The 256,807-nt window shown below is 39.6% G+C and overlaps 1 protein-coding gene and 1 long non-coding RNA gene across 3 annotated transcripts; one reads left to right on the top strand and one right to left on the bottom strand.

Moving 5' to 3' along the window:
* Positions 1–100,582: 100,582 nt before the first annotated feature.
* On the bottom strand, positions 100,583–108,748 carry LOC115353586. Of its 2 annotated transcripts, none has more exons than XR_005930922.1 (3): positions 108,411–108,748; positions 107,852–107,987; positions 100,583–105,661 (listed from the first exon to the last, which is right to left on the bottom strand). It is a non-coding gene; the product is annotated as an uncharacterized LOC115353586 (long non-coding RNA). The 2 variants fall into 2 exon arrangements; XR_003927620.2 differs by having other exon boundaries at positions 100,583–103,730.
* A 328-nt stretch (positions 108,749–109,076) lies between these two features.
* FREM2 (FRAS1 related extracellular matrix 2) lies at positions 109,077–252,001 on the top strand. The gene is made up of 24 exons (XM_030042908.1): positions 109,077–114,216; positions 120,017–120,106; positions 186,449–186,595; positions 188,893–189,123; positions 192,444–192,569; positions 193,489–193,740; positions 214,523–214,672; positions 216,617–216,826; positions 217,065–217,262; positions 218,983–219,147; positions 219,225–219,407; positions 223,443–223,573; positions 224,475–224,633; positions 225,501–225,804; positions 228,486–228,617; positions 229,218–229,549; positions 240,031–240,223; positions 242,483–242,587; positions 243,756–243,883; positions 243,979–244,113; positions 246,918–247,044; positions 248,438–248,625; positions 249,545–249,691; positions 251,370–252,001. Exons 1-24 carry the CDS (start codon positions 109,077–109,079, stop codon positions 251,880–251,882), a joined length of 9,486 nt encoding a protein of 3,161 aa, XP_029898768.1. The 3' UTR covers positions 251,883–252,001.
* The last annotated feature ends 4,806 nt before the right edge of the window (positions 252,002–256,807 follow it).

Below are 256,807 nucleotides of genomic sequence, written 5' to 3'. Positions count from 1 at the left end.
CTCTCTTCAAGACATTAATTATTTTAGCCAAAAATCTACACTACTTCTGCTATTAGCTAAGAAAGAACTCCCATGGTCTTTTGCATCATAAACAATGGGTGGTTTCATGTTTTAAATGGCACCACAGCAAAGGACAATGTCTGCAGATGGAGAGAGCAGAAACTGTGGTGTAAACAGGCGCTGGTCTCCACTGTACACCACCATAAGGTACGTCTTCTCCACTCCATGGTCTGAGGACCTGAAACAGAAAAGGGTTTTTTGATCCAAGGTCCTGCATTAGGTACTTATAAATGTTGTATTTTATGTCCATGGGCTTCTGCTAAGTGTTCTCTGGGTTTGTGCCTTGGCTGGACATGTCTTGTCAAGAGAAAGACAGGTTGGAAAAGGCTGAAGATGTTTCAAGATGCTCTACAAATAACATTAAGCACTGCAAGTTGCTAAAACCTCCTCTCTTATCAGCTCACATTTTTAGTAAACGCTTGGAAAGTGCAAGCCAGCTATTTGAAGACACTTCTGAGAAGTGGTTTACAGGCTTTAAAAGCTATCCAAAATATTACAGTTTTCTGGGATTCTGCTTTGTTGAGGGGTTCTATTTATATTTTGGGGGGTGACTGATCTATTTATTTGTGTATATTGGGAGAGAGGTGAGAGATGAGAGAATGAAAGAGAAACATTTTTCACTGTTATTGGAAGAACATGATAAAAAGAAGATAAAGTCTGTGTTATTGAAAAAGAGCTGTAGGGATAATTGACACCCAGGCATTTTATATTCACTAAATCACTAAAATGATAAAAGTGTCACTGCTAGGCTTTACTACAGAAATTAAAACCAAGATAGATCAGTTGAACCTCCCAGAAGGAGGCCAAAAGAATAAGAAAAAAATCCTTGAAGAGAACAATTCATATTGTAATTATTGAAGAACAAATGAAGAGGGGAGTCGGTTACCTGGTTAACCAGTCCTGTGAAATCATTCACAGCTGTTCATAGGTCCTTTGTCACCAGCTCCTCTTCCTCCTCCTTTCTCTACTGGTCCTGTTCCAGCTCCCACCCTTTTCCATCCTGCATCCCGTGGCCTCCCTAGCCCACACTGGTCATTCTGCCCCCCTTGCTCTGCCTTCCCTCTTCTCCATCTTCTCTTCTTGCTCTCCTTTACTCAGGGACCAGGTGGAGGGATGGAGCAACTGAGAGAGCTGTAGGGTCTCTAGGGGGTTGTATCTGCTGTTGGAAGGCCCTGAGGTTGAGGGTGTTTTCCTGTCTCTTCAGGGGATAGCGGGTAGCTCTGGATCAAATCCTGGAATTGAACTACAAAGGAAAACCTGTAATGTGTTGCAAACTTTGTAGGTACTGCGCTGTAAGTGTGCTGAGGATGGGGAAAGTGATGTTCTAGGGACAGCTGTGGGAAGTGCTGCATCCTGTGCAATGGTCTCCTTGGAGCAGTTTTGCAATGACGTATGTTAACATGAGTCTTTCCAAAAATATCTGGGAGGCCAAACATATCTGTGCCCTCAAAAAAGAAAATGTTCCTTATCTATGAATCAGAGGAGATCTGGAGGTCATAACTGGAAAAACATTTGCTTAAAGAAGCAAAAATGTGTTAGAAACAAGAAAAAAAATCAGTGGGTATTTTAAAACATAGTATGGAAATTATGCTTTCTTTGTAAAGTGCTTTGAGATCAGTAGGTAAGAATTGTGTACATAACCACTATCTAATATTCAGGTATTAACCACACCTTTTGGAAACAGCTGTCAGGGCTGCTGTCATGTTACCAATACTTGTTCTTGCATTATTTACTCCTGAGAGCAAAAAATAGGCAGAGTCAAGTTCCCCTTAAAATTAATTATCGTAAACCTTAAAATAAAAAGTCAGAGTCTGATGATGAAACTACTTACTGTTCAGAATGAAGACTAAAGTTCAAGCAGTTGCCAGTGGGAACTACAGAAGGCTTTAGATATTGGAGGAAAAGAGTGAATGATGATCAACACAGTCTGCTTTAAAAAAATCAGGATACATCTAGCCATAAGTAAAACAAAAGTAGTATATAAGTCAGCAGAGTAAAATACAAGTAATAAAAGATGCACTCAACATTGAAGGGTCTGATCTAGGATCAGCGTTTACTTGTATAGAGGAGGAGTCTTGTATAGACTTGCCAAATTACCAGTTTCATTCTTCTGCAAATGTTGGATTGGTTTTACAGGATTTTGAGGTTTCACCTAACCTGGTTTTAAATATCCCAAGAGAGGGGACTTTAATAATTTATTTTGGGGGATTTCCATAGAATGATAGACTTAATTTCGAGGAAATGTTATTTAGACTTTTTTCTGCAGTCAATTCTAGGGATTCAGAATTACTTGGTTTCTGCATTAGTTTATGTATTTTGTGACACTCTCTTTTATATTTTTGGTTCAATAGAAACATCATGAATAAGATAAAACCAGAAGTCTGATTCCAGCTGCCCAACCAGTGGTATTTCTTAAGTGTGATAAAAGTATCACACAAGCATACCAAGCACAGAACAGGCAACACTGCACACAGGAAAGAGAAATAGGTCTGTGGCTCATAACGAACTATGGATATAGAACTGCTGCTCAGCTGGGCTCAGAGGTGACGTTTTTTCAAAGCTTGGCTTAAATCCTGCAGATGAGAAGCATTTTCATATTAAGGCTAAGATAAGACGAAGGAACAACATATCCCTGCTTTTGTGCCAAATCCATTTCTGCTTCCTCTGACCACTCTGGGGCTTGGAGATACTGAGGAGAATACATACTTACAGAGGTCTCCTTGTACTTCTCAGGATATTAGCAATTAGATGGAAAGACTCCTGCATAGTTCCATAGACTATAGTGCCCATAATAAGTATGATCTTGGTTGCTGTCATGACACCACTATATTTCTAGATGAGTCAGGAAAAACAATAAGTAAGTTCTATAAGAGTTGTCCTGGTCACTATTTCTTCTTCAATGATTTTTTTAAAATTTTTTTTTGTGACACTGATGTATAAGGTTCAGATGTCAGACATGGAACAGCTAGCTCTCTCTTAACCTGAGAATGATTTTATTGTATAATATAAGTATTGCTACCAAACTAATTTCATTTTCTATCATTTTGCCTCATTCCCCAAAGCATTTACACACCCACATCCTACCACCTACTTTTTGTTCTGTGCCAACACAAGAATAATGGAATTTGAAAGCTAATTTTCTTTATTTATATTAGGCAATAAAACAGCAGCTAGAAAAAAAATCATGAAATCTTCATAGACAGTTGTCCAAAAATACACAGAATTCAGTAAGGCTTTTCTTATACATTTATTTTAATGTATCAAATGTAGTTATGTTACAAGATATAATTTCTTCATAGTTAATAGGATTATTTCAGTCAATACTTTATCCTCCTTCATCTTATCATTTGTTTTATCATTTTATTGATAAGCAGAGGCCTATGGGTTTTTCAGAAGAGTCTGAAAGCTTAGAACCTTTCCACTGTTCAAAGATCCTGACTTTGACAACATAATCACCATTTTAGCCAGTGATGGTATGGAGAGCTAGGATGGGGCTGCCAAAGACAGCAGGTGCTTTGACTCATTCACCTGTCTACTGACTCAAATCACAAGCCATTACATTACACATCTACACACTGGTAGTTTAACCTCACCCTAAGTGTATTATGTGCCTAATTCACTCAGATGCCGATGAAAAATTACTAATGTGAAAGCCTGGAATTTGACTTTACAGTTAATGGCTACAATGGTGAGCCATACCATTGTAGGATGTTGTACTTCAGCCTCCTCTTACCCATTACCAGATTTGCCTTAGCTCCGTGTTGAATATTTGTGCCTGTAGTAGCCTGGGGAGCATGTCAGATGACTAAATATAGGTCACTTTGAGATGAAATTATCTACTTTCTGAGCTCTCTCGACTATACGAGTTACATATCTAGGAGTATGGGAGACCTTTTGCAGCTGGAAGCTTGATGAAATACCTCATAACACCTTAAATGATGGCAGATACCTATGCTTACACAATTAAATTCTGCCCTAGATCTCCACTGATTATAGTAGGTGCTCACACACAGACACTATTGTGGTGGGTTGACCCTGGCTGGATGCCAGGTGCCCACAAAAGCCGTTCTATCACTCCCCCTCCTCAGCTGGACAGGGGAGAGAAAATATAACAAAGAGCTTGTGGGTCGAGATAAGGACAGGAGAGATCACTCACCAGTTACCGTCACGGGCAAAACAGACTCAGCTTGGGGAAAATTAACTCAATTTATTACAAATCAACCAGAGTAGGGTAATGAGAAATAAAACCAAATCTCAGAACACCTTCCCTCCACCCCTCCCTTCTTCCTGGGCACAACTTCACTCCCAGATTTCTCTACCAACCCCCCTAGCGGCACAGGGGAACGGGTATGGGGTTTACGGTCAGTTCATCACACGTTATTTTCTGCCACTTCATCCTCCTCAGGGGGAGGACTCATCACACTCTTCCCCTGCTCCAGCGTGGGGTCCCTCCCATGGCAGACAGTCCTCCACGAACTTCTCCAACATGGGTCCTTCCCACAGGCTGCAGTTCTTCACGAACTGCTCCAGCATGGGTCCTTTCCATGGCGTGCAGTCCTTAAGGAGCACAGACTGCTCCAGCGTGGGTCCCCCACAGGGTCACAAGTCCTGCCAGAAAACCTGCTCCGTGGGCTCCTCTCTCCACAGATCCGCAGGTCCTGCCAGGAGCCTGCTCCAGCGCAGGCTTCCCACGGGGTCACAGCCTCCTTCGGGAAACCCACCTGCTCCAGCGTGGGGTCCTCCCCGGGCTGCAGGTGGATATCTGCTCCACCGTGGACCTCCATGGACTGCAGGGGGACAGCCTGCCTCACCATGGTCTTCACCACGGGCTGCAGGGGAATCTCTGCTCCGGCGCCTGGAGCATCTCCTCCCCCTCCTTCTTCACTGACCTTGGTGTCCGCAGGGTTGTTTCTCTTACATGTTCTCAATCCTCTCTCCAGCTGCCGTTTCCGTCTGTCCCAACTTTTTTCCTTCTTAAAAATGTTATCACAGAGGCGTTACCACTATCGCTGATTGGCTCGGCCTTGGCCAGCGGCGGGTCCGTCTTAGAGCTGGCTGGTATTGGCTCGCTCTCGAACACAGGGGAAGCTTCCAGCAGCTTCTTACAGAAGCAACCCCTGTAAGCCCCCACCACCACCAAAACCTTGCCACACAAAGCCAATACAACTATCCTTAAACTGTGGGTATCCACCTTTAGTTATGCAAATGCACCAGAAAAAGGTACTAAGAAGGGTGGTACATGAAAATTTCATCATCAGTGTATCTGTAGTCAGAGCTCAAGGCTATGCCAACCAAAATCTTATTTTTAGAAAATTCTGGCAAGATTCTGTACCTTCGAACCCAAATGACCAGCAATCACAAATACTTTGAGAAAATGAAGAGTGTCACTGCTTTCAAGATTGTATTTGTGTCATAATACGGTCCAGGTAGATGCCATTTACAAGATTATGTAACTGTAGGAGTAGTCAGCATAATAAAATGCTATTATCTCTGTTATTATTAAGCAAGTCAAATTACTATTTATTCTCTAAAAGCACATTTCAGAAGTTCATGATTGAAATGCTCAATAAATTTGCCCATTTTATTTTCAGTATACATGTGTAGGGAAAATAACAGAAAGGTGTACGCTTGTTAAATCTACAGCTGACTTTTAACAGTGCTTTTTCTCATCTTGGATAACCTTAGTAACTGAATAAATTCTTTCCTGTGTTTTTCATGTAATTAGAATAAAAATCTTTTGTCAGACATAAATGATTTATTTACAGTGTCTTATCACTGTGGGTGGCATTCATCTTCACTAACTTTAGCCATCTACAACATTTAACATCTGAGTTATTTTCCCTAGGTTACCTTTGTCAGTGGAGAAAAAATTGACGCTTAGGGCAGCTTGTTTTTATTTTCCTTAATTGTAGGTGGACTTTGTAGTGACTAGCCCAGATATAATCTTCTACATGGTAAAAATCTAAGATCTTTGTTGCCAACAAGGCACGTTCCCACCAAGACCAGAATGAGATGCCTTTAGGGAAACCTCAGCATGTTTAAGAAAATGTGGTGTGTCAGGAATTCAGTCAACAGATACATGATTTCCTGATGTTGTTTCAGGACCAAGGTGCTCTCCTGTCAAGACACAAGGTCATTTCTTTTAGCTAAACTAAGATATGTAGCAGGTGCTCTTAAATTGCTATCAGTCTGGAGATGAAACCAGCACACTGGGTAGTTCTGTGTCACTGGCTGGTAAAGGAGCTGTGGGACTATGTCAGGGAAGAGTCTAAGCTTTACTATGTTTATTGACATGGAGGTAAAATTGATTTTCTTCTGCCTCAACTACAATTTTCCATAGTGATAGCTAACCTGAATTAGCTGTTTCAAAAGCAGTGTGTGGTTTTGTCTACCGATGACGCAGATAAAATATAAGGTGACAGCTATTATGTACTCAGGCAAGTTGTATGCATTAATAATATGTTTGCCATTACCAGATAGCACACGCACTCTCTCAGGCCTGCATGAGTGATCTGACTACACTAATAGCTGTTTTGTTGTGACAAAAAAACCTCTTGATTTTTAAATTATTTAATATTTTCTCAGTAAACTGACTTTTACAGTTAATGTGCTTCTGATGTTCATATCCATCATTTTCTGGAAGCACAGAACTAAACCATGGAGGAGGATCCCAGTTCTCCTCTTATTTTCATGTAAGTCACCATGGAATAATGCCATATTCAAATGAAGTTCAGCTGCAACAGTGTAAAATGAGAACAACATAAGGAGGCCAGAAGTCTCCAGTTCAGTATGCATTTGCTTTCTATATCTCTCTCATGTGTGCTTTGACACAAAGGATTCCAGTTTCCTAGCTTGCGATGAAATTAGTAAATGCAACATGGTCATTCCTTAATTTAAAAAAAAAAAAAAAGACAAAAGTAATTTCTACTTTATGTAACAAACCACATTATTTTAAAGGTTATTTTCAGCTTTCAGTATTAGAAATGTAATGGGAAAGGAGTTTCCCTCTTTAAGAATAAAGAAAATTTGTAGCCAATTTTTCTGTTGGATGCAGATTTTTCTCTGTATAATTAACATAAACTCACACACTATGTGCATAAAATGAAAATGTTACCAGAAAACTTTGATATATATCATTCATAAAGATTAATTTTTTTCCTCACTAGGTGTTTTACTCAAGCTGGCTATGTATTTCAAACAAAATCTTTCAGCAATGTTGAGGGACAAAGCTGAAGGATGTCCATTAACAATATGGTAAGAACTTCTCCAGACACCACAAGCTTTGCAGCAATGGCAGATGAGATGTTCTGGGGGATTTTTATCGTAAGGGCATGCTTTTTGTTATTCTATGAAGATCACAATTCGCACATGATCAAGAGAAAGTGATTTTAGTAGTTAAATCTCCAAAGAATCCATCCTCTAGCTTAATTACTCCCAGCATTAACCAGACCTTCCTGGTGCTACCCTTGAAATGTGGCATCATCCTTAGGTTTTCCACAATGTGCACAAGAAGTTCTGGGCAAGTCATTTCACGTAAACTTTTCATGGAAAACTAAAAACTGCAAGTTTCTCATTTTCTGTGTATCTAATGTGAGACAGTAAGGTCTGATTTTCAGATAGATTAAGTCAATGGCAATTGCAAATGAAGTTGTCACATATAAAATGTGTCGTACAAGCTCATATGCTCTGAGAAATGAGCTTCTAATTATTTCCAAATTGAAATTAGTGAAAATATTGCATCTCATTTTCTTCATACCTTAGTTCCAGAGCCATAAAACTGAGGTTAATATCACCTCTTACTGCTCTGAAGTTTTCAAAATGTATTGTATTAGGGCATGGAGCTATCTACACAACAATAAGAAGAAAATAAGCATAACTGCTTATTAATTTGAATATAGTAACTATTCACTCTTGTGCAAGAAATGAAGGCTGGTGACCTTTCGATAATGTGCAGTCATATACTTACAGACAAAATTGTTAAAAAGACAATTCTGGCAATCTTCATTCTGTCACTTCCCTGCTTTTGAATACTCAGCTTTGTGATTCTAATCTTGTTCTTTTGATGTGGGGGTTGGGTTTTTTGTTCTGCAGTTTCAGCTGCTAAGACAATAGACTCTACTTAGTATGAAGCCTCTGTTTTCATATGATGACATGCTGGAGTTTTATGTCATCTTAGGACACAGTTTTAGTAAGAGACAAAGAGAGAAAACGGGGTCCGTCCTTTAGTACCCACGCAGACCAGATCACCTCCTTTTTGTTGTTCTAATGAGTGGGCAATTTTTGGGGGGAATATAATTGTGTCCTCACAGGACAAGTGTTCTCTGGTAAATGGAAGTTCAAGAACATTGCTGGTTGGATTGGTTTTGTTTGTTTGATTGTTTTTGTTTTTTTCTCTTAGTTCAAGCACATGTACAGACTTGAGAGCATGGAACCTATCACTCATTGTCTGTTTTTTTAATAATGTGGTTGTGTTATAATTTGTAATGTATAAAGTGATTAGAAAAACAAAATCTAGTGCTTTTCTCTCCGAGGTGTGTGCTCAAACCATTAGGGTGCAACTGAAGCTACATTTCATTTATTTTGAAGTTGTCCTGGTTTCAGCTGGGATGGAGTTAATTGTCTTCCTAGTAGCTGGTATAGTGCTGTGTTTTTGAGTTAGGTATGAGAAGAATGTTGATAACACACTGATGTTTTCAGTTGTTGCTAAGTAATGTTTAGTCTAAAGTCAAGGATTTTTCAGCTTCTGATGCCCAGCCAGCGAGAAAGCTGGAGGGGCACAAGAAGTTGGTACAGGACACAGCCAGGACAGCTGACCCAAACTGGCCAACGGGGTATTCCATACCATGTGACATCACATCTCGTATATAAACTGGGGGGAGTGGAGGTGAGGGGATCGCCGCTCAGGGACAAACTGGGCGTCAATCGGCAGGTGGTAAGCAATTACATTGTGCATCATTTGTATATTCCAATCCTTTTATTATTGCTGTTGTCATTTTATTAGTGTTATCATTATCATTATTAGTTTCTTCTTTTCTGTTCTATTAAACCATTCTCATCTCAACCCACGAGTTTTACTTCTTTTACTGATTTTCTCCCCACCCCGCTGGGTGAGGGGGAAGTGAGTGAGCAGCTGCATGGTGCTAGTTGCTGGCTGGGGTTAAACCGTGACAGAAGTTCAAAAGGATAGTTTTGAATTTGTTAACTAAATTATGATTTCAACTCTAGTCTCCCAGTGCTTGGGTCAGGGCTGTGTTATAAATGATGAGTTTTATTTCTTCCATCAGTCTTAAAAGAAAAAGGAATCTGCTGCCATTTTGACGGCAGACCTTGATCCTGCCACTCCATGTAAAGAGTCTTTGGAAATCATCTGGTGGATAAGACATTACAAAACTAGGGAGGATTTGGTGTGAAGTGAGCTAGGACTGAGATGCTCAGACAAGGCAGTTCTGAACAGACTTGCAGCCCCACAGGAACATTGAAGCAGAGCACAGATGCCTCTAGCATTCAGCTGAGACACATATTTAAGATATATATATATATAAGGTATCACCTAGGCCCAAATATTTAAATTCACCCCCAACTTTTCTCTCTCTATCTGTTTTGGATTTATTGTCCTCTCTTCTGTGCCATGAATTTGCAGCATTGCAGGTGGGTAAAATTTCCCAGACTTGCCAGCTGTAGGTCAAGTTGGCTGGAGACAAAACATCAGATCTTCGGCAACCTCTGCTGATACTGTTGGCTCCACTAACCACGGCAAGCTGGAGGGTGGGCTGTGAATCTAGGAGCCAGAGGTGCTTGTCACAGCCCGTAAGCAAAGAATGCTATCTTTGTATTAACTTAATTCTTATTGGTTGGTCTCATCCAGCCTAAGTCACTATAGTTTACAAAGGAGGTACAGCTGGCTTTTCTCAGTCCAGCAGTATAATAGTTTAGGCTGCCTACTTTAAAAAGTATTTCTCTTTGCTACTTTACAGTGGTCTTTAGCAAACAGCACACATTGCCGAGATAGATACATCTTTAAATCTTACTGAGTCAGTCAGAACTGCTTGCAGCTCTGAAGAAACACATTATTTTGCATGTGATTGATAGCGATGGTTTTGGCCCATCTTTTCCACATGTCATTCTCTACACTCATGACTTGGAGGCTGGATTTAGAAGAGTCCAATGTAGCTAATTGGAATCAATGTGTATACCCACATAAATTATTAACTGAATTTTGTTCAGGATAGTGAGTACTTTCAATCACAAATATTCAGGATGTACTGGTATCCTAGATACAAAAGGGGCTTAATGATGTCAATTGCAATTCATATTGAATCTTTCCATATAAAGCCCACACAAATAGCAAATAAAAATCCTATATTCCCCAGGCCCATTTCTGAAAGAAAATAGTGATATAATGGCACTCTGATAAAAACGTTCCAGAAAAAGCAGCCAAAGGCATAATTTCTTCAAATTAATGGCATTCAACTTTGTTCCTTGTGGGGGGTTTTAGATCTTACTCTCAAATAAGTCATTGTACTAAAATTTCAGGTCATTGAAAAACCGTTGCTTTTATATCTGTTAGCTTCAGTCCCACACATGAACCCCATCAGTCTTAGTTGCTTGTTAGGTATAATTAATTTTGAAAGTGCACTGTGCTGAATAAATCATATGACATATTACACATGGTTATTTGTATCCATCTTCCATTCACTCTTTTTTTTGTAAAGCAACATGTTAATCCATCCTAAGGAAAGAAGAAAAGGTCAAGAAAAACATCAATGACTGCAAAATAAAATTACCTTCTTAAAATAAAAGTGAGCCACAAGTTTCTGGCAGTAATCAGAGATATTTGACAGTGGAGCCTGAGAAGGAGAGGTCCAGGCACTTGAGTACAGGCCAGAGAACAGAGAAGGAGTAAAAAAGGAGTCCTAAAGCAAGCTATTACTGAATATACTCTGAGAGAGGTTGCCCCTAAGAAGTCAGCATCCTGCATTTATTAAAGAAAGGATGAGCTTGCTAAACAGTCCATGTTTAATTTTAAATGCACAATTTTAGGTATTCTTAAGCTCAGCTCAGCGTTACAAGCCTTTGACAAATTTGTCTCATGTCAATGACCCAAATTACATCAAATCCAGATCCTCACAAAAATTGAAAGGTATTTGGAGTGAAGATTCCAGCTCACATCCAGATCAGATTTGTCTCAAACGAACATTTCTCTCAAACGAACACCATATTAAAAAGCTGCACTTTCATATAATTCTGGGTCAAGGAACAAACTATTTGCAATGACCCACCCATACTGGTTTGTCAGGTCTGCAAGCTATGAAAAGCATGTGACTGCTCTGTAACAATGCAACTTCTCTGCCATTACATGATCAGACTGCAGCAAGTGGTGTTAGCAGGGGTAAGGGAACTAAAACCCCTATATACCCCTAAGATAATTGACCCTGCCTCCTACAAGCGTATTGGTAATAATACTTCTACCCACTCTTTACAGAGCCCCCTCCACAGGACTACGTATACACACACAGAACTATCCCTTCTAAAAAAAGCTTCAAAGTTTGTGGCTCAAAGAAATTATCTAGTTTACAGTTTTCTTACAAAGCTCAAATTTAAACAAGCCTGCAGACTTATGTATATCTTTACACACCACTGTGCATTCCACTGAAACTGAGATTAAATACTGTGTGTATAGTTAAGCAAATGTATAAAGTCTTCGTTATGTCAAAACCTTGTTTATTTTTTCAGACTACTCTCTTGCTTTTTAAAGTAAGAGGCGGAGGTTGAAAGAGGGGTTTTAAATGGTTTAAAAGGGACATACATGAAACTGAGTTTTATTTTGAAATTTTGATTAAGATTCCTGTCTACATATCCATACAGTTTGAATAAAAGGAAATTGTCTTCTAAATTTCTTGACCAGAAACTGCAGAGCCTTGCATATCTTCATTGAGGTCTCTATTCCCTATCGTAGGTAGGGTAAAAGGTGGTCCTTTCACTGTTTCTGGGTAAAAGGGTTAAAGCAGCATTTATGGTATCTGTTTAGCTGGGGACAAGAATTACTAGACATTAGAGGAGACAGCTGTAAGAGAAACCTTCAAAGCTCTCACGCTCATACATGGCTTACAAAAGGTCCTGGAGACACAGACTGGATGAGGAGGAGAGGCATTTTGGAGAGAAGATCCCAGGCCATGCATGAAGGAAACTGCTATAATTTATAGGTTACATAAATACAGGTAGCCTGACCTTCTGTCAGACTTCACATCCTTCCTTAAAATGCCATATCCTCACAGGCAAAGGTCTCTAGCTGGCCTAAAAATCAATTGCAATATTTGATTTCCAGCCTGCAGGCAGCAATCACAGCAGCAGTGGAAGCAGCTCTATTGCAGCATTGCTAGTAGCCTGGCTGTTCACACCTAAGCCGGTCAGGAGAGGAGCTCGTTTTCCCCCTCCCTTTCTCCCACTTTTCTTAGTGCAGAGCTTGGGACATAGCCAAGCAGTGAGCCAGCACCTGCCGGTCACAGTTCCCTCCCCAAGCCCTCCTGAGCTTCCCACCACGCTGGTCTTCCTCTTGCTCACTGTGGGTGAGGATTCCTGCAAACAGCGCAGTTTCCCAGTAGTGAATCACTGCTCTGCCAGAACATTACAGGCTCTTTACTTTTTTGTTTGCTGTGAGTCTGTTTTCTTACAGTGTGTGATATGTATTTGTACAAAGTTAAACCCTCTTTGTTTTCTTGCAAAGTGTGTACATATTTGTCCATATTTAACCCCTCTGCTTCTGCATAGGAGATCTGCTGGCAGATAGAAGGGGGCAGAGAACAGCTAATGCCAAAATCCTTCCTGCACTTGGAAAGGGGCTGATTCACAGTAAAAAGGTCTGGATGCTGGACAAATGTGAAGCTTAATTGATTAACGTCTAATTGGTGTAGATAGACCTGTATCAGACTCTACCACCAGCTAAACACTATCAGGAAGAAGCAGGATCGAGAGTCAAAGACTACCCTGGGACATTTAACAGCTGAGGTTTAATAGGGTGTCAAAGCAGCTTAGAAGCCACATTGACCACCCTCCACAGCTGCACTTTGCTACAAGTCTAAATGCAGCTGATAGTCCAAGACCTCTGCTCTGACAGGTTCTGATATCTGGTGGGTTTTTTCCAGTAGTCCCCATCTTTTAAAGCTCAAAGCTATTTGGTTTCACTTGTAGGGGAAGAGATGAGTGGCTGAAAAAAACCAGGCAAGAACATTGAACTGAAATTACTTTCCTTTATTATAATACTTAAATCAATCCTAAAGGATCTGCTGCAGAAAAGGGACAACCTTCCTCACATAGATGTCAGAATCACTTAATACATTTTCAGGATGATGATGCACTTAACTTTGTTCATGTCCCTATTGAATGCAAGAATGTCTGCAAAGCAAGCAACCAGTAAGAACTAACCTCAATGTGTCTAAAATACACTAGAAATAATAAAATTATTTAAGTTACTGCTACTAGAGTTACAGCTACTGGTTTGGACAGTGTGTTTGGGGGTGATTCTATTCTCGGTACAAGAAATTTAAAATATCTGAAGAAAGGTTTATGTTCCCAGATAAGGATGCAACATTAAAGGCAGAGAAAGAAGAATGGGCATTACCTTCAAAAGACATTCTGGAGGCAGGAAAAAGTAACAGAGAGTAAAAGAACTGGTTTGGGGGGATTTCTGCTGCCAGTAAAATGTAGCAGAGATAATAAAATTTAAAACTTTGACAGCTGTATTGAGGCAGTATCTCTGCTTGCATAGAAATTCTCCCAAGAAAAAAAAATGCATCTACTTTTCTTATTAATCTGAATTAAATTCCTGTGTTTAGAGGGCAATATGCAGTCTCGTCAGCTGCTGCGGGTGTGAGTCAGTCACAGTGTCTCTAGAGATCCCTTCTGCCGCATAATCCCACTGCAGCCTTGCTCAGGAACAGAAATCTTTGCATAAGGGCTGCAGCACAGTTATTATTTTATATTTTTTTTGACAAAAATTTTAAGGAAATGTGCACAAACCTCTGGGCAAGTAATAACCTCTCACTCACTCACATCAAGTAACTAATAAGCCATTTACCACTGTTAACAACTCATTGCACACCTTTATACAGAGATAGCTAAATCAAGTACAGGTCTTCTGTCAAATCTGTAGGTGTACAATTATCTGCTGAAGGAATAGAATCTGTTTTCAAAAGAATGATGAGGTAAGACTAGTTTTGAACCTTGCAAATGCAGATTTTGCATTATAATTGTATATTTAGATAACCTTAGTTACAAAGGCCTGGGCTTCTAAAATGTGTAAGAAAGTGTGTATCTTCAAAGGAGGACAGATACAGAGACGCCAAAAAAAAAAAAGGCTTCTGAAAAGCAGGTAGTCCTGTGGGCAGGGGGACTGAAGCTTCATTTCCTGAGTTTCTGTGACCTGTGGTTATAATAGCCAATACCCAATTAAACGCAAATTCCAAGCCAGCCTACTCCTGGCACTGTGTGGGTCACAAGGTCTCTTTCCTGAGGTATCTGATGTCTAATAATATAGCTGATCTGACACTGCAGACTTCCTTCAGCAAGCCAAAGTCTTTGTCTTCTACTCTGCTGTTTAATCTCATGAACCATGCGAACTCTGTGTCCCATACCACCCTTCATAGTGCTCAAATTTGGCTGAAATTAGCCAACAATTTCAGGAATTCTTGGTTGGAGTCCAGTAGACAGTTACATAGCATGACTGCACATATACTATTTCCTTGGGAAAAAGCCAAAGCAATGTTGTACTTTTAATGACTTCTGGAAAAGCAATGTAATATGGCCTTTATAGTTCCTATATGATTCATCCTTTTTTAGCCCAGCACAAAACTATATTCAATTTACTTACATTTAAGGGGACTTTTTGTCAGAAGTAGGTTTGAATACCTGACCTGAGATAGAATTCTGGACTGATCTGTTGTTGTACTTCTGGTGTTCCTAACATTAAGCTGAATGCATGTATATGAAATAAGGGGATAGATTTTCATAAGAAATAATAATTTTCTCTGACAGGGAGAGGGTTGGCATCTTTTTCCTGACATTGCATAGATAAATTATGAAAGGTACACAAATCAGAGCTTAAAGTTAGTTTATTCCTTTGCATTATGGAGAGGCTTATTCACGTACACTTAGTGAGATAATTCCCAGATTTTCTTAGATGACTAAGAGGTTTAATAGGTGCCTCATGGAAGCTGAATGAAATAAAAAGTAATTTATCAGGTATAATATGCCACTATAACTGTTTTATATGTCTTTAAATAACCAAACTGAAAAACGTTCGTGATCGATCTTCAAAATATGACTTCTCTGGAAGGAGCACATGTTCCCATTTTTTTGGTTATTCACACCAAGAGCTCTTAGGTGTTTCCATATACTCTCCATTCAACACTCTGTATTTGGCTATGGCCTATGCTGGACAATCAGCTGGTCTGTCCCTGTCATGTCATCTACCCACCAAGCAACTAGGTTTACATAAGTGTTACCAGCCATAATTATTCTGACACTTCACACAGTCTTCTATTAGCTTTCCTACCCCCATCCCCCAATATACGATCCATTAATTTGGTTGCATGGTTTGTCCCTTGACTTTGAAGCTGTTCAGCTGTCTGTCTGCTTTCTTCACAAATGTCTGGGTCTCACACTCCTACTTCATCAGACTCAGGCTTCATCATTCAGGCACCAAATTCTGAAGTGTGGTGGGTTCTATGCAGAACAGAAAGCAATTCAGCATCGCTGTAATTCATGAACTTCAAGCACATTTGTTGTTTTATTGATCTCGGTAAAAGCACACAGAAAGTAGCCAAGTGCAGTGCTGACTCAGAGCCATAGACAGTATGTCAATTAAATGAAAACTTAAATGCTTTATAACAAAGTATTTAATTCCCATATTCCTCAAGGGACATGCAGGTCTTTGACAGTCACTCTTTCCTCTCATTAACTGCCTGCTTTCCTATTTAAAGAGTTCCCGCTATTCTATCAGCTGGAGCTAGCATTATCTTCACCGTCCACAAGTCAGTGAAAGTATGAGGAAAACCTAACTCAAAGCAGTAACCATAACCTGCCCTCTTTCTCAATAGCTGCTTCTAATATGCTATATATAATTGTAACCCTAATGATGCTGGTGTTGAATTCTGAGCTGCTTCAAGTTTTTATTCCTTTTTCTCTGGAAAGAAGAATGGTATGGAGGGAAAAGAGCAAGAACTTTGAAAGATTAAGAGTGTTTGTGAGGTTTGGGTAAAAAAAGATACTCTGAACATTTGAATTTCTTTTTTCCCTGGAAAATAAGTGTTTTCAGATTTTGATTTGTCTAGAATTGCTGTCATCTAGAGCAGAAAATTCACTAATCCACTCCATATTAATGAATTGTAACAGTTTCATCAGCTAAAGATTCAGAAGGAGCATGCATCTTCTCAGCTTTTCTCAGAACTTGTATTTCTTTCAAACAACCCAGACTCAGTTATTCTGTGACTGTAATATTGTGCCTGATGGTTCTTTCACTTCACCTTTAACTCTGACATGTCTGTTTTTCACTTAGCATCTTCGGTTCCCTGAGGCATCTCAAAGAGGGCTAGGGTCCCATGTCAGTGCCCAGCGCTGTAGTTCCTGTGTACCTTGTAACAAGCAAACAGCAAAGTAACAGATGATGGAAGTGGAAATGAGGGGCTTGCTGAGAATTAACAATTCAAGAAGCACCTAGTTCAAGACAAACCAACTGGAGAAGTGGTGGTTGAGAAAGGAATATGAGGTGTAAGGGATGAATCGGAAAGGGGATGAAACACTGACGTGAAGGAGGGATAGGAAGTGGTTGAGCTGGCCTCTGAGTTGGTGTTTGGAGGATGGAGGTAAAAGCCCTTGTGTTCAGCTTTAAATTAATGTTGGAAAGATTGAGATGAAAGCCAAATATTGATCCAAAGCCAAAAGTCCATATCCACTGTGTTTATCAATGTGTAAAGGATTTAGACAGTATAGCAACAGGCTTCTGAGAAATGTTTTATAGAGATTGATAGGCTCAATTCTATTCTCACTTTTGCACAAGACTGGTCAAATATCCAGAAAGAAAATGTAATCCCTAGTTTGACATTATCTCTTCCCATGAAATGCATAGCATACATTTAAGCATCAGGACAAATGACTCTAAAATATAAATGTTATGGATACATGAAAAAAGGCTGGATTGCATTTTAGTTTAATTTAAAATAACCATGTTGTTATTGGATATATACGGAGTAATAAAAAATTAAGTATCCCAAACCAGTGATATATTACTTTATTTTTTAGTTGCTATCCTCTCTCCCACTGATTCAAAAAAATAATTAAAAAAGAGACATTTGTCTCAAAATGTCAAATTTCAGTGTTAAGGACTAATTTATGTCTACAATATAATATATGAAACATATTTGGGAATTCCATTCAAATGCTCTTACAGTGCCACCTGCTGAAAAGCAGGTAAGGCTACAAAGCATTTGGCAATTCATTCTTGCTAGGATATCTGTAAATTCTTGGTCCATCCTGGTACTTTTCAGTCTTTTATCCCCTATCACAACACAAAATCTGTAGGGCCAGTACAGGAGGAGCTATAAACACTGCATTTACCCATATCGTTAAATGTATGGTATCACTGAAAGGTAAGCATGTGCCTAACTGCTCAAATAAGAGGTTGCTAGGATGCTTAAGGTTTAAATTGGTTTATGTATATGCACAGCTCAAGGGCTGGATATCAGCATCAAGATGTTTACCCTCTATCAGGTTGCCTCTGATAAAGCAGCCTAAATTTAATAAACGCTATTATGTTTAAGAAAAAGTAAGCTGGTATGTGTTGGCTAATGAATTTTTAAATTTACTTCAATTCCCGTATCTAGAAATGCTTCTCAAGCATGTGAATAATTCTTTTAAAATTAACAAGACAGACTGCATGGATTAAGGTAAGCTTTTGTAGCAGCCTGAACTTGGGGCATGTGATAACAGCCCACTTGTTTGAACTCAAAGATTATTTCTTTTTTTTCTTTTTTTAATCAGCAATTGATCTGCGTTTCAAATTGGTTCTTAATTACAGCTGAATATTTTTGTGCTGTTTGCTGTGTTAAGGAGACTCATCCTTCATTTTTTTTATATTTATTTATAACTTCCTCTGGTTTCTCAGTCCACAGTGAATCAGATTTTCAACAGGTCTCACCTAAGATCTGGTCAATAAGCTCAAAGCTGTGTACACACATCTCCACTAGAAATGCAGTGATTTTTTGGTGTATGTATAGATGTATGGCATCCTGCAACCCCAAGTGATGTTTGAAAAGGCAGTGTATTTGGCATTATCCTCCTGCTTGAAAAGTTTGCAATGGTCATTTTGAGAAGTAACAAAAGCTATTCCAGTAATTAATCACAAGGTGCACACTGTCACAGTGGGCATTTCATAAATAACCAAGAGGCTGAAATTAATTTTCATAGGTTCTTCCATGAATAATTTAGACTTGTAAAAGCAAAGTCAATCAGTAACTTACTGAAAAAGACAGAATTTCAATTAACTCTCTCAACCAGCATGACTAATTCTACCCACAGTTCAACGGATATAGGACACGTACAAGTTTTGCTCATAAGTACTGAGCACTGTCTTAGGATGTCAGATGACAATTGTTCAAAGGTGTTTGAATGATTTTTTGCTAGTAAGTCATATTAGGTGTGAATTGCCCAAGCTAAGCAAAAATTCCAGAGGCATGGATTTAAGCTTGTGTCTTCCTACTTTGCTTTTTGGGGGGTTTAAATTCATATGTAACTGGATTCAGAGACCTGAGCTAATCTCCCTAAATTCTTCCTATGATTACTGTAGTAAGATATGCTTACTCCAGACGGTAGGTCAAAACAACTGAATTTCAACACCATTTCTGACCTGTGCTCTGACAAGCCTCTTTCCCTCTTCTCTGTTTCTTTACTTTGGAAGAAAATATAGGTAGATTAGCTTCTGGAGGCTAATATTAGGCTCTGTGAATGCACTTCAAACTCTGTCTTTCCCTGTGCCTTTTTCTGTTTAAAGCTCTGGTAAACAGCATAATGATAAAAGAGCACTTAGTAAGGTACAAAGAAGGTCTGGGGTAAATGCTCCTTATTTGTCTCATTACAGACTCTTTCAGTAGCTACTAACTTCCATACTGAAAAGAAATCACCAAAAAAACCCCCTTTGGGGCAAGATATTCAAAGTATGTGCAGAAGTATCTGGATGTTTTTGAAAAATTTGACAGATGCCTGTGTCTGTAGGCCCCTATTTAGTTGGACATTTGAATTCATTTTTCATAAAATTGTGTTCTGAATCAAGATGAAATACTGTGCATTTTGCTGAACACATCACTGTCTTCAATACATAAAAAGATATCAGCAAAGGGACTTTGGGTCACATTAATCTGTTTACTGGAGATGGTGGGTATACCAGGGGTTCTAGTTGTTAGTTTAAAGTTTTTTAATCAGGCCACTCTATTTATTAACCATACCCTAAAAGAAGCCTGGCTGACTTCTAAGAAAGAAGTTAACTGACAACTGCTGCATATTCTGAGAGCTTTCTAAGGACTGTGAATTGACTACGTGGTTGCAACCAGCCTGATCCTGTTATCTTTGCTTGCAAAAATGGATTATTTCCAATGGCTTCATTTTGAAAAATACCCTAACTTTTGTATTGTTGTTACAATAATAGTAAAAAGAATAAGCTTGGCTGCCTACTTTGGCTCAGAGAAACAACAGAATTATCAATGCAACTGATGGAGAAAAAGAAACATTACTCCAGTGAACTCAAATCTCTCGGAACACTGTGCAGTGTTTAAAGGGAAAAAAAAATAACAAACAAATACTTCCCAAGTGTAACCATTGCTTAGCATGGTGTCAGAGCCTTACCATCTATTTTCATTTAGATGCAGTAACACAATTTTCGGGCAAGATCTAAAGCCCACTAAAATTCTTTGAACCAGCTGCTGTTCTACTCAATTATTACTCTACAATGATCAAAGGCATTGACAGCTCATGTCCAGCTTTTCATCCACCAGTACCCCCAAGGCCTTCTTGGCAGGGTCTGCTCTCAATCCCTTCATCCCCCAGCCTGTATTAATACTGGGGGTTGCCCCGACCCATGTGCAGGACCTTGCACTTGGCCTTGTTGAACCTCATGGAGTTCACATGGGCCCACTTCTTGAGCTTGTCCAGGTCCCTCTCCATGCCATCCCATCCCTCAGGCATGTCAACTGCACCTCTCAGCCTCGTGTCAGCTGCAAATTTGTTGAGGGTGCACTCGATCCCACTATGTCATTGATGAAGACATTAAACAGTACTGATCCCAATATGGACCCCTGAGGGATTGGTATATTCTAATAATTTACTATGTGCCCGAAAGTCTGTGTATCCTTGTGCTAACTGGAGAGTTTTGTTCAAAGATGCGTTTCTCCAGTGTGATAGGGAAAAGATGTGGATCATTAGTAGAAGCAGGTGAAATGAATATTTTTAAACCTGGTTTGGGGCTCATTTACATCTTTGTTGTTAGTACAGAGCTGATCTACTAAAAGTCTTAGTCGGCAGGGATTTATACCAAGCTGCTAAATAAGAGATATCTGGGGACCTTGGGCCTTCACTCTGGCAGTGTTGCTGGGGATGTTATTGGCCTGGAATTCAGCTGGGCTTTGGGAAATGTCCATGGCTCCTCATCACACAAAGTGTGAATATACTAAGAACCCGTGTTCGGAAAGGCTAAGAGGAACACTAAGTCTATGGTTCGGTCTTTTACTTGAAGTCTGTGAATTTTTATAAACCTAAACCCCCAACTTTTATTTTTTATTTTTTAATGAAACAATTACTTCGGCGAAGACTTCCCAGAAGAGCCAGAGGACTTTAGCCTTCTCATCAACAACCAGCCTGCTGTGTCCTCCCACATAATGTCCTGAGGTCACAGTCTCAGACTGTATCTCTTCCTGGGCATCCTCATTTATCTTATACAACATACAACTAGAGCATGCCTAAATAACATCCTGCTTCCTGCTCCAATGTAAAAAGAATAGAATTTAACTAAGAGCACATGCAGAATTTATTTCTAAAATTAGCTGTCAATCTTAAAATTGAGCTCTCTGTTAAGGCACTAAAGAAAATGCTACTTCTCTATATCATCATATACTCAATTAGAAGCAAATTTAAATGCACACTAGTGAATATTCAGCCCCACTTACTGACTTGTCCCAAGTCATCTTGTACTGGCTTCAGCGGAATTTAAGGCATTTCATCGCTAACTCGATACTTACATATTCTGCAGAAGCAAGACCTCAATTTCAGTTGCAGAATCTGCATTTAGTGATGACAAAGCCAGACTCCTTCCTAAATTATAGGATATGTAGGCTCAATTTAGATATGCAGTTTTAGCAATAAAAAAGAAAGGGGCTTGGGGGGTGGAGGGGAATATGTTTGTTAAAATAGGACAGATGTGGTCTGTCTAATTCCAGTCCCTAAACAAGGAATATGTCTTTGGCATGTCTGCATAAGAAATTTCAAGGTAAAACTCATTTAGCAAAAACAGTGTTTCCCAGCCTTCATGGACATATTAAGCAAGTCCTACATTTTACACTATGCTTTACTCTATGTATTACCCTAAAAAGATGTATATCAACAGAAAGGAAAATGTGACATCTGGTCATTACTAGCCAATGAAATTGAATTGAAATGATGGGTCTATATAGCAAGCTTTAACAACTTGTTGCCAAACATCTAAATTAATAAAATTAATATAAAAAAAAATCCTAGTGTACATGTTTTTAAAGCTTTTAAAAATGGTGAATTTTCCACTTTTTTTTTCAGAATTCTTTTTCAGTGTATTGCCCAGGTCCTCATACATTTTCATAATAGCAATACTTAGCACTGCCATAACAGCTTATATTTTCCTGGCTGCATGCAAACAATTACTCATGTGCATCCATATTGACACAAATTAGGCCCACATGAAGCTTTATCATGCACATACAATTTCTCTGTCATTTAATCTCAGTCATAAATGACAACTTTGGAATTCTCTGCCTCTCTAAATCTGCATTTCTCATTGAATTTAAATGGATCTCAAATCTATAAATAACTACATCAACCCTTAATATTACATTCAATTACTTTGAGTTTGCTGCTGTTCACATGGCATTCATGCTGGTCTTTCATACTGTTTGCATTAGCAAACCTCTTCTTTCTAAAACAACCTCCTGTATTCATGATTAACAACTCAATCTGAGGTTCAATTTTTTAAGCTTTTTCTGACTTCTTAAAAAGGTACGACTGGTGATCTGTGGCTACAGCTCGACCATTGTTCTTTTAAACAAGACTTCATTTGGAATCACAATGGTTAGAACTGGGTTTGAACAAAAATAGTTGGTCTGTTTTGCAGAATGCAAACTGCAATGTAGCGCAGAATTATTGTGAGAATAATAGCATCTTATTACAAGCAGACAATGCATGTAGGTGCCCAGAAAGAGAGGGTCAGGCTGTGAAATGCTCATTTCAGACAGCTGCTACTCCCCACTTGTAGCAAAACTGGATTCATTGATTGTGCCTACAACGCTGTTATGGAGCAGCCCTGACCAGGGATGAGTTTTCTGTTTTATCTCTGGCTGTAGCAGCAGCCTCAGGGCTGGCTCTGGGGAAACACTGCAAGGAAACCTCCAGTGCTGATTGTGACACAAGGAAAGGTGCATTCTCACCACCATGGGCTACATGTTACACCCTGCTGCTGGGCAAGAAGCCTCTGTCTAGCCCCTCTGGGCTAATAAAAAATTCTGGACACTCAGCAGCTATGATTATGGGGGCAGAGTGCTGCCTAGCAGCTCCTCACTGTGAACTGCTACAGGAGCAGGTGGGATTTAGTCTTGCAATAAGTTTGGACTGCTCACAGGACAGTATAAATGTGCAGAGCCTAGCCTTCTCTGTGGCCTGTGTTTCAGGTCATTAATAACAGCCTGAGCATCCCTCTTGGGAAAAAATTAAGTGCTCCTTAATATGAATATTAGATTCACAGTTCAGATCTTAATAGGTAATGGAGGAAGATAAGATTAAAAGCAGACAAACTCAGAGGCTAATGTTTGTTAGTTCACATGGGCATAGGCAATTCTATTAAGGAACATAGACATGCTGGAAAGGACTATGAAGACCTGTCCAGATACTATCTGATAAAGGCCTGCAACATTCATTTAGAGACCAACTCTATGGAATAAGAGCCTCTATGCAATACAGGAGTTGATAATAAGTGGCTTGCCCAGATACTCAACACATTGCAACTGCTACCTGCAAAGAAAATGGGTATTTTACTTCAAAAGCAGGGGATTATTTCAAAATCATGTTGAAATTAGGAAAGAACGAGATATTTGCACTCACTGGAAGGTATTATAAAAAGCAAAGGTGCAGCTAGACTAAAACACAGATCTTAAATGGCTCTCCAAGGTTTCTTTGCTTTCTTCTTTTACTCACCAGTGTGTCATTTGTGCACAGATTCCCTTCTTGTTAGAGGTGTACATGTCCATGATGGTCCATTGTGGTTAAGGCAAACAAAGCTGTTTCTACTTCAGAGTAGGAAAAATAATAAAATAAACCCCTATTGTGACTGAGAGAGAAGGCAAGAGAGACCTTTGAGCTCCATTCTCTTTTCAGTGCCTGGTTTTTCTGGGTGGGGATTTCACAGTTCCTGCTAAACGGCATGCCTTGGCATATTGATGGGGAGAGATAAGCGCAGACCCATGTACTATTCATGTTCCACTTCAGATCTTTTCCAGGAGCATCAGTGGGGCCCAGACCTGCCACTGGCTTTGCTTCATTTCAGTGAAATTCATCTCTGTGTAAAGATGGGCAAACATGGCCCACTTACTCAAAAAAATTTTCTTTTACTCTAAACCGAAACCAAAAACAAATAAATGTGCTATGAGGAGAATGCTTCTCAAGGCGCCGTTCCCATAATGATTTATAAACAACTGTCCAATTTAAGCCAAGTGTGCTATGTGTTTGCTAAAAATATTTAAAAGATACCCTTGCTGTTACAGTAATTAAACATGCATGCAATGGAAAATAACAAATATACAAAAATAGCCACAGTTGCCCAAGATGACTTATAAATATAATAATGGAAGAGTTACATTTAATAAGTAAAACAGAATAGTGTGGTGACAGTGGGGCAAGAACATAAAATCCACAGAAAATAGTGCACTGTGCTAAAGAGTAGCTAAAAACTTAGGTCTGAAGGGCAGAAAATAATGAAGAATAATACTGAACGAGAAAATAAAATATTGGTGAGCAAGAGACTTCAAATGCTGAAGGCTGCATTAACAGCACGATTATCCACAGCGATTACTGAATTTTCTTATAAATCTTCAGAATGCCAGCAGCATTTCATTTCTTAATATGACCAGCAGAGCATTGCACAGGAAGAGTGATCAGCCAACATTTTAGCTAGAGTAAAGGGGAGATAAGGTTCTGTACCACTTTCAGACACTTCTCCTGCAGGAATTGCATCATCAAACACACATCTAATTAAGGTGTGCAGGAATTTGTCTCCAGTACAGCCTTTAAGGAATAATAGGAAGGAATCCTAAAAGACTCTCAAAAATCATGATTTTCCCACAATATCAGATTTGTTTTAAAAAGTGTAGTTCTCTTCATTTATAGATTTTTTTTATGAAGTGCTATTTCCTTCCTGCTCAATGTGAATTTTTGACTAGAAGGAAAAAAATAACTACTTCCTATACCCAAATGCAATATAATTGTTTCCTTCCTTTTAGCATGCAGTATTAAAAAATAGGGATTTTTTTTTTTTTTTTAAATGCAGATTTGTTTTGTGTGACTCGTGGATCAGCAGGCCAAACTTCTGATGACTGAGATACTGTTAAATACTGAGCAAAAGCAAACTTGATAAGGTTTTATAAAGTAATCCATTTATGCCAGACAGTTGTAAATATTATTATGTATTCTTCTTATAGTGATGGAAGAGTTCTGACTTACACAATCAAGATCTTCAAAATGACCAGGGTAAGGGGCGTTTATACCTCACAATGATTTCCAGCTGCTTAGTTTTCTTTTTGTAGCTGTTCCTTTAACAAGTGTAAGAGGTTTTAGTTCAGAGAATTAACATCAGAGGAGAGACAAACAAGTGATTCTTTATTGTTTCACCTTTCCTCTTTGAGCTTTCTGAGTGTTGCTACTGACACACCATTTAATTGTTATTATTCTGGGGAAAGATCTACCTAGATTAAATGTAAACTGTTATAACATTCTGGATATCACCAGACAGTGCCCATTTACATCACATGAGAATTTTTTTCCATATTTAAAATCTTCAGCTCCTTAATTTCACCAATCCCTGTCTGAATAGATGAATTAGAACCAGGATCCATCCAGCTTTCAAGTTGGAAACACAACCACCCCCCTGAAATTTCTTGGCTTCCAAGGTCAGAATAACCTCTTATTTTTGCATGTGTGTGTGATTGATGGCAGCACTGTGCTTTGGTTTAGCAAAAGTGAATACCTGTCTAGATACCCTTTTAAATATTACACAGCAGAAAGTTTATGGAGAAACCTGCTGAAAATGTGGAGGCTTTGATTCTGCAGAGGTTGATGTCACTGACTGCCTGGAGTCAGATGTGTCAGTTCTGCATTTCACTGTCAATTGAAACAAACCCAAAACTTAAGTGGAGTGAATTCCTCTTGTCTTCCTCCTGACATCGTCTCAAACAGCTTTGGCATTTGTTTTCACTTCAGAGAGAGAGAGAGAGAGACTTTTGATGAGCTGCTGGTTAGAACACTGTTTTCCAACCTGTGGATCACACTCCGCTAAGGAGTCCCACCAGTGATGAAGGGGAGATACGGAGCAAAGCTCAGCTTACCCAGGTTTGCCAGGCTCCTTAGTTCTACCCCCAACCAAAGCCAGGGTTCCTGTGCGAAGGCAGTGCTAGTGGCCCACAGTGTAGCCCAGGAAGGTGCAGAAGTGGCAGAAGTCAGAGGAAGGTGAGGAGGCAGCACTGAGAGGAAGCAGAGTTTGGGATGTGGGGACATCAGCCCAAGAAGGCAGTGCTGTGGCTTCAGCAAGGCACGGCAGCAGCCTTACCGGATAGCGCAGGGAGCTCAGCATGGGAACAACGGAGGAGACTCTGGCAGGGGCTAGAGTAAAGCAGGTGGAGGCAGAAGCACTGAGACCTCCCTAACTGTGCTTGGCAACCACTAAGGTCAGTTACTCATATGGAATACGGAAGTGAAAAGGTTAAACCTTACTCCAAATTCAGGGAGGAGGATTTTACCCTGGGTCTCTAACTTCCCATCACAGTGTCCCACTCGACCAACCTAGTGCAGAAGAGTTATCTTTCACTGTGATGGATACATCCTTGGGAAGAGTTTTATTTTCAATAGTTTTGCATTTCAAGTTTCCCAGCTGGCTCCAGTATATGGCTACAGAGCTGGTTTCAGTAAGTGCGTGCCATCTGCCCAGGTTTTCCCAGGGCTGGCTTCAGCTTTGCATGAAATTTTAAAAGCTTTTTTAACTAGCCTGGTGCAAATACAGATTTTGCAAGTTTTATTCTGTGCTGCTTGGCTCAAGTTTGATACTCATGTTACTTTACATGAGTTCAGTAGAGTTATATAAAATAAAAAGAAGGCATAAACAAGAAAAAAAAGATGATGTTTCAAACAATGGCATGAAAATCTGCAGCTTATAACTCCTCTAAAAAGGTATATTTTTCCATGGATTGCAAAGTTGGCTTCCCCAAAAGATTGCTATCTGAAAGACACAGGATTTTCCAGATCCCACGCCAGAGTGCACATGCAGTGGAAAGAATCCAGACATGGTGAAATAGGTTGATTTAACAAACTGAAATAATATGGTGTGTCAGGACAGATAACAGGTGCAATATTAGAAAGAAACTCTCCAGCTAACTGTATTTTATCAGACTTTGAGAAGAGTGCACTTAAATTATCCAGCATATTCCATGTACCTGCTATGCACCAGCTCAAGTTACATATACATAACTATGTTTTTCCTTGCACCAACTGAATGAGGCAGTTTGGGATAGAACTTTTAGAAAACTCTAAGAAAAAAAATCTTTTCTTGCATTCAAAAAGAAACACAATAAAATTTTGAATATTCAGATTTCACTCAAAACTTGCAAAAATAAAATTCATTAGGCATTGTAATTCACTATCTAATATTGAATTAAAATATAGGTCCTGACACCAATGCTGGTTTATAAGACAAAAGATCTAATAAAATATTCTTGCATTCAGGCCAGTGCTGTAGGAACACACAGATTCTGTCTGTGTTCTCTGAGGATCAGGACTGGAACAAATCCCCCTCAGTCAGTTTTCTCAGTTTCTGGGACTAATTAAAAGCATATCTATATGAAAGCTCTGAGGCTGAAAGCCCAGGTCAGAACTGCAATGTGTTAGGCAGGCTATACTTTCTTGTACTATATTTAAGTGTATCTACCATCCATGCCCTTTATACATGTTCCTGTACTGTTCACAATATTAAACAAAACCCAAAATAGGAGCAACTGGCCTAGAAGATAAAAATAGCAAAACCAGTGAAAAGGATTGATAAAGATCATGGCATAGAGGTTTCAGTCTGGTATACAGCAACATAAACAACAACAGGCTGACTTCACAGTATCTCAAAGAATCTGAGCTGAGAGACAAGACAGAAACTGCGAGAGCGATCACAAGGAGAACCCTGGGAAGGCTGAGTTTGTAATCAGTGCTTCAGAGAGGGGAAAGCAGGAATCCAGGGGGATTTTCACTCTACTTCTCAAAATATGAAGTGTGATAAAGACAAAGACCGAATTGCAATAAGAAAATGAATCCCTTCATAAACCTGGGGGAAAGATGGTGATCACAACAGGGGCCACTGTATCTAAGCACCCCCAAACCACATCTGGTCTGTAACACACAGGATGCACTGTAAACCCTCTTACCCTTGGGAAAATGTTAATAGACACAATTATTAATTTTGACATGTCTTGCATTTGCTGTGATGTCAGCAAAGGTCTGACATTAGGAACTTTATAGGCTTATTCTTAAAGGTGAGAGAAATTATGTCGCTTTGGCTCAAGGCTTCTATATTGATGCATATTCTATTCATGCTGAGGCATTTTAGGTCTAGTCCTATATCTGGTATTTACCTACAGGTCAGGCTGTGAGCTCATCTGAGTAACTCACTTTTTCTGCCAATATGATTATTGCTAGTGATTTAAGCAATCAGTAGGTAATAAGTTCTACAATACAAATAATGGTACTAATATCTCCTAGTCCTGAGCTCTGTACTCCATGTTAAGGGCTGATTCTGAAAAAAATGTCTCTTTTCTCATTTCTTAGTTCATTTAAAAACTCTTTTTTTCTTTCTGTCTTCCCTTGGATTTTATAGGCATAGGTACCTATTAGGTTAGGAGTAACATGAAATGTAAAAAGCTTCAGAGTTCTCACTGGGAAAAAAACCAGAAAGCTATTAACTTCCATGGAGTATTTTTTTCAATGTTTTTTATTGAAAAACTCTACAGAAGTAGAACATTACAAAAAGAAGAAAAAATTGTTCCTATGGAAAACCATTTTTATCAAGTGCAGTACTTCTAACTAACTACGGATGTCAATCAACTGCAGTAAAAAATTGGCCCTGACAGAGGAGTTGTTCAAAGTAACTTTGAGGACAAAGTGGGTCTCAAAATTGTACATTATGTATTTGGAGCCTCACAAAACAGGCTTCAGTTAATGAGTTTATTCTCATTATTGTAATTTTTCCCCGCTTTATAAGCAGGTTACATTCTTATTCTTGTTGCATTGTTCAGCTGGCTTCAGCCCAGCTTGACATTTTGCTGCCTTTACCACCTTTTCTCTGCAACTTCTGATTGACTGTATTTTTTTTCTTCTTCCTCTCTCTTGCTTGCATCATTCTTCCCTGTTTCCAGTACAGGGTATTTATTATTGCTCTTTTACTTTTGAGCAATCCCTCTTGAATACATATTAGATGTTTTTTGATCCTTGCATTTTCTTTTTGCTGAGAGATGGCTGTCTCTTCAGTCACTTGCCACTGTCAGACAGATCCTTAGCAGACATAAATGTGCGGAACTCCACTGCCTTCACTGGAATCACTCTGCTTTACACTAGCAGAGGATCTGGCTTAAAATCTAAAGATGTTTCTTGTGTTATACCTCAAAAGCAACATTGTTACTTTCTCTCTTCAGTTTAAAATCCTGTCTTTAAAGAAAAGGACCCTTGCCCCCTTTTAATAAACTATATATACTTTTAAAATGGAAAATGGATTTTACAAAATCTTTTTGGTTCCACTCACTTAGGTTGTCACATTTATATTTGGGAAGATCTGTAGAGAATTTTCATAGGAGATAAAATGAAACCATGTACTCTAACTGAAATAGTTCTTGTGGCTTGTGAAATCAATAGATTCAAAGATCTGTCAGATCACAGGAATATAGTTCAGGAGACAGCCAAGTTTCTGCTGCTCTGTACCTTCATACTGTTAAAATTACTGTAGGAATATAAAACACAGCCTGGAACAAGCAGCAAAAGCTCATTACAAGTGAGCTGAAATGCACTTTTGAACCCTGTGGAAAGGGTGACATTTGACATTATTCCTGTAATACAGACGAGGGTTTCAATGATTGCACTAGCACTTCCTAACCTATCTTTGGGGTGGAAAACCAATTTCCAAACTGCATTCACTGTTATTTCAAACACAAAGGCCTCTCTAGTGAACTTAATAACCTTCTCCAAAGGTGTGTAGCTTTGTATCGTGGCATTACAGCACTAAGGTTCTCATTTGCCACCGTTCAGGGGACGTAAGCATTAATAGGGGCAAAAATCTTTGAAAACTTGTCTAGCTTTTCCCCATTAAAAGAGACAGGACAGAAAATGTTAGGAGATCAGCTCTGAACCAGAAGAGTAGAGTGATTTCAAACATGCCAGAGAAAGGAGGATGAAGAATTGCAGTTTTCTGCTGATAAATAGGAGAGCAGTGCACCATGACCAAAGTCTCCCTGCCCTCTGGGGAGATGTCCACCTGGCATACCTGTGCCTCACACATGGCCTTCTCCAAGATGATACGAAGCTTTGTTGTCTCATGTTTGCATGCCCCAAGAGGGGACCGGGGTTACATTCCTTTCTGGGCCTTGACCCATTGATCAAATTAGCTGTAGGTAAGCCCTTACCCACTATCATTGGAAGTGATACTCGCCACCCCGACTGCTTTTGTTTCTGGAGGTCTGGACAATGGATTACTCGTTTCCCTGGAGAGTCTGGTAACTTTCCTATGGAGACCACAGAGGATTCCCTTACTCTTCGTTATGCCATCAGGTTTTAAATAATTCATATTTATAAAATTCCTCTGATGAGGAATCTGAATTAATCTGAATTAATAAATCTGAATTAATAAATACTTTTTCTGCATATCTAATTTTTTTCCCTTCTGTCCTGCAGCCAAGAAAACACCATTAGAAAAATACAGGACCACCCTATTTCCCACAGGGCTGAGATAAGAGGCATTGCTCCCTTCCTGCCTATTTTGAGTGCTTTCAACTGCCAGCCATGCAAAATTTTGTTTGCCTGTGTTCCTTAAGCAGCACAGCATAGCTGCAAGGATCACCTCAAAAGCTCTGTGATACCATAATTCAGTTGTTAGTTGCACCCAAGGTCCTTATATTTAGCTTTTCCTGTACTACTAATAGGGCTGCTTTTTGGTCTTCCAGGAGAGTAGCATAGCACACCTATGACCATAAGAATAAACTTTCTCTTCCCAAAGGTAGGCTAGTTGTTACATTTGCACTAATAGCAACATATAAAATAAGATACTAGCAAATCAAATCTGGATTCGACCAACAGCATACCACAATGTGGCAATAGTAATGGCATACAGCAGTGATTCTGTCTAGCCTTGGACTGGAATAGTATAAATCATAATTAAAATACTTCTTTTAAGATCTATTTCATGATCACATCACCAAAATGTGATTTCTTGCCTGGCACTTCCTCCATTAGGTATTTTATGCAGGCTGAAGGATAAATGGAAACAAGAACAACAGACACTTAGCTTAATGTGCAGGACCACGCTGTGACACTTCAGTTGTCTGTCACGGATAAATCTTTTAATCTTCTGGACATCCTTAGCACCGTCTTCAAACTGGGCAATGACAACAACTGCCATTAGCATTCTGCAATACAGCACAGTAGAAAAATCATTGAATATGGGACTTGACAATGAAAGCTGATGTGTACCTAGATCTTTCCATAACAGAATCATATGCATAGACCTTTTTTTTTTTTTTTTTTTTAAACTTACCTGTCTTAGTAAGAATAACACTGCTGTAGAATATACATTTTTACATTGTGGCATCTAAGATTTTTAGTAACAAATTTTATTTCCCTTGCAAGTTATGTAAACTGCTAGCAAACAGATGTTTTCAGTTGCTCTTACTAAATTCAGGGGAATTTACTGGTAGGGATTTCCTAATGTTAGATCAAAAATTGTCTTCATCTTAACATCCTCCATTTTTTTAAACATTTTAGTAGTAGTACATTTTTAATAATAGGTTGGTACCTTCTATTGATGGTCAAGCAACTTGCTTCCTTAAACCAGAGCTCTTGGAAAATATGTTATGCACATTTATTATGCCACAGCACAGAAAACGCTTGGATCAGCTGTATCATCTCAGATAACAGTAAAAGACTGGGTGAATTCTGCAGAATCGATAGAATTTATCCTGAATGTGCTGTGAACAAAGAAGGACTTTCAGTTCCATCTGTTTGGCATTCTCTGTGGTTTCCATAAAGGTTTAAAACCCCTTTTATTACTTAATTCAAACAACTGTAGGCTTTTACCCAAACTGAAATACATTATGACTGGTCTGTGGACATATGTTTGGGCATATATTATGCATTACATAATCTTACACCAATAAAACTTCTTTCATGCTAAAGTGCATTAGTATCTGTTAGCCATAATCGGTTTTGGCCTATCTGGGTGTTATTTGCTGGGAATGAGCTCTTCCCAGGCTGTGCAGCTGCATTCCTTGAGTGCCAGATTGGAGGCTGGCTGGGTAGTAACCTGATCAGTGCTTTGTCAGATAAAGGACCGTGGCCAGATAAATTAGAGAAAGGCAAGGCCTTACCTGCCACTATCTCATGTTATGCAGTAACTGTCAGATCTGATGCATACTTTTTCATCTTGGAAACAAAAGTACTACACTGTCTTTCAGTCCCATATAGGCAAAATTGTCGGTATCTTGGCACTTCCTTCCTGCAGACTGTCATAATCAGGACAAATCAAACAAAGCAATACATATATATGTCCTTCACAGACCCCTGGTTTCCACTAACATAAATACTCAGTGTGTTCTCTGCTGCTCTGTTCTTATACATGTCCTGTTTTGTTTAGGTGGGAGGACCGCAGCAAATAAAACTACCCTAACCTGTTTTGTACTCTGAGGAAAACCAGCAAAATTTACTGTGCCATAGGGTCCATGAAAAAGGAAGCCAAAATTGGGGACTTTTTCCTTTGGGGGAGAAGGTGAGAGCACATGAGCTCTGAGGCAATGCTGGGAAAAGCTGCCCATTCTCAGAAACTTTCCCAGCGTGCCAGAAAAAAAGGTACGAGATGAATGTCTATCCCTCTTCTGTCACCCACACTTAGGGGATGGCACGTTTACCTTTCTCTCACTGTTACATAGTGCTGAGGCTGTGACATCCCAACACAAGCACTATCCCCTCACCAGGTGGCTGCCTGACATCAAGACTGCCGACAAAAGTGAAATAGCATGGAATTCTGTATGAGGCAGTCTGGGCTTTGTCACCCACCGTGTTACTCCAGTACTACCCATAAACCTAGTGCTTGTGTTGCAGTTTTATTTCCAAGTAAGTGGAGAACCATGACAACCTATATGGAATATGGATCTATTTGCATTTGATAAAGCCGGTGACATTTTAGTTGAAGGCTGTTTTAAGATAACAGTCTTACAAATGGCCCATATAGGCTGAATCACGTAAGAACATATACAATCTGCTAGACTACATTCATGAAGCATTTGAAAGAAAAGGTGTTTAACTGTGTGTATGTGTGTGAAAGGGCATTGAAATAAAACAGTGGGATTTCAATCAGGAGAGTCAGTTTTCATAAAGACAAAGGGATTTAGTTATCATAGATATTTTTCTATATCAAGTTAAAAGGTTTCAGAAGTAGGTTTTCTTTCTAACAACTCTGCAGATGAGTGTTTTAAATCCTAGGAATATGGGGTGAATTCTTGATCTCAGTAGGTGGTTTGCCCTTGACTTCAAAGGAGATGGGACATGATTCACAGACACTTGAAGAACAAAGAATCTCTTAAGTCAAAAAATGTGCCTTATAGCCTCAATATTTTCTTAAGACTATGCTTTCTAATATTATTTATCAAATTAATTTAAAAGCCATGAGGTGAAAAGATATCTATTGACTGTTTTCCATATCCTTCAAGATCTGAGAGGTTATTTTTCCTGTATTTTTTTTAAACTGTATTTTCTGAATTTTTCTTTTTGCTCATCGTTGCAGCACTGTGCAAGGAAGATACTTCCTTTCCTTTTCATGACTGCACTTCAAATATTTATCCTGTAGTTACTGTTTATCCTAGCTACCTGTACTTGACACTTTATTTTCCCCTTCATTGCCTGAAATCCCAGTACTTTGTCAATGCTAAGAATGAAGACAACTGCTCAGAACATTAGCTGTCATTAATTAACCTTGATTTCAGGGCAACTATGCTTTTTTGTGCTGGTGAATCATAAGGCCTCAGTTTTCACCAATGATCAAAATCACATCCTAATAGAAACTAGGGACAAAATTCTTGCAAATTTAACTTAAAATTACTTTAGGGGAGGAGGAATGCTTCAAAGTGAAACCTTATACAGACATTCAAAGTGCTGCATGACAAAATATTTGGAAATGTATATCATTTGTGATTATATCACATGTAAAGTTGTGTCAGATCTGATGGACCTCCAGATCCTTTTCCATATTACAGATATTTGCATTTTGGGGTTTTTTTAATAAAATGATGTCTTGTTTAATTTAAAACAGTGGGATTATTCTCTTGAATAGAAAGTATGGTAGAATTATACTTTTTCTTTACAAAATACTGCACATTTAGAAAATCAGTTACCCAGTCTATCTTGGCAAATATTTAATAACTTCTGGTTGAAATTAGACATTACATATGATTCCAGTAAAGATCACCATGGGAACATTTAATTTTTTATGGCTGTGATAGGTTGGGGGGAAGGGGCTTAGCCATCAAAGTATAGCAGAGTATTACTAAATCTTAAGCACTGTAAAATTCTCTTTTATTATGTTAAAATATAAAGGTCAATTCTGACTTTAAAATAAATGATAAATTTAATCTTTATTATAACTCTATGGAACTGCATGAGAAAAAGAAGAAATGTGGTATGGGGAAGACAAGAGAAAGAAAACTAACTGAAGCAAAGCAAAGTACTTCTAATGTGTAAAATCTATTGGAGCATATTTTATAGAAGTTCGACATATGGATTAAATTTTTATTATACTGTTTAACTTGCTAGACTCCTTTTCTGACAAGATGCTGAAAATCTGTAACATCTAAATCTATGAAATACAATCTAGTATTTATACAGTCAGTATATTCTGTTACATTAATGTTTACAACAAATGCTAATATTCCAAGCTGTTGTGACGGTACTAAAAGTAACTACATTTTTTTCTGCCAGATTCCTTCTGATAGATGTACTATCTATCATACATATGGAGCCAATTTCTACTTTAACAGGTAACAAAAAGCCCCATGGCTCTAGTGAAGTTACAGGAATGTAAAAGTCAATATCTGACGCATTAGATATTTTATTTATAAAACAGAATCTGGGCTTGTTTCTCTTCTATCTTGTGGCTTGAATAGTCATTTATATGTGTTTGAAGTGGCTATAAAATATTTACAAATTGAGATCATTATTTCCAGTTCCACACATTGGGCTGTATGGTTTACATGCAGGGAAATGACAGCCTGTGATACTAGACAGTGATGAAGCTGGCATACCTACGAACAGCTACCTTCTAATAGGTACTGTCTCCTAATGCCATCAAGAATCTTTAAACAGAGTGCTTCAGCACTACATTTGCTAGGTCTCTCAACATACTTTTTCTTTACTGTATTTTATGTAACTGTAGTTGGAACCACTTAGAAACTGTTCAAAGAAATATCTTTACAGTATTCATGTTCTGGATGCTGACAGATTATATCTGAAAACCAGTTGCTGACTACAGTTCACACTTGCATCACTCAACATTATCCACCTGTCTGTGAATCTGTCTATGTATTAAGAATTTGTTTATGGTCAAAGAAATATAACTGTTGGTTCATTGTGTAAATATTTCTATATTTTTGCTAGTGAATACAAACATTTTAGTGAAGACTCTAAGGTTTCCACAACATGTCAGAAATTTCCTTCTGAGTCATTTGCCTGTCTGATAACACCCCACTGCAACCTGTCCGGGTCCTTCATTACGATTAGTGTTAGTTACAAGTAAATGTTGTCAGAGATTTTGATCTGCAGTGAATGCAGTCTAAGCACACTGCCGAGTAAGCATAGAATCACAGAATTACAGAATAGTTTGGGTTGGAAAGGACCTATAAAGGTCATCTAGTCCAACCCCCCTGCACTGAGCAGGGACATCTTCAACTAGATCAGGTTGCTCAGAGCCCCGTCCAACCTGACCTTGAACGTTTCCAGGGATGGGGCATCTACCACCTCTCTGGACAACCTGTTCCAGTGTCTCATCACCCTCATGGTAAAAAATTTCTTCCTTATATCTAGTCCGAATCTACCTTCTTTTACTTTAAAACCATTACCCCATGTCCTATCACAACAGGCCCTGCTACAAAGTTTGTCACCATCTTTCTTATAAGCCCCCTTTAAGTATTGAAAGGCTGCCATAAGGTCTCTGCAGACCCTTCTCATCTCCAGGCTGAACAACCCCAACTTGCTCAGCCTTTCCTCATAGGAGACATGTTCAGTCCCTCTGATCATTTCCATGGTCCTCCTCTGGACTCGCTCCAACAGGTCCATGTCTTTCCTCTACTGAGGACCCCAGAGCTGGACGCAGTACTGCAGGTGGGCTCTCATGAGAGCAGAGTAGAGGGGCAGAATCCCCTCCCTCAACCTGCTGGCCACGCTGCTTTTGATGCAGCCCAGGATACAGTTGGCTTTCTGGGCTGTGAGCGCGCATTGACAGTTCATGTCCAGCTTTTCATCCACCAGTACCCCCAAGGCCTTCTTGGCAGGGCTGCTCTCAATCCCTTCATCCCCCAGCCTGTATTAATACTGGGGGTTGCCCCGACCCATGTGCAGGACCTTGCGCTTGGCCTTGTTGAACCTCATGGAGTTCACATGGGCCCACTTCTTGAGCTTGTCCAGGTCCCTCTCGATGCCATCCCATCCCTCAGGCATGTCAACCACACCTCTCAGCTTGGTGTCAGCTGCAAATTTGTTGAGGGTGCACTCGATCCCTCTGTCTATGTCATTGATGAAGATATTAAACAGTACTGATCCCAATATGGACCCCTGAGGTATTGGTATATTCTAATTCCTCAAAACACATTGAATTTAAGACTCCCAAAAGATGTATCCTTCCATAGAATGGCAAAGAGCCTGATTCTGAGTGGGACCTTTGGGTGCCAGAACAACACAGACAGTGCTGCACAAAGTGCAGTTTTACTTGTTTTTTAATATCACTTGTTGGTTGGTTGGTTTACTCCTTATTGGCTTTTTCACATAATTGCTTTTTTCCCATTTTTCTGAAATAGCTGCTTTTAAATTAGACTTATATCACCGCATTTTTTTTGTTCTTCATCACCAAAATGTGAAGCTGTTGTATCGTGCACCTAGGAAAATGTTCTTCCTGTGAGTTAATTGGTTCCTCTGGTCTTGTATCATGTTCTTCTAAATGCTTTACAACATAAACCAACATGAGTCTTGACCATCTATACTTCATCTGTCCCCTGTGTCAGGAATGATTCACAGTCTCAGGAAATGGGACTCTGCCTACATAAGGAAAAAAAAAGGCTCCCTTTTTTCCCCTCAAGGAACAGTATTAGTGTAAAATGTATATTCTGTAAAGTCATGAGATTTGAGCACAGGAAAGGTTGTTTTATGGATTGAAAAAAAGATGGGCTTTAATATCTAACTGCTAAATGATTGGAGTGCTCATCTGTTGACTGTTAGACCAAATCAGTTTTCAGAGTGTCCAGCTGTGGATATAAATGGGCTTTAATGTTTTTATTGATGAGACAGTGGGCAGAGCAATGCTGCTATACAAAGGAGGACCTTTGATTGTGTTGCTGGTGTCTGAGTTTCTCTGCAGTGTGAGCAGCAGGATTTAATGTGATTAGAGATTTGCACCTGGCATTGAGCCTGAACACAAAACCACAGGCATTCATTCTGCCCCAGCAAATACCGGTTCAGAGTTCAGAATCTATCAGCACCTAGGGCGGGTAGAAAATAGGTATCAGGCCTGGGCTGCAGAATTGGATAATGGCAAAGCAAAGCAACACAGCTATTTTGGACCACTGCTTACGCATTGCTCAGGCATAGCTTGTTACCAACCAGCTGAAGAATTGTGCCTGTCTACAAATGCAGAGCAGATTTTCTCAGAAGTATTTAAATCTGAATTGTGCTTTTTGTCCTTGTCTGGTGAACTGCAGCTTGGGCCACGTATCTCCATCTCACATGCTCCCTTCTGCTGCAGGGAGGTAGGTTTCTGCAGACCTTGGAGAGGAGCAACTGGCACTTCTTGGTGTCTTTTTTTTTTTTTCTTTTTTTCCCCCACAGAAATGGGGAAGATTTAAAACTGGCTGGGTAAACAGCTGGCATGAAGATTCCTTCCACAGAAGGGCCTGGAACAAATTGCCCACCAATGACTGAGCAATAGTGAGCAAAGCTTTTTGGCAAACAGCCTTTGCAAAAGGAAATTGAAATTAAAAAGCTTTTCAGTTTATCTCATTTTAAGTGGGACTTGCTTGCACAACTCGTGCAGGTGAGAACTTCTGCTGTGCTCAGAGAATTGGATCTGATAATTTTTAGTACAATTAGATAAAAGAAGATACTGGGCTTTTTATGATTTCCAAAGTCCTACTGACTACTGATTAGTAAGACTGAGATTCTTAATCAATAATTACTACCAATGCAGACTGCCCATTTCTCTCAGGCAGTAATTGTTGCCATTTGATATATTTTGCATGATCTTATGGACACAAAGATACTTCCTGCATGTTTGCCAAGCTCTCTGCAAACCTAATTTCTCTTAGTTCAGTTCAGTTTTATTTGACCTTCAGTGGGAAAATAAGTCCCTCTTGCATTTTTCTGTATTCTATATCTTTGAAGAACCCATCCCTTTTAGCTATGTCTTGTATTCATTTTCAGCTTCATGCCATATTTTTCTTTAAATTTGCCAGAAAATGAATTCTAAACTTTTTTGGGCAGTGATAACTTTGGAACATTTTTGTGAGAACTGAATTTTCTCACCATTTGAACTAAGAATGTCAGAAATACTGCCAGTATTGAATGAAATATTGAAGAAAGAGCTGATTTTAGACAAACAAGTGCTATTTTGAGTGTCTCCGTTTTGGAAACAATTTTCCCAGATGTCTAAATATGAGCTGTCATTTGTGAGACCAATGAAAGCAAATGGCCTCTCCTTCCCTCGCATTATTGTAATTTCTTGTGAGAAACCAGAGAGTTTCATACTTGATTGTTGGTCTAAAGGGCATAATCTGCTTTTTTTTTTTCACAGTATGGCCAGATGAACGTGTCTGACAGGATCTGCTTCTGAAGATAGCAGCTGCTTCATAAATCAGACAGGTTTGCAGCCTGCATTACAAATTGATCCTTGAGACATAACCTGTTGCAGTGGAAACTGTTCCAGCTATTATTTGGTAGCAGCAACAACAATGCTAACACGCCAACTTACTCCCTGTCTGGTTATAGGACTAGAGATGCTTCCATGTACAAAAAGCTTATGACTAACTGAATGTTACTGTTACACAGTTTTTTTCCTGTTTTTTGAGTCTACACAAGCTTAAATACAGAAGTCATAAAGAAGAAAAAAGACAACTGGGGAAATGAAACACCAGACTGCATGACTGTGGCATTTGCTGAGCTCCTGTTGTTAGGGAAGCCACACAGTAACACAACCTTAAGACACGAATCCCAGGAATTTGTGCTTCATGGTGTTTGCTTGTTTTTATTTCATCCCTAAATGTGTGCATAGGTACAGGAGACCATTAATTCTTCTAGCAAATCAGCTCCCATACAGGTTTTAACCCTTATTTCAAAATATAAACAGAGAATGAGACTTAAATGAAATATAACAGTGGAAAACCTACATCCTCACAAGTCATAGGCCTTTTGCAATGTCTTTTCATTTTTTCAACTGTTTTTTCCTAAGGGAGGCAATAGGCAGTTTCTAAGTGGCCTGCTTTTCAGACATCTAAAACTAGGCAAACACCAAGACGTATCAAATCACTGTTCATTTTAAGAATGTAAGCTGAGTTGGAAGCTGTGCTGACAAAGAATTGAAGACTTGCAGAGGAATGTATCCCACCCGCTACATTCTTATAATCATACTAATATGGGAATGATGTGGGATTCTCAAATAAAGTTTGATGAAATCTTTCAGTGTTCACAGACTTTACTTTTTTTTGCAAAGATATTTATGCTAGTACTGCACCAGACATGTCTTCTCCAACTTATAGCAAATAATGTCTAAAGATATTTGATTATAATTGATGCAGAATGGCAATATTTATAGCAGGATTTTGTTTTTAATGCTGATAGATTCTAAAATTAACCACATCAGGTAGTAAGATCTTGCAAGATCTCTAGTTCTTGCACTACAATATGTTTCTAAACTCTTGAGTATCATTTTGAGTTGTTATAAATTGCTCCTTTTTACCAAATTGAAATGCAGTAAAGTGGCCTAAAGCCTAGAGCAGGGAAGAAAAATTGTGACTGTGGAAAAGAAGAGAAAAGCAAAGCAGGCTAATCCTCAGGGTTGAGCCTTACTTACATGGTATGTGCATGAGGGAGGTCCCGGAATGCTGCAAGTATTTTGCCAAAGATCTCACCTGTAGGGAGGTAGCACAGTGTAATCATATTGCAACAGAGCATTGTCAAGAGCTTGGTACAGAGAATGCTTTTGCAGAAACACTTAGATTTAGGTCTTTGGGGATTCTTCAGGTGAAACAGAATGGGTCTACCCATGTTTTAGGCAGAACTGAGCAGCTGCCAGGGGGAGATTTTGGGATTACCTTTTCAGATCTAGGTATCCAATTCCTATCCAATGCAATTTTACTAAACAGTACTGCTGTGGTACTATGAAGTAGATAGAGTTCAACTAGGTAACTAAGTGGGTATCATTACAATATTAATGACAGTAATGACACAACTGCTAATTTTAATCAGTAATGAACTTTATCCATTGACAACCTTCAGATTAACAGTAATATTCTTATTTTAGAGTTTGGGCTTTAAGGCACAGAATAAATTACTTCCCTGAGGGAGTAACAGTACAACAGCCCTTCACAAAATCATCTCTCTGAGCTGTTTCATGCACTTCAGATTCATCTAAGCCCCTTGCATTTGCTGTGGGTTAAGGCACTAAACTTTGAAAATGTGAATTAACTTGCCATCCAATGGTATCTTGTTTGTTGGTTGAGTTATAATTTCACACTAGATGACCGAGGTTGTGAAGAAAGTCCAAATTCTGTGACCTTAACATTACAGCATCCTTCTTCCATGCTCTGTAACACTGGCTTTCAAATACCCATGTCTGCATTTTCCTGTACAAAATATTCAGGCCTTGTGGATCCAGATGTGTGATGCATCACATCAAAACATGCCATATTCCTGCCTATATTGAGCAGATCTTTATTTTATGATTTTTATTCAGAGAAAAGGTTTCAATGTCAGGGGTTTGGAGTGTTTCTATATGGCTCCAACTTTGTCAGAAGAAGATTCATTACGAGGAAGACTACACATTTGCACCCAGTTCTTGTGCTATCTCCAATGCTGAATATTGGCTGTGGTCTTTGGGGATCCATCCCACATTTACACAAATAAAGGTTTTATTGGCAAAAAAATGATCTGTGCTACAACTTCTGCATATCTGAACATCACAACATTTATCCAGCAGAACTTTTTGCAACCGTCCCCCAGCAGCAGAATCCATTTCAGCTCTGCCATTCCCCAAGGCTCCTACAGTGCCTTCAGCCTTCTGCCAGATCGCTTCCCTACAAATACTGTGCCGTGACCAAGCTGACCGTGGGGTTAATCACCAGGGCATAATTCAATACTTTCACTAACACAGAAAAAGCTTGGTGGATCCCTGTGCTATTGCTGTTAAATCCTGACTTTCTGTATGAATGTTTTACTCCCACTGTTCTCATCTGGAACTCCCTCTCTTCCTCCGTTTAATTAGGTAAGATGATGCTTGTTTCTTCTGGAGATATTATATGTCATTGTAAAACTTGACAGGGAATAGAGCTTTTAGAGTTAATTATTTTTAAACAGGAAAAACAACTTCAAATACAAAAAACATCTTTTAACTATACAAATCTTCAGCTCTCACAGTACATCAGCACACTCTGTTGGATTGTTCTGATAATGACTGTCAACATGAAATTGTCATATTGTTTAAAAGACTTGAAAATTCTGTTCACAAGAAAAATCAAGGAATCTTCTTCAGACCAGTCTAGACTAGTCCTCAAATTAAATACATTCCAAGAGATAAGTTTCTTAATCCAAAAACTTAAAATATTAAATGCAGAAATGATACATGGATTACTATTTGCAGCAAAGACACGAAAAAGAACATTTTTCAACAGTAGCCAAATGTCATATTGCCATAAATATAAAAAGAAAAGGAGCATGAATGAGTTGCTTAATTTCAAATTCTCTGTTAGCTTCTATATAATGACAAATGGTTTTCACAATAGATGCTCTAAGATAATGAAAAAGAACATTTGCTGTAACAAACATTTCTTTTCTCTGGAGGGTCAAAACCTGTGGAAATATGTATGTTACAGAGGCAGACCACTGATCTAATTCATCCTAGTACCTTCCGTATCTTCCCCTGATAGAGGGAAATGGGAACAGGGAATATTCAGATACAAAAGGCCAGACTATGAAATCCCAGTTTGTCCTGGTGAATTTACAAGTGTTTGCAGTGAGGTCATACCCAGCTTTCAGGTTTCACATAATTCCTTTGAATGCATTTCAAGACCTCCTTTGTGACCATTCAGACTTCAGAGAGCAGCACCTCTTGGTTAGCATCTAAAACATTACAAATGCAAATAGTTTGCTGAATAACAATAGGATTAACATTCATCATATGCTTACATACTTACAGGGCCTTAGTGGAATGACAGACAATCAGCAACACTTAGAATTGTACTCAATTAGGCATTGATATTGCAATACATGTAGTTCTGAATGTGCTTGACACACTGTATTTGCAGTACCTTTGATGATCACTCTGTTTACTTGAATCAAGCATAATCCAGTTTGGGAAAGATTTCCAACATGCATTTTTCTAAAGCCCTTTAGCCTCAGTAATTAATACAGTTAGAAAACAGTAATGAGTAGAGACGCACATTTTTCTTTTGGTTTTTTTTTTCTTCAAATATTTAAATTAGGATTATTTAATTAATTTAAGGTCAAATCCAATGTATCTCATCAAATTTGAATAAATGTATTGCATATGTTATACTATTGTCAGCCAGGACTGTAACCAATATGACCCAGCACAGCATTTCTGCAATAGAACTATGCTTGTTTGCATCTCTGCTGAGATAATTGATAAATATTTTCTGTATTAGTGGGTAGCTTATATATTTTTTGTGGACCTGGAGTGAAAGAATCAAATCCAGCCTGTGTGGGCCAGACAGGACCTGAGTATCACCCAGCTACTCCCTGTTCTTATTACAGCTGGTAAGAGTAAACGTTTACTGGCAGTTCATTTCAAACTTCATTTATTCTTTCCTGGTTTATTTGAACTCTTAAACAATATTTTATTTCACATAGTTGGCTGGTCTACTCCTTATCATAAAGAAAGGGCTTCCCCAGCTTTGAGTCCCCTGGTGCTGTCCACCCTTCAGAGGATAAACAGTTAATGGAGTACTCTGTGCTCTGTCAGAGACAAAAAGTGAACTGTGAGATTTGACCCATAATGAGGGATGGCATGAGACTGCACATCTCATGTGAGTGCATACTTGTGCTCTAGTCAGGACACTAGGGAGGAACCAGGCCCCCATCAGGCATCCAAATTTCTTTGTTTTCCAGGAAAGGCAAAAACCTCAACTCAGACTCCCGAGGGAAAGCACAGAAAACAAACTCAAAAGGGCATTTTTTTTGTCTTTTAGTACCATAGATATAGAGGTCAACAAGCTTCTCAGCAGAGATGGCACATAGCAGAGGGACATCTCCCTCTTCTCGTCAAGGTTCAGGCGTGACTGCCTTTGCAGAAGACAGCTCATAGCTTAAAAAAAATCTGAAAACAGTAAGAGAGGTAAGGAGATGCAAAAGAACACAGTGCAAGATGTGATGACTGGTTAGACTGTGATGTACTTTTAGGTTGGAGGAAAGGGAAGAGGAACCAGTGCTCAGCAACTTTTATTTTGGTTTAGTCTAGAGATGTTTATTCCTGTTCTAGCAGATGTTCAGTGGGATCAATTAGTATGGTCGCTACTGCATATTTAAGAGCAAAGTTAATAATTACAGGACTTCTTATATGTTTTAAACCAGTACTGAATGTCATTTAGAACTAGCTTATCCTCTGTCACATATGAACTCCCAACTCTTTTACAATCCTCCCCCTGAGACAGACAGACTAGAGCTGTCTCTGTGAGTTGTGTCTTGATAGAGACTAACAATCCCATTTCTACAAACAGGGATTTTTACAAGGTGGGAAATTAGTTTTGTATTCAAGTTTCCCTGCTTTTTCTGAGATTGAAACTCTTGTTACACAGAGGGGCTGGTAAAGTTTTACCATAGGCTCACTCCATTTTAAAATGTTTGCAGAGTCTGCCTCCTGTGAAGCTGTGAGTCAGAAACAAAAAGATGGCATATGCTGCTGTCTGTCTCCCTGCCATGGATACTTTTGTTTTGTTTTTCTTAATCTACAAAACCAGTAATTTTGCTTGAAAATAAACAGTTCTAGGGAAAAACACAGGAAAGCTCTTTCAGATAACATTCAAAATATATTTCTTTTATAAGCTTGTACAACTACATACATATTTAGATAAGGATTTGTGATCTCCAACATTTCTGTTTTTATTTTAAAAATCCCACACTTTCTATTCAGTTCAAAGAGAAACTAATTTTCATAGATTTTTACTTGAAATGTATTAGTGTTGTTCAAAGTCATAACATACTGCTTAAGAATTTTTATTATCTCTTTCTTTGGAAAATTAACATTTTAATTCACTCTTAACGTGGATTACATATGCACATTCATAGTGCTGGTCATTTTCTCTTAAATAAAAAATGAAAAGAAGGATTCACATATTTCTTCTGAAAGAGAAATTCTTATGGAAATTACTGTCTGTGCTGTTTGGTAACTTAGGAGAGATTTACAACAGTTTGAACTGTTCCTTAAAAGGCATGGATTAATCTCTCAGTTCACTCAGTAAATGTTTTCACCACTCTACTTCAGTAGGAATTGGACCAATACCTAAGTGGACAATGCAGAAATCTGAACTGTCATTGTTTTCATAGAATCATGGAATCATAGAATCACAGAAGAGTTTGGGTTGGAAGGGACCTTGAAGATCTCCTAGTTCCAACCCCCTGCCATGGGCAGGGACACCTTCCACGAGACCAGGTTGCTCAAAGCCCCATCCAACCTGGCCTTGAACAATTCCAGGGAAGTGTAGCAGAGTTGTGTCAGAGTTTCCCGTGTCAGAGTTGGAGATTTCTTTAGCACAACAGAATGATTGACTCAGACTGATCTCAGAATCAGACTGATCTGAGACTTGATCTCAGAATGATTGACTCAGTAGTAATAAGAATGAATTGAGATCATTTAGCAACAAGCTTGCTGAATCTGGCAGCTAAATTGGTAAATGTCCAAAAATCCACAGTTAGTATTGACAGAGTTGCATTAATTTTAGTTGTGACATACCATAGGACTTGCTTTTGGTTTATGTTCTTGGTTTTATACATCAGTCAGTAAGACGACTCCACATCACATAACTCTGTAAATCTCAACCTTTTTAAAGAGCTCTAAAGTCTTTTGAGACTTTAAAGTACGTCCAGAGGGCACTACAAAGCAGACAGCTGAATGTTAAAGAAAAAAGTGATGGTGACACCTGATTTTATGCCTCCAGTACCCGTTGCATGAGGAGGAGAATGTCTCTGTGTGGATGTATTTGCTATTTGTAGGGGATCTGAAGTAACCCCCAAATCCTAGTAGACTACTGCCAACAGTAAGAGGAGGTTGAACAGGAAAGTGTGGAAAGTCCTCCAGCTGGCATTTTTGTGAAAAGGTCTAATCTTGTCAAGGTGTGCTAGGCAGGCTCTGGCTGTGTACAGTAGGTTAGGTCTTCCCAGGGAATTAGTGTTTCTGACATCTCTTTGGTGCTATCCTGAGCCCATATGGACTGGGTCAACCATCTTCAAGTTCAGAGCTAGAGCTTTGTGTCAGGAAACAAAATTTTGTTAGGTATTAGTGTGTTTAAAACAAAAATATTTTCTACTTTTTCCCCATCAGGAACTTCATTACCTGGAGACCTCTCAGTTTTATCTTCACTTATATTAAAAATAAGTTTCCCTTTCTTGAAAAGGGACAGCTATGTATAAATATTCTAATGTTCTATTCTAATATGCTAATCAGACAGCAAACATTAGTCTGTCTGAGCTGAGCTAAAGTTGCTGAACAAGCAACAAATCTGAACAAGCCTATCTGCCTGCATTGTAACCATCCAATTTTAACTGGTATACATGCCTCACCTTAAAGACATTATTTCAAGTAATGTCTCAGTGTCTTTCTAGATATTTAATTTAGATAGAGTTTATGATGTGATTTTATAAAAGTCTGGTTTCCTGTTAATGTGCTTACCACTGTGAAACTGGGTTGTATCTATGGAGAGGACCAGAACACATGCATATGCATTGTATGCTGGTATAAGACATACTAGATAACCTGTGAAGGAACTGAAATCTGCTTTATGCAACTCTCCACATTATAAGAATAGGGTGCCAGCATCTAAATTCTAATCTAATCTAGTGTAATGACGTCACTCAAGGGATGCAACCAAAACTTTGCCTTCCTAGGAAAGATCTGCCAGAATGAACAGGAGTTAATCAGTGGAATAAACCACAGGAATTTTATCATGTTACCAATAAATTAATTTGAAAAACCTCACAGAAATTAAACTTCTACAAGTCTTGCAATTTTTGTATGGAGTTCTGAAGTGTTGATTTAATTCATTATTGGTGTAAAATGCTTTGAACTTCTCTAATTTCTATTAAAGTCTTGATAGGTCTTCTATAAGGTTGTCCTGGTTTCAGCTGGGATGGAGTTAATTGTCTTCCTAGTAGCTGGTATAGTGCTGTGGTTTTGAGTTAGGTATGAGAAGGATGTTGATAACACACTGATGTTTTCAGTTGTTGCTAAGTAATGTTTAGTCTAAAGTCAAGGATTTTTCAGCTTCTGATGCCTAGCCAGTGAGAAAGCTGGAGGGGCACAAGAAGTTGCCACAGGACACAGCCAGGGCACCTGACCCGAACTGGCCAACAGGGTATTCCATACCACGTGGCGTCACATCTCGTATATAAACTGGGGGGAGTGGAGGTGAGGGGATCGCCGCTCAGGGACAAACTGGGTGTCAATTGGTGGGTGGTGAGCAATTGCACTGTGCATCATTTGTACATTCCAATCCTTTTATTATTGCTGTTGTCATTTTATTAGTGTTATCATTATCATTATTAGTTTCTTCTTTTCTGTTCTATTAAACCATTCTTATCTCAACCCACAAGTTTTACTGATTTTCTCCCCCATCCCACTGGGGGGCGGGGCGGGGCAGGCAGTGAGTAAGCAGCTGTGTGGTGCTTAGTTGCTGGCTGGGGTTAAACCACGACAAAGGTCTTCTATAGAATGACATAGATTATACCTGAACTCTGAGGATTAATTCAATTCATTCTTTTTACCACTTTGTATTTGTTCCTGGGCACTTAAGTTGTCCTAAAGTAATTATCCTTCTGAAGAGTTTGGAAAGTGAAGGTAAGGAGTTTAACTAAATCTAATTTGATAAACTTTTCAAAAGCAGAGAGAGATTATTACTGTTCAGCAATAGAGGGAATCTGCTTTTTTTGCAATGTATGATGGTAGGTAATTTCTGATCTGTGTTCACTGCAGTTTGGAGCTATTGCTGAAATGAAAATTACACTACTTTTGGGTACCTCTCAGTAAAGCTTCGTTTTTTGTCTTTTTATCTTTTACAGACTCCTAGGTCTCAATAAAGCACATTAATAGAGAATATCTTTAAAAAGTTTATGATGAGGATCTGCTATGTGCAAGAATACGGGGAAGCAGGGGAGGATTTAAAAAAGATTGCTTTCCCATGTTTGTTTCTAATGTACTGAGCAGAGTCCAGTCAGAATTAAATGCCCCCACTGTGACTCACCTGAAAACAGCGAGAGCTGAAAAGTGGAACATTGCAATTGAGTGAAAATACCTTAAAAACACATGACAAACTGTTTATAATTAATACAAAATCCAGTATTACTTGCTAATAAAAGTCAAGGGATGTGTTAGGATGTTGAAACTAACAAGTCAAGCATTAGCAGGCAGATTTGATTTTATTGGGGTGTCATGTTCAGTTGTATATAATGCTGAACAGTCTTATGGCCAGATAGTCTATTACAAAGATGACAGGAATGAAATGATTAGCTGGAGGAGTAGGGATTGCTAAGAGATTTGGTTGGGGATAAAATGAGAGAGAATTAATAGCAACTTGTAGTCACAATTCCTTAATTTGCAGCAGTTTTTCTTCTAAAGCTAACTCCAAACATTACCCCACAAGCTTCTTTCACCTGTTGTGAAGATGCTTTGTGTGAACTGATCTCCTCTTCTACCCGATCATGTGCTCAGGACACACATTTTTCTCTAATAGTTAAGGTATTATATATCGTAACTCTTCTGGTATTCATAGAGGATATGTCAAGACCATACAAGAGCTACTAAGCAAGCCAACTAGACTATTTAATTATTCACTCTACTTAAGTAGCATTTCAGGAAATAAGACTTCTAGCCATCTTGTTGCTATCTGATGTTATCATATAACAAACAAGTAAATGAGTAAGAGTTTATGAATTGATAAATTTATAAATTTATCTCAATTTGATTGTGATTATAGAGAGGCAAAGATGATTAGCCCTACAGCTGTCAATTAACAGACACAAAAGAACAAGGTCAATATACTAGTGTCCAAGATAAAGAGGGAACCTGATTTTTAAGGTGATTATGTTAAAGAATTGGGATTCATGGACTGAAGTAATCTGTGGGGAAGAAAACCAACAATGACCAACAGAACTGCAGTTCAATCTTTTTAGGAACCTGAGAACTGGGGGTGGTACTAAAATGAGAAATAACTTTCTAAAAACAGTGGGGATAATACTTTTTCTGGGTACAGCATAATGAAACAAAGCCTGAATTGTAGGTGTAACACAATAAAACAGGAGCACAATTTTCCTTGGCAGAACACCTAGATGATATTGCAATAAATGCAAAAGGAATAGAGGTGATAAACAGCTACGCTATTGTAGGATAGTGCTTTAATTTGTGAAGCAATGATCATAAATTAGTCAGCCTGGATAGCAGGAAGTTGTTGGGACACAGGACTATCTGGATAATCAACATCAAACGGAGAGTCTGATTCCCTTCTATTGCCTGAACATTTCTTCCATCTGTGGACCATAATATAAATTGCTGAAGCATACTACAAACTCAGCTTCTCTACAAAATGTTTAGCAGTAATAGTTCTTGAGCACTCATAAAAATGTAAATCCTTATACTATATCAAAATCCCCAGTCAGCCTAGATAATACAACCTTTATAAATAAACTGACAACATGAGCAAAAAATTTTAAAAATATGCATTGAGTGTGGAGAAATACAGTGAATCCTAGCTGCTAAACCAGTAGATCATCTAAACTCTTCTTACATGAACAGCAATGCAAATTATTCTACTGAAAAAATACGCCAAAATTATACAATGGTCAAAAAAATCTTTTCAGTTCTTAACCAGTTTCTTGTTTGCAAACGCTTTTTGTCACTCTTCACTGTTTTCCCTCAGCATGAGAATAACTGTCATTCAAGAAAATACTCCTATTTAACACCTGACTAAACTGCTGATCTAGCCCTTTCTAACCTGCCTGTGAAGCAATTGCTTACTAAATAAACTGGAGCTCCAGAGAGAATACTTTGGTATAGTTTCCCAACAATGAGTTGCAAATAGTCCGAAATACAACCTAGCAACACATCTTCCTCATAACCTGGTAATGTGTCCTAGAAATCATGGCCCAGTTTCCCAGTATTTCCCTCAATATAGTAATCTTGACCACTGAGAATGATGTTTCTGAGGTAAACTCAATGTCCAGCTTATGTCTGCAAATAATGATGTAAACCAATAAAATTGTTCAGTGATATTTATATGGGCCTGAAATATCTCATGATGCTGACTACCAGCTAAAGTATTTGGAGCTATAGGATGGCAGCTGCACTACCTACATGAAGCACCCAACTACAACAGCTGATGTTAGGGAGCCTGGTTCTTTACATAGCCATTGGAGAAAGGTAGATGCTTCCAGAGGCACGTGGGAACATCTAAATTTAGATGCACAAAGCTAAATGCTGTGATTATTTACTTGAACCCTACAGGGTAAAACACAGAAGACGACCACTTGTTTATTTTTTAACATCTATTTTACTGAAGAGGACACCATTTTATAAACATGACCAGCAGAGGGAAGTATCTCTCTATGTTTTGAAGTCGTGGCCTCTGACCAAGTAGGGACAGCCTGATCTCATGCCCCTGAAAATAGGTACTGCAACGCTAAAGTGAAATTATTTTAAGAAACGAAGCTGAAAGAGCTTCAGTAGTGTTTGCCTATGCTCTGCAATGGGGCACTGTGGAGACAGAACATTGTTTATATTATTTTAGGTTCATATGTGCCATTTTTAAAATGTCACAAAATAGAACAGTGAAAATAGTTTCTAGAGGGAAAAAAAAAAGATTATAAAGTCAAATAATAAATCTGATGGCTACGTTGTGTTTTGAGCATGTCACCCAAATAGCTGCGTGAAATGATGAGAAAGAAACAAAATGCATCTGTCTTCTGCAACAGTGCATTTCTTTGGACGGGAGAGATGCTGGAAGAAAGTGCCAGAGGGGAAGGCAAAGCTGTTCCTCGGGCTGAAGTGATACGTTCATGTGGTCGTGCCTTCTTAGCCTTACCCATGGCATTTACCTTCCTCAGGCGAGTTGGGCATGAGCTTCATGTTCTGATGGCAGAGTTCAGTTAGAAGGAATGAAAACTTCACTGTGGCTTGAGTTTGGTGGCAAAGGCCCCTCTTCCTCTCACCACCAGCATTTCTTGGAAGCACTGCTCATAGACTGGGATCCAATTAGGTTTGGCACTGCAGACATAACAACATCTGTTCTCCAAGACAGTTTTTTGTCTTGGGTATAAAATGGAGACAGCTCCTTGATAGGCAGGTGGTGGTCTACAAAACAGTGCTTATGATATAAGGTGGTGGAGGCAATCCCTCAGCCTGTTCTCAATGTTTCCAGGAGGATCAGAGCAATGGCAAATTTCAGCAACTGAGGTAAAGGAGGGCATTGAAGTAGTACTGCAGATATAAGGAGCTCCTCACACTGCAAGTTTGTCATGCCAGCATTTGTGGGGCCTTAAGAAAGATGTATGTTGATTTTAACTGGAGCTTTTCTCTACCTCTTCTCCTAGCTCACTGTTCTTGCACCTCCAAACAAAAGGGGAAGTAGCTGGAATTTGGCCAGAGTATTATCTCTAACTTGTCAAATATTTTTCCAAGACTCCTAATTGCTATTTTGAAGTGACTGTGAGGCTACCAAAAAAACCTATTAACCACAACTCCACTTTTAGTTTTAATAGTGACTCAGAAGGGAGGGTACTGCCTATTGAACAGCCACGTTTTGTTCCTGCTGCAGCTTAGCAGGAAACCTGCTATCAAGGTCCAACTATGCCTACTCTGGCTTAGTTCTAGCATTGCATGTGATTTTAGGCTAGAAAACATTTGAATGGCTGGAGTTTACAGAGGAATACTCCTTGCTTCCATACATACAGCAATATCCTATGGTCGGAAGTCTGCTGCCCAAAGGCAGGCACTAATCACTGAGAGGGAATGGTGGAGAATTATAGATTCTTCCTACACCTTGACTGATCATAAATTAATCCTTTCTCTGTTCTTGAAGACATAACAAAGACCAGTATTATAGTGCCACATTTGCCACCCATAACAAATCTTTTCTTCAGGATCAAAAAGTTTATTTCCAGTAAAATTTCCTACACATGACATGGAGTCTGCACTGGTGACCTTTCCTTATCACCATGTAACTGCAACATTATCTTTGTAAGTCACACACTTCCTTGCATCAAAGGAATGGAGCCTTTTTTTTGCACTGAACGTGAAGGGTAGTGATATTTTAAAATCCCATGCCTACATGAACAATTAATTAACAGCTTTTAGGATATGGTCAAGTTATGAACTATGTTTTTGGAGCCTCAGTTCTTCAAAAGGGACCAGCAGCAAAATGAGGCTTAAATTGTCACTCATCAAACAGATAATGACACTTTTTCAAGACTGTCATTTGATCACTAGTCCTTGTATTAGTTCCGGTAAGTACTTCTTTGGCCAAGTGTCAGGTTTAGCAAACACTGTGTAATTTAAATCTTCCAAGTAGACTGTACAGGAATGCACACCAACTAATCAGTGCTGGGGAGAATAAGGAGAAAAAAAACCTTGGCAGTGTTGGATTTCAGCCACCTATTACTACCACTAACACTGTCTTTGTTCTGTAGATGAGGGGTATTTACACAAACTGTGTCTGAAAACTGGGCTGTGATGGTTTATCACAGCTAGATCTAACTGTTCTGTTTCTTTTGATCAAATGTGTACTTTCCCATCTTAAGAGTTGGTTTGCAGCAGTTTCAAATGCTTCACTACATTTTTACTAGGTCACAAAGGAGGTCATATCTCTGGGAAAAGGACCATCAGAGAAGATGAGATCCAAAGATAAGAGATTAATAGATAAGAGCTTCTAAAGTGGTCCTATCTGTGCTTCAGAGAGAAGTCAGGGTATCTACTTGGAGTAACTCACCTCTTCTGTTTATGATTTAAACAAAGCCTTTTCACAAAGCTATTACCTAAGGTGGCATAAGCAAACCAGAGCTATAGGGGTACAGGCACTGCACCTAAGGGAACTACAGCAAAATTAGTGTGTGTATCTGCACAAAGAGGAACACATTGAATAGCCACAATTCAGGACACTACAGAAAAAAATATAGACCATTTAAGCAGTTAGGGATAATTGGCAGCAAAGGTATTGTGAGCCACTGGCACTTGTTTGCCTCTGTACCGTCATGATCCAAAATTTTACTGCGGGTGCAAACAGGAGCATTACACAAAATGATCTCTCCCTGCTGTGTGCCTGCACAGCATTACGTTTATCACAGACAATGATTTTAATCATTGTACCAGAGACTCGGAACACCCTGTGGTGTTCCTGCCCTTAAGAAATCTCCTACCTAGGAAGAAAAAGCCATCACCTCTGGGTGCTTTGGTTATTTTTCCCCACCAAATTCAGCCAGATAAATTAATATAGCACAGGTTTCTTCAATGTCTATAACAAAAAATATTTTGCAATTGAAAAATTGTATTTTAAAACTTGCTTAAAGCTCTAGTGACTGATGCAAATCTTCCATTCATGTTTGAAACTATACACAATGTATTCTCTATTTTGTAGAAGGAAAATTTTCAGTAAAGCAAAATACAGAGTGTGGACAATAGCTTTTGTTCTTTTAGTCCATGCCAAATGTGAAACCATAAGTCATATCCCAGCTGATTGCTGCAGAAGTGAAATGTCAGAAATTTTCTTCATGAGAAGCCTTGTGACAGAGTGCAGCTGGTGTGTGTGATCACCAAGAAGCCTAACTTCACACAAGTGACCTTATAAGAACAGAAGGGAGAGAAACAACTTTCATCTGAAGCAAATCTCATGCTAGGAAAATTATATCGATTCTGAAGACACTGTATCAAACACAATATTATTTTCTCTTTATTTCTTCTTTAAAAATTTCCCTGCTGTGAGGATTACTGGGCAATTGCTAGACAGCTCACAGACTCTATCATTAAATATATCCCCAAGAGATATTTTAAGTGCTATTTCTGTTCCTGAGATTCATAGTTGATCCTTCATTGAGTGGGTTTGGAGAAACATGTTGTCCCAAAGTTGCATTTCAGTTTTGAACTGGAAGTAGTGAAGCTGCTCTTTTGGGAGAGAACTAGGGTATTCATGCGCAGGAAGAAAGAGGAAGCTGAGCTGGTCTGCAGCCCTGGGCACTGTTCTATCCGGGACACAGAGATCTCCGCAGCAAAGGAGGAGACCAGTCCAATCAGGTTCTAGAAGATGCATCTGACACCAGTATCACCAGGGGAAAGTATGGTGTCACAACCCCTGATGCAGTAGTTAGAGACTGCTACAAGGTGAGATAACATGGTGTTTTCTGCATCTTATACATTCTAGACAGAAAAAGTTTAACAGGAGAGTGCAGGAAGCCGTATTTCACAGCTCTTCCAGGGTCTAAGAATCACTTCAGGTATGTGAGCCTTGAAATCCGCTCCTTCACATTATATAACAAGGAGAAGAACTTCTCTCATATTAAACTTTCATTCACTAATCCAGAAGTTTTTAGTGGTGTGTATCTGTGCTATAAATAACTGCTCATCTCTGAAACAAAAGATAATCTTTGTGCTTTGCCTTTCTTATAAGCTTTCTCCGTGTAACTTCCTTTCATCTACATTTGTATCAGAAGGGGACGAGGGGCTTTGCAGACCTGGATTTAGCTTTACCTTTGCAAACACCATACTGGAGATGAGATCACAGGGTTTGCCTAGGCCACTGGAAGCAGATATGGTATTTTTCTGTCTCAGTCACGCTGGGATACTTGTGTCCGTGACAGGCATTGACAGCCAGCAGTGTGGAGGACGTTCATCATAAGTTACAGTTTCTGCCATTTTTCTGACATGTAGCTCTCCTCTCTTTGGTATTTTATACATGTATATTCATTGCTACCTGAGTCTCCAGTGCTTTTCTAAGCCTAGATCTTAAGAATGAAACCCTGTTAAGTTTGGAAATATCAGACTACATTAGTTCCTTTGTATGTCTGAAGATGGAAGCCACTCTGTTGCTGCAAGAAGCTGTCCTGCCCTAGACCACACATCCCTATTGACTCCTCTGTGTTAGTGTTAATGATGGTGCTGCCATGTGGTGAGCTAGATGAGACCACTGATCTGGTTAAAAAGGAGACAAAAGCGAGCAGATTCACTGACTCTGCAGTCAGGCACTGCTACAGCAGAGTGAAGAGGTGCAGAAACAGGAAACAGAAGAGGGAGAAGAAATATGACACTTTCAGGTGCCTTGTAGTCTTTGACTGGCTTACGCTGGTCATGAACCTGCATCCTGAGTCTCAACATGCGTGTCTGTAGCCCAGATCTGAACTGAGTTACTCCTTTCTCTGCAAACTCCTGCTAAATGATAGGACAAGACAAGACACTTCCAACGGATAAAATGAAGGTCTACTTGTTAATCACCACCATAGACCTATTTGCAAAGAAGATATTGTAAACCTTTGATAATTTCTTTACATGAATATGAGGCAAATCCTTGCCAATATTGTCTTAATGTCAACTGCAGCAACAAGAAAACCCTCCAAGACACTGCAGTTGTTTCCATAAATGACCACATCATAGTCTCCTTCTCAACACTAAGATGGCAAGTGACTAAGTCCAAATGTGACATGGGGATTAGAAGTCAGTCACAATTTTATTACCAAGATTACTGAGCTATTGCTGAATAGCTGGATACAACAATTCCTCTTAATCATGTGTAAATTCCCTATAATCACTCTTTTTCAGGACTTGAAGAAAAGCATGGCCTTTTTCAAAAGCACCTTCTTTAACTTAGTATGGCAGTACCAGCTTCTCTGAAATCGTTGAGGTGACATCAGTTCATACCACTGCAAGATATATTTAGTCTTCAAATCAGTTCAGCATAATAACATGTATTGAATTGCTACTAAAAGCCACTTACAGCATTTAATGCTTTTCCTTTCATCTAAATTCACAAAAATTATTTTTAAAAGGTAGAATTACATAAAGATGGACACGTCAAAGATTTCATTGTAAAATGAACAAAACGGTAAAATAAACACTTACAGAACTTTATGGGTCACTTAGAGTAAATTAATGCCTGCCAAGGTGCCAAGATTGTATTTTGGTTTCAGCCTACATTAAAGGTCTTTTCCAACCTAAATGATTATATGATTCTATGATTTATTTCAAGATATACATTGCATTACACTAGATGTGTGACTTTGTTGCAATTATTCATACTTTACATACACAGTAGTGTCCAAGCCATTTATTGTTTTAGAGGTATTGTCAAAATGAGTTACTCTTTGATTACTGATGTTTCCAGTGGAATTGTTCAGTTACCACATTAAATTGACAAAAGTGTTCATTATTTGACAGAAAATAGGTGAGATCCTTTATCACTGCTGTAGCTGTCAAGCACTGCCATAACCCTTTATTGTAACCCATTCTATTTTTGGACAAAGACTGTTAGGAGAGAGGGACAATAGTTGCAAGCTTTTCCAATTTTGTAGAATCCATTTTCCATATGTTTAAATTCCCTTTTTTGTCAAAGCATATACCACTTTTTAAAAATTTATTGCTTCCTTCATGAAGAATGTTGCAGCAAGGGAGGTTTAGGTTGGATATTAGGAAAAATTTCTTTACTGAAAGTGTTGTCAGACATTGGAACAGGCTGCCCAGAGAAGTGGTTGAGTCACCATCCCTTGAGGTATTCAAAAGTATGTAGACAAGGCACTTCAAAACATGGTTTAGTGGGCATGGTTGATGGTTGGACTTGATGATCTTGAAGGTCTTTTCCAACCTAAATGATTCTATGATTCTATATCATCATGCATTCCTCAGATTTAGTGGATGCAGAGAAATAAGGAGTGGTGTGTTTCCTTTGTGAGCACAGGATTTGTAGACTGAAATAGGCCTTGGCATGACTCATTGTTACTCTTCTAATGCCACATTCAAGTGCAATGTAAAGCCTGTTTGATCCCTGGTTAAACCCAGGTATGAAAAGTTTGTTCCTGTGTAATCAAATTTTGTTTCATTTGTTCTTGCATTCCACTTGATGTTTTTGATGTTTCGCAAATGTGGGAGCACTTAAGATTGGGATCTGAGACTGGGTTTAGGGTTTCAGTGTGACTTGTTCCATCTGACTTGTATAACTAATAATTGTTCTTGAGATGCTACCCCACCCTATGCTACCAATATCCACTTTTAGGGTGTTAGTTCCTCACCAGTCTATCAGTATAAGCAATATGTTTTTCATGGGTTTCAATGCACTTTCCTATCCATTTTCAAAGCAATAATGTCTACAGATATGTCAAATCAGATTGTAATCCTTGGTTTATAGTAAAATAGCAACTGAACCTTTCCAATAGGCATGTAAGACCAGATGTAGAGATATTCAGGTACCTAAATTCACATTGATCTCATAGGAGTTCATGTGTATAAAAAACAAATAGATAATTGTGTTAAAAATATCTAAATTGAACACAGCACAGTTAAGTGTTGCCCTTTTTTTCTAGGATATACAAGCAACAAAACTCCCATCTAGACACTTCTTTTTCCACAAGAGATTGCTCCCACCTACTTCTTTTATGTCCTCTTGCTTCTATCCACTTGCTCCTTCTTCAGCAGTGCCTGCCTGTGTTGGGTTGGCCCTAGCTGGACACCAGGTGCCCACCAAAGCCGTTCTATCATTCCCCTCCCCTTCAGCTGGACAGGGGAGAGAAAATATAACAAAGGGCTCCTGGGTCGAGATAAGGACAGGGAAAGATCACTCAACCAATTACCGTCATGGGCAAAACAGATTCAACTTGGGGAAAATTAACTTAATTTATTACAAATCAACCAGAGTATGGTAATGAGAAATAAAACCAAATCACAAAACACCTTCCCCTCACCTCTCCCTTCTCCTGGGCATAGCTTCACTTCCAGATTTTCTACCTGCCCGCCCCCCGCCAGCAGTGCAGGGGTATGGGGAATGGGGGTTATGGTCAGTTCATCACACATTGTCTCTGCCGCTCCTTCCTCCTCAGGGGGAGGACTCCTCACTCTTCCCCTGCTCCACCATGGGGTCCCAGCCATGGGAGACAGATCTCCATGAACTTCTCCAAGTGAATCCTTCCCATGGGCTGCAGTTCTTCACAAACTGCTCCAGCGTGGGTCCTTTCCATGGGCTGCAGTCCTTCAGGCACAGACTGCTCCAGCGTGGGTCCCCTGTGGGGTCACAAGTCCTGCCAGAAAACCTGCTCCAGCATGGGCTCCTCTCTCCACTGGGCCACAGGTCCTGCCAGAAGCCTGCTCCAGCGCGGGCTTCCCACAGGGTCACAGCCTCCTTCGGGCATCCACCTGCTCCGGCGTGGGGTCCTTCCCGGGCTGCAGGTGGATATCTGCTCCCCCGTGGACCTCCCCGGGCTGCAGGGGGACAGCCTGCCTCACCGTGGTCTCTGGAGTGACTTCTCCCTCCCTGCAGGTACGACCGTTCTTGGACCTTTGGCCATGTATGGTGAGCTGAGCCTGCAGTTCGGTTCGTTGCTGGGCAGGTTCGTGGTTACACAGAGCGCACCACTGAGCAGAACTTGGCCCACCACAGTGTTTGAGACATTAACTCCTTCAGTCTCTGACAGCTGGGGCCATCAATGGAAGGGAAGAATTAAGGGAAAGAGGATTTGCAGAGGCAGAAAAGTGGGAGATAGACTGGGGAAAGCTGAGTTTGCTGCTCCTTGGAAGGATAAAGAAAATTGTAACAGCAGTAGCCGGGAGAGCACATTCCCCACTGAACAGTATCTGTCCCACATGTAGCATGTCACTTGTGCCACATGTTACAGCCACAATCTTAGCAGCACCCAGCCCAAATCCCCAGGGCCCTGGCACTCAGGGTAGTCTGGAAAGTGATTGCCATAGATTACCAAAAACAATCCTCTGTCTCAAATAGCTTGCTTAGTGTGCTTTGCCTGGGTCCTTCTACTTGCTAATGTGGACATCAGTATTAAAATTGTCATCCATCCAGCAGAGAGAATAGGTGATAGAGTTCATGTCTGCCCACACCACAGCACTCAAGTTTGACAGTCAAACCTGAGAGTTGTAATACAGCAGAAGAAAGAGTAAAGTGTTGGGGTTTAATCTTACAAAGATACTTGAAAATTGCAAGGCAAACTGCAGGTTCATGTGCTATAATGATAGGAGAGCAATTAGGCCGTGTTCAAGCTGTGTTTTGCCATAACCTGGTACAAGCCCTGTGTTGAGACACGATTCTGCAGCAGAGCAGCAGTAGCTATAGCAGCCAATTAAAACAATGCCGACAGCATTATACTCCCTCTTTTCACATTGCTGCTCTGTAACATACCAAATGTATCTACCTGACTAGAGGAATGGTACCCAGTTATTGCTGGTGCAAGTTGGCCCAACTCCTTTGTTTCCAAGGGTATTTTTGACCCTTCCACAGTACAGAAATTAGGTCATGAAATTTATAGTCAAGTTTTGGCTCATAGGTTTTTGTCAGACTATCCTTGCTCTCACTAACCCCTTAAGAAAGTTGGTATATGTAGTGCAGGTATTTTTAAAGTGACTAGATAGATACAAAATAAGGTAAATTAAACATACACACCTTTTATAACAGTTTCATCAAAGAAAGGTATGCATTTCATGGTAGTCCTGACTCAAAAATTGAGTAGAAAAATTTGAATAATCAATTTCAGCTAATGACATAGCTGTGAGATAAAAAATAATAATTTCTTATGTGAGTTACCATGGTTTTTTTTGAAGTAATATGTTAACTCCCTCTTTAACTGTTATACTTCTTGATCTCAATTTTATTTAGCTGGGTAAGGGTATATTATATTTTATCTCTAGAGTTTAAACCCCCAGAATTTTATTGGTGAAAAGCAATGAAAAACTGACACTAACAATTTACATTTCTGTTATCGTGGTCTGACCTCTCTTCAGCCACATTCAGCCAAGAATTCAGTCTTCTGGAAGTACTCCCCTGCTATCCCACAGCATGCCTGGGGAAATCAAAGGGACTGAGAGCCAGTAAGTGAAACATTTGGCAATTTGATGTGTAGCTGGTAACTCCCATAACATCACGGTTTCTTTGGTATTTTGTTATTAAGCAGGTGTTTCTGAAGAAGGACTTAGGACCAACAGTGAAATACGTTATTATTTTTCTAGTTTTATTCCTTACAGTTCCTCCTGCTTCTGTGTCTGATGCTCAGGAATGCCAGAAAATATACTCTCAGGCAACTATCTTTGAGGAACATCACAAGATTCAAAAGGAGAAAAAGCCTGACAGGAAAAGATATCTCATATTAGTCTGCACAGTTCTGAATGATATATAGCACTAAATGCTTTGCACATTTCATTTTGTAGATGTCAGCAGTACACCTCTGCATGTCTGCTCTTTAGAACATTTCCAGAACCTGTTTCTCTGGCCACCTGTTTCTTGCATTTGCTCTCTAAAAGACTATTTGCATTTGCGTAGCCTTTTACACTCACCCTGAAGGCTTAGGATTGGCTTCACAAGGTGAAAAACACACTAGAATTATACCCTTAAGGATATATATTTTCCAAAAATCATGTGGCATTGCTTTGTTCCTGTGATGGGTTGACCCTGGCTGGTTGCCAGGTGCCCACCAAAGCCGTTCTATCACTCCCCCTCCTCAGCTGGACAGGGGAGAGAAAATATAACAAAGAGCTTGTGGGTCGAGATAAGGACAGGAGAGATATCACTCATCACTTACCGTCACGGGCAAAACAGACTCAACTTGGGGAAAATTAACTTGCTTTATTACAAATCAACCAGAGTAGGGTAATGAGAAAAAAAACCGAATCTCAGAACACCTTCCCTCCACCCCTCCCTTCTTCCCGGGCTCAACTTCACTCCCGGCTTCTCTACCAACCCCCCCCAGCGGCACAGGGGGACGGGGATGGGGTTTACGGTCAGTTCATCACACGTTGTTTTCTGCCGCTTCATCCTCCTCAGGGGGAGGACTCATCACACTCTTCCCTGCTCCAACGTGGGGTCCCACCCACGGGAGACAGTCCTCCACGAACTTCTCCAACGTGGGCCCTTCCCACGGGCTGCAGTTCTTCACGAACTGCTCCAGCGTGGGTCCCCCACGGGGTCACAAGTCCTGCCAGAAAACCTGCTCCGTGGGCTCCTCTCTCCACAGATCCGCAGGTCCTGCCAGGAACCTGCTCCAGCGCAGGGTTCCCACGGGGTCACAGCCTCCTTCGGGAAACCCACCTGCTCCGGCGTGGGGTCCTCCACGGGCTACAGGTGGATATCTGCTCCACCGTGGACCTCCATGGACTGCAGGGGGACAGCCTGCCTCACCATGGTCTTCACCACGGGCCGCAGGGGAATCTCTGCTCCGGCGCCTGGAGCATCTCCTCCCCCTCCTTCTGCACTGACCTTGGTGTCCGCAGAGTTGTTTCTCTTACATGTTCTCACTCCTCTCTCCAGCTGCCGAATCTGCCTATCCCAACTTTTTTTTCCTTCTTAAAAATGTTATCACAGAGGCGTTACCGCTATCGCTGATTGGCTCGGCCTTGGCCGGCGGCGGGTCCGTCTTAGAGCCGGCTGGTATTGGCTCTCTCTCGAACACAGGGGAAACTTCCAGCAACTTCTTACAGAAGCCACCCCTGTAACCCCCCCCGCTACCAAAACCTTGCCAGGAAAACCAATACAGTTCCTTTTGAACAAGTTAGCAGCTTGTAACTGTTTTGAACAAGTTGTCCCTAGACTCATCTAGGGATATCACAGATGGATGCATAAGCAATTACCTTAAATTGGAGTAATTATTTAATTATAAAGTAGGAGCCAAAATTATTGGAAAAGGTTTTCCTTTCAAATAGACAAATGCTTTTACAGCTTTTCACTTCAACTTTCTTATCCCCAAATAATGGATGTAAACTTATGTCTTGCTAAGAAAAATACTAATATTAGCAAATAATTTCAAAGTTTTAGGCCACATTCCACTGCTGGTGTGGCAAGACTGCAAAAGCTCAACTCACCCTTCCTTTCCTTCAACCATAGGCATGTTGATTTACCTCCCTCCATCCAAAAGACTGACATGGAGGCTTATCAGGGTCCTAAAGGAGAAGGAAAAAAAAACAACAGTGGAGACAGTATCCTGCAACCAAACCAGATTTTCAGCCTCTGTCTGTGTTAATGAAATCTCCCCAGCTGTGGAAATTCTCCAGCTGGAACCTACTTTTGGGTAAGTTTCACCTATGTCCCAAGAAGTCAATTGAATGGTGCACCTGGCCAGTGAAATAATGAGCCATCTATCTCCTACCTACCATCTTTATTTCTGACCTCCTTTTCTTTCCTGAGTCATGTCTTAACCCCAGAACTAGTAAGCAGGTTTTTTTATACATTCTCCCTGTGGGTAGTAAAGCTCATATAGGCATTTGTGGCAACTCACAATGAATTTCTTCCAGCTCAGTGTGTTCAGACATTAAGTTCCCAGACAAGAATTTCCTGAGACGCTGCTGTCTGGATTTCCAGCTCTCGTTTCTCATGAGGGTATCAGCAACATTGGTCATAACCCAAGTCATCTAACAATAGCACATATATAATGTGTTATACTGCATGATGGCTCTGTGGGATTGTTTTTTCATTCATGACATTAGAAAAAGAACATGTAATAGAGAAAGAACAGCATAAGCCCTTGACAACTCTCAAAGCCCTCTCCCCTCAAGGGTTAAGCTGTGGTATACAAAAAAGAGAAATTCAGTTTGACAGTCCTGGAAAAAGTGCAGAATGCAGAAACAAACACAAGGAGGCCTATTTACTCTAAGCTTCTTAGTAACGTAAGAAGTGTTTTTAATATGATATGCCTGAACATAAAGAAAGGCAATTTAAGCACGTTTTCTTTGCAGATTTCTCTGATGACTTTGGAAAGTTACATAGTGCCAAACTATTTCTTCTGAAACAGATATATTTCCTTATGTGCAGAGAGTGAATCAAATAAACTACAGCTTTCCAACATTGGAATTTTGAAAAGCTACAGGATAAAAGCAACTCCCACATAGTTTGCAGAAGTAGTATTTTATAGCTTTTTCATTCCTCCTTCTAGTCCTGTATTCTAATGAACAGAAACCAAGTCTGGGCTAATTTAAGAGTCAGCACATGGCTTCTCCAGTGACACTTCTTCTGCCCCATCTAGATGGTATTTAAGGACATTTTCTTAGTCTTCCTGTCATACTGCAACCCAGTCAAAATTTCAGTTCAGACTGGTCAGCCAGTCAGCCTGAGGTTCTGGACACATCTGCCATTCACACTCACATTAGGTCCATGGGGCTTGTGCAGTGGGAAATAAACTTTCTGGAAGCAACAGAGGGATGCTCTGCCCATGGTGAGAAGTTCATGCATGATAAAACCAATGGTGTTATGAACATCCTGCAACCAAGCGCCTGTTCAATGTAATACATCCCAACAACATCAACATTGGAGGTACTGCTCGTACAGGACACAGGTGAACACAGTGATATTTGGGAGATGGGGGATGTTGGGTTGAAATATGGCAATACTGGTAATGAAGGGAGGCAAAAAAAAAAACCCCTACTATAGGACTGGAGTGAAAAAGCAGAGGCCACCTTCCCGCATTATAGTACTACTTCTTGGCAGTAAAGCTGTGGCCATGTTATTTACCTTTTCTGTCACTGCCTCTTCATGTTTGTGACTGATGCACTGTACCTGTGCACAGCTTCTGAAATGAAAGTAAGAGAGGAAATGTATTTAATGATTTTTCATTTCTAAATTATGAATGCAAAATGCTATATGGGAACAGAACAGTTTAAAACGAAGCACTCTACTAGCTGGCAGAACAGTAACAATCAACAGCAATACACCGTTCAATGAATCAAGCCTGGGTTGTCTTGCAAGCTGAATCACAACAGTAGTAAGTTGTGTCTTCAGTAGAAAACCAGGTTAGCAATTGGTAGATTTGGCATAATGCCACATCCACATAGTGCAGGCCAGGGAGTAACACTCTGCTTCCAGTCCTTCAGAAGCACAGCATAAGCCAGAGCATCAGGATCAGGAGCCCAGACTTTGAGTGTTTCGGGCATGTATTGCTGCTCAGGTCAGGGACAGTTTAAATTAGCAAAACACACCATTTGTTAGTGCAAAAATGTATTCTTCAGCTAAGAACAGAAGATTCGAGGTTTTTTACTAGAAGTTAGTATTTTGGCATAAAGCAAAGCAAGACCAATTTTAAAAAACCTTTAAAATGTATATGCTACATACACTAAATTTATTCATGTAGTAGGAATTACAAACATAGCAACTGACTAGTGTCCAGATCAGTGAATTACATAGTTGTGAGATGCCCCTGTGATATGTTCTTCTCCACCTTCATACAACAGTTAGAGGTGACTGCCTCTGGCACTTACAGTTGATTAAATACAACATTTTTAGCTTATCTGCTTAAATATTATCTTCAAAATAAAGTCCATATTAAGAAAACCTTGCTTACATACAGACATGGAAAAAGCGCATGGTTATTTGTTTCTAAGACATGTAAATGCTTGTCTGCAGAACAACCACAGATTTTTGTCATGCAGATGCATTTCAGAACTTAGTTAATAAAGTTTAAGCTCTTCATGTATTCTGTTTTGAGTTGACTGCTGAAGTCATGGGTTTTTTCTCTCTGGTTGTCTGTGTTTGCTACGTGAGAAGGACACTTTCTATCCAGGGGACAAAGGGTGACAAAAACAAAGGGAATAGTTAGAAACCTACTGCTGCACTATATGCACAACAACCATGAAAATTCGTTAAGATTTTTATGTACGTCAGCTTGACAGCTACAGTGTGTGGCTTAGCTGGTGTGGAGCTACGCATATTTACTAAAACCAGAAGGTGGCATCAAAGACTGTCTAACATTTGCAATAGAAAGGCCTGAAAGCACACAGTTGAAAAACCTTTATTTTTGCTAACAGATAAAATAATGTAAGCATGGGGAGTCAGTGCCCCTTTATTAGTCTTAGGAATTTGAGTTAGGCAGATTTCTGGAAATCTGTCCAGAGATAGGATCTAAAGTATTATGACTCATTCATCCCAGATACATTTTTTTTTAATGAATCATTATGAATAAATCATCTTGTTTGGGATTAGTAGATGTATAATCCTGTCCTAATATCAGTAAATGTATTTATTATCCATAAGAGTTCAGTCAGTCATCTTGGTAAACATAACAATGTGCACTTCATCTATGCACATTATGTTTAACTGGTGCTGTCCACCTTGGCTATCAATCACGTAAGCTCAGTTTTATCACTCCTCAGCTGGATTTTCTTCTCTATCTCACTCCTGGGTAGAACTGAAGGGCAAAGTGCCTTCTCTGTAGTAGCACCTAGTCAACCTAACCTTGATTATAACAGGCTGTACTAGAAGCAAACTGAATGGATTGGGTTTATGGAAGGCAATGATGATCTTCCTCATGCTACCAAAGTTTAGAGAGTTGTGAAGGAAGAGAAGCACATGGCGTGAGAAGTACTGGTGGGATGACTTGCTTACACATGCCACAGAGAGAGGACAGAGGTGAAGGGAGCCAGGTGAAAACTGGTTAATCTTGTCTGTAAAGGGCAGTGTTGCTAGTGTGCTGGCAGAAGGTATAGTTAAGATAGTTGCATGTTATAACAAGTCTACTAAAATTCATACAATGTTTAGGGTTTAAAGAACTTTTTATATAAAAAATAAATTTTCAAAAGTAATGGTCTGCATAGTGAACCAAATTATGTTCATTTTTTAAGAATACAGCAGTTTGCATTTTTAATATTCAGCTGCCTTCTATACCCAGATGTTTTGTTCATATTATCTAACTACCGAAATAATATTCTTGACTAGAAAACTTTACTGCAGTGTTGACAAATAATGTTTGATGCTTTGTTCAAAGTATTTATACTACCAGCTTTCCTGCTCTGGCAGACCAGATGATTTTCTACTAGCTAATAAAAGTACTCAAATATGTTCAGCAAAACTAGTTAAAGAACTGTTTAAGCTCTTCCTCTGATTTTTCTTTGAGGTACAGTATTCTATCCATTTTGTCAGCATTGTGCTACCAGTCACAATGAATCCTAAATCTGCCTTTATGGACAAAATTTCCCTCTCATCTCCATAGTCTTGTGTACACTTGTGTTGTTACCTCACTGAACACAAATATAATATAAATCAATAATAATCTGCATCTGATGTATCACCTTAAATAATCCATTGTTAGTTTCTTATTTCTTCTCCTCTACTTCCTCTTTTGACTATTGTAGACTTCAAAGCTATGGTGTTTGCTTCTTCCTTCTTTACATAAATTCAGAAGATAAATAACCTAATTCATCTATGATAATCCTGAAGCATCGTCCACCACGTTATACCTTGTCTAAAATTCGAATTTTCAGTTCTGCCCTCATGCCCCATGCCTCCATGCTGTGTTCATCTGCTGCCTGATTTACTGTCTTGAATTTTTGAAATTGTACTAGCCACTTCATAAAACTTAATGGAAAGCTGGATGGGGTATAAGGTGTATAATACATATTTAAGTTTTGCAATTTCCAAGTTTATTTTATTTTCCATCTTAGGGGATCTTACTAACTAAAGAATTTACAAATTAAATACAATTTAGGGTGTGTTTTTCACTCTGGTTTTGTGGCTTTTGAAGAGTGAGGCATACCTGAGCAAAACTTATTGACAGGAATACTAAAGCTGGCTGCCTACCTGCTCCTTTTTCTAAATTAATCCTTTTACTTTCAGTTATCCTCTATACCACCATACCAATTCTTCTACCTTTTTTGATATTAGCAACATTTAGATATTTTAAGTTGTTTATCATGTCCCACTCTTAAGTCATTCCTTAGCCAAACTATTCAGATTTCTTTTAGTGTTGCACCATGAAACAGCTCGCTCTCTTCATCATTTTTATATTGCTCTTCCGACAAATCTTCAGCTGCTCAGTGTCTTTCTAGCAATGTGGTGTTTAGGAACCAAGCCTCATAAGTCTAGGATTTTGTGTTATTAAGTGCATAGTTACTTAGGGCAGTCTATTTTGCCTGCTCTGTCTCATGTGCATCCATGTCTCTACATGAAGTGCAAGGATAAGAGCTGCATCCTGTCGGGGAGGAAGCAAAGGGCCATCTGCATTCCATTCTTCACCAGGCACGTGGAGAAAGCTCATTCAGGCAAGTACCTGCTTACCCTGCATTAGGCACCACACTGGCATGTCAGTTATTAAGTATATCATCAGCTAATAATATATGGTAAAGCATGCTTTTTGCAAGTATTTCAGAACAAGCATGAAAAGATGAGGTAGTGAAATATAATATTGGCTATGAAGTAATTATTTGGAAGACTTTCAAGAAAAATTGAAGGAGTGGTATTGTCAGTTTTAGTGTTAAAAGTCCGAGTTTGGTGATACGGTCTAAAAGAAACATTCAGTTCAGCTTTTTATAACAGGTCTCTCAGATTATCAGCTTTCTCCAACTATATTGTAGTTTTCTGAAATCGTTTATCAGCAAAAATGCAACCTACTGACCTTACTGGATACCTTTTGAATTCTGCTTAGATTTCACCAAGAACTTAGGAGTATCATCAGTAAAGAACAAATATTTTCCTCACTTGCAGAACTACACTAGAATATCTGAAAGAATATTTCTTCTCTGCATACATGAGGTTGTCCCTCTGAGATCAGATACCAATGTATGGCTACCACAGATAGATGCTGGCTCACTTACGATGGCCACTATCAATGGAAGAAAATCAACCGAGTTACTGTGGTGGGTTGACATTGACTGGCTGTCAGGTGCCCACCAAGCCACTCTATCACTCTTCCTCCATCAACAGGACGGGGGAGAAAATACGATGAAAAACTTGTGGGTTGAAGTAAGGACAGAAAAATTACAGAGCAATTACCATCACAGGCAAAACAGTCTCAACTTGGGAAAATTAATTTAATTTAATGCCAATTAATAATAGAGTTGGATAGTAAGAAATAGGAACAAACCTAAAACACACCTTCCCCCCACCCATCCCTCCTTCCGGCTCAACCCCACTCCCGGTTTTCTCCACCTCCTCCCCTCCAGTGGCGCAGGTGGACGTGGAATGGGGGTTGGGGTCAGTTCATCACCCCTTGTCTCTGCCACTCCTTCCTCCTCAGGGGGAAGGACTCCTCACTCTTCCCCTGCTCCGCCGTGGGGTCCCTCCCGCGGGAGACAGTCCTCCATGAACTGCCCCAGCGTGAGTCCTTTCCGCGGGCTGCCGTCCTTCAGGCACAGACTGCTCCAGTATGGGTCCCCCATGGGATCACAGATCCTGCCAGAAAACTTGCTCCAGCATGGGATCTCCACAGGCTGCAGCTTCCTTCAGGGCATGTCCACCTGCTCCAGCATAGGGTCCTCCCCGGGCTGCAGGCGGATATCTGCTCCACTGTGGACCTCCCTGGGCTGCAGGGGGACAACCTGCCTCACCATCATCTTCACCACAGGCTGCAGGGGAATCTCTGCTCTGGCACCTGGAGCACCTCCTCCCCCTCCTTCTGCGCTGACCTGGGGGTCTGCAGGGTTGTTTCTCTCACATATTCTTACTCCTCACTTCTGGCTGCTGTTGTGCAGCAGTTTTTCCCCTTCTTAAATATTTTATCCCAGAGGCACTACCACCGTCACTGATGGACTCAGCTTTGGCCAGCAGCAGGTCCATCTTGGAGCCGGCTGGCATTGGCTCTGTTGGACATGGGGGAAGCTTCTGGTGTCTTCTCACAGAAGCCACCCCTGCAGCTCCCTACTACTAAAACCTTGCCATGTAAACCTGTTACGGATGCACGACTAACCAAATCCAACAGGTGTTAAAACTCAGATTTATTCTTCAGCAAAAGCTAGTTAGAAGTCCAGTAACATTTTATAAAACCACAGGCTCAATGATGTAAAGAGAATTAATATTACACAGCCGACTTAAGAATCCCCAAGATTTAAAGTGGTGGCTCCAAAACATGCATATCACTCACCTAAGAGCTGAGGGCTCTCTCCCTCAAGGAGTTACCCCAGGCGGTGCCCTGACCTGAGGGGGAGCCCCCAACCACAGACCCACTGCTCCAAGGAGGACTGATTCCAACATGTCCTCCAGTGGGACCCCCTTTATACCCCTGTCGAATCCCACCTGTGGGCATTTAATCCCTATTGGACAGGAGGGGTTACCTCTGTGCACCTGGCACATCTCAATTGGCCAGTTCAAATTTCAACCTGCAGCTTCCAGGGTTTCCTTCCCCTTCTCCCTTCCTGGAGAAGTTTTGTTTCCTGCTGGCAAGAGGCAGGGGGTGAGGAATGTACTGCCACAAAACTCAATAGAGTTGCTAAAAGTTTTCCTCTGGAAATACCAAAATGGATTTTAATAATGCAGTCAAGTGTGCAGTGGGCAGGAGACAAGGAGACACACAGGGAGATATTCTGTTATTTCTCTGAACTTCATCAACTGAAATTAGTCATCTAGTCTAAACTACTCATTAAGTTAGCCTCTGCAGTTAACAGAGAATTTTATCTCTATAGAGCCATTTATCCTATCTTAAGATAAACATCTAAGATTAGTAGGATAACTCTTTGCAGCTGGTCTATCTCTCTGTTGACTTTTGGACAATTAGTTTAGACTAAGAACTTGACCTCTAGACAGACAAATTTAAGTCATTTGAATATCATCTGTAAATATTTGAGTCTTTTTATTTTTGAAAGAACACAGGTAGAAAATGTCTATTTCTAACATGAAGAACAGAAACAGAGCAAAGGTGGAGGCCCTCAAATTGCTGACACTCTAGGAAGTAATCTCATCACTTACATAATTCTTCAGAAAGGTAGAATTACCTTCTTTGAGGTTGATTAACCTATTTAAGTAGATTATCAGTATTATTGAAACAAGATGGAGCTCCAGTTATGTGCTAGAAATTTGTACTTTTGGGATCTGTGCAAAGAAAATCTGAGATCAGTGCAAACAAACCAAGAGCTATAGAAAATAAGGGAAGAGAGGGGGGAATTAGCAGAGCAAGAAAAAAAGAAAAACAAGAATACAACTAAGAAATTAATGTTGCCTTCTGAGCATGACGTGTTATAAAACAGTGTATATCAGATGCAGAACTGGCCTACATTTTGTTTTCAGTGGTTATGCTTTGAAACAACTGCTTCAGAAAATAGAGGAACTTTTTGTTAAATAGTTCACTTCTGTCCAGTGTTTGTCAATGTGATCATTTTATCTTCAAAGTGAAGGGATGGCAGCCTATTACAAGATTAACTGAGATACCAAGAGCCACAGACAGAGGAGAAAGGTTGAAACATGGATCATACAGTACATTAATTACTAGGGGTGAAAGAATGTGATAGGGTTTGAAGTGCAAATAATTGATTATAACAAAGCTGTTGACATACACCCACTTGCTTTCTTCCCAGGCCTTGAAATTCCTCTCCATCAAATTTGAGCATCCTGAGGGAAAAGAACATTTTTTTCTTGTAACAATGGGACTTTTTCAGCCATTTCAAGAATGCTGGGATGAACCTTCTTGGCATCTGTGAAGCATGCTGGTATTTTTCTGGGTTGTATATAAATGTTGGGGTCTAATTCTGTCTAACTGACTGTGCTGGTTTTGGCTGCGATAGAGTTAATTCTCTCCATAGTAGCTAGTAGGGGGCTGTGTTTTGGATTTGTGCTGAGAACAGTATTGATAACTCAGGGATGTTTTTGTTACTGCTGAGCAGTGCTTACACAGAGCCAAGGGCTGTTCTGCTCCTCACCCACCCCACCAGTGAGCAGGCTGGGGGGGCACAAGGAGTTGGGGGGGGACACAGCCGGGACAGCTGACCCCAACTGACCCAAGGGATATTCCAAACCATAGGATGTCATGCTCAGCATATAAAGCTGGGGGAAGAAGAAGGAAGGGGGGGACGTTTGGAGTGATGGCGTTTGTCTTCCCAAGCCACGGTTACATGTGATGGAGCCCTGCTTTCCTGGAGATGGCTGAACACCTGCCTGCCCGTGGGAAATTCCTTGTTTTGCTTTGCTTGCGTGAGCAGCTTTTGCTTTACCTGTTAAACTGTCTTTATCACAGCCCACGAGTTTTCTCACTTTTACCCTTCTGATTCCCTCCCCCATCCCACTGTGAGGGAGGTGAGTGAGCGGCTGTGGGGTGCTTAGTTGCTGACTGGGGTTAAACCACAACACTGAGCAATGATGAATAGCTGATGCCATCTGCCAGTTTTACGACAGTTATGTCAGCAACTTGGTCTGCTGAGATGTACAAAACAATCCCTTATTTTTGTGAAGTCCTTTAAATAAAGCCCAAAACTCTACAGTAACATCAAATTAAGCTTTGCACTGAGTTGACAATTTCACTGGAATTGGTGTGATTATGCCTATTGATCATTTTCCTGAACACTTTAATCCTGCAACAAATATTACAGTTCTGCCTTCATTTGTCTCTCATGAAAGCAGGTTTGAAAAGAGTCATCCATCTGCTAGTCACCTGTATGCCTGCTTCCTTTGAGTAAACACGCAGGACATTACTACTAAAGGATGAGGCACTTATAAAGAATTATAGCAAAGGTATTTTTCTCTTTGTAACACTGACAGTCTTAGGAAAGATGCCTTTAAACAGGCCTTTATAGTTGTTAGAAAGATTTAAGTTAGGTTTTTTGTTTTGTTTTGTTTTGTTTTTTTCCCCTGGTACTCTACCATGACAAGCATTCTTTTGGTTAAATAATGTCATTCATGTATCAGCTTAGTGATTTTATGCTTTGGCTAGCTAACGTTCAGTAATTCCTGTAAGTACACATAAGAGGAAACTGCATATACTTGTACACTCTGAGATTGCTTATCTGGAGTTCAGGTAAGGACAAAATATATGCATGTCCCATGGGATATTTTTCCCTGGCCAAAAGAAGTGAGGTATCTCATTTCACATGGGCTCCAGAGATGAATTTTGTGATTGAAACACCATCATATTTTCAAGCCGAGTGAGCAAAAACCAAAACACATTTCTAAGTGTTTGTAAAAGATTTTATAACGATATCAGAAGTAATGTAAGAGTCCTATTTTTTCATATACAAGGTCACAGAAACTGTTTCTTTGGGAACTAGGGCAACCTTCTGCCTGATCACATGCCAAAGGTGTTTTGGGAGAGTTGGCATGACAAGCCTTGGTGGTGTCTTCATTTGTTTGTAGACTGAGGAGAATGTGCAACTATACATGATACAGTCCTGGTCCCTTGATTGTCCAGATCAGAGATCTGGACAAAACATGTTGCCATCTGCCCAGTTTTATTAGGGTTTCTTTTGGGTTTTGTGTTTACACGTAGACTCATATCTGGATGCTATTCAGATGCAATAGAGTTACATGGTCAAATAAATAAATAAAAACAAAAGCCTTAAAGAATTTATACAGTCAAGATTAGTATTTAAAAATAATTACTTCTGCAATGTCTTGGGATTTGATTTTTACAAAACTGAGAAAAATTGTAAACAATCTGGAAAAATCCTAAAACACCAAGAATTAAAGCTAGTTTCCCCTAGAAAGTTGCTGAGATATAAAAAAATATAAAATTATGATACCATTAAATTCTAGAAATTATTATTAAAGTGTAAATTAACTAAGTTTTGACTGGAAAATAAAATCAATTATACGAAGTTCTGAATTGGTGCACTGGTGTAAGAAATGCATCTTACATTGAACAATAATGATTTCAATTTCTCTTCAGCAGCTTCCTCCTCCAGGCACCCCAGCAAATGTTAGCAGATGCTGTGTTTTACAGACATTATTTGTACTGCTGTAGCATAAAAATCTTGGGCTACAAATCTCAGCTGTCACCCATCTTTTTAGTGGTCACAGGCTTTTCCACAGCACAATGGACTTCTCTATTGCTTGAATGTTTGAGACACAGGGACATACAAGACTATGCTTCTTGCTATGTATATGCATGGCACAAGTGGAGTGTAATACAGACAGACTGGGCATATGCTTGCTTAGAGGACTGAACATTTGATACCTGATGAAAGAGACCACCTGAATTTGAGCCTGTTACCTTATTCTGTTGCTCTACCAGGATTAAAACCTGCAGATTAGGGGTAGCCAAAAGGTACTTAATGTTTTCACTCTGTGGGAAATTTCCAGGAACTCATGGCAACAAAAATTTAAGTCTTTTCATACTCATTATGAAATATTTAATAAGAAGCCTTGTTTTAAAACCCATATTAAGAACCAAGGCAGTGGGAATCAGAGAAAGAAATAGCCAGAAACTCTGAAATGAAGCAGAGAAATAACAGAGCTGTTTGTTAGGAAATTTCCTTATTTCAGTAAAGTATCATGTTAAGTGTTTAAAAGCATCACCATTCGGTGGAACTTAATTTCATGTGATCAGAATATTTTTCCATCCTTGCTAAATAAATTCTACTTTGATTCTAGGCAATATAAGTAGACAAGCAACTATTGTGAGTACCTAGTGCATTAGTACACTTGGAATCTCAAAGAAACTAAGATTCATAGAAAAGACACAGCACAAGAGTGATGGACTCAAGAAATATTGATAACATTTCTGCTTGCAGAAATGTGTTAGCATAAATGGCACCAACTTTATGGAGGAATAGGTTTTGTTGTGCCAATAGGGTAGATCAGCAAGGAAATTCTATACAGTCCTGCATGTCTCCTTCCCAGTGTGTGGTAACTGTAATTAGCTCAGATACGGTCTCAGTTTGAGACAATATTTCTACTGTACATGCATATTCTATTAATTTCTGTGTTAGCTTCCACTATTACAAGGTAGTAGTAGCCACTGACTGACACCAGTAGGCTTGGATGAGCCTTTAAGCCGTGGTGGCAAAACCTTTCATGTCACATGAAATGCCATGTTCTGGCACACATGCCAGTTCTGACATACGTGCCACCAGTTTGCCTTCCCTTTGCTCTTTGTGAACTAAAAACTGTGACACATTTAAATTAGGTAGAACAGGATAGACCAGAATAAGGAAAGCTGAATTTGTTGATGAGTGAAGGTAAGGCTTGTGTATCAATTAGGAATATTATACATACATTTATACAGATTGTTTCCTGCTTCTGTGATGTGGATAAAGAAACAATTGACATTTTGCATTGCTTTTGTGGCTTTCCTGTTCTCTGTTCAGAGGACAGAATATGTGAGCAAAAGGCCATCATGCAAGGAGGCAAATGAAAGAGAAAGGCAAGCCTAGGTGAAAAGGATGAAAAGGGAAAGGAGAACAAAGGCTGGCTAGGTAAAGAATATAGCCACATGTATTTTCTAATTGTTAGATTATTTGAGAGAAAGCAGTACTTTCGTCCTACCCTCAAACCCTGCCTATGGAAGTTTGCCATATAAAACTAATGTTCTCTCTCTCTTCTCATGCCATCATCAGTGATGATTTAAGCAAAGGTCCATAAATGTACAATTGCCTTAAATCAACAGGTTTTCCATGCATCCCTAGGAATCTATATTTTTCTCTGTTTCCATCTCTATTTCTGTATTCTACTGTGCCTGCCTGAGGGAGGTGGGGGAGAATGGGGGACAGAACCTGTGTGAGTAATGGACTCAGATACTGAAAGTCTACTATCAAATTTTTCACAAGCCTGAAGATCTTATTTGTAAACTATGCTACCTTTGATTTGAGGGAATGCAGCAATGGAAAGCATGACAACCAGAGGTGGGCTTGCAGCACATGCAGACATTCTTCAGCTTGCTTTCATTCAGCCCTTATGCTAAATTAATGAAAATCTGGAATCACATAGATTTCAACTTGGACTAACTACATGAAGAAAGGTCCAGGATACTGAGTTGGATTTTTATAGACTATGCCACTGTGCAGGTTAGCTTGAGGTAAAGCTCTCATGGTTATGATGTGCTCTGACTGTCTGTAGTACAGTGGATTTCATGGTTCTCTGGGAGTTTTTACCTTTTGTGGAAGACTATTAAATTTAGTTTGCTCGAGTGCTACTAGTGATGGGGACCAGCAGGTACCTATGCCACACAGTACCTTACATATACAGCTCCTGACTGCTGTACCCACAAGTACAGTCCCATATGCTACCCCATACCCCACAGCTCAGTGCACAGCCTATGCTGTTAAGAGCATCTTTTTTTCAAATAATAAATATTTAACACAGTTCAGTGAGCTCTGTTCAACACATATACTGATAAATGGCAGTTTGGGAAGCAGAAAAGCCATTTTTCTAAAATTTAATCTTTACATGAAATGTCTGAAAATAGACTTAATCAAGAGTGTTTACCACCTTCCTCACCTCTGTGCCTCTGGGAAGTCATAACCAAATATAAATTTTTGCCAAAATCAGAAGGATTTTATCATGTGTACTTCAGAGATTGCAGTGCCTGCATAATCATAGGCAGCTTGGGTGGACAAAGGAAAAATTAAGTGTGTGAATGGATTTCTAGAGACAGGGAGATTTTTCTTTCTTTCTCTCAGTGGATGCTGGAAAAGTAATTTTCCTTAAAACTCCTTTTTTTTCCTGAAACACTGAAATTTTACTTGAGGAAAAAGCTTGCAAAAACCTGACAACAATGAAATTAATCAGCGGGTCTGCTTCAACACGTGTTCTCATTTATTGTCTCCACTTTAAACATGCTCTTTTCTTGCAGAAGAATTTTTGGGGGGAGAGATTTATCCGCAAACACAGTCCAGATAGATACGTGAATTATGTGATTAAAACTACTGATAGGTTTTGTTTGTGACTTGTCTGTGATTCTATGGAATGTAGGTATTTTACTGACTAAGGCTAATTGTTATGTTCAGGTGCCAACTGTCTGTAATGCAATGAAAAACTTTTCCATGGCAAACTGTAACTGAGCTGTCAGGTGATAATAAAAACATTAAAGTATATTGAAAACTGGGGAGGCAAAGTCTTTCTTTTCTCACTTGACATGTTCTGAAATGTGGTTGTGGAAGTCATTCAGGTCTGAGCATTCATGCATGCACACTGAGCTCAAGATTCACAATTAATTCCCACTTCCACCTCCCCCACAGCCTGGGCTAACCGTTGTGTTTGTGCAGTTCGACGTTAGTTCATAGCCTCAATATTGCTTTGTGCCCCCAGGCTGCAGCTGCAGCTGCGTGGCAGATTACTTGACTTAGCAGCCCTGTCTGACATGGTGGGTTTGGAGAAGGGGAAAGGAGCTTCAGTGCTATGCTAGAGCCAGCAGCTCTGAGATATTGCTTAGCCCCATGTTCAGAGGACCCCATCAGTCAAGAGTCTCCTGCTCTTCAAAAATGGCACCCATCCCACAGGCCCTAATGACAACCACGAATGCAGAATGAAGCTGTTTGAAAGGCCTTAATGAGAGATCTGTCCCTCGCTCTGGTCAAATCTTGTTTCACAGCAAGTCCAAATGACCCATTTTACCTTTATTTGTTGCAGCCTGTTGCTATCTCTAGTCAAATGAGGACATATGCCTGAAGCTACCTGTGTTTTCTGACCCAGAACAGCGCTATCCTACTGGTCAGGAAGAAAGAACTCAGCACCTGATTCACATGCTCTGACTGCTCAGATCTTTGGGAACCCATAAATATATTGAAACACATTAATACAATTCATACAATGTTAGTGACAACACATTAATACAATTATGGCAGATATCTTAAATCAATTTAGAGACATAAATTCCACACTTATTTTAGCCCTTAGCAATTTTAAGGAGTTTACATTGACTGCAAATCACAACTTTTTTCAGTAAAAACAGATCTTCATTTCTTATGGTAGTAGAGCTTTTCTTAGGAAGCAAACCATGGAGCAGAGAAGTGTGTGATTTGCAAAGAAGCTGTAAAGCAACTTTATTTCCACTCTGAGCTGAGGAAAGTGTTCAGAGTTATGCTATACAGGCTTATAGTCAAATGCCCAAAGACAGAGCTAAAGCTAATGTAGTTGCAACCATACCCTACACTGTTGAATTTGACCTTCAAACTATGCACAGAAATATCAGTTAAAAATGCCCCCACAAATAAACCCCTAGCTTTGTGGAAGCTTGGAAACTGCCTGATCATGATAATTACAGACCACACAGCATGTCTTCATTCCCATTAAAAAGAGAGATTTATTAACACAGTGATCATGTTTCAATAAAGACAGAAGGAAATCCATTTCATGTTTTATGTCCTTCTTGTGGTTTTATGGCCAAAGGTCCTGTGGGGCAAGAATTTTTCATCCAGAAAAATAAAGCTGATGCAAGATAATTTGTCCTTCAGACAGACATCCTCCTTTGGTGCTCTCTTAGAAACTTACCTGAGCTGCTGAGGCGACAAACACTTTGGTTTGCCATCGGTCACATACAAACTCAGAATCTCATCCACAGTTATTTGAAGTTAATAGGATTTCTTCTCCACTGGATGTTTGCTCAGGCCATGTTATAGAACACACTGAGTCTCCATGAGGGAAATTTATTTCAGACTAGGCGAACTTGACTGGCCTTGCTGTTTCTCATTCTGAGAATCAAGGACACCATCCTGTGACCAGGCAAATATCCCTCACTCCCAAGCATGTAGTTGCAGTACAACTTAATAATTTATGAATTCCACTTGAATGAATCAGACTAACTGCACTCAAGCTAAAGAATGCACATGAGGAGATGGAAACTTTCTATATTTCTCTTAATATGCTTTGATTAGTGCAATACAAGTGTCTGAGATGGGATTTATGTAATATGTCTTTGCCCATCTGCAAGTTAAAGCTTCTGTGGTGGTAATGAGCTCACAGAATAGGATACATAAGTGCCCATAAGAGGTTAATGTGTCCAAGCTCCCCTTACAGGTACTGGAGACCTAGTTGTTACCATCAGTGCAACCTAGGAGTGATTCAGCTGAGCAGTCACTACTTCAGGATGAATTTACTTGTTCCCAAGGCTTCACTGACTGTACTGACTAGATTGTCCTTAATTATGATGGGAGTTTAGCCTCCTGGCACATGCAGGCAATGATATATAGATACCAAAATACAGGCGTTTTGGTCTGTGAGCTGGTCCTATTCATAGTCTTAGCTAGTCTTCTTGGCTTTTTCTCTAGTAAATAAAGATAGAGAAGTTCTTGACATTGACTCATTTTTTCTTAAAACCAGAGGGTTTAAAAACACAACAAAACAAAACAAAACAGATGTACCACTACTGGTTATAAAGGAAACATAAGCATGGCTTAACCTAGACAACTGATTTTTGAACAGCTACAGTTAGGTGAACTGAATCCTAACGCCAAGTATTTGTGGAAGTTTTGAAAACTGGATGCTTGGGAGCATGCAGAACTAAGAAAACAATGTCCTAATGACAACAGCCCAGTAACTCCATGGGACTGCTCTGTTACCAGCATAATATCTACTGTCAGCTGTCAACTTGTCTGCCCACATGAATCCAAGTTTACTATGGCTCTGTCCCCTACTGTCAGCGAAGCCACAGGGCAATACAAAATGCTCTGGCATGAGTCAGGCTGGTATGCAGGACAGCTGCTGCATTGCCCCACCCCAGAGCCTAGCAAGGCACTTCTAAGATTTCCCCACTTTGAAAGAGCCTGGTCTCCATTGCCTCCCACTTGTACCCCGCCAGCCATCTTCTTCCGTGTTGCTTTTAGCAGCAGCTCTGATTAGTGTGGTGCAGTCAGCCAAATACAGCACACACGAGCAGGGATCACACAGGCAAAGCTGCCAGCCCTTGGCATCCAGAAGCCCAGTTCTTGGCACATGGTTTTTGTTACTGATTTATCAGTTTGCTTTCTCTCTCTCAGAGTCTATGGTGTTTATCTGGACTCTTTATCATGTAAAACAGAAAAAAAATAAATCCGTGTATTATAATAGTGAAACGTTCCTCTCTTCTGCTGCATGCTATAAAATAATGCATCTGATTCACAACATTGCTATGCTGTGCTATTTCTGGCACTTTAGGCTAAGTTTGGACAAAGTTACATGTGATCTACAAGCAATAAAGGCAAGAAATAACTTCATCAGTAAATAATGTAGCAAAGATTTTATGGGAATATATAAACAACATGGTAATAGTTCTCATAGCAAAGAATTGTCTGGGATTTTAAGCACTGCCCGCAGTACAGAAATATCCAGCAGGTGAATGTTAGGAATGAGTGTTATGCTTGCTCTCAAAACCATTTTGAGGATTGTTAAAAACACTAAGCAATTTTGAAAGCAAGTACAAAAGCCAGCCCTGATATCATCTGCTAGATATCCCTGTCATGACAACACTGTTTAAAACCATAGCGCTCAAATTTGCTCCGTTACAGTGGTGAAGCTACTGTTGTAAGAGATAATAGGATTTTGGCTTGCTAAATTTTAGACATCTTGGAGAGGATCTCAATCTCTCTTATGGTAACAAAGATTTACGGATTTCCTTTTATAACTCATATCAAAGGATGTCTGATAACAAATATCAAAGAAAAAACTTTGATGGGAAATTAGTAAACTTACTTTTCATAGCTGCATGTGAAAAGGCTGACATTACACCAGTGACAATGAAAAATAAGGGCTAAGGAATTAAGACATTCAACTGTCTCTTAAAATTACTTGAGGAATGGTTCATCTGTTTAAAAGCCAGTCTTTTCTCATGAAATGTACAAATCTTTCTTTTTATCTTCTGAGTCATCCACAGCTTTTGCAAGTTATCCATAGTTCTTTTGTACGGATCTTGTTAGAGATGGATTTGTTGAATGTTAATAATGGGACAACTTAAAATAAGAAGCCAAATTCATCCCATTCCCACTCTGTCCAGCCAGGTTTTACTTGGATACTTCTGTCTATTTCGCACTTTTGCTTTCATGCCTTCCCCTCCGTAGCTGATAGTAACAGTAGGAGGACAACAGTTGGCTGGGCTCCCTTAGAGACGTACTATGACACAGAGCTTGGGAAAAGGGGTTGCTAATGCCTTGTCTCTGGAAAATATTTTACAGTTGCTGCCATCTGTGGAGCATGAACTGTCCTCTTGGGGCATCAGTTCTTATACCAAAATGCACCATTAGCTAAACATGGAAGACCTGATGACTAGCAGGGGTGATGGTGGTTACTACACATTACAATGGATGCCGTACTCCAACACACCAATACATACCATGGCATACAGAAGTACAAACAAATTGTGAGCTGAACTGCTTTTGAAATGGTGGTTTGCAGGAGTCCAGCTGAGTGGTAAACAGAGTTTGTCCCTGTCCTGCTTTCGGCTGCGACAGAGTTAATTTTCTTCCTAGTATTTTGGATTTAGTATGAGAATAATGTTAATAACACACTGATGTTTTAGTTGTTGCTAAGTAACGCTTACCCTAATTCAAGGATTTTTCAGTTTCCCGTGCTCTGCAAGTGAAGAGGTGCACAAGAAGCTGGGAGGGAGCATGGCCAGGAGAGCCGACCCAAACTAGCCAAAGGGATATTCCATACCATAGTACATAATGCTCACAAGTTTTACTTTTTTTTTTTCCTGATTCTCCTCCCCATCCCACTGGGTCTGCATGGTGCTTAGTTGCTGGTTGGGGTTAAACCACGACAGTCCCTTTCCCCAGAACAGGCTTAGTGTCATGGTTCTGCACTCTCTGTCTCTCTGGGTGGAGGAGACATGTCCAGATTTACCGGTATTTCTTCTGCCCTTCCTGTGATTTGCCATTTCTGCTTCTGCCCCAGTAATAGGAATAAAAAGTCCCATGGAAGTGGCTTTTGTGGTGTGTGGCCAGGTCATGCTGTGTGGGTGAGCCCAAGGACCCCCACCCTTCCTGGCCTGAATAATACCCCTTCTATCCCGGCACTTCCAAGAGCACACGTACGGTCCAACCCATCCTGCCCTGAGTACAGAAAAGCCTATGAAATACTACTTGGTGGTGTATTCCAGTAGGATACACTTCAGATGTGAATGAATGTCATCCATCTCACTGCTATGTGAAAAGTACTCTTCAAGGACTTGCCAGGAATCGGCCTTTTATTGACAAGTTTTCATTTACACTTTTCAGGGGCAATGTGCATAAATGCTACTACCCTTCACTAGGCAACTTGCAGCTGAGCTGTTAGGAGTAGGAAAATCTCAGTGAAAGCTTGTATTTTTCTTCAGCTCTTTTAAACAGGATGAAGGTCTGGAGCACAGGGAAAAGCAGTTTCCTATTGATGGTGGTAAAGATAAGCCATTATTGCTGCTGAGCTCAGTCTGGAGCCAGAGTGAAAAGGCCTAGCTGCTCATCAGACTGAAGGTGCAAGGCATTAAAGGGGATTAAACCAGCACAGCCTCTGCCAGCCTAATCCACTTGGCACCAATGAGCTGTAGGGAGGCCTGGATGCTTTGTGCTTATGGTATTTATAAGGAGGCTTAAAAGAAAAGAAGTAGTCAGTTTAGTTGCCATGGAGGTTTTTGGTGGTAATTGACTTTTGTGATCCTTCCTCTCCTCCTTCTCTTTTTTGTAATTGTTGATTAGAAACTGTGCTCCACTCCACTTTAATGCCCACGAAACATAGGAAGCAGTTATTTCACAGTGAAAAATTAGGGCTTCAGGGCAGTACAAGGGCTTGTGAATATGCCTTTTATGGTCAGAGCACTGCTGCAGCACTACCTTTGCTCTGACTCTGCTAAGGCAGGTCCGGCTTTGTTAGGCAATGGAAATGCCTGAGACTGAGATTGGATCCCCATGCCCCTTTCTGGTATCCAGAATGCAGTACGCTGTAAACTCAGGAAGGCAGCTTTCAGTGGTGGTACATGCCGTATAAGGATGAGGGAGCAGCAAGAGAAAATCATGTCTTCTACAGTGAATTTCTTACTGATGGAGACAATTTCTGTTCTGAATGTGACTGATCCACTTCAGATGGCTCCTGATCCCAGTCGCATGCTGGAGACAATACTGAAAGGCTGCTTGTGTCTAAAAACAAAAAGAAAACGTTATTCTTTATAATCTATGGATAGAGACAGTCTCCTCCCAGAAAAGATCAGAGGAGGAGCCTAACTTTGGGTGTTCTTATTTACCTGGGGAAGAACTATCCCAGTCCATTGACTCTGAAATGAGTCTGGAGAGTTTACGTTGCAGCCACCAGTAAGGATAAATACAGCAGTGTCTCCAGGGAGAAATGTAAAAGCAGATTTTTTTCATATGCAATCGGCAGTGAAAAATACATAATGTTCTACCTATTGAACAGCAATTGTCTGCAAACAAAAGGATTTTTTTTTTTTTTTGAGTACTGGATATTTGGTTGTCATTTTTTTCTTTATTACTTCAATGCATAAACCCAAAGGGTAACATACTTCAGACTGACTCCAGCACATATGACATGTATGTTATTCCCTTAATTAAGCTGTTGCAAAGAACTGAAATTGCAGTGTCAGTAGGGACAGGCCTGGAGTAGTGCAGTATTTGCTAAAGGGTAATTTTTAGGGATTAATGTAACAATGGTACTGAGGACCTTTCCTCTTTTCATTTTTACTTCTAACTTTTTCTGTCCAAACAGCATTTTCTGATCAAGTTTTTGAAGCGTGTAACACAAAACCAGTACATTACTCCCTTGGAACAAGAAACCTGTTAAAATAAAGTACTGGATGTATTTATTTGTAAGCTGAAGAGAAGAGAAAATAAAAAACAACATAAAACCCCCACTAAATAAACAAAAACCCTGAGGCAGTTTTTTTAGAAGCAAAGCCATTTGAAAGGCTTTAATTTTTCTTTGCTTCTGGAGTAACCACTGTGGATGTGAAGATAAGAGATCATTAGGCCTACATCAGTATGTGGCATAAGGGCTGCTCTTCTGTAGCACATCAAGCATGCAGTAACCCAACCAAAATTCCCACAGAGGTTAAACAATAGCCTCCTGTTTGTAGCTGCCTCCGGTTCATTTAGTAGAAAATGTATAACCCAAGTTTTATCAGATTCAGCTATAAAGACAAGGTGCTCAATATTTCCTGTGCTAAGTGGAGTTCTTTGATCCATTATCTTGCTAATTACTAATGGGGTTGACCTCTTCCTGGATTTAACTGCTCTTGCCTATTTTTTTCTGGGTCCCTCTATTTGCTTAATTAGACACAGCCATGAATGCTCCCACAGTTCAAACCATCCTGAAGCACTTTGGCTTGTTTGTGTGGATCCTGCACTCTCTTGAGTAGAGTCAGATGTGCTCAAGGACTAGATTCAAAGGCTAGGGAAGTCAAGGGGAGACTCTAAGTCAAGCAGCCAGACCCTAGCATGGTAAATAAAACCCAGCATGAGTCCATGGAGTGTAACTGGAGCCAGGCCAATTCGTACAAGCAGAGAATTTGGTCCAGAAGTCTACTTTCTAATCTTCAATTCATAGTAGCATTGTTTACACAGTGGATGTAAGAAAGACTGAATTCAGTCCTGTGCAAGCACTGTGTGCGTGACATGCTAAGGAAGAAAATGTTTCACTGGCTTTGAAAATGTTTCATTGTCATTGCATGATACCTGCGTGAAACTTTGTAAGAAAGCTTATTTTTCAGAATATTTATTGCTGTTTTTTTCCTTATTTGTAGACTTGTAGACAGATGATCTGGAAGAGACACTGAAACATGTTGTAGTCCCGGCCCCAGGCCCAAGGAACATGCCTGTGTCGTTTCTGACATATATTTATCTACCTTACTTTTAAAACCATGATAGAGACCCCTTTCTCCTTCAGCAATCTATTTCTGTGCTTCCCTGTGCTAACAGATTTTTTTCCCCTTAAATCTGTGTATCCACAGCTGCAATATAGGCCCATTAACTGTTATCTTCCCATTGGATAGGGAAAATGATTTATTCCTTTCTTTTTTTGTGATATCCTGTTATATATTTGAAAATGGTTATCATGTCTTCTTATATTCTTCTCTTCCTAGACTAAACAAACTTCTTTAAGTCATCTTTGTTTCCATCATCTACCCTGGCAGTGTGGAGGATGAATTTGTAGAATCTTAATGGCGCAGAGGTTGGGTTAGACCTTAAATTAATGTGAAGGCCCTGTCATCTATGGGAAGCAGAAGGAGCTGCTCCTCTTTATAAGTGTTGAATGTCTGCTAAAACCCATAGTCTGCCTGAACAGGCCACTGCCTGGCCAGCTGAATTTGCTGATAGTTCGTGGAGGAGCCACACTGCTTTCTCCTCCTAATTTCATTAGGGCCCTAGGCATCCTGAGGGGTGTAGGAAGGCAGAATCCTTCTTAGAAACACTATATCAGTTTGCACACTCTTACACAAGATGCATTAACGGGGAGAACTAAAAAGCCAGTGACCCTTTTAATGCTCACCCATGCTGAAGGACCAGACAGAGTTGAAATCAGGATCTTTCTTCCATGAGGGATGCACCCATGCAAGTCAGTTCTGTGATGAGGAATTGGATGGGTTGTGTCGTATTTCACTTTAAAAAAGGACCATGAGAAATTCTTCTCCAATTAGATTCTGGAAACAAAGATCTGGGATATACCTGTTATGGCTAAATCTAAATTTTATGGGCAGAGAGGAGGGAAGCAGAAGGCAGGTAATGGAAGGAGGCGGCGGGGAGGGGGCGTAGAAAAAGCAGAATGCCTCTTATGAAATTTTATTTTCTGCATGTTTGTGTCCTAAATATGTTTAAACACAGTTGAGTATTTTCCTTTGAGATTGAGGCACAGACTACATGTTATAGAACATGTGGTCTCCCTTTCATTAAAGATATTATTTTTTCATTATCAGGCTTTCTTGGTGCTTGCAAAATTAGGTGTAAGTATTCAGTCCACCTACAGTTTTGTGAGTGAACTTAGAGAAGAACTTAGCTAGAGAAGAACTTTTCTCAAAGCTTGGGATATATCAAAGGCATTGTTTGAGATAGCCACGTTGCTAAGGGTTAAAAATGTAGTGTTTTAACATCTTCAAAGTACTCCTCTGGTTTTCTCTGTCTCAGCAATATCTCAAACTGGAAGTGTGGAAAGTTAATAGTTGGCCTCAGTCAGGATTTGGATTTTTTCCCTCTGATTACAGTGCAGAGATTATTTCAAATATGTTATTCAGTTTATTCATATTTTAGGGAATCCGTGTGGTTTCTCACATCATGTGGTAGCTATTTCTTTAGAAAACTACACCTCCTTTTGTAAGCTTTCCAAAATCTGTAAAGAATTGCTGAAAAACAAAAAGCATATGTATGATTTTACTGTGTGACAATCAAATGCCCTGAAAGACATGCTAAGACATGGGATTCAGGGGATGACTCACTTCCACAGGCAGCTCCTACATACACACATCTTTTCATCCATAAATCCTAGTGCTTATAAACAGGAGATATTCCCTTCCTGTTCATTTTTCTCTTAATTTACACTTCAGAAATTGAGTGTGTGTCATCATCCACGTGTTACCAACAGACAGTCAAATACTAGGCAAATTCCAAAGCTATACAGCACAAATGTAGGTACAGTCTCTGCGTTCTGTCTCCAGAAACCTTCCTGTCCTGGGGAATTTTGAATCTCAGACACTGACAACCTTCAGAAGATTTCAGAGAGTGTAGCATATGCTTATCATCAAACTCTTAATTAAAAGTGTGCTATGGCTCATGGAACAGCTACAGACATCTTACTGTGGCTTTGTGGGTCACAGGCACCCCATGAAATCACTGAGCCAGATGGCATTTTCCTCTGCTAGTCATGAGTTGATGAAAACTAGTTGCCTTTACTTCTAAAAAAAAAAAAAAAAAACACGCTATTTTGTACTTTCAAAGTACAGTTCACCAGAGTGTGTCATTAATGCTTCAGCCAGCTTAGGGAAGAGGTGAAGTTCTTACTTTTTTATGGAGAGTTGAAAGGGATGGTAACTGGATCCAGGTTACTCAAAGAAATAATGGCACTGTCAAACTGGAATTAGGGGTTCTGGTACCGTAACTCATCCTTGACCAGTATGCAGCAAAGACTGCCTTCTGTCCTGCCAGTGCATTGCCTTGCTTGTGTGAAACAACTGTCAATGCCTACATTGTGCCCCTTGTTTACTGTTACAGTAGACAATCTATAAGTAAAAACATGCTGCAATTAAAATCTGCTCCTCCTAGGAGCATTATGAAGGTGCTAAAGCACACCAAACTCTAGATCAACAGTTTCTAATGCAAGAAAAAGACATTATCTGACTGTAAAATTTATTTTCTGTCACCTGTACAGCACACTTGTTTAAATGAGCCTTTCTTTGGCAGAGCACCTGTATAGTTTGCACATTAAGTGCCCACACTCTCAGCATCAGAATGGTGGGAGGAACATGCAGCATACTTCCTCCTTCCTTCCTTCCTTCCTTTCCATGATGTGCTGATGAGATCTTACATAGTTTGCAGGCAGCCATGCTGTTCCTGATCAGGGAAAATCAAGTAATTTTCAATTGGCCATTCTTGAAATGTGCATCCTCCCAGATTAAGCTTTTCAGAAGCTTTGGCTGAAGGTTCTTAACATTTCTGTCACTAAACCAAAAGTAATGTTTAGCATACCAGCAAACATCTGAACATTTTTGTTTCCCAGATGATAGAAATTTCTTTTCAAAATGATAAATGATAGTTTACTGATACAGAATTTCATAGAGAATGATAACAATAATGACAGACCTTAGGGACACGTCTTCTCAAGACCAACATTCCTGGCAACACTGTTGTGTCCCCTCTATTTATCTTCTCATTTACTCTACATTATAATTCTCAAAATAGCATATGACAAAAAACACTCATCAGCTTCTCTATTTAGCTGAGAGCATTTGGGCAGCTGGCTCACTTTCTCTTTCCCAGATAGCATCTTTACTCTTCTGCAGAGTTCAGCGGGGGTGTAACGTGAAAACATATCCATGGTATGAGTTGGCATTCAGATGAAGAATTTAAATATAGGCCTAACTATTCTTGCCCTAAGCAAGCAAATGCCTTGAAACTAACTATATTCAGATGCTTCAAAGTGCTATACTTGCATAGAAAATCTCATTGCTTTACTAAATATATATAAGCAAAAAGGTGATTGAGTGTGCTTGCAGGTTTCCAGTGGGGAAGGAGTGGGATAGGCTGCTGTCATCATGCTGTTCTGATAGCAAAGACCACAGAATCTATCCAAGATTCAGAATGCAACTCTTTTTTTTTTTTTTTTAATAGGATATAATGAGAGTTTCTAATACTGGAAAAACTATTACAAACATAAAAATAAAAATAAAAGTTAAAACAACAAAAAAAAATGGGATTCCCTTTTTCTGCTTCCTGGGGAATCTAGGTGATGAAAAATAAGAGCTGAAGTAGCTGAATTTTGAAAAAAAATTAATCTTGTTAGTAATACTAGAACATAGCAAGCTTTTCTGTTTATTAGAACATTACAGTCAGTGTCCAAGATCTGTTTAGGAAAAGATCCAGTGATTAAACTGTGGGAACTGAGGCAGCACATCATGTCAAAAAGTAGAATTACCTTTCCTGAGGCAAAGATAACTGAGGACCAAGTTACCCCAAATCTTTACAGACCACAGTTCTAACGAATGCACAGATGTCTGTAGTCCCGGCACATGCATGCAAGTCAGACAGGAGAATGATCCAACTAATTTTTTGTTGATGTCATTTTTTTTTGTCTATTTTATTGGGGTTTCTTAGCATCTATCTGTCATGGCATTGTGAGGGACTTCAAGCTGAAAGAAAATGTTTAAAGGTCCTTATGCTACTAATATTAAACCAGCCTTGGAATTTTCAAACTATAGAGATGACAGTCTCCTAATTGCAAAGTCCTAGACCTCAGAAGGGCAAATGTGAGTGACAGCTCTTCACAACAGATAAGGAGGCACTGAGCTAACAGTCAGCCACTGAAAGTGAGCATTGCTTGGTTATTTTCAGCTGTGAAAACAATAAAGCCACAATGATTAATACTACTCACAGAGCTAAGAATGATCATGAACTGAATGAATGATGTGTAGGAGTGGGAAAAAAGTAGTACTTGGAAAAAATGTTTACTTTTTATTTGATATTCTAAAAACAAGATTTGGAAAAACAAGAAAAAGACAATCCTATTTAAAACAACCCCAACAATAGTCAGCATCAGGGAGAAAATGGAACAAAGTTAAGGAAGAGAAATGTAAATATAAAAATGGGGGGAGGCGGGGGGAGAAGAAAGTTGATAGGCATGAACATAAATTAGAATCTAGTCATTGTAGGAACGTGCCAAGAGAAGAAAAACCAGGTGAGTATAAAGAGTTTGTCATTGTACTTATGAACAATAAGAAGGCTTTGAATTATTTCTAATTATACCTAGAATAAAAGGAACCCTAATGGGGGGGGGGTGTCTGCTATGGAAAGGATGAAAATATCAGTAAGAGAGAAACAGAGGTTGTGCTCAGAATACAGATGTTTATGTCATCTAAATGAAGCAATCCTGGACAGGCTTTCTTAGAGCTTTCCTTGGTGCTGAGAAAAAAAGAGTATTAAAACTGATAGATTCTAATTCATCTATCTAGTATGAATTGCATTAGCTTATGAATTTTAACATCTGAAAAGTGATGTTTCGAACATACGAATTATTCTACATGATAAATCATTTTATCTACATTTGCATGATCAAAGTATTTAAGGACATCACCATTATTCCCAAATAAAATAGAGGTCTACAATTAACACAAAAATAGTTAAAACAAAATAAAGTCTGCAAATAAGGTAAGGGGTTTTAATTTCTTTACTGAAATTAGAATTTTCCATTTAACTCTAAGGCTTGCATAAAGCAGTATCTTATTTTTGGAATTGTGCACTCAAGTGAAAAGACCTTTTCAGCTTTGATGGCTAACAACAGAGCATTTAAGAGATAGGAAATAAAGGCAATAATGTAATGCTTCAAGTCCACACCACATAAATCGAAAGAAAATCTTTGTTCTCTAAATTCTTTCTGCAGGACTGCAGAGCTACTTTATTCATTCTATTATTGGCATCACACTTGCAGTTCAGGCTTTTCTTAAGTGTTATGAAGAAGAATAGACACCTGGGTATGATGCCAAATAGACTCAATAGCACACATGGAATATATTACTGTGAAGTAGCTGCATCTAATCTTCAGTCCATTTAAGAAATTGTTGTTTAGGATCAGCTAATAACTGTAAATGCCACATTAGAATGAGAAGAGCTGTAATTGCATCTGATCGCATGACGTCACCACAGCAGATAACAAAATAAAATTGCTAACTTTTATATTTATTTTCTTATTTTAGTAAAGGATCTTATCTTGCAGAATGAGGCAGCATCCTTTCTGAAAAGTGGCAAAACCACAGCAAAGTTTTATCTGATATGCTTTAGGTTCATTATTTTTACCTGTTATGTCTGGAATGTTAACTTATCTGCTGAGAATTTGTAGGACCACTAGTTACACTGCACTGCTTAAAGAAGAATTTGCCTAGGGCATTGCTCTGGCCCAGGAAACATGGCTGTTCAGAGGACACAGGCTGCAATAATACCGGTAGTAGGTCTGCCCTTTTGGCTGAGTACCTCACATTCTGGAAACAGAGTTGCCTCTAGAGCATAGAGCTCAGATGGCTGAATCCATCCTTGGTTTTCATCTCCTACTAGCCAGCACTGCTCACACAAAGCTGCATCTTTGGCGTCAGTCTTGGGGAGTGATCACTGGGTGCAAGCTGAGTGGTGCAGATGTCTCATGTCTGGGCCACTAAGGGCTAACGCCCTCTACAACAGATTATCCTGGGACATGCTACACCACCAGTTTCTTCTATGGTCCCAAGACATCCACACTCAAATGAACAAGGTCACTGTTATTTTTCTGTTTGAAGCTTCCGCAATAATGCAGTATGGCTGAAGGGCATGCAGAGGTGTTCACTGGAAGGGTTCCTGGTGCTGAACCACCTCCAAAACTAGGCCCAAGCTGTGCCTTGGAGACATCTACTCTGAGTAGTCCAACGCAGAGCTGGGGAGAGCCAACAGCTATGTGGAAGACAAGTGTGTGAGTTCATGGACCCTTTTATTTTACTTAGAAGCATAAACTTAAACCAGAGCAGTTAGTTTCAAACCCCCTCAAGTCTTCTATACCATCTTGCAGTGACTAATGTGATTGCTCCCTTTCTTTCAGCATCAGGTACTGGTTTACATCCAGTCACTTTTGACTGGCTGTCTGATGGCTAGCAGGAGCCTTCTCTACATGGATTATCAATGTTGGAGTTCACTGATCTCCTTGCCAAATATTTCAGCTAAGAGAACAAGGACTAACTGACCATTCAGGATGAGCTTCTCCTTTTTCCTAAGGATGTCTTCTACATCGTCCAAATCAGCGTGAAAGAGGAGTGGTAATGTAGGACCAGGTAGACTGTCCTGTTCATGATATTCCCATCAGTAGAACAAGGTTTGGCCTTCAGAGCTGACATTTTTCTGCATCTTTCTCTGATCATAGAGAATGCATTTTATAATGGTTTGCCAGAGAGTAATCTTATTTTATCATTCTAATTTCTTTTGAAATATTGTGCTGGAGTTTGTTTGATTTCTGGCATCACCCTGTGGGCCTGAGAACAGACTCTGTGTGTGTGATACATGCAGCAAGGCAGCTGAGAAAATGTTTGCTAATCATATCATGTTATGAAATTCTGAAGAGTTCTAAAGTATGCAAGGGTTGCCTTAAGGTTGGGCAGCAATATTATGTGCCACTCCAGTCCAAAGAAAGCATTTATAAAGATCAAAATGAGAGCTCCAAGTTTCAGAACACTGCATTTTACATTTGTCTATCTCTAAATCTTGGGAATACAATCTTTTGTTCCCACTTAAGGGTCTTCTGTTCTCATGCACCTATTAACTAGAAGAGGTCCACTCCCACCACTCAGTTCATTTTCTCTCACTTGCACTTCTATTGCATGATATTCCTCAGCATTTGTTGTAGTGCACATATTCCTTTTGCCTCCAGAATCATGTTAAAATTAAACGGCAATAGGTATTATTTATAAAGTTGAATCCCTGTAGGTAGCAAAAAGATGCTCTGAAACGTTTACAGCAAAACTCAGGCAGATTTGTATATTTAAGATCGTAGTTTTGAGAGTATGGTTGCAAACAAAGAGCAACTGAACAAAGGAAGAAGCCTTAAGCAGGGATTTGAGAGACTTAAAGACTGCAGTGGGGACCAGAATAGCTGTAAAACATCAGGAGGTGCACAGGTGGTGACTTTAAAATGCCACCACATGCAAATAGGTGATAGAACAGGATTTGTGGGTGGGACACATCTCACATAAAGTTGATCATCTAGGAGTTGTATGTGCAACCTAAGCAGGTTGTCTAGATTCACCTTATCCTAGAACAAGTGTTAAAGGAAGAAGGATAAATTACCCTCTGTGAGTGTCTCTTTCCACTGAGGGAGGCAAAGTGTTTAATCTTGTCTAGGAGCTAATTTCTGGACAGCTAAAAATGGGCCAGATGTAGATGCACCTAAACATAGTTGGAAGCTTCCAGCTTTCTCTTCCATTAATAATGTATATGTTTGCATATCTATAAAGCCTTGATTCAGCAATGTCTTCTGAGAAAGAGAATGCCCTGGGATACCACTGCTTATGAAGGACCATGTTTTAAAGACAGCATGCATGGGATCCATCTGATTATGGGTATCTATATCTGATACATTTAAGTTCCTAATGCAGTCAGTGGAGATCTAACCATTGAAATGAAGTTCATTTACCCAAATGTAGGCTTCTGCTTTAAGAGGAGATGAATCTCACCCTCAGCTTCATTAATTGGCTTCATTTCCTCTGACCATCAAAGGAAGTTGCTCAACTGATTTGGATGCGGCTATTTGTGCTGTGGAAATCCACATTTGAACAGAACAGATCAAACACTTAATGTGTTAATGCATTTACTTTTGCTACTTACAAGAACATCTCCAATGAAGAGGAGCATTTGCTATACCATAAAAACACTTCATTTCTGAGTACAAATTAACTGTTTCCAGATACCCAGGTAATTTAATAATTTGTTGGTGAGAGCAAGGAAAAAACTTCTGCGAACAGGTAGTTTCATTTTGGGATTAAAATAAGGAAGTCCACAAAAATAGCCAGTAAAAAATAACTTATAGTTTTATTCAAAGATAAAGATCCAATCCCTTAAAGTGTTAATTCCCACTTCTGAGAGGCTCAGCAATTCCCACTACCTCTTTAGTGAGGATTGTACATGCTGAATCTTTCCCAGAAGACATTTAACTTAAATGCTTGTAGTCTAGACTGAAAGCATCAAGCTGCCCACAGGCCAGTTATACCAAACTACTGAAGCAAATTTGCTTCAATGACTTGGAAACTGCAGATAGGAGTAACATCCTTCTGCCCAGGGAATAGGGCCTCCCAATTTATGACTTTGTTAAATATTTAGTCACAAATTAACAACACATAATGCCACACTAAAACATTCCATTTGAGATCAGAGACCAGAAAGTTTATTAATTAATCCCATCCTAAGATAAGTATTTAAAACAGGTGGAATGAATTGCCCTCCAGAGGTATCAATCCTCTTTCAGTAAGCCGAAAGAGTTTAGGATCATTACATTCTTAATTTAATCACCTCAAGTCAATGGCTAAATTTTGGTAGACTAAATCTTGACCAGAGCATGCTGTTGTATACCACAGAGTACTGTGGACATGCTAGTTCAGCTCCACAAGCACAATTAGTGTTTACTGTGGCAAGGCAAAATAAAGTTCGCTACCCAGCTGAGAGAATTAACTCTGCCTAATGACAGACAGGACAGTGACCATGAAGACACTACCTTACTGTGTCAGCTCTTCATGTTGCCTTGTTGCAATGGCACAAGTAACTCTTCATTGCTGCTGCATGCTTTAGATATATACTGAGAATTGTGATACCTTCCCAATTCCTTTGTGGTGCTAGGAATGGGATAAACCAAACTGATGCTGTTCTTGACAGTACATGCCATGCATGGGCAATGGTGCCACATGTTAGAAGCATCTGCCAGTTCCCCACCTTCTCAGCAAGCCCAGGGTAAAGGAAGGAACCTATCTATGGAGCAGTTCCAATACATAGCATATGGTGAGTTGGATCTCTATCTTCCTTTGTGGTGCTGGTCCACTGCAGACAAAATTTGTCTCATGTTAAATGAAATGCATGTAAATGGGATTGCTCCAGGGTTAATACTTCTGAATTTTAAAATATAATTAACGTGCAAATAAGTTACAAACTATCATCTCATTCAGAAACACTTTACTAACATGAAAAGACTTGGCAAATTACAAAAGATGAATAAATTTGTCTAAAATAACAAGCTTCTCAAGTGCTGAAGCTGTATTTCCTGAGAATAATAAATGAAGTATTTTAGAGATGATAAAAAGGCTTGTAATGCCTTTTTAATGCCTACAGGATCACATGGCTTTCTGAAGGCTGTCCCCTCTCCAAATGGAATGAAAAACCCTGAAAGCCATTCCAAGTTCACTGTTGTCATTGTCACTGGATATTTGTGTATGTGCACGTGAAAATGTCAACATATTTAGGGCTGGTTGCAAGCCTACATGTGTATGCATATGAGAAAGAACAGAGCTTCACTCTACTGTAAAGGCACTGCTAAGGTTATCAGTCCTTCCACTTGTTCTTATACCTATAAATAGACCGTAACTTTTAGTTACTGTACAGTCCCAACTATTAAAGAATTTCTGAAGAGGAAAGTCAAGAGTAACTGTGGGCAAGAACAGCCAAACTATTTTGCCAAATTGGTTTAAAGCACTAAACCACATTACTAATGCTCACTCTGTAAAATTACATGTAAAAATAAAGCTCTCTTATCTTTGCTTGGCCTGCAAATGTAACAGAAAGTGCAAGCCCTCAGCTTTAGTGACCAACTATAATAGCTGTAGTCACCCTTGCATTTAAAAAAAAAAAACCAAACCCACCCAAAACAGGCACAAGAACTTACTTTTCATTGTAACTGCTATTTTTGAGCCCTCTGCTGGCAAGTCTTTCTAAAATAGACATTTTTAATTTAATAAAAAAAAGTGCTGTAGAAACAATCAGTATACAAATGGTCGCTTATGATTCAAATTGTAATCTCATACTCCCTATGCTGCAACTCCTTTTCCAGGAAAAGAGCTATCTTCTATTAGTTTCCTTGTCCATTCTTAGCCACTGTTGGGTGTTTTTTTCCCCTCTCTCTCCTTTTTCCCTCCTACTTTAAAGAACTTTCAACATTTCATAGACTATACTAAGGGAACCTGAGAAGTTAACACTTGGGGTGCCCAATCCTGACTTCCATCCTACTCATCCACCTGCCCTGCTGTTTATCCCTCCAGCTCCTCCTATTTGCTCTGCTCACACAGACCTGAGGCCCTTGTTCCTTGAGAGCAGCAGCAGGAGGTAGGACATGCTCGTCCCCACTGGGTAGCCTCTCCTCACCTCATGCTTGACTTGTTGCAGCTCTGAAGAAATGACTTTCTTCAGACAATGCTCAGATCTATGTTTTACAGTCCTTGTTTGGCAGCCTTCAGAAGCCCCATACATCTCCACTGAGCGTGCATCTGTGTGATTTATCAAAAGACCATGATCCAGTCAAATCTAAATGAGTTATTTCAACTCTCTCCAGCTGTTTCTAATATAGTGTCAGGCATCTTTAGTCACTCCTGGCATTACCAAATCCTAGATCCTACTGAAATTACCTACAATTCTTCTCTACTATTTCTCTGATCTTCATCAGGCCCAAGCAGGCTTATCCTAAAAATGCAGATTGAGTTCCGCATTACATCCTTGGGACTGCTTCCCATGTGAGAAGGGCTCCTTTGTGCCCTCCTGGCATGTGAGCTCGGGTGTCTGACCCCAAGGATCAGGCTTGAGCTGGACTGAGGGTGGAAGTGCTGCTCACGTCTCTGCTTCTTTCGGTTGGTAACGCCTGCAGCTCTTATTTCGCTGTGCTAGAGGCATAGCAGAGTAGCTGAAGCCTGTAGTGGTGTAAAAGTGAAGGACAGAAAGAAGGGTAAGACCGTGAGAGCAACAAGTACTTGTAGCAAGTCAGACACCAGGGAAAGGAGAAGGAGCCGCGGGGCAAGGTGGCAGCTGAGCTGTTTCTTTGCTTCAGCAGTGAAGGGGGTAGTCCTTAGAGTGTTTATCTTAATAAACTGAGGCAGGAGGGATCAGGTGATAGTAGCTGATGATGCTGACTCTTGAATCTGAGAGTAGTGAAGAAGAGTAGTTTAGTCCCTGGCCTAAGCATTACTAATGAATGTTCACCCCCTGAGAACACCTGGCATGTGTGTATTTCGGAGGGGGATGCTAATAGTTGACTTAGATTTCACACAGGAAAGGAGGATCTGAGACAATATGAAGGGTGAGATTCAGGTGCCTAAACATGCCCAGTAGCATTTTTTTAGATGCCTTTGTGTATTTTATGTTGCCTCTGCTGCTCCATAAGGCTGTAGCTGCTCTTCCATAGGCCCTGTGTCATATTTACTAGCCCAGTGTGATGTCTCAGACACGGTGTGGCACCCAAGATAGTGCTAGAGGCCTGTGCTTAGGCACTTGAACCGCTCAACATCTCTAAAAGTCTGGGGGAGAGGGGACATTGAGTCAGGATATGAATAGCTGACTTTCCTTTTTTTTTTACTTTGTTTCTTTTTTAAAGTAAAATAAATTTTGTATCAACATTTACTGAGAGGTGATATACTACTGGCATGACATGCTGTACAAGTACTATCAATATCTAACAGATAGACCCGCCCCTGAGAGATAACTGAGGGTGGTCTGATCAGCCTCAGATATCACCATTCACTCTGTCTGACTGCTTGTTAGGGCAGAATTTATTGCCTGAAGTACAAGTAGATCAAATTGGCAGCATGGGGGGGTGTTTCTATGCGTGTGCCTTTGGGTGAAAGGGAAAAGAGGAAAGGAGTTTAATCAGTTCTCTCCCGAGCCCTGTAGTCTACTGATCATGCTGGTTCTAGCTTATGTGATTCTTCTAGAAACAGTATGTCCTTTTGCTCAAAATCAAGGCAAAAGGAGGAGTTGATTACCAGGTTAGGGTTCAGCACAGAAAATACACTATTTCAGCCGTCACCTCTTTCCTGGACACATTCTTTTCTTCAACTATGGAGACAAGATGAACTGCATTAGCAATCCTGTTTTCTGAGGGCACTAAAATAATCAGTTTTGTGACATGACCATGTGCATGTTGAGGCTGGTGTGCAAACAGGCAAAAAAACCTCCTGAATTTATGCCTTTTGGCCATATATTGGGCACATTTTGGATGCTTTACAGGAAAATCAGGCAGTACAGCCGTGGAATGCTCCAGGACAATCTATGACCCCTCCAGCCGAAAATCAGGATGTCATTGTTTATTTGGCAGGTAATGCAAGAGTTTAGCAAGGATTGCTAAGTTATACATCTAAGAGCTTTAAACAGCGCTTCTGGAATACAGCTTGAACTACATATTTGCACTGAAGCCCAGCAAGATTAGGAAACCTTTGTTTACTCTTCTAACTCTAGTGTTGCTGTTTTCAGTGGGAAACATACAGAAAAAAGTATTTAGAATTTGAAGGAAAAAAATAACAAAACTCAGCTTGCTAATGAATCTAACTCCATAGGTGTAGTGGGTCCTGTATATCTACTGCTTATAAAAGTAACGTTTCATATAAAAGACTTCATTTCTTATGTGTTTTATTTCTTTTGCATCTTAAGATCCTGTATTTTGCCACTTTTTTTTCTGTGCAAAAGCCATTTCTTAATACAAGAGACCCGCTTAAAACAACCCAAGGAGCGCACTTCTGAACAGAAAGACAGATTGCTAATTGTCCTGTTTGTTAGTCCTGTTTGGAAAGCAATGCTAGTGGGTATGAAATGTAGCAAATGGGAAAATTTACCAATAACTAGAAACAGCAGTAAACAAAAGACAGCAAAGCAGTTTAGCCAGTGGCAATACAGATGTATTCTGATTTCTGCAAAGTCCTATTAGACGGCGACATTGATCCTTCATGCACATATACAAAGCCAGAATATTATGAGGGAGCCACTCTCAAAGCAGCACATGTTCCATTAACTCTCTTATTTTCAGATGGATCAACTATCTTAAAAGTGAGTTACGGAGAACACTCTTTTTGCTTTGGCTTTGTTTCTTACGTAAAGAAATGTCCTGTAAGAGTTTATGGTAGAAATACATTTTGTAGCATAGGCAGCCTTCGAATCACTGCAGTGTTTCCTGTGCCACATCAGGTGGATCTGGTTCCATCAAAGAAAGTTTAACTGACATCTCAGCCTTTAGACTGTATCATTAAAGAGCTTCTGGGATTTAGCTTTTCCTTCCTTGAGTGCACCATGTGTGCATGGTTGCTCAGAGGCAGAGTAAGAGGTTTTGATCTGCACTGTCTGTATTTATGATTGACTGGCAGAGATTGCATGGCCTCCCCAGGAAATCTCCTTTGTTGGATTAGACAAATAGGTGTTTGGTCTAGGCTGAGTTAATCCCACCCTGGGGCAGGAAGGTGGACTACTTGACCACCTGACATCCTTTTCAGTCCTATTTTTTCCTACAATTTTCTGATTCTTTCCTGATAAATAGGCTGCTGGGCTTTTCACAAGGGTAGGCACTGGAAAAAGATGAGGACCAAAGACTGAACCCATAAATGTATTTAGAAGCTTAAACTTCACTTATTTCTATGGAAGCTGAGATCCTATATACTTCTGTAGACCACAGACCAAGCCCAAAACTATCATGTTATCCTGGGTGAAATAAAAGAGGCATAAAAAGACAAAAAATAACTTAATGTTAGGGTCCCCTAACTCCCCCAAGACTTGTGCAAGATCCTTTTCCTAAAGGTGTCCATGCTTTGTCAGTTTTTATTGCTTAATATCCCACCAGATCCATTAGTACATATTCTCTATGTCATGATTGATTCACCTTTTATTGAAATAAAAATTTCAGTTACTGCTGAAGTACTGATGCTGCCCAAGTTACACAAACTACCCATTGTAGGTGCCCACCTTAGCCATCGCTACCACATCTCCTGTCTGAGTGGCCCTCAAGAGTGGATAGACTAAGTGACATATTACTCCCTTAAGCTTAAGTACCATAAATGCTTGCATTACATATCTGTATCTTTTCTACTTACAGCTATTAATTCATCCCTAGTATTTAATCGTTTTCTTTTCTGCAGGTTTAGAATCTAATCCTTTCAATCTCCCTGTTGGTAGATTATTTCACAGGAAATATGTCATATTTAGGACCTTTTCCTCCATGTTTTCAAGTTATATTTATTTTTATTAATTAATCTTTCCTTTTCCCTAATAAACTGTTTACATTCCTCAATGATACTATATGCTGTGTTTTAGCCCATGCTCCCACAGGTTGTCAAGAGATACATAATTTGCTCTTTTAGTACATTCCTATAAATCGTTTCATATATCCTATAACTCTACCTGTCACTATTAGAATTCCCTTTGTTTTGTCCTTGTCCTTTTGGTATAATGATGCCATAACTTGCGAAAAGATGCAGAAAACTCAATTATCTGAGGTAATTGGACCACGAATTGTGCAGAGGTAGACAACCCTTCCTGTATAGTACTTGCAGGCTTTCACCTCTGAATATTACAGCTGCAGTTTAAGAAGTTGTACATTATAATCTACAAAGGAGAGTTATGTCTGGCAGCAAGCTACCTGAACGATCATATTTCTACAGAATGCTATTAAAGGAGTTACAACCCACTAGGTTTCCTTCACTGTTGATTCAGAAATAGGGAAAGTTTCCTGAAGAACTCATTCCAGACTGAACACCATTATATCAATGAATTAGCACACTTTGGACTGCTGCCAGTCCTTGAAACTGGGCCCTCCCAAGGTCACTTCACAAATACAGTCACCTGGCATGGGAACAGACCTACATCATAAGTTCTAATCTTCAATGCTCTGCAAATAAAGTCCTTACCAAAGAAGCTATAATATTTAAAAAATGATATGTTTTTAATATGAAGATCTGACCATTTAGAGGGATTCATGTAAATGTTCTACATAATATTTAAACTATTGAAATTCACTGAGTCAGAAACAATATTTCAAGTATTCAGAAAAAGTTACAGTGCAATTTTACTGTATATTTACAAATAACTCTTAAATAATTTAACAGTGTCCAGGCCTGTCTCATGTTGAGATCTTTGAGATCTAATTTCTGAGCATTTTCTCTTGTTAAATATTCATGTGAAATATGTCTATAACAAGGCTTCCACTTCTTTATTCAATGTATATGCTTAGGGCTCAAATTTTATCTTATCTATAGAAGTACAAAGCAGATGTGTTTCCAACACAATAGTGGTATTGAAGGGAATCTTAAAAAAATTTTAAAATCATTTTAAGTAAAATAAGAAATGAATGCTTTGGGTGGTCTTAAACACAGTTGCCTTTAGGTGTCTGCAGTGCGGGTACCTACATTCCCAAGTTCTCACTGTAATGAATGAACAAAAGTGTGTATTTTAAATTCAAGGCTCATTTGACCTGTTTTAGATTCAACTTTAGGGTTAAATTAAGTGAATTCTAGGAACATTTATTGCGTTGTCTCTAAAGATAATCCAAACTGATTCTCAAATGCAGACACCTGCACTTGGGATTCCACTCCATATCAGAACACTAAAGAGAGATGCATCACATGCAAGCCTGAGGATGCTTAAGAAAAGATTTGGCTTCTTCAGGAATATGAGTACATACAAAGTGGCAGAACTTGTGGAAGTGCATTTAAAAATATATTTTTTAAATAATTAAAAATAGAAGCCCTGGAGCCTATAGGTTTAGAGCTCTTGAATCTCTGATAACCTGGAGTGGCATTTATGACACCTAATTTTGCACGTCTAAGAGTTAAGTACTAGTCTAAGCCAGGAATTTAAGCTTCCCCATAGCAGGGATGGAAGGACATGAGCACTTCTCCAACATCTTTCACAGAATGAGATGCCTCTAACCCCCATCTCCCTTCACCAATTAAGAGGAGTCTCTATGCTGTGGTGTCTGTCTGACAGTTGTAAAAATTTCTTCAATTCTAATATCAAGACAGCAGTAACCGATTCAAATCTCTTCCTACTGGGGCTGATAGACCCTGGTTTAAAATACTATCAATGGAGGAACTAAGGTGCAAGGTCTAAGTCAGACACCTAAAATAAATGGCCTGAATATAGTCTTTTTATGTCCAAAGGAGTGATGAATGACACAAAACACTGGTTTCATGTAAGGTTATTGACTGTATATTTGAAAAACTGTCCCTTACTGAAATGACATAAACTCACTTTACTCTGAAATTTAAGTTAAAAAAGGGACTGGACCAAAGGATCTTTCATCTTAGGCAGTCATATTCTGCCCCTCACACTCTACCCATACATATTGAGATGGGAAATCTGAAACTGCCTTGCCCAAGTTTTGGGGTTCTGTTTAAGGGCAGCCAGTTGCCATGTCCCAACTCTGTGGTGAGTACATGGTGCCCCCTTTCTCTGAGAGACTTGTACCCACGCGGTGCTGCAAAGATCTTTCTCCAAACACAAATCCTAGCTGTTCTCTGACTTGCAGTTAATGTCTATGTCGCTTGAAAGGTGAAGTTGTCACGTCCCAATTTCTCAGGATGACAACTCAGGTTTGCTGATTCCCAGGTCAGGATTAAGGTGAAACAACACCAGGGATACTTTAACTCACAAAACTCAACTTTTATTCACTCAGAACAAGAATTGGCATGCTTGCAACAAGAATTGGTAACATATGCTGACCATACATCACCAAACATATACTGCAGGCCTTGCTTATTTGGGGATCAGTTCAGGGAAGACAATAAGGAGAGCCCTTCTGTTGAGTCACGAGGTTCAGAGCAGACCCCCTCGCTTTCTAGACTCCTCCTCAAAGAGGAGCCCAGGGGTGGCTGGATCCACTCCTAGTCCCAGACTGGCTCAACGGTTTATGTCTAAAGAGATGAGGTGTGGGGATTATGGAGAAAAAAAAAAAAAGAGCGAGAGAGAAAAGAAGAAGATTTCACTGATCCTGGGTCCAGCATTGGTCCAGTCAGCCCAGGGGTCCAGTCAGCCCAGGGGTCCAGTTCCGGTGGGCATGCACACGTGGGGCTTCAGTTTGCGTCCTTTTATCAGCTCCTTGCCCCTCCTTCAGGCGGGCCCTCAAACTCATTGGGCTAATTAGGTGTCATGCACAGTTAGTGCTTCCAGAACCTTTTGGAAATGGGTCGGTGGGCTTGGGGTCGTTTGGGGAGTGACTTCTCCCTCCCCGCAGGTACAACCGTTCTTGGACCTTTGGCCATGTATGGTGAGCTGAGCCTGCGGCTGGGTTCGTTGCTGGGCAGGTTCGTGGTTACGCAGAGCGCACCACTGAGCAGAACTTGGCCCACCACAGTGTTTGAGACATTAACTCCTTCAGCCTCTGACAAAAGTTAGGCATCAAGTACTTATCCATGCCTTCAAAAATCTTCCCTTTACAATGAGCTGTAACCTGAAATTGGGATTCTTGTTAACTGCTGGGTTTTGTCTGTGATGAACACCTTCTGCATTACTGGTAAGGTAAAATCAGTTTGATCCAGAGGTTTTATAGCTGTTTCTCCAGAATAGCTCCTATTTCATAGTATATATTGACACTAATTGATGGTTCATTTGAATGCGAATAAAAGTCTGGAGAACTGGTTTGAAACCAATTTACTTAAGTGTCTGGAGATCAACTTGCAATGTTACAAATGCCTAATTTTAATAGGTATGCAGGTGAAACAGACACCTACATCCATATGACTTACACATTAACAAAATCCTCATCTGTCACATTTTAAGCTTCCTGTGATTCTTATCTTGGCAAAACTCATGGAACACAATATGAGGTTCATCTGAGTGGAAGTCACAGTATCAGACCTAAAAGGTTAAGTTGTCTGTATTCACCCCAGTTGTGTGCAAAATGGGAGTAAAGTTAACATTGGCTAATTTAGGGAAATGTCTATGGAGAAAGGAAACATAGTAAGTGGTTGACATCACTATCTGGATATGAAAAGGGAGGGGGAATGCTGGTTCTTGTCCTCTTCACAATCTTAAGGCTTAGTTCTCATTTACTTTTCAGCCTGTGGCTGTCTAACATAAAGGCCAATAGTTTACAGTCACAGGAAATTGTGTATTTGGCTGTGATACTGTTTGAATTATAATATGATGAAACCGCCTGTGTGGGGTGGGTTTGTTATGACAACTGAAGCTACAAAGATTAGGTAAAATTTCTCTTATAAAGCAGGAGAGAGAAAATTACAGTGAATGGCATCTTAAGTGCTTAAACTACAGTTTCTTCAGCCTTTGATATGCAATTTTAATAGTTATGCAAGGTCAACACAAAGATGGCAGGATCATCCTTCAAAAGAATTTGTTTTATTTTATGACATATACCATAGTGTCCTCAATCATTAAAAGCATTCAATTTGGGGATACCTGACAGCTTGTTTGACTGATATTCCAGGCCTAGTTTAACAATCTTTGTCATGGAACTTGACTATATACTGTATAAAATGTGCAGTATGTCATGTTTGTAGTATAGGTGTGTATAAAAAATATTTAGTTGATAGAAAAGAGTTCTGTTAATAGGCAAAAATCAACATCTTGGCTCAGATAAATGCAAATAATTCTAAATATTATAACTAAATATAATTCTCTGTCAGCTGCAGAATTACTGCACTGTTACCAACAATTCAACTTACTCACCCACAAACATAAGACCAGCAGCCATCCAAAACACATAAAAAAGATAGCAACATACATCTAGATATTGCTGCAATTATTTTGAGAAGAACAATATCATGCTCATGTTATAAAAGCTTCTCGACCACTGAGATCAATCCTCTAGAGAAAAATGGATTGGCTCTTTGAATGAGCTACCTTAATATGATGTAAGTACTTGGTGCAATACAAGTCTCTCCCCACCACTGATCATTCAGCTAAACATGAAACATGCAGAAAATTATTAACCATTGTAACCCATGATGGAGGAAGATCATCCTCTGAATGAAATTTCATCATGCACGCCTTCATTCTACAGGAACTGCCCAACTTCTCCTCAAGTTACTTCATAGACTTATAAGAAAGTTAATTTTGGTCAAATATTCTTAATTCTCTGTTTCTATGGCAGGCCAGGAGATAAGATAGGCTTATGTGGTCAAAGGCTTTTCTATTTTTCCTCAGTAATTTCTATTAAATCTCTTAAAAGATATTACCTTTATGTACAAGTTTTCCTTTGCTTATTTAAGGGAGTAACCCTTAAATCATAACAGCCAGAACACTGCCACTACCAGTCAATGATACTAAACTGTAGTCAAGAGAGAGGAATGGACTACTCCAAAAAGTTTCACCTCAGCCACCTTTAACATCTGTGCTAGAATGAAATGAATTTGAACTCCTACTTTTTAAACTTACAGTTCTTAATACAGAAATCAAACGTGGACTCATAAACAACTCTGTCATGAAAATCAGAATTTGATTCTCTCTCACTTTCTATCTAGTTCAGAAGACTGCACCATCAGCTGAATAACCTTAACTCTAGCACCAACCAAGCGATCTCTGCTCTCTCAGCCATTAATGTTTTCCACAGGTTACACTAATAAAATGCCTGTATTGCAGATGTCAAAATGCACACAAGCCACAGCACAAAACAGCTTTACTGAGAAGCCATTATTCATCCTTTCTGAAAGTATAAGAACAGGGAGAGGAAGGGCAATAAGTCTCTGTTGCAATTTTTTATAACAACAGGCATGTGTTACCAGAAAAAAAACCCAATGTTGCATGTGTCCTAACAAGAAAATATGTATTTGTAGGACATTTGTGGGACAGGATGAGTTAAATAACTTAGCCTGGATTTGATGTCTTATCCACTAAATAGCTTCCATTCTGTTTTCATTTTCAAATAAAGTGGTGTCAGTCCACCACTTTAAATATAAAATATATAAGCACTTGACTGTACTGGAATTGCAGTGATCTCTAATTAAAACATGGCAATATAAATTAGAGTAGATAACCAGTATAGACACAGTTTAAAGTTAAAAAAAAAAAAAAAAATTAAAAATTGGCATTCCAGATAAATGTATAAACGTGGAAGATTTGACTGTATTGACCTCCACCAGCTATTAAGTACTTACCTGTAAGTAATAAATATCTTACCAATAATTCCTTGTTGATACATGATTTCAGCTATAATTATAATTTACATAAATATAGTCTAACACAATACATACCCATATCAACATGCACCTATTCTGGATTCCACGTTGAAATGAACTTGTCATTGTCATTGGTGACAGCATTTGGCCAGTTCCTGTCAAGAACATTTCCAACCACTCACCAATTTCATCCAGGGGAAATCTGAGAGAGGACTCAAAAAGTCCAGGTCTTTAAATATTTTTTGAAAACAGCTATGTTGCTTATAGTGTCTATCGTTGCTTTCATTACACATCAAAGAACATATGTGTGTGTGTCAGTGTACATTTAAAAGCAATGTTATAAATTCCATAATCAGAGTAAAAAAACTTCGAAGAGTCCAAACACAAGACATAAACCATAGGTAAGAAAGATTGATGGAACTACTTATTTACTCTAGCAAATTACCAAGTCTTTTCTCATTGTTAATAGGAGATCAAGAAATTGCATTTTGGCTTTGAAACAAGAGTAAGAATGATCAAAAGGCAGAGGAGAAAAAATGTAAAGGAAAACACATTGCTTCTGATGAGATCTAAAGTGGGAAGGAGCTTGAAGAAGGTTGACTTGAAAAGTAGGTTTTCAAAGAACCAAGGTTGAAGTAAAAATAGTGCTAGAGACATGGAGGGTAGGCAGGGTGCCAGTGCTAGGCAAGTGAAAACAATTACTGGGGCAACAGCAGAAGAAACATCACAAGGTACTAAGACAAAAGTCTAAGAAGAGCTTTAGAAACATGGAGAGTGATTTTGGATTGGGTTTTGGAGTAAATGTTGGCTGGGTCATGTGGTCACATTTACTGTAGGTACATGAAATGTAGAAACCAGCATTATACTCATCCCAGCATCAACAGAAAACAATTCTGAGAACAGACTGTATAGAGTTTCACTAGTCAAGGAATGAAACCTTATCCTGACAGAAGCCAGTGAAGTTTCTTCACACTGCAAGACAAACATTTACCTGAGGCAAAGGGAACTAAAACTATGGATGCAAGATTTAGTGGTGTTGGACTTTTCAGGAGCATCTCTGCCTGCAGGGCAACAGATATTTGGACTGAAACAGAAGTCATGAAAGAAATGGAGAACAGCTTCAAGACAATGCCACATTTACAGAGCGTGATGGTAAAGAAGACATATCAGGGACAGAGGATTCTTGAGTCAGCTGTCTGCCTCTTGAGATACTTGGCAGAAAAAGGATCACTGAAAGTTAGTTTGGCAATATTCTTGCATATACCCAGGCAAAAAACTGTGCCAGATAATTTATAAATAACCACTTGCACAATAATTCATTGATGAAATAAGAGAAGAAAAAGTGAGTATGGAAGCAACAAAAACGTTTTTGGTTAAGTACAGCTACACACAGGGAAGTGAGACACTCTCTCATCTGGCTGATTTAACATTTTCAAATTTTTACTCTGTTTTGGCAGACTATTTATATAGGACTGTTCTTTGGTCTTTGTACACCGAATCACCTGTGAATGATGAAAATTTTCTCTGTGCCACAGTAGGTCCTGTACACCTTGCTTTTACATGGCCTTCAGAGCTGAATTGTAATAGCAAAATTACTTATACAACCAATAAGTGTCCAAATGCTCCCATGAATCTCATATGCTGTTTCCATCCTCTCCCCCTGCTCCTCTGATTTCCTTGGCAAGATAGTTTATATACATCGGCAAGAGATGGCACATCTTTTTGGAAAATGTTAAAAACCCCTGACATATTTATGTCATATTTAGTGTCCTTTCCCAGTATTTAATCATCAAAATTATTTCATTTTTACTAATTTATTTGAAGAGCATCTCTGGAATTAATTCCATCGTTAAGTACAAAACTCCTACGAAAAGTAATGTAATAACAAAAATCGGGCTTCTAAGATGTTAAGATTATACTAGATCAACAGAGGGCAGTCTTTGATAACTATAAATTTATATGTAGACTTGGTGAGCAGTAAACTTCTGTTTGTCTTATACAGGAACTTTGAGTTGTGTAGGTTTCAGTAAGATTACAAATCTGTAATCCATCATCAAAAGCAGACGCCAGATGCTCTCAGAAAGGGCTGCATTTAAAATAAGAATAGATGTGCATTCATTTTTAAATAAACAAATGTCTTAAATACAGATTTATCCTGTTGAACCTCACAGGTAATTTATTTCAGAAGAAATGTTCATCACTAGATTTCCATGAGCACACTTTTATTTATTAATACTCTGTTAAATGAGCAGGTCGTCTTTGTCTTAAAGCTTTCTGTTTCTGTTTAGACTCAGAAATATAGTGTAGCAGAGCTGCAAGCTTTCATGCAAGGATATGTAGATTCTTTTTTTCCCTGGTCAAATACCAGTCACCTTATTCACCAAAAATTTATTTTAAAAGATCAATGGACTTGTTATTGGGCCTGATTCTGATTTGTTACACTGACTTCAGAGACAATTGGTAGGAAAACACTTTGGATTTACAGCTATGTGATCAGATCAGAATTTAGCCAAAATTAATTTTCTTCGAGTACGATTTGAACACAACTGTTGGCACAAGCCAACAAGTCAGCAAGCTAAGGAAAATCCTTTAAAAATTCTTATCAAATCTATCATCTGGAGCACTTTTTATTTTATGTTGTGCTGTGAAAAGAAAAAAACCCACATCTTGCACTTCATACTTGGACTGTGGCACAAGAGCTCATTGACTTGTTTGACAAGACAGCAACTGCTAAAAATAAAGAGGACTTCTGCTGTTTGTACATGGAGATTTACTACTTGATGATGCAGATAATAGAAATCAAACAACCTGACCCTGTATCCACTGAAAATAAGAAACATATGTATCAGAGATGGGTCAATCCCATCCCTTCATTACTTTTCTCTTGATTTTTTTTTTCCCCAGTTAAGAAAATAAATCTGCCTAAAATTTATTTGTTGGAATGCCCTTCTGCATTCACTTTCAACACAGGTATTTCAAAAGCTGTTCCTTCATCTACCAGATTTTTCTAACTCTCTTTACCAAGAGATATGATCTCTTGATAAACATCACAACAAATACTGGACTGACTTTAACAGAGAAGAGATTGCTCTGTTACAAACATGGTTCAAAACACATCATCATTAAAGAGAAAATATTTTAAAGGCACATGTTTACCTGCTATCCCTAACAGTCTAAGAATATTAAAAACTGGAAAAAAAAATAGTGCACTTTTCATTAGATACCTTGGGGTTTTTTTCTTCTGCTAGAACAACAAATAAAAAAGCTAGATGCTATTTGTAAGTGATTTATTACCCTTTTTCACTAAGTCTCTCTACACACACATGCATATATGCACACATGGTTTGAGTGGCAAACTCTGCAAAAGGGAGTTTATTTTTAAAAAAGGAAAATCTTTCTCCCTTGAAGTGAGTAAATGTGAAGATTTCTACTGAACATTGGTTCTGTAAAACTTCATTTCACTACAGCCTAAATTTGGAATCAAACTTAGATGGTACACATATCTTTAATAAGTTAAGCTATTCATGCCCGTGCAGGCAGAAATGCCTTCAAATCACCCCAATGCTACCTCAAATCTCTGTGCTGGGTCATTTGGTTTTGGTTGTTTTGTTTTGTTAGGTTTTGTTTATTTATTTGTCTGTTTTAAAACAGAACCAAGGACTTGACACTAGACCATTATATCTGGGCAATTCCAGTCACTCCATCCTGAATATTGTCACCTCTGACAAGAAGAGATACTAACACCATGTTTGTGAAACTACGGGAGATTCTTGGTCCTGGGACTCAACTTTTTCTACTGAACTATTTTTCTTTGAGGCTTACAAATAAGACATTAACTTGCTGAAATCCAGGGTGAATGCCTCATAAGGGCAGAGAAATGGTATTAGTGTTGCTTAACTTAGTAGATATCTAACTACTAGAATTAGTACCTCCTGCAGCAGCATCCAAGCCCGTAATTCAGTACAGACCACTTTAACAAAATAGTTTTCTGCAGTTTTCCACAGGTATGTCAATAACAGAATATAATAAAAGTATCTCACAAATTACAATAATCCAACATTGTAGAACAGGTGTGCACTGATGTCCCCCTACCCCAAACCAAGCTGAATTACTTGTTAGAATGAATACTTATATGTGAACATGGCTGACTGTGCCCACGCCTCAAATTCCAAATTCAAGTTTTCCATACAGAAAACAAGATCACATGCCATAATGTTGCTCCACCACTGAAGGATAACTTCAGAGATTATTTTAAAAGAAGGCATCACAAACTTACACAAAGTCATTTCCAAACAGCTTTGGGTCGTCTTTGAATCTGTCCCTCCTTAGTATTTTTCGCTTTTATATTGTCAGAAACCTGTTTTAAAACAGACCGTGGATCACATTTCATCAGCAAGAAAGAATTCCAGCAGCTGTGAGAGAAGATGAACAAAAAGTCAGAGCCTGCCACTGGCAACTTTAAAGGGCAAATAACTCCTGCAAGCTCCGGCTCTTATTAATATGCTTTTAACTGCAGACACGAGATGGCAGAAATACTGCGAAGCTTTTATTCACCCGCTGCTGTGACTAGCCACCTCCGAGGAACGAAACTGGGTATTAACTAACGCGTTCTGCCCCGGAGACCCTTATCCGTTGTCTTCCTGGCGCAAAGGCGGGCGGTGCCGCCGAGCGGGTCTCCTCACCGCCCACCGTTCCGGCGGCAGCCCCGGGGCCCTTCCCGCGTGACCCGCCCCCGTCTCCTCCCGGCACCTGTCTCCCCCCCCCCATCCCCCGTTACCCTGGTTCGGCTCTCGGGCAGCCCCGCTCCTGCCGCCCCGCCGCCGCCCCGCGCTCACCTGTCGCCCCGTCCCCTGAGGCGAAGGGAGACCCCGAGCCCTCCCTGCAGGCGACTCGAGGACCGCCGCGCTCCCGCTCTGCCCCAGGGAGCCGGGATTTAAGGCAAGAGCGGGAGGCTCAGCGCAGGGCAGGCGGGGAGCGGCGGTGCGGGGCTGGCAGGGGGTACCGCTCCTCTGCTGTGGGCGAGCAGCTCCGCCCTCCCCCCGACACGGGGGCTCCGGGCGGTCGCCGGCGCCTTTCCCGCGGGGGCTGCCGGCGGGGCAATCCGCGCCCGCCGCCTGCCCCTTCCCTCCCGCTCCCGCACGGCCGGGGCTCGGCCCTACGCTCCCTCGGCGCCCTCTCCTCGACAACCTGTTGAGGGGCCGGAGCAGGGAGGGGGGGAGGCTGTCCTCCCCCCGCCCCGTAGCTTGCAAGATTGGCAAACCGCTCTGTCCAATCGCGCCAGACGGCCTCGCCCCCCCGCGGGCGCCTATTGGCCGCTCGGAGGCGCGAGGCGGGGCATCGCAGCTCGCGGGGCTCCCCTCTGGAGCGGGGCGCGCTCCCCTCAGAGCGCAGCGTGTGTGAGGGGCGAGTGGGTCCGGGCGGCCGGCGACTCGGCCCCTGCGCCGCGCAGACACCCACCCACCCCCCCCCCCCCCCACATCGCCCCGGCTGCCGGGGGCACGATGCAGGCTCTCCCCGCCGCGCCGCGGCGGCTGCTGGCCGGCTTGCTGCTGCTAGCCCGCTGCGCCTGGGTGGGGGCGCCGGAGCCGCCGCCAGACAGCGCGGCCGTCTCCTCGCCGTGGGCGCCCGAGGCGGCCGCCGTCGTGGTGGCCAACCGCGGGCTGCGGGTGCCCCTGGGCCGCTCCGCCTGGCTGGACCCCGCGCGGGACCTGGTGCTGCAGGTGCAGCCGGGGGACCGGTGCCACCTCACCGTGCTGGACGAGGAGCCGTCGTGGCAGCGCCCGGGCCGCCTGAGCCCCCGGCGCTTCCCCTGCGACTTCGGGGCCCGCGAGGTGCAGTACTCCCACCTGGGCGGCCGCAGCCCCGCGCGGGACCGCGTCCGGCTGCAGCTGCGCTACGACTCGCCGAGCCGCTCCCTGGTGCTGCCCCTGGTGCTGGAGGTGGAGGTGCTCTTCACCCAGCTGGAGATCGTCACCCGCAACCTGCCCCTTACCGTGGAGCGCCTGCGGGGCACCAGCAACCCGCTGGACGCCCGCAGCCTGGAGTTCGCCTTCGAGCCGGGCCGGCAGCGCTGCCGAGTGGGCCTGCTGCCGCCGCTGGCCGGGCTGCCCCGCTACGGAGAGATCCTCAACTCCCCGCCGGCGGCCGCGGGCGAGGAGGAGGCGGCGGGGGGCGGGCCGGTGCCCGCCTCGATGTGGGACTGCGAGGAGTTCTTGCGCCTGGGGCTGCGCTACCGGCACACGGCAGCCAGCGGCTCCCCCAACCGCGACCTGGTGCCGCTGGTGGCAGAGCTGCGGGAGGCGGCGGGCAGCGGGGCACTGCTGAAGCGTGAGTACTTCCAGGTGCTGGTGCGGATCCGGGCTGGGACTGAGAATGTGGCCCCCAAACCCAGCTTCTTGGCCATGCTTATGATGGAGGTGGACCAGTTCGTCCTCACCGCTCTCACACCTGACATGCTGGCAGCTGAGGATGCTGAGTCGCCACCAGACCTGCTGCTCTTCAACATCACCTCTCCCTTTGGCCCCGGCCAGGGCCACATGGTCAGCACAGATGACCGGAGCTTGCCTGTATCTTCCTTTAGCCAGCAGGATGTGAGGGAGCTGCGCATCGCTTACCAGCCGCCCGTGGAGGACTCGGATCGGGAGCGGATTTTCGAGCTCGAGCTGGAGGTGTTGGACCCAGAGGGTGCTGCCTCAGAGCCCTTTGCCTTCGTGATTGTGGTGAAGCCCATGAACACCCTGGCACCTGTGGTGACCCGCAACACCGGCCTCGTGCTTTATGAGGGGCAGTCGCGGCCTCTTTCAGGCCCTGGGCCCAGCCCCAACCTGGTGATCAGTGATGAGGATGACCTTGAGCAGGTGCGGGTGAGCGTGGTGGCAGGGCTGAGGCACGGCCACCTCACGCTCCTGGAGGACACTCCAGCAGCTGCCGCCCATCGTAAACACTTCACCGTGGCTGAGCTGGCAGCAGGCCGGGTCATTTACCAGCATGACGGCAGTGAGTCTCCGCTCAGTGACAACCTGGTGCTGCGGCTAGAAGATGGTGGCTCTCGCCACCGCGTTGAGTTCCTTTTCCCCATTACCCTGGTGCCCACTGATGACCAGCCGCCCCTACTCAATGCTAACACGGGGCTGGCCATGGCTGAGGGTGAAACAGTGCCCATCACCACCCGAGCTCTTAGTGCCACTGACATTGACTCGCAGGATGCCATCCTGCTTTTCACAGTGGAGTCTGGCCCCACTGCTGGGCAGCTCCTCCTCCGTCAAGCACAACCACCTCCTGGCTGGGAAGAGGAGGAAGATGATGAGGGTTTTTCTTGGAGGAGGGTGCCGAGTTTAGCGGGGAGCTCCCTAATCTATGAAAAGCCAGTAAGAGAGTGGCTGCAGCAGGACATTGTGGAAGGGCGTCTCTATTACCACCACTTTGGGCCTCACAGCCCTGGCCCTGGGGTTATGTTGGACCAGTTCGTCTTTAGAGTCCAGGATGACAATGACCCACCCAACCGCTCCAGACCACAGGCTTTTGTGATCCGGGTACATCCTGTAGACAGATTAGCCCCAGAGCTGCATAGTAGCAGCAGCCTGCACTTAATAGTTGCAGAGCAGCAGGTGACCCCACTGCGGAGGAAGCACTTGTGTTACACAGATCAGGATTCAGGGGACCGTGAACTCCGCTACACAATAACCCAGCCCCCCACTGACACTGACACTAACCACCCTCCAGATGTATATGGAGCGCGCCTTGGATCCCTCGTGCTGACTGAGGATCACTCTGTGGAAGTTACCCACTTCACCCAGGCCCAGATCAATCATCACAAGATCTCGTACCGACCCCCACAGGAAGAACTGGGGGTGGCTCCTCATTTGATTCAGTTTCAGTATCAAGTACAAGATGCAGCTGGCAATGCAGCTGAAGGGACTTTCACCATCTACCTGCAGCCTGTGGATAACCAGCCTCCTGAAATCACTAATACTGGCTTCACTTTGCCTGAGGGAGGCAGCCATGTTCTTAGTCCAACTGAGCTGGATGCCAGTGACACGGACACTGAACTTGCCCATCTCAGATTTATCCTGACCCAGGCTCCTCGGTATGGCCAGTTGCAGCTTTCTGGGTACAGTTTGATTCCAGGAGGTGTCTTTGGCCTGGAGGATATCAGACAAGGGAGGGTGGTGTATGTGCACAGTGGAGCTGAGACCAACAGTGATACCTGCAGGCTTGATGTGAGTGATGGGATTCATTTTGTGCCCATCACACTGAAAGTGAACGTGCACCCAGTTGATGATGAGGTTCCTACATTACAGTTGCCGCCAGGCACTCTTGGTTCCTACCTGGATGTGCTGGAGAATGGTGCTGCTGAAATCACTGCTAATGTCATTCAGGGCACGGATGAGGATACAGATGACTTAATGTTGACCTTCATCGTAGAGGATCCTCCTCAGCATGGGAACATCCTGGTCCAAGGGGTGCCTGCAGAGAGATTTTCCCAGAAGGATCTGCTGGATGGTGCTGTGGTATATGCTCACACTGGTGGTGAAGTAGGCCTTCTGCCCAAAGAAGATACCTTCAACCTTACCTTGTCTGACCTGTCTGAGGAGTGGAGTGTCAGGGGCAATGTTGTTCAAGGAGTTTCGGTCTTGGTGACCATTCTTCCTGTTGACAGTCAAGCCCCAGAGATTTTTGTGGGGGAGCAGTTCATGGTAACGGAAGGCGACAAACGGGTCATTACTCCTGCTCACCTCAGAGCTGAAGATGTGGATACTCCTAGTGATGATATACTCTGCACCATTCTTGCGCAGCCCACATCTGGGTATGTAGAGAACATCTCTCCAGCCCCAGGATCTGAAAAATCCAGAGCAGGTATAGCTATAAGTGCTTTTACCTTGAAAGACCTCCGTCAAGGGCATATTTTTTATGTTCAAAGCATACATAAGGGTGTAGAGCCTGTTGAAGACAGATTTGCTTTCCGCTGTTCTGATGGCATTAACTTTTCCCAAAGGCACTTTTTCCCCATTGTCATTATGCCAATCAACGATGAAGAGCCTGAAATCTTTATGCGAGAGTTTGTTGTGATGGAAGGCATGAGCCTGGTTGTTGATACCCCTATCCTCAATGCAGCTGATGCAGACATCCCTGCTGATGAGTTAATGTTCACAATCACCCGGCTTCCCAGGCATGGCCACGTTGTGAACCAGCTGGTCAATGGAACTGTCCTAGTGGAGAGCTTCACCTTGGATCAGATAACAGAGAGCTCCAACATACTCTACGAACATGATGACTCTGAGACAAAGGAGGACAGTTTTGAGGTGAAACTCACAGATGGTAAACATACCGTTAGGAAAACGGTATTCATCATGGTTATTCCTGTAGATGACGAGACACCCAGGATGGCTATCAATGATGGTTTGGAGATTGAAATAGGGGAAACTAGAACTATTAATAACAGAATATTGAAGGCTACTGACCTCGATTCTGAAGACAAAACCTTGACATACATTATAAGATACGGGCCAGGACAAGGCCTCTTGCAGAGAATAAAGCCTTCAGCTGGAGTTGAGAATATCACCCTGGGGATGAACTTCACCCAGGATGAAGTGGATAGAAACTTAATTCAATATATGCATTTTGGCCAAGAAGGAGTTCGTGATCTTATTAAGTTTGATGTGACAGATGGAATAAATCCTCTCATTGACCGCTACTTCTATGTGACAATAGGTAGCACTGACATTGTCTTCCCAGATGTGATCAGCAAAGGAGTTTCTTTGAAGGAAGGAGGGAAGGTAACCCTTACTACTGATTTGCTTAGCACCAGTGACCTGAATAGTCCAGATGAGAACTTAGTTTTCACTATTACCAGAGCACCTGTTCGTGGTCATCTTGAATGCACAGATCAGCCTGGGGTACCCATCTCCACTTTTACTCAACTCCTGTTAGCAGGCAATAAAGTCTATTACATTCACACTTCAGAAGATGAGGTGAAGATGGACAGCTTTGAGTTTGAGGTGACTGATGGCTATAATCCTGTATTTCGTACTTTCAGAATTTCTATCAGTGATGTGGACAATAAGAAACCTGTCATCACAATCCATAACCTCGTGGTGAGTGAAAATGAATACAAACTGATAACCCCGTTTGAACTGACTGCAGAAGACAGAGATACACCTGATGCATTGCTAAAATTTATCATCACTCAAATACCAGTTCATGGTCAGATCATGTTTAATAGCTCCAAACCAGTCACCACCTTCACTAAACAAGATCTAAATGAAAATCTAATCAGCTACAAACATGATGGCACAGAATCAGTTGAGGATAGCTTCTCTTTCACTGTTACGGATGGCACTCATAGTGATTTCTATGTCTTCCCCAACACTGTGTTTGAAACAAGGAAACCTCAGACTATGAAGATTCGAATAATGGCTGTGGACAACAGTGTACCTCAAATTGTAATAAATAAGGGTGCTCAGACTCTCCGTATTCTGCCCACAGGTCACATTGGGTTTCTGATTACCAACAAGGTGCTCAAAGTGGAAGACAGGGACAGTTTACAGGTTACTCTTAAGATCAGAATCACAGAGAGTCCGCGCCATGGCTTCCTGATCCACCTGGGGAAAGGCAACCATAGCATCAGCCAGTTCAGCCAAGGTATTACAATGCTCTGTGCTTTCTTTAGATCATTGGAAATATTCTTTTTCATGCCAATCTCTATAATAATTGGTGGGCGAAACTTTCCAACAGTGAGCTTATTTATAATGGCTTTATTGTTTTTCAGTTCTGTTTATTATTTATTGCATCTGTGACGGCTTTAAACAGCAAAGGGGTCTACTGGATAAACACTGAACAAAGGAGCATCTTTGCTTTGGAGAGCTTACAGTCCAAATAACTGATTTGGACTTTCTACCAGTGATAGAAATTTGGATGACAGAATTGGGCTGCACGTGGTTCCAGATGCTTAGAGGCTGAATGCCTTCTTTAAACAGTTTTATTTAGAAAAAGCTATGGGAGTGGCCAAGCTATTATTAACTAATTGTCATACCATGGCTAGAGTATCAGTTGCCATACAGTCTGAGTGCATTTAACTGTAAAAGCAAAATCATTTCCCAAACATGGGGAAATAATATACTATGAGTGCATTTGTTGCCGTAATTACACAAATCTTAACCACAGAGTGTTTGTGGTAAAATAAAAGGTAATGTAAATGTTTTAAAATTATGTCAGTGGTAGTTACTTTTTACATGGAACTAAAATACTGGGTGGTATAAATAGGACGAAAACCACATGTGCCATATGTTCTGAAATAAAGCCTCAACACAAGGCTATGAAGTAACTTTAATTGAAAGGGGAGCATTAGCTATTCTCCAGAAAATTTTCCATTTTACTTTGCAATGAGTTAATATCTGGTTAATTAACAATGAAATGAGTTTTCTTGGAGCCTCCTGCAGCTGTGGAGCGAGCAGACAGCACAACAGCATGGACACTGAAAGTTAAAGGGGCCCAGATGGGCTGGGCTGTGTAGGTGGTAAGGCTAGAGATTGTAGTTGGTTGTATTTCATTTCACAGAGCCCATACTGGTATGTGTCCCGTGTTACAGTCTTGGCTGTAGTGATGCTCTTGTCAGATATACCAAATCTTGCAAACAGGCCTGATGTACTTCTGAATGGCTGGGATGCCCTAAGTTCTGCCTAAGTTTGCAGTATTAGTGCAAAAAAAGAGGATGAGGAGGGACCAAACCATGTCTAAGCTTTGGGAGCTGCCAAAGCTCCTTAAATGTAAGGCTTCAGTAGTGAACTGTGAGTAGTATTAAGAGTATCGCTGTCGGGGTGAGTGAGAAACAGAAGAGAATGGGAGTGAGCAAATAAACAGATTATCACTTTTTTAATGGTTTGGTTTTTTGGGGTTTTTTTTACGTTGGGGAATGTAGAATTATTGAGTGGGTGTTCCTTGAAAGCAGACCACTGCATATCACAGTGATGTCCCATTTTTTCAAGGAGGGGGGCACTTAGTATAGGTACATATTCCATTCTCTTTTGTGCCGTGTGGCCAGGCGCACATTTGTCAGATGACCCAAATGAAGTTGTTAGTTGGCTTTCAGTCGGCAGTCTGACCACATGGCATGCTCACTGGGCTTCACGCAGGCTTTCTTAATATCCTGGGGCTGCCTGAGCTCGGTGAGAAGCATGCAACCCTTAGGAAAAATTGGTTTTAAAGCTAGTGAGGATACCCAGAAAATGATATAACTTCACAGGTTCCCTGACAGTACTGGCACAAGCACTCTCATTTGTGTTGAGTTGAAGAGTGTTTTTAAGAAATACACATTTCTTCAATAATTTTGTCCTTTGGCCTCTATGAGCAAATACCTCCTGAGCATTTGTGTTATTTCTGTGGTGTCTCTCTTCTCAACTTCCTGAATGCTTTTTATAATGGTTTGTATTTTATGAAGCAAACACATAAAAATGTCTTATGAATGCAGGGCCAAGCACTTGAGGGAGAAGAGATATCTGGAAAGGCTGCATGAAAGCCAGAAAGCAGCAAGCTTACACAGGGATAATACATCTGCTGAGGACAGGGAAAGAGAACTTGCTGGAAGTCATAGAATAACCTGGGAGTGAAAGTCGTGGATGAAAGGGCACTGTCTTTTCCTTTCCTTTTTCCTCAGATGCCCTCTTGTCTGTAGCCACTTCGGGTATGGGAGAGGTTGTGAATGGCAGGGAGACAAAAATTCGTGGCTGAATCTAGAAGGCCACAGTTTTGAGAAGTAATGTGAGACACAGAGGCCTTACGCATACTCAAAACTCTGTGTGTAGTTCACTGTTGTCCCTCACCTTCTGGCCTACTACCATTAATGTGCAAAATGCTGGCAAATCCAGAGTAGTGAATTTATGCATATTTCATGTTTATGCTGTACTGAGATGAATAATTATCTAATGTTCAGGGCAGGAGTAAACAAGACCCTCTTTTGTCCTATTTTTAATGATCCTAATGTAAGTGCAGGGTTTGCAACCGGCCATGAGTAATAATTTTGACTTTGGGATGCTCCTGTATTGACTATTGGACCTGCTGTTATACACTTTCCTTTTATGTATTGATCTCCCCCCTTTTTAGGGGTCCTATCCTGCCATGTGGGGCAACCTCTTACAAAATGCTGAATAGTGCCAGTTTCATTAACAGGCATGGGTCCTGATGGGGCTTGTAAAACATCGTTACAGTCTTTCAATTTATGTTGGAAGGGACCTCTGGAGGTCATTTGGTCCAATCCCTACTCAAAACTGGGCCAACTTTGAAGTCAGATGAGGCTGTTCAGGGTCACATGCAGATGAGTTTTGAAAGCTGCTCAATAGTTCGTGAAGTCTGTGCTAATACTCTACCACCTCACACTCCATTCCTTGGATTTGGGTCTGTGACTGTAAGAACAGGCAGCCTGACCGCTTTGAGTGAGGTAACATTGATGAAACAAGAGTCATTGTGTGCAAGCAGCTTGAGCAGTTTGGTTTTTCAGAGTGCCTGTAACTGAAAGAGAGGGCAGAGCGATTGTTTAGCAAACAGCTTTCTGCCTTACGCTTGAGATTGCTTTTCAATAGCTGCCCACAAAACTTTATCAAGTGCTAGAAAGGAAATTAGCCTAGCTTGCAAGATGAGCTAAAAGCCTCCAGTCAAAATGCAGTTGTGCAGAATATAGCATGTCCAGGAGATTTGTTGTCTATTTGGTTCAGGAACACTCAGTGTGGGGCTTTCTATTTAGTATACATCAAATACTTCTGCCACAAGTACAATAGGTAATCTTTTGCTCACGAGGCTCATAGAGTTAATTGGGATTGCTCAAAGAGGGTATTAGAGTGTGGAAGAATTAACTTCTTGATAAAAGGTCCCCAAATTCTGCAAATAGTTGGTGCTTTTTATTCTTTTCTGTTTAATTGTTAAAATAATCTGAATGAGAGAGATGGGCAAGTGACAGTAACAAAGTAAAATATTCTTAAAATACATTAAGCGGTTCATAAGTTCATTCAGGTACTGTCTGTTACTTCACGTTACACCTGAAAGCAGCACTTTTAGTTCATTTTTATTTCTTTGTGCTTTATATTTACAATTTGGTGCTAGTGAAGAGAAAGCTTAAAGAAAAACACTTGCCACATGGTAATTTCTAGTCTAGTGCTGTCCTAGGACAAAAAAACATACAAAGAATATTGTGTCTGCATAGTCGTACTGCACTCGTCTCTGCAAGTCAGGGCTGGAATTTGTTCATAGTAGATATTCATTAAAATTAGATAATTTGTTTAAAAGTGGGGAAAGTCTATTAAGGAACTGCCAAGTCTTTCACATTTAAAGAAGTTTAGTGGTATATAACAATTAGGTAGCTCATGTTTGGATAATGTTTTGAATGTACAAAGTGTGACGGACTGCTGAGCGTGGTTTTGGGAGTCCCCGGTCCCACATGGGTAAATTTGTGAGTAAGGGCCAGGTCACATCCCACAGCTCTGCAGGTGTGCTGAGGAGCCAGGATGAAGGGGAAGGAATAGTGGAGAGTAAGGATCTGCCTTGGCAATAATATAGCTTGGTTGATGTCTCAGCACTTCATGTAGCCTCCTGAGGCCAAAGATATCTACATGGCTACTCCAGCCAAATACACAGCACTTTGCAAGCAATGCTTTTATTCAGCATTCACCCCGATAATGCTTTTTATCTTCTTTTTCAGGCAAGTGTTTTCAGAGAGACAAATGAAGTTGCGAAGTGCATTTGTTTCTTAAAGAATATATATAAATACATGTAACCTTTAATAACCACATCAGTTTCGCAGAATTTTAAATGGGAAATCAGTGCCCTGATCTAGTGGAGATAATTATATTTTTTTTTAATAGAAAATTGTTGGATGGATTTCAAAATTATGTTGGAGAATTCCAATATCACATTAATATTTAGCAGGCACGGTAGTTATACAGTAATGAATTGTGCTTACAACTAGGCAAGTTTTAATATAACCAGCATAATGAACAGAAAACAGGTCATTCCTTTGCAATTCTTTTGACAAAATTAAGATGTTCGGATGACAAGCGACTTTTTTTTGATGAGGTGGTCCTGGTCCTGCAAAAGCTGGCTTGAGTGCTTATCTTTATATGTGTTGGAACCATGGATTTTGGTAAGGTCACCCCCATGGGCAAAGCTGAGTACTTGTGTAAGTGTTTGCAAGATGAAAGATTTATTTGCTCCACTGGCATGAAGAGGTATTTGTTTGCGTCCTCTTTACAGCCCCATGAATTTTTGATCTCTAAGTTTCAAATATTTATGGAAGAGATTCTTCAGTGACATATATTTGCTGATAATGCTCTTAACTTGTTTGCCCTAGAAGATGTCTGGCTACTTTTGGAACTGAGGATTTTGAGGAGCTCTAACAAAAGTGCCTTCGGCTTTTTTTTACTAATGCATATGCCCTAACATGGGAGGAGAACTTGGGTGGTACTTGAGCTCCACTTTAATGCTATTAATTTCTAACACTTTTTCTTAAAATAGTATCAGACGTGGATTTGTACCAATAAAAGTCTTTCAGAGAAACTGACAAAGATTACTTTTTATGTATTACATGTTTCTCATCACTGCTCAAGGAAACCAGAAAACACAATATTAATAAATATTTGTTTACCTTTTATATAGTCTCTTTATTGCAATTGATGATTCAAAACTGTGCATTGAATTTTCTCTTACTGAAGTCTTCTGTACTTTAATTGCATGTATTTGTGTTCTTAAAACAGTCAAATCACTGTACTGTAAGTGTTTGAGCACTATTTATTTCAGTTCATATAGATTATATGCCATATCCTTTGAAAACATGCTGTTAGGAAGGATGATCTGGTGGAGAAGGCATTTTTGTGGGGGACTAAAGAGATTGAGATTTCTCTACTGCAGAATGTGTACAGATATCCTGTCCTAGAGGTGGACCACATGCCAGGAGTAATCTAGTTCTAGAGGCAGGGGGCGGATCGTGTGGGCTAATTTGTCTTGCCTCTTGAATGGAGGGTAGAACTTAACATAGAAAATACCCTGGGTTTTGCTCCCATTTCAGCCACAGATTTTCTGTGACTACTACAGTACTTCTCAGGATGAAGAATGGCAGAACCAGTATCTTAGTGAAGATACACCTCTGTTTAAGAAAATGCCCCACTAAAAATCTGTAGTAGTTCTGACTGTTGAGCCCATGTTTTTACATTTCCTTTCAGTTCTTTTTGTAAATACATCTTAAAAGAAAGAGGGCACTGAGGAGGGGGAAGTAAAGGGAGGGAGAATGAATGGTATATGTAAAACTTCAGTGCTGTTAATACTGAAATGCCTGAACTCTGCTAGAGAACCTTGACCTCTCTCTGTTGAAGCTGAACTATTTAATACATCTCAAGTTTTTCTATAAAAACAGTTTCTTACCTTCAGCATTTAAAATAAAATCTATTTTTCCTCTTTCCAGCTGATATTGATGGCATGAAGATATGCTATGTTTTACGAGGAGGTGACAATGCCACTAGTGACATTTTTCATTTCATCGTTGAAGATGGTGGTGAGTACTCATAAGATCTGTGCTTTTGTTGTTTTTGAAAGAGTTTAAGAACATTGAATTTAACTGAGGGAAGTCCATGTTACCTCCTGGAATATGATTTTTGTTATGACTTTCCCATATTGTGAACTATTTCTGGTGATTTTGAGAGGTGTCAATAGAATGGTAATTGCATCTAATGAAAAAAAGCTCAACCTACTCTAGCAAGAAAGTGAAATTCTCTAAGTCTACTAAGATAACGTGGGCTTTCTGTAGTTTTACCTTTGTATTCCCTGTCCAGGCTCTTTACACATAAATTCTCATATGCCTTTTATCTTGAGAAACTTCTCAAATTTTGATTTGCAGTTATGGTTGCCTACCTCTTTAAAGGTTCCAGCTATAAAACTATTCATATGGACTCATTGTCTCTGATGTACATGTTGCATGGAGTTCAAGGTCTGATTCTACCTGCTTAACATAACAGAATCCTCAATGCCTTGTCAAAGGTCTTTGTCAGGTGACTGATGTGAATTCTCCTGACTAATATTGTTTTGTAGGATTGTGGAGAATGCAAAAAAAAAGAATAAAAACAAATTGAGAATACTGGCATATACTCGCTTGAGGAAAAAAAATGTAGGGTTTTTTTTTGTTTGTTTGTAAAGAACAACGAAAGAACAGTTTAAGGGGTAAACAAAACACATTAACAGGCCTTTTTTTTTCCATCCAAACTCTGTACTTAATGTGGATATTCCTAAATGTAGATATTCCTGTGTGTTGTAACAAGTGGCTATAGATTATGTTACTTTAATACCTTTTTTAATATGTGATATATAGCTCTATGAGTAATTGGCAATTAATTTTATTAGTTGATTTAATAATATACTTCTTAGAAAAAATGCTTCAAGTTAGCTTATTTTCAGCTCGTGTACTCAGCTTGTGTTACTGCTTCACAAGAAGCACAGCCAATTAACAGTATTAAGATCAGTGAGCCGGGATTTGTCCTGTCTGTCACAGATTGAACAGTTTTGTCACCATCTATCATTTCTGGAGCGGCATATTAAAGCATGTGCTCCTGTTCATTGTGTTGGACAAGCACAGAAGAGAGAGTAGCTCTAGAGACTTTTGAAAATGTCTTTGCAAATCTTTGCTACATCAGAGAACAAGTATTAGATAAGAGTTTGTAACACTTGACTTATTTTCCTTAAATGTTTTCTTTTAACTGAGATATAGGTTAGAGAAATTTAAAACTAAGTAAAGATAATGGAGCACGGGGTGCTATATTTTCTTAGTAATATCATCATTTTCTTATGACAGGTGTCACCACATGGTGACCTTGTTCATGATTTTCAAGTTGTTCTTCTAGTAGGTGAACAAAAACTCAGTCTTGAGATGTTTCAAGGTTTCATGTGATGGGCGTAATTAAAGCTGAAGAAAGTTTGCTCTGAGCAAACTGATTAACATTAAAACTGAGTTTCTCCTTGAGAACCCAACGTTTGTAAGACTTCTCTCCGTGCTATTTGAACACTTTCAAGTGGCAAATGTGTAGTTAAAGCAAATTGCACTTAATATTATTCCGATGCTATACCAAGAATTTTTCTTTCATTGGAGAGCTTACCTGCCACATCTGCTTCTACTTGGCAGAGTTGTAACAGCCGGAGTCTGTTACCTCAGGCAATTGCCTGGAGGCCAAGTACAAGGAGTCATCAAACTGCTCTGGTGTGAATTTTGTTGTGGATTTGAATTTTGTTTATCCTGTACATGCGGCTAGCATTTATGCCAAGCAAGTTAGGGCAACAGCAGGCTAGGGGTGTAAGTGAGGGGAAAAGAGCAAAAGTCAGTGCTCTGCCATCTCTTGGCCCCTTGCCTGCTCAGTTTCTGACAGTGGGAGTAACGTGAGTGCCATGCTGCATACCAAATCGTGACCTAGGATCTGAAAGCATGGAATATGGTACTGGAACAAATTTTTTTACTTACTGGCTAAGGGAGAAAACTGCAGTCTAGACAAGTGGAGAATGGCTCAAGGATTATGGCTGTCTCATGATAACTTTCTGATTATAACTACAGAGAACAGAAATGGGCTCAATATGAAGAGAAAGGAAGGCCATTTAAGAAGAAAAGCGAAGAAAGCCCTTAGGACTGTAATTCACAAGCAAGAGCACAGGTCCGCTGTATTCAAACCAAAATGAGAGGTTTCACCAGAAAGAACTGGTTGAGGTTTTAAGCTTTGAAAGAATCTCATTGTCAGCATCAGTTACCTACCTACATATGGCTGTAATGCTTTTCTGGCTTTAAATGGCATGTTTCATAAGAGTAATTAAAAAGTGAAATAAATGGAACACAAGTCAGCTGTTTATCAGCACCGATATTTTTTAAAGGTAGAAAAGGTTTTTATTCTTCATGTTTAGGGATTTAGCCTCAAGATGATCTGCTCTAAAGTGGGCGAGCCCTTGCATTTCTGTCATACTTAGAACAAGAAGACACTGTAGTATACTGGGTGCTGCCGAGTTAGCTGTGTGATGCTTTGACAGAAACTACCGTATTTCATATTAACAATTTGCTTTCTGTTTTGTTTTGAATTTTGATCTTAATATGATCATGTGGAGACCTGTTGATAGTGAAAAAGTTATGAGACCATTTTAGCAAAACCTTGAAGAAAGTGTGGAATTTTGTTTTTCACAAAGTTTGCAAAATAGTCTCAGTTTAATCTCTTTCCTCAGAAGTGGCCTCCACATTCTATTAAGAAGGTGGAGAAAAAACTCATCTTAGCAAGTGCAAGCATGTGACAGTGGTGAATCCTGATGATTAGTAAAGGAACCAATACTACCAGAAGGCAGGGAAAATGGTTGGTTTTTTTTTTTTCCTGTGGGGACCTAAAAAAAAAAAGGAAATCCAGACTGCTAGTTGAACTCCTGGATGTATTTGTGGTATGTAAATTTGCACACTGTTGAGAGACTCACTAGGCTGAAGAAAAAGATCCAGCTGAAAATGCTTGAGCCTTTTAATTAGTGAAAAACAGACTCACAGAGTAACTTAAATCTGATAAACTTAATGAGAAGCTGCAGTGTCTGCAGCAACTTCATATTACTGAAAGCTTGACAAAACTGGATATGTATGGCACTGCCAAATACATGCATAGAGTTGGTGCTTCAGCTATGCAAAATGGCACTAATCCGTATGGAATGAAAGTTGACAGAAATTAGCTCCAGTGTGTTGAGCTCTTGTGCCTGTTTCAGAAAACTGCATGCTACAATTTCATGCTACATCCCTTGTGAGTTGTCTGAGGCATTTTTACTCCTTGCATGAGAAACTAGCACTGAAAATGCACAGTTAAAGCTGAAGTCCATCGTTTACCTTCACTTTATGCTCTGCTTGTCTGAGTTTTTTTAATGTCACTGCAGTAAGTCATAATAATTGAATAAGAATATGAATCTAAATGCCCACCTATCCAATCTGTAGAAGGTATTTTCTCATGAAATGTGCTGTATCAAATAATGTGAAACTGGTTGAACTGGTTTAAGGCTGATTTTTGGCCAGATTCTGCTGATTGTGTAGAGTAAAACAAACATACCCCAAAGCTGCCACTGACCTCAAACCCCAGCACAAACCCCATACCTCCAGAGGCAGTATCACAGTCAAATACATTCCCTTGCCCAGCAATGGGTATTGGGACTGGGGTAGCAGTACTACAGCAGTGTGCTGAATGCCAGTTAAAGAGCTGAGCTTCTCTGTAAAGGACTATTGCTGTCTTCATTTTTGCTTCACATAAGAAAAATTCTTTATTCTATTCAGGTGTGTGGATAACTGAAATGTTCAAGTTCAGACCGTGTAAAGTCGGTGAAGGAATGTTCATCTGTTCTAAATAGCGATCTGCCCCAAAATATTTTTAAAATATGACTTTGTTGTTGACCTGCTTGTTGCTTGGCTAGTGCTTTCATCACAGTAGTCTGCCTCGCTTGTTCTTCCTCCTCCCCTCTCTGTCTTCTGAAGCTTGGGAAACTCAACCAGGATTGCAGCACCCATGGAAGAAATTTGTGTTATGTGCCTCAGTATTTTTTGTTGCAAGAGGCTGGTGCCATATTAACAGTGTTTTGCACTACAGTCAGTTCCATTAAATTTTCCTGTTTTGAGGAAAAAAATGAGATAACCCTGATTTGGGCCTTTTGGGCCTGGAGCATTCTAAAAAAAACCCCCAAAAGATCATGCAAGGGGGAAACCCATTTCCTGTTCAGCCTTAATTTGAACCATAATCTGTCCCTCCCTTCCTAACTCCCTTCTCTGCTCACCGCTTAAGTGGAGTCTTCCAAACCGCTTCTTTAGGACTGCTAAGTGGTGTCTTGCAGTACAGTGCCTCAAGGGTAGAATGGTTTCAAAGGGGAAGTAATGACAGATTCTCATGGCTGTTTTAGGAATGTGAGGATCACTAGGGAAGGAAAAAAACAAGAATTTTTTTATTTCAGGCTCTTTGGGCAGCTTTTCCAACTTAAAGCCAAAGCATTGCAAAGCCAAGGCTCACTGAAACTGGTGATTTACATCATTAGCTAAATCTCATTTAAACTTTTCATTACAGATCCCTAAATGCCTTAACACAGCACTGCATTTTCCTGTACTAACATTTGGTTAAATCCCTACTGAAGCAAGAATCTTTCAAAAACAATTCCCTGAAGGTAGCCTTTAAACCTAATTTCTGAGAAAACTTCATAGATTTTTCCCAAATATGTTTATGCAAAAAATTATGTTAATTACAGGAGGACTACTCTATTGCTTTAGAGATAAATTCCATTAAGTCTGTGAAATACAATTATTTCATCTGTCATCCTTCACTTTACTAAATAAAAAATATATTTTTAGGAATTTCACCATTCTGGTATGGTTTATTAATTTGTGAGAAAATAGTATTACACTCCTGAGTATAATTATTAAACTAAAACAGTTGTCAGTGCTGTTTTTCAAAGCCATAACACTGATGTGTTTTCCTGGGTGAGCTATAATAATAGTGTAGGAACAGACATTTTGGACTCAATATCTGACAGTTCTTAAAGAAGCAGACTGGTAAAATGTCATTGGCAATTATTTGCAGCATCCTTGCTTGATATGGCATTTGGGCACTCTAGTCTTGGCAAGAAACATCAACTACATATATCTTTGGCTTAAAAGTGAGGGCATCACAAGTTGCCAGTATGTTTGCCATCATTTGCCAAGTACTGTATTAGATTCTGCTCTGTTGCCAGGCTTGTTGCTGCTGTTTTTATATACTCTGCGTTGGTGCCCAAACAGTTTTCCACATGTCACACTTCTTGCTGTAAGTATTACCAGGGGATTTAAACAGTAGTTTGACACTACAGTTTATAAAAAAACACCAAATGAAATGAAAAAAACCCCTCAAAATAAACCTTTCTGTAAATAAAAAATTAGTTCACAGGGGCATTGTTGTGAATGTGGCTGCAAGGTCACAGCAAAATTAATATCTGTTAAAGTATACAGGAGTAAGATATGATTATATGGGGCATATAGAAAGTCTAGTACAAGCCTTACTAATCTCAGTGGAAAGATTTTAATTTTCTTCTGTACCAGTCATATTGGTTTCTTTGTACTGGTGTTTTAGACTGACTGCTGGAAATGATTGAATTTTCCATTTCTAACTTGAATATCACCTTATCCTCCAAATACATACATAGAAAAGAAGGTCTGATTTGTCCAGCTGAAACAAAACGTTTTCTGGAGAGGAAAAAAAGTAGTTGTTTGATTTGGCAAGAGAATTTTTGGGTTTTTTTAATTATTTGGGTTCAAATGGTGGTTTTATCCAAAAGCAAGGTTTTCCTGTGCTCCCCATCCTGGATTATTGGTCATTTTTTAACAAAAGCAAAGCAGTGTAATTGAAGGGGTGGATTTAGGTACTGTTCTGGATTAAGAAAGGGGAGGCAATTGTGGTTTTAATTGCCTTTTATACAGAAGTTAGGGCACTTTGTCCAAATGTGGAAGTCTCGGATGCAATTCCTTCCTTCATTTCAGAGGCTTTGAACCCATACTCCCCATAATGTGCCCTCACTTATGTTATGGCCAGTTTTGTATTCATTTTCTGTTTGCTGTCTGTGTATATGAGTTCTTAATTGCTCTTTGGAACATAGTCTGGACTCAGATGTTCCGCTTTCCAACTAAGTACTGTTACCATGGGGCCAACAAATTCTGTCTCATTTTGTGTGTGTGTTCCTCCTCTCTTTTTTTCCCCCTGTATTTCTCCTTTTCTGCTAATACCTTCTATGTTCCAGAGAATAAAATGGCTTGCACAGGCCAGTTAGGAGCAGTGCATCCCAGAATAACCTTTAGGCTGCTGGTTTAGATCAGGTTTTAGGGCAGGGAGATTTTGGTTCTGGTTCTCTCTGAGTCAGGGCCAATACTCTTGTCTTGCATGTAGAATGAGCACCCTGACTCTTGGGTTGGTTGGCCAGAAGGGAAATGTCTTCACACCATCACCTGGTGATAGGTATTTTTCTAGTTTTAAGCTGATATCACTTGCTGAATAATCACACTTTTAAAGAAGAATGTATTCACAACAAAATTGACCAGCTTAGCTCTTGGAGCTGAATCCTACTGAGCTGAATAGTGCCATTGATTTCATTTGACCTGGTCAGGTGAGAGGCAAAGAAGATAATGCTCAACATAGCCCTAAAAGTCCTTAGCAGGCTTTTTACTTAAAAATAATCCACAATTTAGCTTTTATATTCTTATGATACAGAATAAGGCCCAGCTAGCAGCAAAAGAAGCATGACAATGAGCATTAAAATTAGGTCAAAATGCAAGAATTAAGGGGATTAAGGAGACACACTAGGCTTAAGTGGAAGAATTGAGAACTCTCAGGAGTAACACTGATTGCCAGTGACATAAGAACCTGCAGAAAGACACTAATTCCTAAAGTGAGCTATAATAAGCCTGTGAAATTATATTGGGTTTTGGTTGCAAATATTTTTGATTCAAACAGACTAAAGAGGTCTAGAGAAGAATGAAATGAGAGAAGGATGCTGGCTGCTGTCAAGGAACCCTGCTCACAGCACCTCAGCTTGTTTGATTTCCCAACCTGTTTTCACTGAGGGATTCTAAATAGCCCTCAGGATGAGTTTAGCATTTATCACTTTACTTGCCAGTCAGCTGTGTAGAGTCCCTAGAGTTCCCATAAAGGTTCATCTGATCAGTAGATTAAATGTATCCAGGAAGTTTCTGGATTTCATTAAAAATTAGATTACTATTTATACAAGAGGGATAAATACATCTGAAACAAACTACAGATATGTGAAAAATAGTATTCCAACAAGAAAAGTTAGTGAGTCTTAACCTATGGAAATACACTAAGAATGAAGTTAAATTAAAAATGGAGAAAATATAATGGTGGCATACATTGCCATCAATTTTTTGCAATTTTTGCATCTTAATTTACAACATTCTCACTATTGTAAGATTCTGTTTGCCTTGCTAAATCTTATAATATGAGGATCATTCTTACTTCATCAACCTCTGTGTACTTTCTGGAAAAGTGAAGACATCGGTTTTATTTCATAAACCCAAATTGTGTTTGGATGCTGTTCAAATTTTCCCTGAAATTATATGACCTGTTCTTTATAATTGGCATTGAAGTATGTTAGGGAGAGTTTGACTGTCTAGAGCTTATTGATGGTGATGATGGGGTTCAGTGTTGATGGGTAAGAATCATGGGAAAGGCCAACAAGGCTGATGTCATGGTGGGAGTCTGTTATAGACCACCCAACCAGGATGAAGAGGCAGATGAAATATTGTATAAGCAGCTGGGAGAAGTCTCACAATTGCTAGCCCTTGTTCTCGTGGGGGACTTCAACTGACCAGGTGTCTGCTGGAAATAGAATACGGTGGAGAGGAAACAGTCTAGGAGGTTCCTGGAGCGTGTGGAAGATAACTTCCTGACACAGCTGGTGAGTGAGCCAGCTAGGGAAGGCACCTCACTGGACCTGTTGTTTATGAACAGAGAAGGACTTGTGGGTGATGGGATGGTTGGAGGCCATCTTGGGCATAGTGATCACGAAATGATTGAGTTTTCGATTCATGGAGAAGTAAGGAGGGGGGTCAGCAGAACTGCTACCTTGGACTTCGGAGGGCAGACTTTGGCCTGTTTAGGAGCCTGGTTGGCAGAGTCCCTTGGGAGGAGGCAGTCCTGAAGGGCAAAGGAGTCCAGGAAGGCTGGACGTTCTTCAAGAAGACAATCTTAAAGGCGCAGGAACAGGCCGTCCCCACGTGCCAAAAGACAAGCCGCAGGAAAGAAGACTGGCCTGGCTGAACAGAGAGCTTTGGCTGGAACTCAGGAAAAAAAGGAGAGTTTATGACCTGTGGAAGAAGGGGCAGGCCACTCAGGAGGACTACAAGGATGTTGTGAGGTTATGCAGGGAGAAAATTAGAAGGGCCAAAGCCCAACGAGAACATAATCTGGAGTAAAAGACAATAAAAAATGTTTCCATAAATACATTATTGTATTTATGGAAATACAACAAAAGGAGGGCTAAGGAGAATTGCCATTGTATGGGGGAGGGAAACGCAGTGACAAAGGATGAAGGAGAAGCTGAGGTACTTAATGTTGCCTTTGCCTCAGTCTTTAATAGTAAGACCAGTTGTTCTCTGGGTACCCAGGCCCCTGAGCTGGAAGACAGGGACAGGGAACAGAATGAAGCCCCCATAATCCAAGGGGAAATGGTTAGTGACCTGCTACACCACTTAGACACACGCAAGTCTATGGGGCCTGATGGGATCCACCCAAAGGTACTGAGGGAGCTGGCAGAAGTGCTCCCCAAGTCACTTTCAATCATTTATCAGCAGTCCTGGCTAACCAGGGAGGTTCCAGTTGGCTGGAAGTTAGCAGATGTGATGCCCATCTACAAGAAGGGCTGAAAGGAGGATCTGGGGAACTACAGGCCTGTCAGTCTGACCTTGGTGCTGGGGAAGGTTATGGAGCAGATCATCTTGAGTGCCATCATGCAGCACATACAGAACAACCAGGTGATCGGGCCCAGTCAGCATTTATGGGTTTATGAAAGGTAGGTCCTGCTTGACTAACCTGATCTGCTTCTGTGACAAGGTGACCCAGTTAGTGGATGAGGGAAAGGCTGTTGACCTGGACTTTGACACTGTTTCCCACATCATTATCCTGGAGAAACTGGCTGCTCATGGCTTGGATGAGCATAGTCTTCACTGGGTAAAAAACCGGCTGGATGGCTGAGCCCAAAGAGTTGTGGTGAATGGAGTTAAATCCAGTTGGCAGCCAGTGACAAGTGGTGTTCCCCAGGGCTCAGTATTGAGGCCAGTTCTGTTTAACTTCTTTATCCATGATCTGGAGGAGGGGATCAAGTGCACCCTCAGTAAGTTTGCAGGTGACACCAAGTTGGGTGGGAGTGTTGATCCGCTTGAGGGTAGGAAGGCTCTGCAGAGGGATCTGGACAGGCTGGATCGATGGGCCAAGGCCAGCTGTATGAGGTTCAACAAGGCCAAGTGACAGGTCCTGCACTTGGGTCACAACAACCCCATGCAGCGCTACAGGCTTGGGGAAGAGTGGCTGGAAAGCTGCCCAGTGGAAAAGGACCTGGGGGTGTTGGTTGACAGTTGGCTGAATATGAGCTGGCAGTGTGCCCAGGTGGCCAAGGCCAATAGCATCCTGGCCTGCATCAGAAATAGTGTGGCCAGCAGGACTACGGAAGTGATTTTCCCCCTGTAGTCGGCACTGGTGAGGCCGCACCTCGAGTCCTGTGGTCAGTTTTAGGCCCCTCACTGCAGGAGAGACATGGAGGTGCTGGAGCGTGTCCAGAGAAGGGCAACCAAGTTGGTGAAGGGCCTGGAGCACAAGACTTATGAGTAGCAGCTGAGGGAACTGGGGTTGTTTAGTCTGGAGAAAAGGAGGCTGAGGGGAGACCTTATCGCTCTCTACAACCACCTGAAAGGAGGTTGTAGTGAGGTGGGTATCAGTCTCTTTTCCCAAGTAACAAGTGATAGGATGAGAGGAAATGGCCTCAAGTTGTGGCAGGGGATGTTCAGGTTGGATATTAGGAAAAATTTCTTTACCAAAAGGGTTCTTAATCATTGGAAGACGCTGCCCAGGGAAGTGATTGAGTCACCATCCCTGGAGGTATTTAAAAGACATGTAGATGTGGCACTTATGGACATGGTTTAGTGGTGGACTTGGCAGTGCTAGGTTAACAGTTGGACTCAGATGACCTTAAAGGTCTTTTCCAACCTAAACAATTCTATGATTCTATGAAGTTAAGAGCTGGGAATAATACAAGCAGAGTGAAAATCCTGTTAGAGTAAATTAATGAGTTAATTTGACCTGTGTTGATTTTTGTTTGCATTTGGCATAGATGAGAATTTCTTAAGTCAGTATATTGTGACCTGTTTTCTCTGGGGAGTTCTTCAGTTAACCTTTCTTTTACAGATTTAACTAATTAGTTTTTGGGTTTAGTACTAGAAAGAATTTCGTTTAGCAGTAGGCCCTTAGTAGCCCTTTGAAAAGACAGAATTTTTCTTTTTTTTCCCCTTTCTGAAGAAGGATTTTAGCTTGTTTAAGTTCAAGTCATTTGTAAAACATTAATTCATTCAGCTTGATACAGCATTGCCCTGAATGTTTGCCAGGATTCCATTCTCAGTAACTTCTAACTTAAGTACCAGCATAGCACTTCTCTCACTCTGCTGTATAATGTGCATTTTCTTCAAGACGGTAGGAATGCTGTTACCACACACCTTGCTGCCTCTTTAAAGCTTTGTAGTTAGGGTGTAACATAGTAATTAGAGAGGGAATTGTAAGGATATCTTTAAAGAAACATTTGAAGCCTAATTCAAAGCCCAGTGCCTCCAGTGAGGCTCTTTGTGCCTAGAGGTTTGTGGTTTGATCCTGCATTAGTAAAATCTGTCAGAAGGTTTTTTTTCAGTTGCTACTGTGATGTTCAAGAGCAGTTCATAGAAGATAAGATTCTCGTAACTAATAGCATACTATTATTCACTGTCGCTAAAACAATTTTACCCTGAAAGTTTTTATTTTAGGGCCCTCAAAGTATTTGATTTCTTTCTGTCATGTCTCCTCTTCAGGCAGAGCCTAAAGCTGTGAGCTCAAGAGCCTGAGACACTGGAACCAGTTAAAAAAAAACCACTGGAGTACTCTGCATATTATTTTAAGTCTTTCCTGGGCTTTGAGCTGAATTCATTCACTGTCTACACTGTTTAACCTCAGTAATGCCCTTTGAGCTGGCTCATCATTACAGTAGAGGATTTATAGTACTGTGTGCTCAAATACATCCCCCCTGAGAGAACTGCACTGAGAGTCTTTTGGATAGAGATAAAAGATCCTAATAAAGAGGAAACTAGTCATTACTGATTTTTTGTTTTTCTGGCAGATGCACGAGTGCATCGCTCTCAGCTTCTTCCTCAGGGATAGGTGATGCAGTATTGTACATTTAAGATCCAAATGGAAGAACTTCTCTAGTGGGCATTTTGAGTGGGATTATGTCCTGGATTCATCCTAACCAAGTGGAGGTCCTTAAAGTGCTAAACTTATAGACACAATAAATTAAGGTTCCCTCTATAACCAGTGACAAAATGAGAGACACCTTGAGGATGAGTAGATTTAGATGTGGCACAGGAGCAATTGCTCTGAATTCTAATCCAACTTTGCCCATATTTCCCTTTTCATGTGTACTTAGAATTGCATTAATCATGTGCGTATTAAACAGGGCAGCTTTCAGCACTGGCAGGATTTACAGGTTAGTTGGTGAAGTGGACATTTTCAAGCTTTTTGACTGATTTGGGCGTTATGCTAAACATATGAAAGGACATGAGATTGCCAGTCTGCTTTTACTTAGTCACAGCATATTGTATTCATTGCTGGTACTTGAGCCCTGTGCTCAGTTTTCTCTGCTGCCTGAGGAAGCTTAAATGCATATTTCCTATACAACTGCTGTAGCCTTTAGGCTATAGGAAATGTGAGGTGAATCCCTCTCATTGCAGCAGAGTCATTTTGTGTGGAATGAGTAACTGTTCACTGTGGAGCACAGATCAGGCTTCCTGTTGCACTGCATCAAAACCAGGCCCTTTGGGACTGCTGCTAAACTCTCATGAGTTCTCTGCTCCGTCCAGCATGGTGGAAAAGTCTCTTCTTTTGCTTCACAATCTTCCCTCATGTGAAAGCCTAACTCCCTATTTTCCCTGGCCCCTGGGAGTTTCCATTTATGCCTGTGTGTGGGATCATCCAGTTAAGTTTTCAGCTCTCTGCCCTCCATCTCCATCCAAACTTTTTTTTTTCCTTCCCCTGTCCTTCTTCTGCCTCCTGCTTGCTGCCATAGCCTGGTTGTACTAAGAATCATTGAGAGCTAATCAAATGGTTATCAGATGACTAGATCTGCTGGGGATAGAGGTATGCCTTTTCCTAGCAGGAGCTGGGAAAAGTTGAGTTAGCCTGTGCTCCTGCAGAGTCCTGTTGTTTGTACACCAGTGGCAAGTTGGAATGAGACAAAGCAAAGCATTGCATTGGGCACCGTTTTGCCACCAATGAAAAAACAAGGGCAAAAAAAAGAGCGAGCTGCGCTTGACCCTCCTCAATATATTCTGAGGGGACTGAATCTTTCACCCTTCAGAGTAGCTGAAATAGATAGACCTTAGGCATTAAATTAAAGCTAGGTGGACTGCAGTGGCTGAAGGGACCTAAAAATGAGGGATTATAATCTTGCCATTGGGACCTATCAGCCAGCCTGTGAGCCCATGTATTCTTAGATAGCTCTCATTTTTTCCCCCACTTAAAGACAGGCATAAGGTCATTTAGTAGTATGTCATACAGGTATTGTAGCAATAGCATAGTGGAGTCCTGTGTGTCATTTTAAGATGCACAGTTGCTATATGCTTATTTTCAAATACACTGCTTTAGATCCCTAGAAGGGTCACAACTGAGCTAGATTCAAATAAGCAGGACAATTTTCACAAGCAGTGGTTCTGCCCTAAATCATATAATGCATAATTCTTGGATTTCAGATTATGAAGAACAGAGGAACAGTTCACAACAGAAAAATGTTTTATTCACTTATTTATTTAAGGGAAAATAACTCTTATCAGAAAAAAATAATTCAGTGCTAATGCACTTCCTACCTCTAAAGTATCTTATTGTATGTGTACCTGTTCACCATTCAGCACACACACTCACCAACCCACAACTCTACATCAAAGTAGTGAGCCTGCAGTGATTCCTGTGTCATGTCCCCACCACCCTGAATTATGCTGCTATTTGAACTCCTTTTCTGAACTACTAGGTTTATAGCACAAGTAAATTCAAGATGATATGATTTATTTTGATCAGCTTATGCTGCACCATGTTCCAGTTGATGACCAACAAACATTTACTAACACTTTAGGAAAGAGGATGAGAAAGGGAAAGGAAATATTTTTTTATGAAGTCAGTCTTTTTTTTTCCTCTTTATTGAGTCTCCTCACTACATCCCCTGAAACAGCCTAGATTTAACTAATTGCCCTTTTCTGTCATCCAAGAGAGCTGTTTCTGAGAAAATGCTCTTTGCTACTCTTAGAGTGCTTGCAAGTTGAAAGAAGCCTCAAAAGAATCTACAGTTGAGAAATACACATCCATTAATTGAAATATTCATCTTAAAGTTGTACTAACTTGAACATACTGAGTAATAAGCAAATGTAGTTTTAGATTATTGGTGTCTATGTAGTTACTGCTATTATTTATAGTAGTTTGATAATCATCAGTCATAGCAATTCTGCTTGAAATCATATGATAAAATTATTTCCTCCTCTTGATTACTACTATTACCACCTATCAAAGCAAACAATTCTAAATATGCAACTTCTGATTTTTCATGATTCTTTACACTTTCCTTAATAACACATGTAAACCAGATCTTATTCATTGTTTTGAAGTCCGAGATTCATCTAAGCATCTGAGGAGTGTAAGTTATTAGCACAGCCAGCCTGGGAACAATCTGTAATTACTGAATTGTTGAGATCTCAAGTGACTGAATTACCTTCTGGAGCTGCCTGCTTATAGGAAAACCTCCCTCAACTCAGGTACCTCAGAGGCTGCTCTTATGTGTGATGAATCTGTTCTTTGTTGAACGGTCTTCCCTGGGTTTCCACAACTGAAAGAGAATAAATCTAGATCTTTTGTGGATTTGACTTACATTTTTAGTAAGAGTGTGTGCAAATGTATGTTAACTCTTTGGGACATAGCTGCGTTTCCTAGCTGGGACATACTTTTGCAAATGCAGATGTACCCTGATTTGGCCACACATGGCCTTGTTTGATTATCCTCTCATCAATAGGCAATGTATTATATTGGTAAAAAAAAATAGCTTCTATGCTGTTTTTTTCCTGCAGTACTACTTTGTTATTTGCATGGAATCGATGCAGAAATATGTTGTAAAACTTCTATAGATTCCTTGGTTAAATCTCATGTTTTCATACTTTTTGAGTACTTTTCAAAAGTAAATCATTTTAGTATAGTTTTTTCTTCATAGTATTCATTTTGACTTGTGAGGTTTTTACATGATGCTGTCCATATAGCTTAGTTCTTCAGATTCATTCAGTGAACTGGGTTGCAAATACTTCAACCTTAAGTCCACTTCTGCTTTTTTTTGGTTTTTTGCCCTGTTTGATGACTCCAGAATAAGTATAGCTATGGTGAGATTGAATATTAGGTATGAAGATAATCACAAAGAGTTAACATGGGCTTTCTTTCACAGCATTTGACATAGCAATGCATGACAAAATGATCTTAAACATTTAGCCAACACTGAGTTTCATAAATTGACAGTTTGGTCAACTTGAAATGGATCTTGTCAACTTTCACAAAAAATGGGAAGTGTAATTTCCTGAGAGGCCTTGTTTTGTGAAACTTAACAATAATGATGATTTTTCTAAACAAAGAGTCTAAGCTGCTTCTGGTCTGCTGGCAGTTTTTGAATGCTTGATTTCTATATTTCACCCGTGGTAGGAAGTGGCATAACAAGTGTCAGTGGTTGGAAGTTGAATGCATAACAATTCAGATTAGAGATGGGAATGTAGTTTTTAAGCGTGAATACTCTTAACTGGTAGCAGATTTTCAAGGCAAGTGATAAATTTTCCTGATGCCTTCAAGAACAGGTATCTTACTGAAAAAAACCCCATCTATCAAACTACATCCAACACAAAGTTACTGGATGGAATTTTATGTTCTCTTAATGCAGAAGATCAAGCTAAATCATTATAAATGCTTCTTTTGGCCTTGAAATCTACGGACCAGGAATTTATAGAAACTCTCAGCTATTACTGATTTTCCATGTAACTAGATCCAGCAGCAAAGCTCACCTGGAGCTCAGTGAGGAAAAACTGGAAAGAGAATATATCATTTGCAGGAAATTCTTGTCAGTGCCATTCTTCCAAATTGTATATTTAAGAAACAATCCTTACTCCTCCCTGACCCCCCTCCAAGATCCTTAAGGAAATTAAGAAGTGCTATTGTGAAAGTCATCGAAGGACCTTTAAAACACATAGCTGAGAAGCCAAGAATTTAAAGAAGATAAGAAGAAAGCTGAATGGTACAGCCTTCAAAATCTGTGAATTGTTATGTCTTTTCATATAGTCACTAGTAATGTTATTTGCTTAGTATTTCAACATACAATCTTATCCCTTTCCCACCCACACACATTCTTGTATATCTTGTTAATCTTAATGTTATCTTAACATTTTTCACCTCGGGGAAGTTTTTACAAAAAATTCTAAAAGTAAGCAGCACTTAAAAAAACAACCAAAAAGAATACCCAAACCTAAAAAATTTTACCAGTCTTGCTGAATTTTAAAACAACCTTTTGCATTTAACAATTAAAAAGCTGAAATTTGCCAAAATTTATATATTTTTGATGTTCAAAACCACATAACGTGCCAGCTTTTCTTAAAGTAATATTATATATAAATGTAGGTGCAATATTTTTTAGAATTCCATTGTTTATCCTACTCCTTTTAGCTAGATCAGGGTTATTCTAACATAATCAAGTGAAATAACTCCATCCTTATGTAAATGAAAGTACAACAAAACTAGCCAGCTTTCCACCCCCTCCTCAGCAAAATTATTCCCACAGAGGTTATCCAACATGTGTCCTGCCTGATTAGTGTGTTGCTCAGAGGAGTTCAGCAGATGAGAATGAGATTTCATGTTCATCACCCTGCTGGCTTCTTTATGGATGTGCTGTCACATGATACCAAATGTGGGGATATGGATGTCTTTCTGCTATGATTAGATTGTGTAACTACCCACTCCTAAAGCTTTCCAGTGGCCCCATGCATAGTTACGTCACTTTTGCTTAACTATGCTGACTTGAACTGATGGTCTGTAAGCTAAGTGTTTTATAGTCTATTATAAAAGGACTATATCTATGTGCATATATATATATAAAGGACTGTATATAGACCTTAAGCCAGATAGCCTCTTGGAGTTTATATAGCAAGTACGTATTCTAATGGGGTATCTTTCCAGCTTCACTCCTATTTTTTCCTATATTATGCTGAGGTTGCTTTGGTGAGTAGCATGGTTCACAGTTAAGTCTTGAACTTTGAATTCTTGACATGCCTGAACTGGCTTTCTACCTGAAGAAAAGCAAGTATTCCTCTTTCAGTGCTTAGCTTTGCATAAATAGGTCTTTACCCTGACCTTTGCTTATCCAGTCAGCTAGCTACACTGGAAGGAGACAGAGCCTACTGTTTCAAGCAGCAGTCAGTTTTAAAGTATATAAAAAATGCACATTTCTTCTACATAGGAAGGACTCCGATTTTGATGAAAAAGAATGGGGGGGGGGGCGTGGAGATAGTCAGGAGATACTTTCACACTTCTACAGAATACTTTAGGTCAACTTTTAGCTCTCACTGTTCACAGTATCTGAAACTACAGCTCTCAGGCCCAACCCACCTTTCCAGTGTAGAATTGATAAGAGATCGTCAAGAAGCTGATAAAACACAAGTTTAAGGATTAAGAGCAAAATGAAGTATTTGGGGTGGGCTTTCAATGCAATGTGATGTCCATGAGTAAGTTCAGAATTTATTTTTTTGTTTAGGTTTTTTTTAAGTAGCTCTTTCTCTGGGCTTCTTTTAAAATCCTTTAATTACTTATTGTGCAGTTTAGTAGTCCTTGGCTTATTCCTTGCTAAGGTAAAAAAAGTCACTTCTTTTCCCCTCCATAAATACATTCCCTCTGAGAATTCCCCTTTGGGTACTGTTGTTCAGCTCCATTCCAAAATACAAGGCTGTGTGCTAAATGGCATTGAATAGGATACACAGGAGGAACAAAGGTAGGATTAATTGTATGTGCTAACATATTTGTTTTACTTCAAGCTAGCTGCATAGCTTAGAGTAGCAGGAACCACGGCATGAATTCTAGCATATGTTAATCCAATCACAAACTCTCCATACGTTCTGGATATACATGCTAAATAAATAACAAGCATTGCTAAAACCCACATTACAATCCCTTAATTGCTAACGTTTGGGTGCTAGCTAGGTCAACCTAGCACAAGTATACTTTTTGCTTTGTAGACATGTCTTCTATTTAATAAGATTTGGCCAAGTTTGGAGGGGGCTTATAGCATACCTCCCTGGGCAGGTTTTTTTTAAAAATGAAAGGTCTAAAGAGGCAATATATTTTAGTAGTCTGCTCTTTTATTACATCATAACAAAAAAATTCATTCCTCAATGTACAGCCAAATTTTTCTCTTTCAAATTCAGAAAGAAAATAAAAAGGATGGGAGTCATTTGTCTTAACAAAGATGTCCAAATGTATGGTTCCAAATCTAATGGTAATTTTGGGATCCTTTTATAGTTAATGGAGTTGTTAAACTGATTAAGTAAGGGTGATTCATCTCAATCTAAGAGACAAGCTAACAGAGTAGTTGAATTTCTCTCCTGGGGTGCTCATTTCTACATGTATGGTGGGGGGAGCCTGGTACAACTAGAAAAAAATTTAGGCATCTAAAGGTGAAAAAGATGAATCCCACTCCTCATCAATTTTATTTGTAGGTGCAGGTTGTAAAAAATAATATTTCAAAACAGTTTCTAAAATGTCATCTGAATTTGGATAAAAAGATCATAGAAGGATAAAGAGTATATATAATTGGAAGCGTCTGTTTTTAAATATCCGAAGTACTTGCTCAAACCAGTGTAAGCTTTCTTGGAGTGTAATAGAATCTCCGTAGTAATTTTCCTTTACCAAATATTTGTGTCTGTGCATTCTATTTTTAAGTGTCTGATTACATTGATATCAATGTGACCTTATCACTTTCAATTGTATCCTAGCTAGCATAACAGTATTTGATAGCTTGCCTACTAATGCATTAATGATTGATCAGTCAGCACTCTTGGTCATGGACATTGTGAAAAACTAACTTTATAATTCTGTAGACTGGGCATATAAAGGTGCATGTCCTTGATATGTTCTAGTTTGTACTATTTCATTGAACCTCTAGGGAATTAACTTACCATCTTTAATTTGTATTGATTTAGGGTCTACTTCCAGGCACTTGTTTTTGTTTATCAAAGATGTGACTAAATGACCCAGATCCTTTTCCCCCCCAGGTTTTTACTTCTTATGTTGCAAGATTGTGTAGTTCTTAGAAATATGCACTTTTGTAATTAGACAGTAAATTTGAATGGGTTTTTCTCCAACTCAAATATACATTCCCGCTGACAGTAACCACAAGAAATATACTAACTTTGCATGCACAGTTCCCTGCTTTAGATGTTTGGGGATCTAGATGCTAGCCTTCAGTTAAATTCTCATTTAGAGTGAGAAACTCTGAAGTGTTAAAAAAAAGATGCAGAAGGCAAAGGTGAAAGGGAAGCACAGTCTAGGTGATCTTTACTCAGATTATATAAATGAAATGTCATACTATCAAAAATCAACCCATCGCAAGAAAAGTACTGAACAAAGACATCACTGAAGAAGCAAGTCCCATGAATTGTATTGTTAAATTAAAATTAATATTTAAAAAAATAGAAATTAAGAAAACAAGTGGCTGAGCTTTCCTGCAGTGTAGGCACTTACTTAAATCAGCAGAAAACAACATAGAGGTTGCTAAAAGTTAAAACTATCCTTTGGTCACAGAAAGGCATATTGCGTTTGTGCTCTCTGGAGGACAATGACCAGTAAAGCTTGCTGTAATATGCATTATGGTTGAATCAATAGTTAAAAATAGAGTATTTAAAACATTGAATGTTTTTGTATTGTGTTAATACAAATCAGCAGAAATTCCTCAGTCCACTAGGATACTCCTGATATTAGAAAAGACAGTGAATTTGTTAGAAGTCCAAATCAGGTACATCAAAATCAGTCTTCCTCAAAGCCCTTCCCAAACAGTTGTTACAGTAGCTAAATAGTCATTGTACATCAGTGAGATTAGATTTTTTTGTGTTTTAGATGTGGGTTAGGCAACAGTAAAGATTAGTAGAGATTAGCTTTTAATTATCTGTCATTAACAGGATTTTTGTAATGAGGATGCTGCAGTTTCTTTCATGAGGAGTTTGTGGTAATCTGTAAGTGTGAGTGAGCAGCAAGGAGGCATCTTTACAAATGACAAAAACTAGACTTGTTAGGCCTAGAGAAAACCTGAGAACTGCAGGAGGCCCAAAAAAACCCCAAAGTGAGCACCCATGATAGCTGGTATTGTTCACTTACAATCTACCAGGTGCCTTGTGCCCGTGTTCTTACACCACGGGAGTGTGAGACCTTGTTGAGCATCATAGGGAGGAACCTGCAGGCATCAGGGTGCAGCTTATTCTGAATGGGTCCTTGATCAAGGATAGAGGAGGACTGTGACACCATAGTGTCCCCCGTGGAATAAGTCTACAGGATGCCTGGATGTGCAGTGGAGTTGTTCACCTGAGTTGCCAAGTTCCTGCTAAATATGTAGCTCCTGAACATCATTGTGGACTGTCATTGAGATGTTTGTTTTATAAAAGAGATAACAAAAGAATATGGTGGCTGTAAAGAATAGTGATTGTTGAGAAGGTTTACTAGGGATCCTCATATGCTGGTGTTCCTTATGCAAGGAGAAATAAATTTAAAAAATATTTTAAATTTATGAGAACAACACTGTTTTACACATTTTACAGTGAAGTCATTAAATGTTTTTAAAAGGCTGGCATTTATAAGGAAGTTAATCTAAAACTAATGACCTTTGTTGTTGTTAATAAAAAAGATGTAAACGGAGAAACCCTCCGTGATGTCATGGTACATCTTGGTCATTGGTTAGAAAAAAAGTTGCTTCTATGCGGACAGTTCCATAACTCCCACATAAAGTTTCTTTTGCTGAAATTAATGTGGAGAAATTTAGGTATGAATCATATTAAAAAATTAAGTATTGGGCCCAATAATTGAAATGCTATTTAAAAAGAGTAATAAAATTAAATGGAGCTAAAAGTAGACATGCAGGCTTATCTTATTTTGACACTGGGTAAATTAAAATTGCACATGGTAGGGCTTCTGTAAAATTCTATAGTCTTTCCCTAGCTAAGAAAACTCTGCAATTCTTTTCACCTTCATGGTATTTTTATCATGGTGTGCTCTAAATTTCAGAGCACATCAGAAGTTTCTGTTTATCAAAGTTTATCAAAGGCCAAGGACTGTACAGTTAATCTAATGTGTCTTCTAAGTTACTCCTCCCTAATCTGTTTACACAGTAATTTCAGTGCATTTTTTTAAAGTTTAAATATGTGTTATTCATAAAACCAAAATTCAAGTTCTGCGTTTCGCCTTTCCCAGTGCTTGGAGATGGTCATGTTTCCACTTTATTTCCCTGTAAACTTAATTACTGCAACATACGCAACAGATACTGAGAACAGTTTTAATGAGTTGATGGAATTAACAGAAGTAAGATTGTGTTATCTTTTTCTTCACTGAAAATTTGGCAAACCACTTTCATTTGCAGTGGCCATTCCTTTTATCTAAATAGTTGGGAAAGAAGTCAGAGATAATTTTTGGTGGAGTGAAATTCCAAGAAGTTGTGATTCAGATAAAGTAAAATGCTTAGAGATGCAAGTAAAATTTTTATCTACTATATATAATCCTTTAATACACCAAGCGATTAGACAAAATAGGGAGTTGAGCACTGAAGATTACAAAATGGAAACCAAAATACTGCAAGCACTTCTTTATAAATTTTTAGCTTCATTTTTCTAAATACTTGTGTGAGTATAGAGTGTTCTGATCACGCATGTTTACGTGCATGTGCATACAAGAAATGCAATGAAACTATTAGCTGTGAAGTTAAGGAAACAAAGACATTATGTTTGTATTGAATATTCTGAATATTCTCAGGTTTTACATACAAATAAATAATATGATTAGAAAAGAATCTAGTACTTTCCCAGTCTTTTTGTGTCACTAAGTGGAGAAAGGATGGCTTTGAGATGAAGTTGTTAAAATGGATTTTACTCCTAACCAGTGCTGAGTAGAAGGGAAGGATCACCTACTTTGACCTGCTGGCAGGTCATCCTAATGCAGCCCAGGATGCTGTTGTTGTTCATACTATCATGTATCAATCTAGATAAACCCAAGGCTTTTATTGTGGCAGTAAGAAAAAACTTAATTCCTTGTTACTTCATTCAACTGTGAAGAAGCAAGACTCTAATATTTCAAGTGTACAAACTATCATGAATGTGAGTGGCTTACAGATTTTATCTGCAAGAAGCATTTCCAAATTGGCATGAATCACTGATAGCTGAGTTAAGGCTAGAAACTGGTTTCCATATTCAATATGAAAATGGAGCATGGTTAGTAACCACCAACTGTAAGAAGAAAGTACATCTCATAGTAGGATTGTGGGGAAATCATATAAAAGCCTGCATCAGCAACTCACAGTATTTATTACCATTTAATACCTTGAATTGTGATAAAATTGTACTGCTTTACAGCTGGAATTAATTCCATTCCTAATTTTTAATTTAGATTAATGAATCAGATGCTGTTTGGCTGAGGGGAGTAAGAGGGGGAAAGGGAATCCATAATCCATGCCACCTAGCTCTTAACACTTGTAAGTGATGCCTCCAGAGCTTTATTTAGGAAATGTAGGTACCTCTACAGGGCATTTCAGGTCTTAATGCAGGCCAAGCAGCCTTTCTGGAGATACTTGATTCTCTCTATCATCTGTTTACAGAGTTTAGAGCAGTTGGGTTCCTCCCTTAAAATGTAGTTCAATGATACAGTCAAATTGACTTGATGACTTGCTGCTGCCAAAAGAGAGCCCCTCTCCCTCCCTCATCCTTTCCTATCTCATCTTACACCAGTTTATAGCATGCTAAGTTGATTCAGCTAACTGTCCTGGCAGAAAGCCAGTCGCTTTTTAGGCTAAGTGAGTGCTAGGGCGTTGAATTGGTTTACCAGGCAGGCAGTGATGAGCAGCCCGGAGACCACACAGCTAGGAATGGGGGGACCAGAGGAGGTGAGAGAGAAATGGGGTTTCCCCAGTTGAGGGCTCTGAGCTGTTGGGTTGGTTCAGCTCAGTTGTCTAGCTACGCTGCTTTGCCCTTCGTTCAGATGGGGCTTCACAGACTGCTTGAGGCAACCCAAAAACTGTGCTGCCTACCAAAGGGGAAGTCCGACCTCCTCTTTGCATCTGGCTGTACCTGTTCTCTCTGTGCTGGCAGTAGCGATGATGCAGCCCCACACAAAGGCATGGATTCCCCCTATCTAGAGCATCCCATAATTAATCAGGTTAAGACTATCTTGCAACCACACTCATGGGCTCCTCAGGCTAAGAAGATTTAATAGTTAAATGAATAAACAGCTCTCTAGCTACTGTAATGAAAGTTTTATTACAGAGTTTACTGACTGGTGGCTTAACAGCAGAGAAAAGACAGTTTATAAAATGTTATGAGTCCATTTAGTTTGTAGAATGGCATTCCAGCATGACATCTCCATTAACACCTAGGCAAATTTTTCTTGGAGGTTTGAATATGCCATAAAAGATTGTATATTTTTGAATAATAGTATAAAAATAAAAATAAGAAAATAATGAAAAAAAAACCAGAAAAAATAAAAATAAGGGGGAAATTACATACATATCGGTGATATTTATGAGAAAAAATCTAAATCTGTACATAAGGAAAAAAATGTTACGTACAGCATTACACACATTATAAAATAGAATAAGTTTTATGTTTTCTAATTCATAATATTCTAATCACTTATTAAATGTTTAAATAATTTTAATTGTTCAATAAAGGAATCTCTTTTGATTTTCTTTAGAATGTTGCATCAATGTTGGTGATTAATTTAGCTTGGAATTGAGGTAACAAGTGATAAAAATATAATTTAATTGATTTTGTGGAAGGAACATTGTGCTGCAAATTGATTATCACTACACCAAAAGTGGATTAAACATCTTAAGTACATTACACTAGATGGTGGTTTGTGTGTTGTAGGAGACATGCAGTTTGATTATTGAAATGACGGGTCATGCACCTATGTGTTTTGGCATTATAATCCTATAAAACATGTGCGATGATAGAAAGATCCAGCTGGCTGTATCTTGTGTTCTGCCATAATAAATGGCATCCCTTACATCAAGTATTTGATTAACAGGTTGAATGTGGCAGCCATGCAATGAATACATCATTGAAACAGTATCTCCTTTTGAGACATCAAAACATATGAGAAGTGATGAACCAAGTCGTCAGGCAAACACTTCAGTGTTTGATTGAGTAAAGGCTAGTGGAGAGCTACAACGTCACAGGATTTTGCAAAAGTTGGTTCAATGTTTTTCTTTCTTCTTTTAAAAAGAAAAAAAAAAAGTGGATCTTTTTCATTTTAGGAGAAAAGGTCTTGTGAATTCCAGAATACATACATGTTCTCCATTGCTTTGAAACAGCGTGTAAGTAATTATTGGTATTGTGTGTGTCAAGACAAAGTAGTCTCCCATCTAGTACTGAGTCAGCAGCTTCTAGTGCTGGGGATGAAGTCGAGAGCCTGTGCTTGTAGGCCTGTGCCCAGGAAAGAAGTGCTGCTTCAGAAAGCAGCTGAGAGTACTCTGCTTCTGCTCTCAGTTTGCGCTGAGGCCTTTCTCTCCTTGCAGGGACTTCACGGGAGGTTAGGGAGACAGGTCTCCTAACTAAGGCATCTTAACTTTACTGCTGAAGTTAGGCTATGCAAACAGCCCCACGGAGGGGGTGGTAGGTGGTGGTGGTGGTTACCCCTGTCCCAGAGATCCAGGTAAACTGATTAAGGGATTCAATGTTACTCACATTTATCAAAATACATTTTTTATTTTAAAGTGAAGAATTCAATGAGCAAGGAAAACAGTTGATACAGAAGCTCTGAGCTCTGAGCAGTCTCATTTTGCACAAACTGCTGTTCTTGTGTGACTTCCTTTTCAGTCAGTAACTGTCCATTGCCATCTCTGACATTACTGGGAAAAATCCAGAGATGTTGCTATAATAAAACAAGAAATTGCAGCATGTTTGTTCAGACACGCAGTGTCTGTACAGATGCCAACTTACTGACATTTTTCTATCCCTTTTGCATAAGAAAGAAAATGTTGCCTTCAGAGATTTCTTTCTGAAGACATCTCTGTTTAGAGACAGTGCATGCAGGTGCGTGCCGAATTTCCTGTTTGTGTTTGCGCTTGGTGTTGCAATTTTTTTAATCTAACATAATCTCATACTGTACAGCAAATCACTGTACTTTACATTTTCATACGCAACAGTGATGAGGTGTTTCTAATTTCCCGAATAGTGTAGTAATGAGATATTTTACGGCTTAATAAAGATGATTTTGATGAACAGAGTATCTGAAAACATTACATCAGTGTTGCAGTTAACCAGGTTATTTCTGCATGGAAATAAAATGTAATCTTTTTGCACTTCTAGAGAAGGTGATACGGTAAGCTGACTTCTAAAACTATTTTGAACATTCCTGGTGATTCTGGGCTGCATAATAGGACACCTAAAGCCTCTATGCATGATGAATGCTATGTGTAAATCACAGCAGGCTAATTGTAAGGTGGAATAATGACTGTAGAGTCATACCCGAACTGACTTTACCATCTGGACCAGGTACTAATAACACTGTAGCCAGAAACAGCTTGGGATTCAGCTTGATCTGCAAAAGCAGTCTGCAGTCCTAGGAGAAGCTGTTCATTCAAAGTTCTGCATTGCCACTGCCATATACATTTTTTAAGTAACCAGTTTAAAGCTAGGTGCCATGTATCTGTATGTGGTGCAATTACTTATTTGGGTTGCAGTGCACGATGCCAATGCATGGTACCAAAAGTTAGGAACTGTTGATGGATATGGCCACCCTCAATTTCTCTGTTCTCAGGCTAGGGTTTGATGTAGAAATTGCTGTTCCTCTGCAGCATGGGAGCGTTCTGCTCCAGTGGACTGACTGGGACATTAGCAAGGCAAAGGAACCTTTGTGAGTGCAAGGATCTGGATATTATTTTGTTAGGTTAACCTCTTTTCTGGTTAAAAGCTAACATTTTTGCTTTTAATCAAATGTATCTAAGCTTGCTGACACTACTTGTCACAAGTTATGTCCCTACGCTCTTCTTGAAGATAGTGGGAGGATTGCTGGAGTAATCACCACATTTGAAAAAACAAGTTTTGACTGTCATTTACTGAGGAAACAGGTGTGGTGGTTTAATATGTTACTAAATCCCCCTCTGTTAGAGGTAGCTGCCTTTTTACAGAGTCAGCAGAGTGGTATGCATATGTTAGTAACTCCAGTGTTGGTCCAGCTCTGTAGCAGTACAAGCTAAGATGCTGAACTATGAATGGGTGTTTTAGGGTCAGGGACACATACTCTGCTTCACTAATGCTGCTAGAGGTCTGCCAGTAATATGGGAAGGGGGTGGACAGCTTTGGGGGGGTAGTCTCTTAAAGGTGCTACGGCAAGATTTGCCAGGGCTTGCCTGTCAGATATGGTCATAAAGTCAAGATTTGTATCAGAATGTACAGTATCATGCAATTCATTAATAACCTTTATTTACCACTCATTTGAAATAATATGTTGGTATGCCTGGCATGTCCAAGTTAGCACCTGCTGCCTAGAAAGCTATCCTGATTGCACACAGATTTAAAATACCGCATGGACAGTCATTGAATCCACTCTTATTTGTACTGTTTCTGTATTTTTCATTGCATATATGGACATTTGCATGTTAGGACAATACAGATCATGAGTAATGTGTTATGAAAACCAATCCTGTGTTTTAATAAGCATACCCAGAAAAATTCAAATTCTTAACTGTGTTTAAAAAATATGTAGTTGTAACAAAGTACAATGAGTTCAGGTTCTTCTATGAATGGATTGTTCTCAAGTCTGCCTTATTTGGTCTCTGGGCTTATGCAGATGCAGTCAGACTTTCATACTTTAAAGAAATATTGCTTTAAAGGATAATATAATGAGCATTACAGTGCTAGAAATTCTTTTTATTACAGAAATATTTGTGTTACCTATATCTGTCATATCAAATAAATAATACATGAAAATGTATTTATATCTCATGTGCTACATGTAAAGCAATCATGGAATGCTTTGTTGAGAGAGAATTGAAACTTGGACATACTGATTGCCAGGTAAAATTGTGAAGATGAAGGGGAAGTACAAGAGGGAGTAACATGCAGCATAAAATAAGAAAACTGTAAGCCAGTGGAGAAAATGGGAAGATGTGTTGGTGTAGGTACAACTCTACATGTGAAAAAGCTTGACTTTCAGTTTTGAACAGTTGTAGAGAAAGAACAAAGAAGGATATTCATAAAGAAAAAAAGAGAGACTGAAAGGAAGGTGCCATACATCCAGAAACCACTTAGAAAAAAATGGGGGTTTTAGATTGTTACAAAATTAATTTAGGTAATAGAAGGAATTTTCCCTGGAGCAACATGAAATTGCAGTGCCACAGAAAAAAGGGTGATGATTTAGAAGTCTACAGAATTACAGTAATCAAAATGGGAAGTGAATCTGATGTGAGGATTTCTATATAATTTGTCTTTTTGTGCTGCACTTTCTTTGCCAGCTGGAGCTTTAAGTTACATATACACATAATCTCTTCCATAACTTACATCATTGCGTGCTAAACTAGGCATTCTCTTTTCTTTAAAAATAGGGGCTTAGTTTGGAATATCAGGGTGAAATATCACTCTATGATTTGGTTACTTTTTATATACGTCTTTTGTTTCTCCTTAGGTGTTTTAATGAGAGATCTCTGAGCTCAGGCAGAAATATGTTCTTGACAGTTTTACTTTAAAAGGAAAAATGTCTTTCTGTGGGGTCTTTAAAGGAAATCTATCTAATGTGTAACTGAGAATATCCTTTGCCTTCTACTTTAATCATCAGAAATATGTCACACATTGTAAGAATCTAGGAGGACCTAAATCCCTTCTATTATGCATTTGTTTGGTATATCAAGAAGTCCTTCATTAGATGAAACTAGTGGGGTTTCCATGAAGTCGATCGGAAGACTTGCCGAAGTGCAGACTGGCCATTAGAAGTCCCTGAAGGTATGTTACCGATGCAGCTGTGACCTCGGTCCAAGAGCTGATCTCAGCATGTAAGTGACCCAGGTCTGCTTGGGAGTGTTCATATTGCAGGGCTGCATTCAACTCACAGCATGTAACCATCCATGCTGAGACTGCCAGAGCTGAGTTTGCAGATGACTTTTCTGAAGCACAGATACGGGTTCTTAAGGCCTCACTGAACTGAGCTGCTCTGAAGTTGTGAGAGTCTCTGAACAAACTGATGTTGAAGTGGTGTAACAGGAGCATGCTACTCTGTCCATTCCAGCTGTGCCAGCAGCCAACACACTCCAGTGACTGCTTTAGCCAGAAAGACATAGAAACTCAAGGGTACAGGAGCCTCAGAAGGTGGAATAAGTTTTAGCAAGATGATCACATAGTTTGGGTGCAGATGCAGCAAAGTGGGGACAGATATTGCATGAAGCAATGACTGCAGGTTCTCTACATGGGGAGCTGAGCTTCTAATGCGAATTGCAATACTGATGCTCTGACCAGTCTCATACTGACCAGTCCCAGACTGCCTCTGTTCTTGACTATTCCTGTTCAGCCACATACCTCTTGCAGAAGAGATTTGAGCTTTGTATATATTCAGATGCATGGCTGCTTAACCAGATCAGTTCCCTGGACTGTCCTTTTGTTTGTGCTCTCCCAAGTGATTACAGTATTAGGCATCCCTGGAACAAATAAACCATTATAATTAAAAATTGTACATAAGGAAGTAGATCTAAGTGGAGCTTTTTGAGAATCTGAATGCTAGTTTGCACTAGTCTGCCAAGAGCTATGGCTGGTCAGATTGTTATCATCAAGTAAAACATAGGTGTTCTGTATGCAGTTGCGGGTTTGGGAGGTGTTTGCTCTTTTGGGTGCTGTGTTCTTTGGCACAGGCTGTAGTCACTGAGTGTGAGGCCTAGAGCTTTTGTTATGCAATTGCAAGGGCAATTGTGTACTGATTTCTATGGCCATTACAAAACGTTAGGAAAGAAACAAGGAATGCTTTATGCTTCCATATCTCTGCATGACAGGAGGAAGAGAAGCTGCAGCAATGGAGATGTGTGATGCTGTTAAACATTTCACCATTTAGGTGCTCTTGGTTTGTGGCATTAGAAGAAATTGTGATAATTCATTAAAATTTAGAATAAAATCTTGTTTCTTTTCCCATCTCATGTCCATATAATGAACAACTCAAGAAAAAAAAAGCCCAGCAAGTTTAGCTAGTAAATAAAATGTTAAAATTAGAAGTGCTGCACTGAAATTATGAAACCAAGCAGGGGGATAGTTAAATGTGAAAGTGGACATAAAACCATGGAATAGTGCAACCCCTTGCAAGATGGGTAGAGTTCTTCATTGTCCTAGAAAGATAAATTATTTTTTTGTCTCCATGCCACTTGAATTCTGCCACTGAAGCAGTCATCTCAGCCGGGCTTGTCACCTCTGTGCTTCATAAAGTGGAATTGACACCTTGCTGTATAACTGGAGATCTTGGTACTGTTCTCCTAGTCTCTTTGTACTGGAGATGCACACAAAGTTTCACCAAAAAGCAGTGGCTCCTGAGCCAGTCAGATGTTTTTGAAAATTTTATCTGGTAAGGGAGAACTTCAGAGAGGAATTTAGGATTAATTATATAAGCAAACTCACAGTTATTTGTGGGCTGAACTAATTGCTTCCACCCTGTGCTAAACTTGACCTGATGCCCTACAGAGTTGCTTGCCTATCTGCACATCATCCTCCCCAGCATGTCTCATAATTCCCTTGTTATTATTTTTCCATTTTCTGGATTTTCCCAGGCCCTTAACCTTAACCTTGGATAATACAGAGTTACATGTAATTCTGTATTGCTAGAAGTGCACTTCAGAATTTACAAGAGAGAATACAATGCTGGTTATACCCAGTTCAAAGTCTTAAAACTTTACGCCATCTGATTTTTCTCCTGGTGAGAGAAATGTCAGCAGAGTGATCTTTAGTCACAAGAGTGTATACAGTTACGTGTGTCCTTTGTAAGATAGGATTTTTTCAGTGACCTGATTAGGGAGGCGCTTAAAAATGCATTTTTTATTTTAATAGAAAACTGGCCTTACTTTAAAAAATTGAAATCAAAGTAACTTATCCTGAGAAATTAATTTCTTCTCAAGTCCCTTCAGTGTGGTCACAGAGACACATATACAAATATTTTGTTGTAAACCTCTCTTCTCATCTCGCTCTGTCTTCACTTCAGAAGATCTTTATCTTCTGTGCTTGAGGAGAAAATAGGGGGTTGGAGTAAGCCACTAGACCAGGCTGAGATTAAAATCTCTACTCAGTTTTTCAGTCATGTCTCAGCTGGCTGGTAATCTTGGGTATAACCCTTAGTGTCTCGCAGTTCATGTTGGTAGGAAAAAACCCTCTATCTCCTTTTCATTGTCCTTATTTAGCCTACATCTTTAAACTGTCTTTCAAGGAGGGGATTTATTTCATCTAACTTAGATTTATTTTAGATATCCGTTTTGAGATAAGATGAATCACACCCTTTGTTGACTAAAGACAGACCTTTAAGGAACTGAAGCATGATGTTTATACTGCAGATTTTTGCCTTTGTTCTCACCCTTAATATATCCTAGAATATCCTGATGTATCAGGGAATAAAATTACTAGGGTTTTAGAATATGGCTAATAAATACATCACAAATAGAGACTGATAGCATGTATGCAAACCATATTTACAGGGATAAAAGCCTAGCCTTTGAGATTTTCGTGGACTGGCTGGGTGTGTGAAATTGATTATTCAATCCAATGTAACCCAATGGGGGAAAAAATCCCCACCAAAAGTAATGATTGTAAAATTTAGCATAATATTCCTTAGGCTGCTTGCAGTGCCATGCCTTACATTCTGACTAGACTGCTGTACCATGTCTTCAGTGTCCTGGACTTGTATTATAAATTTGTATGCATAAAAATCATGGAGTTGCCAATATTGGTAGGGACTATACTAAGAAAAACAGGTGAGATCTGATATGATGGTCTGCAGCCTGGAAAGCTGCAATTTGTTAGCTAGCAGGGGAAACAGAGGTGGCCATGACAAACAGATGAGCTACACAGAGGAGTTCAGAAAAGACGACTGAAATGGAGTGAGCTGAGTGTAGAAGATCTGCAGAACAGTGCTTTACTGAATCCGGAGGGGAGCACACATGGCATTGAGCCAGGGAAACCTCACATTTGTACTCCTGCACAGGACTGCCCTGAGGAACTGCGTCGGGAATACATTTGATTTGTTCAGTGGAATTCTTAAGGGCTGTGACAAACACGTTTGTGCCGTTTATTACTGGCAGGCCTTGCAAAGGAATTCTCATTTTATTTGGAATCCAGGAGTGGTTTGGGGAACCGGTGGAGGGTTAATACCTGCAAAGCTCTGAGGTATGTGAAGCGCTCCCATGCCTGCTCACAGCCTAATACACTATTTGCCAATGGGCTGTGTCATGTCACTAGATGGGACATGCCAAGTCCTGTGATAAAAGCTGGGCTGTGACACTAAGCTGTTGCTGGAGAACATACATTTTAGCAGGGCTCTGTTGATCATGGCTCACTTGTAGGTTGGATCCTTGTGGCTGTGTAACATAGCCACCTCTCTCTTGTTCTGACAAAACAAGCCAAATTCAGTCCTCGATTGCAGCTCGCCTCTGGGACATGGTTCTCTGAAGCAGAAGAAGAGCCAGGGCGTGGTACTGCATGTGTTCAAGGTACAGGCTCAGCCATGGGGATCATGGAATGGCATTTACGTCTATTTTTTTTCTGCTCACTTGACAAGACCTGTGCCCACAGTAAACTGACACCTCCCTAAATAGCTAGGAAGCTCCCACTAGTCTCCTAAGGTGAGGCTGCAGTATAAGAGATTATGTTGATTTTGCACCAGATCTGGCACCTTAACAATATACTTTTGTATTGTCTCTCCCTCTCCCTATGTTTTGTTTTATTTGGTGTGTATGTCTGTGGCCACTGGAAAAGGGAACCTTAAACTTACAGCACTGTGCTGTGTTCAGAATCTGGTTTGGGATGTTTACTATATTTGGGCCTGATTTTTAGGCAACTAGGTAAAATGAAGGAGATAATCACCTTATTTTTAAAAATCTGAGCATTGCCACCTTTTTTTCTCAGAGTCAGAAATGTGGAATGAATCTTGTGAAGTACTGAAAGAGAAATTACATGAAAGCTTTTTGGCTTTGTAATAAAAATTATACTTTAATCCTCTTAGGAGCTACATTAACATTGATACTTTTTTTTTCTAGGTGATGTCATTAGCATAAGCATCAAAAATATTTGTTAGCAAACTGTCATATTTTGTGATTACCACCATTTCACACATTTATTGTGGTGAATGTAAAGGTTAAACTTACAACAAGGAGTGGTTTTAATTCACTCTTTTTTTTTTCCCCTGCCCTTTCTGGCATAAAGTACATAAACCTTGAAAGATAATTTTTAACCTAGGAGTTACCCATTCATTAGCAAAGTTGAAAGCAGGATACATTAAGTAGTTGTTTCCTGACCTCAGAGAGAGCTGCCTGTGTGCTTTCAGATCTGTGTCCAATAATTGGTCCTACCTAGGGGGAAGAAAAGAAGAAAGAAACAACACAAACCAACTGAATGACCACTGAAGGGTGCTTCTAGAGTAATAGCTGGCTTCTGGCAATGCTCCTGTTCATGTGACATAGCTTCAAATGCCTTTTATGTTACCCAGGGATGTCTCCTACCTTAAGCCTTTAAAAGGTCATTGTTGAAAAGCAGGAATATTGATTAGTTCGTGGGCTGAATCTTTAATCTTAGTGTTTATGTTGTGATCAAAAAATGTTAAAAGGCTTTCAATACATGAAAATGCGTGTGGGGGAGAGATTTAATTTTCTGAACTTTGTTATCTACACGTATACCAAACTGCTAATAGCAAACTTTGCCCTTTAGTTAAATTACTTAGTTTGAGTCTTGCCTATGTACATAATCTGCTAAATCTGGCAGGTTATTCTTTTACCTTGAGCTGTCTGCCTTGGCAGGGTAGTTTTTAACTCCATTTAGTGCAGCTCATCAGCTACTAACACAATGCCCTTGTCCTGGACAGTCCATCTAGAGCGCCTTTGGTTTTGTCAATTTTCACTTAGCCTAAACTGACTTGAATGAAGTGAACTCAATTATAATGTGAATGCTATGTCAAGGGAGAAAATAATCTTACAACTGTTAAGGAATGATGTTTTTGGAAGGTTTAATATGTGTGTTTTAAAAGGGATGTTTGATGAATCCTTTGAATTACATTCTTACGTTGCTCCTCTGAAGTTAATAAACTCCAAGATAAGTAGAAATGAGAGCATTTGAAAAATCCTAGCTTTTTTCCTTTATGTAATTTGTTTGTATTTTACACTTCACATAGCTTGATTGGCAGAACAAGACTTGTTTTTTTCACATCCTATCTATATAACCTTTTTCACTTCCTTACTCTCCTTGGTATTACTTCTGAATTCCTTCTGCTGTAGTGAAAATGCTAGGATGAAGGCTATGAACAACCTCTTTAGCTCATGCTACAGACAGTGAACTTAAGGAAAAGTATTGAGAATTTGCATTCCACCTCCTTTGCAGTGTATCATCCCTGCTGAATTGACAGAGAACAGGAACCAAGAGGGGCTGGTATCTTACGCTCCAGCACACTCTTCAAGGGTGGTCTGCTGGCTGGAGGGGTACTGTCTTTCTGCATCCTTGTACAGTAGGGACTGAACTGAGCCAGGGGTTGCACCATGTCTGTACCAAGACTGAGAACAGGCTGTGCTCTTTCAGTGTTGGCCTGGTAAGGGAGAAGAGAGCAGGTTTACTGCAAGGTGCAAAGCTGCATGGAACTGGGTTGTGGTGGCAAGAAGCAGGTTTTGTGCTAGGGTCGCAGAAGGACTGGGTATTCTGATGACACTTTGAATGAATCAGCTTTATGGGGCCTTTAGTTCACAGTGCTGGGAGGAAGTGGATGATATGAAACACATGCTGGGAACTAAGATGAGAAGTTTGTAAGTGAGTTGCGGGGGAGGACTGGCTAGACTGTGAAAAGTGTGTCTAAATAGTTTAGCAGATGAGGACTTGAAAGAAAAAGAAACATGTAAGTATACTTTTCTAAAACTGTCAGATAAGAGCACAGTTTGGCTTGTATGCATTTGGCAGGTGAGAGACGGCAGTTAACATGGAAGCATTCATGTAAAGGGGCAACCACTGACACTTGAGAAAGGGTTCATGCTTACAGAAGAGAAGAAGGTAGGACTGAAAAAAAGCAAAGCTGGAAACTGCTACACTAGGGAAATCTCTACCTACAATACATTCCAAATACAACTCAGCACATGTATCTATTTTGCATTTCTCATCTATGGGAGAAGGCGAGATACATACACAGTCAGAATAAGCATCAGCAGCAGAGGTAGAGTTTCTCAATGGGCCCTTATTTTCCTTGCTGCTTTAACCTCCTATTTCTGAGGTTAGATGCATCATGTACCTAAAATGTTCAGGAATGGAAAATGTTGGAATGACCTTCCTTACAGGTGGGTTAGTGCCTTTCTGGTTAGCCAGTAGATGTCATCACAAGACTGAGCCTCTTTGTCCAGGAGCTGTGCAGCACCCTTCCCTAACCCTTCAATATCTTTGCCAGCTCATGACTGGCAGAAACTACACTGCAGCACTTGAGTGTGTATTTTCTGGCTGGCAACACATGTAGGCTAACCAAATGGTTCAAAGTGTAAGTCATTGTACAGAGCAAGTGCCACTTGCTGAAACACTTTTCCAATTAACTGAATCTCCTTGAGCTCTGCTGGCAGCACAGTAGAAATGTTTGAAAGACTGTTTTCAACAGAGGAAGGTAACAGCGATGCCTGTGGGAATTAGGAAATAGCAATGACAATGTACTCAGTAACATAAGAGCTCACTAGTGTCTTATAGGCAAGGCTGCAGATATTCCACACACTTACAGCTGCAGAATCCGGCCTGTATGTATATTGTGTTCCAGAATGGAAGGGTACAATCTGCAAAAGCATCCAGTGTTAACCTAATTCAGTCCTTGCTGAATAGCAACAGGAAATTTACCATTGATCTTATCAGAGAAAAAGAAGGATTAAAAAAAATAAATCCTTTCCTGGATTTTTAATTCTAAAAATGCATTCCCGGTCCTTGTAATCAAGAAGTGTTTTAAGAATGAGTTGCCTAAATGTACATGTCTTGCAATAATGCAAGTAGGGTAGCATCATGAGGTAGCCTTCTGGCCTCTCGCTGCCCCTTCACAGCAATGCAGTTTTCCATAGGTCCCAAATCATACCTGCCAGCCTGCACTGATGTCTGGTTTCCATAACCATCTTAAATTGCACTAGATGCCAGTGCTTAGGCATCTGAATCACATCAATACAGTATTTTTTTTCTTCTGAAACCTGTAAGCATGCTGTAGGAGTTAGCACATGTATGACCTTCCCCACGTATGCATCTCAGTAAGTTAACACTGAGGCCCTCTCAGACAATCCTCACAGAAGCAGCTGTGGTGGTTTAAGATATCATTGTCCTTCAGCTGTTCATTACTAAACCTCTGCTAAAGGCTGCAATCTCACAGAAGAGGCAACAGAACTCTATCTTAGTCTGCTTCAGCATAATGCCACCTGAGTTACCTTAACTTGCTGATGAAGAGGGTTTAAACTAAGCTGGTTAACTTGTGCTGGAGTAGATGAGAGAGGCTCATGATATCTATTCATTTGCATTGCTAGAGGGATGACAGCCTCCCACAGAGGAACACAAACAAGAGCCAAGATACATGAGCTTCTAATATAATCTCATTCATTTCTTCAGTGACTGTCTGGTTGCAGCCTAAAACTAAATATAACAATTTAAATAGCTGCAGTGATATAGCTAATCACCTTCATATGCTCATTCCAGTATTTTACAGTATTGCCCCCATCCAAGACTAACTGGACACCAAAATCTCTGGCTTACCATTTGCTCATCTCTCGGGATTCCCAGCTGCTCCTGTCTGATAAATACATGTGTGGAGTGTTACTTTAGTGTCCTGAAACCAGAAATGCAGGTGCAACATTAAATACTCTGCATTTTGCATCATAGCCTTATGAAACAGGAATTATATTGATTGTCACCAGAGTTTACCTTAACTCAAGAACCCCTTCAGACTTTTGACACGTAGCTGCGTCTGCTGTGGAAGTTCCACCTGTCTGTAGTAATTTGGGACCTGCCTACAGCATCTGAGTTCAGTTTCCCTTGGAGTGTGCAGTGTTTTGCTTACTGACATTTGTCCATGATGAGTCGCGTGGAAAGCAGCAGGGCCCATGGAGAGCTGCCAGAGAGATTCTGGCTCAGAGAAAGAGAGCAAACTCCTCCGATACCTTTCTGGCATGAATGCCTGTCTGGCCAGCTTTGCCGGCACTGGGGAGGGCAGGCAGGAACCACCTTGTCTCCATGTTCATTTTGTACTCCTCTGCTCTTGTAGTGCCAGTCATTCCCTTCGCAAGAGGGCAAGGACTTAAAGGGTATCCAGTCCACAGTAGTGAGATGACTGCTTGTGTACTACTTTTGTTACCTGAGGCAATCTGAGAATGGGCTAAGACTAGTGTTGCGCTAATGACAATTTAGCAAGAGGAGGCAAAGCATCCTGGTAGGAGGAAAGTATCAGCTGTGAAGGGGAACTCATTATAATAGTAGAGAGTACTGCTCCTATAAATGCTGCAATAAAACACAAACTTACTGGTTACTTCCTGTAAATTGCTTTCATGGTGCTCTTTCTTCGAGATCTTTTAGGCAGCTTGATAATAACCTACTGGTAATAATTCTTTCTCATGTATAAAAAGAAATGGTTTGTGTCATAATCCCTCTATAATTTTTTTTCAGGAGCTTCATTTTTATTACTAGAGACCAATTTTTACATCATTACTGAAGTTTTGCAAAGTCCACATTGATTTCAGTGCCTGAGTAGACTATTTGGTAAAGACTTTGGTCCTAAATGTACAAAAGTCACCAACAAATCTCTTTAAAGTGCACGTTATTGCTATTGAAGCTGTCACTTTGAGAAATGTGGTAAGATTATGAGGTCAATCATGACAGATGCTTTGTTAAATGAAAACATATGTGACACAGTAAAGCATCCAGCATGAAGTTTTATTGTCAGTTTGTTCAGTGTGTAAAACTGTTTCATGACCATTTTGCAAGACACACAATATTTGCACCTGTATTTAGTTTCACTCATCAATCAAATCAAGTCAGCTGGTCTCTTTCCTTCCCTTATCTTATGCCTGCAGTTGGATAAGGAGTACACAGATGTTGCTTATGGTAAAATCATGCAACTGTCAGCACAAGGTGGGTTAGAGTGGAGAATGGAAACTGCATTTTAGGATCAGTTTTCTGGCCGAGAATTAATGCAATAATCTACTATTACATAGAGATGGGTATCTGAAAGTTTTACAGATTACATGATTTTGAAAACCCATCAAGAGCTTTAAAAGGATTTACATCCGAACAGATGTCCAATATGGTATTCAGCTGACTTGAAATAAGAGTGGAGGAATTGATAAACCTACAGAAATGTATTCTGGACAAGGAAACAGCTTGAAAACCACAGATGCCTAATAGAAGGCACATGAGAAATTTGTGGCACTTCATGTTTAAGACTGACTTTATTGATAGCGCTCTGTCAGTGTTACTTTACATTCAGATTTTTTTGTTTACTGAGAATCAAAGTTAACATTTACAGGGTTTATTGTAAAGTTGTTAGGTTTAGGAAGCTGGCTTGATGGGTAAACTGTCAACTTTGTTTACTTAAGATGTGAGCTTGTTGAGATGGCAAAGAGAATGTGTTCCTGATAAAGCACAGAGCATTGCACTGGGACAGGGAAGCATTCCTACCGAACACGTTGGGACATGAGTGATGGTGTGGCTATTGTCTTCTGTGTTGGTTCTTACTGCACTTCCCCCGCCCCCTTCCTATAGTATCCAAACACCTTTCAGTAGTACATGAAAAAACACAATTAGCATCTGTCACAAAATGTTCTTTCTTTCATCCTCTCCTTGGGGCAAAATTGTGTGTGCAGTGTAACCTAGGACTTTTTTTTAAATGTGTATGTTACATGTTTGTTAAAGAGAAAGCAAAGGTGTATACTCTGACTCAAATTGGAAGATTTGTGATGGTTCTTCATTCCTGGGGGAGTTCATTTCACAAACTCAGACTAGCTCCCAAGCAAGCTGTGTTTCCTGCACAGACAGGCTTTACCTTCAGGATGAAAAAAATCTATTATGCCTGAGGAGTATTGACTAGCCAGTTGAACTGGAGCTTTAAGTAGTGTTTTAAATACGCTCGGTCCAGAATAATAAGCCCCTTGAAGGAACGTTTTTTTGGTTTAAACTTAAGTCAAAGTTCAATGCAAAGTCATCAAAAAGAGTGTTTAACAAAAAGACTGGACCAACCCTTTAAAGTCTCTGTTGTTCAGATGAATTGGAGTGTTTGATACGATTTGGTATTCCCTGCGGGCTGAAGGCCACCTGTTGAAGATGGATCACATCACTGTTACCATGAGAGAAGTGATAAAACCAATTATAACCATTTCATCTGTAAGTACTGATAAAAGCAATGCCTTGCTCAGTGACATAATGCTTCATTTGCCTTCAAACACAAACCAATCCAAGTTGTTTCTGAAGAAACATATTCTTGATACATCAATTCTAACCAAAATTAATCTTTCTGTACCTAAGTTACCATCATCAAAATCAGAAGTAGGCCAAGTACACATTCATTTTTCAAAGCTAGTATCTTAGACACAATGACATTTAGATTCAGTTCTGGCCAACCATAAAACCTTATTTAAAGCTTGCAGTCACAATGCAGCTTCTATGGTTAAAGCACTTGCTCTCAAATGTTCAATGCAACATGTGCTTCCTTCCACTTTCTTTAGCGATGCCACCTCTCACACAGTGATATCTATGAACTCCATAGTGCTTCATGCCATCTACTTGCTCATAACATTTCCCTCTTCCATTCCTTCAACATGATAAACTATCGCCTGATTAAGAGGAATATTTAAGACAGGTGTGTTGTGTCACATACTAGATATACCTGTCTCTAAAGAGAAGCTGGTTAGTGTAGAGATTTTAACTTTTGAATTAGGTGAGGAGATTCCCATTTATGATTTCATAGTAATAAGGTAGACTTTCATTTATCCTTGCAAAGGGCCAAATTTTCAGGCTTGACTGCTGTTGTCTGTAAAGGTTAATATCCATAAAATTAAGAAGGATAACATTAGATTACTTTCTAAGTAAGCATGCAAGGATAGCTATTTTGCATGTGTAATCTGTTCTTAAAAAGCAGATATTCAGGAACATAAACCAGATTTAAGAGTATACTTGGGAACATTTCAACTATAAAGCTTTTCACTTCTATTAGCCGACTGCAGTTTTGAGAGAAGTCTATTGTATTGTACAGAGGTGGAGTCTGCTTTAGTGGTGAAAATCTCTGCAGAAAAACAAAGTCTTTTCTTTTGTCCTCTGTTGATATCTAGTGGCCACAGGGATGTCACAGGAGAGACAATGTCATATATCCTAAGTGTGAAAGCACAAACGTTTTGGCTAGCTGCTTGCCCTACTGTTCCATTTATCCCAGAACTGACATATCACCTCCAATGCTTTTACATCATGTTTCTTATCCATTAGTCAGTCAGGGGTTAAAAAAAAAACTATTAGAGCTGTTTTGCAGTTGCTTACTTGACTGAATTATGAGAGCTGTAATTAACCTTGCTCCCCTGATTTTTCAGAATAACACTTGCTACCAATATTTGGAAGTATAAAATTGTTGTTAATACTTTGCTCCCCATAGGTTCAGAAAGTGGTTTTAATCCTCTAAGTATTTAAAACAGTATCTGAGAAAGACATTTCCCTTATTCTTATTAAGACTGAAATAAAGACAGGACAGTAATTCTGTTTCTTAATGAAAAATAAAACTACTTACATGTGTTTCCAAACTCTACTATAGGAATGCAATTAAATTTTTCTCTTGAAAATTTATTTGAGAATTTATTCTTAGTACAAATGTGTAGGTCAAAAAACTAGTGGCTGGGTAACCTTATACTTAAAATTCTACTTATTGGAAGAGGAAGTTTGGTTTTGTTTTTTTTTAATGGTATTATGCTTCCATGAAAAAAAGGTTGATGGGAAATTGTGACGTTTGCATGTCTGGCTTTATACTTTTGAGAGGTTTGTTTTGTTTTGTTTTTACAATGATGCACACTATATGTATAGATACTCTTAAAAGTATCTATGTATGTATTTTTCACTTCATGAAAAAAAGTAAGCATTCCTAGAGCCTGTATCTGGCCTTTAAGAAGACAAGAATAACTCCTTATACCAGTCAAGTTTCATCAGCATGTTTCCAGTACGTTTGCTATATACGCAAATACACAATTTTCTTGGAATTTCCCTATTAAGTTAACTTAAAAAAATCATCATAATTCCAGCAAAAAATAGTGATCTTACATTCATGTGTCTGGCAGACATTATAGTCCAGGTTAATCTCATTCAATTCAGTCACTAAAAGTTAGTTATCTCATCTACACTAACCACCTGAGCTTCCTCAGTAAGGTTCTTCAGATGTCTGCAGAGATCACGACAGTGTTCAAAGGAGCAAGAGCAAGCTAGTCTTGGAGATGCTTTTCTCTCTGTTTACTGCATGAAGATTGTTTTAGTTTAGATACCTAGTTTTTGGAAAACCAGACTTCTTTGAGATGAATCTCACCATCGCTCATTTTTCATTTGGTATTCTTTTATTTATAAAACAGCGCTGGATGGTAGGCAACCTTGATTCTTTTGGTTCTCTCATTTGTAGCACTAGGGGAGTCAGATGTCTCTTCTTTTGACCATGTCTGTATAACCTGTTGCTCTAGTCATTTCCACTGCATTCAGCAATGTGACATTAAAATGTTTTGCAAGATTAAATTCTCATAAGTAGTTAGGATTAAAGTGAAGACAGCGGCTCCCCTCCTTTTTATGGATCTCAAAGACCTGATTCATTAGAGTTAGATTAAGTGACTAAGAATCATAGAATGGTATGGGTTGGAAGGAACCTTTAAAGATCTCCAAGGATGGAGACTGCACAACCTCTCTGGGCAACCTGATCCATAGGTTGAACACCCTTACAGTAAAGAAGTTTTTTCTCATGTTTGGATGCATCTTGTAACTCAATTTGTCCCTGTTGTTTCTTGTCCTGTCACTGTTCACCTCTGAGAAGGGACTGGCTCCCTCTCGTTATACCCTCCCATCAGGTATTTATATGTATTGCTAAGTTTCCCACCTGAGCCTTCTCTTCTCCAGGCTGAACAATCCTAGCTCTGAGGCTCACCTTCTACATCAGACTCTCCAGTTCCTTCATCATCTTTGTGGCCCTTTGCTGGACACTGTGTCCCTGTCTCTCTTGTACTGGGGAGTCCAGAGCTAAACCCAGCACTCCACATGTGTCTCACCAGTACTGAGGAGAGGGGAAGGATCTTCTGCCTTTATCTGCTGGCAATGCTCTTCCCAGTGCAGCCTATGATGATGTTGGCCTTTTTTGCTGCAAGGGTGCACAGGCAGCTTCTTGCCCACCAGTACTCCCAGATCTTTTTCTGAAAACTGCTTTCTAGCCAGTCAGCCCCCAACCTGTACTTTTGCATGGGGTTATTCCTCCCCAGGGGCAGGGCTTGTTTGAACTTTATTTGCTTTCTGTCAGCGTATTTCTCTAGCCTGTCAAAGTCCCCCTGATTGGCAGCACACCCATCTGATGTATCAGCCACTCCTCCCAGTTTTGTATCACCTGCAAACTTGCTGAGCGTACACTCTGTCCCAGCATCCAGGTCTTTAATCATCCAGGTTAAACAGTATTGGCCCCAGTATTAGTGTACCCTTGGGGTACACCATTAGTGATCGGCCTCCAGCTGGACTACATGCAGCTGATCACAACTTTAAACCCAGTCACTCACCCAGTTTTCAATCCACCACACTGCCCACTTGATCTAAGTCTGTAATTCATCAGGCATGATTTCATCTTTGTAACTCCATACTTACTCCTCCCTGTCACCTTCTTGTGCTTCATGTGTTTAGAAATGGTTTCCAGGATTATTTTTTCCATCACCTTCCTAGTGATCAAAGAGAGGCTGACCTGCCTGGAGTTCCCCGCATGTTCCTTCTTACCCTTGTTGAAGATAGGCATGACATTGTAATGTAGACTGAAATTCTGCTTGAAAATACATTAAACAAATTAGAAAATTCTGATGAGAAAGCAAACTGAAGCCATGTTACTCAATACTACTAATCCCCAAAAGCGCGTAGTGTCACTATGGCAAAAAACTCTTACAATTTCTTTGTACCTTTAGGTTAACACTCATGTTACTGACCCTGATTTTGAAAGCTGTACTTTGCATACAGTTTTATATTGAGATCCTACCCACTTGATGGACATGATGTTAATTGCAAGAGAATACAGCACTTGGGCTGCTGGAAGCAAGGGGTTTTCATTCTCCGTCCTTGTTCGGGGGACATCTGCGATTCCTACAGCTGTACTCCCATCACAAGGCTGTTGTATAAGACAAGGCCCATTTGTGTGGTCTGACGTTTGCCAAAACCAAGTAGAAAAATTCCCATTTAAAGTAGAAAGGGATTAAAAAGAAGCCTTTTTTTAGAGTGGTTAGCCTTGTTAGCTAATTGTATTTTCTGTTTATTATTTGGATTTTTTAATATAAACCAGAAAACTTTTCATAGGGTTTCTTGTATTTAAAAATACAAACTAGTTTATTTTACTATGTATGAAAGAAACCAAAAGCAAAAAATGGTACTGGAAGCTACTATGCAGGTTTTATAAAATTCATCTGTAATTAGTAAATAGAGAAACTGATAAATACCTGATAAAGTTCTTGCAACTATAACAGCCAGTGAGATGACAAAATAATAAAATCTGTTGGTCGAGACGTCGATTATTATGCTTCTAATAGTGAGGCACTGAAATGCCATGTTGGGCCTGTTATGTAGTGCACGAATAAACCTCCTTCAGTTTTTATTGCTGTTTTTTTCATTCACAGACCTATTTTTCTATGTGTCTGGAAGGACTACCATCACCTTTTGTGTGCAGATTGTACATGTTTTAAAGATGGATTTTTATGTGCTCCTACTGTTACTGTCTAAGCAGGAAGCAAGCCTTGCTTTATTGTAGGCTCAGATTAATCTAAAAAACAGTGAAATTGAGTCAGATCTGAGGTTCTTTCCATACCCTTCATGACCTTCATGCAAGAGAATATGGTGATTCTCTTGCATGCACTGTCATGTACTATTAAAACATCACCACATTTAAAATGAACTTGAACAAACATGAAATGCTGAGATAGTTTAATTGATGCCAGAGGTTAACGTGAAGTTTATTTTGTGTGTGTGTGTTACCTTTACCGTAACAAGACCAAGAGGAACAAAGGAAACTAAAGAACACGTTGTTGAGATTCATCTTACTCAGAGTCCATTTTCTTCACTGCTTTTGCCCTGGTGTCCAACAGAGTCAGGCAGATCTGTTTATTCTCTAGTACGTAAGTAAACAATGAAAAAAGGATTTTCCAGCAAATATCTGTTACTGGCTCAATCTTTCACATACTTATCTATATGAATAGCTTTAATATCCACAGCAGTACCAGACTGAAAAAAGTCACTCGTGTAAGTGTTTGCAGGGCTAGTATGTATGGAAGGGGCACTTACTTGAAGCATTGCAGAAGGGAGCAGCTTACACACAGATCTCGATTTTTGGGTGAGACCTATATTCTTCATTTTTTATTGTTTTGTGAGCTCAAGATATTGAATGGCTTAGTAAATAGAATACAATTATGGATACATTCAGAAGTGACTCCCTTAACACATTTCTTAAGCTAATGAAGTCTGCGAAAACAAAGTATATTTTTTACTTCCTAATACTTACCTAGATTTTCATATTTAGCACATTGTTACAAGTGATACACTATTAATCAGAGAAATTCCTTTTTTGGGGGGGGTCTTCTGCAAAGCAAACAAGCCAGTCTTGTGTCCATTTAGTTTCTTTTTTTAAATCATGCATTTACTTAAGAATTCATTCTTGTGGGTGCTTTACATGCTACATGTTTGTGTGTTGTAGGTAGGTATCCGTGGGCGTGTATGTAAAGCATGAGTTTAAGGGAATTCATTTTTAGAGGGTTAGATTTTTTTGGTGTGCTTTTCCTGTTAGGACATCAAATCTCTGCTTTGTGGAGTGACTTCTTACATTTAAAGTGGGTGGCTGGTGGGCAATTAGATGTAAGTTAGTGCCTCACAAATGATCAAACGGAGCAAGTTGCAACATTTCAGAAAGCTCTGTCCTTCAGTCACATTGGTGTCCTGGCCAATGGGTCTGATGGAAAGGAGCCTTAACAGAAAGCTTGGGTATCTGTAGGCTTTTGTTTTTCTTGGGAATCATTGTAAGAAACCTTTATAAGGAACCTTTATGATCTCTTTAAATGGTTGCCACACAACTCATGGTTTCTATCGAGAATCATTTTCATGTTGTTAAAAGTGATGTGTCAGCATCAAAGTGTGTGTTCCTTGGTTACACTCTACATTAGGTATAAAACTCAGGGATGAAGTTGTTTCTTAGTGGAAATAACATGGAAAACTTGCTTTTCAGAATAATGGCCAGATTTACACTCTAACACACTGATTTATACCAGCAAGGAATGACAGCATAAGGGCTTACTTTCAGCATCAAGAGACAGCATTGCTGCCAAGCGCAGCAGTCCTGCTTTCTCCATGCCTGGTATTTGCCACTGTGCTGCTGTGCTGTGCTGCTCCCTTATACTGGTAAAAGCATTCTTTCCACTGTGCCATGAACTCTGGGTCACGGAAATCACCCAAATTAAAATTAAACTGTTTCTTTCTGCGTTTAGTTCTACTACAGATCAGTTCCCTAGAGTGGTTCCTTAAATGACCACACAACCACTTGTGCCAGCTCCAGGGAGGGGACAGAGCAGAAGCTGGGACTGGGAACCCATGGAGGAACAGGGAGTTCCTGATTTCGTAGGCAGTGCTTAGTCTATACTTGCTGAATGCATACACGAAGCTGTGGCTCAGGGATGCATTTTTAGTCAGTTTAAGCCAATCTGAGACCAACACTGAAATGGATACTACCTCCTTCACTTCCCTGCTCTGCGACATGTTCCTGTCTTACCCTGTTTGCGTATTGCTTCAAGCTGCCTGTTTGATGCAGGCAAACATCCACACATTCATCTCAAAGATACAGTGCCAAGAGGTAGGGTTTGCAAATCTCTCTTTTAGCAGTAGAGTCAGCTGCCATGTAACATGAGATTTGTTTTTCAATCTGCATACTTCCCTCCCTCAAAAAAAAGGTTTAAATGTTATGTGTGGGAGTTTGTGCTAGACTGAAGACGCACAAAGTTAGATGTCTAAATGCAGGTTTCTGAATGTGTCTAGTTGTTTAGGGTCCCATTGTGTTTCATGACGATCTAGATGGTACAGTCGGAAATTACAAAACTATTCAGTTGATGCAAGTGTCTTCTTTAGGATGAGTTGAATAGCTCTCAAGACACCACTGGGCAGGATTCAGTTCCCTTCGCATAGGATTGAGTGCAGTGTGAGGGGCTTCAGCCAACCTGCCTGACCTCTGTCCAACCCTGCAGAAGGGCATGGATTTCCTGTCAATCCTGTGTTATATTTGCCAGCCCTCTGCAGATGTCCCGGATACCTTAAAGGATCTCAAATGGCCCTGAATACCTATCTTTAGGCAACAGAATCCTAATCCACTGACTAGACTTTCACTGGCTATAATGCATGCTTAGGATAACTATCTTAGGATGCAGACATCTACAGTGTCCAAAGTTAGATGAAACAAATCCCAATAAATGCTTTTCAAAAAAATCTGTCTAATGTAGCATGAGTGTAATTCAGTGCAGTAATGTCTCCCTACATAGAGGGTCCTGGAGAGAAAGTGGAAGAAAGCTTCCAACTGCAGCTGGCAAGAACAATAAAGGAACTGCAGATACTAGAACCAGCAGGTCTACAGCCTAGATAATTTGTAAAAGGGCAAGGATTTGGGCTGTGGTTACAACTATGAGCTACATACACTCACCCAGCAAAGCCCTCTGCGGTGAGGCATAAGTATTGTCATTCCAGTGAAGGGTTGCACGAGTATGTAAGTTCAGTGGAGAGAATAGATCAAGGAATGCCACAGGCACCAAAAAGAGTTTTCTGCTTGGGATAACCGTCACTTTTTTTGCCAGAACATTGCTCTCCACAATCTTTTTACTTATTGGGATGTTTCTAGTAAGTCAAGCTGTGTGGAACCAGCAGGGGCTTAATATGTGCAGCCCAAAGGCTTGATGTTCTCCAGGTGAAAGTCTGAGTCATAGGAGATGACAGCTCAGTGTGTTATACCAACTTAAACTGCATTATTGAAGGTAGAAGAGATTGCCTGACATTACTATGTTGGGAAGGGAACAGTATACGTTTTTCAGTCAAGAACAGGGTGCTCAGTCTTGATTTACTGGAAGAATGGGAAGTTTTAATTGTGTGTCTTGGGAAACTGTATGAACTGATTTCTCTTGTGTGTACTGTGGGAGTCTGCTGCAGTCCTGGATAAGGTTCATGGGGAATCTCTCTTGGAATTGCTCCCTATAGGGATTGTAGTGGGAGAGGGGTAGAATGGAGCTGCTAGTATGTAAAACATGACTCTGGAGATCTGCAGTATATTTTACTTTGCGTCATACAGTGAGATATTATTATTATCCATATTATTATTACCCATAACAGTTTATTATTATCATCATCCATGTTATTGATTTATTTCAGACTGCCAAGAGAATTAATCCTTAACCTGTTACATAGGTTCTTCCAGCTCTGAATAAAGACTTGATTTTCTGTAAAATGAAAAATAAATCCCAATGCATAATGTGAACATTAAAAAAATGATAAATTTGTGTGGGTGTGGTACTGTGAGCATATTTATTCACATTTATGGCTAATATGAAGTGCAGCTCACTGGTGAGCATCTGGTATAGATATCCATGCTCTTCTGTGGTGGCAGAGCAGCACAAAAAGTATGGACCAGGTCTTCATCTTAAGGAACAGTCATTGCTACATTTGCTTAAGCTGAGCTGCAGTATAAGACTGATTTTGAATATGGAGTGAATGCAATGTACTCAATGAACTGTTTAACTGAGCGTTCACGCCCTGTGCATTCCTGCATAAGTCTCTGTGTGTGTGTGTGTGTATCTATAGGGACTTACATATACATATGTAATTCTCTTGTTTAAGATATATACAGAGAGAAAGAGAGAGAAAGAGAGAGAAAGAGAGTGAAAGAGACTTGCAGTGTAGGAACATATTTATGTCCCACATCTGTTGGATCTCATGTTAAAGAGTATTCCATGCAAGCAGTGCATTTAATTTTCTTTATAAATCTAACAATGTACAAAGAAAGCTGGCTTAAGTTCACCAAGTGAAATGCATGTGGCTTCTTAAAAATATAGGATACATAGTTGTTGGGAAGAAATCCAGATTCTTCCTAAAACTTACATGAAAAATGTAAATCTGCATGGTCAAAAAATTTTGTGTCAATCTTTTGTACATATCAGGTGTAAAATTCTTTAGCATTAATAATATTCTCCATGTTCCACACAAATCATCCTTAATACATCAGTGTTAACATTAGTAATCATACTGCATTGTTTGCTTATAATTGCACCTCACCCTGCCTATTGCGCAGATTCAAACCATAGAAATCAATGCTGAACTTGAGTTCACTTTTGGTATATGAAATACTGCACTGAAATACTAGGAATGGAGGGAATTGTAGAAACTATATTCTCTAAAACATAAAAGTTTATAATTTTTCATCTCCTGTTAATAATAATATTCTGGCAAAGGTTAAAGCATATAAATATTATACTTACTACACTTAGGAGATTTATACCTTGTTGAGTATGTCTCTGAAAGAGCTCTAAGTACTGTAAGCTGTTTGCTTGACACACCATTTAGATTTCGTAGGGAGATAATGAAAGTTTTCACATACTGTTCTCTTATTGACCCAAATACTCTAAATTTCTTGACTGTTAAGTGTCAAAACTTTTTCTGTGTTGACTCAAATATAACTTCCCTAAACATCTCTGAGATCAAATTCTGCAGCAAGGGGAAGAATACTCAAGCAAATCCTCTGACAGTATGCCTCCTGCTGCCTGTCACTCATGTTGTGTCTTTATGGTGGAGAGAGGGATTGAGTGTTTGGGCATAGCTCCTAAGAGATATAAAAGGATGCAAAATATTTTTCCCATTATGAGAAGCTGATCATATTGCCATGATGAATTCAGTGTATTTAACACATAAAACCTGCTAGATTTCGAATTTCACACTGAAAGATTCTCACTTTATGGGAATAGATGATAAAAAAATCGTATGGGTACTTGAAGCTATAAAACTGAGTAATATCATCTTTTAAACATTATGCTCATTGATCATGTTTTTTCACTGATATATGATGCTTACTTAAATATACACTGTTACTTAATTTTTGTTTCCAAGATCTTATACTGTTTTGGGAAAACTGATAATGACATTTTAAAAAAATTTATATTCCTTTTGATTTCAGAAATACTTTAGGGTTCTGTATATACCTTATAAAAATATCTTTAGATGATATTAATGACACAACATTCAAAACATTATTAAAGTGTATTTCCTTTTATCTAACGATCATATCAGACTTAGTTCTCTTTCCATCATGCTACATTGTGATTCTTTCTTTAAAATTTTTTACAAAATTTCTACAGAATACTTGGTTACTGTTGATTTTATACATGGTTATAAGGGTTCACTTGTGTGCCAATCATAGACAAAAAATTCTTATCCAAAGTGTTAAATATTAGATTGCACAGAGCATTCCAGAATTCACAGGAATAATTCACAGTAAGTTTTGCACTATTTCTATTAATATGAGGTTGTTGGGGTTTTTTATTTTGCAGACAGTGAGTTTGCTAGAATGCTAAGTGAAGGGGCATATTTTATCATCAAATTTGATTTGGTGTAAGCAGAAATTTAGATTTGGCAAAAGTATATTAGTTACTCCTTCTTTTCTTTTGATACCAAAATTGATATAGGAAACCACTACCCACTATTTTAATTTCTCTTCAAACTTACTCTGTTTTTTCAAATGGTTTTGTTTTCACCCCTAACACTCCTTTCTTGTGTCACATTTTATTGTGATTTACTGCTCTGAAAAAATGATCTGGCATACTGTTGAAAACTACTGAGGAAGCTGCATTTTAAATCACGTCCAAATCAATTCTATCAGATCAACACTAAGTTAGAATTATGGAGGAAAGTAAAATTTAGAGTCAGTCTGAAAGACAGTCAATATGTGAGATACAAAATGTTCTAAAAAGAGTGAGTATTAAAACTGTAAGTATGGTACAGCATATGCACAAAAGAGGTGAATAGTCTTAATAGTTCCTTGTGGACTAGTAGTTTTATTTTGGAAAGTGGCAGGTAGCACCATCAGTGAGATTAAATTATTTTCAGTGTAACATGAAACTATGCCATCTTTGGGAAACACAGAGCAGAGAAAACATGTATTTGAGGATTTGGTTAGATCTGAAATGTACAGTGATTTTCCTTTGCTAAAATGAAGTCAACCCTCCTGCTTGCCAGATGATGAATATTAAATAGCTACCTAGTTAAAACAAACAAACAAACAAATCTATTGCAGAACTCATGAAAAATGCTTGATATGCCAAATCAGTATTATTAATGAAATTCCTTAATTATTTTGTCACTGATCCCTAATTTCACCATAGCTTCTTTTCAACATCTCTTTTAGCATAAACAACCGCATAGATGGCAGAATCACCCAAGGTGTAAGGACTTCCCTGATGATATATTCCAGTCTGCCTGCTCAGGGACTTGCCCAAGCCAAGTCTGGCTTCATATGTTATGTCTGCACAATTCTCTAGATATTTCAGGCTTTTTCTCGAAGAAGGCTTTTACAGTCAACATAGTAGTACTCAGACAATGGAAAGCTGATGTTAAAAAGCCAGCCTCACTCAGCACTGTAGGATTTAAGAAGAGACCACATGTTTACTTTTGAAGTTGAAATATAGTATAGCCATAAATGGATATGCTCAAGCTTTAAATGTTATTCTGGAATATTTCCAGCATTTTATATATCTATCTGTGAGTAGTACTTCCGTGTAGTGCAAATCAATATGTTGTTATGCAGAACTTCCCTGCATTTCTACATAACATTTATTTTATTCAGATCTTGTTGCATACTTCGTAAGGGAGCAAAGAATTAACCTAAAAGATTATAACTTTCTCATACAGTATACTGTCCAAATCTCATTCTCCAGCAATTTTTGAGTGGCTCTGCTCCAAGATCTCTTAGGAAGAAAAGTTTAACCACAGTCGGAATGGAACTCCAGGCCCACTTTCTTGCCATGAGGTTTGCCACCCTTTTCTCTAATACATTTAAATAACTGCTGTTCTTCTGCTTATCAAAATGTGACTCAGTGAAAGCAGTGCCCTCTGAGGACACTGGTGTGAAAACTGGCTGTGAAATTTGTCTGACACATATTGCTGGCACCCCTCCTTGTCTTCAGTTGTTGAATAACATTAAAGGAAACCTTCAAAATAAAGGTTGGAAGATTTGGCCTGTATTGTATCGCTGTGTAAGCAGTTACTGTATTTACCACAGGAAGGGCGTGTGATGACACACCAGAGAGAAAATGATTTCTATGGCCACACATGGGTAGGAAAGAGAGACAAGTGTATCCAACAGTCTGTAGAGTACACTGTGGAAAAACACTGTGAGAACCCAAGATAAAATCTACCCTCCTCATTTATTTCCTGCTAACCAAAAATAAACCTTTTCCGTCTACAGAGCAACACGGTCCCTTATTGAGCTACTCAAGACAGAGCTTAACGAACTTTCTCAGGAATACAGCAATCAGCAGGGATTAGTAGGCTAAGCAGAGCATCAAACTGGTAAAGCTTTGATTCTGGAAGGGCTGAGTCTTGTGGCATTGCCCTTTGTGCCATGGAGATGTACCAGCTCAACTGGAGCTCATTTGCGTGGCTCTAACAGGATGCACATACTGTGTTTAAGGTATCTTGGTGATTGTAAATTGAAATATCTGTCAATAAAAGAACAAGGAGACTACAATATAGGTTTCTCATGTAAGCACTGAATAGAGCAAATGTGTCTGCATTGAATAAATAGTTTTTGAGACAGTACACTCTCAAATTTCATTTCACTGTTCCTTCCCATGTTCTGCAACATAAGGAATTCCATCAAACTTTTCCTGAAAGTTGTTCATTAACTAGAAAGTGAAAAGAAAGTGCTTTCCTATGGTTATCTTAGGCTATATTAAGCTCACTATCCTTCCAAGAAGCTACTTGGTGAGTATGTGACGAGCAGGAGAACAGAGCTATTGCTCATATTTCAGCAGCTAAGGAATCTGTAACACATGTGAATTTAATAACATGAGATCAGAATCATGTCCAAAGGATTAGAAATATGTTTGGACAAAGACTTTTCAAGGTTAGAATATGTTCTCTTGAAATGTTTAAGTCAAAGTGCTTAAAAAAGACTTATTGTGAGACCTCCTCTGGACTGCAGTGCCCAGTTTCAGTCAGTTTTTGAAAGGCTCCACCATAGGAGGTGGAGAGAAGGACAAGAAGCCTCTGCTTTGTAGGTGGAGATCAATGAGTTTTTGACATGGAATAGCAATAGGGCTTTCTGTTGCAATAGGGCACAGGAGGCAGTGATTTGGAAGATCCCTTTCAGTTAGATTTCCTACAGAGTTAAACAGCGGAAGAGAGATCCCAGATCATTGCTGGTGTGAAACTTGCTGGGAAAGACTGGGTGAATTTGGACTAGAGAACCTTAAAAGCAATGTGAGAGATAGTAAGGTTACTCTACTACTGAATTCCCCTCCCTTCTGATATGAAAGATACCTAAATAATAACTGGAATAATTGAAAGATAAATGGTTATACAAGAATAGGTGGAACTACTCCTGTCAATAACCTGAACTGATAAGCACTTTAAGCTGATATAACTGCATTTGCTAGCTTGGGGCAGAGAGAGGGACAGAACTGCATTTGAAAAATAAAGGCCAGGTTTTATGTATTGTGATTTAATATCATTTTTATCCATTGGACTTTACAAACAAGATTAATAATATTTTCCCTCTTTGAAAAGGCAGGTGACTGAGGCCTAGATAGACAAATGATTTTCTTAAATAGGTAACATACTAGGTACTTCTTTGGAAGGCTTAAGGCTAGAGTCCAGTCTTCCGAGTGGCAGGATAGGACTGACCAGTAGACCAAGGTTAAAGCAGGAAAGTTTCTCTAGCACAGAGAAGCCTATAGCAGGTAGGAAGTCGAGGATCTGATTTAGCAAGGGTGTGGGCATTTGTGTGACTAAAGTTACATGTGCAAATGTAAAATGATTGAAACATTATTATGTATCACATAACTTTTCAGATCTATTTCCAAACAGATAAGGAATCACTGCCATATTTTTCTTTAATATCTATCCATTTATGTGATGTAGATTGTTTTGCACAGGAGGATCAGCAGTGGATTGCTTTCAGCCTGACCAACTGGTCACTCAGCTTTCATAGGTGGACTCAAATGTACATCTTCCCAGAGGTGAAACTGTGGCCCAGCAATCAGTGACATTATATATATTGCATAGTTATCCATGTGAAGATTAATACTTCTGCCATCCCATCTTCTGATGTTAAATCAATTGACATCCACACCTGCTCAGTCCTATAGAACAGAGAAAAAAATCCGGTCAGTGCAATTTATGCATCTGACTCTTATGCACCTCTCATTCATCAGTCCTGCTAAGTAAGTCCTTAATTTTCTTCTATAATCAAGGTAAGAAAGTGTCCTTGAAAGACATCCAGGGGAGATCTCATCTTCCTAAACAATGAGGCTTTCACAGGTAGCTTGATGGCAATCATTAGCTAGAAGGATTTCAGTAGCGCTCTATACTTATCTGGCAGGAGGGCTGCTCAGGCTGATTCGATCTGGGATGTCCTATTAATCTCACTGAGCAACTGGTGAGCTTTGTCATCTTGTCGCCTCCACCCTGTGGTCCCATCTCTGCTGTATCCACTGTTCTTCACGGCCTTATGGTCCCTGGGGCTTCTCTGGCATTCTTGGAATCGGCCTCCCAAACCCATGGGCCTCAGAGTCCAGTACGTCGCTGCACCCTGCAAGGAGTGGGGAACCTAACAGGTAGCAAGGGCACTGTCAGATTTAGGGGAGGAAAGAAAACAAATATTTTGAACAGCCATGAAATCAGTTAAAAATAACAAGTTTAACAGCCCCAGCCAAAAGGAGAAGGTAGGCGATGACAGTTTGGCACTGTGTCATCAACATCGTTCAGATTGCCGCAGGCTGAGGCGAGAGTTTTCCCAGTGACTCCCCAAGTGCCCCCAGTTGCGCTGCAGCCCAGGGAACTGCTGTAGTTTGTGTGTCGGTGATGTTATCGGCTGCAGCAGGCGACACGTGGGAGGCTGAGGTCGTGTCCCAACAGGTGAGTGCTATGCAGCTCCCTTTCAAGAAGGGGTGGGAAACATGTTTCTTTAAAACTCAGAAACATTTGTGCTAGCTGGCATGTTAAAACTGCTGTGGTCACACCTCCACACATTTCTGTAGGAACTCCAAGGCAAAAAATGTAAACGAGACCACAGATACCCAGGCCTTCATCTGCCTGTATGTGATAGCCAGCAGATTCGGTGGGGGCTGCACTTGATTTGACAAAAACATTGCCTCCCTGGCCCTTGGGAAAAAAGCTGAAAGATTTTAATTTCTGAATACATGTGGGAGATCGATCATGGAAATCTTGATCAAGGAATTTTTCAAAAGCCTGAGTGATGCCAAATAAACTTCAACTTGGCATGTCAAAAAACACGCCTTGGTATTTGAAGGTCAATATGTAGTTTTTGAAAAGAATCTTGCCAAACCTATTATGAAGGCATTTTTATGTAAATATGCCTCTTCATTTATGAAGACATTGCAGTATTCTGCTAGTACATTAAGACAGGGAATAATATCTAAACCAGTAATCTCTTTTTAGTGTGAGTAAAATGTGAACCGTAAATAAATGAGTTGTTAAAATCTGTTGTGTGCTAAAAACATAAATTTAAAGATGAAATTTTTCTACTGACGATTTTCATTTAATTTAACTACTTATCTCAAAGCATAAGTGAACATTGCATGCCTATACAGAGAGACGAAGGGGGAGAGAAGTAATGTGTTGGAAGCAGCGTACTATCAAGATTGAGTTGTCATAATTTCACAGTCACTGTTGTGCCCTGTCCCTCTGCTTTATGTCTGTTGAGCTCCTCTCCTGGGAAACTCACAGTGGTTCTATTATTCTGGAGTTTCTCTTCATTCCAGAAGTACTTTCCTGTTCTTTATTTTGATATTTAAACAAATTACTCACATCTTGACTTGAATCTTTTAAGGATTTTTTGGCTTCTCCCAATTTTTTTTTTTTTTTTCATCTTGCAATATACATTGTGACTGCAGCATAGGAATTTGAGATAAAATAAGAATACAGGAATATACTACAATTGCTGCCGTAGAAATATACAGTTCTGTTCCATAGGATAGGCCTCAAGTAACACTAAAAAACTCATCATGATATAAAAAAATAATGCATTAATGCAAAAATATTTCTTTCCTCAGCAGAAGTAATATCTTTGAATCCCTCTTTACAAGGCTTGTCTTAAGGCAAAGCTACAGTGATTTAAAAAGGAACCCTTTTTTGTCCTTGTCTATATCAAGAATTTTGTATTCAGTGAAATTCAGTTTTTTACTCTGTCCTTCCTGAGCAGGACTAAATCACTAGGAAAAGGTTGTAGGTTTAGCATAGCTTAAGAAGGATCAAAGGCACCACAAAGGAGATTCTCTGGTCAAATAATATTAAAAGTTAAGTATTTGAGTTTACCTGGTACAATTACTCTTAAATGAATTAAAAGTAAATGTTAAATGAACCTGACTGACATTTGTTCTCCTCCAGCCAGTCGGGCATTTTATTTGTTGCATTGCCAGAACAGAAAAGGAACGAAAATTCAAGTTTGTGGAAGTGAATTCTTAATAAAGAAAACCAGTTCAATCACTTTGACATGGAGTTAAAAGAGCAGTTTTCCTATGGATGCTCAGTGAGTTACAGCAAGTCCAGCTGATAAAATGGAAATGCTGTTCCATTTTGTTTAGAGAAGGTTTTGCAAATAACAACAACCTCTGTAATCCCTCTTGCATACATTTTCCTCTTAAGGCTGTAAAATTTGAGATTTATGAGTCTGGATTGTCATCTGAAATGGAGGGGAATTCTCTACAAAGACAACGTTCAACAGTTAGATTTAAGAAGTTCAGCTACTTCAAGGGAAATTTGCCAATTTGACACCAATACCAATTTCAAATTCATTATGAAAAGTTAGAGGCCTTAGTTTCAGATGGCACCCACTCATGTGCCCCAGTTTTAAGCATGAGAATGAGATTGCAAGCATTGAAGTATTAGGCACATATGAAGGAGTTTGCAGTAGCGAGTTCTAAATTAAAATGTTATTTAAAGAAAGGGAAATTGGTATATTCTTTTCCCAGAATAAAGGACTTTCTTAAAATAGTACAGTGTTAAGCAAGATAATATTTCTATTTTAAGTATATTTCTCCTGACTCCTATTCTATTGGAATGTCTTTCATTTGTGAGGCCACAGAATACTCTTTTGCTATTACTTATTAGTTTCAAGACTGAGGCTGAGGATACCCCTTGACCCTCAAATTTAACACTTTGTCTGATGAGGTTTTAAATGACAGTAGTTTTCCTACAGGCTAATACGTGTGTAGCACTGCTTTAAAGATATAAACCAGAAGAAAGTCCCATATGGGACAGTAACTAAGGTAGCGGATCTAAACCCGTTATTCTGTGAAACAAGGAAATGAACTTTGTTTCATTTCAGCTGGAGCCTGTTTTTGGGGAGAAGTTGTCTGGCGCCACAAAACAAATTAGTAAGCAGAGACGTGAAGACTATTAAGTTTATTTTAAGAATGTGTTGCCAGAGATCTAATAAATTTACTTACTGCTGCAGGCCATGCATGCATGAAGCCTTACTAATCCAGGTGGTGTTTTTTTTCCTTCAGAAGGAGGTGCAGGGTGTGGATCCTTAGGAAAAAAGGTATTCTGCTTTAGGTAATATGGGCATTGTTTAATGATAGACATAACAGCTTGAGTGGTACGTTTGAGTTTTCTCTGTTACTACTCACAAGGAAGTTTAAATTATTTTTCTGATACAAAGTTAGTTTGTGGCTATACAAAGTTCTAATTAGTTTAATGACAACACAGAAATAACTTTAGAATAACAGAATAATTCTAAACCAACAGATTTTTTTTTTGTTATTTTTAAATATTCCAAAGACTACTTTTAAAGTGTTTGAATTTACAAGTTTACCATATTACACTTCAGGACTAGTCATACCTTCGAGTTTTCTCAGTACTCTCCTTTGTGCATGCATGAAAATCACGTCACTGGACTTTAGTTAGCCATCTAGACTGGTAGGTTGAACACTCTCCCATTATATTCAATGGAGTGGGCCAAGTCTTTCCAGAGGGTAATCCAGATGTTCATATCAGATGTACCTGCAGTTCCTGAAGATGCAGTTCTTTCCAGCTGCCTAGACAGCTAGCTTAAATTAAACATATGTCTTTTACATGATAAAATTAGATTATATGAATCCTACCCTTAAGTGGCAGGTCTCTTGTCTTCACCTGTTGCAGAACAGGAGCCAGTTGATTATGTTCCTGTGCACTGGGACCTAAGCAAAAACATACTGTGTTTTGTCAGTAGTGGTTATTCACTGCAACTATTGAATTTGGCTGCTCTGAATTTTTTTCTGCTGATAAGCAGTGGTCATTATTTATCCAATATGCAGTAACAAAAAGCATCATTCAAAATAAGGACTTATCTCTACAATAAGAACAAAGACTTTTGAGAACAAAGTGCTGCTAATAGAGCAGTCTGCAGACAACCCTACCTCCTGGTACCTTCCCTTTTCTGGGTCTAGTGGGATGTTATGTTCAATAGCTGTCATCGGTCCCCTTTCAAATGCTTCCTCTCCTGTCCACCCCCTTGGTTTTGTCCTGCTTCTCTTGAATCTGTTTATATGAGTTAGTTCTCTAGAAGGGAGGGTAAGCTTCCAAACATTTTACTCTCTTCCTTGTCCTTTACTACTTTCAAATACAGGCTATCAGCAGTGATTGCTACCTGCTGATTAGTTTAAAATAATCCCTGATAAGTGCCTAGCAAATAAGGCAAGACCAACCAAGAGACAGGTGGCACTCTTTTTTTTTTTTTACTTTTTTTTTCCCTGTTCATCACCTTCGAAACAGTGACAGGGCAAATAAAGTCTTTCTTCTGCTTTGTTATCTGTTGCCTCGTAAATTCAGTGTGACACCAACTTTTGCACGTACCTCCTGCACAGCAGTTTCTTAGAGGTCTCCCTTTCAAACACCAGCCTGTTGGTGACTGCTTGACCTCAAATACTGGCCAAAATCAGGTGCATTCAGCATAGCTTCAGGTTATTATTTGTAGTGTATCCTGATCCTTTAACATGGTCACTTTCGTCATTTTTAGATGTCTTCCCCCCCCCCCCCCCCCCAATAGTGCATGCAGGCTGAGAGGGTAGAGTTTGATTAGGAATTGTTTTGAGCAGATTCTGTGATGAATGCCTCCCTCCTGTTGACATTCAGTGAGACAAAGCATTTCTGGAAAGAAAACATTGTCAGTTCTGATTTGTAATGAGAACAGGCCTCTATTTATTAGAAAATATACTTTCTATGGAACTGATACTTCTGGCACTTCAATTTCCAAAGAAATATTTCCATATAAACTGTATGATGATCCAATGTATCAATGGGATTTAGATCAGATCTTCTGGTCATTGTCATCACAGTAACCTGTCTGGCTGCACTGTGAATGTTGCAAGATTTTAAAGTGCTGTAATATGTTATTGTTGGTATGTACATAGAACAAGTATTATATATCCATTCCTTTGTGAATATATTAATATAGAAATAAGTATGATTAATATAAATCATATATATGTTTTTGTGTCTAATGAACTGTCATTATTTTACTTTTAGCCAACCCTTAATTTCATTTAAACTCCTTGCTCTTTAAAGGAAAATTTAGGCTGCATCTGACGTATTTTGTGTGTCTACTTTAAAATGAGATAATCAAACTCTGGAGTGTGATTGTCAGGAGAACATATTAGCTAAAGGGATTCTGTGAATCCTATTCTATTTATCTTCTCCACCAATAAATACTGAACAGTTGCTGAGTCTCTGAGCAGAGCAATAAGAAATTTTCTTATCCTGTGAAAATGTTTTGAGATATTTTATTTTGAATCAGGACAAAACATCAAAATTCTTATAAAGTTTTGCAGAATAATTGAGCATAGGCTTTTCAATTTGAAAAAAAAAATGGAATGTGCAGTTTAGTATTTTTAGTTTTTACATTAAAAATTAGTTTAATTTTTTTACAGTATTAATATGAGAAGTTATATATACCCAAAAGACTTAAGGCGGACTGTGGAAAAAGATGAAAAGTCAACATTTATTTTCTCCAATATTTTCAGTAAGGTGATTAATCAAAGCCAGTCTTTTTGTGAACAATTTTGATTTTGATGGATTGATATTTTGAAGGAGAAGGGGAATAATATTAATATTTTTTGCCCAGTTGTACTTTGTTCAGTCCTGCTAAGAACTTTTTGGGTAGCTCAATGTCTTTCTCTTCTGTTACAATGATTCGGCAGCATATATGTGTATGTGCTTAAGCATTTCAATTAGTAACATTTCAGTAGTACCCTGAACCCATGAAATTATTTACATATTCACCATTGGAACTGTAGAAGTGGGAAGCATTCAGCTCCTGCAGAGCTAGCCCCTTGCTTACAGCACTGAATCCTAAAAGTGTTCTTTTGGATTCTCTTGAAATTAGTTACAAAGCTAACCACTTAATAGGTACAAAGACTTTCAAACACACACAGTGCTCCAGAGTCTTTTTTTGATGATTCATACTGGGTTTCTCTTTATCTGCTTTGCTCTTTCCTTTGAAAACTCACAGCCTCGTGGTGCAGCCAATAGAGTGAAGGTATCCTGGCTCTTGGTGTACTAATTTGTACTGAGCTGGTTTAAACTGAAATTAATTTAAAGCTATGAAATGCAGTGGCTGAAGACCCAGTGCAGGTTTGCTTCCACAGTTTCTGTAAATGAAAATCTGGTTAATCTCTTAATCAGAATCTGGTTAATCTCCTGCAGAAGACCTGGGCATAGACTTGAATTGGGAATTCCTTAAATTAACCCAGCATGAATCTCCAGACTGTGCTTGGAGACATCCTTAGTTACACTTAGTTGAATTTTACTAGCATCAAAATTTAATATGCACTAGCTAGCCTTTACATTCATGTCTCTTCTCTCACTTCCCCTTCTCTTTTTGTAACAAAGAAACTATACAGTATTCTTCAGATATTTTTTCTGCTACATGACTTCAAGCATTTGCTTAGTCTGAGCCCTGGCAAATGCGGCCATTCCAACTTGTTTCTTGGGGCTAGGCATAAAACAGAAGCAAAAGAGACTTACAGAAACTACTGAAAGATGGAAGCTGTCTGCAGTTCATTGGATACCAGCAATTACACTCCAGGCAAGCCAAGTCCATAATTCTGGGAAGTGTGTGTTTTCTCATGAGAAGTCAGAGAAAGCATTGTTTTAGTCCCTAATCACTAGGGGCTAGTTTAGGGGGTTGGTTTTGATTGTTCTGCAAATATATTGAGTTACAGTGGCAGATAGAGTGCAGAAGGGTGCAGAGTTCAGCAAGTTATTTTAGTGATTGGGGTCCATTATAGTACATTTGAAAAAGACTTATAAAGATGAAGCATTTTAATGGGTTTCTAATTGGATAAAATTATTAGGTTAGCTTATGCATTGTTGAAGTAAATTTAAAACATACTAATGACATATTTTACGTGCTGGGTTTGCTTATGCGTTTAACTTCTGCAAATAGTTTTTCTGTATGAAATTAAGGCAGTTTTACAGGATATGCCTTTTCTGGTGATCATAGCAGAGGGAATAGCACATGATCACAGAATCATAGAATCAGAATGGTTTGGATTGGAAGGGACCTTTAAATGTCACCTAGTCCAGTGATGAGCTGCCCCATTGCATTGAATAAAGAACATTTATTATCTATTTTATAGGTAGACCTTTGCCTTTTTAACCTGGAGCTAGAATGTACTGGGACTATGACACAGTATGGCAAATCAGAGTTGTTGAAACTACGTGTCTTGTGCTAATCATATAATATCATCTCTATATTTATTCTGACTAGCAGAATCACCTAAGATTGTATTTTCCTCCTCTAGTCTGGCAAAAAACTGTTTTATACAAACCACGATTAATGACTAGCAAATAGTGTAGGGATCAAAAAACTTGGAAAGTGCTAAGGCTGCCAGGAAGTTTCATAGCTAAATGGGGAGTCATGATGTTGGGGAATAAGATTTCTGCATTTCATGTCAGATTTTACTTCTAATGAGACTGATGAGGTAACTTTATCCTGGTGTATATTAACTAAGTTGGCTTGGCACAGAAGGAGGCTAATCAGAGGATGAAAAAATGGAACAGATGTCTAACAATGGATGATTCCCTTTTCTTTCCTCCCTCTGTGTCTTTGTTTTCTCTGCAGGCTGAACTCAAGTTCAGGAGTGAGTTTCCTTTTTCAGATGCTTTGTGTACCTGCTGCAATGAGGAGATCCATAGCAGGGAGAAGGATAGAGTAGTGCTGACTTCAGTAACCCTGTCTGAATGAGGCACCCAGTAGGGTCAAATATTGTGAACCAAAGAAGAAAGACTGCAGCTTTTGCAGACATGCAAAAAAGTCAGCAAGCAGTAGCAGAACCTGGAAAGAGCTGGAGGAAGAGGGAGGAAACATGATTTGTTAACATGTCTTGCTATGGTTTTAATTGTGCCATACAATGGTTCCTGTACTATAGGCAGACTGTTAATATTTCACAGTTGCTCTGATTCTCCTTATTAACATCCTTTTGCAGTCTGTTTAGGAAGCAAAATAAGAAAAGAAAGGAGAAAAGACGAATAGTAAAAATTTTAAAGAAACTCTTCTTTCTTAGTGCTTTATTTACCCTTTTTTTTTCTTGTGTTTGATATATGTTCTTTGCCCTGGAAGAATGTATAGGTTCTTTTTTTTCCCCATTAAACAACCTCACCTAATGACTAAAGAGAGCAGATATGTTGCACCATGAAGTTCTACAAGTACCAGACAGCTGTGTTTGTACAGACATATCTTGTGGACACGATGAGTCTGTGTGGCTATGGTTATACAGGTTAGGCACTCTTTAGCTGATTCATCTCTGACTGATTATGCCATGGATACCATGCAGGGAAAGCAATATCTCTATCAACACACATCAATTTCTATTGTGTCAATAAGTGAACACTGTGGTGTAGTTTTATTCTTTTGTTTATGAATTAGGGTTCTGGGGTAGCTCCTAGGGACAGCAAAGCTACCATCAGACATTCTTTATGGAATGCCCTTCATGTTGCCAGTGCTCAAGAGACATGATTTAATGATAGAGAGATATTTTATACTGTCTTCACATAGCCCAGTGAACTGTGGAGAGAACTGGAACTGATTCTTTCCTTCTATGAGCTCTTGGCATCATGATAGAAAGTTCTGACAATCTAACCTGTATTTCTCACGGAGGTTTTATATCTTTTTAAAGATATCTGAGCAGCATGGTTAGAAAGATAAATGCTTAAATGGGAATATTCATTTCAATATTTTTCCCTTTAACCAGTTTACTGACCAAGTCCTCTTCTCCCTCCTCTTTTATTCATGTTGAGTAACTGAAACTGGAGTTTCCAGATTACTTGATCTTTCTGGTTTGATGACCTATGCAAAAATAATACATCACTGTTTTCTGACAGGTGACCAATTTGCTGACAGGACTCCCATAAAGACCAATTCTAGGTGACATCCATCTTCAACTTGTCATATTCAGGCAAACCTTTTCAGAGGGTATTGTCCTCAGCAGCCTCAGTCAGTCAGGAAGTCACAATCATGAAATTGCTTTGTGACCCACCTTACTCCAGATCCTTAGCTTTAGCTTCTTAGAAAGTCTTTGACTATGTCTCACAACTCTTGCCATCTCATTTCTTGTGAATGTCTCACTGTGGCACATCCTGTTTAGCATCTTCTGATTTAGCACTGCTGCACTCTGATCTCTGGCAAAATTCAAAAAACAGGTTTTCATGCATCAGTACAGCAACATCTCGCCAACCGTGTCTCATTGATATATAAGCAAAGTTACTTCAGATTTACCTTGCTGTAACATGGCCTTCCTTCCTTTTGTTTATTTTTAAAAGCAGTCTAGTAACGGCTTCCCTCTGCAAACTTCTGATGTATTTGTATTACAAGCACCTGTCTGGGAAAGGAACAAAAGCAAAACTGTCATTGAGGTACAGTGCCTTAATTATTTGGCTAGAAGCTAAATGTTTGACTATGCCCAAGGGAAGTGCTAGTGAGCAATGCAAAATTCATTTGTCTATAGAAATGTTATTGTAGGGGAGATAATTTAATAGAGAACCAAATTAAAATGGCATGTGCAATTTTATTTCTGTTATTTTATAATTTCTGAAAGCTATGCTCTTAATATTCCTTGCAGACCTTATGTTTGCATGGTGCTTGGCTCTACTATGTTGTAGAAAAGGCCCAATTTCATCTAGTTCAGGCATGGTGGAAGTCTTCTTACCCAGCATTAGATGACCATAATAAAAATGTCTGCAACGTTAACTGGTCACAACAGGCATCTTTAACAGCTGCTGAGGAAAAATGCACATATTTCTGCCTATTTTGAGGCACAGCTAATCTCATTCAAAAATAAATGCCTAAAATAAGTCATAACCTTACAAAATGCCTCCTTCTCAGTTTTAGCTGTAAAGACAGTTTAGGATTTCTAGCCCAAAAATAAATACCTGAAATTAGATAAGATGTATTGTATGCTTCCTGCTCTATTGTGCTGGAGGTCTATAATAACAGCAACAACAACAGCAACAACATTTGTTTTACTCTTTGGGGATGTTGGACCATGAAATGGCTTGTATAATTTAGAAGACATTTCTTCTGAACACAAAAAGCACGAAGTGAAGAAAGCAAGATCTAAAATATCTATATTCTTTTCTTAAAATTCTAAATCTGATGGGTTAAGTACTGCACATTCTAAAAGGTGAACAATATATATTTCAGGGGCAGAAGTAGGCCTGTAGAAATGGAGGCTTGCTGAAAGCCCCCTAGAAATAATACTTTTTTGTTTGGTTTTTTTTGTTTGTTTTTTTTTTACTCTAAGAAAAAATAGAAAGAAACTGCTGAAAGCAAGAAATAGGTGGAATTAAGACAATATTAAATCTTTCTTTCATATTGCCTTTCTTGTGCTTTTTGCTTCCTGAATTTCATCCTCTCATTAGGTTTCTAACTCAGTATAATTCAACATTTTCCATAGCATCAATGACAGGAATGAACTGGTTTGGTAGTTGGCTACTGAAATTTCTCCATATGACTGTTCCTTTTTAACAGCTGGGATTTTTTCTCTTGTATAGTAATTTTGATAAGTTCAGTAATTATGTGCAAATATAGATTACATTTAAGGTTGAACTATTTAAGACACTAGAGATGAAACGCAAGAGACCTGTGTGTAAGCAAGCTGTAGATCGTGTGCTTGTGTCCACAATACATTTAAACCATTAGTTATTTGGACAGTACAACAAATTATGCTGGATTTCATATTACTTCCAACCCCTGGCTGGAATCTCTTATGTCTAAAAAGATACAAACTCTGCTAGAAGCTTTTTCTTCACCTCGGGGGTTTCCAGTGTCTGACATTCTCATTTCTAGTAAGCTCATGCAGCAGTATTTTTTCTCAGTAGTGATACTAATAGGTTCTCTCTCCTCTAACTGGCAATAAATTTTCATTCCTTTTATATCTTAAAAACTTTCATCCCTCTGTCAAATTGTATTTAAATTGGGCATTGTGTTCAAGGGTGGCACACAAATGGCTTTTCTCACTAGGTTAAAGAGCAAGATGTATTCTGTTGCATTTGTCCCAATAAACTAATGGGAAGACATAACATATGGCTAACCTAATGTAAGGGCAGCTATAGCTAACACTATAGTTACTGGTTTTCTTGTCGTGCTCATTACAGTTTTTGGTATGCGTGTTTGTAGCCTTCCCCTTTGCCAATAACAATAGAGATCAAAAGAGCAGAAAGAAGCAGGGCAAGGAATGCAGGGTGATACTCCAATAACCATTTCCCTCCTTTTGTCTACACAGGACCATTGCCTTTATGTGAGATTACACAAGTATGGTTGTTGGTTTTTTCTAGTAGACAGGTCAATAAAGAAATATAGAGGCTTATCTTTGAAGCAGAGTAGAAGCATATGGAAGGGCTGCCTAAGTTTTCAAGGAATAGAATGGAAGAAACTGGAAGAGGAAAACCAACCTCCATTTGGCTCTTTCTCCAGTAATTAAGCCATGAGTGAAGTGAAATACTTAGATATGTTTCTCTTTCTCTGCTGTTCAGAGGAATTACTTTATTCACTGACTTGTGTACAGAAGTGTTAATTTCTAAAGGGAATTCCTTGCACATTTCAGACAGTCATTACCTGCGCAAACCTTGTTCTGTAGCAGCACCTTGTGGGAAAGAAATCAGACTACAGCCTGTCAAACAAGCCAATGTTCCCAGAAGACAGTTGCTAAGTAAGCATCTGCCTTCTGTGAGCTGAACAGGTTATTTTATTCTTGCTATGGAAATTAGAGGATTCTCCTGAGTAATAACAAACATATCCAATAGGATGATATACAGAACTTGATTTGTCATGCCCTTTTATCTGTGGCATCCAGAATCCCTACACTGACAAGAAATGCCTTTTTACTGTGCAAAATCAGTGAACAGATGGAGGTAAATTGTACATGAGAAAGTAAAGCTATGCTATATTTTATCAGAAATGTGTTAATCTGATTTGAGATATTCAGTCTGTTGTACAAATACTTGGCTTATAGTCAATGAAATGGGTGCTAGCTCTTTTCAGCTATTGCCTTTCCAACTGAAAAAAAAAGTAGCATTTTTAACTGGACTTTAGAGTGCCATCTGTTTGCATTTGTTGTTTCTGGATTGCTTTTTAGACTAAGAAAAATTCCATGAAGCCTGCTATTTCAATAAAAATTTCCTGTTGTTTTACAGTTGTACAAATCCCATTAACAGTAGACAAAACAGCTTCATTTCTGCTGGGAGCAAGAGATTGCAGATTTTAGGCTGGTGCTTAGTGTTTTGCAGCTGGAGTTAAATGATAGTTAAATGGAGTTAATGGATAATGACTTCCATATCATCCCCTCCAAAACTTTGAGGGATGCTTCCAGTATTCCTGCATTGCTTTGGCTTCAAAGAGGGAGCCTACTTTTGTTGATAAATATATGGGCATTTGTGTTTGAGAAGGACTGTGAAGGTTCTCCCGATTATTGTAAGAGGAAATGCAGTCTTCAACTTAAGGACAATGCCATCAACAGCTGCCAGCCAGAGATGCTGACTTGGTCCATGTTAACCATTCAGTTTCCCTAGCTGGGTGTACTGCTTGCTGTCCTGTGCTTTCAATTCCCAGTGTTTGAGTGCACAGAAACCACCCATGTTCAGTGAGACTGCAGGGAAGCTGTTGTGCTACTGCTACAGTAGAGCCTTGGAAAGGATCCCTGGAGTCTGCTTTCTTCACCAGGAGCATGTTGCTACAGTTGTGCCTGTGTAAAAAGAACTGTGAGGACATCTTTTGGTCTATTGAAAATTGACTCTCAAAACACAACTCAACACCTTGCTCACTTGCGGGCATTCATGATATCATGAAGATAAGTCATTGCAAAATAGTTTAAGAGAATTCCAATAAGCATTTGTATCTCTCTAAATCTTCTTAGGTGACACAAGCAATCATAACTCTTGCCCAAGATTTACAAGCATGTAAGCTTAGGAGGGCATCAGCATAGCTATAAACTGTGGCATGTATCGGGGATACTTAATCTTGTTGAAACCATTTCCTAGGAAGATATGAAAGCTGTTGCTAAAATCATACAGTGCTGATGCATAAATTCTAAACCAATAAGAGCAGAAATTGTTAGATTTAGTGACCAAAATATTGAGTTTTAGAAGCAGGCTGCATGCAGTCTAAAAGATGGTAGGTATCATCTCCAGCCTCTCAGGATACTAAGGGTCTCCCAGTGCTTCTGGCAGTCTGATCATATCAAGGAAGTTCTGTGTGAGGTCCTACATTGTGTGTTATTTGGAAATACCAATACAGTTCTGCAGAAACTTGGATCGTCCACAATTTTTGTAATTTCTAAAAAAGAGATCCCAAATATATTGTGATTAATTCTTGCTCTTTTTCCCATGAAAAAGAAGAAAATTAGCATAGTCTGGAATGAATGTGACTAGTTTGTATGCATCTAAGATAAAATTTACTCCTATATGTACTAAATGTCTCATGGTTTAGGTCTTTACTTGTTATTTCTTAGTTTTAAATCTTTAAAACCTTTGGATTGTAATGTCCAGCTAAGGTACACATCTTACCCAGGATACCAGTTACATTAACCTCAAAAGACAAAGTAGTATTTAACAAAAAAGAAAAATGAATTAATATATTATATTAATTATATTAATTTTGTTTTGCAGGAGGCAATAAGCTGAAGAATCAACATTTTCGCCTAAACTGGGCATGGATCTCCTTAGAAAAGGAGTATTATTTAGTAAATGAAGACTCCAAATATCTTGATGTTGTTCTTAAACGGAGAGGTTACCTGGGAGAAACCTCTTTTATAAGTAAGTTCAATTTTAATCTTATCAATTGCTTCTATAAATCACTGGCCAGCTAGTTGATAAAATGTATCAATACAGCTATATCCTTTTACTGTTTTACTGGTGTTTCATACTAAGCAAGCTAGATTCAAAGGAATATGTTTATTTATTAAGTTTCTTTTGTTATGCTAAGTATATGATTTCTTTAGTTATATGATGACATTTTCACTTTTTTTTTGTCTTCTGCAATTAATTTTTGACTTAACAACCCAAGACCCTGTCCTTCTTTCTTTGATTTGTTTTATACCACTGTTGTATTTGTCTCACAGACTACAGTTCCTGTCCAGATTTTATTTTTCCTGTAATGAGAAAATACAGTTTTAGCAATTGGAAAGACAACAACAATAAACATAGATCATTTTCCAGTAAGGCTATTGTGAGCTGGTCTGATTAGCAGCTATGTACATTAGGCTCATTTTCTTCATTCAATGTTGGCAGTCAACTGAGGCTGATACAGGAGGTGTTGAAAGCTGTTTGCAGTGTCTGGGGAGTGAAAAGGTGAAAAAAGATTGTGTTATCACATTCTGCAACCTCACACCTGTCTCTAACATCTGGATCTGTTCCCATCCTCCTCCTAGTGATGCATTTGGACCAGGGAGCATTATCCTTGTACAGTTTCATGTCGAAACCTATGGTGAGCTTACACTGCTTAGAAAAGGCACTCAGTTTAAAGCTGGTTTTGCAGAAATATGTAAGCATTTACCTGGCATGGAGAACAAGCTCATGCTTAGAAATCAGGTTTCTGTTTAAGTCTCATTCTGAATAAGAATCTGAGTTTCAGGTATTGAGATGTAGTTAGGACACCTATTTTGGCATGAGATTTAAGGGATATAGGCACTAACTAACTTAATCTAACTTAAAAGGCTCTGTTTTGAACAGTGAACTAACTTTGATAATATATTTCTTTTAAATGAACTAAAAGAATAAAAGAGATGAATGAAATACAAAGTTAAAGATGTGTGGTTGAGATTACTCGTACTGATTAACAGATACTGATTTGACTTCTGATCCCTCAAATAGAGTGTTTACAAAATTTTCTACCTATGGATTCGAGTTCAGTTTCTGAATTGAGCTGACTCCAAATACAGCAAAAGCAGTTTGAATAACTTGCCTCTGACTACCTTAATCCTACAAAATGGAATAACAGAGTTGGAAAGAACTGAAAAGATATTGGTTAAGATGCTTACTGGCCTTTCTGGTCCATGTGCAGTGCCAAAGGGGCTGAAGGGTTAGAGGTTATGTAAAATATTGGCTATGACTTAGGAAGAGGCACTAACAGGAAGCAAGAAAGGCCAGATTTGTAGGGAAAGGTGATATGTTTTAATGCATTAATGATACAGTTGGAAGAAACAGGCAGAGAAGGGAGAACGTTTAAGTTTTTTCTGAAAACCTGAGACAGACCTTTAAGATTTGAGTGGTACTGTGGGGTTCAAACAGAGGCCAAATGCATGAGTTGGAGATAGTTCTGAAGGATTGTCTAATTTCCATGAGGGCCTGTCAGACAGCCTTAAACTGGGGGGGAAATGCCAATGAAAAGCCATTTTAGAGCAGCCTGGGTCTGAGGCTGTAAGGTCTGTGCTGTCTCTGTGGGATCAGCTATGTTGGATTTTGTCCCATGGCTTTGAAGTTTCAACTTGATTTGAGTTTAATGATTGTCATACAAACACTGAAATAAGAGGATAATAATTTTTTAAAAAATGCTTATTGTAGTGGGAATGGCCACAAGGGTTCAGATTTTACATCTTCTTTCATCCTTATTCCATATGTTTTACCCCTTTGTATCTTTGTGTTTTCCTTAGCTTTCCCCTTGAAGGCTGAACTTTCCAAGTGTATTTTTATTTTTTCTAAGAGAAATAAATTTTTTTGAGGGTTTCAGGCAACATGTTATTTAGATGTTCTGGAACAGAAGAGAACCCAGAATGTTAAAAAGCAGGGGAAAATCTGTTGGCCCTTTTGGGCATCCATAGTTGAATTACGGAGAAATGGAAAGTCGTCTGTAACCTCAGAGAATGTAGAGTTTTTCTAGTAGTTAGTTTAACTTTGGCTAATTCTGTCCAAACTGCCTTTCATAATGTTAGTTGATGTGCTTCCACCTCTATGTGTGACACCAATATAAAATTGATCAAGAGTAACAGAGTTGGCCTGAACACTCTCAGGTTGTGAAAAGTATATTTTTCTAAAACTTCTTTTTTTAAAGGTTACATAATGAGAGAAAAGTTACAAGTGATGTTTTTAATGACCTGAATTTCTGATTTTGGCAGGTATTGGCACCAAAGATGGTACTGCCAAGAAAGATAAAGACTTCAGAGGAAAAGCCCAGAAGCAGGTGCAGTTTAATCCTGGCCAAACCTTAGCTACGTGGCGAGTACGGATTTTGAGTGATGGTGAACATGAACAGTCTGAGTCCTTTCAAATTGTTCTTTCTGAGCCTGTCATGGCAGTTCTGGAATTTCCTGATGTATCCACGGTGGAAATTATTGACCCAGGAGATGGTAAGAACCTTTCCAGAACTCTACTGCAAATATGTTCATATAACAAAAGATAAACTGGAGGGCAAATGCTATGTGTAACAGTGGATAGTAAAGCTTACCTTTCCTCAGAATATTTCTGAAGACAGACCTGGGCATTGGGTAGCTGTTTGTCCTCTATCACTTTTAAGTGATTCATGAATATGTAACTAAGGTAGCACGCTTTGATGAAATACCTGCATTTTTTCCTATGATATATTATTTCTAGGGTTTTTGTTTTGTTTAGTTTTGTTTTCATTTTAGGTACAATAGTTTTTCGATTCAATGTGTTTGCAAACAGAGTGTATCTGCACAGGTGCCTGGAGGCTGACTTGATTTACTTTGCCATGGTAATTCATGTGGGAGAGGATAGTACAGGAAAATCTGGGATGGTTGGTCCCAACAAGTTAGGGTCTTGAAGCAGACTAGTTGCATCCATTAGGCCTTAATATCATCAAGCTGAGAAGCTCAGTAAGGGTAAGGTTCACTAGACCAAGTACAGCACAAGCTGTGTCAAGAACAAATAAAATTATAGTGAAATGTAAATGAAGAAAGAAACTGATTAAAAAAAAGGTAGAATGTACTCTGGTTGCTTTGCTTTTCAGCTGCATCCAGACACTTGAACCCATGGGCCATGGTCACACAAAACCGTCCTTAAGGAGTCTTTCAAGCATTGGACAACTGTAACAGCCTGTTTTATGTAGTCTTCCCTAATTCACATTTGAAGAGGACTGGGCAGCAAAATTGTCAGAGGTTTCTTAGTTCCTAGTTACAAATGCAAGTTAAACCAGAGGTTATCTGACATCCATATTTAGTCACTGAGAAAAATAGTGCTTAACTTAAAAAGCAGTGTGTATGAGACACAGAAATTACTTGAAAATGTGTTAAATCTATCTTTTCTATGAGCAGTGAGATAGCACAATTCAAGATTATCGTCTGAGTCTTCTTAATGCCAACGATAGTTTTTTCTATTTCTTATATTAAGATAAAATTTTTGCAGTCCTAGAGAATTTGTAGTAATTATACATAAAGTGAAGTTGCATAGGAGAAAATCAAATGCATAACTGCAAATCAAGGAATATCTACAGGAAAAATATAGAGAGAACTTTGAGGGGAAGGACTGGGTTTCCTAATAATCTATGAAAGCGTAGGGTATAACAAGTTCAGAAGCTAGGTGAATAGGAACCATCAAAAGTTTTATTCTGCTTCCAGTGAAAATGGTTTTAAAATTCATTGATTTGAATGGTGTAGTCTTAGCACCAAAATAGTGAGCTTGTTTGGAAAGCTGTACCAGCCCCTTGGTGTATGGGATATTAGTTAATGTTTTATTCCAAAAAGAGATTGCATAACGATGTGTTTTCTTATACTAGGTGAGATGGTGTAGATCATTCTCCTCTGGGCTTTTATGTTGTTCGTGAGGTCTGTTAAACTTTTATAGTGTCATTTTACTCCTAGTTAGATAATTACGAGAGAGACGGGAAACAGAACAAATCAGATTCCTGCTTTTTTTTTTGAAGGATAGAGTTTTTAATTTTGTCAACTTAATTCTAAAGGGAGAAATAAAAGGAACAAATTGGATTTTTCTTAGTGTTACCTTTTGGTTTACTTTAAAACAAAAAAGTAGGGATTTGGTGTTTTTCACATTGAATTTTTGACTTGCTGGAATAGTGAAAGTGTCTAGATCTTATCAAACCTGAATTACAGCATTTTTAAGGCAGGCTTTTGACCTTAAGTCATGCTAGTAGTATTTTCCAGTTGGAGACATAAAACCTGGCACATGTTTTCAAAGAAGTCGCATGACAATTTTCAGAACATTGTTTGCCAAAGTACTCTGAAATAAAAGATTTGCTTTGTGCAGTCAGCTGATACCACTTGATTTGATATTATACAGAATTATATCCTGTTTGGATTGTAGTCATACAAATGAAACTGTAAAGGTGCCTTATAATTATGTGCATAACTACCTTTGGTTCATGAGTTTTTGAGAGAAAAAGAACAAAATTGATCCTGAATTCCAGTAACAGCATAAAACTCAGCAATCTCTTTATATGAGTATAAAATAATGAAGGAGTTTAAAATGCATTTCCCTGAAAAACAGATCTGACATTTGTCGCGGTTTAACCCCAGCCAGCAACTAAGCACCACGCAGCCGCTCACTCACTCCCCCCCCACCCAGTGGGATGGGGGACAAAATCGGGAAAAAGAAGCAAAACCCACGGGTTGAGATAAGAACAGTTTAATAGAACAGAAAAGAAGAAACGGATAATGATAATGATAACACTAATAAAATGACAACAGCAATAATGAAAGGATTGGAATGTACAAATGATGCGCAGTGCAATTGCTCACCACCCGCCGACCGGCACCCAGCTAGTCCCCGAGCGGCGATTCCCCGCCCCCACTTCCCAGTTCCTATACTAGATGGGACGTCATATGGTATGGAATACCCTGTTGGTCAGTTTGGGTCAGGTGCCTTGGCTGTGTCCTGTGCCAACTTCTTGTGCCCCTCCAGCTTTCTCACTGGCTGGGCATGAGAAGCTGAAAAATCCTTGACACTAGTCTAAACACTACTAGCAGCAACTGAAAACATCAGTGTTATCAACATTCTTCTCATACTGAACTCAAAACATAGCACCGTACCAGCTACTAGGAAGACAGTTAACTCTATCCCAGCTGAAACTAGGACAACATTCTTTGGTCTGATACATTTTAGGGTGAGATTTCTCTCCACACTTCACTGACTGTATTGGCTATGTCTCCTGTGAGTAAAACAGGAGCGTAGACATGTAGTGAATTCAAATCAAATGTCCAAGTCACAATAAGATACCAAGAGCTCAATCTTGCATCCTCAATGCCAAATTATTTTCAAGGTTATCTTGATGCAGTAAGTTCAAGAATGGCCTTGAAGAACCACTGCCTGTGTGTGAGCTATGCTATTGATACTTCTGTGATTAACAGTTAATAATAAAATACCATGGAAATAATAAAAATATAAACCTTGTGGACAAATTCTCCAAACACTGTCTTGCACCATTAACCCTAGATAAGTAAATTAGTCACATTAGAGACTACTTAGTAAGGGTTTGTGAATTCAGACCTAATGATCTGATTTTCTTTTCCATTTCTGAAGGACTAAGAAACTCTACTTTGCTCACCCTCCAAGTTTTTCTTAAAATCTAGTGCCATTGCTGATAAATAGGAGTTATTTGTTGCACTTCAGAATACGCTAAAATGCTCCTAGCTATTTTACAGGTGACTTTATGAGGCCATAAATCTACATAAACAAAAGTGTCTGTTCTTTGCAGAATCAACTGTCTTTATTCCTCAGTCCACCTATACTATTGAAGAAGATGTTGGTGAATTATTTATTCCAGTCAGAAGAAGTGGAGATGTGAGCCAGGAACTGATGGTTATCTGCTACACACAACAAGGTAACAGAATCTACTATAGGAAAAAAAAGGCAAAATGGAAAAGAGACAGAAAAGCAAAAAGAATTGTTCCATCTATTGCATAATAAAATTGTTTATAATTCTGTTAATTACTTTTTCATCTAAATATTTTCAGTCTCAACTGGAAAAGCATTCATCTTTGTAATGTGTCTTAGAGTATTATTGAATACAGCTGAAAAATTATCATGTTCCAAATTTCTGCCATTTGTTAGGAGGTGAAGAGGATCTGTGTTCTTTATCTTTTTGCAAGATTTTTATATGCAGCCCCATATATCTGAAAGTGATGAGAACTGAAAGCACTGCAGTGATTGCCCAGGATATCCTTTACTTGTTTGTATCTTGAAAAAATTGGTATAAAATAATATTGTTTAATTGCCATGCTTCTCCTTCCTCTGTCTTTCTATCTCCTATTAATTATATCCATGCAGAGCATGGAGTCTCTACACCTGTGCTTTTATTATTTACTTTTCATCCGGAGAGATGAAGCAACGTTTTTGGTGAGGTGACCTAGAATCAAAATAATTTGTTTTCATCAAATTCTGTCTGTTATAGTTAATTTCTGGTCCACCACTATCTTCAATGGGTAAAATATACTAAGGGAGTTAACTGGTAGTCCTCGCAGGGTCTCCTTTGTCAGTTTGTGTCTGTTGTGATAGACTACAATATTCCTTCTGACTGAAAAACTGCAAATGAATTTGAGGAGCCATGTGCTTGCATTGCATCATATACAGAAGAAGTTTGTCCAGGGGCCTCATAAATATAGCCTGGTCAGAGGTTTCAGCTCATCTTGTCACCTAAAAGTAAATAGAAATTAAAAGATAATGAAAATAAAATTCAACTCCTGTGAGGGGATCATTATAACCGTGGTATGTATAGTAACTTTTTTCCTTTTACACCACAGGAACAGCATCTGGCACTGTCCCAACCTCTGTACTTTCTTACTCTGACTACATATCCAGGCCTGAGGATCACAACAGCATTCTACGTTTTGACAAAGACCAACGAGAAAAAATGTGTCGGATCGTTGTCATAGATGATTCCTTGTATGAAGAGGCTGAGACCTTTGATGTTTTGCTGAGCATGCCAATGGGTGGAAGAATTGGTGCAGAATTTCCAAGAGCTCGAATTACTATTGTACCTGACAAGGATGATGGTAAGATATCATGTAATAAAGTGATATTCCCAGTTCAGGACAGAAGCTACAAATAGCATCACACTCAAATCAGCATGTAGAAATTGGATTTTTGGACTTCTTCCTGGTGGTTAAAACACAGGCTGCTTCCATCCTGAGAATTGAAAATACTATTAGAAAGCTATGTGGGTTTTTAAAAGTACTTAGTGTTGATATTTTATGGTTTGACAAAATCACATGAGCAGTGACTGGCAGTGAGGAGATGCAGCTTTCCCTTCTATCACAGTAAAAGGTGTAATCCAAAATATCACCCTGCATGGGCACCCTTGTATGTGTGAAACTAAGGTTGTGTCCACAAAGCCTTCAGGCCTATTGCATTGTGCTCCAAAGGGCCATGTTAGAGGCCCTGATGGACCAGAAGCCATCTAGCAGCTGCTAAGAGGCAAGCTATATTCCTTCTGATTTGATGCTGCATTTAAATTGCGGCCTAGAAGTCTCCATGTATGCTTCCTTTGTCTTTTTAATAAACAAATAATCAAAAGACAGTAATGTTGCTTTAGAAATCGCCTCAGTAAGGAAGCGCTAACAGAATGATGTCCTTTGTTCAAGTGGTCAATAGCTTTGCTATATTGCATTGAAAGGGACATTTGTGGTGGTGATTAGTCTGTGACTAAGTGTTGTGGTTTAAGCCCAGCCGGTAACAAAGCACCACGAAGCTGCTCGCTCACTCCTTCCCCTGCCCCCCACACCCACTCCAGCCCCAGTAGGATGAGGAAGAGAAAATATAAAGAAACGCTCGTGGGTCGAGACAAGGACAGGGAGGGATCACTCACCACTTATGGTCACGGGCAAAAGACAGGCTCAACTTGGGGAAGAAACAAAATCAATTTAATTTGTTACCAATCAAATCAAAACAAGGATAATGAGAAGTAAAACCAAATCTTAGAACACCTTCCCCTCACCCCTCCCTCCTGGCTCAGCCCCACTGCCGGTTCTCTCCGCCTCCCGCCTCCGAGCGGCGCAGGGCGACAGGGAATGGGGGTCGGCGTCAGCTCCTCACACCTTGTCTCTGCCGCTCCTTCCTCCTCAGGGGGAGGAGGACTCCGCACTCATCCCCTGCTCCGGCATGGGGTCCCTCCTACAGGAGACAGTCCTTCATGAACTTTTCTGGCACGGCTCCTTTCCATGGGCCGATCTTTCCCGTGGAGTCCCAGCCATCTTTGGGGGCATCCCCCTGCTCCGGCGTGAGCTTCTCCACAGTCTGAAGGTGGGCATCTGCTCCCCTGCTCCCCTCCATGGCTGGGGGGGACAGCCTGCCGCCTCACCACGGGCTGCGGGGGCATCAACCTCCTCCCCTCCTTCTTCACAGACCTCAGTATCTGCACAGGGGTTTCTCTCACATTCCAATCTCCTCCTCCACTGCAGGTTCCCCTTCTTAAATCTTTTATCCCAGAGGCGCTACCACCATTGCTGATGGGCTCAGCCTTGGCCAGAGGCGGGTCTGGCTTGGAGCCAGGGAAGTTTCTAGCAGCTTCTCACAGGAGCCACCCCTGCAGCCCCCTCCCCTGCTACCAAAACCCTGCCTGTCATGGTTTAACCCCAGCCAGCAGCTAAGCACCACGCAGCCGCTCACTCACTCCCCCCCCACCCAGTGGGATGGGGGACAAAATCGGGAAAAAGAAGCAAAACCCACGGGTTGAGATAAGAACAGTTTAATAGAACAGAAAAGAAGAAACGGATAATGATAATGATAACACTAATAAAATGACAACAGCAATAATGAAAGGATTGGAATGTACAAATGATGCGCAGTGCAATTGCTCACCACCCGCCGACCGGCACCCAGCTAGTCCCCGAGCGGCGATTCCCCGCCCCCACTTCCCAGTTCCTATACTAGATGGGACGTCACATGGTATGGAATACCCTCTTGGCCAGTTTGGGTCAGGTGCCCTGGCTGTGTCCTGTGCCAACTTCTTGTGCCCCTCCAGCTTTCTCGCTGGCTGGGCATGAGAAGCTGAAAAATCCTTGACATTAGTCTAAACACTACTAGCAACAACTGAAAACATCAGTGTTATCAACATTCTTCACATACTGAACTCAAAACATCGCACCGTACCAGCTACTAGGAAGACAGTTAACTCTATTCCAGCTGAAACTAGGACACTGCCACACCCTAAGGATGAGTAGAATCATCACACTGTATCACCAACTGCTTTTGAAAATATATGTAAATATTATTGCAGCCTCGTGCCTCTCCTTCAGTGTCCCTAGCATGGGTGTGGCAACTCTCTTTCTAGGGGTGGTAGCAAAAAGGTTTCCTGGTACAATTGCCCTCATTTACACATGGAGTTTGGAGGCTGACATCTCAACTGTAAATTCTGTGAAAGGAATACTGATGAACTATTCTAGTCCTCTCTAAGAGGCCTTAAACCATCTATTGTGACAGTGCCATATTTCCTAAAGACTAATGTGAGGAATTACATAGTACGGTACTCTTTGAAAGTCTGTTGCCAAGATAGACGGTTATTATCAGCACAGTGATTTCTCCCTAGTTAAGGTGGGATGGCTCCTATGACTGGAGTGTTGGAATGGAAGGATACAGGCTGTTTAGGAAAGACAGGCAGGGGAGACGAGGAGGGGGTGTCACACTCTCTGTCAATGACCAGCTGGAGTGCATGGAGCTATGCCTGGGGATGGATGAGGAGCTGACCAAGAGCCTATGGGTCAGGATTAAAGGGAGGGCAGGGACAGGTGACATTATAGTGGGGGTCTGCTACAGGCCACCTGACCAGGAAGACTGAGTGGATGAGGCCCTCTATAGACAGATAGGAACAGCCTCATGTTCACAAGCCCTGGTCCTCATGGGGGACTTCAACCACTCTGGTATCTGTTGGAGGGACAACACAGCAGGGCATAAGCAATCCAGGAGGTTCCTGGAATGTGTTGATGACAACTTCCTTCTCCAAGTGATGGAGGAGCCAGCTAGGAGAGGTGCTATGCTGGACCTTGTTCTCACCAACAAGGAGGGGCTGGTGGGGAATGTGAAGCTTAAGAGAAGCCTTGGCTGCAGCGACAATGAAATGGTGGAGTTCAAGATCCTTGGGGCAGCGAGGAAGGTGCACAGCAAGCTCACTACTCTGGACTTAGGAGAGCAGACTTTGGTCTCTTCAGGGATCTGCTTGGTAGAGCACCGTGGGATAAAGCCCTGGAGGGAAGAGGGGCCCAAGAAAGTTGGTTGATGTTCAGGGAGCACCTCCTCCAAGCTCAGGAGTGAAGCATCCCAACAAAGAGGAAGTCAGGCAAAAACGCCAGGAGGCCTGCATGGATGGACAAGCTGCTCATGGGCAAACTCAAAGAAAAGGAAGCCTACAGAGGGTGGAAGCAAGGACAGGTAGCCTGGGAGGAATACAGAGAAATTGCCCGAGCAGCCAGGGATCAGGTTAGGAAAGCCAAAGCCTTGATAGAATGAAATCTGGCCAGGGATGTCAAGGGCAACAAGAAAAGCTTCTACAGGTACGTCAGTGATAAAAGGAAGACTAGGGAAAATGTGGTCCCCCTCTGGATGGAAATGGGAGACCTGGTTACCCGGGATATGGAGAAGGTTGAGGTACTCAACGACTTCTTTGCCTCAGTCTTCACCGGCAAGTGCTCCAGCCACACCGCTCAAGATGCAGAAGGCAAAGGCAGGGAGTGGGAGAATGAAGAACCAGCCACTGTGGGAGAAGATCAGGTTCGAGACCATCTAAGGAACCTGAAGGTGCACAAGTCCATGGGACCTGATGAGATGCATCCGCAGGTCCTGAGGCAACTGGCGGAGGAAGTGGCTAAGACACTAACCATTATATCTGAGAAGTTGTGGCAGAGCGGGGAAGTTTCCACTGACTGGAAAAGGGGAAACATAACCCCCATTTTTAAAAAGGGAAAACAGGAAGACCCAGGGAACTACAGGCCAGTCAGTCTCACCTCTGTGTCCAGCAAGATCATGGAGCAGATCCTCCTGGAAACTATGCTGAGGCACATGGAAAATAAGGAGGTGATTGGTGACAGCCGACATGACTTCACTAAGGGCAAATCATGCCTGACAAATTTGGTGGCCTTCTACTATGGGGTTACAGCGTTGGTGGATAAGGGAAGAGCAACTGACATCATCTACCTGGACTTGTGCAAAGCATTTGACACTGTCCCTCACACCATCCTTGTCTCTAAATTGGAGAGACGTGGATTTGACGGATGGACCACTCAGTGGATAAGGAGTTGGCTGGATGGTCACACTCAAAGAGTTGCAGTCAATGGCTCGATGTTCTAGTGGAGACCGGTGACAAGGGGCATTCCTCAGGGGTCAGTATTGGGACCGGCACCATTTAACATCTTTGTCAGCGACATGGACAGTGGGATTGAATGCACCCTCAGCAAGTTTGCCGATGACACCAAGCTGTGTGGTGCAGTTGACACACTGGAGGGAAGGGATGCCATCCAGAGGGACCTGGACAGGCTTGAGAGGTGGGCCCGTGCGAGCCTCATGAAGTTCAACAAGGCCAAGTGCAAGGTCCTGCACGTGAGTCGGGGCAATCCCAAGCACAAATACAGGCTGGGTGATGAGTGGATTGAGAGCAGCCCTGCAGAGGACTTGGGGGTATTAGTGGATGAAAAACTGAATATGAGCCAGCAATGTGCGCTTGCAGCACAGAAAGCCAATCATATCCTGAGCTGCATCAAAAGAACTGTGACCAGCAGGTCGAGGGAGGTGATTCTTCCCCTCTACTCTGCTCTTATGAGACCCCACCTGCAGTACTACCTTCAGCTCTGGGGTCCCCACATAAGAAAGACATGGAGCTGCTTGAGCAGGTGCAGAGGAGGGCCACAAAGGTGATCAGGGGGCTGGAGCACCTCCCCTGTAAGGACAGTCTGAGAGAGTTGAAGTTGTTCATCCTGGAGAAGAAAAGGCTCCAGGGAGACCTTACAACAGCCTTCCAGTACCTAAAGGGGGCCTACAGGAAAGGTGAGGAGGAACTCTTTAACAGGGAGTGTAGCAATAGCACAAGCGGTAACAGTTTTAAACTGAAAGAAGGTAGATTTAGATTAGATATTAGGACAAAATTCTTCACTGTGAGGGTGGTGAGGCACTGGAACAGGTTGCCCAGAGAGGTTGTAGATGCCCCATCCCTGGCAGTGTTCAAGGCCAGGTTGGATGGGGCTTGGAGCAACCTGGTCTAGTGGAAGGTGTCCCTGCCCATGGCAGGGGGGTTGGAACTAGATGATCTTCAACAGTCCCTTCCAACCCAAACCATTCTGTGATTCTATGAAGGATATAAAAGGCAGCTTTTAAAGGCAGGAAGTTGACACCCATCTAATTGCATCATAAATACTCAGTCTGCCTGAAATTTTTCATGTGTAATCCTGTGACAGAGGTGACTTTGTTTTCTCTGTCGAGCATTTGGGTAAATATATAGCATTAATGAATACAATAGTTTGAAATGAAATAACACTTCTTGTAAAGTAACAGATCATATATTGAATGCAAGCTGAAATAGAAATGTGTTTTTCTGACTTTGCTGTGATAGCAAATACAGGTTTATTTGTGTAGATTTTTTACAATAATTTAATTTTTTGAATAATTTTGATGAATTCATGAGCTTTACAGTTTGTAGATAGCAGAGCATAGAATGTTGGGAAGGTAGCTATAAAAAAATATATCCCTGAAGAAGCTGATTACCCAGCTTTTGAAGGTGTTCTGACTGCTTATAATGTATACGGAAAGTTTGGGATGGGGAGAATGTTTCTCCAAGATGTTATTTAAGACAGAGATGAGCTGGAATTAAAGCATCTAAGTTCAGTGGGAACCTCAGTCCCTGGGAGGGAATGCATTTATATACTGGTTTTAGCATTTAAAATAAGATATTGTCATTCATCGGCTTATACAGTCATTTTAACAGTAACCTAAAGTGACTTTGAATAAGAAATTATGAAAATTAATCAATCACAATTGATTGATCAATCACAATCATATTATAGAACTTAACAGTTTATGAAACTCCCACAAGATATTAGGGAAGCTAACAAGAAATCTCCTTTGTTTTAACACTGCCATTACAAAGCATGAGAAGTAATTTGGTTTGTATACCACCGTTCAGTTTTAAGTCTAATATTTCATGCATTTACGAGGACACCTTGCCTCAATGCTACAAACTTTTAAACAGAAATTACTTAACAAATAATAATAATCTTATGGAATTTATTTAAAAAGCTGGGGAAGTGTTGGGAAGTAAAAGAACATTTTCATTATGTAACAACTGAAACATCTACATTTGTTGGTAAGAGTAAACAATATTTTGGATTCTGAAAGAAAAAGGGGCTTTGAAGGATAGGTTTGGATCATTTTTTGCAACAATTCTAATGTCTGTTTGCAACCAAAATGTTGCATATGTCATATTTGAAATAGTGTGACAGAACTCCTCTTTTGCTTTCTGTATCAGTGAAAGTACTCCCACAAAAAATTCCAGAGCTTTCAAAAACTTACTGACAATTCACTTCCAGTAAAGTTTTCTACCACATGCTTTTAGTTTGCACAAAAACTTAGTGCATGGTAACAGAAAAGTCTATATGCATTTTATTTCATCTGAGATCTGTTGTGCTGCCTGTTCTATAAAAAGCAGACTACAGACTACAGAATAGATAAATTGTAAGTTATACCTTACATATTTATGTATTCACACACACATATAAATGTGTATATATATGCTTATTTCAAGTTGTGTATATACATGTATATTTATGTAATGTGTGAGCAATTTAACACCCTGGCAGTCATGATTGAAATTCTGCATAAATAAGCAGGGGATTTTAAGCAGCATTGGTTATTATTGTTTACCGTGCACAAAATTAATTTTACTAAGTTAAAACAGTATGCTATGTGAAATAAAATACATTTTCTTTAGCTTTTAACAATAAGATTTAATTCAGAAAATGCCTGAGAGGTGGATAAAAGCTTTAGCACATATATAATAGCCTATGAGCTATACTAACGTTATCATACTAAATTCAGTAGTCCACTTTAGTCTCTTTACTTCACATCTACTGATGTATTTTTCTCATTGTTTGTTTAAATTAATCTTCTACTTAACAAAGTTTCTTTGCAGGAATGTCACAGCATGTCATTAAGCTGTGATTTCTCCAAGTACTGTGACTAGATTAACACTATGCATTGACTTCTTCAGGTCAAAAGATACAAACAGCAAAGGTCAAAGTTTAATAATACTACATGAGATCTTTCCTGTGGAAGTCAAGTCAGCACTAGCAACATTACTTTATCTCCTCTGGCATTCAATGCAAGTTAGTTAGGAAACATTCACCTTCAGTACCTATCATCAAAGTCTTTTCTTCTTTTATTTCTAGAGAAGGCCCTTATGGTCTAACTAAAATAGCTGAGTTGCTATACAAACATGACAATAAACAAAAAGTAAAAGAGGTGTGTGCTCAGCCTTCTAGTGAACCAGAGTATAATAAAGAAATTCCTGGCAACTGAATATTTTAATTGGGGATTATACAGTTGTGCTGTGCTGCCAAAGGAAAATCTGAAAAAAAAAATCATAGTATGTAGAACATGCACAGGTATATTTATATATTGTGAAATGTGATTTTAAAATTAGTACTGCTGTTGGGACATTTCTTAATTTGGAAGGGACTTTTCCTGATAGGTCCTGAAGTTGGAGACCGATAGGAAAGAAGAAAAGGATTACATTAATGAAATACACAGCAAAGTAAGCTGTGCATGAAAATCTTGGATTCAAAGTTATGCGTCACTACAATTTAAGCACTAAAAAATTAAAACGTGGATCTGTTTGAGTCACAGGTGGTAGTTACTAGCAATGAACCACTGGAAGAAAAGCATTCAGGGAACAGACCTATGCAAATCATCCATTTTTGGGATGGCAGTAATCTCACTTGATATTAGCCATCTATACAATTAGACATCCCATTCAAGCAGGCTAAGCCAGGATCTTTCTATAGTTAATGAAAAGAGAGATGTACTCCTAGGAACCATCCCATTGTAGAAGTATCTAAACTGTTGAGATCAATCACCGTGGGTACCTGCTGCATCTGAATACATTGATTTCTGACAGCAGATATAAACCGTATACTTAGAAATTTAATTTGCCATTCAACCCAAACTCGTAAGCACTACTGGGCATGAAGGAAGGATTTTTTTCTAATTTTGTGTTAAAACAGCTCCTACTATGAAACAACAGAGATACGTAGCTATTCCCACTCCATAAAATAATTATTATTTCTAAAGAAAAATCTAAAATAATCTAGTTGAAATCTAAAGAAATGAATGCTGAAGAGCATTTCAATAGGTATTCAGATGTTCAAGCTAAAATCCAAAACCAAACAAAATACTCAACCATTTTCCATACAAAGGTGAACTTTTGTTACTAAACCTAGCCAGAACTGGTGGGCTGAACTACTTGTCTTCATGCATCTCAAGGATTTGGGGGATGAACAGAAATTCCTGAAGTTTTTGAGGTCAGTTGATTGGCTCAGGACATATCTATCCTGCACGGAGAGCACAGAGTTCAGCATAAAGCTCATTCGGAGGAGGCACTTTACATAGTACATCAGTAGTATGCATCTAGGAAAAGGAAGATAAGGTTGCTGTGCACTTTTGATTCCCCTTGGAGAGAGGAGTCCTGGAGTTTAGTCTCAGACCCTGAAAACACTCAGACCCCAGTCTTCCATGGAAATGCCTTAATCCCCAGGCACTTAGCAACTAAGAGAGATCAGCCTGGAATCGCTCTCTGTTTTTCCAGCTGAAGCTGTGACTCTGAAATAATTTCACATATATAGAGAAAAAATGAGATCAAACTCTTTTGTTAGTATTCACCTGGGAATGAGGAGCCTGTAATTTGGTTCCAACACTAACAGTGTTGCTGTGTTGTGTGCAAGAAGTCTGACACAAAATGCTTTACTCCTTGCAACAAGGCTTTCAGTCAAAGCTCTGTTCTCTCATAGTCAAATGTTTTGATTGCCAGGCTACTGATTTGGACTCTTTTTTACTTATTCTGTTTTGTGTTGTGGGCAAATTTTAAACTCTTGGTTTGTAATCACATTTGGAAACCAGAAGAGGTGTGATGAATGCAGAGCTGGAAGTTTGCAGCTAAGAGAGGAATGCTTAGAATTATTTTGTTTGCTTCAAGTTTTTTGTCAGTGGCTGTCTTCCCATGTGATTTTAATTCCATGCTACTTTATTTAGTGTTGCCATGAGAGCACACAGCCTTATAGCCAGGCTGACAAACAGTCACCTTGCCTTAGTGGAATTGTTGAAGCCTCATGCTGTTCACAGCAGGAAGTACATTAAATACATTTGTTCCACTTCATTCACGTTAGATGGGCAAGCAACCATTCAGACTTCTTGACATTCCTACATCAAGGCTGGGAAAGCAAAGGACTCAGGTTTATGTTGGAGGTTTGCTTACCATTTTCTTTATACCTGCTTAACAGAATCAATCAATCATATCATCCACATGATAGAGGATAGCACTATCTGGAAATATTTTACAGCTGAGTAAACTGGATGATGGTATGATCATGGTATGATAATGCAGAAAGCCAGTGTTAGACGTCAAACAGATTAATTCTTTAGTCTTCTGGAGATTTCTTTAAAACACTTGCTGTCGCTCCCCCTACAGTTAATTAAACTTTGGAAATCCTTAGACCATGTTCTGGAAATCAGTAGCCACTAGCACTTGTCCAACTTGCTTGGAGTAGTGAAGTCCATATTGATGTTTCCTATCAACAGCCTGAAAAGAGGCAGAAAGTCAGCACTGCAATGCTACATTTTAAATATATACTTTGCATTAAATGTCCCAGTAGGCATACAGTATCAACTAACTTTCAGTGTGTGTACTGAGCCAAATTTCCAGCTGATGATAATTACATATTCTATTGGTAACATTAGTTTGTCAGAGGGACAAACTGACAAGGCTGTCTGGAATCTCCTTATTTCCACTGGCCTCCAAGGCAGGCAATCAAATGTGTCTTTTTCTTTTTGACAATAGGTGTGCCATAAGCTTAAACTGAATAGGTGGTTGTTTGATCTTGGTAGTTAATACCTGCTAGTCTATTTGTCCAATTTTAGTTACAACCTGCACACTATAGGCAGAGCATGCCCAGTGTTATATTACAGACTAGAGTCATGATTTGGCCAAGTATCTTTCACCATTCTCTGGAGATTACTAAAATAAGAACTAGTTGTTCTTTTTTACTCTTTGACTCCATCTTATGACTACTTTTTCCCTTTTCTATCTTCACAGTGCCTGTGGGTCTGATGCCCCTGGCACTTCTGTGCAGCTTTTAACTTCTTTTGTCCTCTCCTTAGGTAAAATCTCTATGTGACCCCTCCCCTTTCCCCAGTCTGCAGCAGGTGGCCAGATTGGCAACTAAGCAAGGGAAAAAGTGAAAGACAGCCAATTTATGACACGTTATACTTCCATTTTTCTTTACTTTTAGCTTCTTATTATCACCAGTTCAACAGAGTGAAAAATGTTCAGTTTATAATGATAACCTTAAAGATTTTGGAAAGTCCCTATTTGCTGTCTATCACAGAAATAAATTAATGTTATATCTCACAGTAGGACATTCTATAGAGGCAACCAGGTGCATTTATGATTTGCTTTTCTAGCATTATCTGTTGCTGACAGTTTATTATATGTGTATGTCTGCAGGTACACACTCATACATTTTATATATATGAACTATGGATGTTGGATTAATATCATCTTCACTTAGCTTCTTAATAACTAGGTATATAGTCCAACCTTATGATCTAGGCTCCTTTGATAGGTAAGGAGGACAGAGCATGACCTCCAGACAATGCTTTGTCACATCTGTTTCAGATGGCTCCTTAATGATAGAGGACTCAGCTGGTGGACCACCATAGATCTAAGCCTTCACTACTGCAGGTTCTTAAATGGTTAACTTACATATGCATTATTAAATTTCTATGTGAATTATAGTACTATGTCTAGGAGAGTGTTGAACTATAAAAAAACGGCTTTTGAGTTTTGTACTCAAAGCACATAAAATAGTTGATAAGCAGAAGGTACAAAATTATATGAACTGTAGAAAATTTATACTTTCTATTAAATCTAGAATGAGTTAAATGAAATGGTGTTCCTATGTGTACCAATGTTGTTTTCCAGAGCCTGATGGATCATTGTTTTATGACAGTTCACTCAAGAGTACATTGAACATCTTTCTCTCTCCTGTCTTCCTGTAGCATGTTGTATCTTTTATGGCTTTGGTCTTTGTACTGCAGATCTTATATTTATTATAGACCATTTGAAAATGTAATGAATGCCTAGCACACCATTCTAAATTAATAATTTGTTCTTTGTTGCTTGCAATTGTAGGGAGTTGATTTAGTGACCTAGTGAGTGCTTTGTGTGTTTAAATATGGATGTAGGACATCTTGGTGCATTCAGTTTTCCTAAGGTTTTTTCAGATCATCTTGCTTCCTTTGAAGCCTCTTATCCTGAGACTTTGCCATTTTGCTCATCAGTCTTTGAAGACCCAAAAGATACTGAACAACAGAGTAACTAGTGTACCCCACTGGGCTTTAATGACATTGATTCTCCTTTTGAATGTATAAATCCTCACAGGATTAACTCAGTTATTATCTCACATTACTGTCCGTCAGGCAACTCTTTTCTCTTCCCTCCCACACGAATGGGGTCAGAAGTCCAAAAGAGAGAATTCCAGAACTTCTAACATACAGCAGAGCATGTTTTCTGTCATTAGAGCTCTGCTTTTGTGGTCTGATAAGTCTGGCTGTTGCTCTATTTTCACTTCTTGTCTGTCTTCTCTGCTGAGTCCCCTCCTCAGCATTAGCCCCTGTAAAGCGAGCATGAAAGATCTCTTGCATATTTTTCTTCTCAGAACTCAGTAGGTTAAATGTGTTCTCATTGTATGTGGGCAGAAAAGCCTGTAAGAAATTGTTTCTGCCATTCAAGCAAATTCAACATAACTAGCATTGCAACTGAATAGTAAAAGTGCAAAAATCTAAGTCAGAATTGGGGCAGTGTCTTTCTTAGCCTCTCTTGTGATATGGTCAAGATGTCTCCAATCCAAAAAAGTCTGTGTACACATATAGGCAGAAGAACAGATCTAATAACTATCCACAAGAATGGACAGAATCATAATTTTCTTTAAAAAATGTGGTACAAGCTGTGCCAGAAATTATATACAAATACCAACAGCCACCTGGAAAACAAAGTATTTTACATATCATGGTTATGCTATTCCTTTCTATGCAGCATTTGTAGTAATGATAGTTATAATAATTGTGCCTCCTTTCTTCTTCATTTATTCTTCAGTGAAACCGAACACATTTGCTGCTTTGATAAGATTCAGGTTTGTAATTAATTTAGTTAAAATGAATTTAACAGCCTCAGCTCTGTGCCTGGTAAGATCATGGAACAGATCCTTCTGGAAGATATGTAGAAGCACACAGAAGACGGGGAAATGATTAGAGACAGCCAACAAGGCTTCACCAAGGCCAAAACGTGCCTCACTAATCTGGTGGCCTTCTATGATGGAGTGACTGCATCAGTGGACAAATGAAGTGCTACAGATGTCATCTACCTAGACTTCAAGGGCTTTGATGCAGTTGCCCACAACATTCTTACCTCTAAGTTGGAGAGATATGGGTTTGATGGGTGGACCATTAGATGGATAAGAAATTAGCTGGGTGGCCACATCCGGATAGTTACACTCAATGTTTCAATGTCCAAACAGAAACCACTAATGAATGGTGTTCCTCAAGGGTCCATACTGGGACCAATACTATTCAATATCTTCATCAGTGACATAGACAGTGATATTTAGTGCACCCTCAGCAAGTTTGCAGATGACACCAAGCTTAGTGGTACACTTGATAGGCTTGAGGGAAGGGATGCCATCCAGATGGACCTTGTCAGGCTTGAGGAGTGAGCCCATGCAAACCTCATGAAGTTCAACAAGGCCAAGTGCAAGGTCCTGCACAAGGGTCAGGGCAATCCTCAATATCAGTACAGACTGGGCGATGAATGGTATCCCCCCCCACCCCATGCAGAAGGACTTAGGGATACTGGTGGATGAAAAATTGGACATGAGCCAGCAATGTGCACTTTGCAGCCCAGAAAGCCAATTGTATCCTGGGCTACATGAAAAGAAGCATGGCCAGCTGGTCGAGGGAGGTGATTCTCCCCCTTTTCTCTGCTCTGGTGAGACCCTACCAGGAGTACTGCATCCAGCTCTGGGATCCTCAGCACAAGAAAGACATGGATCTGTTAGAGTGGGTCCAGAGGAGGGCCATGAAGATGATCAGAGGGCTGGAACACCTCTGCTATAAAGAAAGGCTGAGAGAGTTGAGGTTGTTCAGCCTGGAGAAGAGAAGGCTCCAGGGGGGACCTTATTGCAGCCTTTCAATACATAAAGGGAGCTTAGAGAAAGATGGAGAGAGGCTTTTTACCAGGGCCTGTAGTGACAGGACAAGGGGCAATGGTTTTAAATGGAAAGATTTAGATTGGACATGGGGAAGAAATTTTTAGGATGAGGGTGGTGAGACACTGGCACAGGTTGCCCAGAGAGGTTGTGGATGCCCCATCATTGGACACGTTCAAGGACAGGTTGGATGGGGCTTTGTGTAACCTGATCTACTGAAAGATGCCCCTGCCCATGGCAGGGGGCGTTGGACTAGATGTTCTTTAAAGGTCCCTTCTGACACAAACCATTCTATGATTCTCTGAAAAATTAGTCTCAGAAAATACACAATTTGGATTTATTTTGACCTTTAGAATATTGTTATATCCTTTTTCTCAAAAGTCTAATGGCTTACATTGCATAAGGAGCTCACCCATTTTCAGCATGGATTTTACTTTTATGAAGGTCCAGGATATCTGTCTTTGCTATTGAGTCTTCACAATTTCCTCGCCATCTTCCTATCAGCTCTCATTACCAAAAAAAAACCTCTTTTATCATTCAAAAGCCTTACTAATACTACTTGCCAAGCAGTAGAAATCTCACCTGAGGAGAAAACATAATTGTCATCACTATGACTTTGGGCTTTAAAATCTTAAAGATCAGGATCATGGTTTAAGTGGATGATGTTACAAGGTATTACAAAGAAAACATTCACAGAATGAGCTATTGCAATTTTGTGTTTGTGTTTCTTGATAGGAGTGTAGGTGTGAGGAACACGATTTGGAAGAGAAAAACTGAAAATATTCTTCTCAGAAAACCTGTTTTTGCAAATATACTTACACTTAGACCCTTTCTACAGACTGCTTTTTCTGCAAGGCCCAGTAGTAAACCAATTACTCATTTAAAATATGAAAAATGTATTTAGAAATGGCTACATACTCTAGCTTTATGTAGCCTGATTTCTAAAGTGCTGCTCAGCTTCTCCTACCATTTGTAGGACATTTGTAGGAGTCTTCATTTGTTATTTCATGTATGAATCACTGGCTGTGAGCTCCTTCATACTTGGCCTCCTTGTGAGGTACCTTGTGTGTGGTGTATTTAAATACTACTGCCAAGCCTTCCCATTTATCTGCCTGCCACTGTTTCATCAATTCGTTGAGAATTTGTTACTGATGCCATATCCTGGGCTCTTACATAAAAATAATCTCATTCTTTTTAAAAATAGAACATGTATAAGATTCTGAGTTGGCTTCATGCTCTTTTGGAAGTCTAGCCAGTGGGAAAAAGGTATGTGAAAGTCAAATGGTTGCTGCAGGCATTACCATCATGTTTGGCTGTGTCCCCAAATTCTAAAGTGTTTGTTTCTTCAGCTATTAGTCTTTATATTTTTATTTACATTTGTAAATGAGGCAATTATCTGGATTATGGAATAGCTTGGGCAAGTGATTGGAGCTTGATGTACTTGTAGCAGGAAAAATCTTTTGGCCTTGTCCTCACACTCTGAACATAGGAAAAGCTTCTCTGATACCTGTGATAGTTCCAGTGATATCAAGGTCTGTAGGTTATATCCTGAGGTGCGTGAAAGGATCATAACAATGCTACTGCTACTAATACATATTTTTACATGTATGTTAGTTCACATATATATGAATTTGGTATTTTGGAAAGGTAACAATGTTTCTCAGCAAACCAACAAAGGTAAATGAATTGCTTCCAAGAGAATGTCACTTACAATAGTCAACCTCACACATTAGCCTTTCTCCTGAAATGTCAGTTATAGCTAGGAGACAACTTAAGACTGTTCATTACCATCTTATACATAATAGTTAACTTATTGTTGAAAAATTCATCTTCAGTTTAAAGGCACACATCTTGAATGAGTTGGGCTACAGCATGGCTTCATGCACTCAGATGTCTTTACTCTCCATGGTTCAGGCATGCTCTGTAGCTCATCTACTTATTACTGAACCATTATGAATTGCAACCTGACCGTAAGCAAAATCAGAATTAGCTCAGTTCTTCAGGCTGCAAAGTATGCTGCAAGCTGTCCTTGCAGCAGGTATGGGACTGACAAGAAGGAAAGAGTAGGTGACCAGAGATGGGGTATCACTGTAGCCATCTTACTGCCATCCTCAGTCTTGCAGCTAGGGCGGTATTCTACTTCCTTTTCTGTGCTACTTTGCTCACATTTGAGTTTTACTTATTCATGTAGCAGAGGTTAGATGTGGATTCCAGGCCTGCTAGTCAGGTGCTGCTTGTGATGGTACTGTGTGTAGAGAAACTGAAGCATGGATGCACTTTAACGTAAAGGGTGAGTTAAAATGTAAAGGTCTATACTGAATTAGTAAGTATTATAAATTAATTAAATGTGAATGTTCATAGCAGTTACTGATCTTGATTCACACTGTGTTACTCTACTGAGTAAATTACAGGGTTAAGTTGTGTAAAATGAGAGTAATTCAGTGATGAACCAGTCCAGTCAGTGTATGGCATTGCCTTTGTAGATTAAAAAAAAATTGTGTGTTTTTCTTACAAGATAGAACTGGGTTTGATAAAGGTTGCATTAATTTGAGTCTGTCCTTCTACCTGCTATAATGTCTGCAGTATCCTTTAAAAAGTCATTGTAAGTTGCTAGACAGAAATGGGCTGTTGAGACAAATGGAAATGCAGACATTATTTGCTTGACATAATGTGTGTGGCAATTTGGCTGCAACTAGTAATTTTGATTCTGAGGTGAATTTACTTTCTGGTTGCAAAAGTTATGACAACAGTGCAAAGAAGATGAAAGATGTTAAGATTACAACATATGAATTTGAAAAGTAATCTGTTTTGACCACATCAAATAAAAATCAATTGGCATTTGCACAATAAGTATCTGCTCCAGAACTGAGGTCTGACTGTAATCTTGACCCCTGCTTCTGCAGCATTCAGCAAAAATAAATTACTTTTGGCAAATTAAATTCATTGTGCTAAATTCAAACTCAGTTGCTTGCATAGCTTCAAGTATGTGTAAATAGCTGTAGAATGGTGCTACCTAGTTTCAGATGTTAAAGTCCTCTTTGATAATACCATAATACAAACTTGTTGTAATGGACAATTTTTCCGAGCTTTTCTTTTGCTCCCATTAACATGCATATATGAGAGAGATTACAGAAGTTGACCTTTACTGCTATTAAACAGTATATGTCCATTCCTTCTCAAATTTAATGGAACTCTTGTTCCTAACTGGTCTATCTACAACTCACCCACTTCACGTTCGGAAGGGTGGAGTCTCTTGTGTTATAGACTCAACAGCCCAGTCATTTAATGCTAGCTGTGATACTGACATGCAAGTAAGCATTGTGTAGGGATGTATATGTTGTCTGGGTATGAACCAGATCAGGTCCAGATGAAATCTGGCCATGTTTGTTGTTATGCCCGAGCTAATTAGCTGTGTCAGCCATCAGGGCTCATTGCTTTGGACTCAGCATTGCACTAGCATGTCTAGATTGTACCAGAACAGGCAGTAGGCTTACAAAGTGCTGTTTTGCACCTTCTGCATTACCACAACAGGTTTCTGCTAGCTCTGGCAACTCATAATGTTCACATCATAGCCTTGTTTGTACTGTGCATGGAAGGAAGGGAGGCAAAAGCTTTTAGGAATAAACGGTTTAACACTACTAGAAAAGATCAACCATGATTTCAGTTGTAATGACTGCTTCTCCTAGTTCCAATAGCTAAATATGTCTGAGGAAGACATATTGTCTGTTTTCTTCTATTATTTCTCTCCTTCTAAGAATATATATATATATATGTATCTCTCACTGGAAGCATATATCACTGAAAATCACTTTAGTATTAAGACTTATCAAGGTGTCAGCACAGAAGAGTCTGTTCTTTTGTGTTTCTCCTAACTATCCTGCCTTATGTATTATGTGCACTGGCAGCCGAAATTGATTGTGGCACCTTACATATCTTACAACCAATCTACTCCTTTGCCATGTCCCTCTAAAGGAGATTGTAAGGATATAATTTTAAAAACAAAAAGCCTCCTTGGAAATAAATATTCTCATGCTATCGCATTGATTTTCTGATATACGTTCAAAGATAGACCTATTTCTAACAGCACAAGAAGTATGTTTGTTTTCCTGCTTGATGACTGCCTAGTGCTGTAGTTGATATACGCTCCCGACTGTATTAGTACAAAGGCAAGACAAAGATTTCATTTCTGTGCCAAGAAGCCTGGGACTAAAGCTCCTACCCTTTCTTCTCTGATTATTGTAACTTCATGCCAGTGAAATCTGTGGATCTGAACAAAAAAACCTCTAAAAAAATTTCCTCTTATTTCTGTAAGAGGAACCATCAGACTTGCAGTGGTCTCTCTTCAGAGTGATTACTAGATTAAAGATCTGCTGTAAGTGAGCCCACAGTCATTGAGCAGTGTTTTCCAGCTGTGACCTGAGAAAGACAATGCTTTCCCTGTTAGTAGCTTGGCTTTGCTACTTCCCCTGGGGAGCTACTAACACAGCTTACAGGAAATGAATTTACAAAACATTTGTAAAGATTTGTTTCCTAGGATGGGTAACCATGCAGAATGTGTCTTTCACTGAAGATACATGCCTCAAAAAGTGTGAAAAACTCACTCTGGAATACAAGGCAAGCTAACTGAGGGTTTAGGCATTTTTATGTTTGGCTGTGACTACAGAACAGTGTGTGAGGATTCTTCTTCAGCAGCAGTAAAGCAAGCATTAGGATAACACTACAAGCAGCAAACAACATTTCCTTTTATATCTTCCATCTAGTTTAAGGCAGATCATCTAAGTTCCCTGTGTAGTCAGTGAGTAGAAGGGAATGCTTCCAGATCTCCTTAGATTTTTCTCACTGCAGTGAGTGAGCCATTCCACCTCTCCTTCTGTACGCTCATTATGCTGGGAAACCTCCTGCCATGGCCTATATTTGTCCTTGCAAACTGAGAGCAAGCAGGCTGTGGATGTGAGTACCTCTCACTTAAGTGCTTAAAATGAGGTGCAGCCAAGTCCAGATCTAATTCCAGAACTACTGGGACATCAATATAGAGAGAACAGGATTATAAGAACTAGATTAGACTTGGGAAAGTGTGCTAAGCTTTAAGAATACTTGTTTAAGAAATGACATGTATTAGATTTGATAATATTTTTAACTGCCTTTTTCTAACTGTTGGTACATTCATAACCATTTGGTCTTAGTCCGAAATATAAGTGCAACTACTGACAACCCGGTCCCTGTAGGCAAATAATGTAAGATTGGTGTGTGTCTGTCTGTGCACACAAACACACATTTAAATACATAAAATGTTGAATAAAAAAAATTAAATTGGAACTGAAAGCCTTTTCATCTACCGAAGTTAGACATTTGCCAAGTTTGTCTTTCATCCTGAAAAGGTTGATGACCTTGATAATGGTCAAGCAGGTCTATGAATCTGCACTATTTTTCAGTAAATACATTCAGTTCCATCAGTTTGTTACAAACCATGATTTTAGTGTTAGCCGATAAGTTGAGAGGCAGTGGCATTTGTTTCACTGATGTGGAATATTAAGGGGGGTTGTTTGCTTGCCTGTTTTTTAATAATTTATTTTGTCAGTTATGAAATACAGGAAAAGAAAGCAGATGAGAAAATTCTTTTCTCCAAAGCTTCCAATTTAACTCTTGAATGCAAGCAAATCCAAAATACTTATTAACTGCTGCCTTCTCAATTGAAGTTTTGGCTTAGTAATAACTGAGTAACTACTTTATTTTACTTCGGGTTAGTTTTAATTAAATCCCTATTTTACATTGTTCGATTTTCTATAAAAATAAATATGTAATCTGCCACAGAGGAGATTGTTGCCATACACTGTGTAGTCAGTCAGATTGTCCTCAAGTACTTAGAAAAGCATAGGTATTTTGTCTGTCTGGTTATCCTGCAAGCCTCTCCAAAACCTTCAAAATAGGTCTTCACAATATTTGGCTTTATTGAGCTCAGTTGTAGTCCGAAGCAGTTTCTTCAATTCCAAAACATTTGTTCCATTGTAACAGAAGTCACAGGTTTTGCAACATACATATAATCTTAAGAAAATTTGACTGAATCATGGAAATGATGGGCCCAACTTCCACTTACCATTAAAAGGATTTATGTCTCCTCCTTTGGGTAAGTTGGACCTTTTCTTTGTGCTAGGCATAGCTCTCTAAAACCATAAACTTTTCCAGTAATTTCCTTTGAATTTTTTCTTTTCTATGCTTGATGAAGGGGAAGTATTCATAGTGCTACTGATAGAGCACTGATTAATTGCTATGATCTTTGTCAACTTAATTCGAGTTGGCCATATGCTGTATGGGATTTTCAAGCACATTTGTCATATTGTAACCTCATGATTATAATAAATTCTCATTAGGCAACATAAGAAAATTGTGATGAAATACAAAGAGAACCTGTGTAGGTATTCAGATTACATCCCAACCGTTGGGGAAGGTAAATGTGATTTCTGCTGTGCAACAGGAAAACTGAGGCGCTGGCTGCGTGTGCTTACTCTTACGTGCTTGAAACAGGAAAGGAAGGGATAGAAAAGGGGAGCTGATCTACATCCGGAATGAAGCTGGGCTATGTTTTTAAGCCTGTTTACTTTGTGAAATTGCTGTGGGTAGAAAAACTGAAAAAAGGAGGAAAAAATGGGGATAAAAATACGTCTGTTAAGTGGGATAACACTTAACCTCCTTTGCTTTTTGCTCTTCTTTCTTATAAACTGTGGAACTTAAATATTAAGATATAAGACTATTCATATTCCAGTTTACATGAAAAAAGATTGATTTTGTTTTAAGTGCTAGATGCAGGGGAACGAAAATTAAGTATTTTCCCCTTTGGTTAGCTGAAAAACATTTCCAAAAGCAGCTCCAGTTATATATCATGTTCCAGTCTGGTTTTAGGAATCTGTGAGAACATTCAAGTTAAGCTTTCATTATCTGTATTCACCTTTGTCTGTTTGCACCAAAGTGAAAAATGCAAGGAATTTTCTGGCTTGTGCACAGGACTCAGCTCAAATAAGTTTAATGAGATAACACTTTTGGTTTTGCACACAGATTCATACCTACTGACACACAAAGTTGAAAATGTAGGAGGCAAGAAAAAGAGCACAGTGCTGATATAACAATTGCTGTCCCAAAACAGGCAAACCAATACTTGAAGAGAAGCCAAAAATAGTTAGAAAAATTCCAAATCTTAAAAAAAAAAAGCTTTATTTCACTTACTAAGAAGAACAAGTGCTCTCCATTGTCCTATGTGGATTTTATGCTCTCTTGTTACCTTCAGCATAAGGTAAAGAAACATTTATGGACATTATTCCTCTTTCACTAGAACCAGCATTCTACTTCGGAAATGATGAATACTATGTTGATGAGAGTGCTGGCTATATTGAGGTATGTGTCTGGAGGACTGGAACTGATCTGTCTAAAGCTGCCTCTGTTACAGTGAGGTCTCGCAAATCTGAACCAGTAACTGCAGAGGGTAAGTTATTGTTTTGCTCTAGTTTCATAATACATCTCAACAGCAAATGCTAGTACTTTTGGTCTTGGTATAGATTCAACTACATAAGATGAAATTTATATGTCTCTTGCTCTTAGATATTTCTTCTTAGAACAAATTAAGTAGTTACAGAATTTCTCTCAAAGAACAGGAGTAGGAACAACTGCGAAGTACAGCACTAAGAGAAATGCCTTCAAATCCTCATATAAAACACTGTCCCACAAAGGCAGTTGATTACTGCCTCAACAGCATGCTCTGGGCACAGAGTTATAATCACTGGCAGTATGCAGAGTTTGCTCCTCTCATTTTTACTGTAGGCAATGGGAAATTATTATCTAGTATCCTGTTCAGCAAAAGGATTGCTTCAGCTGTGTGGTTCAGTGATGCTTTGACAGAACTTTTGTCTTCAGAATCAAATGTTAGTGTACTTTTTTTTTTCCCTACAAGCTACAATGTTTAAAACTAAGACATTCGTATAGAGACAGCATAAAAATTACCTTCCTTAGATGCTTATCCTGAGTGTAACTGGACAATAGAATTTATCTTCTCAACTAATGTTTGGTGAGGCAAAATTGTGTAAAACTTTATTGCTATTTCAGAAATATCTAAACATCATATACATGTATCATACATGACATGATAAACATCATATTTCTCATGAAAAAGAAAATTATGAAGTCTGAAAAAAATAAATGATTACTTCATTTCTGAACTTGCTTTACATGATCTGATGTCTTTATCTCATCCTGAATATTTAAGTTATTTTATTTTGGGGGGGCAAAAAAAAATTCCTTAAAGTAAGAATCTTAATTCATCGTGCCAGGACCTCTAGGATTCAAAACTGGGACAGGCACAGCTTTTGGGCTCTCTAGTCTGTTGGTCGCAGCCTGAAAGCTCTGACATGGCTGGCTGCCTGTAAAGCCATGAACCTCATTCTTGGTCTTACACGGTGCAGCAACAGATCTGCTGCACTGAGCTGCCAGTCCTGGCATCCTGCCTTAGAGGCTTAGCTCTGGGGTAGAGTGGCAGGGACTCTAGGCAAATGCCCATCTGATGGTGGCCTTTAATCTTGCCAAATTGTGTCAAATTCACAGAATTCCAAACCTTATTTCAATTTCAATGAAACTGTTTCCCCCAAAGGTTAGTTTCAACAGCTCTGCTGCTTATTCTCCCAAAAAATGAACATTAAAACTCAGTCCTTCACTAAAGTCCTTGCTAGCTTTAGTGCTTTGGTTCCAAGATAAAGTGTCATGTTTTAGTCAGTATCTTGTTTTGTTTTCTTTCTTCTCATTGGCTTGCTTCCCTTAAAACAATACAAAACAAAACAAAACATAAAAGCAAACCAAATCCAGTCTGTCTTTAACATAAGGTGCCAGACCTCACCTGACATGGTCTGAGCAGAATTTGATTCTTTTACTTTCCATTCATTCTGGTTTACATAGCTCCTCTGAACAGCAGTTCTTCCTTACAGTCAGCTCACTGGTCTTTTCTCCTTCCCTTTTTACATTAGTCTCAAAAATTCCATCTTCATTACAGAATAGTATGAAATTTCCTTCCAAAAGACTTCACTTCATCTCCAGAGTCTCTCTCAAAGCTTTTTGCTTACTTTCATTCTCACTTAAAAAAAACTTTGTTAGTTTTAGTGGAATAACTGTTGGTTTACAACAGAACAGAATCATTCTGTGACTTGAATGGCTAAACAAAAAGTAGCTTAATATTGACTTGTTTTATTGTATGGTCCAACTTAGATGGTCAAAAGATGTTTTTGCTTTATGTGACTGCCAGAATTTTGCAAATTTTAAAATTATATTTAAAGAAAAAATACATTTACCTACAATTAACTGCCTAATGATAGATATTTTTATGTTTCATTACATGTAATGCTATTTATTAATATGGTATTTTTTAACTCCTTTCCATTGGTAGCTGGAGTAGATTATGTGGGCATCAGTCGTAACTTGGATTTTTCCCCCGGAGTCAATATGCAGACATTTCGTGTGGTAATTCTGGATGACCTTGGACAGCCAGTGTTAGAAGGAACTGAGAAATTTGAGCTTGTGCTAAGGATGCCCATGAATGGTGCCCTTGGAGAACCCAGCAAGGCCACCATCTTCATTAATGACTCAGTGTCTGACTGTGAGTAATAATTTTTTTTACCTTTTCACATTTATGCATTATGCACTTGTCCTTTTGAATCACAGCAAAGCCAGTGAATCTACGTTTCAGCTACAGATGTGTTAAGTCATTTGCTATCTAGATGCTTACGTTGTATATCTGGTGCAATGTAACATAATTAAATTTGAAATAGTGGAGGGAAGATATGATAACTTCTGCAATTACACTTTACACATTCTTTTTATGCTTTTCTGCCCAGTGCCTAAGATGCAGTTTAAAGAATCTGTATATGTAGGCAATGAGAATGATGGACAGATTTCTGCCATGATATATAGGAGTGGGGATATCCGATACACATCCACTGTGAGATGCTATACAAGACAAGGTTCAGCTCAGGTAATGATGGACTTTGAAGAACGTCCTAATACTGACAGTTCCATCATCAAATTCCTTCCTGGTAAGCTCTTGATCTTATTTTAGAAGCCTTCAGTCTACCATGTTTTGTTCTGCTTTGCTTTGCTTTGCTTTGTTTGTTTGTTTTGTTTTGTTTTAATTGTGTCTTCCCATAAAGTAGTGCCAAAAAACCACTCTGGAAAACCAATTTTTTTCTCCATACACAATGGGCAGAGTGCATAGAAATGATGTTGTCTCCTTTTGCTTCACTTCTGACCTAGAGGAGTAATCAATAGGAACCAAAGGGACATATCTTTGTATAGGTTCAGCCTGAGTGCCAGGATCTTTTTGATAGCAAAAGCAGGTTCAGCGTAACACAGTAACAGAAGCACAGACCTGCTGCCAGAAGGGAAACTTCAGAAGCTCTGCTCTTTGTTAAGCAGATTTCTGGTAAATACATTTGACGTGCACTGAAATGAGTAATAGATCTTTCAATAGGGATATAGTTCTTTAATTTCTATTTGAATTTTTTTTTCCCGCTGAGGCTTTCCTAAGACAGTTCACCAGTATCAGGTACTTAATATCTCACATCAGAGGTGAAATACAAATAAGTCAGATGTTACTACCTTGAAAGAATATTGCCTGATTCCTTCTATTTGGGCAGAAGACAGTTTAGTCTTTTAGTCTTTTAAGTCTACATATACATAATATTTTTTACAAGCACTAAACAAGTTCTGTCATCAGCGTGAAATCCTTGGTAAGCCCTTATCACAGCAATGACAACCTTCATATTTCTATAGACATATATCATAGTTCTCTTGTAAAGTGAGTTGTTCAGTTTATCTTTATTTAGAGCTGGCCTCAGCTTTTAGTGCTATCATGTACTTTATACCTTTGCCATTGCTTCTGTGCAACCAGGAAAGAGAGTCCAACTTGTTAGGATTAATGGATCTGGACTCCTTAGGACGTGACGTTCCTCTTTTTTTGAGTCTTGCTCTGCCATTTCTCTGTGACGACAAGTAGCAAAGAGATCTGCTAGGATCATATCTTGTTTCCATAAGCTTCTTAGGCATGTTTAATATGCAGCAGTTTCAGAACAGTTTTCACATTTCCTGTGTAACAATGAACAGGATGAATATATTTCAATTTTTTTTTTTCTCCTCCTAATGGATAATTTATTTTCTATAGGGGGAAAAAACAACCTCAGAAAATGAACACAGTCAGCATTCTGGTCTGGTTATTCATCCTGAAGAGCCTTGATCATATTTGCATGTATAATGATGAAAAAGTACTGTAAATTGACCTCATCTCTCTCATATATAAGTGAAGGTCCACACAGTTGGAGAGTGTTGAGTCAAAAGAGAGTTGAAATAAAAAAACTCCAGGACAAAATTACCAGTAGCATTGGTGAAGGTTTCTATTACTCTGCTTCCTTGTGCAAGTATTTATTTTTTAAATGCACACTATGGAGAGGTCACTGAGAAGGAGTATTTTATTCTAAGACAAAACAAAAGGAGCAATATGTGTGAAGTGGATATACCAAATAGAAACTTCTCTTAGAGAAGTCCCAAAATGAGGGACTCCACTTTAATGAGTTTCCATAGAAAGGTAATGATTGCTAATTCTGCTTTCACTATCATCATTACTCATTAACTTATATGGTGTCAAGGTGGATACCTTGGCCAGCAGAAGCAGCCTGTGGTTCCTTGAGCTTGGAGGGAAGTGCTTTAATAGAGCAAAGAACACCTAAGTTCTGCATGATATTACATTCAGAATGATTGCAGGTGAAACTGAGAAGCCTTGCACACTGGTGCTTGTGGATGATACTTTCCATGAAGAAGAGGAAGAACTACGTCTGGTTCTTGGCACTCCAAGAAGTGATTCTTCCTTTGGTGCCTCTATTGGCGAACAAAATGAGACGCTGATAAAGATTCAGGATGATGCAGACAGTAAGAAATTATTTTGGTTTTACTGGCTTTCGGAAGCCCATTTGTGTGCTTTAAAAACATTTTTCTTCTAATTACAGAGGCTATTATTAAGTTTGGTGAGACCAAATTTAGTGTGAGTGAACCAAAGGACACAAGGCAAGTAGCAGTTGTAAAAATCCCAGTGCTTCGTCTGGGAGACACTTCCAAGGTTTCTGTCGTGAGAGTTCATACAAAGGATGGATCTGCTACTTCTGGAGAAGACTATCACCCTATATCAGAAGGTAGGATAATTCAGATGATTATCACATCCTACTGTAACATGTTTGAAAAAATGAAATAACTATGAATAGAATACTTTGCAACCACATCCGTTAATATGTTTTGCTATTCAAATTCAATATGGACATGATCCCACGTGGTATGCAACAGCCAAATTGCTCTTGGAATACTAGATATCAGTGAAGGTATTTATAAAAGAATTGTGACTCCTTTGAAAACATCTCTAGCTCAAGTAATTGGAAGAAATGTGTGAGTGCCACCTTAGTAAGATTTGCAAAGTGTACTAGGACATTACTCTGCAGAAGCAGCTACTTTTGGATACGATTGTGTAGTTGTTTCTCAAGCAATTCATTAAGCTAATGGCTTTTGCTCTATGTAGGAATTAATGTCTATTTCTGTTTATTTTTCAACTTTAATAATAATTAGGCTGTCTTTCTGTATCTCTACAATTCACTGCCCACTGCTCCTCATTAGTAATGAATGAGAGAAGTTGTGCAACAAAATGAGAAATTTCTTAGCTGATAAATGTCTTTCCATTAATAGCCTACCCACATGGTTCAGTGAATGACTAATAGAGTTTGTAGCACTATGAATTTTTTTTCTTCTAAAGTTTATGATAATACATGATACTAATCTGTGTTTTAAGATAAATTATTCATTGCTGGAGTGTTTTCACAGCTTTGGATAAACTATTTTGGTGTCCAGTCCAGCTGAAAGATATGACTTATTTTTGAACATCCCCCAACAACATTGGGCTATCTCCAAATTCCACAGAAGAAGAGAAATTTCCCACTAGTGATATTTGAAGACAAAAATTGTTAGCAATAAGAAAATCATCAACACAGAGCTTGCTAATTCCAGTCACTTTGCCTCTTGCATTTTAGAGTTTTGCTCCTTCCTCTTGAAAACCACAGGAATTTTTAGTGTTAGCTAATACTTATCCTATACATATTACCTATTAGCATTGCCTTGCTTACCCTCACCCTGCTGTGCACTGGCAGCACATGGGAGCAAAGTTTTCAAGGGAAACATGCTACTGCAGAACAAGACCATTCTCTTACTTTGAGAAAGGTCTGTGATCTGCAGGATTTCCCCAGAGGTTTCAGAACATCTGTGGGTTTAGGGAGCCTGCCTATTCAGCCATGAGTGCAAACCCCACATTCTTAACTGGGTAATATGAGGGAAGTGTGACGAACTGAAATTCAGTAAAATTCTTAGCTCTCACACAGCGTGTTTATGACCACAAAGAGTATTTTCATGGCTTAGTAACACTTAAGGCCGGAAGGATCATTAGATCACTTAATCAGACTCACTGTGGATTGCAAGATTGTCCCAGTTTCCCCCACTTACTTCTGTACTGAGCCCAATAACTTTTGGTTACAGAAAGTATATCCTTCAGAAAGGGTATCCAGTCTTGGTTTGAAGGCACTGGAGAGGATGAGTGTTTCTTAGCTTTTTGCTTCACTAATCAGTCCCTATCACTTATCCATGCCTTATTTCCCATATATAGTTCAGCTGTCATTCACTGCTGCTTATTGTGCCTGTCCCTTTAGAGTGCAGAGCTTTTTAGCACCTGGTATTTTTTGTTTCTGATGGTATTTCAATATACTAATCAGAACATTGCTTTCTGCAAGTCTTTTTTTTTTTCTTCTGGTTCTCAGTTTCTGTTGGTCAGTTCTGTGCCATCTTCAGTTAATTTGACATTGTGCTGATCTTGGCTGGGATAGAGTTAATTTTGTTCAGAGTAGCTAGTAGGGGGCAGTGTTTTGGATTTGTGCTGAAAACAGTGTTGATAACTCAGGGATGTTTTCATTACTGCTGAGCAGTGCTTACACAGAGCCAAGGCCTTTTCTGCTTCTCACCCCACCCCACCAGTGAGCAGGCTGGGGGGGCACAAGGAGTTGGGGGGGGACACAGCCGGGACAGCTGACCCCGACTGACCCAAGGGCTGTTCCAGACCATATGACATCATGCTCAGCATATAAAGCTGGGGGAAGAAGAAGGAACGGGGGACGTTCAGAGTTATGGTGTTCGTCTTCCCAAGTAACTGTTACGTGTGATGGAGCCCTGCTTTCCTGGACATGGCTGAACACCTGCCTGCTGATGGGAAGCAGTGAATGAATTCCCTGTTTTGCTTTGCTTGCACGCATGGCTTTTGCTTTACCTATTAAACTGTCTTTATCTCAACCCATGAGTGTTCTCGCTTTTATTCTTCTGATTCTCTCCCACATCCCGACATGGGGGGACTGAGCGAGCGGCTGTGTGGTGCTTAGTTGCTGGCTGGGGTTAAACCATGACAGACGTCCTTTAAAAAATAAAGATAGTAGAAATGCATCTACTATTTTAGTATCGCTCTCACCCATTCCATACAGAAATGTTAAATAGTTTCTGTACTTCTTCTTCCTTTAGTAGTTAATACATCCAGGAATCACAGGACTCTTCTAACTCTGTCAGTGTGGTGGGTTGACCCTGGCTGGACACCAGGTGCCCACCACCAAGCTGCTCTGTCACTCTCCCCCTCAGCTGGACAGGGGAGAGAAAATAAAAGGCTCATGGGTCGAGATAAGGACAAGGTGATCACTCAGCATTTACTGTCACGGACAAAACAGACTTGACTTGGGGAAATTAATTTAATTTATTACCAATCAAATCAGCATAGGGTAATGACATATAAAACCAGATCTTAAAACACCTTCCCCCCACCCCTCCCTTCTTCCCAGGCTCAACTTCACTCCCAAATTCTCTACCTTCTCCCCCCGAGCAGTACAGGGGGACGGGGAATGGGGGTTGCAGTCAGTTCATCACACGTTGTCTCTGCCGCTCCTTCCTCCTCACACTCTTCCCCTGCTCCAGCGTGGGGTCCCACCCACGAGAAACAGTCCTCCACAAATTTCTCTAACATGGGTCCTTCCCGTGGGCTGCAGTTCTTCATTAAATGCTCCAGCGTGAGTCCTTTCCATGGGCTGCAGTCCTTCAGGCACAGACTGCTCCAGCGTGAGTCCCCTGTGGGGTCACTAGTCCCACCAGCAAACTTTTTCCAGCGTGGGCTTCTCTCTCCATGGGTCCACAGGTCCTGCCAGGACCCTACTCCAGCACAGGCTTCCAACAGGGTCACAGCCTCCTTCGGGCATCCACCTGCTCTGGCGTCGGGTCCTCCATGGGCTGCAGGGGGCAGCCTGCCTCACCATGGTCTTCACCACGGGCTGCAGGGAAATCTCTGCTCCAGCACCTGGAGCACCTCCTCCCCCTACTTCTTCACTGACCTGGGGGTCTGCAGGGTTGTTTCTCTCACATATTCTTACTCCTCTCTTCTGGTTGCTGTTGTGCAGCAGGTTTTTTCCCATCTTAAATATTTTATCCCAGAGGCACTACCACCATTGCTGATGGACTCAGCTTTGGCCAGCGGTGAGTCCATCTTGGAGCCAGCTGGCATTGGCTCTATCCAACATGGGGGAAGCTTCTGGCATCTCACAGAATCCACCCCTGTAGCCCCCCCCCGATACCAAAACCTTGCCACACAAACCCAATACAGTCAGCTAAGACTGAACTTTTTATCCTCCATGACTTCTGAAATTTTTTCAGAGGCAATGGTTTTCAAAATACAGTACTCTTTTGTGTAACTCTCCTTTGTGCCTTATTTTTGGTGTATATCATTTTATTAAAATGCATTTTGTTTGAGTAAAACCTGACAATACTTTTTATTTAGAATTCTTCAGTCTTTTGGTCATTCACATATGTTACCAACATTTATGTAACAATTAGTCCCAGATCATTTTCAAAATATTAAGTTCTATTAGACTAAATATTGGTCTTTGCGAATTTCTTTTGATTATGATAATGCCTCACTTTCAGTGATTTCCACGTGAGTCCGCTGCTATTCATTATTATGATTTTTAGCATCAAATAGGTTAAACTAAATATATGAACATCAGTAATTTGAAAATTGAGTATTAACTGCCATGTCTCATGGCTGGGCCTAGAATTACAGCTTGTTATGAACAACAGATTTATTTTTAAGTGTCTCATTATGTTTTTAGAAATTGAGTTTAAGGAGGGTGAAACACAGCACTTTGTGGAGATTGAAGTTCTCTTTGATGGAGTAAGGGAGATGAGAGAAGCCTTCACAGTTCATCTGAAGCCTGATGAGAACATGGTCGCAGAAATACAGGTAACAAACTCATGCAAAGTCCTCAACAACAAAATCTGGTAAACAGACCTTCTTGCTTTCTGGCTCATAGCTTTACTCTTCTTTTGAGGTTTATACATTGCCATCCTGGCTTGTATCTTGAAAGACAGAGAGGATCATCCCAGCTCACACAGTAGCACCTACCCAAAACAGTTTGTTACCAAGGCGATAATGTTCATGGGGTCATAGAAACAATGAGAGACTGAAGTCTTCAAGATTTCATTCCAGACACAGTCTCCTCATAGAATCAGCCCTAGAAACTGATGTCCCCTTGGAAACACTCTCTGGCAATACAGTATAACCTCTATGCTGTAAAAAGAGCAATCAGGTGAAATATGACTTCTGCTGTCAAAACCAGGTTAATATTATTCTTATTGTGTGAAATGAAATAGCCACACATTCTTGTTATTTAGCATTATATCATACATACTTTCAATTTAAACAGTATATTCCTCTGATTCTGCATAAAATGTTCTTCAAACTCTTTGGCCGCTTCATCAGTATCACACCAGATACAGTCTGACCCCAGGTAGCCAGACAGCAGAGGCACAGCCTTTGCTGATAACAAACACCCTATTTCCACCAGGCATTAAAGTGCACATCAGGGTTCTACCAGAATACTGAAGTGATTCAAGAAAGCTGGGACACAAGGTTAAAAGGTCTGGTATCTTCAGTGTTCTGAAAAGAAAAAATTCATTTTAGCTCTTGCTTTTGTAGTCAGCAATATACTTTCCTGTGCCTCAGCCCTTTCTCAGTAGCTCATCCAGTTGAGGTTTTAGAACTTATTTTGGGACAATGTTTCATATTCTGATCAAGGTCTGGCTTGAATCCCCTTGTTTATTTAAATGTTCACAGAGAACTGTTTCTGCCTTTTCATTATCAGACAGCCAAGGCCATTGTTTACATTGAAGAAATGAACAGCATGGCAGACGTCACCTTTCCCTCTGTCCCTCAAGTTGCATCCCTTTTGATATATGATGATACTTCTAGAGCCAAAGACAGAACCAGTCCCATAGCTGGCTATCCTGTCATCTGTATCACAGTGAGTATCTCTGTGGAAAGATGGAACAAAATCAGTGGATTTTGTTTGGATAAATTATCAAAATATGGATTTTGTTCAGTGGATTTTAGGCACTCAGTATCAATCCATATTGTTGTGAGTCACACATGAGTTTAAGCTAGAACTCTCCTAAGAGCTAATCTAATTTGTCTGGGTAACGAATCAATTTTCAGGAGGACAAAAAGCATAGAAAGATGTTTCACATGTTCATCACTAAGAACAGTTTGATACTCACACTATGTCTACGATTGCTTGACCTTACTATTTCCTGCATTATCTTGCCTTAATTTACAGAGTTAAAATCACTGAAGATAACAGATGACCCAGTGTTTTTAATGAGTGTCACAGACTGAAAAATGAGTACTGTTTGTTGAAGTACTACAGGCTTCTTTCATTGTAATTTTGCAACTGAAAGGTTTGCATGAATATTCCTATGCAGTGAGGAAGGTTTTGGTCCATCTGCATCTTCAGTTTGTTTCTCACACCATTTCTTATTCACAGGAATGGATCATATGTTGAAATGCAAAGTTTATTTGCAGAATTAGATCAAAGGGTGAAATTCACAGTAAAGTAGCATGTGGGAGTGTAGTTTGTGCCTTCATAACTCTGTTAGCTTTTCACCCATAAATCATAATTTAAAATAATATTTTTATTTCCATAAGCATAATTAGACCTGCCTTTTAATCTACCATAGCAGTGCCAAAAGTGTCACTGTCAAAATAAGGTGATTTCTTAAGAGATTTACTGGGGTTGTCAGTTCCATGTTGTTGAGTTTTGTGACTCTTGATAAATTAAAATTCCTTTGCCATGAAGCAAATAAATTGTTAACACATCTGCTTTGTTATGCAGGCTTGTAATCCTAAATATGAAGACTTTGACAAGACTGGTTCTATATGTGCCAGTGAGAACATCAATAATACTCTGACACAATACCGGTGGCTTATAAGTGCACCCACTGGTCCTGATGGTGTGACTAGCCCCATGAAGGAGGTTGACTTTGATACTTTCTTCACTTCCTCCAAGATGATTACGCTCGACTCCATTTACTTTCAAGCCGGTTCTCGTGTCCAGTGTGCAGCTCGTGCTGTGAATTCAGATGGGAATGAGGGTCTTGAGCTCATGAGCCCTATTGTAACTATAAGCACATCAGAAGGTAAGACATCTGCACCTATTGCAGACCTCTTTTGGATCCCAAATTCCATCCTAACAAAATCTGATTACATGATCAGGTGTTTTAACATTACAGTCTCAGCTTTTCTTCTGTTGTTCGTAGAGGTGGTGCAAAAACACTCTTCTTAACACAGCAGACAATTGTAATGACAATGGTTTTCATCTTTGATAGTTCTCCACATCTTTAAAGAGTTATCCACATAGCAAACTTGCATGGTCAGGAGAACAGTATACCATGTGCATTGGAATTAGTGAAACCTGGCTTCTGTTGGCTTTTGAATTCAACTGTAGTAATGTTGCAGTAAAATCTCAGCTCCTATTAGACATTGGAGAACCCACATGGGAGTGCTATTATGAATGCCTAGCCAGAAGAAAAGCTTAATTTGGCATTCAGGCCTTACTGGACACCTGAGAATCAGTGTCTTCCTTGACTAAGGTCTAAAGCAACTGGTGTCCAATAACAGGGCAAGGACAAAATTTTTTCATGGTTGAGGTATTCAGAATATTCATCTTTCTTCTTTCTCTGATATTCTTTTTGTCTCCCTCTGATCCTTTGATACCTAATCAATACTGAACTGATGCTGCATTCTGTCAGCCAGCAGAGTTACTGTAGTCTACCTCCTTTGCCCAGCCAACTCTTTTCATTAAACTTGTACTGGATATCGTTATGAAGCAGAGGTGAAGAACTGACGTGCACACAAGTACAGTCTGATAGCATATGCTATTTTGTTGTAGAAATCACAGATGCAGATACTTTTGTTTATTGTATAATATGGAGAATGAGTAATTATCAGCAATCAAGGTAAATTACAAAACATTGTATTTTATTACCCTTCTGCAGCCATTTTGCATTCTTTGTGTCATCTCTGCTGCTTTTGTAGCTACACTAACTCTTCTGGGTTTTATGAGATCTTACGGTAGGTAATAAATTACATGATTGTTCATTTGCAATATCATTTTCATTTCTGTGGCCTTTCCAACTAAATATTTTGGTTACAAGATTTTATTTTCTACTAAGTTATGGCTTTAAGGAGCTTAATGAATGGAATTTCTATTTAAGCCTATCCTTTATTCCACATTTTGACTGTAGGCTCAAGTCACCTTTGTTTGCACTATCAGAAACCCTACACCCGAAAGAGGACTCTGTCTAAGGGTGTTGTCTACAAGGTGCAGTGTAGTGCTTGTTAGAGGCAGACAACCTTGTGCTGGGTGAGCTAGTTTTGTTATGTGAAACAGGCTGGCTATGTTAGTGTTGTAATGCATTATTTGGATTACACTTGACAAATTAGCAGGGCTAATTAGCTCAGGCTCAGGACTGAATTGTCATGCATATATTACTTCCATTACCTGAGCTAACTTGTGATGTGGAAGTCAACAATACTGAAGATTGTGTATGAATGACATAAATGTAATTATTAGATGCTATTTTGAAAGAAGTGCAGTGATCAAAGCAACCTGCTGAAATCCTGAACATTTTCAGCTTTGAGGATGCTTGACCTTGAGTGCATAGACCAAATTGTCAAAAGTCAGATTGCGCAAAAAATTGTATTTAGCCTCTTTAGCACATCTTGCATTTGAGAAAACAAACAAACAAAAAACCAAAACCCCCAAAAGCTATTGTGTGCAGAAGAGAAATTTTGTTTCCTCATGCCAGAAGTTTCCAACTTGGAGCCATTGAGCCAGATGAGGTCCACCAGAACCAATAAACTCTCCAAGAGGAGAGCGCTGTTTCCTTTTTTCTTATAATCCCTCAGAAATGGGCAAAGAGCAGAACATGGGCAAAGGGAACTGTTTTAATTTTCCACTTCTGCTGGTTTCTTTCTTTGGCCATCACATGACAATGTGCTATGATTCTTGTGGCCAGAATGTAGACACTTTTGCATTGAACTATGCAACTAGAAGTTGCATGTATCTCAGATCATATGGTTACAAACGTAATCTTCTGGTCCTACAAACCAGGAGTAATACTGGAACAGGTTGAACTAACCCTGGAAAGGATTGCCAAAAAGTTATAGATTTTCCTTTCTTGGAGAAACTCAAAATTCAACTGAACAAGGCCCTAAGCAACTTTATCTAACTTTGAAGCTGGCTTTACTTTGAGCACAGTGTTTCTAGAGATCCTTTGACACAATTATTCTAACTACATTTTGGTCAAATACATTTGGTCAAGTACATTTGGTGCAACAGAAGGCTCATAGAGTCCTATGAAGGTGTATATATGTCCACACCCCAATCCAGTGCCAAAACCAACTGAACACTGATCAGGTATCTTCCATAAAGCTATGTATGTGCTTAAGAGAGTGGGAGGAATTAAAGCATATGCCTCTGAGGACATCTGTAAGAAAGTATGGCACTTGAGACTGACTTTGCAAGTATGGTTGACACATGCCACTGAAAATGTACAGGTGCAGTATCATCACCTGGGTTTGAAAATGTGGTCCAGTTGATCAAGTAATGATTTCTGTTTGAATCCTCTTTTGCATACATTCCTGTTCAAACTTCTGGTCAATGCTGCTCAAAGTGTTTATCTGTCATTCAAGAAAATTTTCCTTGTTTTGGAAACTCATACAGTGGAAAAAAAGTGCATCTAAAAATACTGCAAGGGAAAGTATAGGTTATTTCCTCTGGACATAAAGTAAAGTTGCTTTCTCTTTTTTCCATTAGGTCTTTGTCAACCTCGTATGTCAGGAGTAGTTGGAGCAGAACCATTCTCTGCCAAATTGCGCTATACTGGCCCAGAAGATCCTGATTATGCCAACCTCATCAAACTGACAGTCACAATGCCACATATTGATGGTATGATAAAATCAGCTGTGAAGTTGAGAGAACTCATACAACAAGCTGTTATTTCAGCTATTTTATTGGTCATGGTATTTTAAATAGCCAAAATAATAACATAATCTTTTAACATGTGGGACCAGAGAAAAATGTGATGAATGTACAAGTGCAGTTTGCAACAAGGTGCATAAGATACTGTATTGATACATAGTCTTTGATGTGAAGATTAAGTGTTTTCAGATTATTTGCATAGTTTACATAAGTTGGGCGAGACCTACACTTTGTAAAACTCCTTTGAAGAGCATATACCAAAGAATTTATTTATTAAAAATATAAAGCCATTTAATTACTATGTGCTTTTGAAAAAAAATCAAAAAAATCCTGATTGAAAAATATGTTGGAGATTTAGAAATATTTTATTTGGCTTTTCATAGTATGAAGACATAATTATTGTGGATAACATTCTCATACACACTTAGTATATCAACTTTCTTTGAATTCTAAAGTACATTAATTGCTCTAAGTACAAAATACAGAAGCACTGCATAACTTGCTTAGGGTTTGACAAACTTTGGCTAAATTAAGCAGCTCTGACCACTGAAATTTAATGTTTTTTAGGCATGCTGCCTGTTATTTCTACAAGAGAGCTCTCCAACTTTGAGCTGACACTTAGCCCTGATGGAACTAGAGTTGGAAACCATAAATGCTCCAACCTGTTGGATTACACAGAAGTGAAGACCCACCATGGTTTCTTAACTGATGCTACCAAAAATCCAGATGTGATTGGAGAGACCATTCCCTATCAATACAGCCCAATAATTAGAGGCTTCAATACCTTACGCTTCTACCGCAATCTGAACCTGGAAGCCTGTTTATGGGAGTTTGTTAGCCATTATGACATGTCCGAGCTCCTCACAGATTGTGGAGGCACCATTGGGACAGATGGACAGGTACGAAACTGTAACTTGATTTTGTACTGTGTTCTTAAAATTAAAGATTTCCCTTGTAATGCATCTATGCTAGTAGAAATAAGTGGATTTAGAATTAATTTAGTTTAAAAGGGTTCTTTTTTTTCTGAACAACAAATAGACTTCCCCTAAGGCCAGCTTATTTGTTAAAGCTATCAATATCCATTAAATGCTAATAGGCTATATGTTGTCCAATTGAAATTAAGGGAATAATTTAGTCTGAATGAAATTTGCTATGTTTTTCTCCCAATACAGTTTTGAAGTATTTTAGGACAAGCCAGTCCCACTTTTACTGTATGGTGAGCCACCTTAGTCTTTTCTTAGAATGAAAGCCTTCTAAAGGATTGCTTTTAACACACTGATAGTACTGGGCTACTTAGTATTTGTCGTGGTGTATCTTAAAAAAGAGTTTAAAAAAATTGTGAAGAGCCTTCTTGCTGATAACAATGGACTGCCATGTCCTACCAGCTGCTTGGCTCTGCTGATCTCTTGCTCACTGGGAAACAAGACCTGCCAGTGCAGACAGCACAGTGGTCTCACATTACCCAGCAGAAAATTCCTTGGTCAGGAAGGAAAGAGAAGCTGTCAATATGGAATGGCTGAAGAACAGAGCTGTGAAAGTGATTGAGGAGTTAAAACAAAGAGATCAGAGAGATCTTCAGGTGTCCTTTGGAAAATTATTTCTAGAAATAGTAATGTGGAAACAAAAGGGTGCAGGATTTCTTCTGGTGCAGTGAGAGTGAAGTTAATCCCTAGGTCTTCCTTGTATAATTGCTACGTAAGCCTGTCTGATCCCACTCAGGCTCTGGAGTACAAAAGCTGTAGCTATGACGATCAATCCTTTATTACACAGAAAAGTCTCTTTGGGGAATAATCCTACAGGCTGGAAGAAAGACTGGAACGCAGTACCTCATTTCAGAGAAGTCCATCCACAGCATGATGGCTGTGTGGTAAAGCTCAGTCACTTTCCTGGCTCACTAGCCTCCCTTGTTGAGCCACTGTAGAAAGGATGAGGCCATGGTGTGAAATGATGTTATGGTTTAACATAGCCAATAACAAAGCACCACGCAGCCACTCGCTCACTCCTCCCCCCTGCAGTGGGATGGGGGGAAAAAACATAACAAAAGGTCATGGGTCAAGACAAGGACAGGGAGGGATCACTCACCAATTATGGTCATGGGCAAAAAACAGATGCGACTTGGGGAAAAAAAAAGCAAAATCAATTTAATTTATTACCAATCAAATCAAAACAAGGATAATGAGAAGTAAAACCAAACCTTAGAACACCTTTCCCCCACCCCTCCCTCCTTCCTGGCTCAACTCCACTCCCGGTTCTCTCTACCTCCTCCCATCGGCGGCGCAGGGGGATGGGGAATGGGGGTTGGGGTCAGTTCGTCACACGTTGTCTCTGCCGCTCCTTCCTCCTCAGGGGGAGGACTCCTCACTCTTCCCCTGCTCCACCATGGGGTCCCAGCCATGGGAGACAGATCTCCATGAACTTCTCCAAAGTGAATCCTTCCCATGGGCTGCAGTTCTTCACAAACTGCTCCAGCGTGGGTCCTTTCCATGGGCTGCAGTCCTTCAGGCACAGACTGCTCCAGCGTGGGCTTTCCCATGGAGTCATGGCCGTCTTCGGGGGCATTGCCCTGCTCCAGCGTGGGCTCCTCTCTCCCCGGGCTGCAGGTGGGCATCCCCTCCCCCACTCCCCTCGGTGGGCTGGGGGAGGACAGCCTGCCGCCTCACCACGGGCTGCGGGGGCATCAACCTCCTCCTCCACCTCCTTCTTCACTGACCTCGCTGTCTGCACAGGGGTTTCTCTCACATTCCAATCTCTTCCCCTGCTGCAGGTTCCCTTTCTTAAATCTTTTATCCCAGAGGCGCTACCACCATTGCTGATGGGCTCGGCCTTGGCCAGAGGCGGGTCTGGCTTGGAGCCAGGGAAGTTTCTAGCAGCTTCTCACAGGAGCCACCCCTGCAGCCCCCTCCCCTGCTACCAAAACCCTGCCACACAAACCCAATACAAATGGCCATAATTTCTCTGCTTTTTAACAGGTGTTCATTTTGCCAGGGACCCATCTGCTCATCAGACCTCAGTAGACTTACATGCACACATTCTTACTTTGTCAGTCCCAAACGGCATGAGGCCTTAACAGATGAGAAAAGTCTGTCATTGCCCAAAGAAACCTATGGGCATGTGCAACAACAAAGCTATTTTACTATGAAAAGATAGGTGCCAATGGACATACAGATACCTAATCAGATAAGCTGATTTTTCTCTTTTTTTTTATACTCACATGCCTAAAGTCCACCTTACTCTGTGGGTGTCCACAGGTGATCATACAGTCAGTTTGGTGGACAAGAAATTGCACCAGGCTCTCTTTAGCCTTTGGTTAACTTCCTAGCATTCTGCCCCTTTTAACTAGAGATTATATACTCTGTAAAGTACAAGACTGGAACAAAATGGAGCTTCTGCCCTTTTAGATACAAAGTCCTTGATGGATATTTCATCTCAGTGCTCTGTCATCAGTTCTGGTTCTTTGTCTGTTACAGAGACCAGTTCAAGGTCTCTGCCTTGATGTTGGAAGCTCACTGTTGGTGCATCTGCTTGGGGTTGCCCCTCTGCTACAAGCAGATCCTCCTACAGGTACATTCCACTGGGACTATGAACCTGTCGCAGAGAAGGAGAAGGCATGCAAGTGAGGGATGTAAACCTTACACATTTCCACAAGATAAAAATGACAGCACTCTTCACTGTTCTTAGAATGATTTAATTTCTTCAACTCATCATTCCTTTGACTATCTCCTTATGCCTATGCAATATTCAACCGTATATTCTTATTTCCCACACAACACAATTGTAAGCCCATAAGCACACACAGCTGCCAAGCAGCTGTAACTGCGATCCTGTGACCTATGCAAGCCACTTCTCCCACAGTGAAAAGGAAGGAAAACCTGGTATAAATCCTTTTCATTTTAAATACTTTTGTGTCCTTTAGAGGAAAAGCTGAATAGCTGGTTTAGACAAACGTGTGTCTGAATAAAACCTATATATGTCTATATGCATATAAACAGAGGAGAAAATAAGCACCATTCCAATATTTTAGTAAATGAAAAGAACCTGTTCATTCAGTTGTGGAGGACACGCATAAATGGTCATGTGGGCAAGAAAGAGAGCCATACTTGCTTTAGGCTCCAGAAGCGTTAGGTACTTTAGGTAAGATCACTCATTTAAAAGCAGAGAGGGGTGAACATGAGCTATGAGAGCCATGAAACTGCAGCTGAAGTCATCCTTTATTGCCTTGTAGGTTATGGCTAACCATGGTGTGTTAAGTAAAATATCAAGCTGAATTACTTCTAGCAGTGAAGCATTGCCCCGCAGTCAGTATGCGCTTCACTGCCCTCCCTGTTTCCCCCACCTCCATTTAATTCTTCTCCAAGTTTGGTCTTTATCTTCACATGACCCCCTCCAGCTGAGAGGGGAGGCAGTCAGTGCCCTATCTCTGTGGTTGTCACCATTGTTGTTTGTTTCTCCTTCAATGAACAATTAATAATCCTCCTCTGTAAGAGGAAAGCTGGCAGCTATGGTTTTCACCATGTTTTTTTAACACACAAAGGAAGCTTAAGTTCTATTATACAGACAGAACAGATAAATAACAAAAACACTCTTACCACATCCTACTAGCACTGCAAATTTACTAGCTTGAATTTACCAGATATTTTGGCTAGATCTTTAAGCTCAAGATTCTGTTTCTTGATTCTAACTCTCCAGTACCTGTATGGTCAAACAAAGATAGCACTGTTGATTCAGACAGAGAGATTTCACAAAAGCAACTGGCAATATCTTGCATGATGTGGACCTTCACTTTGTGGGAGCTCCTCCTATGGTAGGGGAAGAAGATGAGCTTCAGTCAGCGAGAAGTGTGGTGGGAGACCTGCAGCTGGTGTAGCTCTTCTGGCAGTACTCCTTGTGTTTGGGCCAGGCTGCAGCTGTCTTAGCCAGTTCCCATGAACTCATGAACTGTCATAATACACACAGAGAAGGTCTTAGTTTTCTTTTTTTTCCTTTGAGGCCTTTTGCTTGTGACCCATTCTCTTTCTCAATTACTCTGTGCATGAGCAAACCCTGCGTGAGTTAGATGCAGCACTCCTTTCAGTATACAGCTTGACACTTTGCTCCTGGGGTCTGCCCGTATTCACCACATCTGAAAAATCAGGCATTTATGTATCTAAAGATGGATTTAGATGTGCAGCTGATGGAACTTATATTTAAAAATAAAAGCCTACTCCTCTTTAAATTCAACTAATTCATTTGGATTATAGTTCTGTTCTGGTTAAAGTTAAGATCAGCTTTGATAATTAGCAGCAACAGTTTTCTTTTGGGCAACCTGCAGTCACTGCCTAAAATTCAGTTTATGCCTTTGGATATGTATAGGCCTTAAAAATGTGGAACTCGCCTACCTGAGGGCTGTTTTCCTGTATTTGTGGGTAATTAATAAAGGTTGGACTTCACTTCATGGGGACATTGTGAGTCAAGTACTACAGATATCTCACATTCTCAAGATGCAGCTGCTAGAACAATGACAGATATTCATGAAAGGAAGTTAAAAAATGAAACAGTGAAAACCAAGCAAGTGACTATCCTTTCATAAAGTATATATTGAAGTGTTGGCCTAGATTTATTTGCTAGAGTGTGAAGTATCATTTGATCTCATTTCCTACTGTTATAACTGTTTGCTGTAGCTGCACAGTTTGGCATCTGAAGGCTTCTGTGTGGTTCTGGCCAAGTATTTATATGTGGATGTTGCTTTCCCTAGTTCCAGTCCATTGCCAGACTTGGCATAGGGAAGCAAGGAAATTGCCATTCAAATAAATTTCATTAACAACAACTAGTTAAACAAGTCTTTGACAGAAACAAGAAGATCAAGAACATACATGAAAATACTTGAACATACAGATTAATACCTTGAAGCTACTGTAATTGAGTACAGCTGAGCAGTTTGTTTTGTTCTTTAACAAAAACAGTTATTTCTGGCCAAAACTGAAAATGTCTTTCTTCCAATATGTTCAGTTCACATTTATGCTACACATGTTATGGCACTGTTTGAAAATCCCCTCTGAACAGATTTTAAAATCACTAATGTATTGCCACAGCTTATAAAAGGCAACTTGCAGAGGTTTTTTATTACACAGAAACGGTATATTTCCAGCTTTATTAGTTCTAGTTTTAACAAAACTGTACTTTAAGGGGAAAAGTCAGCTCTTCTGAAAAATCTCACTAGATGCTATAAAATGCAAATAGACACAAATGTCTATTTTCAGATTTTTATGTTCAGTTCAGCCACCACAGTCAAGTTTAAGAAAACCCTGCAATTTGTATTCCCTTGACATGGAAGCTCACTAACAGTCAAAGATTTTCTCTCCAGCTGCAAACACATGCATTTAATAAGGGCTGTGAAGAAAAAACTCTACTATAAAGTTAATGCAGCAGCTGTGTAACAAAGTCAGAGGTTAGATTTTTCGAGGAGCTGGCATTTAAAGGCTGTATTGCATTCTCCTCTCCATTCAGACTTCTTTAAACAAACCTGCTTTGCATTTCACCTGTGACCTACCTGACTGCATGCCTTCTTGGGGCCAAATCTTAGCTTTACCATATTGGCATTGTGTAAACAGTTAATTGATAACATTGTTAAGCTTGTGTGACTCAAACCCACAGACATAGCAAGTAAATGCAATAGAAAATGAGGCTTCAGGTAATTTGGAGGACAAAAATATAATTTTCATGAAAAGTTTGTTTCATTGGGATATACAATATAAAATATGAACTTGTGTTATTTCTAGTTCTGATTTTATCAACACTAACAGTGCACGCACACACACACAGACACACAGACACACTGCCAAGTTCTGCCCTCTGGAAATGTAAGCCAGATAAATAAAACGCAATATAAATGTAGAACAGAGTCCATGCCCCAAAGACTTAAATGAAAATATTTTTTGTTGTAAATATTCTCACTTGTTACATGACAGATTCTCAAACCAATTATGGTTTTTTACTTAACGAAGTTTGACAGTTTGCACCAGAAAGGGGAACAAAAGAAGAACACCTGTAGAAACTCCCATTAATATTTCCTAAGTCTTAAATGGGAATTGTCAGTGTTTAAAAATAGACCTTATGCTCTGTGATAATTTATCTTGCAAAGAAAATGTATGAAATTCTACTTCTTATATGAATGTCCAGTTCTTCCCTCATACACATGAATTTCGAGATGCTCTAATTGAATGATTTGTGATCTACATTTTTTCAGATATTAACTGCAAGAGTGTGTTCCCTGCTTGGAAGAATTTTTGTCTTCTATCTTCTCAGGTTCTCCAGACCTGGCATTGTCACAGAGTATTAGACGCAATTTCCCCAATTCAGCTGAGGTGTAGCTGTAGTCTGTATTTCTCTCCTGGTATCACAAGGCTAAAAGTCACACCCACTTATTGTTTAAAATGAATGTTATCGAATATAATTTTGTCAGTACAACTGCTAAAATCTCCTGTGCATAGGATGCACAGATACATAATGCACCTGTTCTGTCTCTCCACAGCAGTTAAGATGATCCTACACTTACACAGCTCTAAGTTACCATTTTGGTTTCATCAGTGTCACATTGAGATAAAATATGAACAGCTGGCTACTTTCAATAGGCTTTGCAGGCAGTGCTGGGAAATAAAGATAACTCAATGGAAAGAATGTTTTCTCATGTTTGCCTAAATGACATTAGTAAGAGGGCTAGAGCAGTACAACTCATCTGTGTAACACATTCCATCAATTCATTTGTTGGAGGGGGTTGCTTACTTACTCTGACACAGTTTTCCTCTGCAGTTAATTCCTTTTTATTTTATTTTTATTATATCAAAAAGATCCTCTGTATTTCATATAGCATGTCTTGAGATTTTTCTTTTCTGCCTATTGAAGAGTAGATTTCCCCTCACGGCATTTTCCTTTACAGCAAGAAATGAGAGGGCCTTCAAAGTTTTAATTTACTGTTAGGAGAGAGAGAACTATTTGTTCTGTAATTCTCTGGCTGTCAGTGTTGTAGGTTTTCCTCCACACCTGCAAATCCATGAGTGCCTGAAGAAGGGTTTGTGTGCATAAAAACTCAATCAGCTGGTTTAGCAAGAACTCCTTCCTCTCCCTACATGCCGTGAATCACACGTAAGGGCAGCTGTACTGATGGAAGCACACAGACATTCATAAGCACATGAATAAATTCCTAGGCTGGTGCAAGCAGCCCTGCTGCCCAGACATCTTTTACCGGTTTTGCTAAAAGAGAAGAACCTTCTAAATTCTAGGGTCCTAGAAATGGAGACAGTTCTTTGGCACCATGATTTCAGATTTTCCCACAGAGCAGTGGTAATGTATGCAAAAGGAGCGGTGTTTCAGGCAGACTTGTCCCAGAAGGGATCATACTGCTGGATTTCTAGCAGTACAAATGAGTTGAGCTCACTAACCCTATGATCCCATTGAATGGAGGCAAGAAAACCCTAAAACATGGCTTACAAACCCCATTAATGGATTGCTTTATGTACAGTGTATGTGAAGAGCCAATCATATCTTGTACCTGAAAATCAAGAAAAGCTTTGAAAGGGTTTTTTTTTTTTACCTGAGGTGGTATAAGATACTGAGCTGGAAGGGGTTTTGTGGATCACTCTGTCCAGGCCACTGCCTTAACTATATAATGTGGTTCCAACACTAGTAAACTTAATCTAAAAACTAATAGGATTTCATGGCCTCACTCTTCTTGTTGAATGCCACCACAGTGAAGGCTAGAAATTCTTCTGATTTCTAGGCTGTATTTGTCATGGCCATCTTATGCCTGTTTGTTCCCATGTCAGCACCATCTTTCATCATCAGTGGCCCCTCTCCGCTGTTCATCTCCTGATATGTAGAGACAGCATACTTATTCCCTCTCAGCCTTTGTTGTACTGGGCTAAAGAACCCGGCTATTTTAGTCTCTTCTCATCAGATAGTTTTGCCATTCCTGTGATTATGTTGATTTCTTTTTCTAAAGTCTACAATGCAAATTAGGCTTTTTCAAGCATGGATGATCAAAGCTGTTCCAGATAAGCTCTCACTAGTGCTCTGTATAATGGCATGCATGCTTCTAATTTCCACCCCATTCCTCAGTTTATCTTAGGATCATATCACATGGAGAGGGTATGAAGGTCATAGTTATGATGTGATCAACTCACATACCAAAATTTTTTCCCCTCTATTGTTTCTAACAATGTCTTTCATTTCTACCAGAAATCCCTGTCACTAGTTTCTACTACCTTATACTTTATGCTCTAAAATTTCATCTCACTTCTATTATTCTAGTCCTCAGGGTCATTAAATTCTCCCTTTGTGATATTCTAGTCCTCATCTACATTATCATTAAGCATTATGTATGCTTCTTTTCGAGAGGATAATGGACATATATTAAATCTTCTTCCACATACCTTTGTCTCTTCCTCATAAGCAAGCTGAATTTTAGATCTTTGACTTCAATGTCTAATTCTTACTGTACAGCACGCAAGATGGAAAACAAAAACACACAGAGAAAAGGCAACATAGTTTGTCTGGCATGACTTTTCAATACTAACACCATATTCCATTCTTGATACTGTTCCAGGAAATGACAAATGTTCGAGGTTGCTCCTGAATCAAAGGCAAACCATGATGCACTGTAGAGTTGCATCATAGCTATATTGGTTTTGATAGAAGTAAGAATTCTCTGTTGTTATTTGGAACAATTTAGTAAATCCGTGTCTGAAATAATTGCTCAGATACCCATGCAGGTATCCCAAAGATAAACTAGCAACTTAAACAGGACTAAAGGATATTTTTGTCTAACTTCAATTTGTCATCCAATACATACAGAAAAGAAAACCCCTTTTTTTGTTCCAAATAGAAGTTATTGATTGTGTTTATGTAAAACCAACAAAGAAGCATTAATATAAAATAATCTATAACTGTAGCATCTCATATTATCTTCCAGGCTGCTTTACTACACGATACTGTGTTTTGCCATACTCTCTACTGTCTAAATGCTAGCACATTTTATAGAACGATTCAAACAATAGAAGTGGAAAGGGGTTTGGTAGCATAGTGTGTAGATCAAGGAGTGTCATGCGTGAAAGTGAGTTGTGGCAACTACCAACATTTGCCATAATGAACTCCTTAATTAGTTCAGAGTATTTAGTCAGTGCAGGCAGTAAATTTGTGGTTTCATAGTATTACTAAAAGTTTTGTCTGGCATTTGGAAATGTAAAGCAGCTGTAAGGTAATGGCCTTTCAGCCCCGACATGCCATTGGTTGAACCCAGAAACAGTTTGAATTTTACACAGCTTGTAAAGTTCCTTGAATGTTGGGGTCTTTCAATAGTGCAAACCACTCTTTAGAAGCTTGTAAGGTAATCACTCCAGGGCAATGTTCAGATGTACAAATTTACATATGGAGTTTCTATTAGAAGTAAATGAGAGTTCAACACCACTTATGCCTTTGAAAAGTTTCCCACTGGGAGATGATCTCAATGCCTTTCCTTCCATGTCTTTCTAAGAAAATCCAGAATGTTCTAAAAGGATCTGGTTTGCACATTTCTAATCAGAGAGATGTGAATGAAAAAGTATTTGTAACAAAACATAAATGTAAAGTCTCTTCCAAAAGGTTTGGATCCATGTATCATGTAAGAGCTATCTTAAGAGGTGACAGTTTACAGACACTGTTCTTCTTGCCTTTTTCCATCAAAATATATATAAAGAATATGTAATTCTCTGATAATAATTCAGCTGTTGTTTTGTACAATATATGCATAAAGGGTCTATTTTTAAATCTATATCAACTTTCATATTACTTTTAGTTCTTCCACACAGTGATAAACAGTATGATTTGTGTGTTTACATGCAGTATGTTAGCTACTATCCGTGCACAAAGGAAGAAATAGTTCCAGAGATGAGTAAGTACAGGCCAAGGACTCAGTCTTGCAATGATATCTGAGCAAATTCAGGGTCTTCCGGAAGAGCTTCTTAGAGGACAATAACATAAGAATGTAAGCAAAGGAGTTAGTTAAGGCACAAGGATAGAGCAAATGCAAATTTATTTGAAAGATTTCTAAAGCCTTAATTTGTAGCCATGTTGTTTATGTACTTAAAAAACCTAAACAAAAATGATGAGTCAAAATTGAGGGGTTTATATTTTATCAGAACACATTCTCAGTTTGAAATACAAAAGTGGAACTTGAGGGGATGTAAGCTTAGCTGAAATCCATTGAAATGTGCTGTTTTGTATTTCATCTGAAATTTGCAAAGTGAGAGAATTTGATTCAGTCACAGTATTTATTTCAAATTCTGTCTTCTCTTTCCCTTGCATTCGGATTACCTGTGCAATTCTTCTTTTCATGACCACTAACCTAAATAAATAATTTTCCTTTTTATAGGTTCTCAACCTAGTACAGTCCTATGTCACGCTGAGAGTCCCCTTGTACGTCTCTTATGTTTTCCACTCTCCGGTGGGTGTAGGAGGCTGGCAGCATTTCGACCTACAGTCAGAGCTCCGGCTGACTTTTGTGTATGACACTGCCATCCTGTGGAAGGATGGAATCGGTAGCCCACCTGAAGCAGAGCTCCAAGGTGGGTGTTGGATTTCTTTGCATCGAACTCATGTTCTGTTACTAAGAGTATAATTTGCACACAGTAGGATGATTTTTTCAATCATTCTAATACTAAAAAAAAAAAAAATAGTACATCATTTATTATCAGTTGCAAACAATCTGTCATTTCCTAGCACTCACAGTTCTCTGCTGGGGTGTTTATGAAAACCATGTAAAGCTGACATCAGTTCTTTTATTGCAAAGAAGAATAATTGTCTTGTTATGTTTTAAGCACATGTGCAAAAAATAACACATTTATTTCTGCTCAGAACCTCAAGGTTCACTATGTATTCATATTCTGTTACCACACAAGATGTTTTCACTTTAATTAAAAAAATCTGAAACTTTTCCGTGATAACATTTTTTTCTGCCCATGAATGTACAGTTTCAGAATCTTTTGATGTTTTAAAAACATTGTGAAATATTCAAAAGATACAGAAATATACAATGGGTATAATAACCTGTCCTATGTGTTAGAGTAGTGAACTGTTTAAATGCAATAGATACTGTCAATAAATGTTTGTGACTATAGTTAGTCAACAAATCAAACTCCAGCACTACAGAATTTATCTTTGCAAAAAGTTAATTTATTTTTTTAAAAATAGTGACATACAGATGTCTGTGAAAGATTAAAATAAATAGTTACACCTATATGCTGCTTTGTTCTATTTATCCAAATTTACTTACTATTTCCCAGCATTAAGCTTCAGGTGTTCCATATCTATCTCAACCTAAGGTAGAATACAGGCACCAGCTATAATTATGTATGTACAGTTACACAATTTCAGGACTCCAGTGAACATAAAACCATTTTTTGTTTCTGAAAGCTCTGTATATGAAGTACAGAAGTCATTGCTATGCAATTTCTGTTCTCCTGTTAAGAGCAGGAAATGAGGAGTGGCAAGGGGAATCTACAGTGCATGAAGAATGAAGCACGTCATGCCATGCCTAAAGAATAAGCCACATGCCACAAATCGTATGATGTACTAGTCACCAGATAACAACCAGATCTAATTCTCAGTCTCAGCAGTTATGTGGCATATCTATGCCACCATTTTCCTGTCTTTGATGCTTTAATTTTTTATTTCTCTGTTTAAGAAGCTGATGGCCAGGTCTTTGGAGATGCTGAACATTGGTAGCTCAGTATTTTCTCACTCCACAGCCTTGCACAATTAGCAGCTGGGTTTTTTGGGGGCAGGGAGGGCTTAACTAGTTTCCAGTTTATTTCCATGCCTCTGGATGCATATAATTGTTCTACATAAATTCTGTGAAAAACTGTAAAGCAGTCAAGGTCTTCTAAAGCCATAATTCAACCATACATGTCTATTTATAATGTGCCAATAAATATGGTTGGTACAGGTGATTTTGTGTGGGTGATATACATTCACATTGGTGAGTGTGTTAGGTTTCTGACACATTCATGGAGGAACATTCCTGTTTCCTTCTTGCTCCTGGCAAGCAGAAAGGTGGCACATCACTGGCTCTCTGTAAGGGAGCACTGGAGGAAACACCTGAACTCTGAAGCTCTGCAGAGCTCTGGAGAAAAAGGGATGTGGCTGCAAGCTACAGCAATAAACCACTTCTGACGTATAAACAAGACATTGTAACCTGAAATTAGGAAACATTAGGCCCATGTTTTGGGCCAGATTCATGCCAGAAATCACCAGCAATGCAAAGCCTGTCAGAATGAGTTTCACAGATTCAAGCACCCTCAAACAGATTCCTGTGGAAGCCACAACCAACTGCTACAACTAAGTGCTGGTGGGTGCTGCCTTGGGACAATAGATAGGGAGGCACTGATAAAGAGTATCTCTGAAGCAGCTTTCATTGGTAGGAGTCAGCTTGAATACCTAGTGAAAACAAAAGTATTCTTTGGTCTATAGAACCCCCTGGCAGCTGACAATGCTATTGCCTGAACACAAGCACAGACTGTGCTGTGGACTTTCCTCAGCCTACTAGAGCAGCTGTGTGAGTCCATGTAACATGTAAAACCATGACTTTGCAGGGAATTTCTGTATGTGCTTTGGAAAGCTGAAGCATTGTGAAAACTCTAGGCCCCACTGTGTAAATCCATGTTGGAGAAGAATCTTGAATCAACCCAAAAGGTACCAGCAGGCCCCCTCCCAAACAACTGACATGACAATGGGAAATGAAAGAATGGGGTTGGTGTTTCACAGGAGTGTGATTTATTTGTCATCTGCAAGTGGAATAAATCTTGTGAATTGGCTTCTGCTGCCAGGTTCCCTGTACCCAACCAGCATGCGTATTAGTGAAGAGGGGCGCTTAGTTGTCAACTTCAAGACTGAAGCCCGGTTTCATGGTCTGTTTGTGATGTCCCATCCTGGTAAGCTTAATCTACACTTTAGCAGTACTACAAAAACAAAGACACTCCTCCCAAATTTTATAGTGTTCATTTTTCTTATTCTGCTACTGAGATCTGAATTTTTTATGTACCATGCTCTTCAGATAAGGATTTTTCCCTTACTTGGGATTTCTTACTTGTCATTGATGACTGTATTCAGATTGTCAAATGTAATGAAATATGCATGAATCTGATGGAAAGCAGATAGTTCCACTTGATCAAGAGCCTGATTTATGAAAGATGAAGATCTAGGCCATTCTGTCCACTAAGGATCTATAAATATACGTTTTTAATCCAAAAGCTGTGATCAGCTACTTACTTACATTGCTCTAGGAATTTAGATAGCATTAAAATGTCTTTCCCAACTTGAAGCCTTTCTAGGTTATTTAGGTCTTTTTCAGATAGCCACAAAAGGTCTTGTATGAGCATTGCATCAATCTGTTAATAAAACATTCTCACTGCCATTCAATTAGTCATTGCTGAGAACCTGATCCTGCAATTTAATCTGTTTAAAACCCACTGCCTTTGTTCAGAATAATCACAGGTGTAAGACTCTGTCTACAGACATAAATCTGAGCATTAATGCTGGCCATGGAAAAGATTATTTAACTATATTAAATCTGCTGAACAATAATGAGAAGGGAAAAAATAATTTTAAGAAATCTCTTTTAGTTTAAGTCAGTTTTATTAACACATAAAACTCCTTCATGGTGCTTTTACTTTTTCTCAGCTGTCCTCTAGAGTGTTAGGTTTTGCCTATCAGGCAGAGCCAAAACAGTTACATTGCTAAGAGATGTTATTTTTTGTTCCCTGGGCTGACATTCCAAGTTTAAAACAGGAGGGCTTATAGATCTTTGCCATTCCACTCTCACTGTTTTGCCTGTCTGTCAAATTTAATCTTCATACAGTTCTGGTTGTGTAGCCCAAAAGCAACTGTTTTAATAGACACTTGAACACGAATCAAGGAGGCCCAGCTGTGTCGACTGTAATTGATTTTGTCAGTTTCAGTTAATAAAACCCAGTGCCCTGTAAAGTTATTAACATCAACTATGGCATTATGGTTTATGAATTATTGGGAATGTTTTTCAGGGTCTGAGAGTTTGCAGTGAAACACTAAAGGTGACAAATCTGTCTCTTGGCATGTTTCTAGCTTCATCTCTGACTTCCATGGTTATGTCAGCTGATCACCCGGGCCTGACATTTAGCCTCAGCCTCATCCGAAGCGAGCCAACGTACAACCAGCCAGTACAGCAGTGGAGCTTTGTTTCAGATTTTGCGGTAAAACCTCAGCCTTCACGGTGTCTTTTGTTGCCCCAGCCTGTTAGTTAGGATGTTGGTGGAAGAGCTTTCTCTCTCTCTCTCTCTCTCTTCAGGTTCGAGATTATTCTGGAATGTACACTGTGAAGCTGATAGCTTGTACCACTGCTCCACATCAGGAGTACAGCCTACCAGTTATCTGCAATCCTAGAGAGCCAATCACATTTGATCTGGATATCCGATTCCAGCAGGTACCAGCCCAATGATACCTTCATCATGTTTCCATTTTAGTTTGATTCCCAAATTGCCTTTGTTGGTCTCATAATGATAGCACTAGAAACTGAATTTACTTGCTTGTGAACAAACCAATTCCTAAACTGATGGGACAGCACATACTCCTGTCATGCTATTTAACCAGTTTTACCCAAATGGGAAAGGCTAATGTAGGAGCACAAATGTTTTTTGTCCTCAGTGCAGGGCCAATCTTTGATAGCCAATAGGAAGCTCATTGACATTGGTTTAGGGGATAGTTACTGTGATGTGAAATAACCTTTGGGAATTCTTTACTTGTCTGTTGGCTTTGGTATGACATAGTTTTATCAGATAATTAGGAAAATATAAAACTATTATCAGAAGGTTTTCATCTGACACAAAGATCAGAGCTAGGTGTCTTGTATCAAAAGTGGGACCTCCACATTTAGTCCTAAGGTAGGACTTCCTTCATTGACTATAGAGGAAGTGTAGATAGCCAACATTGGTAAAATGCTTAGCTTTAAGACTCATGAAAGTGAGTGACACAAATCCCACCCATGGCAATATGGATCATATGGTAACATGGGAACAGGCAAACAGCATACCTTTCACAAAGGTAAAGCTCTGTAGCAGAGAACAAAATATGGAGAAATGGACTGCTGTAGAAAGCACTGACTGAAAAAAATCTGATGGTCATGTTGGATAGTTAACAGAACATAAACTGCCAGTTCACAGTGTTATCAAAAGGGCTAGCGTGACCTTGGGACGCGTAAGGAGGAAGTTACATCATTTCTGTTATTTGGAGCCAGTACAACTAATAGTGGAACAGTGTGGCTGTGGTTTCATGCTCATTAATAGTATAGATGTATGCTATTAAACCATCTTACAGTATAAATCCAATCAGGAACAGTCAGGGATACATAATCACTTTTCTGTTGAATTAGCCAGAGTACACAAGGGAATGCATGCAGTCTTCATGCTTTCATTTGGCATTATGCCAGCTATGGAAGAACAGATGATTCCTGATATGGCATCAAGTCCTGGTGAAGCAGAGAAATTATACATGATCTGACATGAAACCTGCCTTCTCAGACTTAACCAGCAAAACATTTTGAAAAAGTTTGAAATGGGGGGGGGGGGGGGGTGAGAGGAATTTATACTAGTTCAGCATTTCAGTTTTTGTCTGGCATTTCTAATCTGCTTCTAGGAACTCTAAAGCAATTCACACCAATGCTAAACCACACCTTATGTCTGGTTCCAGTATAAACAAGAAGATGTTGATAGTTCGAAGAAAATTCAAGAGAGCTGCAAAAATCATTGCAAAATGGGCAAAGTAGCCTAGGGAGACACCTAACTCTTACCTGGAAGAAACCTATGACTAAGAACTATGACTAAGACTTAAGAACTGCCTTGCAATAAATAAATGCATACTATAGGTGTCACTAGGGATAAGGTGCAAAATTGCAACAGTGTCAAAATCACCAAGGACTGTGGCCAGTTAGTCCCCTGTCACCAGCAATTTTCAAACCAAGACCAGCTCTTTTTCTTGAGATACTCATAGTAAAAGGAATTCAGGAAATGGAATGGAAATTATATTTTTAATTATTATTTCTGTGAAAAGGTTATGGGGGTAGGGTTCCTCCTTCTGAAGAGTAGCAGTGGGTTTATAAAAATATTTCAGCTCTACATTCTTCTTGCCAAATCCTGTTGCTTTGATAGTTTTAGGACTCTATTGTGAAAAAAGGGATTTGAAGAAGAATAAATGTGTCAGCTGTATAACTTGCAGCAGTACTTTCTGTTGATATTGTTATATCTCATTCCATCAGCCCCTTGTCCATGAGCCAGCAAGAATGTTTTCTTTTCTGTTTTCCTTCCTTCCTTCCTTTCCACATGCATAACACATAAATAAACGTATGTATGTTAGCATTTTTTTATTTGTTTAGTGGCTGCCTCTTTTTTTTTTTTTTTTTTTTTTGAATGTATGTTCCACATTGTTTCCTCAGGTACAGTGCATCTTTTTGAACTTTGGGCTTTCCCCAATTCTTCTGTTCACTCTATTCTTTCCCTTTTGTTATGCCATGTCCCTGTATACTTTGGCTTCTAACTTATGTTATATGGCCCAATGAGAACCTGCTGCTGATAGTGTTGATTTATTTTATTCTTGTAATGTAATCATGGAGGAACCATAGATAAATGTGTCAAATATATAAAAATAAATATTAGCATGAAAGGGTGTTCAAATGGTTTGGTGTGTTTTCACATGCATGATTTGATATGCCTGCAGCATGTCAGAAGAACTGATACTTGCAAATAAATCCTCAACAATGTGTACTTTCAAATAATTGGCAGAGGATCAGAAGCAGAGGTGGGACTTGGGTGTAAGATTGAAAATGGGATAGAGAAAACAGGCAGTGGTGTGTCAGAGGGAGACAAGTTATTGAGGAAATATTTTCCTCACATTACCCCCACACATAAATTGCCCTGGGCACCTCCTTGGATGGGATTTGGAAAAATGTAGGAAGAAACTAACCTAGAATACTATCAAATATCACAGAGGCAGATAACCCAAAGGTGGTATGCATGTAAAAGATCAAATATCACAGAGGCAGATAACCCAAAGGTGGTATGCATGTAAAATACATAGCAATATATGTCTAGTACAAAGAAATCTTTTTGGTTAAACTGTGTTATTGCATGTAGATGTGTAGAGCTGATAAATAATGTACATTGGGAGAAGGTCATGCTGTGTTTTAAGAGTCATTGAAGAATACTTGTTGAAGAGCCTTATGCTGTTGTGTTTTAGGTCAGTGACCCAGTGGCTGCTGAGTTCAGCTTGAACACCCAGATGTTCCTCCTCTCCAAAAAGACACTGTGGCTATCTGATGGCTCAATGGGCTTTGGGCAAGAAAGTGATGTTGCTTTCTCAGAAGGTATAATCATGCACAGATCATGCACTTTTAATATGTGTTCCACGCTATCAGGATCCCGTTTCAGTCAAAACAAGAGAGGAGTAATGGTTTGGGCTTGCTGCTTGTGTTCTTTTGCATTTGCCTTTCCTACCTGGCAGTTTACATCAGAACTGTTGGCCAATCTGCACTGAAACTCTTATATCTGAGGGTTACAGTACTGGTGCCATTTCTCATAAGCTGAGCACTTTATAAACATTGGCTGATGTTAAGAACATTCCCACTTGATAAGTGAATATTACACAGTCTTTTTCTTGTGGGTGAGTGTACTGGGTCTGGCTGGGATGGAGTTAACTTTCTTAATAGCAGCCACTATGGTGCTGTGCTTTGCATCTGTGGCTAAAACAGTGTTGATAACGTGCCAGTGTTTTGGCTACTATGCTTGCATAGCATCAAGGCTTTCTTCCTTCCCCCTGTCCTCTACTGAGTAGGCTGGGGTGGGAAGATTGATTCAATTGATACATCTGTCAGGGGACCTAAGCAGTCACTTCATTCCTCTGCTTTCCTCATGTGCCTCTTTTGCCTGTTTATTAGAGTGCCAACACCTCGAATACACGACTGTCTTTTGTGATGTACTTGCACAGTCTCTTGAACAGCAGGTACCTGGTCTCTCTGTCTCAAAGTCTACAGTTGCTCCAAATCATTGTAAAAGCAACGCAACATTTCTCCTTTCCTGCTCCAGATTCCTAACCTTCCTAACCACTTTCTGTCATATGTATCTGACCACTGCACACAGTATACTTTTCTTGCCTGCATAGAAATGGCCCAGGTTATTTGTACAGGCCTGGTAAGCATGTCTTATCTTAAACATTATCAGGCAGCTGAAATGCAATTACACAGTAGGGAGCCAAGTCTCAGAAAATGTGTCTGTGACTTTTCATAATGTTCACTTCACTTGTACGGTATGCCAGTCTGACCAAGTATAAGTAAACTCTTATGCAGCCTGAAAAGGATTCTGCTGACATAAAAAAGAACATCTCTTCAACAAAGTACATTGTCAGAAGGCCAAAACCTACACCCTGGTCTGGTGCAGAGGAGTACATAATGTTTCTTTAAGTCACTTTTTGAATGAAGAGCCCAGTGTAGCCCAGAATTAAAGCCGCCCCTGAACTGGTTCAGGTTATAGCAACAGCAGACGGCCTCCTGCTGCTATCATGTGGCCCAGAGCTCATGGAAGAGTGTGCACTCTGATCACGGCCTTTGACAAGCCCTACAGAGGAAGCTGGATAGCCAGGTGTCTTTGGATATAGTCACATTACACAGCACTAAGCTTCTTGACTAGGCTTATTAACTCAGCCTCAGTACTGTGCTAAATGTTCCAGTGTAATAGGATGTGAACTATGTGAACTGTTTACAGGTGATATCATATATGGTCGGGTGATGGTGGATCCAGTGCAGAATTTGGGTGATTCCTTCTACTGTAGCATCGAGAAGGTTTTCCTATGCACAGGAGCTGATGGATATGTACCCAAATATAATCCATCCAACACTGAATATGGGTGCCTTGCTGATTCTCCATCCCTTCTGTACAGGTTTAAGATTGTGGTAAGTGTTCTAATTCTGGGACGATGCACATATATATTTTAAATTTTTTTTCTAATTTCTTTTTTGCCCAAAACCAACTGTTCTTTAAAATGTTCTCGACAGCACCGTATTTGTGACTCAGGCTGCAGGCTAACTTGAACTGATGAAGGCAGTATCTTAACTTTCTCCCTCCTGGTTCTATTGTTAATCTTTCTGGAGACTCTCATCATTTAGAGTTTGACCTAAGTTAGAATCCCAAGATAGGTTTTTTCTCTGCATTGTCTATATCCATTGACCATAGAGGGAATCTTAGGAGACATGCAAGTTAAGGACTGGAATTTGTTTCATCTTTAGCCATCCAAAATTTAGTGTATAATGTAAAGTTAGTCATCCAGGTTGCCTCTGTAGTCAATAGGGAAAGAGAGATACCTCTAAAGCTGGCTTAGAATATCTGAGATTATTTCCGTTCTGAAAATAATTATAGAGTAAGCCTAGATGACTACAGACCTGATGCCCAACTTTTAGAGAGTTAACTTTAAGTAAGATGATTATCTAATTATCTAAACTAATTTATATGAATGTCTGTTAATAGAAACAAAAGGTAGCTTCTTTAAACTGGGAAACAGACTTCTTACTTTTATTTCAGACCACATTTATGTATCTTTTTTATTTTAGAAATGTACCTATGGTTGTTCTGTGGTGTTTCCTCCTTGTATTTCAACAAAAAAGTCTTCAGACAAGAGATTAAATAGAAGTTAATACAAGTCAGATGCGACCACAACTGCTTCTCATGTCTTTTCCCTTGATATTACACTGGATTGCATAAAATAGCATGTGTAAATTAAAAAATTTATACATTGCATGTAACTATTAGAACTGTTTTTCCTAGAATAAATGAATCTGTGTTTTACAAACTTTTTTTCCCTCCATGACCATGTAGGACAAAGCTCAGCCGGAGACACAAGCCACAAGCTTTGGAAATGTGCTTTTTAATGCAAAACTTGCAATAGATGATCCTGAAGCAATTCCGTTAGTTAAACAGCCAGGCTCTGATGGATTTAAAGTAGACTCAAATCCTCTATTTCAGGTATGATTTCTGTAACTTTTCAGCAAGAGTACTGAACCAAGAAAGAAACACTTGCACAAGAAGTGTTGTTAACAGTAAGTCATATTGAAGCCAATAGAAAGATTTATTCTGATTCCAGTGACAGTCAAACAGGATTTTAAATGCTTAAAATTTCTAGATATAAAATTTGGAGCACTTATTAAAATATTTTGGTAGGGATACTATGCTTTTCTCTCGCTTAATTCCACAGTCTAACCAGAAATTATACAAATTATTCTTCTGCATTTCTTCTAAGAACTTGATAAGTTTCTTGTTACACAGCATTGTTTTATTGCTTCCCATCTCACTTGTCAAAGACAAGAAAATAAAAGAATCATAAGCTTTTATAGTGAACTTCATCAAAGTCTAGTTGATACTCAGAATTTTCTGTGCAATTCTTTCCTTGCAAACTTGCACGTTGTGAAGCATCTGAGCCCTGGAAAGCCTAGAAATTGACAACTAAAGGGTGCAACTACTTAATTAAATCTAATCCTTCAGCTCTGTGCATTCATCCCTTTGATCTATATAACCCAGTCAGGAGTTGTCTCTTCATTATTTTTCTCTTTAGTATTTGCAAAAGTACATGCAAAACTCAAATGTATAAATTAGTAGAAAAAATATTGAGGAGAGTTTAACCCTACTCCTGGCCACTTCAGTATTAAAGGTCCCATTGTAAGCAATGGAATATTTAAGAGAACAGCCTACTTACCAGTATAAAAAGGGTTTCATAATCTGCCCCCATGAAAATGAAACCTCATTTGTTATATGAAGAATCCATTTCCAATAATACAGTGATTTTGGTCCTCATTCTGTCAAAAGAATGAAAATATGAAGAAACAACAGTATAACCTGAGAAAGACTTGGAAAAACAAGAGTAAAATAGAAAATGTGTTATTTCTTACAATAACAGAACTTGGCTGCAACCACTGAAATTATCAGCTAGTAGCTTTAAGACAGTATTCAGGCAATCCTACTGGACCTTGTAGAGGCCAAATTTATTATGTATCCAGAAAAGACAAGACAAATTCAAGAAAGATAGCATCATCTCATACAGACTGCAGGGAATCATGTAATCACAGAATGGATGAGGTTGTCAAGGACGTCTGGAGATTGTCTGTTCCAACAGACAGGCTCAAAGCAGGGTCACCTAGAGCACATTGCCAAGGACCATGTCCAGTTGGATTTTTAATATCTCCAAGGATGGAGACTCCACAGCCTTCCCATTCCAATGTTCAACCATCCTCACAGTACAAAATTGTTTTCTTATGTTAAGATGGAAATAGAGCCACAGCCAAGGCGTGGTCAGCTGGCAAGTTAGGCCTGGAAGATCCTCTTCTGTGGTTTGTCTACATCTGAGGTTCTTTGTATGGCCTTTGGTACCAACAGTACCAAAAAAATGCCAAGGCTATGCTTCTTCATCTGCACCTGATAGGCGTAGAGTCTGGACATGGAGAGGAATGGAGACAACCCCCTATTAAAATTTTGGCTGAAAACATGACTCCTCTGGTGCACATTGGCACATAGTGAGGGGTTATCTGTGCATGATTTTGAAAGTACGTGTCCAGGAAATCAGTTCAGAACAGTGACTGATTTCGTCTGTGTATAATGCTGTCCAGATTCTGTATGTTTGTGTTTAAATACAAAAATTTTGTCTTTCTAGGTGTCTTTGGGTAGGGAGTGGTATGTCCATACAATCTACACTGTACGTTCAAAAGAGAATGCTAACCGAGGAATCGGCAAAAGAAGTGTGGAGCACCAGTACCACTCACTCTTTAGTGGTGGGAGCCAAGGAGCATCCACACAAAGACGTCAGAAGAGGGGAGTCGAGCAGGACCCAGAACTTGCAAAAGACATTGGAGTAGAAAACAACCGAGGAACAAACATACAGCACATAGCACTAGATCGCACCGGCAAGAAACACGTTCCTCAAAGGGAGGTTGCAGTCAACGGCATTCTCCCCAGGGAACTGAATAACCAAAGTGCAGGGGTCAGCATAGTCACAATCATTGGTGGAGCTGCTGCCATTTTCCTTGCCATCTGCTTAATTGCAATCATCATTTTGCTGCTAAAATGGAAACAAAGTTCTGAGAAGAAGGAAGCCACAAAGGAGTCGGGCAGCAATGAACCAATGATGCTACAATATAATTACAACAGTGACAGCTCAGAGGTTTGATTCCAAGACTGCAGGATTCAAGCCAGAGTCTCCAGAGTGCCTCAAAAAAAACTTGAACTGCACTTTGTTAGCAGCAGGTCATGGTGACTCATGAGGAATAAAGAGTTCATATGCTTCTAGGTGTACTTGAAATTTTTTATCCTGAAGTCTTGCTGCCATTATCAACAATAGAAGAATCCATATCAAATCTCCCACTTAGCACGAAAGGTAATCCTGATGTCCCTATATCACACACCAATCTTAAGCAGCAATTCAAGGAACTGCATTGTAAGGGAGAGATTTTTGGTTTGGTTTTGTATTTTCTGACATTAAAAAAAGCAGAAGAAGCTATCCAAAGGTGCTATATATCCTGTCTGCAATAAGACAGGAAATCTGTTTCTTTGGAAACACAGGATACTTGAAAGGAGAAATCCTTACACTCTGCAGTTAAATTTTGTACTGTTTCTCACAAACAACCCAATGTCTACAATTAGTCTGAAAGGCGATGAAATGCCTTAGGCATGAATCCTCATTCCTATAAGCTTTTGACTTCACTTAAGCTATACCAGTGATTTATTTTTATTTTTTTTTTACTTATATGTAACTGAACTTTTTCAAAAGACAGCTAGATTAGACAGCATAACATTATAAACAGTTGCATGTCACAGGATGCAATACATACTCTTTTCTGCAAATTCTTATTCAGCTATTTAATCTGAGAATTTTTTCTTTATTTATGTTTATATAAAGCCAAAGAATGCAACAAATCCAGAAAGAATTTTGTTTTTCACAGAAACTGGATGCTTATGTCCTCTTAAGTTTATAATGGATCTTGGAAGTGTTGTAAGGTAAATTATATTTGTTAGTGCATATCCACTGCTGGGAAATGGAAGCATTAGTATTTCAGTACCTAGAGAAAATCATAGAGTTAGATTCAAAACGCAGAGGACAAGGTTCTGCCTGAACTGAGCCTAGGAATGATGATACTGAATCCAACATGTAATTGCCAGTTGCAATATTAAATGGCAACGAAAAGTGAAGAAAAAAATTAACATTTGATTGAATCAAGGAGTATTTATTACTGTATAATCATAGCACACCTTGACAAACGTGCTGGGTCATTGTTGGGCATTTTTTAACAAGTGACTACCTTTGCAAGAGTAATTCTCATTTTCTCTCAGCGTTCTTGATTTAGTTAACATGACAGCATGATGTTCCACAGAAGTTTGGATCAGCAGTGTCCCATGTCAGTTCTTATCCAGACAGGACCTGTTCTGTCCCAAAGACACCCTGCAAAATGCTTGGCTATGAAAGCTATGTAACCTTCAGGACAGATTGCCCCATTTGTCACACTAGCATAATATAAGAATAAGTCCTTTCAAGTCAATAGAGTTAAACTATATAAAATCTGAATCAAGCTGTTGAGACTGCAGCTAAAATACCTGTTCCCTTCCACCGTCTTGTGATGGTGGGTGTGGGTAGCCCCCAAAGTATCATCAACTCCAATACACTTGGCATTTGGTATCTGGGGACCAAGCTGCAGAGATCTGAGTTACCTGAACAGGATCCAACTTTGTCGTGGTTTAACCCCAGCCAGCAACTAAGCACCAGGCAGCCGCTCACTCACCCCCCCACACACCCAGTGGGATGGGGGAGAAAATCGGGAAAAGAAGCAAAACCCACGGGTTGAGATAAGAACAGTTTAATAGAACAGAAAAGAAGAAACGAATAATGATAATGATAACACTAAGAAAATGACAACAGCAATAATGAAAGGATTGGAATGTACAAATGATGCGCAGTGCCCAGCTAGTCCCCTGAGGGGCGTTTCCCCGCCCCCACTTCCCAGTTCCTATACTAGATGGGACGTCACATGGTATGGAATACCCTGTTGGCCAGTTTGGGTCAGGTGCCCTGGCTGTGTCCTGTGCCAACTTCTTGTGCCCCTCCAGCTTTCTCGCTGGCTGGGCATGAGAAGCTGAAAAATCCTTGACATTAGTCTAAACACTACTGAGCAACAACTGAAAACATCAGTGTTATCAACATTCTTCACATACTGAACTCAAAACATGGCACCCGTACCAGCTACTAGGAAGACAGTTAACTCTATCCCAGCTGAAACTAGGACAAACTTGAAAGCAGCCTGGCTGCAAGCACACAATGCTGCCTCTGAACTAAAAAAAATCTATCCAAAAGGCTTCCTGGCCTGGCTGTGGTGCTCTGTCAACACAGATAGACCTGACCTAGTAATTCCGCACAATCATCCTCCGAGCCATAAAGACTCAGAAATGTTGAGGTCTCCTAGCGTAGGAATATCTGTGCTATGATTCAAGGTACAGTGTGAATATACCCACAGAGGGACTTGTGCTGATATCGCTTGCTCTGGATTTATATTGTTATGACTTCACTCATTTAGTAAGATTTCATCAATTTTTCACCAAATTAATTAAAGTTGCTTGCAAGCAAAATCTTTTTTTTAATTATTATTTCTTTTTATAAAACCACATCAAAAACCATGTGTTCTAGAAGCCAAATATTTAGCCCAGTAAACAACTTCATCACCGCTTTGAACAGCATCTGATTACAACTCTGTAACATGTTTAGGGTGATGGGGATTATCAGGCTAATGTTTTTCTAACAATACATAAAATAATAGTGCAAACTGGTGATAACAAAGAAAAATACAAAGCAAGCACTGAAAAGCTGGACAAGCATGAGTAAGATTCATGAGTCAGATATCAAAGTCCTCTCCAAGGGAAAAAAATCCCAATGTTTTCAGTAAGGTCTGCCAGATTTGTCCCATTCTTAAGAAATGGGATTTCTTACAATTCAGTGAACTATAAATACATCTGTAACAGCATGCCTTTTTTATTATGACTTCAAGGTTTTAGATTTCAGCAAACATTGGAGGCTTATTAACATTTTCCCTTCTACTTAACAAGTGGACTTGTTTATACTAACCTGAATAAGTGCCTCGTTCCCAGTTATGTGCACAAATATGTTAATATTTATCTATCCATGCAATAAACTGAGTATTTTTTATATATATATATTTAATCTATTTCCAGATTATGTATTCAATCCTCTTTTCCCTAGAGATGCTTTTTCTGCTAGCAGTAATACGATTTGTTAAACCATTTATACAATAATTACTGTGTTTAAATTTGTTATCAAGCTGTCAAAAATCTTTCCATGCATATTTATTTGGAACAATTTTTTGCTTATGTCTATGACTCTGATATTTGACACTTGTATCAGAAAAAAAAAATAAAACTACTTCGGTTTTGGATATTGATCTGAAATTTGTGTATGAATATCACTGTGGAGAGGGGTCAGTAATGCAGTGTTAAGACAAATTAATTTGTCAAATCGATGGAAGAACATAAACTTACTACTGTGTTTGCAATAAAAGTCACTGCTTTGTTCCTGAACTGATTGTTTTCTGGTTGTGAAGTGTTCGGCACAGGGGTTGTTTTTCAATCATTGTGGTTGCACTCAGGGCTCACAGAGGGATTTTTGTTTCAATTCCAGAAGATCAGAAATCTCTAGATATCTGCAAGTCCTTTGTAGGTTGGATTGCCATGTTCCTGTGTGCTGGCAGGGTTTACTGTGTTAGACTTACTGACAAGTGAAGGCGAGTCTACAGGAAGCAGTTCTCTTGTTCCTGCAGCGCTGACGTTGCTGTCAGTTGTTTCTTGTGCCAGCTCATTAGATTTTTTTTTCCCAGTGGCAAGTTTATCAGGTTAGAAATATATGAGATGGAGACACTTCAGTGAAACTTTTGTGTGTGTGTGTGTGTGTGTATATATATATATATATATATTTACATATACACACATACTATGATGCAGAAAGAAAAAGCAACTCTGAACCTTTCCCCTCTCACCCCATCCCTTGTAAACTGGCCAGCACTGGCCTCTGATTTCTGTGTGAACTTAAGCAAGCACCCACCTCCTTCACTGTCAGAAAGGCTATACTTCATGGCTAGTTACACGAGTGACACACTATTACCAACTGCTATAACAAGAATAAACTAGCAGGCAGTGACTCCTGCTTTGCTATGTTTGTTCCCTTCTACTACCTAAACTTGCTCATGTGGATAATACTCATAGCAGTTACTTACACTGAGCTGAGCCGCCTGATGTCGTATCTGTGAGCTCTATGTTGTGATTTCTGCCAGGGCAAATCAGACTGGAAGTGTTTCTATCCTGCTCCAATATAAATAGCTATATATAATGTAAATGAATAAAGAATCTGGTCACAGGACTATAGCACTATCAATAAATCAAAGGGCATTTATTTCCCACGCTGAGATCATCCACAGTGATCAAGTCATGTCCACATTCATTTTGGCACTTAGTGGAATTCTGATACTACTAAGGTGTCCAAGCATGTTCCAGCAGGTCCAGGATGACTTTGTCTTCACAGCCCAAGCATGGTTACATTTCAGCATTTATAGGAGTCAGGGGTTTTTAATGCATCCTCACTGGCTTTTGAAAGAATGATTCAGCTCCTACCCTGAAAGAATTCAGTTCCCACCACTGAATGCTTTAGCTTTGAAAGCTGTTCAGTAAATTATTCTCAAGTGATTGGCTGTTTGAATTTTCATTTTCTTGTTTCTTATCTCAAGAGATAATCCATTCAGAATTTACCTTGCACTACTGTTGCTTTGGTAAGTAACCACTGACTTCCATTAAAAATGAAGGGAACAGCTGGAAGATTCTTAAATGATGCATCTTGTTTCATTTCATGGCCAATGCTCAAGCATGCAATGGATTCCTGCTATCTCCTGTTACATGCATTTTCATGATACAAGTTTTCCTGAGTGTAAGTTTACGTGTAAAGCACGCATCTGTAGCTGCACAAGTTAAAGTGCTCCAGTTAAATTAGTGCAACTGGAAGATCAGGTATAACAATAGCATCTTTTTGACCATTTTTGTAGCAAA

The sequence above is a fragment of the Aquila chrysaetos genome, chromosome 19 (genome assembly GCF_900496995.4).
Source record: "Aquila chrysaetos chrysaetos chromosome 19, bAquChr1.4, whole genome shotgun sequence".
NCBI lineage: Eukaryota > Metazoa > Chordata > Aves > Accipitriformes > Accipitridae > Aquila > Aquila chrysaetos.
This window is presented reverse-complemented; position numbering and strand designations above follow the sequence as displayed.

Coding starts and splice junctions, on each gene's coding strand:
- FREM2 (XM_030042908.1), top strand. CDS start 109,077: ATGCAGGCTCTCCCCGCCGCGCCGCGGCGGCTGCTGGCCGGCTTGCTG. Junction 114,217..120,016: donor CATCAGCCAGTTCAGCCAAG/GTATTACAATGC, acceptor TCCTCTTTCCAG/CTGATATTGATGGCATGAAG. Junction 120,107..186,448: donor TTTCATCGTTGAAGATGGTG/GTGAGTACTCAT, acceptor TTTGTTTTGCAG/GAGGCAATAAGCTGAAGAAT.